The following is a 288,358-nucleotide window of genomic DNA, read 5'->3' on the forward strand; positions in this document are numbered from 1 at the left end:
TACCCGTTTCTTGATTTCTTGGTTTCATTATTAGTTTCTAAGTTGATGTGTTTAGTGATTTATGTACTGCATTATTTACTCCATTGGTATTTTACGCCAGGGACATAAATGGTGCGTATGGTGAAGCCAAATCATAAATAGTCTAATGTAGTTTTTACATCAATAAAGTGGCACATCGCTTTGGGTCTATGTCGTCTAGTTTAGTATGTTATATTGTAATGGCCCTTGGCGCCAGGTAAAATATATTACATCGTGGTGGTCTCCACAACATCGTCTAGCTTGTTACATTGTATTGTTTCTTGACGTCTGGTATCGTCTGTTTCGCTGTGGTGGTCTCTTCAATGTAGTCCAGCTTATACACTTTATTGATTCTTGACGCTTGGTTAAGTACGTTACATCGCAATAGTTCCCGGAGCAGCGCCTTCTGTGAAGGCATTGATGACGACGTTGACCTTGTTTGGATCTTCTCCAACCAAAATATCTACCCATGATTCGGTCATGTCCGCCAACGAGATCTCGTTCTTTTTCGTGGGACCGTAGTCATTAAACATGCGTTTCAGAATTTGTTTGTCGCTGTGTCCAAAAGCGCAGAAAAGCACATAGAACTCTTCGAAATTGACCATTTTGTTCCCGTCTACGTCAGCGGTGCCAATAATCTCTTCGAACATGTGGCGGACGGTTTGTCGGAAGCCCTCGGGATTTGACTGGTACTCTTTGGTCATTGAGGCGACAAATTCGTCTTCAGTGACCTCGTCCTTCTTGCCAAACTTTCCGAGGATGACCTCCTCCCAGTAGACCTTAAAACCTTTCTTGATTCTCTCCATGGTCTTTTCATCCACTTTTTTGGAGTAATACTTTTCGTATGCGTCCATACTGCTCTTGTAATCCTCTCTCGAAACGATACCGTCTTTGTTTACATCCAAGTTTTTATACCACGTCCTCCATTTTCCCTGCAGAAAATCTAGTTTCGAATTTGTTGTAGACCTAGATAAAACAAATTTGATAAACACAGTTTAGTTTTATGCCTTTTGTGCATCGGTATATACAGGATTCTCATGATGTGTTATACATGTACCCGGCTTACACAAGTCTAAATGGAAACTGTTATGATGTTCAGCTGGTTTAATACTATTTGGATTTTATTTCACTGCGAGCCATTATGATATGTGGACATGAAATAATTTGAAGCATCGACATAATAACCATATCTTTCCAAACAGACTTTTATAGGCGCTTAATTGCTTGATTGTCTAATGCCTGCTTAAAAACTGTTTACTTACACATTTGCAATCAGTATCATGAACGTGCGAAACAAGCGTTTCATAAACCTTTCATATGTGACAATTTACTGACCCACGATTCCGCTTGGGAATCTACAAATTTCCTGTTAAAACCCGAGACTCAACCATGCATCTTGGTTCCGAGCAATTAGAATACAATAGTTCCAAATCAGACTTGCATGACGGTGTTGATGTATGTGTGTAGAAGACAACAGAACAGAAATTCTTGTTAAACTTACACTGCGGAAAGTTTTAAATCTATATTCAACCAGAGAGCAATGATGAAGGGTGTGAGTTGTCGAGAAGAAAAGCAAGTGTCCGATGAGGCACCATTAACTGAGCATTGTTCTGTCGTTATTAGAAGGAGAACGGAAATTCCAGAAAGGGTTGTATTTTCTATTTTTTGCTTTTCCTGTAAACCTGAAACATCCCCTCTCTACTATTTATGATAAGTACAAATCTAAAAGTGCAAAATGTCACTTCAAAATATAACTCTAGGAATAGCCTGTATCTGCCAATTACTCAGTATCTCGTTTAACCCCCCAGTGAAATCAAGAACTGCATGTGCACATATTTGCGTGAAGGGTATTTTTGAGTTGTGCGTTAAAAACAGCAGGGTGTCCGGTCTTAAATAAACAAAGAATGCTTTACGCCTATGTTGGTCGTGACCCATCGGTCGTGACCGAACAAAAGGTCAGGGAGAATAATTATATTCGATGCCTCCAGGGAGACTTTCAAGGTCAAAGTTGACCTGTCATGTTCATTCCCATTTAATATTCTACCCGTCTACGTTGACCATCTTTAGCTACATCATTCGCATTGATTTTTTTTTTTTTTTGATTGATGTTTTACGCCGTACTCAAGAATATTTCACTTATACGACGGCGGCCAGCATTATGGTGCGTGGAAACCGGGCAGAACCCGGGGGAAACCCACCATCCGCAGGTTGCTGGCAGACCTTCCCAATTACGGCCGGAGAGGAAGCCAGCATGAGCTGGACTTGAACTCACAGCGACCGCTTTGGTGAGAGGCTCCTGGGTCATTACGCTGCGCTAGCGCGCTAACCGACTGAGGCACGGAGGCCCCCTCATTCGCATTGAACATACCCTCTAGTTTTCTCCGAAGTATGCCATACCCAGCATTTTGTTAACAGATCTACATATAAGCAGTAACATTAACATACATATCTTTGTTGTTGTTATCTGTGGGGAACGCTCATTCGGCTATTCCTTGCATCTCTCGGTTGACTGGCTGACCCTTTAACGGGTACGTGGCAAAAAACGTAGGATAAAAAAAATGCAAATTCAAAATCCCGAATCAGAGATATAAAACTTGGTTCAAAGGCCTGTAAAAAATTCATAGCCACAGAGGATTGCTTAGTAATAAATATTTCTCCAAAAAGACACTGTCGATAAAATTGATTTTCGTTAAAATATATTTCAATATATTATGTGGTTGTTGTTTTATGCCGTACTCGAGAGCATTTCACTATTCGACAGCGTCCAGCATTACTGCAGAACCCGTGTATCGCAAAATGCGTATTTCGTTCGACATTGGGAAGTTGTTCGACGTAGTTAAGTTTGCTAACGAGGTCATTATGTAGAATAGGTATCCCTTTGAGTGACAGAGTTTGCAACATAGTAGTTCTGTTTTTTGTTATAGACACATACTTTTCTGTTAGTAAAGATATACGCCAAGTTATATTTTATTTGTGTCTATGTATGCTAGGTCGTCTATCACAAAAACTTGTCAAATGTAATATTTAGCGCAGTTATAAGGCTGAATATTACAGTTGTGGCATAGTGTTTGTCACAAATTCACATCGCTTAGTTATATTCCGGGATGATCAGAATCCCTTTTTTTTTTCAAGTTTTTTGTTTACGCACCGCTAATAAACTTGTTTCAACGAGTGTTTACAGTTTACACACTTGTCATATAAGAGCGTAGCACAGAACTGATTGATTGTTCAATGCCTGCTTAAAAACTGTTCACTTACACATTAGCAATCAGTATCATGAAAGTGCGGAACAAGCGTGCCCGTGGTAAACCTTTCATATGTGACAATTTACTGACCCACGATTCCTCTTGGGAATCTACAAATTTCCTGTTAAAACCCGAGACTCAACCATGCATCTTGGTTCCGAGCAATTAGAATACAATAGTTCCAAATCAGACTTGCATGACGGTGTTGATGTATGAGTGTAGAGGACAACAAAACAGAAATTCTTGTTAAACTTACACTGCGGAAAGTTTTAAATCTATATTCAACCAGACAGCAATGATGAAGGGTGTGAGTCAGTCACAGCTATATTCAACTTTACTTCTTGAGGAATATTATACCTTGCCGGTTTTTCCTTTACGATACAGGGTTTCTTCCTAATTTGGAGTGCGTTAATAACGCAAGCTTTCATGACAAAAATCTGATATATAGAACAAGACACGTTCACCCTTACGTGTAAATGTGCAATAGTTCTATATTGTGATATGTAGTCAGTGTTCACTGGACCGTTATAACTTTTATAATCGCTGATAAATTCTCCTTAAATTTCTGACACATATCTGTGCCAATCCATTTGTGGTGCAACATGCGTGAATTGGATATGGCTGTGACAACTTGGTGTGTTGCACCCCCGCATGCGTGTGATCTTAACTTGAGGCGCCTATGCTAAAAACTAGGGTGTCAAACATTTTACCAACCGAATGATCCCAGACAGACCGAGCGACTTACAGCCTGGATAGTCACTGTTAAACGCTTAACATGGCAAGACTTACATATTGAGTGTAGCAAGGCGTCTCTCGTTGCAGACAGCGACTGAAGGGCTGGAACAATCCGGTGTGAAATACTGACACAATGCAGGATGAGCCTGTCAGTTGTTTTATATGTAAAACTTATTCTATATTTGTCTTTCAGCGCTTTGGGAATCGGACCATGTCGACCTAACTCCTTTAGAGTACAGTTTTAAAGACCATCCATCCCAAGGTTAGGCGAATGGACGTACCGCCAGTCATCCATAAAAGTACCATGGGCATTCAAGCTAATTCGCCCGAGGCTTGAATGCGTTATTACTTTTAAACCGGTTAATCCTGGTACGGTATATTTTTTTGTATACAAGATAAATCATTACACAGTGTCTTTATTGTTGCTTCTGATCACTGAGAGCAACAAGACAACGAAGTATCGAATAAAAGTACATGCTTGTTGCATGTTTGTGATCTAATTTCCGGCAAAAGCATGCACTTAAATATAAAATCATTGAAATATAAAATCATAGAAAACAATTCCACACCACTGCGTGCAAACTGCAATTTTGCCCACATTGCACCAAATGTTCAATCTGATTTGACAATATTTCTGCGCATGTGTGACGGGCCTCCATTGCTAAAGTGTCTTTTTATGATTCCTGAGCTATACAGTAATTAACTACCAAAACATATGTCTCACAGGCTGAACCGATGCAAAACAGACCCTCTCATCTGATCAAAATAGATTAAATTAAAAGAGAACACAGAGAAAATTTATCAAGAAGAAACGTCAGCCAACTCCTGCAGTGTGATTCTTTTGCGAGCATCTAAACTACTTATCCTTTGTCCACTGCCCTAATCATACCAATGAGCATCACAAATGTGGTAATATTGATGGAGGAATAATCTGAAAATATTGCCGCTTTAAATTGCCCAAATACAAAGCTCATAAGTTAGCTTTTTGCTTAGATATATAAACAGGTAAACCTCGGGAATGTTGGAATCAGTACATAATTATAACAAACTGCAAAATAATGTTAGGACGCTGATTTGTAAATAACTGGGGATTTCAGCTTCTATTAGTGGAAGCAGAATAACGAAGGCTTCTTACAATGGAAATTATTCATAAATAAAACATCTGCCCAGTTATTGTTTCTCATGTGTTAAGCACCATGCCATAATTCAAGAATTTGTTGGGTTTTAATCTGTTGAAAAGCTTAGACTGTATCGCTCTTTTAAAATGCCGAAATACAAAGCTAACAACTAGTCTTTTGCTCAGATACATAAAGAGACAACTTTAATCTAACATCGAACTATATGGAAGTGTAGTTATATGGAAGTATACCACTGAGAATATTACATATTTTGAAATATTTCATTTGATTAACAATGTCTTCAACACCTAATGGTAGGCCTGTGATTTATGAAGATAAGGTTTTGGCGAAGTAAAGTAGCGCTTATTGATTCGAATTCGAAGTGTGGTCGTGGGTTTTCCCCGGACTCTGCCAGGTTTCCTCCAACTATAATGCTGGCCGCCGTCGTATAAGTGAAATATTCTTGAGTACGGCGCGAAACACCAATCAAATAAATATATAAATAAATCAAATAGGTCAGGGTTTAGACAAGACAATATAGCAAAGAGGGCAACAGTTTGTCATGGCTTACGCCTCATGCCAGGCAAACAACCCTTTCAAATATCAGACCTTCCTCGAGGCCGAGGTGGTTAGCACACCAGGGCGGCACATTGACCCATGAGCCTCTCATCAATGCCGTCGCTCAGAGTCCTGTTCATGCTGTCTTCCTCTCTGCCCGTAAGTGGGCAGGTCTTCCAACAACCTGCGGATTATCATGGGTTAACCCCTGGGTCAGTCCGGTTTCGGTCAACCGTAATGCTGACCGCCGTCGTACAAGAGGAATATTCTTGAGTACGGCGTAAACTATAAATCAAATAAATAAATCAGATTTCCTCAGATTGGAGGTTTATGTGTTTTGTTAGCACAGAATTACGTGGACGATCAAAACTACAACGGTCTGCAATGTGAGGCGGTTCTCTTTCCTAAAATCCACATATTGTCTATTTTCTTACGGTTTATGGTCGCTCTCAGCATAACGTCGGTCACGTCACAAATCATCAAACATCGCATCACAGGTCAGCCAATGCCGAGTCTTCCCCCGATGCCGGAGTCCGACAAGGGCACTACCCCATATATGAATAGCACGTTAAGTCAAGACAGGGTGTGAACCTGATCAGGGTTGAGCAGAAAAAAGAAATACAGCAGTTTTTTTTTTCTTGTTTCCGTGGATAATTTGTTTGTATTGAGGCCTTTAACTACTGTCAGAAAATCTATCAGTGATATACAGTGTTAGATAAAGTAACTGATTTCAAGTCAGGCTCTCTTTGGGAAGGCTTTCACTTTACTTCAGGGAAAGTATATCACGTTCAGTTTAACCAAGCGTTGAACTTTTGCTAAGCACGTAGTTCTCGTGTGCACTTGCCAGGGATATTGTTATACTAAGTAGCCGCTCATTTCTGATGAGGCCTTTGGGGATATGATAAGCGGTCGACCACATCCAGCAGTCCTTTGAGGGAGCTAGGGGTTGTTTATACACAACGTCTACAGCGCTGGTTAAACAACCAGCAATTTGTCTACCACCAAGATGATGTGCATGTATGTGTATTTAAGAAAGTCGGTATCTTGCCAAAACAGGGGGCCGACAGGTACACAATTTCTTTTAGCCTAAGTAAACTTGCCTTAACGTTAAATCTGGTATTATGTCTTAAACCGGTTTTCAGCAACCGGCCCAGGTCATTCTATTCCTTGTATTCCTTTATTATTCTATTCCTGCAAAGACCAGGATTCTACTCGTGGACTAAGTATCCCCGAGACCTGGTCTTTTGGCATTGTTTTAATGGTATTGTATGTTAAATGTGATAACAATACGACATTTTGAGTAAGTCTAGACCAGTTACGTCTAAAAAATTGCAGTTAACATCACTGCATATTTTTTTACCTAACAACTTAAGCCATGGTGCTAAGGGGCGTGTAATTCGCTACTATTTATACATTTACATAAACAGTTAGAATGAAACCCTAACTTAGGTAAATTGACAAGAGGCTGTATTTCACCGGTTACCCGTGACCATTTGCCAGCTATCACACAGTCGTCGCTGCTCTGGTTTTACTCTCTATGCTGTAGCCGTATTTCACCGGTTACGTGTGACCACTTGCCAGCTATAACACAGTCCTCGCTGCTCTGCTTTTAATCTCTATGCTCTAGCCGTATTTCACCGGTTACGTGTGACCATTTGTCAGCTATCACACAGTCGTCGCTGCTCTGGTTTATCTCTCTATGCTGTACGTCTTAATTGCATTAATGGATGTATCAATTTCAAAACAAGGTTAAAGACAAACCACCAACAACTAAGAAAGTATGTAAACTAAAAAAATTAGAACGGACTCACGCAAAAAGAACTTATCAGTAGTTTTAATGATAAAGATAAGACGGAAGGAATCTTAAATACACATTTGGGGCCTTCGTGGGTCAGTTGGTTAGCGTGGTAGCGCAGAAGCCTCCCACCAATGCGGTCGCTGTGAGTTCAAGGCCAGCTCATGCTGGCTTCCTCTACGGCCGTAAGTGGAAGGTCTGCAGCAACCTGTGGATGGTCGTGGGTTTACCCCGGGCTCTGCCCGGTTTCCTACCACCATAATGCTGGCCGCCGTCATATAAGTGAAATATTCTTGAGTACGGCTTAAAACACCAATCAAACAAATAAATAAATTAAATACACTTTGCGTAGATGAAGCTGTTAGATAATTTAATCAAATGAAATTGCCAATTCTTCGATACTTCAGTTGACACAGTTGACTGGGCAAATAGTATACCAAATATTATTAGAGTTGTTATTCTGAAATGGGCATCATGGCATCTCAAACTTTTCTCACAATGCTTGTATTGCCATGTTTTATAATATGTACATGTGTTATTAACCTTTTGTAATATAGCCCCAACACAGCCCGTATGAACCTAGTAAGCAAGTTATTATTTTGTGCTGAATTTTTGCAGAGCTTAAGATTTCAATTTATTTCAGTGTTCGAGCTTGCGGCTGTACACGAAATGAACAGTAAAGATATATTGCTGTTTCCTGCATGAGTTGGTAACCCTGGAAACAGGTGCCAATTACTGATCCCCTGAACCACTGCTTCATACTTAAGATAAAAGTTCACGTCGTCGCTGGCATGGTTGTGCCATTTTTAGACATTTCGGCAGGGTTTTCTTGCATGAACTGTCTGCATGGCTAATTACGGTCAGTGTTAATGAGGACGAAGTTCAATTTAGATGCACTGAGCCTCTACATCATTAGCCGGGCGACTGCGCAGTACTCCACCATGCTGAGACATTAGACAGCTTAATGTGTGGAATAGCGGATCTTCTGTCAAACGTACGTGCCCCTGTTGTCAGCGGATGTTACCAGTCGAGTGGTTCCTGTTCGGGTGAAGTTATCTCTGCAGAAGAGAAAACAACGGTCAGAAAACATGGCGACTTTTTGCCAAGAAACACATAGGAGGGTATGTGATCTGCAACAAAAAGAAAAACGTTGTAAAATATGTTACTCCAATAAAACAACCATTACAAGTACCATGATAACCAAACTTAATCATACGTATCCGAGGGTAACGCCCGGTAAACACAAGCCACAGCCAACCATGCAATGGTTATTAAGTGAGACAAGCTGTATACAAATTCGTATGTTCAGACATGCTGTATACCTATTCCTTTATCCATTGACACAAGCTTTATACCACTGACTACATTCTAAAGAGGAAACCTGTATGCCACTTTTTATATTCTAATGAGACAAATTGTTTACTAATTCCAATATTATAACGAGGAAAACCGTATATGGCTTTATATATACAGCTATTCACCAGCTATTCACTAATTTCTACATGTTAATAAGACAATCTGTATACCATGTATTTTACCATATTCTCATGAAGTAAGCTGCACAAAAACTCCTACATTCTATAATCTGTATTACAGAAATTCATGCCATTGATAAAGGTCACTGAAATAATTCAACAGACAGTCAGTCAACTTGGGCAAGCTATTCACGCCTTCATCGATTGAAAATGATATTTGGCATGCGCTTTGGCAAAGAGCTAGTGCAAAGATAGGACGAACAAGAGAGTAAATGTATACTTGAATATTAAAAAAAAGAGGCGAACTAATTCATACCTTTTTTCAGTCAACTCAACTACAATAAAAAGAGATGATGAAGAGTATTATTAAAATTATATTAAGGCTTAGACACAGTGAGCAAATACAATTTAGTATGTTTCCTTTGAATTAATGAATAATCTAACAATCCCTATCTCCTTTTATTTTATTGAAAAACGGCTTGAAAAACCGTGCCTAAACCCTCCGCTCCAAGTCATTTCGTACAGTTTATTCATTGTGTATTTTTATAATGCTGTCTGATAATGATTAAACTTTAGAGTGAATTCTGAACCAGTGGTTGGTGCGTTTAAAGTATGTTCATTGCTGCGTATCAAGGGAGTTAATCAAGTGCAATAACCTAGTGAGTAGGCCTAAACTGAGAGAACGCTGAGTCTCAAGCTCCATGCACTTCCATGCCGGCCGACATTGCGTTGAAAACATTCCATATAGGACTACTTTAGCTGCGTGTACATGCTTTTTTGATTCCCATGTTTTATCAAACGGAAAAAGCGGCATTTCATACTTTATTCCAGGAAACTATACATTGACTAATGTAAGCAACGCCGTGCAAACAGTGCAAATTTCACCAACAAGAAAACACTGCAATGTTTTGAAACCTTCCCCCAAAATAATGATGTCTAAAGTAGAATTAACGCCAGCAAACGACTGAATTAACGAGGATAGGTAAAATAAGTTGATTTGTAAGGTTGTGTAATATGAAAGCGGCAGTGCTGAAGAAAGTAAACGCGCGTCTTCAGTCAAGGCTTAAAGTTATATACAAAATTTCCTTCCACCTATTGCACAACCTCGATATTTTTAAACAACCTTTTTTTAATCTTTCAACCACTATTATAAACTACTGAGAAGGAGACGTCAAGTTCCATTTACATAACTCATGGTTTGCATGGAACGTTGTTGCATGCAGCGTAACTGACATAAAGAGACAGGTTTGCGAACGGCTGAAATTTTAGACAAAGGCAAGCTCACATGTTTCCCTCATGTTTTGTAAGGCTATCCAGTGGTCTTTAGACATTTAAGGTCTGATACAAACGCAGATAAAGTTAGTCATCGGTATACAGTTTTATCGGGAATGGCTTAAAAAACAAATTATGGTTTATTCATAAAAACACTGAATATCTCTTACTGGTTTAGAAACCTTTGTGTGCGAGTTTGTGAACACTAAACGCTTTCCCGGAAGATTGTTTATGCAGTCTATCGCGAACAAGCATTTAATTCAGTGTGGGAGATAATGTGTAGACATTTACCTGCCATGGGACATCGGGCTCGCTTAGAACAACAACTTGAACATGCTATCCGGAATTCTCGGCGAAACTTTTCTGAAACAAATGATTATAATAAAAGAATTATATGAATGGCAGCAAATATATTTATTTGATAAACGAATGGTGTTTGAGTGTAGTATTACTGTAGACAAAGTGCAACAGCCTATAACCATTGTACTTTACTACTTTCGTATTTTATATACTGTATTAGTTACTTTCTTGGTGGTTTGTGTTAAACGTCGTTTTGTGAATTGGCCTTACAATTATTTACCCAGAACGTTCATTTTGGTTGACGGGTGGTATACGAAAGTCTGTTTCGACTACCAGATTCCACTGCTATCATCATCGTGCCATCATAACGCAAAATGCGAAAATCGCTTCCCATTCGTGATACCATCGCCACAACCACAAATTAAAGTACTCTGTTAACAATATTGTATGGTGTTGAAATTTTATCGCTACAAACAGAAATCTGCGTTCCCTGATAGGCCCAAAGGTTCGTCTCCGATTGTCTAAACACGATGGCTATGTACGTTTTCAATGTGTGTCGACTGAAATGCCTCTAATAACGCTTCGTACACTGACGAATCACGTCGTGTTTCTTCTCATTTTTACTATACAGCAAGCACTTTTCACGTATTTGTGTAAGATGGCACCTTAAAATAGTGGACCATTTTTATTTTTCAAACTTCCCTGATATCTATTTTAGTGTGCGAGCAACATAACAGAACATAAATCGACCATGCCTGTAGGAACTTTAACGCATAATGAAGCTACGAAAGATTGTGAGAGTTTTGATTGTCTCCTACAGCTACCCTTCCCTAAAATTTAACTTCACAATATGAAAAAGTTTTCTAAAGGGAGCCGGCTAGAAATCATAAGTAATAAGTGTTGCTCCAGATGCGTACCACTACAATTGAACTCATTAAAGATATCTTCACAATGCCTGTGGTTCTTTTTCGCCACAGGCTATATTTTAATTGTGTCCAACACTACCACTATTTCAAACCAGTCAGAGGTTATTCCTAACTCGTTCATCATTAGATATCTCTCGTATCTTCCCGTTCTATGTTGCTTGTACATCGATGTTGTACGTTCAAGTCTGACACGAGGAAGTCGATCTTTTTGATTGGCCACAACAGATTTTTCTATCCGGCACTTTATTGGTCGAAACGTGTTCGATGTATTCGAAATGAAGTGGACTCAAATTTCCTGTCAGTTCTATAGTGATGGTTTCTGGAATAGCGAGCGAGAATGCACTCAAGAATCCGAGGACAGTGAGTCAAGAGTTAAGGCTTGTGACTTCGAATTAGCTGATCACAAGAATTTCTTAATTAAGAGAAGGCAGGGCGGCATCAGATTTATGGCTTACCACTCATGAAGTTATAGATGACAGGGTTCATGGCACTATTGATGTAGACTAGAAGATGTGTGCACATGACTATGATCACAGTGGGATGCGCGCCGAGAGTCCACGCCGACTTCACCATCCCAGTCAGTTGGAGGATGCTGGGAAGATAAATCCACTGGTTTAGTAACTAATTAACCGAGAAACAGGCTAACCGACAAACTGACTAGCTAGCTGGCTCGCTATCTAACTGATCAGATAACTGTCAAACTAATGAATTAACTAACCGACTGATTAAGTTACTGATTGAGTTTCTGATTCCTTGGTTGATATATTTATTAAGCTAAGATTGCATTGCCTTCAGTACAGTTACAGGTCATCAAGCATTTGTAAGCATTTTGTTCATCGTTCCCTGTTCATTTTAAATTCAAATTTCAAACCACAAGACACAATAGCTCCTCTTCTAGACAAATCGATCGCCTCGAAATGACTGTCGTTTGTAGCTTTTCGTTAACGGCCCATTACCTTAATGTTATCATCGTTATCACATAGGGCTACACGATTTTACCTCCAAATAAATCAATCTCATCGATTCCAAACCCACTATACTCACCAAAATGAATATGTTTCAACACTTTTCGATTTCCTGTATAAATGCCATTATTTTAATTAGGATTGTTCCTAAATATGAGCCCTTTCTCAGCAACCCTCATAATTTCTGTTTCTTTGTACTGATATTCTGATATTTATAGTTCAGTCTTTCTCACGTTCTAATGTCTAACGATTAGCATTTCTCACAATTCATTTTCTAACGTCTGTCTTTCTTGTTACCATTTTCTAACGTCTGTCTTTCTTGCTACCATTTTCTAGCGTCTATCTTTCTTGCTACCGTTTCCTAACGTCTATCGTTCTTACTACCATTTTCTAACATCTATCTTTCTTACTACCATTTTCTAACGTCTATCTTTCTTACTACCATTTCCTAACGTCTATCGTTCTTACCACTTCCTTACCACTCACACCACTCATATATGTTTGTTTCCACTTGGCGCCTTTGCTACTCACAAAAGTGTGTTGATGATATGAACAGGGAGATAACAGCAGATGAAGAAGATAACCACAACAAAAAGCATCTTTGCCGTCCTGCGACGTGCTGCATGAGGCTGCGAGAACTCGCCAAAGCTTGTCGACGCTCCTAAAGAGTAAAATGAAAAAGAGATTATTAATTTGATGTATGAATGATAAAAAGGCCACTGTTTTATAAACAAGGAAATATCTTACTTAACCGTATTTAAACTAATTTGGCTGCACTTAGGTTTAAGCTATAGACGTATATTTTGGTTGCAGATTTAGGTATTGATACAGATTTACATTCTGGCTGCAGACTTACATTTGGGCTGCAAATTTACTGGCTCTGAACTACAGAAATCATTCCTATCAAATTTTGGACAATATTTAACAGCCTCTGCGAAACTCCAGAGGGCCATCCAGTATACAGTTGAACCAGTATACAGTTGTCATGGTTTTATATATGCATTAATACAAATTATTTGTGAGCTCATCAAAAGTGATTTTTGTTTATTGCTGTATAATGCCATAGTAAAGAAGTTTTCATTAGCACAATGACGACCATATTTTGGGTGGAGGAGAGCAGAGTGCCTGAGGTAAACCACTCACCATAGGTTTCTGTGTGTGACAAGTCATGAGTGGATCGCCATCGAATTTCATGTAATACTACACGAGACAGCACCGTCGACGTAGATACCCCAAGCCAGTGGAATCTTGGAAATTCCCTGTCTGAGAATGGCAATAAAACCGTGTCCCGTGTGGTCTAGTGATTTCAAATTTAAAGAGGCTAAAATGTTTGATGATGTTGGCAGTGGCCATGATTTTGGAATGAAGATATTATATACTCACCGTTACCGGTCTGTATTGGTATGTGAGATTTCCACAGACACTTTGCTATCCGAGCGTAACAAAACGCGATGATAATTACTGGGATGACAAAGAAGACGATGATATAAATATAGAAGCCCATCAATGGTTTCATATTCCTGCAAGACACAAGATACGGTGTCACGTATTCAGGATAACTCCGCTTGATTTCGCAAAACACTAAGTCCGGAATAGAAGCAGAGAAAGCAATAACCCAGATAACGACAATTGTAAACCGGGCTTTCACCAAGGTGGCACGTGCTTTTAACGGATAACAGATGGCGTTGAATCTCTCAATGGCAATGGCGGTTAGAGTGAGGACGGAAACGACAACGGACACCCTCTGAAATACAAAAAAGAGAACTTAAAATGGAATTACATGGATTTGATCAATTTTTTTTCCATTCTTGTTTGGAATGTGTGAACAAATCGATGAATCATGTAGTCTTCCAGTCAGTGTGTGTGCTGTGGGTTTAACGTGGCTAACAACATCACTTTGTTCACATGCTGAACGACGGTGTTTTGTCAAAATGCAGTCTCAGGGCTCCATTGTATGAATATTCATGTATAGCTCCTACACGAACGAAACCAGAGACGACACCTCACTGTGTCACATTTTACAAGGCTGACCAACTTTATTAGATTTCGACAGGAGGACGTTTATCTACAACCAACGGAACTAACAAAGTATCTGCTATAGCTCATATACTTAAAATCGGGCGTGTTGGGCAGAGTGTAACAAATTTTCGAAATTACTGCCTGGGGTAAGGAAGACACTGTTTCAATCCATAATTTAATCAGTTCACCATCCGAATTGATTGACCTAAGTTGTTCTGTTTAGTGGATAGCTGTAGATAAACAGTTTCAATAAGAACAGTGTTATATTGATTCCTTCATTAATCAGGGTAATAACTGTGTGAAAGTGTTTAATTGATTGCTTCGTTGATCAGGATAATAACTGTGTGAAAGCGTTTAATCGATTGATTTATTGACCAGGGTAATAACTGCGTGAAAGTGTTTAACTGATTGCTTCAATGACCAGTGTAACAACTGTGTGAAAGTGTTTAATTGATTGCTTCAATGATCAGTGTAACAACTGTGTGAAAGTGTTCAACTGATTGCTTCACTGGCCAGGGTAATAACTGTGTAAAAGTGTTTAACCGATTGCTTTATTGATCAGTGTAACAAGTGTGTGAAAGTGTTTAATTGATTGCTTCATTGATCAGGGTAACAACTGTATGAAAGTGTTTAATTGATTGCTTCACTGGTCAGGGTAATAACTGTGTGAAAGTGTTTAACCGATTGATTTATTGACCAGGGTAATAACTGTGTGAAAGTGTTTAACTGATTGCTTCGTTGATCAGGATAATAACTGTGTGAAAGCGTTTAATCGATTGATTTATTGACCAGGGTAATAACTGCGTGAAAGTGTTTAACTGAATGCTTCAATGACCAGTGTAACAACTGTGTGAAAGTGTTTAATTGATTACTTCAATGATCAGTTTAACAACTGTGTGAAAGTGTTCAATTGATTGCTTCACTGGTCAGGGTAATAACTGTGTGAAAGTGTTTAACCGATTGCTTTATTGATCAGTGTAACAGCTGTGTGAAAGTGTTTAATTGATTGCTTCATTGATCAGGGTAACAACTGTGTGAAAGTGTTTAATTGATTGCTTCACTGGTCAGGGTAATAACTGTGTGAAAGTGTTTAACCGATTGCTTCATTGCTCAGAGTAATAACTGCGTGAAAGTGTTTAACCGATTGCTTCATTGACCAGGGTAATAACTGTGTGAAAGTGTTTAACCGATTGCTTCATTGACCAGGGTAATAACTGTGTGAAGATCTGTAATACTTTGAACTGTGCTTCCTAATTTTGAATTTCCAGAGGTTGCCGCGGGGAAAGTTTAATGCAGGTCTGACCAAAAATACCCAATCATTTCCATGTCCATTAAAAATATCTCTGTGACTGTTTTCGCTGTTGAGTTTAATCGCTGTGAGGTTTCCGTGCCAAAGTATGTGTTAGCTTTAATCAACAAGGCAACAGAATGCTGAACTAACATTTGTACACATGTGCATTACCCATATTCAAAACAACCTATAACACCAGTTTCAAAAGGAATATGTCAGAATTACATCAAAAATTATAATAAATTATGAAGTACTTTCAGAAATGACCTGAGACAGATTATTTTATTTAATAAGGCAATTTGTGTACAGTCACTCTACAAAATGTCTCGAATAGCAAGGTAAAAAATAACAAATACCTTTGATATAAAAAAGATTATGTTCCAAACTAAGAATGATTAGCATACCACTCATTTGGCTTATCTCAGTTAATATGCCAAATCGATTTTGTACATATTGCTTTTTATTTATCAGAAAATGAGTTCTGGTCCAATAGAATAAGGTTTCATACCCAAGGGATACTTCGCTGGTTGCATCATTAACTACAGGGTTATGACACTGTCAACGTACAGGCAGCAAACATTACAGCTATGGATCATTTCAATCAATGGCCATTCCTCTGACAAAAACTGTGGCGGGCAAAGTTGATTGTAAGCAATATTACAGTACATGTAGCAGGCACACCTGCTTACTACGGATATTGTAGATATTTGGGAAATGTTAAGATTGGCTACACGAACGATGCAGACCCAGTTCTCTAGTCATTGAGTCGCATTAGTGACTGCAGGGAAACAATAAGCTTTGTCGTAGTTTTAACTGCGCATGTTCACATTACACAAGTGTAACGTTGGGTCGTCACATTAAGTTTCTTTTATTTTAAAAGTAATTGTAAATGTGAAAGTTTGTGTGGGCCCTGGTATTGTTTCCTGCTAAAAACTGAGAAAAAAGTAAAACATTTTAATTAAGCAGAATACAGGGCTTCAGTTCCAAGTTTGCAAGGCGTATGTATGAAAGACGATTTGTTTGTCTTTCGTCTGGGCATGCGCATTGATACGTAATAGAAACTACGATAAGGTTTATTCGGTGTAGGGTTTGTGTTACACCACGTCGATAAAGGAGCGCCCGGGTTGAGAAGAATGAAATAGGATGAGAAAAACACGGAGAGTCTGATTGTCACTTATGCAGGTATAGCACATCAGTAAACATGTTTATCTATATAGAGAAGATGTATTTCAGCAAGGTTGAAGCGTATCCCAACTGGAAATTAATTTTTGTAGGCACAACACATTCACATGCACAGGTGGTGGTATGGTTTTACTGAACGTTTCAAATGCCAGACGATCATTAAATTTAATCCATAACATAACCATATCCAGGGATTCCTGATTTGAACTAGACATGCTCACCTTTTCTTGAAACAATTATGATCACGTACATAAATTGGTAGACATTACGTATTCCTCTCTCTCTGACATTTGTCTCCATGTCAGCTGTCTGCTGCCGTCTGTATTAAATTTCGCTTAGCATGTGTTCCATAGCAGGTCATACATCAACGTCGTTTATTGAAAGTGATTTCCTAGACTTTGATCAAATTCTATCAATCTTAAAAACCTTCCATCGACTTCAGCCAGATTATTGCTGGTACCGGCGATCAATACTATCATACTGAAATGGCTTATCGTGCACGTATCTCTGTTAAACTCTACGGTCTGTGAACGTGCTTTAATTTGCCCAGATTACCAGGCTTGGTAAAGGTTACGTGTCTCGCCATTATTACAATACTTCGGTCCTGGCTTATATATTTATATAGCCAAAGATGGACGTATACGAAAAGGCTTTGAGTTGAAAGTCAGTGCACCAATCTTCACGGAACCGCTATTATAGGTCTAACAATATAGAAAAGCCTTAACCTTTTGTTTTTTTTAGGAAGGCCTCAATCTTCCCACGTCCTCACTGATCGTGGGCTTTAATGACGATAAGCTATTGACAGTGCTCATGCAATTGTTTAAGCATGCAATAAAGGCCACTTGTCTTTCACCAATATGGTGTGTGCTTATCTGCCCGTCAGATGAGGGAAAGATCGTCAGTATCTTTTCAAAGGTCCGTGGTTTACCCTGGGCACTTTGATTACTTCCACCCGTAAGAATGACCGCCTTCGTCTAGGTGAAAAACTCACCTAACTCACTCACCTTGTGTCAATAAATGTATAAGTATGGTATTTTCATCTTACGGTGTCCACACACAATTATCTCACAAGATTTCTTTCGAGAATATTCTACAACTTATCAGTGAAGGAAATGTGGGTTCCTTTTTAAGCTTCACTGTCATCAACAGACAGTTAGCGATTTATGTGTGACATAAACTCGGGCCTAAACTACATGTACTGTTCGGATTGATACCCAAAATGGAGTGTGTTATGTAGAACGTTGAGTGAGCATTTAATAACCACTACACATTTACGTCAGTGACAAGTCATCCACACTAGGCACCATACATGTACCGTAATCGATAACCATTTGCCTTGAAAAGTTCATCAATAATCATAGCTTGCTTTGCGTACTTTGAAAACTAACAAGTTCTTTCTATTAATCGTTTGTTTGCGTCCTGGCAACCACGCGCTCGATGTCTACGACAACGCCGAATGACAGAGCATAACAGTTTATAACATCAGTTACGGCTCACCCACAGTTTCCTGTCGATCGGTAATCTGATCATTTTGAGTTGATATTATAAGGAAAGCTCAGTGCCATTAGCTGATGTAGGGGACTTCATGGTGCTTCTAACTTTTCCATATCCTGAAGCAACGAGTTCTTTCACCTGAACATGGTCACTAGAAATTGGCCCGTCAATCATCAGCCGTGGCTGAGTGCTGTGAGGTATCGTGTGTTTCTGGGCTCAAGCAGATTGTTCTCAGAGCGTCGCCAATCAGACAGGCTCAGATCAGCTGAAGTGTAGTCCAGTTAATATCGACATGATTTTCTTGTCATCAAAACTTCTAATTAGCCGTCTCAATAATTTATTTTAGGACTTGTAGTAGCCAAATTTAAAGCGAATTGATCGTTTTGTCAGGGTTTTGAACATATACAGGGTACAATCCTATAAATCGAACGGCCTCTGTCTGCTTCCTTTCTCGTAAATCTCCAATAACAGGCTGATTCGTGCTGTGCCTGTCTGAACTTTCCAGAGCAACCAGGAACCGGGCGCCAATTTCAACATAAGTGTCCTTCTTGTCAACCCAAGGACGACGTTCGAAATAGACCACGGAGCGAGTAACTTCCAAGGCAAGTGTAAAAGCGATATATGCCACAATGGTACATACATATGCACCAAAAGACTTGAAATCTATAATCTGTAATTGTGAGAAGACACAATCGTAGTTTTTGGTAACAATTTCAAATTGCAGCAAAAGTGGAAAACTGAAATTTATATGCTCCGTCTTTAAATGTAAAAGTGACATACAAAAACGTTTTAAAGCCATTCCAAAAGAAATAAATTCAGGATTTTACTCGCGTCACGTGACAGCTAAGAGAGCTCAAACACCATTCTTTTCCGCTTGACTGGTCAGAAAAATGTCAGGATTTATCTCGAAACCCGGACCTAGCTATCTCAGGGGCCGAGAAACTATTGACCAAAGGGCAAAGCGTCTTGCTCTCTTGTGGGCCATGTTTTACTGAGGGTGGCGGGGAATTAAGAATCTATCCGATCTACTCCTTGGATAAATATGTCGAAGTTCCTCATAGCTTTGTATGGAGTAATTCCACCAATGAAAAACTCGCATTTATCTGCTCGAGGCTGCTGACTGGAAACAATTCCCTTTATTTTGGCGAACAAGAAGTTGGTTATCATTACCCGGTTTATTTTGTTTTGCTAAAACATTACAGATTTATTCCGCGCCGAGACATAACTCTTTTTCTATGCTAATCCGTAATTTCCTACAAAATTGAAAAACTGGAATTTGCAGATCCTTTTTTTTAAATTTTTGAGTCGAATGTGCAAATTTTTACAGTATCTTTTCATCAGTCACCTTAATTTCGATATCATAAGACGTGAAATTTTGATATCATAAGACGTGTCCTTTTTTCAATGAGGGCAGCAGATAATAACAAACTTTGCGTGGAAGTGACCATTATGTTGAAGACACGGCTTTAACTAAACGCTGAAAGGCATCAATTTTAAGATTTTACTGAGATGGATAGTTCATTAAGAGATCTTTAACGCATCAGCTCTAAATAAATACAAGAATACGACGTAATGATAAATCCATCCTACGGTTATGGTTTTCTTTGCACTCACAGGAACCAGGCGGAAAAACAACAGCATTTGTCATTTAGGTCCTTTGACTTTGAAGTCTAACATGAACAAACACGATAATTCTTTGTCCTTGAGTTACAGATGACCGGATGTTGGTCACCACCTGAAAGTCACGCCATCTATCGTATTTTAAGTAAATTCGCAGCTACTGTGCCACTACGGTGGGCGTTTGTCGTCACGTGACTGGAGACAATCACCGCCGTTCCAATAGCCACAGTCAGGAAAAAACAAAAATTAGCCCAAATTTCGTCTGCTGCTTCCCCCCGCCCCCTCCCCCCCCCCGACCCAGGTACTAATATAAGTTCTAGCAATCCCACATGTATGCGCTGGTTTGGGGGGTGTGGGTAGCGGTGGCACACTGAGGCGTTTTGAAAATAATTCTACTTATTAAGTTTAAATGCTCTTCAAATTTATTTTCACTGACCTCAAAATGTTAATGCGTACATACGAGACGGGTGTTTATTTGTTTAAGGGGATGTTACTGACAGGCAACGGGTTAATACAGAATTTGTCGATGATCTGGGCAGTTTACTCCTAGGGCTTTATTGGCTATAAAAACCCCCGATATCCTCTGATATTAGCACGTATTGAGCACTCTCCATGGGCCTTGTACATCCTGGTGTTATTGTCGGGGCTGAATAAGTTTACCTTGCGAGAACAAAAGATCGCTCTAAAGGGTGATTACAAAACCTCGTATTGGCGAGAGCATCCGGTATTTGTGGTTCTAACGATCCGCCATAATGTGCCATTTCAGAATGAAAATAACACAGGTGACGAAGATTTTCATAGAACAACAATGCGTCTGTCATGACCACCGTTCGCTTTTCTTTACGAAGCAGATAACTGATACGTTGAGGCAGAAATTCAGCGCCGAATCAGATTGCAATTGGTGGGTTCTGAGAACCCTTCCCACTAATCAACATCATCATGCCATCCGAGTCACAGAACCTGTCACATTCTCTCATATTAATCTGAGTAAAACAGGACGAAGGGATTCTCAAATACCCATCAATAAAACGAAGCTATGCTAATATTATCTGAGACTTCACGGCATTGTTTTCAGAAATTGGTATCTTCGGTATAATCTACGTTCGTCAGTGTGCAATAAATATCGCCTCCTTAGACCTATTATATCCTGTAGCTGATCCAAAGCCAAAGTGACCATTATAGTCGCCACTGACCTTCAGGCTCTATCAATAACCACAGTCCGTAAATGAAGTCCAATCTATCAAGTGGAAACAAGCATAAGTCACAACCATCAGCCCTGAATACCGACGGGCCCTTGACATGTGAGGTGAACGGAGGTGAAATCTTTGTTTGACATGAAGATTTATCTGATACTTTCCCATGTACACATCTATAGCAATAATGAAAGTGTTCGATCCAATCAGACCCGGAATGGAATAAAGTTAAATTTTACAGCAATACCTCACGTGTATGTCTGTAATATGAGCGCTGGTCAAGATTTTTCTTTGTTGCCAAGATATATGAGACAAAATGGACATGGCTTACCGCTTGCATGGTGTTTTAAAAGGATTGATCTATGAGTTTTGGATGAGTTCAATCAGATTTGAGACTAAATGAAACAAAATTAAATTTACAACGTTGCCAAAAGGTGATGGTTGTATAGCCAGCGCTTTAGGATTTCTGCCACCAGTAAAACTGGTTGCAACTATTTAAGGGAAACTTTCTTGTGTATGGTGTTAAACAAAATGGTAAAATTACCAGAAATTAAAGATACATGTACAAAATCCTTATCTCTTGATTTGAAACAAAGCTTTGTTGCTGACGTCTCGAAGACGATGGCGACCGAAGAGAACAGCTACAAAAACATCAGAACCAATATGTACGAAAGCAAAACTGGAGACAGATATAACTGAAAGTTTTCCCGATGTATCTGTCAGTCAAGTGTCGACTTTCTCAGCAATTTGTCGTCGTAAAAGAAACATATTCACAAAAGCAGAAGAAAGCTTACTTATGGGGTCAATTATGGAGGGAGGCTTAAGGTTCATTAAGAGGGATTTAAAACAAAAAGCGTACAGCGTGCTCAGCTGAAAGGTTAATGTTAATGTTTTAATCAGCACTTTCCGGTTGGGATTTTAACACCACCAAACTAACAATAATCCGTTCTCCTTAAGTGAGTTTAAGTGTGCGCAAAATGTCACTAAAGGGCATAACGGAACCATATTGTCTGGATATTAAGTCAGGTTTTCTAGACAAGTGCAATCCGGAACTCTGCCCACCACAGGTTAGGCGCCATCTATTCGCTACTGGCGTGGACAAGAGGAAAGGCGTTTCAACCATTTTAAGACTTAATTCGCTGTTACTTTTATCCTGAAACAGGTTAACTGAATCAGATTGCTGACTACGGATAAGGGAAGAAGAGGGAGGAGGGTTAAGGCTCCAAGCAGTCAAAACGTTACGCTCAGCTGCCATGACAACATTAACTTTTATTATGCATTAGTGTAGTACAATTGCACGTCACGTTCAGGGCATGTGCGCAATCGTTTACACTTAGAAGGAAATCAAGGCATTCAGATGGAGATTGATATCCTTCAGAAGACCTTAATTCTCAGACTTAATGCAGAGTAATTTCAAACATTTTATCAATCATTTCACATGGCCTTTAATTGTCTTGCAAGGGTTTAACCTTAACGTGCGTTTATGCTTGTCAAATACATCAAGGAATTGATTGAGGTGTCCCGTGAACATTATCACTGCTGAAGCTAGTATATAACGCAGTTTCATTAAATTCTGCTGAAGAAATGATCAAATACACAAATCTTCTTTAAAATCTATGATTGTTTGATTGTTTTCAGCTATTTGGTTTTAAAATCATTTAAGACCAATCCAATGGTCCCAGTGATTCCTCATGCATGTTTCTATGGCATTGAGGTTATAGTCTCAAACAATTCATTGAATTGCGCACGGAAGGATAAGGCGATTATTTTAGCGTTGGTATGTTTGCGCTGGCTCAGAGAATACCGATATAGCGTGTTTCTGTTTGATCTATTCACAATTAGGCAGCAAGGGCTAAAACTTCTCTTTAGGTTACACATGCGCAATCCAGGCCATGAAGAGTGAGGATCACTGGCTGGGTGACACTGCCACACAAACATTGTTGAGACACTATAGTCTCTGCTCTGTTATTCTGCACCAAGATAAAATATATCCGATTTTTTATGTTTTGGATAGAACTGAAAATTGTTATTCCAGTGTTACTTCCCACCCTCTGGAGGTTACCAAGGTAACAAAATGCTATGACTTCACTTCCATCAACCACAATTCAAAAAATGGTGGTCATGCTAGGTTAATTTTTTGTATGATGTAGAGAAAAATGCAAGCTGTATTTTGGTAGTATTATGCAACACGAAAGTTGGAGGATATATACTTTTGAGGTTGAAGTTGACAAATTTACTACATAAACAGTAAGCACAATCAGTTTGTTTGTGTCACCTTTAACACCACCTTAGATCTCTCTGAAAAATTCAAACGTCAAATAAATTGAACACGGCCATTCGAAGCAACCTGTGCTTTCGAAGAAATTGCCAGGCCGTCTAAAGCAATTTACTCTCTCTGGAGAGAGAGAGGTGTCGAGCTAACGGGACTCAGAACGCGGCAGGCAAAGCTATGGCTTTATTAACCGCTTTTTGGCCAGCCAATATCCAGTGTAGATCTGGTTAGATGTATGTCAAGAGCTATCGTGTTTAAATAGGTTTCGGAGCTACAAGCTGACTGTCTGAGGCATGGCGAACACCGGGCTTGGGACAGGTGGTAATAGCACAGATGTCACGATAATGTCAGCGTCGACAGGGATCGGAATATTTCTATCAAAGCTTCCATCTTGACTTCAAGGTCGTTCTCACAGGATTAATCTACTGCTTGATGTGTTCATGAGTATCGAAATGAAAATTATTGATTCATTCAATCATTCCCTTCCTTGCTTCATTTATTTATTCGCTCATTCAATCGTCCACATTTAAATGCTTACTCTGCAGCCTGAAAGATTCAAATAGTATTGCACATTTGCCAGGCATTAAGGAAGGCAGTAGACATAACGTATTCTAAAGATGATTAATGCATGCACATTTCAAAAATATACTAACTAGGAAATTTTCTTTCTTCTTTTATTGAAAGCATGAACGACTCAATAATCTGTACGGAACAACAAGTACAGAATTCGCCCTTATCCATGGCTCTGCAAACATTAGCCGCCTTGGTATTCACTGCTTCGGACAGGAAGTGACGTACCCTTCGCCAACGCTCACCTCTAAAAATGTGGAATAAAGTTTTCTTCTTTTATTTGTTTTCCTGTAGTTGTTTGGTAAATTTAACATTAACACAACATTTTAAGAAATTCTAGACAACTGACGTCTCATAAATTGTGATTAATATCACTGCATATTTTACATAACTCTTCTCACACCGTGGTGCCTTTAAGTTGCTACAGTCTTTAAGCATTTACATGAACAGGTATATAAAACCCGGAGGTAAGTTGACAAAAATCCGGATTTCACCGGTTATGTTTGATCATTTGTCAACTTTCACACAGATGCGTTGACTTTACTTTTTATGTTGTAGACTTTTGCATCATAATGTCGCAGTGCAGGTATAATTAGAAGAACACAGCATGTTGTAATTTCTCCCTCCATCATCTCACTGTTGTGGCTGTGTGTTGGACAATTGACAACTGAGCTCAAAACCTGCTGACAATGAAAGCCCATATAGCACTTGCACTCTTTCAATTTACGCATCCCGCATGAGGAGAAGAAACTATGGTTTTTCTTTTTTATTCATATATCTACAATGGTTTTGCTACCTATGCTGCTATCTTTCCCTACAAAAATTCTCCGATAGCGTGTTTGGATCAAAGTGTCATATTTCTGTTTTCATCTTGACCTGAAATCTGGGTATAAGTGTCAGCTCTGATTACCAAGATATTGGGGCCCTTTAGACCAAATCCTGAACACGAATTCTGGATAAAATTGTTGTGCGGAATTAAATATAAATGCAGTCATTTTTCCTAATGTGTGCGCCATTTTCCACAATTTACTACAAAATGATTACCAACAAATTATCGCTGGTGAAGTAGATCAATTCCTTTTTGCTTAAAGTCCACCTTCTTTAACATGAAACGAACGTCGAAATTATGAATGTGCTCATCTAAAACTCCACACAACATTTTAGGTTGAGTTGCAAACTGCTTGGTTTTACTCATCGCTAAAATTAAAACATCAAAACCCTGAGTTTATTAAACGTCTTGGCTTCGAAGCCCTTTACACCCATGCGAAAATGGAGCACCAATTACAGTCGACCTTTTAAGCACACAGTTCATCTCACTGTAAAAGTAATGTGAATTTTGATTTCATTAATAAAATTCGCCTTAACTATATTCCATGAAACTAATTGGATACTGTGTATTCCACAATGTCACCAACGAGTATCATTAACGCCTATGGTGATTTCTGTAATAGACGAAACATCAAAGATGACATTTCATTAGAATCTTGATCGTCTAAGATTTTTATGATTTATGGGAAAGAGTGAAAAATAAACTTACCGTATGTAATATAATAACACATATATACGTATCAAGAGTAAAATGATGCAGGTGTTTATCAACTTTACACTGATATTATACTATACATATCATATTATTTATCGCTATATACTGTATGCACCAGAAGGTTTCGCATATTTGACAATGGTCTGGTTTACAGATGGGAAGAATGGTTCCGAGACTGGAGAAACAAAAGTTTTTAACTGTTGTTAATAACAAATCGCTTTTAGCAGCACAGATCATTGTTGGGATTTACAAAAAATTTAACGGGTATATTACACATTAGTTGATGTGGAGCTGTCGGCTCTTTCAAAGATCAGTTTTTTACCTTTTAGATCAAGAAATGACACAAAAATTGTGATAATTACAACATGGTTCTGCATCTCAACAAAATACTGAAAAAGGTATGGTTTTTAGGCATGAAATCTCCTAGAACGAAATCGAAACTTGGCATTTACGCTGTCGATTCGATAAACAAAGCGCACCGGCAATTTGTAGACCTTAACAAATTTAAAAGGCTAATTCTCCGAGAATTACCTAAAAAAAGCAAAAATCAACATGTTTTTTTACCTTAAAAATTACTATGTAAACTTAAATCTTCTTTCAAATGGAAACTTTACATGTAAGGTTATCTATTCTTTCGTAGCTCTTTTTTTGTAATTACTAAACATTTACACACTGTAAATTGAACTTGCGTCTCCAGTGGAAACAGTAATCAAAAAGCTATTGCATGTTTCCCGTCTATGCCGTACTCAACTCATTCTTCTCACTGAACAACATGGAATACATGTATGCAACTGGGCAAGTCTTTATGCGCTCTCTGTGCACTAACAGAACATCACTCAGAGCTAGTTGCTCCATCACAACAATTGATCATATCTGTTTGCATTCTTACATCACCAGTTCATGTCACTATCTCGCACCTTGCTATACTGGCTGTTCTGCATGACTGACACCGACTGCATGGAATACCAAGTGTTCTCGTTTTCCCGCACAACAAGCCATTTCTCTCCTTCCAAACTCCCTTCCACTTCGGGGATTATCAGCAGGCGGGTGTTCTATTTTCGTCTCAGATCTCCAGTTTCTGAAGACAGTTACTGGAAATGTTCACCCTCAAAGGTTTTATGCAAAACGACCTCCTTTAAGAAAGATATTTCACAATATTGCACATTTTCACTGGTTCCCATTGCTTTCTCTACGAAATTCGAAGGTAAAGACTTTATCTACTTGATGTTGAAAATTGCAGATCTCTTGGGAGAATATCAAGGGAATATCACGCAACCAAGGGGTAAACACAACCAACACGATCCCAACCTAGTCTATGTATAACTTATCATTCGGAATCTTCCAGACTTTCTCATTTATTAGGGATAAAAGGCTGCTATAAGTGATCTTTCTCATCTCATGATATATTCTGCACATATCGTAGTAATTAGTAATCTTTTCGACATCGTCAGTCTCATAATATCCTCGTATGTACGGCATGGCCGTAAGAATCAACACATTTGACATCGCTTTCTGCACATGTATTCTTTTACATGCCGCATCAATGAGCAGATTTACTACCATCTCCTTGAACAAGGTGAACAGTAAACGTCTTATTGGGTAACGCATACAGGGTTTAGTGAGTTGTTTTTATCCATAGTTTGTTGTCTAAAAAAAGGACAACGAATTCATGGCTTTGCCCCGATGATCTCTGAGCAACCAGAGGTGATTACGTCACAAGCTGACAATGAATTGTTGCCTTGCCTGAAGTTTTACCCTTAGGTGTTTTAAGGTTTTCGCTTGTAGCCTTCTACGGTTTATGGATTAAATGCCACAGATGCTTTCCTAGTGTAAAGAATCACTTCAGAGGCACCTAATCATAAGTCTTTGTATCTGGTATTAAACCTCGATACAGGCGCCAGAATATGGGGTGTACAACGGAAATAAGATTGCGTTGGCTGCACATGCAATATAACAGGTATCTAATTCTCCATCTATGGTTTACATAAAGAAAGCTCCTGCTATCCTCCTGAGATCGAGACGGGAGAGTCTTCTGTTGATCTGCCATGTATCGCAGGGAGTGCAAAGTGCAGGGCTTGGGTGTCAAATTGACCTTTATCGATCATAAAATTATCGATTTCGATAAATGATTTATCCACATGCATAATTCTTGTGGCCTTGTTTAGTTAGTTAAACACACGGGACGTCTTCGTTGTCGTGTCCTTAAATGTTTAAGCGTGAGGCCACGTGAACGTCACATTTTGTATGTGGGGTAATTTGGGGATTTTGTCACAGAGACATTGATGGACGATGCTAACCCGGAAGAGAGAACTTACACAGGTGTACCACGTTGGAAGTCTGCACGTTCTTCTTTTAAAGATGACAGCTCATGATTCATTTCCTTTCAAAACGGGTATTTAAATATACATAATTCTACAAGGAATCGATATAAAATAGTTATAATTATATAACAATGATTTTTTTCACGATAGCTCAAGTGATAGAAGCAGAGAGGCACTGGGGTTCGGCAGGATTAGCATATACCAGACACTGTCATACACACTACACAAGCTGTAATCACATTTCAGGACGTGAACCGAAACACAGCGTTCCATGCAAATCAAGTCATGCGAGTCTGTGCTGTACTTTCGCGCTCATATGCCTATGCGCTACATGTACATAGAGAATATTGCTCAGGGAATAACGAATCTGACAACAGTCGCTTGTTGGTATTAGCATAGAGTTTGAGCCTTTATGACATGTTGTGGCCAAATCCGCTACACATGAGGCATCACAGAGGATGAAAATTTAAAAAATGCCTAAGAGTACAGATGCCAAGAAAAAAATATCAGCTGGAGGAGTTTTCGATAATTCAAGTAGCTTGAATAGAAAAGCCTACTTCCTTCGAGACAATCTTGCTTGCAGCAAGATTCAAATATGGGTTTAAAAGCTTCAACTCGTGTAAAGCATGCTGACGTTCAACCCAAGCTACGAACCGAGGTGGGAAATAAGTTTGTCAGGACTGGATGAAATGTGTTTAAACACAGCGCGAATTTGGTCTTCAGTTTTTAACAAGAACGGGTTCCTGTAGAATAGCCTTTCTCGCCTATGTGGATAAGATTTCAAAGCCCTGGTAGCCCTTTCTGTCCGTGATATGTTACGTCCTCAAAATGTTTTATCGGCGGAATGTCGAGCCATGCAATTTGCTGATGTAAACTTCCTTCATAACGTTAGGAAAGCACCCGGTTTGTGACTCCTAAAAAGACAACACAAATTATTTTGCTAGATAGAATGTCATCCCTCAGGTGGAGTGTTTTGTCACGTAATAGACCAACTGTTATGAAGAATCTTATATGTTGCGAACAAATTCCGGGATGAAATTTTACCCCTTACCCACTCTTTACTAGCAATACAAGTAGTCCAAATTTAAATGGCACAGAGTCTCTCACTTTCCCAGTCTGCAGCCTTAAAAGGCTCATAAAATTTTTGCTTTCAAATTAATTATTTTGTTTTTTTTTATATTATTTTATTATTACTCAGACCGTTGCACATTCTACACAATTATGCAGCGTTACCATGGAAACTGAAAATGTGCTCTGTTTGGAAGCAATTTTACAAAGACAAAACTCAATGTAATGATAAAATCTTCCCCAAATTGCTGCAAACCATAAACGCATATTAGATGAAGGCGTATGCATGTTTTATCCTTTAGATACTGGAACCAATCCTGTGATCCTGTTTTCAACGGCAACGATATCCAGATTGCATTGCAAATTTTTACCAACGTATAAAAAGACATTTATTATTCCGCTGAGGATAGTTTGAATGTCTGTATTCGCATTTCCTGACTGTCTCTAATCTACTAAAAGCCCCTGGCAGATCGCGGTGATCTGTGCTGTGGGCGGATGAATTGACAACCATCCGACCACCAACGACAACAGTATCCAGCATCTAGAGCTTACTGCCAGCCCATCAATATTCATGAGTGAACAAGGTCGATGCCGGTAACTGTAGTGGTACACCAAGCCGAGTATGACTTTGTAATGGCCAAACAGCTGTACCTTCTGTTTCTTCCTTTTTTCCATTTGGAATAGTTACTGATAAAGAAAGTGGCTAAAATAAAATAAAGTGTGAGTTTTCTCCGGAAGGGTGATGGACGAAAGAGGGAGGGGGAGGGGGAGGGGGCATGGCAAAGGTAGATGCAGAGAAAATAAGCAGCTTAAATGCTTCAATTGGAATGGACAGGGACAAGTTTTTCTGAACATACAGCGTATCGTTCTTCTTGGAAACGAGTTCTATACGACTAGAAATCTTTGGGAATGTATTGTAAGATGTTAAGTGGACTCTGAACTTAGCTTCGTACACATATTGGTGCGAAATTATCTTTGCCTCTTAAATGATACTTTGAGATGTAATGAGCTAAAACACGACGCCATGCACAGAAACCCAGTAATCACGACTGTGCGACCGCTTCGGTGGCCTAGTGGTTAGATCATCCGCCTCGAAGTCAGGAGACCTCGAATCAAACCTGCCATGGGCCAGGTGAAACTAAAGAATTTAGATATGATACATGTTGCTGCCTCGCTGGACATACACAGGTCAGAGCAAGGAAACAATACAGATATATGATTTATTTTCAATCATATTGATTTCTTATTAAGAAATTACTCTAAGATAAGAAGGAAGTAAATACAGGGAGCATATAATGACTTACAAGCTGAATTCATTTTCAGAGTTAATTCAATTAGCATATACACCAGCCGTTCTATTCACGATAGATCTCCTGGGTCTCTTCACCACTAAACAGTATTATTCTAACAGTCTTTTTGGACAAATTTTAATTTCAAGCGTACATCTCACCCTAAAACTCATCGCCTATCGGGCTTCGTTTATATTCAAGTCACTGATGTCTAGATCCCAAGAGTAAGCCTCATTTGTGCGAACAATTCTGGCAATGCCTTTTGGTGGTGTCCACCAATCAAACCAAGCATCAGTGGCGAAAAAAACTATAAAAGAATTCATGATTAACTTTGGATATATGATTTCTGTAGAGGGACTGAAAAGTTCCTTGACCAGCGGTGGTTAGTGGTTAAAGGTGCTTGCTTTTCAGTTATCGCTCGGACACCTGATGGGGGCTCCAAATCAACCTCGGACAGGAAATGTAATCCCCAGCTTTCACTGCTTGTGGGGTCTTGGTGACGAAAAGCGGTGGACAACACTCGTGGGGCTATTTTCACAGTCTTACATTGCTGCGACACCCCTTGTCTTCTGCCAGTACGATGTGCATAGGCCTACTTGCAAGTTACATGTAGGAAAGTTCATCAGTCGCTTGTCAAAGGGCAGTGGTTTACCCGGACAATCCTGTGTCCTCCACTCACAGTACTGACCGTCATTGTACAAATGAAAAATTCTTCAGTTCACCATTTAACTCCAATCCCATCAAATGTATACACGTATAAACAAAATTTATACATTTATTCTTTATATATGTATAACGGTGACTATTATTTGTCTCCGCACAATCAACATTTCTGTTCTCGCCATGTAATTATGTATTTTTAGATTGGGATTTTATCTTTTTATTTTAATATTCATATTACGGCGCTAGAAGAAAGCAACGAACCTCGACAGTGGTAAATTTGTCAAAATCCACAAAAAGAGATCTACCGTTACATCATACCTTGTGTGTATGTTTATAGAATAGTGAGATTTGCTCATTCGAACTAAAACAGCTGTAGAGTAATTAGTAAGGATAACGCTTCATCGGCATTTATCCTTGTGGACGAAATTGTCTGTTATCTGAAAAAAGAGCAGTAAAAATGTTTTGCTAAGAAGAAAAGAGCATTTTTCGGTAGCGCGTTGTAGTTACTCAGTTGGCCGACTGTGTGATTTAGCTGGTCCGTGTTCCTGCAACGTCTGATACCTTGGACATCTCCCAAGTGTATATTTACTGTACCGGTTTTAGTGGAATAACCAGATCGGGTCGTAGCCTTGGCGCGGACTGCATGGTTTTAGTCTAGCCGGTAACAGTAGAATAATGGGGAATGAAGCCCATTTTAGTTTCGCCGCTATTGTTCGCTGACGTGAGAGAAGGGTGGTTAATGGCACCATACCTCCCACTGACAAACGAGATGGAGCTGTTATCTGCCAGCTTCCGCCTGATGTACCTGATCTGATCCTGAGTCAAACCGGTGGTCGGCTAGCGGCTTGCGGGACAGTGATTTATCGGAGGAGGAGGTTATTGACAAAGTCTACTTCAATAGCAGTTATGTTGCAGTTATCACATTCCGTAGCAGGTGCTCTTCACATCAGCTGATAAAAAACGGGAAACACTGGCTGCAATGTTATCGGGTTTTCGAGTAGACAATTTTATGCGGTCAATATACCGATGGGCATACAGATTTTAATGCTGCGAGCGGGTGCTTAAGTTTGGTTTCATTAAATACTGGTATAGAGAAACTGAAAAAAAACTTCCAATATTTCTTTATTATTCCTCGCCCTTATGACGTTTACAAGAAACAGTTAAAGTATAGTTGATACGACACGAATAAGGGGCTCAAAATGGCGACAAAGCGGTGTAAATTCCGTCTTGGAAATTGTGGCTAAACCGCATAAGCCCTGGAGCTGGGCTGGGGAACGAGATTTAAAACTCCATTAACTCCACCATCTTTCAAATATCGTGCCACAAAAAAGCATGGGAAGTTTCTCGCTGGCTTTTTCAAATAGCACCTTTCAGTACTTTGCCGACTGTATCTTTAAAGCATTGTTTGTGTGCTTTTGTCTTTCTCAGTATCATAGTATACAGAGATCGACCAGTAGGTCTAAGTGGGTGCGCATTTCAACACGCAAATTCAAAGAATTTACATCCCACCGTAAATGTAACTTATGTATGGGAGAAGGTGGTTTTCAACCTTGTTCTGATCTTACCCAAGATAATCCTGCACACAACAATTTATCACAAATGGACAAAATCTGATTCAGTTATTGTACCGACCATTCTGATTTAGGGATATCGTTAAATATGCAAAACATATGCACAGATCTGGCCTTTTCCTCGCAGTTATTGCGAGGAAAACAACGGCCAATGACATTTGACGATATCCATTAAATAAACAAAACTTACGCACGGATCGGGCTGTTTTTCAAATTTGTTTCAGACAATATTTGACGCAATCGTTGCGCAAACATGTTAAAGACGGACAGACAGACAGTTTGACATACCCAAATTATCACACTGGAAAAGTGTGATAAAATTTTGGGTAGGACACTAATGTAAAGTTTACGTCAACATAACAACATAAAGGACTCATTTACATTTCAGCCCGTTATGGACTGTGATTTGTTTTGTCTTATCTGATGTGGATGTCAGACCATGCCCTTCGGTACTGTTTGACATACTATGTTTTTCCAAATGGAACACTATCCGGTTATTGGCAATTTGTTCTCACAGATTGAAAGGTTAGCTTCAATTGACATGTTTACATCGGGGGGAACCACTGTTAGCGTATACAGTGTTTGACACTCTGTGGTAAGGCATTGTGCAGAATACATATACCGTGTGATACAAGATAAATGTCGCGCAGACATGAATAACAGCCGATGGCAGAGTCAGATTTCAGCAATACAGAGTTTGTACTGAATGGGCATGCTATGTTGCGTACAGAGACCTGAACTACAGAGCTTCCGGGATCAAGGAATATAGAAATAACTCAGGATTTGAGTTGTGCAAGTAAAGATCTTTAAAAGATAAAACACAAAAGGATTAATAAGCAGTCAAGCGTACAGATCGCAGTAATTCAGTCCAGCACTCATTTTTAAACACAATGATGTTAATCTTAAGATATGAAGTATTCAAAGTTTCTTGTACAAGGAAACTTTAATACAATATCAACATTTGGGGATACGTAAATTCATGTAATCCGACATTTTGACACTACTGGAATGATTCAGAGAGTAAAATATAAGAGACATAACTAACTTTTAATGTGATAAGCCTTTCGAACCTTACAGGATGACTTCAAACAGATTTCAGAAGCTACGTTCGGGCGATCTTTGATGTTTGATGACTTGATAGGGGTTAGGGGTAAACTATAAATTTCAAACGATTTGGCCTTTGTAGTGCATGTACAATGTACCTGTATTTAACTGTATCGCTGTATCGACGGAAACCCTGATTGATAACTTTTGTATGTTGTTTTAGAAGCAGTAGAGCACAATATTTTTTATTTAGTGGCAGAATCAATGAATTTGCCTTTGAACTATTACAATGTATTATTTTAGAATGAACTAATTATAATTTTGTTGACCGATTTTAAAAAGTCACCTCACTGACAAATATGTTTTAAGGCCAGCTTACCTAAGCTCACATTTGCGAGCTGTTTAACTTTAGGGTCACGGGGTCATATAATAATGTCAATGCTTTCGATTCTTCGTGTTTCTTCTGTTTCTACCATTCCTTACAAATGGTGAGATAGACTTAAATGTACAGATGGCCTTGGGTCCAGTATTTATCAAGCAACTTCACATTTAAGTCACGAATTGCAAGAGATGAAAAGGCCAAAACTCCAAAAAGGCCAGAACGTGAAAGAAGTATGGTTGTCCGTTGTTCTGCAGTAAAGGCAGTGTACACGTTTAAACTTCTTAGGAAAAAACCTTTTAATTGTAGCTGTGCTTGAATGTTTAACTTAAAACCTTTGATAAATGTGGTCCCAGGCAGGCAGGGCTCAAGCCTTCCAATTTGTTTTGACAAGAGTATCATTTGTGACTGAACGGTTCGTCTGTTATACCCACATAGTCCAGTAAACACCTACAGCCAAGATGAAAAACCGAATGCCCGAGTTAACGAAGAATTTAACAAATCCCATATTGAAAATTGTATCGGTAGAGATTCCATTAGCTTAGGTGTCAATAGCCAACAAATACAAATAATTTGTCCGCCGATATGTTCTTCGGTGGTAGGTGCGAATGCAGCGTGATAACACTAGGGGAAGGATGCCAGGATAGAGACGATCATGGCAGATCACAGGGTTAACGGTACAGTGATTTTAGACTTCCACTGGCACGAAGGCAAGATTTGCTTTTAATGATTTGCGAAGAAAATCCATTAGCGGGTAGAAAACGTCGGTGAATAATGAATCAGCTGTCAATGAACCCTGCTTCACATTCTCTATTTCTCTCCTTTATAAAAGTACTCCTTTTTTCTTGACTTTTTTTTAGACCAGATAAAGTTACCTTTCAAGTATAAAAGTGCTGAGATGATATGATCGTTGGTACCTTCGTACGTTGTTTTGGACATGGTCCATAAAAAACAGACCTGCCTTGATTCCGACACACGTAGTATAAAAAGCCACGCGTAGTTTGTTTCTACTAAATTCTTCAAATGCAAAGTCCACCACGCCTCAGTCATAGTAATTTAAAACACATATCCAGATTAGCTCGGCCTAATTTATCCAAAAGCAATGACCATCTTGTTTCAAACATAGTCATTCAAGTCACATGGTCTTCAGTTCAGGTCTTGAATTTATCCATATCTAGCTACACCTAGACTGATTTATACATAGCTGTTTAAAAGTAATGTATATATGTAAATCAAACCATCAAACCAATTTCAGTAGCCAGACGTAATGGATATGTATGCATGCTAAATGGACAGTGGAAAAATCATATAACGCGCATAGTTAAAATGTGATTTTGTGGTTTATGGTTTGACTCTAGTTTGAATGGTGCATAACATCAGTATCTACGATATGGCAATGCAAGAATATGGGACAGTTCATATTAATACATCATCAGAATGTAGAAACTCGTTTGAACAACAAAACGCCAGGAATTGGGGAGATTGTCAGAAAATTTGCAGGTGTGTCTAACCATTTTAATATTTTATTAATGGTTTAATATTAACGATTTGTAAGCGCAGTGTATTGCACGCAAATGTTATTTTCCTGATTATTGCATGTTTCATATAAGAAACGAACAAAGCTTTTGTGACAGGTACATGGTGGCGTTTTGTGCTGAGTCAGACGGCTTTGGTTATGAACATGCACATCCGCAGAAACCAGGTAACACGAAATTACCAGATCTTCAGCAGGTCAGAGTCACGATAGCCGTGATAGAGAAAAGGCGTTTCTAGACGTTTACTGGTGATAAAAAATGTCCCTTTCTCAACTGTCAGCTTGTGTCTCTTAAGCATAACCTTCCGTTGAAAGTAACACACTGAGTTAGCCAGGCTTCCATTAGCGGGTTGATTACGTTACGTTGATGATTCCCAATGCTCCACTAGGACCCAACTTCATTTTGATAGATGGTCAGATTACAATCAGATTTCATGTCAGCATATCGTTACCCCCCCCCCCCCCCCCCCCCCACCTCAGACACCTTCACCTGGAACGAGGACCCCATTAGCACTTCCGTTTCTCGGGAGGGAAACGGATGTAATTCTGTTTATTTTAGGGTGTAAAGTCTTTTTTCGCTGCCAATCTGCCATTTTTGGTGTACAGGTGCATGCTTGGTATAAAAATGATGGAAACTGCCTAAGTGTTGGACAAGAGTGAGTTTTAATGATGAAAGATTGAAATTATGGGCGAGAGGACACAGGGAGACAGGTGATGATGAGGCTGCCAGGGATGTTCTAGGCATCGTTCCAAGCTGCCGACATGGAAAGATCCAGATGTTGACGGTCAACCTATGTCAAGATTTTTATGGTTGCTTTCTCACATACTGGGCCAGGTAAGGCACGGCCAAGGAATGTTTGGGACTGAGTTACAGGGCTAAAGATTAACACTGTAGCTTATGGAAAATTAATGAGAGTCTGAGGCCACCTAACCTTATATTGGCCAATCCTTCCTGTCACGAGTTAGCGCCCACTACTTTCGGTGACCACATCTTCACCGGGTCGTAGGGTTGAGCACTTCACGGAGTGGGCGGACTTAAAACCTGACGTAAATGTCCGGTTGAAGCTGGCGTGCCACGGGAACAAAGCTGACACATCGACCTATTTTAGTCATTTCTATGATTAATAAAAAAAATGATTGAAAGTAATGAAAATCAATAAAACTATTAGATTTGGTACAAGATGTACATTTTCACGCATACCTTCATGGCTAAGAAAGTTTTTTGATCTATGTACAATATTTGCGAATGACTGTTGTGCTTTAAACAGAACAACACAAATATAGCATCATCTCTGCTTGTGACCAGTGAGCTAAGAAAGATTTACTTTAAAAACATTTATTTATTCTGATTATTCGTCAGAATGAAACACGATTGCTAGTGACGTCACATCGAAGTTATATGCCCATGAAATGGCTGCACAGCTGTGTTCATATTACGTGAGTGGCTTTCAGTCTGGAAAGGGCGAATTTTTGGTAAATAACTGTCCCTACGGAAATACAGCCTTAATTCTGTTTCAACTATGTAGAAATGCACTCCATCGCTGATGGGCATGCACGCGTGGAACCAAGAAGTATACGTTTGGCAATTCTTTCTTCTCTCTGTTGTCTGTTCAAGAACATTTCACTATCAATGTTGTATGGAGCAACCTGTATTTTCTTTTCATTTTACTCCAGAAATCGTATACATCAAATGAAATTTTCTTTCAATCAAGTAATTGACCGGAAAACCGCGTAACCCATTACACAGGTGCACCTGAGCGCCAGATAAAGAAGCGTTTATAATCCTGTCCGTCCCTTGTGATTTGAATTAAATTTAACCCTCACCATGACTTCCACATGATAATGGGCCGATAATGTGCACGCCAACAGGAACTAGGTTTTTTTCGCACAATACCGCTTTATATTATGAGCCTAGGAATAAGTGGAAAAACGAAAAAATTGCATTTCACCTAAACCTGGACCACTTCCGGTTTCTACGTGATTTCCTGGAGTCCTTTTCAGTAATTAAAGCTGGTGTCAAATCATTTTATTTTTTAAAAATAATTGGTAATACTACCGGGTTCATTAAATACGCCTGGGCTCATCAGTTACATTAAAGCTAATGTGTGTCTGCCGTCATCGAAAGGCAATGTCGAATTCTCCGGCTTAATGATCAAACGAATCTAGTTCGAGTTAACTTGTCCAAATAGTTATGCATTGTCCAGTCAAGTTAGTAATGCTTATTTTTATCTTTGATCTAGGTACATGTACTAATATCATTCCCACTAAAAGTTGCAGCAAAATATATAATCCGCAAATTATTTATCATATTAACTGATAAGCTGGTATAATTGTGGTAGGTACGTTATGGTTCATATTGGTGGAAGGTCAAAGTTCAGTTCCGAACCTACCATCATTAAGGGTTTAAAACATGTGAATGCAAATCAATACCCTGGAAACAAAGCAATGACTTCGTCAAATTATAAAGAAAAGTATATCAGAGCGAGTAAAAACAGGACAGTAGGTACCGTGATCAATGATATCTGACAAATGCTATATCCAGCCTCTTGTCAGTTTACCTCAATTCCGGTTCTACTGTGATTGTTCAATTAAATGATAAAATAGTACAGCAACCTACATACCCTCTGTCAACATGGCTGGACACGTCAGTTATAAGGTATAGAGGATAAAAAATAATGTAATTCGTAGTTTTTTTTTTCAGTCTTTTTTCGAACAACATGTAAACTGTATACTTGAAAGAAACTCAGAAAGAGTTTTAAATCAGAACAGCCTTGATATAGATGGGAGATCCAGCTACGACCATGGAATTCATTTGTGTCCTTGCTGAAAAACTTTCAAGAAAAAATGTCAAGAAACGGGAAACGTTGAAGTACAACGTCTCCAGTGCTCGTACATGAAAATTGCTAACTCACTGAAGAATAATGGCGTTGACACCATATATAGTTCGCATACATGATCCCCATGTTTGACAATCATACATAAATCCCTAAACTATCACGTCATCAAAAATATGGCTCTACAAGGTTTTTTACATACCCGTACGAAAAGCGAAGAGCTAGACCGCAGTTGCCACCTCAGAGCCTTACATATGAACTTGCAAAGTCTTTGTTCCAACTCTCTCCCGTATAACGAAGCTGACGCTGGTGTCACAAGGGCCCAGAAACAGCTGGCGAAGATGTAGTTATGACGTCGTTGATGCTCGGAACTATCAGTTTCGAAAGTGAGACTTACATTTGAAGATGGGAATATTTCGTATGTAGTGTCTACTAACCTTCTCTTTGGTCACTTGGTCCATTTACTCACACAGTTTTTTTTTAAATAATACTCGTGCCAAAGATATTAAGTTTAGTGCTTCTTCATGTACAAACTCTAGTATAAGGCCCCATACGTTAAAACTGTTTTGTAAAACAGCCTGGGTGTCCGCATAGAAAGTAGAGAATACGCGTCAAACGTGAAAGTGTACGGGAAACGCCATGAGAATGTGTGGCAACGTCATGGGAATGTGTGGTGACGTCATGGGAATGTATGGCGACGTCATGGGAATACGAAAACATGTAACACGTTCACGGTGATCGCTGTTTTCACGTCAGTTGAACGCGCCAACAGTTTCTCGTCTTTCCGAGAAATTAATCTCAGCATCAACTCCGACATTAGTATGTCACCCGTAAACTATAAATCGGTGTTACAAGTCGATAATCACAAGAACCATTTCCACAACATATATGGCAAATAAATCATATAATATATACATGAGAAGGAGCCGCGTTATTATATTAAAATTTTTGTTCTGTCTGCTGCATTGGCTTAATTATAAGAAAACATCAAGAAAGAGTAAGAGGCATTTTGGTCAACGTTATAAACGTACTACAACAAACTGATTTGCCGAATGGAGATTTTTGTTGAAAAACCTCTAACTGCTTCGGTGGTACGCTGGGCGCTCATGGTAATGATGATATCAATGATGATATCAATGATGATGATGATGGTGATGATGATGGTGATGATGATGGTGGTGGTGATGATGATGGTGGTGGTGGTGGTGGTGGTGGTGGTGGTGGTGGTGGTGATGGTGATGATGATGACGATGACGACGATGATGACGATGGGGTAGTAATAGTCTTGGATATCCATGCTGATGTTGATGCAGACAGTAAAACTTGAGTGATGATTACATGATTGTGGACAATGATAAACATTACTCCACGCAACACTCACCTGTGTGTATTTCACCAGCTTACACATGACGTCTCCAAAAAACCACGTTTGGGCGACATCTTGTATCAATGTAAATGGTAAAGCGATAAGAAGCACCAGAAAGTCAGCCATAGCCAGGTTAAAAATGAATGTATTCGTTACTGTCTTCATACGCTGGTTTTTCCACACAACTAAGCACACGAGGAAATTTCCGAAGATGCCTAGAAGAAAGGTACAGGCAAACAGTACCATGAGAACAGCCACGTATGGTTTTGGGGTGAGCCATGCCACAATGGCTTCCCTAAACTCATCAAGTGTGGCCACACAATCTCCTGTGACAGGGTGGAAGTAGTCGCACGATGGCTCCTCGAACGTCGGAAAGAAAAAGTAATCAGAAAAATTATCCATTGTTTCGACTCCTGCAGATCAGAAACGGTTTTCTTGATAGTCGGAAGGGTTCAACAACTTGTCGTTATGCTGTCTTTGACTAGAAAGATTTTAGATTTAACAGTCAGCAAATTGCAGATTCGGGGCTTAGTCGTCGATCGACCGGTTCATGCAATATCCAGTCAGACATAGATTTCACAACCAGGTCACATTGTTCCTATCCACTAATAAAGATATTTCAACTTTCAGAACTTAAGCTGCTGATGTCACAACACCCACAGGTATTGTAGGTGCTAAAACATGTCCAAGAAACTATTCAGAATGATTCTTGGAAACAGAATTTGTCTTCGAGTTTATTACACAGGTGTTCGTCAGTATTGGTTCTTTCAATCAGAGGTACACTGTGTTTTCATTGACGATATCACACAGCTTTTAAGTTAAGTCCAAGGCAATAGAAAGAGATTGACATTACAGTCATGCTTTTCTTCATGATGATCACCCAGTTGATGTTCATAAAGCGCTGAAACGTTCAACTTTTAGTGGTGAAACAGGGTTCTGTCCTTCAAATAGTAATGGATTGTTAAATTAAAATTGTATTTGTCCTTAGCAAACGTGACGTAACACTACGGTTTGCTTACTCACTGAGGAACTGCCATTAGCCGAGCTCAGGTGCACACCACATGCCGCCTTCACCTGAACGAGCTTCCGGTGCATAATGCCATCGTCGACGTAAACCAGTATAAACGCATTAGATGTTACGTGACTTTGCAAATGTCCCATACGCATGAAATGTAGCCCTCGCGCACGTCGTCAGGGTAATTTCCATGAAATACTGTTCTCGTGAGTATTTCAGTTTACTGCTCCTTTGCTGTTTCTGTTCACATTGTCGTGTCAAGCAACTAGGGCTTTTCTAAACGAGACTGTGACATGTGGGACTCACACCAACTGGAAAAACCGTATCCCTCAATTTCGTCAAAACGGTTTTTGTCAGTTTTGTCTTGTTGCACGCAGTCCACAGTGTTTTTAATCAGTCCCACCAATTAGGATGTATGTTTCCTGAATACATTCTTTTACCAGGAATGACAAGAGATCCAGGAAACTCGGTGTAGAACAGGGAGAAATCATTTGGGCCCGGTGTAATTTAGGTTTATGCGACAGCTTCCAATCCTTGTATCAAATATGTTTTCCTCGTTACTTGTCTCACTCAACTCGAACCGTCCACAACAATTATCTAATGGGCTGCTCTCATATGTCGCCTTGTTTCGCACAAACACTCTATGAAACTAATGGACCATTGAAATAAATGTCTCCTTTAGCGCGCGTCGAATCTCAAAGACAAAGGATGACTAGGAAGCAGCGATACAAACCGGAATATCATAAGCGATTCTCTCGCGTCCCTTTCCCTTTTTGCGCTGCTTTTGACATCATGCTCCGGAACAACACGGTACATGGCTTGGACATTTATATACGGATGGTTTGTTCAAATCTGAAGGTCTGTTAGATTTGTTTTCATTGATAACGGCATGGAAATAACACATCCTCGTAAATGCTATAATGACCGCGTGTCGAGTGACGCAGACTGTTTTATCAGAGCTTAGCTAAATGTCCCATGGACCATTAAAACACTCTTTCCGCTGCACACATCCGTAAATTCAATTGTTTCAGTGACGTAGGTTCCTTGGTTCGAATCCCGATGGACAAGGTTTAAACATTCCATGTGGTATGTATCCTTACACGTCACATAGTAGTCAACACATAGCACAGAACATAGACTGGGGCAAGGGAGAAGTCCTTATAGCTAACACCTACTTCAGACGTTTCAGGCGTTGGGAGAAGATATTGTCTAAATTTTCTCTACAGATCACGCCATCTTTATATGGCGGTATGAGCATCCTGTTAACAAGATCATAGCATCTCCTGGCAAATCAGGACGATCTGTCATACATGTTTTACACGCTTATCGCTGACAAGAGCCTCGTTAAACGATTTGTATTCCGATACAGACATACAACCATTACACGGGCTCAGGGATATCGATAGTTTCCCTTATACTTTAAGACAAGCGGCTTGAGAAGAATAACAAGGTATCAGACATGTTTAACAATCGCTACATTAGGCCCAGTTTAGATTCAAAATGCGATGCGATAAAAGAAACACGTTTCTAATTCATCTGTGATTGAGAATTAAATTTTTTAAATGTCATTGGGATGTCGAGGGATGGGGTGAACCTTTTTTGTGAGAGATCTTCCGTGTAATTTTCCTGTCCTTTTTATCCTTGGTATTTAGAATTGATTTATACAGAGAAGGAACTTTTCAAATTAAGAGTAATTTCACCTGAACAGCTTTCTGCTCTTACCATTTTAAGTGAATGATTGATTACGCCACTTCGGCAGTACTATGGTACCATATTATGGTAAAAACTTGTTTCAAACAAGACACTGTAGATGGCTTTAGAAAATCAAAAATTCAAACAAAAATAGACCGACATTGTTAAAACCAGCTAAAATGGCACAACCGTCAAATAAAATTCGAAAACCAAATTTAAAGTTTAAAAATAAATCATTTAGAAAATGAATTAGTTATGTATAAAACCTATATTTTATGATCTAGCCCAATAACATTTGGATATTTAATGAGAGGGTTTGAAAAAATACAGTCCATTGTGTGGAACCTTTGATGAATACGAGCAAAATCTACAGTCAACAAGGATGTGTTTGGTGCCATATCGGGCACCACACATAACACACTAGGGAGCAATGCCCCCAGGAAGCGTAACATAAAATGCCGAATACAGCATCCCGTCAGAACTACTTGATCTCTTCCAGATATAGGAATCAAAGTAAATGACACGGCGAATATCCTACAGTTTACTACTGACTTGAAGGTCTTGTTTACCCTCTCGAAGGCATCTAACGATTTTGATGCGATTCTTTATGCGTACTGCACGTTGATTTAAGTGTTTGGAAAGTAGCCGAACGCAGCCGCTATAGATTTAGCAAGACCTCGGTGATTTGTGTTCACATGAGATACTTTTTCGAACCCCGATCCATTTCTGTCTGCGCTCAAAATACCGCTCATGTGCAGATTACTGCCATTTTGCCATAACCTATGACATTGGGTCGCACGGTATTTCTGAGCGATGAGATTTAAGACCCTTACTTCCGGTTGACACGCCATTCACTTGACACTTTCCCCATCATTATGTTCACATCAGTATACCCCCTGTCCGTCCCTTGTCATTGATTCGGCTCAGTGTAGAATGTTGTGTGTGGGTAAGAATGGAAACCCACCCAAACATCGGTGAGCTGTCTGTGAGAGCATTTTCTATCTCAAGTCCGAACTCGGTGTGGGTTAGATAACACAAGACAGTCGGAAAACTTGACTAGGCTGGTTTGTTTTATTTGCTATGAAGGACAGAAACGTTATAGCAGACCTATAGGTCAGTTTGGATTTACCGCTTCTAGCCCCTGGATAAGTAGGATTAGACACAATTATGAAGCCGCAAGATACTGGACACTCCGTCAATATTTACTGGCAAAAGAACTGTACTCTTTGTATCGAAATATAGTTAGAGTGAATGGGTTTCATTGGAAAAAAAAAACCTGACACATTACCATTTGCACCAATAACTTGTGGCTTTGCCTGAAAACGTCCCACAATGGACGAGGTCGTACACGCCATATGATGTACCCTTCGGTACATCTTTATCCAAGTCAGAATAATTAATGATACATTAAAAATGTTCCATTAGTGTACTAGAAGTTATCACCAACATGTTTTGCAATATATGCTTTACTAGCCGTTTTTAATAAGAAAAGGTATCTTATTGCTGTAAAGAAATTCACTCGGTGCGCGTTCCACCTTGCGTTAACGTTGGTGACCTTGCCGGAATGGGCCAGAAGGTTAGGGTGTATACGTATAAAGCAACTACACAGATCGATACCGAGCAGTTTAACCGTGGGCTATAGTATCAATTAAATCTAATAAATTGACGGAGTAATATGATCAGCAAAGAAAAGTTCAGTCGTAAAGCTATTGTCTGCCATTAATCTACAGTTGAACAGTAAATGCTGCAGTCTAGACGACGCGTGGTTGGTGTACGAGTCAAGGCCTAATTCAGACATTTCTGAATAACTGGCGCCTACGCCATGTGAAGTGACGAACTGTGACATGTTGTCATATCTCATTTCGTATTAGCGTCACAAGCTGTGATCGAATTTGTTACAGTCCCAAATCAACAGTCATGTTTAATTTTACCCCATGTAATTTGTGCACGTTATCCTCAGTTTACGTTTTACCTGATTCTGCTTTAGCAATGGAAAGGTGGTTTTTGTAAGTTGCTACTGTTTAAGTATGTATATGAACAGTTAGAATAAAACTCTGACTGGTGTAAACTGAGCAAAGGCTGGATTTCATTGATTATGGGTAGCCATTTGTGGAGAGCCTTCTCTGTCATCATTGCTCTGGATTTACTCTCCATGCTGTTGTATCCTGATTATCTCCATGGCCTTCTTGGCGCCTCTTACCGCGGTCGCGGTGAGTTCAAGTCCAGCTCATGCTGGCTTCCTCTTCCACCGTACGTGGGAAGGTTTCCCAGCAACCTGCGAATGGTCGTGGGGTTTCCCCCGGGCTCTGCTTGGTTTCCTCCCACCATAATGCTGGTCGCCGTCGTATAAGTGAAATATTCTTGAGTACGGCGCGAAACACCAATCAATTAAATAAACAAATAACAGATCTACCAATGTGGAACATGGACCAACACTAAAATCAGTGTGCTATTGGCTTTGGGCTGGACATCTGACTGCTGAAACCAGCTGTGTGGTGCTTTGGTTTTGTACGTGTCACAGTCACCTTTGTTCGCGAATAGATGAGTTGTGGTAGTTTACATATTGTTGACAGCCCTAAGTGAACACAGTGTTTTGTATGGTTGTATGAATACCATTACGGTCCCTTTATTAATTGACATACTTTACCCAGATAAATGTTTGTTTGTTTGTTAAGGACTGTTTGTCGTTGTTGTTATGTCTATATAAATGCAGAAAGACACAGATTCAATTATAACATGATATTTCTAAGGATGACCGGATGGAAAAGCTTACCGAAGATTCAAGCCACAACTCACCCAATCAAAGCATACAGAAGCTGGCCTAACCATTTCTTATGCTTCCTTCTAAATCATAATCCAATCACAACTACCATATCTACAATTAGTCAACATCCGGCTTTCCGGAACCACGATCTTTGTTCGTCGAACGCGCATGCGCTGATTACTGCATGGTCAGGGTAGTGTTAACGGATAAACGTTAGTTTTACGGATAAAGTTTTGTTGTCTGTGGGTCATTTCTGTTACAATAAAATATAAAGCAAACATGGCGGTTATAGCTCATTGACTAGAACACAGACGACCATTTTTCTTACATGTTTTTGTTGTTAAATATAAGGTTATTTGATTGTTTGTCATCGCTAAGTATGAAGATCTATTGTAATGTCAAGTAACAGTAAGGTAAATTTTGAAGACTGGTTCTTATCTGCTGATGTGTGCTAAGAACTTCGATGATTGTAAATAAAACACTACACCCTACTGATAGCTTGGCATGGAATATTTATTTATTTATTGGTGTTTTATTTATTTGATTGATTTTTTACGCCGTACTCAAGAACATTTCACTTATACGAGGGATGTCGGGATTATGGTTGGAGGAGGCCGTGAATAGAGCCCGGGGAAAACCCACGATCGCCCGCAGGTTGCTGGAAGATGCAGCCGGAGAGGAAGACTTGAGCTTACAGGGACCGCATTTGGGAGGGGCTCTCGAGCTATTGTGCTGTCCTAACACGCAAACCACTCTGTCGCGGTCTTTTGTTTTCTACGAAGCCATTTTAATAGATAGGCCTCTGACGGATAACATAGAGAGACGGAGGGACCTTACTGCAGTCTAATTGTCGTTGGCGCCACGAACATTAGTGTGGAATGCGTTGTCGTGCGTGTACTGGTGTTACAGCTGGTACACTTGTAGCATGTCCATATCGAAGTTATACAAACTCCTACGGTTTATATATTCATATATTTGTGTTCAACGTCGCTCCGCCTGGAGGAACAGTTGACATTAACAGATGGAGACAAAATGGCCAAACTGACTAAAACACATAAACATTCAAATTTTTCCGTCCATGATCTTCGCACAAAACCATTATGACCTTAAACTTTTGCAGTCAAGTGATCTAATGGTACTTTAACGCATCACGTCAGATACACCCTAACGGGAATTATATAGAAAACAGGAAACCACAAAGTATAGGTTTTTCAACCTTCAGTACAAATGTATATGCCTAAGCAACGTGGACAAAGTGATGTTTGGCGATGACTTGGAAGACCATACAAGTGTCCAAATTGAACGTTATACGATAGCAAAATACTGTACAACAACGAAGAATGAAATAGCCATAACAAGTGCCCAAAGTACCTCAGAAACAGGCGATTGCAACCGGTCGTATACAGAGGTACCCGCAGGGTAAGCCTCTCACATGCATCACCGCCATGTTGTAGGACAGGGACATCAGCTCCCCCTAAGTGCTGTCGATAACAGAATCCCAAGCGTCATTCCCGGAGATAATGTAGCACGCTAAGCTGATCAGCCCATATCGACGGTTCTCCTGGCAGACGTTAACCCGCGCTTCAGGTAACTTGTTTACTGTGACAACACATTAAAGTCCAGCTGTGGTGAGATTGTTGGACGGTTAGCCGCAATTTACCAGTTCCGAGTAGATCCGTTAGAGGGGACTCACTATTATACATATAGTCTATCCTCTCCCCTCCCCCAACCACAACCACCCGCTCCGACCCCAAATCAACTTACTTTGCAGGCCAATGTCCCCAACCCCTACCCAATGCCACCAGCCATTGGGTGAACACAGAATAAAAATAATCTACCGTTAACACATGATTGCCTCTAATGAGGCAAAACCCACAGCAGTACGTGCGTATATACTCATTCAGCGTACTGTAACAAATAATAGCCATAATGGCAGCAATAAATGACTTAATCATTGCTGTTAATTGTAACCTGATTATTTTTGTTAATTTTTACCTAGGCACATATGGTGGGAAAACGAATCTTGCTGATTGTGGTACTTTTGTTACCATCGCATGCGGATACACCATGTCCATGTGGTGTCTTCTATAAGTGAAATCAGCACTAACATTATTTCACATCTAGCACACCACAGAAGCACTGGCACCAGGGCTGTATACAAAGCTTGCATATGTCCTATGACTTGTGGATTTGAATTATTTTGCCTAAGGCTTTCGGCAAGCAAACAGCTGGCAGGACGAGCACATTTAGATTTAGATTACGCAAAAAGCTGTACAAGACGACTTTAGTGTCCCTCTCTATCATGATGAAGACGAAGTGTTCACAATAATCTTCAAAGAGAGTTAATGACATGTGATTTACAGTGTATCTACCTTGCTTGATGTTTCTATCCACCTTTATCATTTTGTAAGGAAACTATTCGGAATTCTCAAAAGAACCAAGATCACAGCAACTAGGAATAGCATGTAAAGAAGATCTCAAGACATGGTAAAAATCGATTGGCGATTCCAAAAACCAAATCAACAGCTTGTCTCTTTACGCCGTGGAAACGGATTAGAAACAAGAGATTCAAAATTTCCGATACACTTTCAAACATGGGCTGTAGACAAGGGTATTTCCCCTGTGGTCAGCATCTCTTTAGAAGAAGCAGAATTAGCTCTGCGAGAGACGACCGTACTCTTAATCAATCTGGAATTGTCTCCGTTTGACATTCGCCATTCTAATGGAAAAGGCTATGCGATTTGCCTCTCGTGCACCTGCCAACTGTCATCAGCCAAGAGCGGAAAAAGCAAAGCGCCGTCTCATAAATTGATATTTATCCGCTGTTGGGATCCGTCTCCACTGACCGCACTGAGATAAATGACAAAAACTTTCTAGCGTTTAGTCGCTTTTCCTGTCCACAGCAAGCACGTTATGTTAAGTTTATAGCATGCACTATATTCAAACAGAATGTACGCATTACCCCCAAAATAGTCAAATGGGACTTCACAGTACAGTGAAGTCTTCCCTTCAACCATGCTCTCATCTCACAGGGAAAATTTCTCAAAGAATGACGAACGATCAAAAGCATTTAAAAAATTAGAAAATAAAACATGAAATAAAATGTAAGAAGAAATATAAACGTCACTTTCCAACTGGCATGCTGTTATTTAAATTTGGCTGGATTGTATCGTTTCTTTTAATTTGACAGGTGCATTTGTTGAAAGTCATTTCACTTACGCGGATACTGTCTGGTTTATATGTGAAGGAAAGCTGACACTGACTGGAGGAAATCCTCACCCCCTAACGATATACAACCTTTGTGTATATACAAGTACAATGAATCATTGGGCCATTTAATAAGGTACATGTAGATAAAGAAGACTGTCTTACCTCTTAAGTCGGCAAGAATGACGATGTGCGTTACAGAATGTTTGAGAAATGGATCTCATTCCCGCGTTCGCCCAAATCGTGATTGAAAACATGACAGATTTATGCTTTGTCCTGTGCTCTAACAACCCAGGTTAATAAAACTAACTAGGCTGAATGCCAAGTCCTTATGCTGGCAAACAATCAAAGTCTACCGGCTTGGACCTTTTTTTCCGATGCCTTGTCGCCACAACAGAAGAATATGATCTGGATCGTACATAAGACTAGAGTTTCACTGTTACAAATTGAATTAACGACTGCTCAATGAAGCCAGTGGAAGAGACTGACGGACTACACCAAAGGGTAATAAGTCAGTTCCCCGATGTGACCTTACTTCATATACTAATGTAAATTATAGTTGCTTTATTTTCCCTGATGTGACGTACTGTATATACTTTCTTTGTTCTTTGGTGGTTTGTGTTAGACGATATAGTTTTGGGAATTGGCCTTGGGATTATTGACCTGGAACTTCCATATTGGTTGGCGGCTGGTGTACGAATGTCTGTTTGACGCATAGACTTGAAGTGTTTTTCTGTGGGAAGTAGGCTATTTACAAGTCTAGAATTATTTTGTAGTTTCCCATTATCTATAAAGAATTATTTGTTGTTTCACATTGAATCATGGGAAAAGAAACGTTCTATTTTATACTACAGGAATTTTTTTGAATTATCCCACAGGGCTGTTTATATTTTCTACTTATGTAACCGTGTTGCTAGAATATTTTCAATGGTCCTTTAAATATGTTGTGTTAGGTTTCTTTCCACTATACACGGGTTCACAGTCTTATAATGAAGTGAAAAGTAATTTAAATACGACACAAAAGAAATAAGTTCTGGACATCAAAACAAGTGTTCTTCAAGTTTATAATGTGACTCATCTGAGTGCTGCGAAACTCATCACCTGACTTGGTAGGAAAGTTTGACTGAATTTTATTTCGTTTTATTTTGGAGCCGGGTCTAGACTTTTGGTGAAAATGGCAAAGACAAACCATTACATTTTGCTTACCATTTACCCTATTCATACCAAAACTAGCTGGTGTGTGTTTCCATGGCGACTGAGGTTCTTGTCTGCGATCCACACGCCTCAGTTGCATGTAGCAGGTTGAGAATACCCATTATCACCTGTCTCGTCCGATATACCCTCGGGAATATTAACGCTACAGGTGACTTAAGACACTGCGATTTGCCGCGCACGGTGAGGTTCCATCCAGGACCCAGACGCCGGCCTCTTCCACAATGCATTAAGAGGACGATCTCGCCGATGACATTTGTATAACGCTGGCATGAGAAACACAAGGGCCATAACTTCTTAAACTGGGATGGGTGAGTTTGCACGTCCTTGATGTTATCCAGTCTCAGAGCAATGTTGTTAACTTCTCGAAAGAGTTTTAGAAAACAGAACATTATCCCATTCCCATGTATACGACCGGTTCTGGTCCTGGTCTTCCTCACATAAATGCAGCAGCCATGCATCGTTTACATCATATTAGTATCGCACAAAGTAACGAAATAAATTACTAATACCTGCTAAAACATTTAAAACCATTAAAACCCATATGCCTCTCGTGAAGGTCTGTCTGTAATAAGGAGTTTTTACTGTTTCCAAATCTTACTTTTTCTACCGTCATATAAGGGCTGCCTCGAGAACAGCACAAAATAAAAAAATCAATAAACAACCCATGACTGGCAATATTTCAAGCGACAATTTATTTCTTCCCATTTTTCATTACATCATTAAGATGACAGCAGGATTTGAACTTGCAGCACCTTGAGCGATATCGTTTTTCCGAGACCGGCTACCGTGCAGCTTCTCTGGCAGTTGTGAGACAGAAGAGGAGATCAGACTGTCATCCTCAGATTTGGTTGAAATTAAATATACGCGATCCATATTGGGTTGAATTTACAGTAACACCCGAAAAGGATGTTAGGATGTTATGTGTGAAGGCATTTAGTCTGTTGAGTAAATGGAGATAACAGGAAGCTTCTCGCCAACTCTCATTCGCCTTTTTTTCTTCAGACGTTTTGAGAGAATTTCGTTTTTATACAATGATACAACACCAAATAAATAAAAGAAGAAAGGGTCTTTCTTGTCAAGAGCTACATTCAACTACAAAAAGCCTCCAAGATGGACACAAAAACAGGTGTATTGAGAGGGCACAAAAACAACACACAAAAAGCAATAGTTTAGAGAAAGCAGAAAGTGTTTTCGAAAGAGGAGAGACAAGAATATATATAATTTCAGCTACAAAGCAAAAACGCCATTTTTCTCTGAAGTTTGGGTTTCTGTTGTATGTCTTAAAGGAATACTGTCAAGATCTTATAATCATCGGTATTTATTTAATAATTACCTCATTATAACGAACCTGGATGTTTGTTTACCCCTGGACTCGCTTCCCACGGCGATAGTCGGCTCTCACGCTAGGGAGCCGTCAGCCAGAGTGGAGTTAATGAGGTGCCCGTCACGTGATCCCAGTGACGTCACCGTAAGAACGGGCCCATACTGAACAACACTGTTTCACATACCACATACGATCTTAGGCGCGAAAATACCAAAATAAAATAATGTCAGACTGTGAAACGGACATACTAGAAATTCCAATGTGTATACCACCTATAGACCCGTACATGTATGATCCTATACGAACGGATTCAGCGCGTGGAACCCATGAATTCAGCCCAGTAAACCGTTCCCCTCACTCATCCGACAGCGAGTCTGACCACGTCGACAGCTGTCAGAAACCAGAAGATTTTCGGACCGACAATTTGACCTGGTGACTACATTTTATCTCAGTTAATTCCTTGCTATTTTCCGATTTGCTGGCACTATATGGCCTTATGCTGGCCGCCGTGGCAGAAATGAAATATTCTTGAGTACGGCTTCAACAGCCTATCAAATAAATTGGTCGCAGGTATCCTGGCATTTTCAAAATATCACGGGAGTTAATACAGACCTTTAAATCACAGCATTTTAAGTGCAAAACTAGGTTTTGTTGAAGTTCACAAACAGAAAACGATAAGCATACTGTAATTTCTGGTTACTAGGCCTATAAGCCGTAGCTCTCAAATTATGGCCCGGTGTTTGTCACTTTTCTTTCCCTTCCTGTGTTATTTATCACTTTGTCCCTGCCGGTGCCTCAAGCAGGTTAGTGCCCTAATATCCTCGGCTTTGAGGTAATGCCTTGATTCAGAGGTCTGTGTTAACCCACATGTCAAATATTACGATTAAATCATAAGATTCAGTCTTTTGAGATTCACGTAAACTTGGTCTAAATGTCCGAATATGTAAGTAAAAATTTATCGAGGTGCATATTTGTACAACAGCAAATATGTTACGCCGACAGCTGAAGCTTTGAATCCGCTTCTCATCGTATCAAGGAATCTGTACCAACATATGTATGATCTTCTCTGAATATCAAATCTGTTTATTTTCAGGTGTGATTGTGAGAACTGTCATATTATGCCAACTAACGTAGAATGCCTTTGCTGTCAGGAAGTGCCAATGACTGACGAAGAGCAGCTAGATATAAATTGCATCACAGAACACGAAGGCTTTATTGTTGTTGTTGTTGTTGTTTCGGTACTTCAGACAAAGGACTCGATATCTCAATTGACAGGGGAATGTCCGGTACAGCACCTGTTGTTAGCCGTGCTACTGCATTTTCATAGCCCAGGCTCGCCAACTTCTCTGGGTCTCGATCAAACATGCATTTGGAGAAATGCTTCCTGCACAGTTTGTGGTGGTACTTGAGATCGAAGTCCCTCTTGCAATAATGAAGCCAGACTTTCCTCGTGGTCGCATCTTTTGGAAAGGCAAAGAAAGAAATTCCACCTCCCTTGACAAGCTGATTGTTGCATCCGTAAGCTGCACAGATCACAGGCATAACTACCTTTCAAAAATTTCTCAAACAACAGCAAATTTGGGTCGAAATAAATGCCTTTTGGTCGCGTGTTTATAGCCTTCTATTATAGAACTTCTGCACGCATGGAGCCAGAGTCTTCTTACCGTGACGTCACGGGCTCAGCAGCCTCGCTTTGAAATTCACAATATGCATATTCAGCCGAGCGGTATTCGTCGCCGGTTGCATCAGAACGACTACAAGCAGGCCGTTTGTGGTTACAGGGGCCCAAATACTATCAATATGATCTTTTTAAACAGTTTGGAGGCACAAATAATTTATTTTCTTGACAGTATTCCTTTAAGCACTACAGCTAACTTGATTGACCTTTAATTGGACTTTCAATCCCAGAAGATAGCCTAGTTTGTCAGTGAAAATAATACTTTTTTCCATCCTCACTGAACAGATGACATGTCAAGAAATGCCAAACGGCATAATATTCTTTGACAAGAGATCATCATTATGGAGAGGCGCACAGCATGAAAAACCAGTCAGCCTATAGGCATTTTACTGACAAATTTTTTGACAAAATAACATTGGGTCCGCACGTCTATCACCAGCACAAACAAACATGTATGTTTTATCATACGATATTAACCCTTAGTCTTGCTATCGTCCTACATTTCTGTGTTTGAATATATTGTTCCAACGGTATAAGTATGCAACGATGTCATCTTAGAAAGGGGCCTCCTTGGAGTGGTAGTTATATAGCGTCCTGGTGCTGAACAATGAGCCAGGAGCTTCTTATCACTGTGGTCACTGAGTTCAAATTCTGCTCAAGTTGACTTTACCGTCGGTCGAATGTGAGATCTTCCAGATACCTGTGAATAGTCATGAGTTTCTCTTGGCTCTGGTCGATTTCGTCTCACCGCAATGCCATCGTATAAGTGAAATATTTCTGAGTTAGGTGTAAAACACCAATCAGATAAATAAATACTGAATCATTTAAGAAAATGACTCTGAGTGATAGATGTACTGATCGGCTGATCCACTGATCACGAAATCATCCCTAGGCATCAAATGACGTAGTCTCCTCCAGACTCTCCCATCTTTATTCACGCCGAAAACATTAATGACTCCTAGTTTCCATGAATAGTTTAGACAATACTTTCGCAAATAACACAAATATAACCAAATATCCAAACCTTGACCACCGCCATTTTAAATTCACTTGACTCCGTTGTTATGCTCGATTTATTTTAACGGCAAACTGAGGTAAATAATTGTAACTATTTCGAAATAAATAAGGGGCTCTCACTTTTGAAAAAGGAGGAAACATCTCAATCACGAAATTAAAATAACACTTAATGAAGTATCTATGCTGTACGAGCCGATGCATCTGTTACTTATGTGATTGTTGTGACTAACCGAGGTCTTTTTAAGATGACATAAAGTCAGACTTACTTCAGCTTTGAGAACTCCCTGTTTTTGTCATGCTTAACTTTGTCATACTGCATATTGACGACAACACCACCATGAAGGCCGGATGTAACGATTAATGTCAAACCGAACTTAAAACATGGCCAACTCATCCCTGGCAGTTACCAGCTACGACAGATTGGAGTAATGCTCCGTTTTTCGGGTTCATTCTCATTTCAGTAAAGGTCTGATGACGAATCTATGTTCTGGTTGGTTTCCTCTTTTATATTACATGTTCTGGTTGGTCTCCTCTTTTATATTACATGTTCTGGTAGGTTTCCTCTTTTATATTTCATGTTCTGGTTGGTGCACTCTTTTATATTTCATGTTCTGGTTGGTTTCCTCTTTTATATTACATGTTCTGGTTGGTGTACTCTTTTATATTTCATGTTCTGGTTGGTGCACTCTTTTATATTTCATGTTCTGGTTGGTTTCCTTTTTTATATTACATGTTCTGGTTGGTGTACTCTTTTATATTTCATGTTCTGGTTGGTGCACTCTTTTATATTTCATGTTCTGGTTGGTTTCCTCTTTTATATTACATGTTCTGGTTGGTGCATTCTTTTATATTTCATGTTCTGGTTGGTGTACTCTTTTATGTTACATGTTCTGGTTGGTGCACTCTCATATATTACAAATAGTACACACTCACACTTTTAAAATGCACATTTAACCAGTAAAGTAATTACATATTTTGACCACTTAAAAATCCGCTCTGTGACAGCATTCCATGGTAATACAGTCAACCCTCTATACAACGACATTCATTGCAACGGAATATTCAACATGCGACCAAAATGTAGTTCTGGCATACACTGAGTAACGCTCATATTTTTTCATTGGTTTGCCAGGCAATGTGCCACTCTGCCCATCGAGCTCTACCAGAGAATGTCAACATCTTCTCATCGAGTTCTGCGAGAAAATGTGGGTCTTTGCCATGTGGCTCTTTTTATCGGGTTCTATCAGACAACGTGTAGTTCCTTACCTGGAGTCCTGCCAGACAATAGGCGGTCCTTTCTTTCGGGTTCTACCACACAATGCGGGGCTCTATTTATCGTTTTCGGTGATGTAATATGCGACTCTTTTCATCAGGTTCGACCAGACATTGTGCTATGCTCTATCGGACAACGTGTGGCGTTTGCTCTCGTGCTTTACCAGACAATATGTGGCTTTTGCCATTTTGTTTTACCACACAAAGTGTCGCTTTTCCCATTGGGCTCTTCCAGACAACGTGCGGCTTTTGCCATCTGGCTCTACCAGGCAATACGTGGCTTTTTTCATTGGTCTCTACCAGACAAAGTGTGGCTCTTTCCATTGGGCTCTACAAGACAACGTGTTCCTTTTGTCATCGGGCTCTACCAGATAATGTGCGACTTTTACCATCGAGTTCTTCCAGACAACATGTTGGTCTTTCCACCAAGCTCTATCAGGAAATGTGTGACACGTTTTACTTGACAGGACTGGTACTATCTAGTTTCACAACGTCTATTCCATCTATAATCATCGTTTTATCAAAGCGTTCTCTTTTCTAGAAGATGTTACCTCTTAGATAAATTCTCCACTGAGAAAAGAACACATTCCACATTTCTCGACCCTTGTCATATAACGAATTCATATAATGCGTAAAAAGGGTGGCCTTTATATTGTAGTAACTATCTATTTAAGTCAGTTAGGGAGGGAACTAAATTTCCGTGCGGCAAATCGTTGTGGTAACGTACGTATGATTCTGAAGCCGCCTCCGACAGGCTTGCTATCATCTTAAGTGGTAAAATTGGGTTATAGCTCAGCAGTGGAAGAAACTGGACGAAGCCCCTGAGCAATTCCCACATCTCACTAAATCCAGACCAAATAAAGCTACTGGGAGATGCATTTGAAGCCACGACGTTATTTATGAAAAAAGAGTCTTTGAAGATGTAATCATGCTCTTGTCTGTTTGATCATTATTCCTTTGTAAGATGTGCGTCAACGGCAACATTTTTACAGAATAAAAAAAAATAATTCAAAGTAGGCACTCTCAAGAAGTGTAAATATATTAACACATATCTTTATCATCAGATATCGTGAAAATGTCTAGTTATCTGTACTCTGGTTGGCTTTGCAACAGAAGCCATCCTGTTCGATACTGAGCCCTCGGAGATATATGCATATTCATGAGAACGCATATCAAGGTTAAAGGACCATTTACATACGCGATGTGGGAACGGCGACGAGATGTGTTACAATATCGGAGTTCTAGTGTTAATCCGGAAACCGCAGAAATGTATTTGAATCTGTGATGAAGCTATATCATATTGGGATGTTAAGGGAGTCTCTAGAGGGAGAGGTGTCCAGACGGCTAGCCTCATCGTCCTTTGTAAGTTTATTACACGTGGCGAAGTTTTCGTTATTAACCAAACCCGTTTCCATGATGTTGTCCAGTTGGCAATAGGGCTATAGGGGCGATGTGGGCAAAATCAATGCTAAATGAATCGAGGTAAAGTTGCTTCGGGCAACTCATAAAGAGAAAATCAACGGCATTGACACGAGGAAAATGAAAATGCCCCCAGAACAATGAGAGAGTAATCAAAGTCCTCTAGAGAGCGAAGGGTAAGGAACGGGCAACTAAGAGAAATTACTAAAGGAAGGATTCAATTAGAAAGGGTCTCTCCACTTTTCTGACTCTAAAACCCACCAGAGCGTAAACTGATTGGCTTTCATCAATAACAACTGTTCGTGTATCAATAAATCGGATGCAGAGTTGTCGATCCCAACGACCTCTAAAGGTACAAAACAGACCATAAACCAGACTTCCAGCGTAGAATACGCCATCGCTTTCTGGCCTAATCATGACGGCCTGAAGTCATTAAATCACGTAGCCTTTATATAAGATTCGTATTGATAGCAATGAGATATATAGTCAGGGCTATTCTTGTATCCTTGCAGAGAAAAAAGCTAAAGATAAAAATGAAAAGAGGCAATCTATTTTTATCACATTGTGTTTATTTACGCAGAATGTATGTTTACAGTATAATTATGCTCTTAAAGTGGTAAAGGGTTTAACCTTCAGTAGTGGCCCTTAATTCAGTATCGAGCGACACAAAGCAAAGCAGCGTTGTAAATAAACCACTTTCGACGCGACATTCGATGCCTGGTTCATAGATGTGTTAAAACCACTGCCAACGACAATTGAAAACGAAACAATGGCAATGCATGTGGCCTCTTGAATACAATGGCGACGGTACTGTGGCTTAATGGCTATGTTAGCGGCTGGCTACCAGCTCTATTAAAACATGTCACGCAGCTTTGTATTGGTAACTTTTAACCGAATACTCACAATCACGATATATCAGCAAGTTAAATAGGAACGGTGAAAGAAAGGTATAAAGCAAGGTCAATTCCTAATGACAACCCCGATTGATTCCATACATAAGCTATAGTCGTCTGTGTGACGACTTCAAACTGACAGAACTGTTTACTACTTAACCATTAGGTTTTGGATGGGCTTCAAAGTAAGAACAGTTAGAATAAAACTGAGGTAAACTGACAAGACGTCATATTTCACCGATTACGTGTGACTATTTGTCGCACTTTCATTGCTGCCCTAGTTTTACCCTCTTAGGTGTAAGTCTTTTATTACATTCCAAAAGGTGTTATGGCTTAAGATATTACATGTAACTTTGCAGATTTCTGGCGCATTGAAAAACGCTTCCAGACAATGACAAAGCAGTCTCATACTCTCCATTTCTCCTGCTCTTTCTTTATTATATGTCACACGTTTTGCGTAGCTGTGCACAAGAAGTAGTGACATACTTAAAAGCAGAAAACGACGTGTTTTTCTGTCAGTTTTGATTTCAGCGTTTGAATCTGAATATTCAGCTTCTTTAAATCCACAACGAACAAGAATAAATACGTTTCAGTTCAGTTTTGTACAGCGCATACTGCAACAGAATATGTCACTGACGTGAAATATTTTAAAATATTTGTTTATTAATTTTGGGGATCTAGCACGTGAGTGTACCACACAAGGCTGTCATGAGATTGTGACTTCTCCTCAGATATTAAAGACATAATAGCGTGGCCTATACCCCATCCGCGATTCTGTGATTACAGGAAACTGCCAAGTACATCTACATTATAGACCGTTGTTCCCAATAGATAGTTATAACGTATCTCAGTCGTGTTTATGTGATTACCGAAAACAGCTGAGCATTGGCTACAGTTAGTTGTAACGTACCCCGGTTGCGTTTCTGCGGCCACTGGAAACAGCAAGTAATAACTTGCTGTTTCGGCACAAAGGACAATGACACATTTCCTATCTAAATTAAAACAGTATGGTTCTAAAACTCAATAATGAGCAATAATGACAGAGAACATTTCTAATCCCACGGAAACAAGCTACTTCGTTATTAAGCAGAAAAGTTTATATGGATTATCATGATAGTGCATGATCCGCACTGATGCATCAACGTCGAGTTGTCTGAGGCCATGCTGCCCGTATATCAGCCTAGCCCGAAGGACGAGGATGATGTATTCATAACTCTTTTTCTGAGAACGACCTCTAGCGAACAACTCGATAGTGATACAACTTCCAGGAGCACACACAGCCGTTATCACCTGTTCATCACATACCTCTTTGTTTTGCGAATTTGATGAAGGTTGAAGAAGAAACTTACAAATTTAACTATGTGCCTTATTAACGCCTCGAGCAAAGATACACACCGTTATGTCGCATAAAGTGAGCGAAGTGTTGACGTATTTGCAAAGGTGCACCGCTTCTGACATGTGTGATATGATCGGATACTGTTATATGACTGTGTGGTATTATCTATACGCGATTGGTCAATTTGCCGTCACGAGCTATTTCGAAATGTCTCCTATTGATCCTTCGATTTCTCGATTTCCAATTGCTGTAATATTAACTGAGCAGCTGGAAAATATAGGTTTTGATACCAAAATTTAACATAAATGGAACAAATTATCTCAGGGTCAAAGGTTATAAAACTTTCTGAATACGACTTTTGTGATCAAATTCAGAATAAGACTCCCCATCAAACTCAAACAAACGTATGTTCCGAGAAACAAAAGCTCCATTTTGCTTTTGGCTCTGGAGTTTGTTCAGACCCATACTCAGTCTTAAAATACGTTTATTAAAACCATGACCATACAGTACTACGAGTAATTATAATCTATAATTTATACATTTAAGTCGTTTTAAAAACAATTTTAGTACTATTAACATCAGAACACCAGTGCAAAGTCGTTTTTCTTGAAGAACCTTTGCAAAATCAAGAATAAGCTAATCAATTAGTTCTTGTTTTAAACACGAGAGTACAAATTAATTTATATGAAAAATAGCAAATTATATAATTGTGTTCAGTTGACATCGAACTCCACGATGCTATATAACCTCAGATACTGTTCAACCACGATCTCAAGACTTGAGTCTGAGTTCGAATGTAATTACGGGGTCTCAGCCGTTGGCTGACATGTGTTAACAGAGAAATTAAATGACTGTGGCGTGAATCAAGCAGTCGGCACTTTCTGACCCAGTAATGCAGGAGATATCGACATTGATAACGTCCATGTAGGACCACGACCTTTGTATACGAGAAGGGCGCGGATCCGCCTTTCCACGTCTTCCCTGGGTGGTGAAGGTCGCAGTTCCATTATAACCGCGTAATAGGCGACCTTCTTGGTTCCTCGGAACACGCGGAACCACGACCTTTGTGCACCAGCAAAAACTTAGTTAGGATCAATAGGATCGTCGACTTACAACATGTCGTGTGTAGGTCTACTTTTTATGGTGTGTCAGTTGTAATGGAAATATCAGGATAGTTTTGGTGCCAATCTCGTGACTACATATGTGATAATCAGTACTGATCAAAGGATTCTCACAAATTTTCATTTTTACCAACAGTTAATGAAAAGTGTAAAGGCTATCATACGGTAAAGCCCACTCTCAATGCTGAATGCGTAGATTTTCTTGCTACAGGATAACTTAATGCTGGGTCATAAGGTTACGGGTTACACACCATTTATCAACTGTCACACGGTCGTTGCTTCTCTTGAGACCTGTTTTACGGAGCAGTCGCAAATTGTGCCTGGTGTAACTTCCATGACACTAAATAGTGAAGAGATACGTCGCTGTGGTAAATGCGCTCGACATCGAGTTGTGACAGCTGTGTAAAGAGGGCTCTGGTTTTACTCTTAAGCACTGAAGTCTACTGATATAATAAGCTTGGCAAAGTGATGTCCGGAACTGCATGTAGCAGGTGTACTAATCTGGCAAACCTGTACACGAGTCTGTCCCTCAGAGTAACCATAGTGCTGCTAGGTGCGTCATATATGTTATCACCATATGTTTTGACAATAATGGGCCACATGCCTTTGAAAGCTAACAGTAGACACGCTGACTGCGAAACTAAGTAACCTATACTTAATACATCATTTAGTATACCGTCTGTTAGTTTGTCCCATCCCTGTGGAAATGAAACCGATCCAACCTCTAAGCTACCACAACGTGGAAAAACATAAATGATTATCTTTTATGACTTTGTGCTTTCATGTATGTTTCACTTATATGACGGCGGTGAGGATTATAGGTGGAGCAAACGCAAGTGCCCGGCATAAACCAGCGACCCTCTGAAGGTACCTGACAAACATCTTCACATAAAACGATACTTCTGATGACGCCATCAAAAAAGTGGACATCTGGCAATGTGAGAATGTTGCTTTTGCTCATAGCAATCTACATTCGGCCTACAACTGTGAACCTATAAATAAAACTGTAAATGCCCTGGTGTTCGATAACTGCAACAACATCAATATACATTGTATATTAATCCTCTTATATAATATAAATATAATATAAAACACAAGCAAATCAAGCGTGATCTGTGTATAAGCGTGATGTAAATCATCCACTATAAAACGAGGACTGTTCAAGGTAATATGATGTAATTACTGTAAATTTCATTTTTAACCCAAACGAATGCCAATACTCTGACGGTGACGTGCAGCAAATACCTGCTTAAGTAATGCGTACGAGTTATCAAGTCATAGCTAATCTGCTATCAACTAATGTTGACACAAAAGGACACGCACCAGTAGGCAAACATACAAAATTCATTATACTTATCGGTTTTCTAAAACGACATTGTCCAATCAATTCCCAGAGTATATCCTTGTATTACTAATAGCTTTTGAACTTATTTCTGTTGATCTTTGTCGGCTAAAAAATGAGTTAAATGAATAATTTACGTCTCGTCCGGGTCTTAGACTAATTGAAAACCATCTTTATCGTGTGATTAACCAAAGACAAGAATAACAGGTGATTACACAGATGAGTTAATTAATCTACCATATATGTGTGATGTACATTTCAACTTTCAATACAGCTGGTGGAATATGTTATGCTATACAGAACCACTCTCTTTGCATCCTTGGAATGGTCTTACCAATGTACCTGAAGTTTAATTAAGTTAGGTGTAGCCTTACCTGAATGTATTTGATGACCTTGCACATGACATCACCCAGGAACCAGGACTCGAACACATCTTGTATGACGGTGAATGGTAAGACGATCAGTAAGACCATGAAATCCGCAAAAGCCAAATTGAAGATAAACGTATTGGTTATGGTCCGCATACGACGTTCTCTCCAGATCACAAAGCACACCAGGAAATTTCCCAACAAACCTACCAAGAATATGACGCCGAAGAGCAGCATGAAAATCACCTCATACCATTTTGGCGTCAGGTATCTATGAATTCTCTCCCGGAAATCCGCAACGGTCACACAGGCGCCTGTGTGAGGATTCACGTATTCACACGACGCGAAACTTCCATTAAAAAGAGAGTCTAACTGACTCAAGAAGTCGGTAAAATTCTCCATATCACATCTAGTGCTGTTCAGTTATAAGTGAACATGTCTTGTCAGCAGCCAAGTATACGTGTATACATCTGCAAACACAATGTATTTATAACTGCCAGGCAGCCAGAGCATGTTTCGCCAGTTCGCCTCCCCAGCAACAAGCTGGCGTACGACGCTGGTTTGTCCGTCCAACTTCTGTCAGTCACCCCAATGGCTTAACTCTGCTAATCACCCCCATGCTACTAAAAACTGCTCTGTCGGTGTTACCTTAGCGATAGGCTGACGGCTCGACATTTCTGCGCATCGACCACTCCGAAAGATGCAATGATAAAGGCACAGCTGTAAAGCTAAATAACTCCGTACTCCGCGCTCAAAGCAATTTACAACATTAAAGATTTAGAATTGAATACCTACAATCCAATTATTTTATCCAAGCCAATCAACTAATGAAAGTTAGTCCGTTTGTTATGCAAACTTTGTTATATAGTGTAATTAACAGTTAAATAACAAAACTATGTACAAAGAACAAGCGTTTATTATTCAGTGTCAATGGTGATATAATTATAACCAGACGTCTATTACACATCACTGTCAGTTACGTCAGTATTGCGTCAGTACATTTTGTGTACTCTAGATGAAAAAAAAATGTGTACTACGTCATAACGAGCATTATATAAGGTCTGATAGTAGCTGTTGACGTGTAATTGCGTAAAGTAACTGTGAGGTAACTGTGAGGTATATACAAAGATTCCTGATATAATCTCAGGTTTTCAGTGCTTTTGAAACAAAGAAAGAGAAATACCTGAAATCAAGATGGTACCGAGGACGATGGTAATAATGATATAATTAAAGATGTAGAGCACGGAGAGTATAATAATTGACAAATGGTCACAGGTAATCGGTGAAATCTGGCATCTTGTCAATTTACTTCAGTTAGGGTCTTATTCTATGTGTTCATATAAACACTTAGATAGTGGTGGCTCAAGCAGAACTAGTTCAAAAAGACCAATGATGTTCGTTACAATAAGCTATACGTCACTGATCTAAAATTAATCAAAATGTTGTATTATCATCACACATACAACAACATTAAAACACTGCACCGGGATTTAAAAACACTTCTCCCAAGCATGATTTTCCTGTTCCAATGTGTTTCATACCTCAGTTTCAGTGCATGTTTCAGGAATCAAAGTTCATTCGTTCAGAGGTTACAGAAGGTGTTTGTTATACTAGATGCAGAATAACATGTTTCATATATGTTTGTACGAATGAATGAATGAGTAGTTATATGATATAGTTTCAGCAAACTTCGGCAAACATGCAACCATATGGTAGAAACACATGTGTATGTTATTCTGTTGTACATGTGCCAACCCTTGTCACTGTTTAACGTCTCACGACTGAAGCGTTTGAACTATCAGGGATGTCTTTGAACAGGACTGGCAAAATGCACCACGTGCACAGCGACCACCACAGTATGTGCCATGTGTTAATGACACACGCGTTCTCTTGCTGCGTTTGACATATTGTCCAGTTTTACAAATGTATCCCAAAGCTATACGGCACCCGAAATTCAATACGGTGGCGTATCTGTTCTCTATATGTTGCCATGAAATCACGTGTTCCAACTGCTCCGGGCACCAGAACACAACTTTGAATAATGGAAAACAACAAAACATTTCCACGTCATCACTCCCTACCTTGGTCTCTAGGTCGACAATAAAGAAAGAAATCCAAACCCCAAATACGTCGATAATACCTTTACACCTCAACCCCTTAGTGTTTCTCTGGAAGTTCATTCGCCTCTTTCCTTTCGAACGTTTCTACAAAATCTTCCACGTGTGTAGATAATATATGGTGCCCCTTGCTTCACCTTTGATACTGATTTTAGCAAAACATCCGTCATACCGTGAAGCTTTTCTCTAGCAGGAGGACATTTTATAGTGGGCGAAAGGTTAGAGATCTGATTTACACCATTGTTTGACGTCCAACATGCGTAAAGTATGATATGTATCCAGGATTTCACACGCTAAGCCTTTTCGCAATGACAGTAAGCCATACGAAATGTTCAAATGCCAGCCTGGCTGCGGCTATGCAGTCCGTGAGCACTCACAAGCGACTGCCAGAAAATCCCAATTTCGTCGATCAACGTATGCTCGTCTGATCGGAATATAGGACACTTTTTGAAGCTAAGGGTGATTTTAAGAGACATGGCCATTTATCGCTGTATGCAGTAGGTGACTGCACTAATCATCTGTAGTGAGACCGACGCTCAAAGCCTCAAAATAAGATCTCTTTTCACGTATGGCATTGCACCAACCCAATGATCAGTCAGTTCATTTTTAGACTTGACAAGCAGAAGACTGTTCCATCAAATAGAATCCAGGCTACAAGGAAAAATGATTCTGCCCTAAAAACCCATAACCTAAATTACTTTGCACAAAATGTTATCCCTCAAACGGGGGTCGTCTTTTCCTTCACGTCTTGTCTAATTTGTATTCCCATAAGTGGATTCTTCCAGAAATCCCAGAGGAAAGACATTTGTACAGTATCATCAGATGATTCATTGCATTGCCTCGGTAGAGAAAATCGGGTAGAAATACAAACGGGATGTAGCATCAAATCTCGGTGAACCCATGCAAATTTCGAAACCATCTCTCCAAAAGCCAACACCAAAGGGCATGACATCCACACCTCAACCGGGAATTCAGTGTGAAGGGGTCAGAATCGAGATGGACTCGCATTACACTGCTCACTCATTCCTGCGTAGTCAAGTTTTCCCCCTCTTCCAGTCAAACGGGGCGTAATACCCACTACTCATTTTTCGTTTCTCTCTTGTCATGTACACATAACTACCCCAAAAGTGCTTTTTTTCAGTATTTTCCAAAATTTGAGACTAACTGTGTTTGTGGATCAATGACCGTTCGATAGGAGAAAGCCTTTGCATGTCTTGTCAACTTAGTAGCCCAGTGTAGCATATGTGGCGAGTTATAACTGCACAGTGACATCGGTGACCTCGGAACTTGCCGCTTAGTTGAGAGTCCTAAAATGATTCCATTCATCCTAAATTTGAGATTACAGCTAAAAGTGTTCACCATTTCTCTGAATGTCGTATGTATGCCTCGATATGCTGATGCATTGATCCTTTCGGTCTCCTCATAAATTCTCCTATACTGACTTCCGACGACATCGAAGGTTTGTATATGTAGCCATTGTTGCGTTTGAGGCAAGACAGATATGGTCTTAATCTCTTATGTGTTATCAAAAAATGTCTTTCCTGAAGGATTTCACAAATTGGGTTTGATTGAACATGTTTAAAGGAATACCACCAAATTGTGCAAAAACCTGGCGGATGGGAAAAGGAAGATAAAGAATGCAAATTTACACGACTAAGTGCATAAATAAGCCTACAATTGATTATAGTATAGGATTGTATTTTTAAGCTGATTTTAATTTTGGACTGGAGACGATTGGCTATCGTTATAGCTTAACTCCCAATCAGCTATGTTGTCCTTCAATGCTATTCCAGCTGGTTAATATTGACCTTTCAACATGTGGTTATCCCTGAGCCATGACTTTAAAACAGGTGTTTTGACAGTTAGCAGGAAATAATTCAACAGTTTCTTTTTTACATTTTTAAATTTAACGCTGATTACACGAGGCTGTTTGAAACGAATGTTTTGAAGGAATTGCTTTCTGGATAACACCGTCCGTTATGACCGTAATATGTTGTCGGTGATTTGGAAAGTGACCGATCAGTAATTCTAAAAAGAAGAAATTTGAAAAAGCAATTAACGTCATTGCATTGTTTAACTAATTCTGCTTATGTCGTGGTGCTACGGAGCAAGTAGTATGCTATTTTTCATTCATTTACATTAACAGTTAGAACAAAACCGTACTTCACCGGTACCATTTGTCAATTATATAACACGATCGTCGCTGTTCTGGTTTTACTATCTATGCTCTAAGTCTTGTGTTATATTTGAGATGTCGATGTCTTTTCCCAACAATATTCCCATGACATTTTTCTTCCATGACAAGCCCTTTGTGGAATGTATTCCCGTTTGTGTCGTTTGACTTTAGTGCGTAGCACATGACAGTACGTGACGTTTTGCTCTGCATCAGTAGGGGTGTACACCTCGTAATCCTGCTATAAAAAGCATGAAGTTGAAAGTACTTAACCGCGTACATCTCGTAGTTAGGACTTAAGCCTACCCCTGGGGCAGTGAGTGAGCGGTTCCCAGGCAACACCTTATATACATATAATATAGTTAAAGACGTACAGCTTTGAAGGTAAAAACATAACAGCGACTACAGTATGATAGTAGGCATATGGCCACATAACCGGTAAAATCCGGCTTATTGTCAGTTTACCACATTTACATTTTTATTCTAACTATTTATGTAATTATATTTAAATAGAACCAATTTACACCCCCAGCAACATGGCTTAAGCAGAATACCTATTAGTCTGATCTGTTTCTATTCCCCTCTATAAACTCTGGTCGTAATAGATTTGTGATCGTATCACTTAAACTTTACGTTATCCTCAGTATGCTATCACGACTGTATGCTAATTGTGTTATTTTGCAATTTCCAATAGCAATGCGCCCAGCACAAACCGAACCCCAGGTACATAACCGCCTATATCACGCAATTATGGCTTAAGCCTACCCCTATTGCAGATAGTGGTTTCCAAGCAAAACCTTATAACTCACGCGCACAATAGGAGCACCTGTTCTTCAAAATTAAATCAGCTTGGTTTGCACTTAAAGCCCTAGGTTCGTTCTGGATAGCGTGTTCTAACTTAACATGTGGCAATTTCAACATGTCCAAAATCCTGAACAAATCATCCTTAGGATGAATAATGAAAGACATGTTATACGAGAACGTTTAACTGGTCACAATAAACTCTATAGTCGTGTCCACCAAAACATCGATCAGCCAGAACATCGGTCTTCGTTTACTTAGCCTGATGGAGATTGATGAGCATCCCTACATTCTGCTAGAACTAAAACTATGGAATGTCAAAGAGGGCCAAAATCCAAGGCTATGATTTTATTTCACGAAATAACACTTTGCGTCAACAAAATTTATTATTGAACTCAGGAATGATAAATCCCATCCTAGACAATTCTTCTTTCTAATCCACAAATTTTTCTGCTCCAAGACTTTTTAGCTCCAGTATATCTTTGCTGCAAGTTTTGCAAATTTTCCTATAAGACTTTTTTATCCAAGATTTTTGTCTTTTTTTCACAATTTTTTTGTCGACTCAGAGTTATTTGACCGTCCACCATTCACCTGGTAAATACACCCTTCACATCACTCCCAACATGGTGTAATAAAACCGAAATATAGAGACAAACTTGCAGAGCCTGTAGTCCCATGAGGATTTGACTTTAAATCTGCTGTGTCAAACTAATCATTGGGAATCAAAACATGCGCAAACCTGTTGTATTTATCAGACCTGTCCCGGCTTTGTTTGGACTGACGACATAGCTGGTAATACTGGATAACCTGGACGTACAAATTCACAGTGTACCGGATACTCTCTTCTAATCTTTTCTCAGCATTTCCCTTGGAGAATGCTTCATTATCAAAGCTGCCTGAGGACAAAGTGCTTCCCATTTCTCGCCCGACAGCCTAGTTACCTCTGGATTCAACAAACACCTTCTCTCGGACATTTTACAGCTCCCTAACGAAGGTAATGTATTGTGTAGTGATATTCCACGATAAACCCAAGTATCACATAGCTTACTTATTGAACCTGCCAGTTACATGTATCACATAACACCACAAGCTCTACACACAAATAGGTTTGACGTACATATTTATGACAAAGAAATGCAGTTAGAATAATTTTTCTAATTCATAATGTTAAGCTCCATAAGCTAGGTTTCGACACAAATTGCCTCGAGTGGCGTCATAATTATTCAAAACCAAGTGGCTAGGCAATGGGCGTGAAGAGTAATTTGTTTACAATGGCTATACCACCTGATTATATCCGGCATTGTTTGGGAACTATATATCTGTTATAGGGATAGTGTTAAGGCCTAATCAGGTGATAAACATGGTTAACTACTTCAGATTCTGTTTCTTCTGGCTGCATTCCAATTGGGAATTGCAAAGTCCAGCGGACAGCAATCCGTCTGTAATCTGTAGAATACTACAGAAATTTCGAGTAACACAATCACGAAACATTTACTACCATTTAATGTTTGCAGGGGAGAATAGAAAAGATACTTGTAGGTAAAGCATGATTACGGCTTTGTACACCCCTACTGGTGCAGAATGAACACGTCCCGTATTGCTAAATGTTGCGTACTGAAGCGAAATTGTAAAAGCGTGAACATATTAGCACATAGATTAGACGGACAGAAGACTTATGTGGAAATTGACGTAGCCTAGCCATATTCACAAGGAACAATTAATTTAATGTTAATATTATCTCCTTATAAAGGCTGAAAACTGTCCTTTTCTGTTATTCATGATCATTTATTCAATTTCCAAATCATCGGCAGCATATAACTGATATTTTCGATCAGGTTGAGATATTTGTATTCTCTTTGAGGTTGTCCCAAATAATTTTTATTTAACGAAGGACATTATCCATTTTCTGCCTTACATGTCTTGTGAAATCCATAGTTTGAGGAATTCTATGCTGTGTAGATCAGACATTTGGCGAATCAAAGTCGGTCTACACCTTCGTATAGTTGCCATCATTAAGGGCTTTAATACGTGGTCACATACTAAACTTAACAGGCTTAGGCATTTTCACCTAATTCACGTACAACGGCTTTGCCATCAAGCCGCATTAATTCAAATTAGACTCTATGTCGTCTGGGGGCCAACGTTATTTGTTTTCGGCTACCATCATTGCAATTAACGACACGATGCTGATTTCTAGGCTGGTTCACCTTAAATCACACAAAGATCTTACACACAACACAATGAGATTACCATAGGAAACCTTATGATGTTGTGACATACGCGATGTTAAGCGTTGATGAAAAGAAATTTAAAGTATGTCGTTCAGGTTATGCTTTCACAACATGAAGGTAAGGCTCAGAAGCCCCCACCCTACCCCCATATATTATTTGATTAGACAGCTTCGAAATACTCCAGATGCAGCTGCTATACAACTGGGCTCAGTTTTTACCGAGTGAGTAGCCAGAAGTAAACCACCGACATTTGGCAAGTTACTGACGAGCTCTATCACAGATATGCAGACGATATTAGTGGAAACTTCAATGAAGGTTATACTTGTGTGGTTTTTGTTAAAGTGACTGATAAATCGATGGTTTAATCAGGGCACTCCGGGTTAATGGAAGGGGGAACGTAGTTAGGACGAGAGCGTCATAGCTGAAGTCCCAAAACGAGTTCATGATACATTCTGTGTCGCTCATTCAAATAACCATTTCCACGTTGCTGAATTTTCAATCCCAGGGCAGCAAGACAATCTCTATTGCTCACCACCATTACGCACAAACATGGATTACAAGAGTGACCAGATTGTTAAACCTGTTCTCAGTTTAATAAGGAAAGTCGCAAAACACCTTTTAACATTATATAACAAGGCGAACAAAAAATATGCACTATAATTTGTTTCTTTCAGCCAGTCGCCTATATTCAGCTGTCTGTAAAATAAGTCATACTTGCTACCAACATTGCATTTAGTCGAGGACACAAGCTCTACACAGTGATATGTTGTAAGTCTATACTATTGCAAGGAAAATGCAGTTATAATTCTTTTTCTTATTCTTAAGCGGTAGTTGGGACGTTTCCCAACTGTCAAACTGTAGTTTTTTCAAGGAAACTACAAAAAGTGTACATTCTTGTTCTGGGAAGAACTTAGTGTACAAAGACACCAAAATCAGCATTACACGGTGTAATAATGCACAGTGCTATGTGACCTGGATCTTATAAAGCCGCCTCTCACTGCTCCACCCCAACCTTGCATAAGACGCCCATGCAGACCACTGCCTTTGCCGTGCAAATGCCACATCATGTTCCACCGCGATGGAGTCCTGTTCAGATACCGCATGTGTTTAAAGACCCAAGAAGCATGCACGCAGATATCAGACACAATTTAACCAGGCCCTCATGTTCAAAGCAAGCGATCATAAATTCACGAACGTGTTACACAAAGGACGGTAATAAAGTTTTCAGCCTTGTAGATATATATAATTCAAATTCGCTGCATAAAATAGGACAATTCATGTCAAATGTTTCCTCCACCTATCATTTGAGTAGTGTAGAAAGTCAATCAGGTACTATCTCGCCTCGTCGATTCTTTTTTTTTTAGGAAAGTACTGTTACTCGTACTTTCTCCTTTACATAACGTTAAACTCCATGAGCCTGGTTTCAACACCAAAAACTCATTGCCTCGGGTGACGTCATAATTCTTCAGAAAAATGTTGTATGCTGGACAATGGGCGTGGAGAGTTATTTATTTTACAACGGGTGCACCAGCATGTGGTTAGAGCAAGCTCCACACGGTAACACAGATACAGTACTGTCTCGGCGAACAGGCTACATTGTTTTTGTATAACAGAAGTACTACAATTTAGAACTCTGTCCAGTTCGACAGTCTTCCGATGCGCTATACTTAGCTGTTTTATGTAGAACTTGGTTTGCCAGAAACAATACCATTTTCCTGTCCAAATGGTCTGTTTAGCTACAAATAAACGAAATTATAGGTAAATTAATGAACTAACAGAATCTAAGGAATAACAATTTTACCAAAATATTCTGAAGTCAGTGAAATGCTCTATGAACATGATTCGTGTGATGACAGTTTTGTCCAGGAAAACCTTCTACTCTATATAGAAGTCTTGAATGATTTTAACCATTCTTATAACTTGCCGAGACGTGGGTTCTATACCACAGAGAATATTCATGGTTGCCCTACATGCTTCCATTGTTCCGGAAGCCTTGGTGGCATTGAGCGGTCGACTCGGGTCTTTTCTATTCACTGGTAACACTTCATCGATATGTCACACATGTGTCAGAATGTCATTCACTCGCCAAACGTGTGGCTTAAGCCGAATAAGGTAAAAAGTGATGTTAAATGGAAATCATTACACGCCACAGATCTAGAATTACTCAAAATGCTGTGCTGTCATCACATTTAAAATACAATCACATTAAAACAATGTAAAGGTGCCAGACCTCTGGGATGCTTAGTCCACCAGCAGAATCCTAGTTTATACAGGAAAACAATATAATTAAAGACGTACAGCAAAGAGAGTAAAACCAGACAGTGACAATAGACTGATAGCTGCCAAATGGTCACACGTAACCGGTGAAATACAGCTTCTTGTCAATTTACCTCAGTCAGGGTTTTATTCCAACTTTTCGTGTAAATGCATATATAGTAGCAATTTACACCCCACCCCCACCCCCCCCCCTTCCTAGCACCATGGCTTAATCAGAATCTGATAAAAAAATGCAGTGATGTTAAATCGCAATTTATTAGCCATCTCTGGTCTAGAATTACTCAAAATGTTGTGTTGTCATCATATTTAACATACAACAACATTAAGGTATAAAGGTACGTTCCTATTTCAATAAGAGGATACGAAAAGTCATAAATAGTACTGCAGTCTACTTCGAGACATAATACCATGAGATCTATAAAGTCTTTGCTCTAGACTTTCTCAAATCTGATGGCTTGCCCTTCTCTCACAAGGCGCGCCGTTCCGTTCACCCAGACTTCTCCCCACACACCCACTTCCATCTATCGCGCAACCTCAAATTGTACAATGGCAAACTTCATGAAGTGACAGAAAATCTACCGAATGAAATATTAATTGCTTAGAGGGTTGATTATTATATTTCGGGGTGGGGGCTTTAGAAAGACAAAATAATGACGAGTGTTTTAGTTAAAATTCTTAATCTCTTTCTCTCTCGTTCAACACGACATCTTAAAACATGGATTCTCTACCGAGAAATATAATTAATACATGTAGATCATGGCGCCCACTGAGTTCTTCCAATATCAATGCTTGCTATGCCGGCATTGTTTTCAGATATTTTTCTGGAGAGCGTTGTTCAATGGAGCTGCTCGAAATCTTGTCGTTAGGAGACCTAAATCGGTAAAGAAAAGTATTCAAGGTGTGTCGTGTGCACAGACAGGAAATAATGAATAAAGGAAAGGGATTTTGATATCCAACTTGATTGGAAGACCTCATAACATCGAGAGATGCAATGATACCATTTAAGTCAAGAGATGTTAGGAATTACCTCAGAACAAAATTGAACTGTGTTAAGAAGTCCTACAGAAATTTCCGAAAAACTGATTTGGCTAGATCTCAGTTTCAGTTGAATTTTGTCTCGTTGGGAAATTGTAAATTTTCCAGGAGACAAGTCATAAGAATGAGTAAAATTATGTATTGCGTGGAATAACTCCTGGACAAAAATGTTATCACACTAGTAACGTACATAGAACATTCCATTGGCATCAGAATATTTTGACGAAATTGGTTTTCCTTACATTCTGTTAGTTCATTAATTTACCTTTTGTTGCGAAATAGACCATTTGGACAAGATTTTGATAATGTTTCCTGGCAAACCAAGTTCTACACAAAACAGCTAATTATCTTAGTAAACATATGTCCTTTTTACTGTAAGGCTGTTGTGCGTGTGTTTTAGGAGCAAATACAAAAGTAGAAATGAGACGTAGTACAGAAATGAACAGAACAAATTAGTACATAATTTCATCCGCCCTCTTATTTAAATGTTAAAGGGAGTTTTACGACTTTCCTCATGAAATTGAGAACAGATTTAACGATCTGGTCTCTCATGTGCAATATGTGCATAATGGTAATGATTCTCTGGAATTGACAATTCAATTGAAGCTACGTAAAATTAGCCATTTAGGACGGCGACACAGAAAGTTGAATTGTTTTATTGTAAACTCGTTTTGGTGCTTCAGCCATGACCCTCTCGTCCTAACTTCGTTCTCGCTTCCATTAACCCGGAGTGCCCTGATTAAAGCATCGATCTTTGTCAGTCACTTTAACAAAAACCTCACAAGTATAACCTTCACTGAAGCTTCCACTAATATCGTCTGCATATCTGCACGTCACACGTGGGAAAGCTCGTCAGTAACTTGCCAAATGCCGGTGGTTTACTTTGTGCTATGCACTCCGTAAAACTGACCGTCATAGTATAAGTAAAACGCGTGATTATAACGCTGAAGACCAACCAATCCTTTCCCGTGTGAGTTGCTCATCGATGCCATGCGATAGGGACACTGATGTTGTAGAGAATCAGCTCACATGACTTCGCTTTAAAATTCTTCTGCATCTGAAGTATTCTCTGCAGATTTCTAATTCAATATTACACGGAAGGTGGGATGAGAACTGAAGAGAGCATTAAACAGATAGCCTTTAAATAAACAAAGCCCCGGTCATTGATTTTTGTCGCAGTACGCGAAGGAGGCACACCACAGTCGTTTGAAACCTTGAATAATTCACTTTTTGAGCTTGGTCGTGTTGCAATTTGATCAATGACATCGAACCCAAAAATAAACACAAATTGAATAAGTGCAGTTCCACGATACATTTTCAATCTCTTTTGCCAACGTTTGTTTTCAGGTAGGCCTATGTCACAACGTTGTAGCCGCCGATGTAGTAATCTAATTGTGCCGTATGTAAGTGTTTTTTTCTGATTTTAGGCAGACCAGTCAAGATATGAATAGTGTTCCTAAGGTGAACGAATGAATGCTTGGGGTTTAACGTCCTACCTAACAATTTTTCAGTCATATGAGGACGAGGAGTCATTAGATGTGTGTACATATATATTGTGCCTTCTTGTAGCACGACGACTCCATGCCGTAAAGTGCTGTCCCCACTGAGGTATCATGTCGAAGACACAAGGCATGACATCCCTCTTAGTCACATTATACTGACACCGGGCCAACCAGACATATTTCTTTGCTCTAACGTCTCATTGCTTAACGCCAAGCGTCGCAGTAACAAGTATCATTCTTAAATCTCTTTGGTGCACGACCCGGTCCCAAGACGACATAGTCCAATTTGTATTAATGCAGATTACGGGAAAATCCAGTGTATGTGATTTAGGTGAAAATGCTATTCGATGTCGTATGAGACCTAGATGAAAATGTCATTAAGCTTAGTATGTGACCTAGGTATTAAAGTCCTTAATGATGGCAATTATACCACGCTGTAGACCGACTTTTATTCGGGAACGCCCCAGCCATTCGGCATAGAGTCCCTAAACTTTAGTGACTGTGAGTTTATAAATGCCGAAAAGTCGTCAATGAATGAATGGCAGGCAATGAATTATTTCTTTTGTTATGTTTGACAAATATCTAATATGGGGAACACCAAACAGATGAAAACTTCTTCAGCATGCCAAAAATCCGTGTCTTGCAGGTACATGTTCATATACATGGCGAAGTGGGGTCGTTCACTCTGGGGATTCCTTGAACTTACTGAACAAATACTTCAGTCTGGCAGAAAATGCCAGTCAAGTAAAACTATCAATAAGTCAAAAGCCCATGTAGCACATTTGCTTTCCATCTGCGTACATCTACATATAATGCACTTTATTGCCGCCAGTAAACCATTATTTCTGAAATATATATGAATACCTCTACAGGTCGCACATGACGTGGGTTATTCTCCGCTCAGGCACATGGAGTTTCAAGGCTGTCTCCATTGTTCTGGAAAACTTGGTGGATTAAACCGTTGATCATGCTCTTTCATGTTCTCTTGCCTCCCACCAATACGTCACATTTAACATAGTTTGCCACTAACTCGCCAGAGGTCGGTGGTTTACCTTCGCCATTCTGTAGACGTATCTCCAGAGTTCAGTAGTTGCTCTATTATTATTTTCGTGAAGATGAATGTGTTTCAGTCGTTCTGCTGTATAAAGTGCTTGATATTTTGCATCAAGGTTCTCCCACCCACCATTGTTCTCCGTACCTTGGTGGATATTCTAACAATAAATAGAATTAATTAGCACGATCTGGACTTCAACTCATAGCAACCGCTACTGAGGCCATTGCATAAGTGAAAGTTTCTTGAGTATGGCGTTAAGCCACAGTCAAACAAGTAAATAAATCTTACAGGATATACTTATATCTTCTCATTACAATAGGTGGATACGAAAATATCATAAATAGTACAGAATTCTTCTTCGAGACGTAATGCCATCAAATATTAAAAGTCTTTGCTATAACTTTTCTCTAATCTAATGGTTAGTCCTCCGTCAACACCGCGAGCCATTCCGATCACCGAGACATTTCCCTACATACCGACGTCCAACGATCGTGCCAGTATCAATTAGGGAATGGTAAGATTGATACACTGTGACCAAGTCTACCAAGTGAGGTACTAAACTGTCACAGCGTTCAACTCGCTTACAAAAAAAGCAGAGGAATGAGGGGTGTCAAAAATTTTTTATTTTTCATCTTTATCTTTTTCTATCTCGTTCAGCACGACATTTAAAAAAATGACCGTACTGACAAAAATAATTGATGGCTTTTGGCGCTTCCTGACGTCTTAAAAGTAAGACATTCCAAAAGCTGGGTTTCCACGCTACACAAATTTCGAGTTGATATCGAAAAAATGCCTTCATTGTTTTAAGATAATTTCCTGGAGAGCGGTTATTATTGGAAGTCCTCGAAATATCGTCGCCAGAAAACTTCAAGTCAGTAGAAAGTATTTGATATATGTCGTGTGTACACACAGGAAATGTTGAATAACGGAAATGGATTCTGATATCCAAATTGACTCAGAGGCCTCATAACGTCGAGATGGGGCGATCCTGTTCAAACATCAAGATGTTAGGAATTGCCATACACGGGACAAAATCGAACTATTTGTACAAAGAAGTTCTCAGACTGATTTGGTTAGATTTCCCGGTCTCAATCGAATTTCTATACCACATCAAAGAAATACAAGTCTTATTCCTCGACGTCCATGCTGTTACAAGCGCTTCCAGAAATGTCAGAGGAAACTAATAAACATGTCCATCTACCTTAACTAGAATGGTTTGCCTTGCTAAAAAGATTAAACTTAAATATTTATCATGAAAGAAAAGACATTGTGAGCCTTCAAGGAGAATTATTCATACGAAGTGAGTAAAATCATATACAATTGCACATCTTCTGTAGTAGTGAACTTCTGCTTCACCGCTTTCTTGTTTAAAGTCTAAAAGAAGTTTTTCTGATAGAACTGAGAGCAGGTTTAACAATCTCATCACTCTTGTATAATGCATATTCATGCGTAATGGCAATGAGCCTGAGAAATTGCCTTGCTGCCTCTGGGATTGAAAATTCAATTGAAGTGTCGTAGAAATAGCGATTTCCGTGTACGACACAGATAGTATTGTAAACTCGCATTGAGACTTCAGCTATGATGCTCTCGTCCTCACTACCTTCTCACTCTAATTAACTCGGAGCGCCTTGACTAAACCATCCACCTTTAGCAGTCTCTCCAACAACCACGTTACCAAGAACTTTCCACCGATATGATCTGCATATGTGCACGTCACACGTGGGAAAGCTCGTCATTAACATACCAAAAGCCGGTGGTTTACTCTGTGCTATGCACTCCGTAAAAATGACCGTCATAGTATAAGTAAAAATGAATGATTATGACGCTGAAGACCAACTAATCACGTCTGTTCCCATGTGAGTTGCTCGATGCCATGCGATTGAGACACTGGAGTTATAGAGAATTAGCTCACCTAGCTTTGATTAAAATTCTTCTGCATATGAAGTATTCTCTGCAGATTTCCAATCGAATAATACGTAGAGGATGGAGTGAAGGCTTCCCAGTCTTACCTTCATGTTGAAAAAGCATCGCCTGAATTTTGTTGAACGCTTTTCTTCAATGAAGAGAACATTAAACAAATAGCCTTTAAATGAGAAAACCCTGGCCATTTATTTTTGTTGCATTAGAAGGCACGCCACAAACGTTGGAAACCTTTAAAAATTCACATTTTGAGCTTGGGCATATTGCACTTTGATTAATGACATCGAAACCAAAATAAACACAAATTGAATATGTGAAGTTTAACAACTCACATTAATAGTTTTTTATCAACGCTTGTTTCGCGTATGTCATAACATTGTAGGTTTTGCTTCAGTAATCTGATACGTGAGTGAGCGCTTCGCCTGATTTGAGGCACACCAGCCTATATATCAGCATCGTGTAGCTAGTGACAATGATTTTAGCCGAAAAAAGATAATGTTGGACCCCAAGACGAATGAATGTTTCGGGTTTAACGTCGTGCTTAACAACTTTTCAGTCATATGACGATGAAGAGCCTTTAGGTGTGCGTACACATACTGTGTCTTTTTCTACCAGGACGAGTCCATGCCGCAATAGAGATGTCGCCACTGAAGTATAATACTGAAGACACCGGAACTGACATCCCTCCCAGTCACATTATACTGACACATGGACAACCAGACATTTCTTTGCTTTAAACTTTCAGTGCTGAGCGCCAAGCTAGGCAGTAACAAGTACCATTTTTTATGATCCCATGAAGACATAGTCTAATTTGTACTAACGCGGATTGATGGCAAAGCCGCTGTATGTGATCTAGGTGAAAATGCCATTAGGTGTCATGTGATCTAGGTGAAAATGTCATTAGGTGTCATATGTGATCTAGGTGAAAATGCCATTAGGTGTAGTATATGACCTAAGTGAAAATACCATTAGGTGTCCTATGTGATCTATGTTAAAATGCCATTAAGTGTGGTATGTGACCAGGGTGAAAATGCCATTAAGTGTTGTATGTGACCAGGGTGAAAATGCCATTAAGTGTTGTATGTGACCAGGGTGAAAATGCCATTAGGTGTCGTATGTGACCGAGGTGAAAATGCCATTAAGTGTCCTACTTGAAGTAGGTATTAAAGCCCTTAAAGAAGGCAATTATACCAAGGTGTAGACCGTCTCTGATCCAGTAAACGCCCAAGCCATATAGCACAGAGTCTATAAACTGTGAGTTTACTTCATAAATGCCGAAAGGACGTCAAAGGCAGGCAAAGACATTTCTTTTGTTATGTGTGAAAATTATCTGGTATGAGGAACACCAATCTGGATTCAAACTTCTCAATCGCACCAAAACCCGTGTCTGTCAGGTACATGTACATAGGCCTACACATCGCGGAGGACGGTCGTTCACTCCGGCTCCGGGGGCTTCGCCTTCCTTAAACCACAAACTTTTCTCATAACTGAACAAATTCTTGAGTCCGGCAGTAAACACCAATCAAATAAAACATATCAGGTACATCTGTATGTAATGAACTTTATTGCCGCTAGAAAACCCTTATTTCTGAAATATATATAAATACCTCTAGGTGGCACAAGATGTGGGTTCTCTACCATTAGGTGTCGTATAATATGATATCGGATGAAATGCCGTCATTCTTTTAAGATAATTTTCTGGAGAGGGGTGATTATTGGAAGTCCTCGTAATATCGTCGCCAGAAGACCCACGTGAGTAAAAAGTATTTGATTTTTGTCGTGTGTACACACACGAAATGTTGAATAACTGAAATGGATTCTGATATCCAAATTGACTCAGAGGCCTCATAACGTCGAGATGGCGTGATCCTGTTCAAGCATCATGATGCTAGAATTACCCTAAATTCGAACCATCTGTGCAAAGAAGTCTTCAGACTGATTTGGTTGGATTCGGGTCTCGATCGAATTTCTACAGGCTATCAAAGAGATACACGTCTCACTTCTCGTCGTAAGTCCATGCTGCTGAAAGCGCTTCCAGAAATGTCAGAGAAAACTTATGAACATATTCATATACCTCAACTAGAATGGTTAGCCTTGATAAAAAGTTGAAACTTAATAACTTATCATGAAAGGAAATGCACTGTGAGTTTTCATGAAGGGTTATTCCTACAGAATGATTAAAATCACATACAATTGTATGCATCTTCTCTAGTATGGATCCTGAATATCATCAAACGGGTCGTGTAAAAAAGAACATTCAATCAGGTCATTTCTTTACCATGTATCATTTGAAGAGGATGGTAATGCTTCCTGGCAAACGAAGACTTACTGTACATAAAACAGCTAATAGTTGAGCAATGGGAGAGTCTGACAGATACACAAAGTGAGACCAAACCACAGGATAAATTAAGCCGTTTTTTGAAGCGCTACTTATCGGTGTATTACCAAAGAGTATTATCAACGGGAGAGCATGACATTGTATAGGGAAGATCAAAAGTCTACATTGCTTCTGACCACCTTCTTGTTTAATGGAGAGATGAATTTCCCCATTGAACTGAGAGCAGGTTTAGCAATCTGGTCACTCTTGTATAATGCATATTCGTGCATAATGGTAGTGGGCCACAGAGATTGTCTTGCTGCCTCTGGGATTGAAAATTCAATTGAAGCTTCGTGGAAATAGCGATTTGGAAGAAACACAAAAAGAATTCTAAACTCGTTTCGGGACTTCAGCCATGACTCTATCGTCCTAACTATCTTTCCGTTTCCATTAACCCGAAGTGTCTTGAGTAAACCTTCGGCCTTTATCAGTGACTCTAGTTGCCATCTTACCAACAACATTCCACTAATAAGGTCTTCATATCTGCACGTCACATCCGGGAAATATCATCATTAGCTTGTCAAAGGCCAGTGGTTTACTCCGGAAACCTGACCCTCATCGTATTTATTTATTTATTTGATTGGTGTTTTTTTTTTATTGTGAGTCATTGCTCCGTGCAGGCGTGCTAATACCTTGGCCACGGAGCTCTCTCCCCCACTCCCCTCTCATCGAATAAGTAAAAAACGTGTGAGTATGGCGTTAAAGGAGAATCATTCAAATCCTTCTCCACGTGAGATCCGTTAACAGCCATTTTGCATCCTTTACTCTTTCAGTTGCTCTAACAACAATTTTGTCATCGATGCCAGGTGATAGAGACACAAGCAACATAGAGAATATCCTGATTTGGATTAAAATTTAGCTGAATCTGGAGAATTTTACAGCTCTAATGAAACGATACAGAGAGGCTGGTGTTGTCGGCTTCTGAGTTTTGTCCTTTGGAAAGCATAACCTGAACTTTAGTGAGCGACTCTTTTAATGAAAAGAATATTAAAACAAAACAATATATTACTGTATTTTACTGTATTAAATACGATAAACGTTCGAAACCATACATGAATAATTTACTTTTTCAGCTAGAATGTATTGGGCTTTGATTAATTACATCGAACCCAAAAATAAACACAAATTGAATAAGTGTTACACGATATGCTTTAAATCTCTTTATACCAACGCTTAGCATTGCGTATGTCACAACCATTGTAGGCTGTAGTAACCTAATGTGCCGCGTGTAAGCTCTTTGCGTGATTTAAGGCAGATCAGTCTAGATATCAGCATCGTGTGGATAGTAGCAATGATGGTAGCCGAAAACAGATAAAGTTGGTCCCCAGACGACATAGAGTCTAATTTGTATTAAATTAGATTGATGGTAAAGCCAGCGTACGTGATCTTGGTGAAAATGCCATTAAGTGTAGTATGTGACCTAGGTATTAAAAGCCCTTAATGATGGCAGTTACACCCAGGTGTTGATCGACTTTGATCCGCCGAGCGCCCCAGGTATACAACATAGAGTCTCTAGAGTTCATTTCATAAGTGCCGACAAGACATCAAAGGTAGGTAATGAATTATTACTTTTGTCAAGTGTGCCAATTATCTGGTTAACCAAAGAGGGATTTCTCAGTCACATAAAATAATCCTGCCTTTTAGATACATACAGACGTAAATGTACCAAGCGAAAAGCCGATGCTTCGCTCGGGAAACGCAGGTTTCCTCAATGCATAAACCTTTAATGTGCATAACTGAAGAACTACTTAGTACAACTATAAAGGCCACTTAAAAAAATCAACTCGTAGGTTTACTCTGACTGACATTTAATGTCCTAAACAAGGGACACTTCATAGCTCAGATTGGTACAAACCTATATATACAGTCCATAGTTGACGTAGGCTTAATATGACTGGCATTCAATGTCCTAAACAAGGGACACTTTATAGCTCAGATTGGTACAGCAATTCTCAAGAATATTTAACTGATACAACGTTAATCAGGTTTGTGGGTAAAGAAAATCCTCGTTTGATTCTTAACTGTTCCACGTGTGACGAACATGTAGATGTGTTGTACGTTTGTTGTGTCTACCAAATCTCATGGAAAGCGACATTAACTGCCCTATGAGCGCTGTGGACAGCTTGTTACCACCACAGCCCCAATAGCAATGGAAGCGGGTAGATCTCTATGACTCCCAGTGCGAGGCTTCCGCTGAACCAATACCCCATGTATCCTAGCAACTGAAAGACATCCACTTTAATGAAAACAACCATGGCTGAAATTATTTGAAGACTGGATAAAGCCAATTTCATTTTTTAAACACTTCTACAGCCAAACCTGATCAGGCCCCTGTCAAAACACAGTTAATAAATTAACCAAAAATCTGTTCTAAAGCGATCTAGGTCTAATCTAGAGTGACTCTGCTGGCTGAGCCGTCAGTATATCATCCCACAATAAGCTATGTAGACCATTTCCCAGAACAAAACTGCCTTTCATTTCCCTGCATAGCAAAGGTCCACGAGAACGGTTTATATTCCTCTTTAAAAAGAATACAAAATCGTATTAAGTGGCGATCTCATTTCATTTAAATTCAATAAATGATCATACTATGCTATGTTTGGCTAACTAAGAGTTACATTCTGGAACAAACTTAACTATACGATTTACTATACAAGACGGAAGGGTTTTGTACCCACCAAAAACACCCGCATCTGCTCTCGCCATTTTGCAGCTGAAAGCTACGAGAGGAATACAGCTAAACCGGATCAATGGCACCTGCACACAGTGGTTATAAAATACTGTTCACTTAACTGAAAAATCTCTATACACTAGCGCCGACGTCGACGTCGTACATGTATTATTTTTTGATTTATTTTATTTGATTGGTGTTTTACGTGATACTCGAGAATATTTCACTTATATGACGGCATATAGTGAGAGGAAATTGGGCAGAGCCCGCGGAAAACCCACGACCCTGCGAAGGTTGCTGACAGGCCTTCTCACGTACGGTCGGAGAGGAAGCCAGCATGGGACCTATTCCTAGGCTTCCACGATGCATTGAAGTCCAACAGGAATTACATAGTTTTGATTACACGGGACACTGCTCTTATAATTTTGACCGAAATCCTGAATACATTAAAATAAGAGGAAGCAAAAATTGACATAAAGCCATAGGATTTCGAGAGTATGGAAAAATCGATTTGCAACGTTTATGGCATGGGATCTAACATGCAGAAATGTCTTAGATCTTCCTTAAGGTTTGTCTGGAGTCAGCTCAGTGTCATCTTGATGTATTTTTAATCTTGTTTCAATCATCTTTCAGTCTAACATCTATGAAATGGATGTCAGAGTTATTTTAAATGTTGACAAAGCATCTTTAAGACAACATGTTTCGTGAATGGCTAGAAGAAACAGACAATAGCTGGAAAAGAGCTGTCCATTTCAATGAAAACACATATTTTTATAAATTTTATAGTTGTGTATTTAAAGAGCTTCAGTTATAGTGAGAGTACAAATTTGGTTTCAGAATGATTGTTCAACAAACTAGAATGGGGTACCCGTATGACATTCTGTAAGATGTTGTCTTAAATGCGATAAAAAATCGTTATAGTGGATACGTGGTGACATCACAGAATTTCTACACACATATGCAAGGAAATATTTGTAAAAGTAATCAATTTAAGGTAGAAGTAGAAGTAATCCGCTCATCAGCTCTTCTTCATTCCCAAATGATCTTTCAAATTTCTTCATTCATTTTAGTTTTAGTCTTTGTTTGCAACGCGATAATTAGAATATCCATGAATTATGTTAATATTCATGAGTGGCGGAGACATTTTGTATTCCAACGCAAACCATATCCTTATTACAATCTGTTACTTATAAATATTATCTATCTGAGCACCGCCATAACAGCATGAGCTGGGGTAAGCAAGGCTTCATTTCGGTTTGATTGCCGTGGATCAAGTATTGTTCTCCTGACATCATAGTTGCGTGTGAAGGAATGCTGTCCATGGTGATCGTATAACGTACAGGATTATTTGACAATGGGGTCCAATTGCTGCACCTGGGGAAAGTGATATATTTTATGATAAAATTTAAGACAGCTAACGTTTCATATTCACTTTTGTGTTTTTTCTCAAGACTACAATAGTTTATCATATATAGCGTGCAGCACCTAGCGATATTTTACAAAACGGACTAAATTGGGTGAGGTGGGTTGGTGGGCAGGCCGACTTGATAACACCATCTGTGACAAAAATGTGTCACGTCGAATTTATTTATTTATTTATCTTGTCGGTGTTTTACGCTGTACTCAAAAATATTTCACTTATACGAGGAGGCCCAGCATTATGGTGGGTTGAAAACGGACAGAGATTGTGGGAAACATATGACCATCCCCAGGTTGCTGGCAAGCTTTCACACATACGACCAGAGATAAAGCCTGTATGAGCTGGACTCAAACTTCCAGCGATGGGGCTCCAAAGTCAATGTGCTGCATTAGCACACTAATCACTCGGTCACAAAAAACAAGCTTCAAAATGCATGCAAAAAATCTCACGTTGTGCTTCAGTGTACTTCGCCATTTAATGGCTTTTCTATGTATATTTCATCCTCAAATCGCAATTCTTGTTACATGGAAGAAATGTTCCATCTCAACATCAGCGATCAACGACAACACAGAAAAAAGTCGGCGAAGGTCAATAGATGTCAACAGATGTCAGTGCTAGTCCCATTTGCATGTAAGCGAGCTGACTTCCATCCTTCTTTTCTTTTGTGTTTTAAATCAAATTTAGATGTGGATTTGTCATAGTGAAGGTCGATATTTTGCTTGCTTTCAACATCGGCAGATACTCTATCCCGCTAGCTCTGTGCTAAAAGTGTAGATGTGTATTACATGCGTGAATGGGCTAGAACTAGTTATCTATCAAGTTGTTGTCTGGGTGCTGTTCATTATGCCTTCATTATGTGTGTTAAAAAATGACGCTCAATCCAGCCGAGAAAATTCAGATCTTCAAGGTTTATTAATGGCTGTATGGAGACTTAACCAGATGAAAGTAACCTGCAGCTTCCAATAAGAATAAATTGGCACCGTTTCAAGAAAACGGTCTTGAACTCTAAATGTAGGTACCTGCCTGTCATTTTTGAAGTGGATTGGCTTAACTTTCTTCCGGTCATTGATAGACAGGACAGCGGCCACGATAGTACACGTCAGTGATTGGTTGGTTTACCAACGTATTGCACGCGATGTCATTTACACAGACAAGACCCAGGAAAGATACACTCTTTTCTTTCCGATTAAATAATACAGATTACACAGAAAGTCATTTAGTCATTTAATAAGGACAGTTACTAAATATGGATGCCAGTCTGGTCTCCTAGGGCTACAAGCATTCAAAAGAGCTGCGAGCAAAATGATTTAGAGAGACTCGTTTCAGGGAAATATTGCCTTTGTGACATAAGGAAGGTATTTAGTGAGAATTGTGTCGTCTGGTTTTCTAGGTAGAAGTAAGCTTGCTAGACAGATCTGTGTTATATGACGCCATGCAACGACTGAAGCGAGATTGAATTTCGGCGTTTACAGACAGGAAATGTCTGTCGTGCCTTTTTCCCTCATAGTACATAAATCAGTTGTAGGCCTACCTGTCGTGTGTTTCTAGTCTTAGCATTTGGTAGATGAAGAAAGCGAATCACAAACGTGTCCATTACCACTGTCTAGACGAACTTTTGTTGGTGTAACGCTAACGATACAAACAGAAGACACACATGTGGAATGACTAATGTCTTACAGACTAAGTGGTATCAATGAGACGACACGGGGAACAAGAAAGACTTCCTTTTGAGGCAGTGTACACATGAACAAAATAACCCTCCAAAGGAAAGTTAAAATTACTTCAAGAATAACACCACGTGTACAGAGTTAGAGTTTAATTTTCATGAAGCGGTCATATTTCCCCACTCAGAGGCTCACTCTGTCTTATACTCATGGAGCTAACAACCGGTAAAACGATAGTTGAGGATACCATAATGCGCTGTAAAGAGAGGTGATGCTCCCATCAATCTGTGTAATGATAGATGAGGACACCATAATGTGCTGACAGGTGCAATAATAGATGATGATATGCTGTAAAAACAGGCGATGCTCCCATCATGCGGTGTAATGACAGGTCAGGCTTTCATCATGCACTGTAATGATAGGTGAGGCTCCCATCACGCACTGTTATGATAGGTGAGGCTTTCATCATGCAGCGAAATGATAGGTGAATTTTTCATCATGTAGTGTAATGATAGGTGAGGCTTCCATCATGCGGTGTATTGGTCTATGAGGCTCCAATCATGTTCTATAATGACAAGTGAGGCTCCCATCATGTCGTGTAATGACAGGTGAAGCTCCCATTTCCAGTAATAGGTGATATGTTTACATTATATCTCGAGAAGTCACCAAAACAGCAGATTTTATCTAAAGCACAACTGAAAACATAGTTTAACTTTCTACTTGAACTTAATTAAAGCTGAGATTAAATGTTACTGTGAGTGTGGAGACAGGCTGTTATATCGCACTTTCCTTGCATTTACAGATCAGCGGAAGTCATTCCTTACTCAGTGTCGTTTTCTTGCTCGTGTAATTCTTCATACCAGTTTTTGCAAACATGATACATTTGTGAATATTTAGGTACAAGCGAATTAATTTGGAAAAGCGCGGTGAAAACACGCCAAAATCGGAACCCAGCCAGTATAGCTGTATTCCACGTCAAAGTCTTGGAGAGCTAAATGTGGACAAAAGTTTCATCAATCTTCATTATACAATTAACACTACAAAGTAGACAAACCTTTCACCAACCTTTATTACTACATATAATACTACAAATTAGCAAACCGTTTCATCAGTCTTAATTATATATCTATACAGAAAAATAATAAGCCTTCCTCTAATAAACCCATTAATCAATGAAGTATGTCGGTTCGCATTCATAAGTGGTATGGATTGAGTCAATTCCAGTGATAAATGTACAACCCTCCGAGTGAGTTACTTGATAAACAGCAGAAGAAAAAAAATAAAAAGATAAAATAAAATAAAATAAAATGACCGACGTGCGATCACAACATAAGACGCATGGACATTTCAAAAAGGCTGGGTACTTTTGAAGATAGCATGGTGAGATGTCAACATAGGATTACCATGTGTGACTATAGGACTTTTGCTAGCTGTGACTGAATTATTGCCGATGGTGAACTGTGGAACATCTAGAATTATTGCAGAGAGTGGCGGAGGCAGCTAAAATTGTTCAAAGAGGACGGCAGAATAAAACTCTCCTTTACCTTGTTGAAAACAATACAAAACTGATTCCTGTGATTTTGAGCAATTATATCTTATTTCAAAAAATCGATATAAAAGTCTCATATACCCAAGTATAGCTGAGTATAACGGTTTTCAATCACGTTTTTCTGTCATGCACCTTTCAATAAAAGTTGATGAAAATGATATAAATGATAGATGACAAATGTGAGGGCAGAACTGCGACAGAATTATTGCACCTGAAGGACGTATTTGATTGATCAGTCACTCGGGGAACACATAAGATAAACAACTGCTTCCTGGATCCGCAGACTGTCCGGAGACCTTTTATCAAGGGTTACATGAGTCACGGTATGCCAATAATCACACCGCTTCGCTGCTTCAACCCAAGAGACGATACAATATATTATCCTGCATTGATGATGAACAGCGGAAGAAGTAGATAGTTAGGCTTTGTGTAAAGAAATCTAGGCAGCATTGATGAAGCGTGCGAATTCACAGCAATGTGTTAGCGCAGTCGCTGTTGATTTGAAGCGTCTGTCGTGAAGTCACAGTTCTCGTTACAATGACAAATTATTCCAGCAAAGGATCTATCGCAAACAGAGAACCTCGAGAGAACAGTCTGAGACTTGGTGGTATCAATGCGAAACTCACATCAAAATAAGCCAAGTCAATGTTGGAAACAATCAGACATTCACTTCCACTGGGTTGTCCATCCTATTTGACATCCTATCCTCTTTTAAATTAATTTAATATTTATGGAGAAATGCAACTTCTTTGCTATCGTAGACTGACAGACGGCTTGTACGCTGCTAAAAAACCATTAAATCACAAATTTTCATTATGTAACAGACTATTAAAATAGAATTTATAAGCCGTTTACGATAATATCCTGATAAAAGGAAGTCATAGAATTTTCTGGAGAGGAAAATGGACCATCTGCAATAATGCAAGGCTATTTGATGGTGTATTGAAGCAAAGCAAGCAGGAAAACTGCTTGAAAGACTTTGAAAGGCAAATCACGTGTCGTCAGAATTACGCTGTCATGTAGATGATGCGCAAACAATTATGGACAACTATATAAATAACCATTCCTTTAACTGACCACAACAGTCTGAAAAAACAGTGTAGTTGCTGCATGCTTAACAAGTCAGTACTTGCCCCTGGGCTCTCCTCGGTTTCCTCCCCTATTATGCCGGGCGCCATCGTATCAGTGAAACTTTCTAGAGTTCGGCGTAAAACATCAATCAAATAAATAAGTTAATAAATCAACATTCATGACATCCAACCAATAAAAGTGTACGGCGAGTCAATACTTCCCAGCATTTCTAATAACATAACAACGCATTGTTCAAACTTGATTACATGTTTTGTACCTATGTTATTTCAAAAATATTTAATGCCTCATAACACATCACATAATTTTTTTACATGAGGAAGGAATGATAACATGGGCTGGATCCCTCCCCCATAAGCTTTATGTTATAGATGGATATGCATTACAGTTTTAGTCTCTCGCAATGTGTATAGCCTTTAATAGTTCAGATTAAGATATTATTTATTTAGCATGCCATTTGAAATTATTACTTTAGACAGAATTTTGCATAGGTTTGTGACATATTGTCGATTTCTGTTATACATCTATACCCGGGAAACATGCCAAAATGTTTGTATTCAAGCAAGGTTCAATCATCTATTTTGTATGCTTCTCAGAGAAGGAGATGATAACAATTCACGCCACGGAATCTGAGAATGTCCACAATCGATCAAGGCAAGCCATTCAGTATTGACAAACTGGGAATAGGGCAGCTTGTAAAGAGTTAAAGCATAGATCTAGTTAACCAATTCATCTGCAGATTTGAGAGAAATAAATCTCATTGTTGGTCGTTTTTTCTTGACAGCGCCTTGAGAAGGTGACACAGAGGAGTGCCTTTTTGTGTCGATGTCTCTCGGTTCAGGGGCGGGAGTAAAAGAGGCAGAGAAATGTTTTGCTGTGTCGCCAGTGGCGGAAACGGCTGAGAAGGTAGGGGAATTGGATCACGCCTGCTTTGTTGTGCGATGCATGTATTTTGTTGACAAGATGGGAGTCACTGCAGAAGCTGCAATCTCTCACCATTAACGCCAGAGGTTTCAAACCAGTCCTAATGGATTTGTCTACTTGTATGGCAGACTATGCGTCGCCATTTTGTCTACCTTACCAAGGAATTACCTAATGGATTTGTCTACTTGTATGGCAGACTATGCGTCGCCATTTTGTCTACCTTACCAAGGAATTACCTACATTCAGTATATTGGACAAAGAACTATCTCTTGACAAGTGATATATATATTGTCACATCAGAGGAATGGTCTTCTATTTAAAATAGTGTAAAGCCTGATGATATGATTTGCATTATTCTTCTGTGTCAAGAGTTAAAGACCCTAGACTGTGAAGGCTAAGGAAACGACAAATTTTCTCATAGATAACAACATAAGTTAGGTTTACTTAGTACGACAGTTTCAGCGTTGGTCCTAACATCACGTTATCAAGTGAACGAGATACTGAAGAGGGTGTTAATGAACGATTAATAAGCACGTACATATGCCAAACTGATGCAACCGTCCTGGATGGCAGAGAAGCGCGTACTAACCCATATATACAGTTGATATCAGCTGAGCTTAAATCTTTGAAGCTATTCTTCCAAACGCTGAAATAGACAGGCGATATAACAGTGTGTATATATTCTCCTTGTATGAAAGCGTCTGTAAGTTAGTCGAGGTCACAGATTACAATATCATTATTTAGCCTTAAGTTTCAGAGGTATGGATTCGTCCATCAGGAAATGTTCATATACATAAAGTATGGGGATAATACATATGCTTTTTCATGAAAATCCAGTAAATCATAGCCATGCAGACAGTCCCCAAACGAGTGTTGACTACTTTTCTTACTAGGGCCAACGAATTCCTATGATGCTTTAGACCCACGATAAGGTTTGACATCGAAAGAAGGCTAAAGTATAGACACAATTTGGGTATAGATACTTTTCTATATATCGACAACAAACAACAGTAAATCTGGCAATTTCTTGAAATTATGAATTATGATACGCTATGAAAAACATTTATTTATATTGTGTAGTATGATGTCATGTTTAATTACTGTGCCTTTCAATTGCAAAGACAAAAGAGCTGTTCAAACCCAGTCATGGACAGGGAAATTGTAGATTACTACGCATTCCTGCTTTCGTACTTTTTTGATTTGTTGCTTAAGGCGCTCAACAATTTTTTACTTATACGATGGCGATCAGACTTATGAATAAAGGAAATATTAGTGACCGTAGTAAACGGCCTATTTTTGGCCAGTCAACGACAAACTTACCAACGTAGTAGCCGAGTCTTAAACAGACGTAAGACGCAAAAGGCTGCATGAGAGCTGTTAAGCCATTACGGTCACCAAAACTTCGCAAATGTATAGATGACGTCATGAACTTCTTTTTCTAAGACCGGGACTGAACAAACCTTGTGTGCCAGCCATTTCGAATCGAGCAACTTACCACTGAGACATTTCCCGTTTCGAAAAGAGCAGCATATTTACGTGAAAAGCACAATAATCTAAATGTACAGACTGTGTTATAGGCATTGGTCATGCAATATGTTTAGTGCAAATGGCTCTTCGTGTTAGACCAGTTACATGTACATAACCATTTGGAACATGCACCGTGTCGATCGATTTTGAAAACAACGTCTAGAATTTCGTTCTTGCTAACATGTTATGCCCTACGAGTGGGTACGACATATTATATAGTGTGATCGCAACTTAGGAATGAAGTCGAATTTTATTCAATATCGTTCGCTGTTTGTTTCCATAACACGCATCCATAATTTGTGGACGACATATATTATCTTAGATGTTATCTACTAAAGAGTGTGACTAACTCTTTCACAAACGTTTGCACGCACATGTATCAAAACCAGGTAATATCACAAACGTTTGCACGTACATGTATCAGAAGAAATTAATATCACAAACGTTTGTAGGTACATGTATCAGAACAAGGTAATATCACAAACGTTTGTACGCGCATTTATCAGAACAAGGTAACATCACAGCCTTTTGTACGTACATGTATCAGAAGAAGGTAACGTTACAAACCTTTGTAAGTACATGTATCAGAACATAGCAATATCGCAAACTTTTGTACGTACATATATCAGAACAAAGTAACATCACAAACGTTTGCACGTGTATGTATCAGAAAGAATAATATCACAAACCTAACATCTTTAACCTTGTTACAGTGCATATGACTTGTCAGAAGAGCCGAATATTTATCTCAGTGTGCAGATTTGTTATTGGTAAGTCCTTATTAATCAACAAACCCTTTTTCCAGCACTAGCTACTTGTAAGCTCTTTGATTTAAATCCTCACGCACTCCCTCTTATAGAAACCAGAGAAATGACGGACAAAACAGCGACACATGCGCTTTCCAAAAGTGCACCTTATGGCCTAGAACAAGGACTTAACACCATCACCAACAACAACAAGATCAACATAGCGGCCATACTATAGATCTGATTGTCGCAGCTCAGCGTTTGGCGTTGCAAGTCTTAAGGGTAAATGTCAAACGTTCATAGTAAAAAAAAAGATGCAGTGTGCTCAGTTTATAATGAAGTAGTCTTTGCGCTTTTGCAGACCAAAAGGATCACCTGATGTTGAGATAATTTCCATGCAGTTTCCAGCTTTTTTTGTCCTCTCAGTTCCCTTGGTTAAACCTATTGAACACGTGATTGTCTCTTGTTAAATGGTTCAAGTTTTTTTCCTGATTACGCTTACGTATACATGCATGTGTGCTCTATATAGCAGTCAATTCAACACATATAACATATATACATTGCCCATGGTTTGCATGCATGATTATGTAAATTTTTTTAACTTGCTCATTTCCATGTCATATTCCTTTAATCTACCGGACTGATTTGTTTTGGTTGATATCGGTTTTACAACTTCGTGGAAGTCACAGTATTTGGAGGTGGTTTGGCTAAGGGAGAGATCAATCCCCAGCTAATCTCCTGCTCGTGATTCCTTGAAATGCCCCAAAGGACAGAGCCAGCTTAACCTCAAAGTTCGCACACTGAAAACCCGGATCTGTGTCATTTCCGTACCTGTGCGTCAACAAGACGTCTACGTCTAGGGAGACGTTTGCAGCGGACAGCTTTGTGGGGTTTTAAAAGACGGCTCGTAGTGGATTATAAAGCAAATCTGAGCATAAAAACAGACAATTTTATACCAGTTGTCAACCACGACATTCCAAAGGCGTAAAATCAGAACATCAAATTGATGATTCCAGGCAAAACTGTCCGCATAATTCAAAGCGGCAAGTCCATTAGACTATTTCAAGCAACATTGTCTTAATAGAAACTATCCGTTAAATGTTCATCACTAGTGGAACACTCGTCAGTCTCACGCCGGTGGAATACTCGTCAGTCACACACCGGTGGAACACCCGTCAGTCACACACCGGTGGAACACCCGTCAGTCACACACACCCGTGGAACACCCGTCAGTTATGCACTGGTGGAATTCCACTGGGTAAAATAGATTATGTGTAAACAACGTGTCCGTGAATGTGACATTTGCTAATACGCTTCTTGCAGTCTGGATGAGATAAACAAGATGGATGTGCTTTGCAGCAGCGATCTATAGCCATAGATCATTTCGTCATTTATTTTTCTTTCTCTTTTTTTGCGTTTGTTTATTAACTTGGATCGAATTTTCCGTAATCATAAAGCAATCGGTTATATTTCAAAATTGGCCAGTAGCTGAATCAGAATGCCCCATGTTCCTGAATGTAAAACTGAAGGGCTAATCTGACTCCGAGGTCAGGTCAATGCACCTCGGGGACCAGGAAGACGGCATTATTTTCGTCTTATAATCTCATTGGATATTATTTATAACACAGTGGATTAGTCGGAATGAAGGGGGGCGGGGTGGGGGGGGTCAAAAAGTGAAAAAATGTGTAAAAAATTGAAAATTCGAATTTAGCAAGACCTTTCATATAAAAAGGGACAACAATTGTGGTCGTCATCCTTGTTTTCAAAATGCCCACCATCGCAGGAAACATTATGTAATAGCTCTGCTTCTAGGGCACACAAAGTGTTGAACCTTATATTTGCACACCGAGGGAATCCAGTATAACTGAGTATAACGATAATTACTGCATATTTTTCAAACTTGAAGATGACATTCTTTAGGAATATAAAATATGGCAGAGACTGCTTCTTAGCTCTCCTGAAGTTTGAAAGACTTGACCTGAAGAACAGAACACTTAATTTGCGGTACACCTCAGTTGATGAGTTTAACCAACTTTACTTTGTCCATGATTGGTTTTGTCCAACCAGCCCTTTCTTTGTACTGAGTGTACACAAGTCATTACATCGGAACAAATATTCTGTCATATGTGCATACGTTCATAGATTCATATGCCACTATGCTCGAGAAACAGAGTCTTCCAATTACTCATGATGTTAAAGAATCATTATAAAGATGCATATGCAAAGGGATATGGTGTAAGCTGCTGCCTTGAGTTTAAAGCCTATCTTCTTACAAATGTCATAACAATGAAGGAGAGGGGCAATTTAAAAAAAACTGAATGTCTATTTAAAAGAATCTTTTGATGGCAAATAGTAAGGCAAACTCTTAAGAAATAGAAACAATCATTTACACACCCGTTTATCAATTTTAGCTCTTTCAATCAATTTGTTAAAGATGTCTTTCATCTGCCTAACAGTCTCGATTATTGTATCTGAAGACCCTTCTAAATTAAGCGAACTGGACAACAACTAATGCTTAACTCGTTTGACGTCTCTCTGGATACATACCTAAGGGCCACAGATAAAACAGAAAGGAAGTACATGATGTAGATCCAAGCCGGGTATATGCATCTGTCTAACCACACTGGACCAAACCATAGCCAGTTTGAGCTTAGGGATGGTCGTGAAAACATTAATAGAACCCAACACACTTTATTCCAGGGAGGAGTTCGGTATCCTTTGACATCGAATTCTATTTATCTAACTGTTTATTCTATATCACTATTGAAAGTATACGAAAATAAACTTCTGCCTTTGAAAAATTATCCCTTATTAAAAACGAGTTAAAAAGTTTGTAAAGAGGTCCATGACAAAGACCGTAATTTTACGTCGGAGAACCGTAATGTCATATCTCGAAGTGACAAAACGTAAGTGTAGAGCATTGTTACGAATTCCATCGAAATTCATGGTCATAAAAAGCTGGCATTGGCAACTAAAAGCCGGCTTTTTACGTATTCCGTGAGATAATACAAAATTTGCCGATCGATGGCAGCCATAATTCTGGTTGGATCACGTGTGTCCTGCTTTTTATGAAAGGACATTATAACTTTAAACTTATCCAAGTTTTCACAGCGTTTTTCACGATTTGAATTATTTGGGTAGATATTTGACTTATTATTTGATTTTAAGCCATGATTTGAGCCCATGTACATTGTTGACGGCCGTTCGTTACAAGCCATGGTTTGAGCCCATGTACATTGTTGGCGGCCGTTCGTTACAAGCCATGGTTTGAGCTCATGTACATGGTTGGCGGCCGTTCGTTACAAGCCAAGGTTTGAGCTCATGTACATGGTTGGCGGCCGTTCGTTACAAGCCATGGTTTGGGCCCATGTACATTGTTGGCGGCCGTTCGTTACAAACCATGGTTTGAGTCCATGTACATGGTTGGCGGCCGTTCGTTACAAGCCATGGTTTGAGCCCATGTACATTGTTGGCGGTCGTTCGTTAGAAGCCATGGTTTGAGCTCATGTACATGGTTGGCGGCCGTTCGTTACAAGCCATGGTTTGAGCCCATGTACATTGTTGGCGGTCGTTCGTTAGAAGCCATGGTTTGAGCTCATGTACATGGTTGGCGGCCGTTCGTTATACGCCATGGCTTGAGTCCATGCACATTGTTGGCGGCCGTTCGTTACAAGCCATGGTTTGAGCCTATGTACATTGTTGGCGGCAGTTCGTTAGAAGCCATGGTTTGAGCCCATGTACATGGTTGGCGGCCGTTCGTTACAAGCCATGGTTTGTGCCCATGTACATTGTCGGCGGCCGTTCGTTAGAAGCCATGGTTTGAGCCCATGTACATTGTTGGCGGCAGTTTGTTAGAAGACAAGGTTTGAGCCCATATACATTGTTGGCGGCCGTTTGTGCAAAACTTTTTAAACTGAAGCTTTTTTCCAGTTGACGTTGCGACCATATCTTGATATAGTGGGAAGGTATGAAACAGTTCTCACGGAGAACCAGCTGTGGGTATAGGCGTTGAAAACCATAAAACCGATAAATATCAAGGGAAAAATATATCCTGAAAAATTAAAAAAGGTCTTCTTTGCTGAGCGCAAAAAATCGCCAATTAGTGGAGAATCCGGTATTTGTTGTTAAATCGATCAAAGGCGATGGGTAGCGGGCTGAATGATTTATAACCCAATTATTGATTTCCCTCGAGGGTTAATGAGCCAAATGGCCCATATATTATACACGACCACGATACAGACCTTTATCAGACCGTCAGATTCGTTTTATGTTCTGTATTTGTTTGCGGACTTAAGTCCCTTGCCCAGTGTTTATAGTACATATGCGTAGATAAGAGATATTTTTAAAAAAGTGCATGATTTATTCACATAACTCAAACAAGAATAAAAATAAACATCTGCAGGTGTATCATTAGTATCACGAGACATCACGGATAAATGTGATATGTAGGGACGTCACGTAGCACCTGTATAACAGTTAGCTTTCTACTCTCCAACATAGGAGAAGACATAAAATTACATGTTCACTTCCACAGGTAATGTACCTGAAACTGAAACGTTGACCCACGGGTAATGCATATCAGATTCATAACTATATGTACATGTAGGGGTAATGCATATCAGATTCATAACTATATGTACATGTGGGGGGTAATGCATACCAGATTCATAACTATATGTACATGTGGGGGTAATGCATAAAAGATTCATAGCTATATGTACATGTAGGGGTAATGCATATCAGATTCATAACTATATGTACATGTGGGGATAACGTATACCAGATTCATAACTATATGTACAGGTAGGGGAGGTATGGTTATTTATTTATTTATTTATTTGGTGTTTTACGCCGTACTCAAGAATATTTCACTTATACGACCTTCTGACGAGGGTATACCTGACATGAGGTCTCACGTTCTTTTCAGATCATTGCCCCCAATTTTAAGCCATAAATACAGAATAAATATCCACACAGAGCATGAGTACAACTGCATCTTACACAGCACTCCTCTCATTATTCTTCTATCTTACAATTTACATTCAGCAGACCATTCTTTGCGACATTATTTGTTTAGAATATAACATTGCTATCATTTACATGTATCATTTCACCTGTATCATCTCACCTGTATCATCTCAGTCCTCCTGTGCTGTGTGCCAAGCTAGCTACACTCAAAAAATTAATCTGTTAAATTTAACATGAAGTCTATTGTCTGAGTGATGCTACATTGTAGTCTGTTATTATATCACAATGTTATATATTATTCTGTTAGTCTAATACAGTGGTTATGTTGAATTAACAGAATGTGTGTGTTATATTTAACAGAATAATCTGCTGCAATAACAGAATATATTCTAGCATCACTCTCATAAAAAGACTTTCTGTTAAATTAGAAGATTTTAATTGTTTGAGTGTATATTCGAACGACATATAGCAATATTGCCCCTTTAAAAGTATTTCTTGTAAGATCCAACTGAGCAATCCAATCTTTTCACAATTGTATCTAGGAAATGAAATGTGACTACTGCTGTAATGGAAGCCTTAATGTCACGACTTTTTGTAGTCTTTATAGGTGTGACGCCATTAATGGTGCACTCTCCCAATCAATCGGTGAGTCACCCAATCAGTACACTATCGTTAATTTCGTTACGCCGTATCAAACTATTTTCACTTTACTTAATCCTGTTCTTAATGTGCCCAGTTATGTATTATGGTCCTCAATAAATATGTACCTCTAGTTGAGAAATATCTATATAGGTTGGTATCATCCAAAATTCTGTCTAAACAATGCCAAAATCTGTGAACAGTCATATTTCATAAAATGCACTCAATATACAAATGTACAAAACTTCCAAGTTGTCAATTTATTTTGACACTAATATGAAATGTTCAGTTAACACAATATTTAGAGGGTGCACAGCAAATACAAGAGACGAAATCACTTCTATAGGTCTACAGACAGCATCCTAAAATCCATGTCATTTTGTCCTGTAACATTTCACTGTTCAAATCCAGAATTGGGAAGCGCCATTTTATTTATTTAATAGACATTGAACGTCAATCATTTACATCTTTGACATCATCGATGGTATGGGTAACATAGTGGAGTGCCAGAGTAAACCACCACTCTTCCCGGGGTATCGGGCAAACCTTGACGGTGCTTAGTAGATGCAATCGATATGACACACGATAAGTCGTTAAACCACACACACACTCTTGATACATATCGAATTCATGGCGTGAACGCTTTCCATTTTAAGACAATAAATTTCATTCCACTGTTATGTACAATATCGCATGTTTTTAATATTCTTATCTTACTGCTCAGACAGCTTCTATGTGTAGCGTTTGCTAAATTTATATCATACATCTCAAAACCAGCTGGGTGCGAATTTATTTGCAAGAAATATAACGCCGTAAACTTATTTGATTGATTTATTTACTTGATTGGTCTTTTACGCCGTACTCAAGAATACTTCACTTATACGAGGGCGGCCAGTATTATGGTGGGGGGGGGGAGGGGGGGAACCCATGACCATCCGCAGGTTGCTGACAGACCTTCCCACTTACGGCCACTTGAAAAACAAATACCGGGTATTTGACGCACCTGACTTCAATAATAATTCAAAGAATGGAGTAAAAAGTAGCTACGTGTATAATGTAATATCAAAAACGTTATGTGGCTGATGTTACACCTAAAGCAGCCAAAGACATTCCAGACATCAAAAGTTCTATTTCTTAACATGGAGTGTTATCATGTAGATTTTCGATTATGAAGAAAACATTATAAGATACATAGTTCCACTCGAGATTCTGCCTTGATCATCATTCGCCATTCAGTCCAAACATTTCCCCTTGTAAAAACGATATGGCCGGAATAAGTGAAAAATATCACAAAAAATATTAACATCTGCGGTCCTTTTAATTCAACTTGCATCATTACGATCAAGTCAGGAATGTGAAGTAACTGTCAAAGTGTAAATGCATTCTGCAAGTGGGGGTATCGTGCACTTCAAAACAATTAAACATCCCTTTCCATAGCAGGGGCCTTAACTCAGAAAACATCCGATATGTCGGTCTGTGTATCTGTAAGCGAGCCGTATCTATTCGCGCGCGTCCGGTTGACATTCACAGTTTTCGGTGACGTCGACAAGGAGTGAGTGGCAGCATCGTATGTCGGTGGAGGAGTAGGATTTTCTGACAAAATGGAAAATATTTAATACAGAGGATTAAGTAACCATATTAGTTTAAACTCACTGGTACTGCTACGGTGGCCCATATACGACATTTTCCTTTTTCTTAACTTTTGTAACTTATTCCACCTAGGTCAAAACATTTTCACCCAGGTGGAAACTCACGCGATGCAAGAAGCCTCGTTCTAGTTTACGTGGGCAGAATGATGATGAACTACAACATGTAAGAACTTCAGAATGACAGAGAAAGGCGTGGATGATGCAAGTCACATGGTTGTCACAAGACGCACCTTATGAACACGATTTTCCGCCATTTTTCACCCAGGTGGAAACGTTTTCACCCCAGTACCACCCTACGAAAAAGTCACAAAAGTTAAGAAAAATGGAAAATGTCGTATATGGGCCACCGTACACTATTGATTTATTAACTTATTTATTTGATTGGTGTTTTACTCAGTACTCAAGAATGTTTCACTTGTACGATGGCGACCAGCATTATGGTGAGAGGAAACAGGTCAGAGCCCAGGGTAAACCCACGACCATCCGCAGGGTGCTGCCAGACCTTCCCACACACGACCGAAGAGGAAGCCACCATGAACTGGACTTGAACTCACAGCGACCGCGTTGGGGTTAGTGTATTAGGCAAACCTTCCCACGCACGGTGGGAGAGGAAGCCACTCACTCTAATAATACACGCAGATATCATCATACATGTTACAATGAAGTATAAGCACAGTCCAGGGTGTATCATCTCCCTCGAACATTCAATCCTAAATCAACGACCATCCGCAGGTTGCTGCAAAACCTTCCCACTTACGGCCGAAGAGGAAATCAGCACGAGCTGGACTAGAACTCACACCAATGAGGAGCACCTGGATCATTGCGCCGCACTGGCACACTAATCACCTCGGCTACGGAAGCCCCAGTATTGTTGAAAAGCACATTTTTTCTAATAATATCTGAAAACTTATCGAAACATCTGAAAAAAAATACTGATTCGAACTTCGATGAGTCTGACAATTATTTTTTTAAATATCATATTTTCGTAGGGAAAGAAATATTTCATGAAAATCAAGCCAGTTTATTTGGATGCCAAGCCAGATTATCTGGATCCCAAGCAAGATTATCTGGATCTCAAGTCAGATTATCTGGATCTCAAGTCAGATTATCTGAATCTCAAGCCCTGTTATTTTGGATCCCAAGCCAGTTGATCTGGATAACCATCAACATAATATAACAATATAGATATAACAATATCTATTCTGTTAGCATATTCAGCAACAAATGGTCAAAATCGACAAGTATAAACAATTAAACAATGCATACCCAAAGTTCGCCGCTGAGTTTGTGACGACGACGGCATGGAATAGCTGTCCATGGACGTGTATGGCTCGTCATAGGACTGTGTCCTTCGATAACCTTCCTGTAAAAAACAGATCTCACAAATCGATATTTACCCTTCAGTAATCAGTTCTATCATGCATAAAAATGCCGCCAGCCAGCAGCATTATGTTCATCCATATGGCTGCAAGACACATGCCCAGCGTAATAGTGCACTTACAGCTTTTCATGAGAACCACGTTTAGAATTGTGCAGTAATACAATATTGAGGCTGAACAGACGCAAGTTTTACCTGAAATTATTTATCACTGATTCGTCGTCTGCTAAGAGTTTTGAAGGAAGTTTCTAACAAAGACGTAAGATGCTAATTACAAACAAGTGCCTTCTCAAATAAAAAATAAAAAAAACTCCGAAAATATATACTCATATCAGTTACACTTGCTTTTGGGGAGAGCTTTATAGTGATCACAGTTTTAAATGCATAGAATGGACTTCTTTTAACTTAGAGCTACTTCATTCTTCCAAATCGTTACCGTTATTTGGAATCTACATACACTTTCTGGATACAACACAGATTCTAATTCTCAAAATCGGAGGAGATCAATGTCTTGTTATATGATCACATGTTCTGCCAGCGATTAATTAGCCATGCAACTCTGGGGTCACAGGATCGAAACCAAAGAGGTCTCGGCCAATTTTCACCTGGATAATCTGTGTTATGTCCAACAGGTGTGTTCTCAAAGCAATATGCATGTACATGAAAGTTCCAATGATTTTGGCTAAGCCTGCAGCCAGGTCTGTACTAGATCTTTAAGCAACTTAATTTCCAGATGACATTCACTATTGTCTATTATTTCAGTCTTAACTAAACAGCTTCGGGACTTACGGCGTTAATTGATGACGTCATGATCTTCCAGGAGATTCTGACACCTGTAATGCACGTGACAATCTCAATAAATGACACGACCAGATGGGTGATGCCTACGGCTGTTCCGGTCGTCTGGTTGTGAACAACACCGTTGGCATAGCCTTCCTTCAAAAATCAGAACCAAAAATACTATGTAGAACAATTTCCAATTTTCTTAATTTCTTAAATTATTCCTCAAAGGCCTTTGCCTGGATTTTGAGATAATTACACAGTACATATAAAAAGTAGGCGAAAATGAGATAAAGTACAATTTAATAAGTGATAAGCCTCTTGGATAAAAAGGAGTAGCAGAATATTCATTCCAAACCCATTCTACAGTACACTGAAGAAACAAACTTATAGTAAGTCAAAAACAACGAAATTTGAAAGAAACAATCGTTTCACATAAAAAAATACGTTAAGTTAACTGCCAACAGATGGCATTCTTTGAACCCGGTAAAAGGGCAAGCCATCGAAGTTTAAAACTTTCCAACTTTTATAAACTGACATGAATGCTGGGATCTGACCAAAGTATTGGGGATAGGCCTACATATACCGTGGCAATGTTTCCAACGTATCAATCCTGAGCATATGCTCTCGTATTTCTGTCGGTATATCTCAGCTGCGCAGTCACAACTGTTGGAATAGACAACGTTGCGCCATCTATTTCAACAGGATGCATACAATTCCTCTAGCTGCATGCCGCCGCTAATGCAACGATAAAGGCTAAACGGATTTTCATTTCATTTTATGAGTTCTTACACTCAAAAAATTAATCTGTTAATTTTAACAAAAAGCCTGTTGTCTGAGTGATGCTAGAATATATCTTGTCAATATAACACAATATTGTGTCATATTCAACATAAAGTCATGTTAGTTTCATTGAATCGTTCTGTTGAATAAATAGAATATTGTGTTATATTTAACAGGATAATCCGTTGAAATAGCAGAATCTATTCTAGCATCACTCAGACAACAAACTTTTTGTTAATTTCAGTCTCGAGAGTAAGAATGTCTAAATCATAACTTGCAGCATTAACTGAAAAACGTTAGCAAACCGAGACATACACCATATGCAAGTATGTAGGACTCCTGATTCCGGATGATGAATTTAAATCCTCACAACTAACCCGATTGTATCATGATACTCATATATCTCTCTATTAAGTTCTACAGGATTGATTTTGATGGCATAAGAGCCAAAAAAGTCTTTTTCCTGTGTATTGTTCCCCATAACAGTTTCTCTCATTATGAGATGTTTTCTGTTATTGCACTGCTGTAGCATTGTAGGTTAACAGAATCTAAATGTGGTGTTGCAAATAAAAAGAAAACCTGTAAGGACAATAAGAGTGAAGGTTAAGGATTAAAAACGTGGGAATACAGTCCATGAATATTAAATAAACACAAGATAAGTGTGGGGTTGAGAGCGAGCTAAATGTACATAACATGAACAGAATTTAGGTGTGGATCAGGACTAACTGCACATGCATTATCTTAACAAGATTAAAGAAGTGTGGTTTTGAAAATAAACGCATTTGCATGATTTAAACAGAATAACAGAGTGATTATGAAAATAAATATTATTTCTTCAGCTGAACTGAATTCAAGTGTGTATTTAGGAATAAATTTCATGTCCAATAGCGTAACAGAACTAATCTGTTGGCCAAGGAATAAACGTCATGTCTAATACCGTAACAGAACTACTCTGTTGGCCAAGGAATAAACGTCATGCCCAATACCGTAAAACAAGTACTCGGTTGGCCAAGGAATAAACGTCATGTCCAATACCGTAACAGAACTACTCTGTTGGCCAAGGAATAAACGTCATGTCTAAAACCGTAACAGAACTACTCTGTTGGCCAAGGAATAAACGTCAAGTCCAATACCGTAACAGAACTAATCTGTTAGCCTACGAAGAAACCTCAAGTCCATAACGGTAACAGAACTAATATGTTGGCCTAGGAATAAACTTCATGACGGAACAAAAGTTTGGGTAAATGAATAAACTTTATGTGCAATACCTTCACAGAATAAAAGTGAGGGTCTGGAAACAAACTGCTGAAGGTGATAACGGCTCCCGTGAAGGCAAAGTTCAAGGTCAGAACATTCACACAGGCCATGAATAGTACCTAGGAAAAGAAATGGTCACCTTTATACAACAAAATCAACCCCCATCACTTCCTCAGCAAAATGTCAAACTATAGCCATGTTTCGAATCATCCATTCTTTGAATCTGTCAAAAACTTTTCTGATGTTAATTTGGCAGACAGTTTGATATTACAGATGTGGAGGTCAAATGATGTGCATACTTGTATAATACAAACTGCATACACTTTTATACGTATTTTCAAAAAAACACTTTTAATCAGGAAAACACAGCTGGCTGTTTCGTTGGCCTGGCGATAAACACATTGTCCAAGGATTTGACAGAAGAACTTTTGTTAAAAAGGAATTCATCTAATTCACAATGTTCACATGGTGTTTTAATATATATATATATATATGCAAAATTACGATTATGTTAATTAGAGCTTCATTACCGTTAACGTGTTTGTCGATTTCCCTGCAATGATGCTGATGATGCCACAGATAAGAAACTGTAAAAATAGAAAACAGTATATACACTATAGAGATGGATTACTGGAGGATTCGATTAAACTGATCGAAAGGAACGTTTATGCATGGCTGCCTTTGGAAGTAGACGTGTACCTCTGGAAACAGTGAAATGAATTTTCCTTAACTGTATCGCTCAGGGACCTATATAACAAGAATGAGAAGCAATTGTCGAGTGAATCTGTTGGATGGCGAGTCCAACTTTCAGTCTAGTATATACCTCTTTATCATGAATGATAAGAACACAACACCTTTCTTATCCTGGTTTAAAATTGTTCTTTCTGAGTCGAGCATCGATCCTAGTTTCGAAAACTGACTGAAGCCAATAAAATCAGTGTTCTGTCCAAGCATTAAGGTGATTCAACGGGTGATGATTTGAAAATATAATCAAATGACCACACTGTAACAACCAGCACCGCACGATTTCTTGATACATTATCTGTTTACTGCATTGTTGTTTAACACCATAATCAAGAATTTTCCCATATATTTATTTATTTTTTATTTATTTACTTGATTGGCGATTTACGCAGTACTCAAGAATATTTCACTTATACGACGGCGGCCAGTTTTATGGTGGGAGAAAACCGGGCAAAAACACAGAGTAAACCTCTAACCTTTACCGAGTTACGGGCAAATTCTCCCACATGTGACACACGTCATATTGCTGGGAGGCAAGTGAATTTCATGCACGACCGCACAAGAGTACCGTCAACTGTGTTTTGCCACCTAGACCCAGACTACAATCAAAGCAGTTTGTCCAGAAAATTTCCTGCCTGAGAATGGGACAAAAACAACGTTTCATGTATGTAATATTGAAGTGTGAGATAAGGGTAATGGTACACATACCGAGATTCCTGTCCAAATACCCACACATAGCCATCCCATATAGAGGTACAATGCCCGGACACCACGCCGATGGCAAACGTTACCAGTCCAGCTAAGACATGAACACAGCCCACACTGCGCAGAGCTGACGTGTCCGCCATGTTGTTTCCGATAAGTTGTGTGTTGTGGGTATCCACAGATGGTGAGCTCAACATGACGTCATGGTCTGTATATCCCGTGACGTGTTAAAATAGCCTCCTGTTGTCACTGAAGGTTGTTGTTTAATAATTAATGTATATATCCAAAAGATGAATGAGATGCCAATCTGAAAGAAGACCGTTAATGAGACGGTAATATTCATAATCATACAAATTTAAAATGAGACTTTTTCTGTAGACGTAATTTAGCTATGACGTACGAAGGCCCTTCATTCCACATGCCTCAATCAAAGTCCTTACTTACATGTCTATGATGGCCGTTAGTTCTGAGGAAACCGGAGTGCCTGACCGTTGGCAAATCAATGAGAAACTTTCTCACGTGTGACCTTGACTTTTAAATATAACGACCTGGTTACACGAGAAAACATTCCTGCTTGAAATCCTATGATCGAAGCCATTTGAGATCCACCACGGACACCCAGAGTAATATTATATTATAAGATCATGCACATATAAAAGGTTACATCCAACAGGTGTGTTGTCAACCTGGTTGCTATGGAGACCGTGCCATTCACGATTGTTTTCTGTACGACATTCGTCCTCAGGTGTCAGCATTTTGATGAGCATGGAGGGAGGTGTAGCAGAATTTATACCATCCCTTATTAATTAGCCATGTACTTGTATGAACGCCGTATCACGTTATGAACTACACATCCCGTGACATCGCGAGACGCGGCATGCATGGCAATTCTCTGCAATAGCTTTTCTTTTCTTTATGCAAACAAAATATACCAAAATATATATGTGGCTATACATGTAAAGAATCTTTGAGACACATGTACAAATATTTTACATAGCCTACATAAATGCAGAAGAACTGGGCATAGGTACAATATTCTTTTGCACATGAGTATATGATTAGGGAATGAATACCAGCACGGCTCGCGGGTAAACTGCTTCGGTGTCTATTCTAATTTGTCCAATTCTTTGCACATGTGCAAAATAATTGTTTAAGGTACGTATGTGCAAATCGTTGGTGTACGTATGTGCAAATTGGTGGTGTACATATGTGCAAATCGTTGATGGATATATGTGCAAATCGTTTGATGTACATATGTGCAAATCGTTGGTGTACAAAAGTGCGAATCAGTATTTATTTGCCATATGTACAAAAGATTTCCACACATGCACAAAAGAGCTGGGCATATACGTACAACTAAAACAGTACTTTCAAACATACATATATAGGCCTATATACACAAATATTAGTACACTGAATTGGGCTCTTTAGCACGTTATAGATTATTAATATTATGGAGAATACATACCGAAACGGTTTGTCAAAGAAGATAACTTAATTAAATACCGGTGCGCTAAATAAGCATCCTCAACAAATCCGTGTAAAGTCGTGTATTGCAGACATAGTATAAGTGCGGATGCATGTCACGCACGAATGCCTATCTACATACATGTATATCAACTATAGTACATGATGCACAGATATGCAGCACTGTAGTCGAGTTAGACATGCACAACTACCTGCTCTGGTCTTACTCTCTGTGCTGTACGTCTTTAATTATACTGGGTAAAAACGTACACATATAGTACATCTACATACCAGTTAGTCTTTTAAATCACATGACTCGATGTCTGCGTGGCCTTTATAAATGCTCAAAGTTCACAACGTGTCTTCAGTGCACACATGGTCAGTACGTAGTGGCAAAATACTGGCGGTATGCGCTGTAAACAAACACGACAACACTGTCACCCGCCAGGCGAAAATCGAATATTAGTTCCCCTTAACTGAGACAGGGATACGTTCAGCTAATGAGAAGAAAAATTTTCAGGTACAGAATCACGAGACATGGTAAACAAACGTCCACGTGATGCTGAGCTTTGGCTATAGTCTATTTCGTATGTGCGTGTCACACAATGTATATGGTGCATATACCTGATAGCTCGTGATGAGCCTGTGATGGCCTGTGGTCGAAGCATGCCGGCTCGTCTTTTGACAAAAAATACTATATATGCGCCACTCAGTCACAGACCATGCATAAACAGTCTCATGCATGCACCAAGAGGTATTTATGGGCACCAGTTTTCTTTTTTTTTAAGCTTATTTAATTTTCTGCTTCCTGCAAGCATAAGCTTTATTCCTGTATCTTTTCTGTATCAGTTGCAGTCATTCCCACTGTACAAACAGACATGATATGATCATAGGCATTCCAAACATATACTAACCATTCTCCAGGACATTATATACCTGGGATATTTTTATATTTAAACCGGTGCATACAAAATAAACATACGTATTCCAAAACTATGGAGTATGTCTAAATTGATGTTATGGCTCAATGATAAGCAAACAGTGAAGTTTTGTGAGCCATATTACTCACTACCTTAAAACTGCGCTCAACATTTTCATACTCATCCACTATCCGTGGTCATACACGGGGAAAAGAGTACGACGCGAAACACCAGTGTTATGGATGGAATGAACCAAGCGGAGTGCCTGGAGGGACACCATGGCTCAAGGGACAATATCACAAAACCGTCTTTGATTTTAAGTTGAAATTTGAAACAGCGGTATTATCCCATTTTAAAAGATTATTTTGGGGTTATAGAAATTAAAATTTTGACCATCTCATATATGTTGTCTTAAGGAAAATGTCGAACTTTCAGTGATAAGCTGTTGATTTAAACAATGGAGCCAGCAAGAGGCGGATTCGAACACTGATCAATGCCCGATTGGTATTAAACGCTCAAGAACTTTCCACTTATGTGACGGAGTTTTGGATGGGTGAACAGTGGTCAGTAAACGATTAAACTCTGAACGTCATCAGACATTTGAGGGATAAATCGGCTCTTCTTAAATCTCAGTAGATCTGATATGCTTATGTTTTATGTTTCAAAGTTGTAAAATAATGAGTTCACCAGTTAAACGTGCCGATATTATTAGCTTCACTTTTTTAAATGTTCTTAGCATAAAATGAAAGAAAAATTCGAGGTGAAAACAGACAATTTGAAAAGAAAAAAATATAAAAAAGAAGAGCAATTAACAATTTACATAAAAACTTTTTTAATTAAAATAATGTAGTTTAAATTCTATATCCAGTTCAGATTAACACCTAGGTATATATTATATACACATAATGAAGTAACTTTAGCACACCTTGGATTAATAGATAGGTCTATTGTATACACATAATGAGGTAGTTGTGACACACCTTGGTTTAGCATATAGGCCTAGGGTATGTACATAACCAAGTACATGTAATTGTGACACACCTTGGGTTAGCATATAGGCCTACTTAAGAGACATTCTATTTTTCGATTCCTTGTCACCATACGTGGAGGCCTCCGCATGTATCAACACGAGGGCAAACCTGCAATACTGAATCTTACTTCGGTAAATCGGAGCGGTACAGAGGTTTGGCGACTTAGTCACGTTACCCGCAACATTTTTTAATCATGACTAAATCACTGGAAATACGGTCATGTTTTGATTTTTTTTTTTTCTTTGATTGGTGTTTTATGCCGTACTCAAGAATATTTCAGTTATACGACGGCGGCCAGCATTATGGTGGGTGGAAACCGGGCAAAGCCCGGGGGAAACCCACGACAATCCGCAGGCTGCTGGCAGACCTTCCCACATACGGCCGAAGAGAAAGGCAGCATGAGCTGGACTTGAACTCACAGCGACCGCATTGGTGGGAGGCTTCTGGGTCATTACGCTGCGCTAGCGCGCTAACCGACTGAGCCACGGAGGCCCCCGGTCATGTTTTGTATCATTCAGCTAACGAGTGTGAACAGACAACAATCCCTATTCAAAGTATGTAAATAAATAAATAAACCCAGTTCAGATTTGCATAGTATCAGTTTATGTATATTTCACTTCCAAACTTGGCTGTACCAAAAGTCATTTTGTTTTACATTATATGCTACACAGTATATTAATGGGGCAATGAAAATACCAACACGAATATAGTGAAAACACCGGACAATACATCAAGAATTCTTGCGTGCATGCATGGATTCTGAAGGGTGTAAGTCGAGCTACATTCCGGAGCTTGTAATCAAGTCTGCCTCACTCAGAGATATATTGGAAAATACTAAAAAAAGAGACATACATAAAATAACAGTTAGGTATATGGTATCACACTGTGCACAGTGCAGCAGCACTTTAAGTGCAATATACAACTTGTGTCCTTATAATGCTTTGTCAAATTACAGTGTTTGATTTTTATAACGGGCCTTCTAGCCCCAATGTATCCCTGAGGAAAAAAAAACAAAAAAAAAACATGTTTGATGTCAGTAACGAGTGGCATATCAAACAAAACGTTTCCTGTCAGAAATGGCATGACAACACCACATTCCGAGTAAGGAGTACCACGCCAAAGAAAACGACTAGTTTTAAAACTGACCTGTCAAACACAAAACATGATGTCAGAAAAGGAGTACATAAATGAAAGATGGCATACTTAGTTAAACCAATGAAAGTAATGACAGGAATATGGCAACTGGTCCCTTTTTATTGTTTTCGTGTTGTTGTTTGTTAAATAATCATGCTCAACGTTCTATCCCCAGGGGAGTTTGCCCCTCATGCAGCAGTGAAAATGTAAATGGAATGTAACTGATGGTGACATAATGTACCGACAGAAAGTTATTTTCCTTGTTTGGGGGGGTGGGGGTTGTTTTCGTCCTATTGCATAATTCTTTTTAAAGGTACGAAGACAAATCTCATAGCTGACTGAATGTGCATATACATAAAGAAACTCTGATAACAATTTGGTAGTATTAATGTAATGGAAGCAACTTTACAGTGATTATACTTGCAGTAGATACTGGTAATTTCCCTTCAGTTCAGTTTGTAGAGTGCTGGACATTGACCTCTGAGACCCCAGTTTGAATCATGGTGTGATCCACGTAGTAAAATCCTTACATTAACATTTCAGCAATGTTACAAAGCATAAAACAATTTTGTACACATAAATGTGTTGAAAACCACGATTAAAAATGTTACACAAATTGCTACATTTGCCTAGCACGTCTTCACATTTTCCAGCATGTCGAAAAAAATAATTGGCTGTCCATTTGTTTTTACAAGAAGACAATAAAAAGTGGATTCCAAATCTGGTTTTCTGCTGACAGCGAATTAGTGGTTCCTAACTACAATGGATGTTTTGAGCGAAACTGAATATTTGGATTCACACTGATACATTACGTTCTGCTGGCAAGCAAGGCTCCAAATGTTACATTTCCACATTATATATGTTAGATACAGATATATATGTACACTGTAGATTCATGTTAAAAGAAACATAGCAATCAGATGAAGTTTAGCGGCTAAAACGAAGTGGTGACATTACTGTGCTTCAGCTGGTTCAATATGATCCAAAAAGTCTACCACAAAACCTCAGTCTTTATTTGCATTTTATTCACTGTACAAAATGATGACCCAATTTGGAATCGGCATAAAGCGGCCTCTTACGTGATGTATACTTTGTTTGTAAATGAAGGAATGAATGGTTGGGGTTTAACATAATACTTATGAATTTTTCAGTCATAGGACAAGGAGTCATTAGGTGTGTATATGTTTGGTACTATTTCTGAAACCTGCAATATTTTACCTTCTTCTGACTTCTTGTTGAACTTCGTCTACTCTGAATTGTGTAGTTTTAGGGATAAAAGAAATAAATTTCAAGATTACACTTATCTAGGTGCAAAACAGACATTCACGCACCAAAATGGATGTTCCAGGTAAATAATCACCACGCCAATTCCCAAAACTAACATAGTACTTACATTTGTATGGTTGTAGTGCTGGAATCTATAAAGGAGAGATACTGAGACATGTTGACACAATGTCTGCCAAACACTGAATTATTGTAACAGCCTGTTTTCTGCACATAACAATAACTGCTGAATCTCCAGCAAGTGATATAGAAAACCGCTCTCTATTTCCAGTGTCACATAATATTTGATATAAAGGACTGTGATTATGGACAAATGTATTAATTTATTTAGCTGATTGGTATTTTACGCTGTACTCAAGAATATTTCACTTATACCATGGCAGTCAGCATCAAGCAAAAACTGGGTTAAACTCACGACCATGCCCTAGAGGAAGCAAGCATTAAATGGACTTGAACTCACAGCCACTGCACTGGTGAAAGACTCCTGGGTTGGACAAATGTAATACATTTATTCATTTGATTGGTGTTTTACGCCATACTCAAGAATGTTTCACTTACACGACGGTGGCCAGCATTATGGTGGGTGGAAACAGGGCACAGCCTGAGGGAAACCCACGACCATCCGCAGGTTGCTGGAGGACCTTCCCACGTACAGCCGGAGAGGAAGCCAGTATGAGCTGGTCTTGAACTCACAGTGACCGCATTGGTGAGAGGCTTCTTCGTCACTACGCTGCGCTAGTGCGCTAACCGACTGAGCCACGGAGGCCCCTCAAATCTAATACGGGAACATGATAAATTACCTTGGAATGAAATGTGGAAAGTGTTTATATCTGATTCATCAACTCTGTTTCTAATTCATAACACTTTGCAAAGTGTTCAATTTAAACTTAAAGATACAATTGAATGAAAAGAGATTTATCACTTCTTCAGATTATACAGATGTAGTCATAATACTCTCTTGACAATACAATTTACAAATATCTCTCATTTTAAAATACAGTTATATATAAATTCTTTCCCATATAAAACAGTCATCACAAGTACAATTAATAAAAGCTTCAACAACAACCCAAACAAGTGGGTATATATGTGGTAAATATAGTGTTTATATAAAGGAACAAAACTAAATGAGGAAAAAAATTAAGGGTATTTAAAACATACTCATCTGGAATATGAAAATATTTTCATAAAACAAAATTAGTGCATTATGGTGATTGGGTACCTCAGGCAGAGAACTGCCCTTGCACTTTAAGTTGTTCGTTCCCCAACAGATCTTTCTGAGTAATACTTCCAGGTAGCAGTCGAGAAAGTTTACGTTGCTCATAGCTTCTGTCTGGTTTGGTCATGTACACCATGATGTCTTCTCCAAACTGCAAGAACCAGGGAGAAAAAGTACTGAGGTAAAACGACATCTAGAACAGTTTTGATTTATAAACAACAGCATTTGGTCAGTCAGCACTTGGGTGAACATCTCGATCAATGAAGTCTTTAACAAAAATTAATGTTAATTAATGTTAAAGGAGTAGTAAACATAACGAGGCATTCAGAGAATGCCTGTAGCTCGCCTGACTGAGTAGGTTGTAAAACTGCTTAATGTTCAAGTCGTGTGACACATTCAAATATTGACCTCTAAACCAAAAAAGCAGAATGATTGACACTGCCATACACAGATATTATCCTCTAATTATACAGTGCTAAGATCCTGCCATTAAATCAACAAGAAAGACCAAAATTATTATACTGAGCTAACTATGAATGTTTATGGTAAGCATAAGGATTGCACAGTAGTGACTTCAACTGTTATGGAGTAGTCAATCATTGCTGGTTACAGACACTGTGGTGGGGTTAGTGCATAACTTTACCAAAATTACACTGATATGCAAATCACAACCTGCATTTCGCAATCCATGTACTATGGGAGGCAATTGCAACCATATAAATAGCTGAAGAAAATGTTGAGTTATGAGGTAAAAGACTTCCTTGGTCTTTCATATGCAAATCGCAACCAAAGATTGGTTATCTGTGTACTATGGGTGCCGCTGCAACCCTATGATTGACCAGAAACTTCAAACCAAACTGGACACTGCCACTCCCACTGCCACCCCAACTGACACCATCTGATCCCCCTCATACAATACCTCCCCTTACTTTGTAAGGTGAGCTAAAAATGATGCCAAAATCAGATGAAAGGGTGTGAAATTTCTTTGGAAACATAACCTAAAATATTTTTTTCAGGAGTAAAGGTATTTGAAAATCAAATTTTTACAATTGCCAGGCTTTTTCAAGGCTTAAAACAACAAAACGTACCTCAGCCATGACTTGTCTGCACACACCACAGGGATAGATAAACGACAAAACCTACCTCAGCCCTGACTTGTCTGCACACACCACAGGGACAGATAAACAACAAAGCGTACCTCAACTGTGACTTGTCTGTGCACACCACAGGAACAGATAAACGACAAAGCGTACCTCAGCCGTGACTTGTCTGCACACACCACAGGAATAGATAAACGACAAAACCTACCTCAGCCCTGACTTGTCTGCACACACCACAGGGACAGATAAACGACAAAGCGTACCTCAGCCATGACTTGTCTGCACACACCACAGGGATAGATAAACAACAAAATTTACATCAGCCGTGACTTGTCTGTGCACATACCACAGGGACAGATAAAACGACAAAACCTACCTCAGCTGTGACTTGTCTGTACTCACCACAGGGACAGATAACGACAAAACCTACCTCAGCCCTGACTTATCTGCACACACCACAGGGACAGATAAACGACAAAATTTACATCAGCCGTGACTTGTCTGCACACACCACAGGGATAGATAAACGACAAAACCTACCTCAGCCATGACTTGTCTGCACACACCACAGGGACAGATGAACGACAAAACCTACCTCAGCCATGACTTGTCTGTGCACACACCACAGGGATAGATAAACGACAAAACGTACCTCAGCCGTGACTTGTCTGTGCACACACAACAGGTATAGATAAACGACAAAACGTACCTCAGCCGTGACTTGTCTGCACACACCACAGGGACAGATGAACGAAAAAAACCTACCTCAGCCATGACTTGTCTGTGCACACACCACAGGGATAGATAAACGACAAAACCTACCTCAGCCGTGACTTGTCTGTGCACACACAACAGGTATAGATAAACGACAAAACCTACCTCAGCCGTGACTTGTCTGCACACACCACAGGGATAGATAAACGACAAAACCTACCTTAGCCGTGACTTGTCCGCACACACCACAGGGATAGATAAACGACAAAACCTACCTCAGCCGTGACTTGTCTGCACACACCACAGGGAGAGATAAACGAAAAAACCTACTTCAGCCGTGACTTGTCTGCACACACCACAGGGATAGATCAACGACAAAACCTACCTCAGCCATGACTTGTCTGCACACACCACAGGGATAGATAAACAACAAAACGTACCTCAGCCATGACTTGTCTGCGCACACACCACAGGAGAGATAAACAACAAAGCGTACCTCAGTCATGACTTGTCTGTGCACACACAACAGGGATGGATAAACAACAAAACGTACCTCAGCCATGACTTGTCTGTGCACACACCACAGGGATAAATAAACAACAAAGCGTACCTCAGTCATGACTTGTCTGTGCACACACAACAGGGATGGATAAACAACAAAGCGTACCTCAGCCATGACTTGTCTGCACACACCACAGGGATAGATAAACGACAAAACCTACCTCAGCCATGACTTGTCTGCACACACCACAGGGATAGATAAACGACAAAACCTACCTCAGCCCTGACTTGTCTTTGCACACACCACAGGGATAGATTAACGACAAAACGTACCTCAGCCATGACTTGTCTGTGCACACACCACAGGGAGAGATAAACAACAAAGCGTACCTCAGCCATGACTTGTCTGTGCACACACCACAGGGATAGATAAACGACAAAACCTACCTCAGCCATGACTTGTCTGCACACACCACAGGGATAGATAAACGACAAAACCTACCTCAGCCCTGACTTGTCTTTGCACACACCACAGGGATAGATTAACGACAAAACGTACCTCAGCCATGACTTGTCTGTGCACACACCACAGGGAGAGATAAACAACAAAGCGTACCTCAGCCATGACTTGTCTGTGCACACACAACAGGGATGGATAAACAACAAAGCGTACTTCAGCCATGACTTGTCTGCACACACGACAGGGATGGATAAACAACAAAGCGTACCTCAGCCATGACTTGTCTGCACACACGACAGGGATAGATAAACGACAAAACGTACCTCAGCCATGACTTGTCTGCACACACCACAAGGATAGATAAAGCTTTCGAGATCACTGAAAAAAAAACACACCACCAAATCAAAAGCTTCTCGAGATCCTTCAAATCTGAATAGTTGTTACTGTAATAGTGAGCGAACATTATGGTAACAAAACCCTATCTCCGCATGTCTGTCTTCATTGACAAGACAGCAGGTTTCTTTATTTATTTGATAGGCAGTTTATGCCACACTCAAGAATATATCATTACACTTATTTTAAGCATACTTTATTTGGATCATGGAACAAAAGTAAGCACAATACTTGTAGTATTGTTCCATTTATATATGGAGAGGCAACTGGCTTACAATAATATTACACTTTGGCAGAGGCCAGCATTATGGTGGGCAGGGGTTGAAATGTTTTTCTAAAACCACCTGTCACAGAGACAGGTAGATTTTTTTTTGTACCTGTTACCTGCAGTCTGACTTTCACAAAGTCAATAAACTGCACTAACACTACCAATCGCCATGCATTGTCGCATTTTGCGAAGATATAATTTTAGTTTGGCGCAATCATTCCATTAACATCGCAACCTTGGCAAAGCAATAGGGCCTATGTGGGACACGAGTTTACGAGAGTTCCGCTTGACGATGCTCATGTACACACCGGAAGTTGGGGTTAGAACCCTGGCAGTACATGGCCTCTTTGCATGAGCAGTGGGCGAATAAAGCGTTTTTCTAACCCCAGCTTCCAGTATATGTGCGAGCACCCCCATGTGAAACTCCCGTGAACTGTGTCCTGCATAAGCCCTATATCAGTCTACCGTGTTACAAGAATATTTTGTTTCAGTAGCATTTCCCTTTTTATTCAATATTCTGTCAGGACTGGGACTTGTGCACAGTTGGTCATCAAAACAAAGCTTACTTGCAAGAGCTCAGTCTGTATTTGTGTACGCATTCCTTTCCCATTCAAGGGAAACAACTGAGGAAAAGAATCCTGTCTGTGTGCGTTTATATGTCTTGAATTGCTCCCCTTTACACCTGTAACGCCACGCACAGTCCTTGAGCGTTTTTCACATTTTATTATCATTTATTTATTTCACTTGTGTTTCATGCTATACTTGAGAAGATTTAATTTATATGATGATGGCCAGCAACTTGCACCGACTACAAATGCAAAGGTGAGAGATTCCTGAGCCGTGTGTGACACTTGTTCTCTAGTTCAGGTAGACTGGCGCTGTTTGTTTCGTCACAGCTGTGGACCCTTGTGAAAAAGTGTTAGGAAAAGCATCTTTGTAGATCTAATTTTGTTGCAGTTATGAGAATGAAGTGCATTCTTCAGTGTTGAAGGTATGTTTGGTCTCGGAACTGAAAGCATAAATGCAGTAGGTTTGTCGATAATGACATTGCGTGTGCACTTAATGGTGCCCTAACATTGTTGACTTCTTGGGGCTGAAAATGACGAAGTCTTGAGACAAGAGTTTATTTTGATTATCAGGGCGCCAAGTACATGTAAATATACAGACTTCACAAACTCAGGCATGGATACTGACTTGAACATGACTGCAAACTTATTGGGCCTACCTGTCGGCGAATTTTTTTGTGACCTGTTGCTGATAAATATTGCTTGTCGCTGACAGGTAGACAGGCATTATTTTGACCCCTGGTGGGAGGATATTCAATTGATATAATTGACCACCATAAGTACACACATTTCTCAGAACAGAACTAATGCAGTTGGTACAGGGACACATAGCTTCCATGACAACTCTACCATTGTGACTATCATTACTCCCATGACTTCGCCCTGCGTATATCCACAAATTCCCCGTCCAGAGCAGCCACAGCTCGTTAATTACCAAATACCTAAACCCATTTTCACAACGATGGCGTACAAAGTACGATAATCGCACATATAGGACAATGGTACCTTAACACAGATGTAAAAAATATTGTACGACAAATTTACGATTAAAAACATATTGCACGCCATTTTGTGAAACTGGGTTCTGATCTCTACTAGAATAGAAGAAAAAAAAAGCTGAGGGCCTACCTGGCAATGACAATAGCCTTGAACTTCCTGGAGCCTTCAGACACGGCCTTGGCTATGGCCGTTCTTTCTGCGCAGATACTCGGGCTATAACAGGCATTCTCCACATTACAACCTAGCAAACAACAAATCAGTGACACAGGTATAGACCATAATTATAATCTGGATATATGTAATTATGATAAACAAAAACTGATGCCATCGACATTAATGAATATCTCATATTTTTATTTTTTTTTCCTAACTTTATATATGTATATATATACTCGTGTAGATAATAATTATAAGCAATGTTAATGATGAAAAAAATGTTTTATCTGCAACAAACTGCTGCTGTAAATATTTATGCAAAAGAAACTTCAGATCAGTAGTATACTTTGTTTTTTCTTTATCAACTTAGATAAGTCAATTGTGTTCCAGATTACGCTTACAAAAAATATTATTTTGGGTACGAAATTGATAATTAATAATTAATTATGGTAACATCTGTGAAACACAACCAAAAATGATCTTGTTTCCAACAATTATATATTATACAGACCATTAGAATTTAGGGTAACAGCCCTATTTCAAGTGGCCTTGACAGAGCAGGTTTTCCCTGTGATCAGAATACATGTAAACACATTGGTTTAAAAGAAAAAGCCACCTAAAAATGAAGACAGTGCAAATTGTCTCTAAAATGATTTGGTTATATATGTTATCAGGGGTTCTTAGACGTCAAAATGTTAACTTCCCTATTTGAAATACTGTTGTTTTTTTAAGTCATTTTGAGTATTTTTAGATCTAAATGCCCAATAGTAATGCCATACTAAGTTTTTTAAATATCTACCATAGGCCAAACTTAAAATATTGTTTGCTTGATGTTACAAGCCCTTTATAACAAAAGAGGGTATCGGTAGGTATTGGCAATTCTCAAAATAAATATTCTTAGATCGTTACAATAAAACTAACAATAAAACATCAGTTAAGCGTTTTTATGAGTACAATTTAAGTCAACAGTTTGTGCTAGAATTTTTAGTTCCTGTACAGAGGGAGGCGAGCATGTGAAAATATAACCAAAATCCTGTCCAGGTGATACTTTTGTGTGAGTGAAGGGGAACCTCATGACCTAGTAAAATAAAATCTATACTGAGAAATCTGTTCCCATTTTCCTAAATTTCCTCATTTTAAATGAACTTTGGGAGGTTTAGGGGATTCTTCCTTCATGTGAAGGCTCAAATATTTATTCTGTCTTCAATTCATCATTCAATGTACATGCTTGTCTAAAAGTGAAGAGTGTAAGCACCCAAGTGAGCCTCAGCTCAGATCACCAGCTTTGATCTTATTTACAGTCCAAAATATGTATACATGAAGACCAGAAGAAAACTTTTCTGCATCTGAAATGTACCTGCCCTTTCTACTGTCACTACCAATGTTTCCACTTCACAACAATGTATGAGTAAACAGATACAGTTTTCCACCCACCAAAGCATCTGGCAGTGGTGATATCAGTGACAATTCAGGATATATTCCCAACTACATGTTTCCGAGCATAGAGTTTTGTCGGGGGAAAAAAGGTATCCACACACCTGACTAACCTTTTTCAAGTTTTGAGATATCCTGAAGGGTATTTTCCCCAGGCCAACAGAAGGGGCTCATGTGGGGGACTCCGATACGTGTGAAATTAGATTAACACTAAACAGAAAAGGAGCTCTGTTGGGGATTCTTTGATAACGTACATGTATAGGTTTAAAACAAAAATCTTCCGTTTTGATCATGTTACAGCATGTATTATGATGTAGTAAGGTCTCAGTTTGTCACCGTGATTATACTAGTCCATGACTGATTTAATTTAATTCACAAAAATAAACTAGGGGATCGACATAAGTGGGTTACGGCTAGAGCTTGAGCAAAATGTTCTAGGCGGTATAAGCCTGTGTCCACGTTTCCTCAGTGTTCGTCAACATTCACGCCCGTTATCACCAGAGCCACATACTGACGGGATTGCGTTGCGCGATCACGTGGTCAAAACAAAACTCTCAGGCAGAACTGATAAAGACGTCCTTTGCTCTACATATTTTACTAGAAGTGTCTTTTTCAGAACTGAGTTTTACTTAAATATATTCAGTACTTTTGAGTTTTTTAAAAATTCAGTATTTTGAATCACTTAACTACTGTTTAACGTCAGTTAAGGTTGACGTCCATAAACCTCTGGTTATATGCCCATGAAGGCCAAGAGGGTTCATAATGCTCAAGTTCAACATGAACTTCACATTAATTAAATGCATTCAATGCTCATAAAAAAGGATATAGATGAAACTTCAACCATTTTTACAAACATATTTCCGCTGTGTACAGGTTGGCCCTATTTGATAAGCCTTACTCTTAGTTTTCCTTTCATTTCAAGCCCCTGGCATACTGCATGTTTGTGAGTAATTTAACTGCCAAAGGTCTGTGGTTTTCCCTGAATTGCCTTGTCCTGAAAACAAAATGTTATGATCGTTCCAAAACAGTTTTTTATTGCACAATATACCTCAAGGTTAATACAGAACAATCACTATTTCCATCTCCTGTCAAACCACAGGTACACTAACTACCTGTACCCTCTATCACAATGTACCCATATAGTAAACAAGCTAGATCTTGCCTGTGTGTGCAAGGCAACGAATGACTTCTCAGAAATTAGTGGGCTTTCAGTTTGGCATGTGCAACAGACATGCTGTAAAACTTCAATTTTTCGACCTCTAATGCACAATTTTTTTCCCTGGTGGAATCTATGCATACAATTTTTTCCCCTGGTGGAATCTATGCATACAATGTGCAACAGACATGCTGTAAAACTTCAATTTTTCGACCTCTAATGCACAATTTTTTTCCCTGGTGGAATCTATGCATACAAAATTTTGAAGATTTTGAAAAGGACACTAAAATAATTTGTTTGTGTGACCTGGAGCTATTATAATAGATTTATTATAATATTCTCAGGTGTCACTAAAGATGCAAAATTCATAAAACTACGCAAAATATTTCGGTACCATCAACAGTTCTCTCAGAATGTTTTGAAATATTGGTTGCAAAGGTGGTTAAAAATGGTTGAACAATTGAGGTAGGCCCTGTAGAGCCATGAGAATCAGACACTTTCTGTTATCAGGATCAAATGTCACAATGCTGTCATTCTACAGCTGAGTTCCCTAGCAATGTGATTGTGATCTTTCACAATGTAACACTATAAAAATTACATACCATGCCTAAAGACAGTATAAACATGATAGGAAAATTACTATATAGTTATTGTCACAACACAGCTAGCGTTTTTTTCCCCAAGTTAATAATGCAGAGTATTAGCAACAACATAACCTTGTAACCATAACATAATATCTAACAAATTACATTCTGCAATACAGCGAAGATGTGGCCAAATGTGCTGCCCCTCTACCTCCACTGATTGTGTAGAAGACAAACTATAACGCGGTGAAAAATAATATAAATGTCTATGAACACATGTACCTGTAGGCCTACAAGACATCTTATTCAGCAAATTAAGGTGTGAGAAAGCTAGGCCAGAGTTCTTATTTATGCCTTATGTAGCCATGTACAGCACTTATGTTATCTTTAACACTGACTGGTTAAAACATAAACCTGCCTTGTGTTCCCAATGAAACATGTCTGTGGTATACAACAATGTGATATGAAATGTAGAGGTAATAGCAGAGAGTGGAAAAGTGCCATTTTAGTATGTAGGCTAACATAGACAGCCTACGGCTACCCTGTAAAGCTCCACATAAGCCTGTAGCAACGAAGTCAGCTGTCACCATGCCATGAGAGTGATCATTCATGAGACAGGTTAAATCAGGGCTCGAATTAGAAAATCTGCTGTGGCCTGCAACTTTCAAACATGGCCTGCCAATTTAGCAGTTCAAATAAATTAAACTTTGAGATCTATTTTCAACAATTTCTGATACCTGCCTGCCTCAATGTTTAATCACTGAATTCCAAAAAACATACTCTGCAGAACGAAGTGAGCCTTTAAATTCAATCTAAAGTGGAAGAGAATATGACCTGTATTATCATTCCTGCAAGTACAAATCCATTCTCGAGTCGAAATGTTGTTGCAATCTGCAGAAATATTTTCTTCTCCCTCTTCAAAATAATTTTTTGCAGTCATGGCAAATCTGGTCTATTAAAATTTCAGAGCCACACACCAAAAGATATGGAAATCAACCTAATTGGACAACACAAACCATGGACAAGTTTAGCGATGACTTCATCAGTCATCATGGATTAAAAATAGAAAGAACAATTTGCCCATGCAGTCAGTTAAACGAGAACGCTCCAAAGGTTTCAGTCAAGGCTTGCGACTATCGTTAATCATCTGCGCAGCTGTCTCACAGTCTCCATTTCCACATTTTTTGCTTGTGGCCATATTTACAATCCAGTTGAAGAGAAAAAGGTCAACACTTTATCAGAATAGATGCATATAACTAGCCTGAAATGGATTTAAAGGTGTATGAAATGGTCTTGAAATCCACTCAAGAAGTCGGCATTAGTTTCGCTTTTAGTTGATGCAAAAATGGAAGTGTATGCAGCAATGCGAGCACACATGAGCACACAAAAGAAGGGAAATAGTTTGTCGTTTGAAAGTAGCTTTCAGCTCAAAGTTATCCCTTGTAAGATCTTTCTGTGGTTTGGAATGAATAATAAATTCGTTGTATCTTTATCATGCTATCATCCATTAGAAAGCAGAACATATAAGTGTCCATACACTGACATCTCATGCTTTGCCAGCGATTTTATTTGTTGGTTTTTTTTGGCAGGCCTGTTTTAAGTTGGGGCCTACTACGCTTAATTTTCAGCTGCCATTTTGAGCCCTGTAAATGATACAAAAAAAAAGAAGATAGGTTGAATGACAACCTGAAACCGAGACCACATCTCTCTAACTGAGACGATCTAAGGTTTATGCCATGATGCTAAATTAGCAATGGCTGAACAGTAAATGGTTCAACCACAGCCTTGGTCAGGGAACTTTCAAGATTCTTCTAATTATATAGTGATCAACATAACTGGCATAGCCTTGTTCAGGTGGTGTTGTATGAAGATCACTAGAGACAACATGCCCTTCACCAATATGGTAATCACACTGTGATTGCCAGAGAAAACCTGTGTGTTATAGGTGGGAAAGAGTGTTAGTTAAATTTCTTGTCAAAAGCTGGTGGTATACTACAGTTTCTTCCACACCTGCAAGCGATCGACCTCTGTTGTAATACATGTAGATGAAACATTAAACACCAAAGACATATATAATTGTATAAATACTGATGAGTGCTGCAGGTATGCTGTACAGAAATATACATTGTAATATATTCCATTCTTCCACTATAGCATTCAACTTGACCTTTTACGCTTTTCAGTGGACATCATTTTTTATCTCTTCCTCTTAATGAAAATCTGGAATGACTCGTCCTGTAGTTGATAAAGCAACAGTTGTCTAAGGAAGCAATTAAATTTTATGTGAAAACTTTATTTAAATCGGTATATATTGTGAAAAGCTCAGGGTCTCAACTGCACAGAACAATTAAGTGCATCTCGGACTGAACCACAATCAGATGAATAGGGAACAAACATATGCAGATTTTACCTGATGTGAACCCAACTGAAAAGTAAATTGATAGGTATATTAATTAGGCAGCAGTAATTACCGAAACTTGATTAAATAGAAAACTATACAGATATACACTGTACCTGTAAATACTGATCCATCTGCACACAGCAAAGCCGCACCAACTCTGAATTTACTGTATGGACAGTACGACCTTTCTTTCATTGCAAAACTCTTGTCAATCAGCTCTTTCAAAACTGAAAACAGTACCGGTAACACACAACTGTAGGTAAGTGCATGCCGGGTAACATGTATATCCTGTCTTCAAGGAAGTTTAATTATTTAGTTGGCCTAGTCATGAAGAATACTGTAAACATATATATAGACTATTAACTCATACACTGCGCCAAAAGCTTTCACATCTGAACGACATAATTCTAACCATTTCTCAATTAGACCAAACATAATATACTAGTACACAAAACCTGGGACTAAAATAACAGACAAAACTCACATGTGTAGTACATATGTTCTTCTAATATTTCTGTTTGAAATTACAAATGTTTTAATGTTGCAACTGCCGACGATGTTTGTCAGGCTTTAGCCACGTCTCTTCAATAATACTATAAAACAAAAATTGCACTCTTGAGGAAGATCACATGGACTAGTATATTGCATTGTGTACATATATCTCTATAGCCCAAAGCTGAGCTGGGCGTTCCTACCGAATCGCCCAGCTTCGGTTATATTGACTTCCAGGCGGACAATTTCATTCAAAAAAAAAAAAAAACCCGCTCGAACCCTACCTGATTTTTGCATCTATTGATTACCTAAAAGGTTCGAAATATGGTAGGTCAAAGCCAGCATTGTCAAACCATCTTTCAACAGTAATCCAGCCGTTTAACCTTTCGAATCGGACAACTCAAATTAAGCTCATCTATGTTTTGAATTTTTTTTCAACTTCGGGCAAGGTGATTGGCAGTGAAAATTTAATCCTGTCCAACATTCTCTTCAAGAACCGCACGCCCTGTGTTACGGTAGGAACGTGCAGCTTAGCTATGGGCTACTACCGCTATACCAGAACTTACGGCCTTCTTGCAAGTCGTCCGCAGCCATGTTGCACGTTAAAATTTCCGAAAATGAAAACTGTAGACACGCCGTTGTGGCACAATCTCATACTCCTTGCAGCGCATGCGTCACTCACAACTTTCACTTTACAAATTACATAAGTGCCACCAATGCTATAAGTCAGGTGGCGGCTGCCGCCATGTTGAATAGGAATGCCACGTGACCACTGTAAACAAAGCCATGTGAGAATTACGAAAGTCGACGTCCATGATTTTGTAAATTTTTTAGTAACCAGTGAGTGTCATTCGTCGTGTTTGGTACCGTTACAAAGCTCAAAGTCTGTGCAATCAGGGACAGTGCAGAAAGTATAGATATTTTGGTGCCTTTTGTCTCCAGACGAAAGCTTTCATTTGCCGGTACCCCTACTAAGGCGTATCCCCAAAATAATACAAATCATTTCTCAGCAACGGAGTTGCTCATTTTGTTCAAACTTCTACGGTAGATGGACCATATACTAAACAATATGTATGCGACATTTCATAAAAATGGATAAAAAGATTCTGGTGATGTAAAGTGAGTGAGAACGCCGCATGTGCTGTAAAGAGTACGGCACAAACTCCACCCTCGCTTTTCCTATCCAATCAACAGTTGATAGATCAAATAAAAGACCAATGAAAGCACGAGATTAAATCCTGCGTTGAGTTTTAGTCCAATCGAGAGGATGATGAAATTCTCTGCCGAGCACATGTTGACCCGATTTATGTACTTCCGGAACAAGACAGCATGGTCGTGAGAGTCATGAAGAGGTAAGTGAAAGTTGATTTAATGTTATTGAAGAAATAGAAAATGATAAACATCTGAATGTTGCGTTGTCTGGAAGCTCTTTGTAGGCTTTCGATTCTTGTCACGCCTGTTTTAGCCCCAAAGGAGTTTGTTTGTCTTTTATTTTAGGCAGTATCGCCGCCAGAGCCTGTAGATTGATGGCAGTTTGCAGTGACATGGCATTCATTTGTGCACACTTCGGTCCCTATAAAATTAACAATTTTGGGGCTGTTTGTTTACTTCTTAGATATCTTCAGATGTAATTTACTTACAGTACTGAAACACACAGCTCACGGGACAGATCTCTGTGGAGTATCTGGTCAGCTACAAGTCCCTGGTGCTTACAACAACAACGTACGTCATGCATCCTCGAGTAGTGTCTGTTAAACGTAAATCAACGAAACCTCGCAGAACAGACCTGACATCATGGTTCAAAAAGATCATTACAATGTATGATACCATTGAATGTGTATAACAAAATTGTTTTCCAGATTAATTAAAATCAGCACATACATGTTTAAGTAGTAGCTCCAGCCTAATGAATTAAGATGTTGGATGCTGTAACATTACAACATTACAAAGATCCCTTCCCCAAAACACTGGGTATTTTCCTGTCTGCATTTTGAACCTCCATAGCCTTTCCTATCTGAGATCTTCTCAACTGGAAATCCCTAGCCCAGGGTATCGCCGTTTGTTACAACACACTAACAGTGGGCACACTCATTAGTGAGTGCTGTGAACTGTGAATGCCGACCATCACATGCTGCCATAACTCCAGGATTATTGCCTTAAAATGTGAAAGTATGGTGGAATTTGAAGCAACAATTGATAGCAAATTTTTACATTAATTATTGAGTTAATATGCTGTTTAATACTGGAAGGAAACAATATAAAAATTTGCTTGGTGCATTTATGTGTTTGTTGAGTGCATATATTTTATTAGTCACAGCTCCTGACCACTTCAATGCTTCACATGCATGTTTACAAGTTTTTCTGTATCTTGTGTACCAGGGCATGTATCTTTATCAAATAAATAAATAAACAAATGTATACCTTGAATTTTCTTCCTACAGAAAGCTTGAGGATCTGAGTGTTGATGAGTTCATGAACTCTGGTTTTGACTCGGATGTGACGGATGGAGAAGAAGACTCTGTACCTGACAGATCTCTAGAAAATGTCCAGAAGAAAGGGTGGGATTATTTGATAGTGTTGTATATCAACTAGCTTGTATAATTGCAGTTAGCTGGCAGATTGGTTGATGCTTTCCCCAGGCTCTCCCACCACTATGGCATAAGTGAAATGTTTTTTAAAAAAATTTGAGAATGAGGTAAAACACCAATCAAATCAAAGGTATAATTAGAAAATGCGTACTACAGAGAGAATAGAGATGTCACCTGCATACATCGGACCCCATATGCAGTGAATTTTTTTACATGACCCACCTCTGTTGTCAAAGAGTAACGCCATAGCGTTCAGCAGGGTTGTTCCAACCGCAAGGAGGATAAGTTGGTGCGACACACAATTTAAACGTATGAAAACAAACTGTATGACGTCATCAGCATGAACCTGTGCAATCTATATGTATAAGTAAGTCAAAATTTTTAACTTGAGGGAGGATTAGACTTGCTGACAGAACTATGTACACTTAACAACTACGAAGTATAAACAACTAAAAGCAACAGCAATTCTACATACACATGTTAATTTATTTATTTGAAATTTCCATCAAAATTTTGACGGTCATGTCTAGTTAAAAACATTCAGCCTTTTTCATTTTATGTAGCCAAAGAAAAAGTCTTTTCCACTGCCCACACAAAAACCCTACTGCTTTTTCCAGTGTTTTTTATAACTACATCTTGTCAGTGAGGGCACAAAGCAGTTGAACTAGCTGAGCTGCTAGTAGACAATTTACCTAGTGCATTCACTGCTGCTGACTGCGGTAGCTTTATGTGTGGTGTTTGTCACCTAGTTATAGCTAAGTATTCTGTTTATGATTGCAGTCTGTCAATCTCTTCTTATATTTCCACATCTCATCACTCCTGACTGAAATCTTTGCGCGAAGACTTACTATAGGGAATGTCTGAAACTCAAGCAACAACTAGCATTGACAAATCAAGATATGAAATGCAGTATTCTTGACATGTCTACCCTGTGGTGGTTTAAAGTGGACTCTTCCAAGTAACGATCGACGCAAGAGAAGTGTTATAAAAATGAAGGGGTGAATAGGTATCCATTTTGAAAATCAAAAAGGAGTAAAAACTAAAATTAGTGTAAAATACATCAGAATGTGTTAGAAAAGAAATAATGAGTTCATTCGATGCATATACTTGGCCTGTGACCTTGTCCTAAAACAATGCACCCTTCTTTTTTTACTGCAGTTATCACAGCATATACACAGTGCTTCACCATAGCTATCACAGTATAAATATGGGATAGTTTACCCTTAAGTATATGTTTACTCAGTAAGACAGTAAACTCCCCCAGCAATGCTCTCATGGAGTTTGTATGAACATTAAAGTTGTCTTGCATGAAGCTTACATGAGATCATTTTCCCTCTACCCCTGTGACATTAACTCAGAATTTGTTTAATGGGTGAATGTGTGTCACATGTGGGTGACAAGTATGACAGTTATTTGCCAAAGTGTAAGTGTATTAAAGGGAAAAAATCATTCAGTACAGTATTAAATGCCTGTACCCAAAAATTAAGGCCATGAAAGCTACAGTTACAGCACACTTCCAATAGTGAGTCTTTTGGGTCATACCAGTATGGTCTGCCTGTATGACACAGAGCTCCCAGTGAACCAGCAAGACACTGAACTCTCAGTGAGCCAGCAAGACACTGAACTCTCAGTGAACCAGCAAGACACTGAACTCACAGTGAGCCAGCAAGACACTGAACTCAAAGTGAGCCAGTAAGACACTGAACTTTCAGTGAGGCAGTAAGACATTGAACTCTGAATGAACCCTGTAATACACTGAAATTTCTATGTGGGAAGGTCTTCCAGAAACCTGCAGATGATCTTGGGTTTCTCCTGGGGTCCCACTGTAGTGCTGGCTGCTGTCACATAAGTTAAATATTCTTGAGTTGGGCTTAAAACACCAATCAAAAAAATAAATACATAAATTGTAGAGCTTCACCACAGCTTTCCCAATATAAATGTAGGATGATGTTTTATGCTTAAGTATTTGTTTAATTTGCTTTCTTTTCTGCAGGAAGAAAGTTCCTGTAAAGCAAAGGCACAAAGATTCCTTGACTAGTCTGAAAACAAAAGACCCAGAATTCTATGAGTTTTTGAAAGAAGAGGATCAAAAGCTTTTGGAATTCAGTGATGACGACGATGATGATGATGATGGTGATGATGATGGTAGCATTGATGAAGGAGAGTCAAGTGATGATGGTGAGAAAGAAGAGGATGAGTTGAAGAAGATAGAAGCCATGGATTCTGACAGTGATGATGATGATGATGACGATGATGACGACTATGATGATGATGGTGGTGTAACGGATCAAATGAAGAAAGGAGTCCATAAACTTCCAGCTAAGCTAGAGGTATGCATCAGATTTTATTGATTGTTTTCAATTAGAATTGCATGTATAATGATTGAAAGTAGATTTGTGTCCTGAGTAATACTGACCAAACCAAAATTTTGTGTGTTTGTGAAGGGTGTATTGTATTCAGTAAAGTTTGATTTATTCCATAGTTTTAAATATTCCGAAATTATCATGAATTCTAAATCATGCCATACTGGTCATCAAGTAAAGAAAATCTGAGAGAAAGGTCCAGGTATTGTTTATTTTTGCTAAATATTATTAAATAAATGATGTGCTCATCAGCAATCTGATATCTTTAAACCAGCATAAAATAGGAAAAAACATAAATATGGGGAGGTGACTATTACTTACAGGTAGCAGCTCATGTTGAGTCATCTGATGATGATGAAACTGGTGATGAAGACGATGAAAATGATGATGTATCGACTGCGACCAAAAGTAAGAAGTCCAGCTTAGTTACTACAAAGATGGTGCGAGAATGGACAAAAGATTTGAAGGTGAACTTCTTGTACTTTAAACAGAAAAATGACAGCAAAGCTTTGTGAATGATTATACTACAATGTGTTATTTAAAGAAGACTTTTAAATTGACTTTTTTTTTATATTTTCTTTCAACTGCTACGTTATCTACTGACAGGCCATACGTCTAGCCCTCTGAGTGGCTAAAGAAGGTTGGTTTTTCTTCAGGCTTGTATTGTCCCCTTATAACTGGCTTTTTGTTTTTGATTTATTTATTTTTTATTATTCCTGAATATGGTATTTAGTAGTTATCAAGAGATACATCTACTACAAGTGAAAAAGTATTTTGATAACTACATGTATCTGATTGACAAACTAATCTATTATCTATTATTATCTATTATTATCTATTATTGAATTTGGAATAACACGTATTTTTCTATGTCACAGGCTTCTGGGTCTAGAAAAGCTCTCCGTAGCCTAAAGAAAGCATTCAAGGCTGCAGTTCATCAAGCAGGAGCAGAAGAAGGGGAGATAAACATGTACCGCGTAGAGGGCAGCAAAGGTACTTGTAGCATAGCTGTTCAAATTTACTCTAAGATTTTTACTATTTACAATGTCTATCAAGTAAATGTCAGTTACAGATACTGAAACAGGCCGGGCCTACTGGTTAGCAAGCACAAAACCTAGGAGCCTCTAACCAAAGTGATCCAGCTCAAGTTTGCTTGCTCTCCGGTTGTACGTGGAAAGATCTGTTATCTCATGCAATAAACATGAGGCATCATCTGGTTTGTTGTTTTTTGTAGCTGGATAGTGGGATTAATTTTGTGACATTAATATTAATACATTAATAGGCTAGAGTGAAAGCCAAATAAAGTCTGACCTTTCATGTAAGAGTGCCTCTATGCTTTTTCTTATAAATGGGAGGCCTTTGTGGCTAAGGGGTTAAAGTTCCAGTGCAGCATGATGACTTGGAGCCTCTCATCAATGTGATCATTGTGAATTCAAGTACAGGTACTGTTGGCTTCCAGTTGCAAAAGGTCTGTTAGCCACCTTCCGATGGCCATGCCAGCTTCATTATGCTGTGCTAGCGGGCTAACCAACTGAGCATGTGACTATTTTGGGACAGTTATTAATCAGCTGTAAAACTTCCCTAATGATTTCAGAATTCCTCTGAAAATGCAGTAGATGAGTAAATGTATCTTTGGGTAAACCCAGTCTGTATTTCTCCGTTAACAGTTTTCAATGCCATTGTTCGAGCCTGCCTGGAATATGTCGTCCCCACGCTACAGAAAATCCTGCAGCTGCCGAAACTATTTGATGATTCTGAGAAGCTAATGCTGCCCTCTAGCAGCCCAAAGTGGAAAAAAGTAGCCATGGATGTGAAAGGCTACTTAACATCTGTCATTGAGGTAAAACATTGATGTACAGGTATTCATTCCCTTTATAAGGTTTAGTTTTGTGTGATTGAATGGAAATACTTACAGGTGGTTATTTGCTTATTTTAGAACAAAAGGTGGTTGAAACTAAAGGATACAGTATTTACAGTGGTTTGTAATGTATTCATGTGACTAAAATTTGAAAAAATGAAAACGTTTGTAAATTTGTAACTGGTTGATACATGTGCCATTTTATGTGTGGTGTTGTCTGTGTCATAAAGACATCGTGTATGTCTGCCTTGTTTATATAAATGCATGTATGATAGTCAAATACTGCAGGTGTTGTGTTTAAAAAGGTGTGTTTACTTAGTGATTTCTGCAGGAAAAATTAATAGTTGGTCTTTTTGAAGTTTGAAAAAATCATAATGCATTCTGCGTCATAAATTTTAGGAACTTAGTTACTGATTTTGAATGCAATGACAAGGCTGATATCTTGGGAAAGGTCATTTTGGACTGTTCCAAAGTAATAGCAAAATCTTGATTGGATTTGCCCTGATTTATTGTCTACTATAAATCCTTGCTACAGCCTCTTAATAATGTTATGGTATAGCAATTTTTGGGTGTTCACAACAATGGACTAATCTAATAACTAACCTACATGTATGTCATATCATAAGTTACATTCCATTGTTTTCTCGAGCTTTCTTAGTTTTATTATAATAGATGTTCAAATGATTGATTTTGTCAATTTTGTCAAATTTTAATCCAGCGTTTTATGTTTTGATATGATAAAATTGTTCTTTTTGATGCAAGCTTTAAAAATTTTCTTTGACTAGAACTGTGATTGCTTAATACTTCTTGAGAGATGACACAGACAACCCTATTTGTAGCGTGGAAAATGATCAAAGTTTTGTTTTACGTGAATAAAATATTTTGTTGATAATTGTCCAGTTTGACATTGGTGGTTCTTCTTTCAGCTCCTGTCCCACATGTCTGACCCTGCCATGGTAGATGTTGTTCTCAAGCACATTCACAGACTGGTGCCTTGCTTTGCTGTTTTTCCACGTCTGGCCAGAATAATGTTAAAGGTTTGAAAGCAAACAATAGTAGAATAATTGAATTGTATTAGGACTTTATTAGGCCGATTTTTGTATTTTTCAGAATTTTAGTCCTTTGTGTCCTCATTCTTGAAACTTTGTGTGTTAATGTTCAACTGCACTAAGTCAGGGGGTTTGTCAGGTACCTTGTGAAAAGCAACTAAGCACTCACGTTTCCTCCACCGCATATATCATCATCATATGTTAAGTACGACGTTAAACTCCAAGCACTCACTCACTCACTCACTCACTCACTCCCACATGAACACCGTAGTAGAAGTGAAAAAGTCTTGAGCATTCTTTTCATGGCGTTAAATTCTTGAGTGTGTCGTTCGACAACAATCTGTCAGTGAATGATACCATGGATTTTCATTTTGAAGGATTCATTTCTTAATTTTCCATAGTTTGCAGTCACCAATTTCATTCCAGCAATTTACTTTTAATGCAGAAAATATCTGAGAACAATGCCTATTAATAAGGGGGTGCTCGGGGGAAGGGGTGTTGTATGTTAGAGGAAATTTGTGTTAAGTGCTTTGTCAACTTTTGTGATTTCAGAGTATGATAAACCTTTGGGGTTCTGCAGAAGATACAACACGAGTGCTGGCATTTCTCTGTGTCATCCGGTTTGTGCGGAAACAGAAGGATTCCATGCTGGAATTCTGTCTCAAGGTATGCTTACATATATACATGTACAGACTACTAACGTAGTCTGCTCATGGGGCCACTGTGACCGATTGATTAGCATGATAGCGCAGCGCAATGACTCAGGAGCCTCTAACCAGTGTAGTCAAGCCCACCTCATGCTATCTTCTTCTCCAGTTGTGATGTGGGAAAGCACATCAGCAACCTGTAGATGGTTGTGGGTTTTCCTTAGGCTCTTCCTGGTTATATGTCTCTGAAATGCTTTTCGTTGTCATTTAAGTAAAATATTTTTGAGTTTTGCCAACACCAACTAAATCAAATCCAACCTTATCATGATCAACAGGGTCATCTTCAAGCCAAGATTGATGGTTACTGATATGATAATCAGAGTCATATTACATTCTAAATTGCGCCCATTTTCAATATAATTCCAAAGTAACTGACAATCGGCAAATTTGGATATAGCACATACATGTACTTAAAGAAAGATGCGAAACTTCCCAGGTCTTTCGGACAGGCGTGTAGATGCAAGTTAACAGAGTTATCCCCCCTTACAGGGTGCTTGGATTGAACGTGTGCATTAGATCATCATGGCTGTTGAATAGATGTAATAGTGTGTTATAAGGGTGGTGTAGATTTCAGAGAGTTCTAGTACATGTATTTAGTATGATTTCAAGATTGGTATTTTAGCTGAGAATATGTAAAGTTGATCTGTTATATCTGGTATTTAAACTGTCTCTATCTTTGTCTGAAGAACTTTTGTGTGAAATGCTATTTGTGTTGCTAATTACATTCATTTTGTCATAATTATGTGGGCAATTGTTGGTTGAAATGTTTTCTTTGTCCAATAGCTAGTATTTTTTAATACTGCATTTAACTGGATTTTGACAAAATAAAAGAAAATTTCTTGTAATAATATTAAGAATAATAATAATAATACTTTATTTTCTGAGGGAGATCAATTAGGTACAAAACCAATCTTCCTTGAGTCCATCATGTATACACACATCCATACAAAAAGATATTTACATGAATATATAGTATATATAAAATGTAGATGCACCTGATATAAGATGCGCCTGATATAAGATGCACCTGATATAAGATGCACCTGATATAAGATATAAGATGCACCTGATATAAGATGCACCTGATATAAGATGCACCTGATACCTGATATAAGATGCACCTGATATGAGATGATCACAGACTAAATTCAATGTAGCCCAGCAGAGACACTTTAACACTTAATCAGCAGTGGGATATTTTGATCAGATAAACATTTCCATTTTTGTTTTTATTTGAGAACATTGACATTCTGTGATTTTTTAACATGTATAGGGAGTCGGTTCCACAGTGTCACCACAGAATATCTAAAAGAACAAAAAAATTGTTTGAACAAAACTGCTGTTTCCATTTTTTTCCACAAGAGCAGATATATGTGTGGTAATTTAGAACTGTTTACATATTTCTCTTCACCAGAGAATGTACCTGACATATGTGAAGAACTGTAAATTCACATCACCCAGTACCCTGCCGATGATCAACTTCATGCAGCGTTCGCTGGTGGAGGTGTTTGCGTTAGACATAAACCTGACATATCAGTATGGGTTTGTGTACATACGTCAGTTAGCTATCCATCTGCGAAATGCCATCACTCTCAAGAAAAAGGTAAGTTGAGTACAAATATTTCAAAATCTTGCATTTTCAATTTGGATTCATTATTGATTGACCACTTGGTGGCCGCATGGATAGAAAGTCTTCTTCAAAGTTGGGAGACTTGGGATCAAATCCAGGTCAGAACATACAAAAGACTTCAATAATCTTGCCTGGTGTTCAACACTGAGAGGTTAGAGTAAGAAAGCAGGACTGGTTGGCCTAGTGTCAGTATAATGTGATTGGGGGCCTACCGTGGCACAGTTGGTTAGCGTGCTAGCACAGTGTATTGACTCAGGAGCCTCTCACCAATGCGGTCACTGTGAGTTCAAGTCCAGCTCGTGCTGGTTTCCTCTCCAGCCATACGTGGGAAGGTCTGGCAGCAACCTGAGGATGGTTGTTGGTTTCCACCGGGCTATGCTTGGTTTCCTCCCACCACAGCGCTGGCCACCGTCATATAAGTGAAATATTCTTGAGTACTGCATAAAACACCAATCAAATAAATAAATAAATATAATGTGATTGGGCGGGATGTCATGTCTGTTGTCTTCAACATGATGCATGTTTGGCAGCAGCACTTTGAACTTTGCCACAAGAAAACACAGCATGTATACACACACCTAATGACCCCTCCTCATCATACGATTGAAAAATTGCTATAACCCAAATTCTACATACATGTCCATACTTCTATTTATCATTGAAAAATTTACTTCTTTCGTTAAAGCAACAGCTTGGTAGCAGCTCGTAAGTACAACATCTGGGGTCTTGACGTTTTTCTTAACTGTTGTTCAGTATGTATTGCTTAGCCCATTTTCAAGGGAGATAATGTTAGTCATAAGCAAAATAACAAGTTTTCTCCCTTGTAATGTTACTGTGTAATTGTCGGAAGGGATACAAAGATTTGAAGGCAGTCTTGACTGCTAAATGGTTGATGCTGTCTTGAAATAGCAGTAATTAGCCTTAGAAATTTAAGGAAAAGGTCAGGAAAAAAATGGATTACAAATTCCATTATGACCAGTAGAACATATCCAGTCAGCATATAGGTTGAAATACAAATTTTCACAAAAAAGTGTGGAAACGAGACCAACTTACATGTGTATCTTTTATATAAAACTTATGTGTATTGTCATATAAAACTTATAACTTTATAGATAGGGGGGCCCAAGGGGGTTAGCACGCCAGTGAGGCACAATGACCCAGGAGGCTTTCACCAACCAGTCGCTGTGACTCACCTCATGCTGGCTTCCTCTCCGGTTGTACGTGGGAAGGTCTGCCATCAAGCTGTGGGTTTCCCCGGGCTCTGCCCAGTTTCCTTTCACCATAATGCTGGCCGCCGTCCCATTAGGGAAATATTTTGGAGTATGGTATAAAACACCGATCAGATTAATAAATAAATAAATTCCTCTCACCATAATGCTGGCCACCGTTGTATAAGTGAAATATTTTTTAGAATGACGTAAAACACTAATCGAATTAATCGATGAATAAGTGAATAAATAACTTCTCTGAAAGCAGTGAGGTGTACAGGTAGAGAGGGAATTGCCATGGACACATTACTGTCTACCAGTTACACAACAATCCTTCTGACTATCGTCAGAGCAATGAAACCTGTAACTAATCAAAGAGTTTTATTGTTGTTTGTATTGTCTTCTTCAGGAGAACTGTCAAGCAGTGTACAACTGGCAGTATGTTCACTGTTTGCACCTGTGGAGTCGAGTCGTTAGTACGATATACCCTAACGAGGTGATACAACACCTGATTTACCCTTTGACAGAGACCATTATTGGGACGATCAAGTGAGTAACAAAAATCATTTCATCATTTATTTTTAAAGAAGTTATATAAACTTATTGTTTATGCTAAAAATGAATCCAATGAAAATACCCTCTCATTCAGTTACATAATATCAGTCAATGAAATTGCAACCTGCAGATGGTCATGGGCTTCCCCCGGGCTGTGCCTGGTTTCCGCCCACCATAATGCTGGCTGTCGTATAAATGAAATATTCTTGAGTACGGCGTAAAACACCAATCAAAAAAAAAAAGAAAAGAAAAAATCAATGAAATCTAATATTCAGCTTTTGAGTCAGTTTTTAAACAGAAATGAATGTTCAGGTGGAACAGTTTTATTTCTTTCAAGCAGTGGTTGTGGGTTCCTCCCACCATAATGGTGGCTGCTGTTGTATATGTGAAATATTCTGGATTACTTCATAAAACTCCAGTGAAAATATATAAGTCACAGATTAAGACATGAACAAGGCAAGTAAGCATAAAAATAGTGACTGCAGCCTTATGTAAGCAGGTTTTTTAGGTAACTGAAGAAGGGCTGTGGTTTATTCATGACACTCAGGTATCCTCCACCCTCAGGGCCCAACATTATAGAAGTGAAGAAGTGCTAAGTATGGTGTTAAAGGCAAAGAAAACTCTAACATGAAGTATATGTCAGATGAAAGACCGTTAATCACTGTCCATGAAAATAGTTCGATTTATGTGTTTAGGATTTTTTCCTACTAGTAAAATACATTTGAAAGTTCGGATTCTATAGTGGCCTTTTCTGGCAATTTTGGGATCAGTGACATCACATCAGGTTTTTGCCACTAGACTGCTAAATTTGGTGATTAAAAATGCATATACTTATAGATTTATGAATACATTTGCCAAAGGGATCTTTAATCAAGCTATTTCAAGCAAAAAATAAGGATGTGACATTAGTGATACCCAATGGTTCACTACAAACCACAGTAGAATCTAATCTTTTAAACCATTTTAGTGGGATGGAAAAACTCTGAAAAAATAAATGGAAATATTCTCTTGCACATTATTAAATGGTCTTTTATCTGATATATACTTCCTTTTCGTGTTTTCTTTGCCTTTATAGAAAATCTCATCTGAGTGGATTATACAAATGCAAGGCATTGATGGAAAATGTAGAAATCTAAATGAAATTCCATAGCAATCAACCATTTCTCCAACAAATCGAAGCACTGCTGATTCAGGTTTTTATCCCTTAGGTTAATGCCTACTGCCCGCTACTATCCACTGAGGTTCCACTGTGTGCGAACTCTTAACCTCATCTCCAAGGCAACCAACACTTATATACCAGTCCTGCCTTTCCTGCTTGAGGTAAGTGTCCTATTTGATTTGTTCTTTTCTTCCTAGATTTTTGCGAAACGGAGAAGACATCTAGGGTACATGGAACAAAGTTGATGAAGACATTTGGTGTGACAGAGAAGCCATCCTGTCAGGCTACCGAAGCATCATGGGATATTACTGTATCTTGATGAACTTTTGATTTTTGTTGACTTGAATGTATTTGAAACAAGTACTGAAACTTTGACAAATGAATATACTGACAGATTTATTTTTATTTTCATAGATTTAGGCAACTTGTTTGAAAGGTTTTCTTTTCAAGTGTGTGAAAATCATGTTTTCTGTGTGAATATGTCTCTTAAGCTCTTAAGCTATATTCATGTGTATATTATTGAACTACATGTGAGCATCAAATGCAATATTCATATACATGTACCTTGTACCACATTTCAGACTGTAAAACACATATCTCTACAACTCCAATTCTCTTGGAGTTACACTTTATCCCAATTTGTGATCGCATCAGATATGTGATTTGTCTTATTTATAGATCTTATATGATAAGTCAGCACTGTATCTAAAAGAATTGTTTGTTAGTATATGATATGTTTCTCAGATCCACTGTTAACAACTTTCAGATTGACAAGTACAACACTAACTGCACATATTATAAAACAGTTTTACCGTGGTGGGAACCATTTCAGTGGCCTGTTGGTTAGAGTGTCCACCTCAGAGTCAGGAGACCTGAACCTGGTTCAGGACATACGTACCAAAGACTTTGAAAATGGTACCTGTTGCTGCCTTACTTGTCACTCAGCACTGAGAGGCTAGAACAAGGAAACAGGACTGGTTGACCCGGTGTCAGTATAATATAACTGAGTGGGATGTCATGTCTGGTGTCTTTTGCTGGATACTTCAGTGGCGGCATGGACTCGCCCTGCCACAAGAAGACACATTATATGTACACATGTCTAATGACTCATCATATGATTAGGGACTAGTGTCCAGATTTATTATTTATTCATAGATACCTCTGTATATATTGTCAAATTGAGAGCAAAAAATATTGAAAAGGGTACAATAAACTGAGTAATATGGCTCTTAAAATCACTAGATAAGTTATGCTAGATAATTTATGCTGGATTTATGCATTTTTTCCGCCAACACTCGATTGTCTACACCTAATTACGTCGAACAAGTCCAGCCTCTACAAGCTGTCCCAGCCTCGCTATTTAGCCGTGTTAAGAAAAGCTACAAGAATGACAGAAAGCATATCAAATTTCTGGATGAAATTGTTTGCTGATCTGCAAATGGTTGTGAAAACAGGTCGTCGAAGAACCCTGGAGTTAGTTTTTTTTTCCTGTTTCCAGATGTTTTGACCCACAGGAAAGTGTGGACTTACAGCACAAGTCGGAAGAAATACTATTTACCAAACTGAAATAGAGTTTTGCTTCTATGTAGCTAGCATCCGTCTGGAAAATGACATCATTTTGATACTAATTCCCAGGTTTTTTTAGGTCAGGTAGACTTGGGTCGGCCATTTGACGTCACCAGCTGAGCCGAACTGACTGGGCGTTCGGCTGGAGATCAGCTAGGGCAGTAAATCTATTGAATTTGGCGGATTAACAGTCATTATTGTGACAGGGCCCTGCTTGTAACATACTGTTTAAACAGATTATAATCTTTATAATTAGGACAAGTAGGTAAATCCGGGCGCTATAATCCTTTAGTTAGTCTAAGCATACATACGTGTGCATACATACAGTGGTGGGCTGTCATCCTTGGAACAAAGTAGAATGCCAAATCAAAACAGTGCCATCACTTATTGCATTTAAGTCATGTTGTTTGAAAAATTATTTCAAATTGGAACACGTCTATTTATTTATTAAATGAATGAATTCTTGTTGTTTAACATCAGTTTATTTAATATTAAAAGGTCTCAGCTTATATACATAGCAATGTATTATTGACTGTTTTATGTTCTAGAAAATAGAACTGCGTTCACTGTTCCTACTTCACATATTGTTATGGAGGGACTCTGTGGCGAGCAAATTGTACAATTTGACAGAGCTACCCTCCTTAAATAAAGGCTTCATTAATTCATTCCTTGTCACTTGAGAAGAATTGTTGCAAATCAATAATGACAAATCAAAATTCAAAGCAACCAGTCATAGGACAAGTTTTATGAAACAGGACAAACTGTTTCATATTATTGTAGTTTTTGGCTAAAATCAAATCCTTAGTCATTCATTACGATTTCGCTAAATTCTGAAGGAAAACACACTAAACATTACTTTAGATCTTTGACATTCTTGGTACACATACTTCCCTGGTATACATACTTCCCATGCTTGGCCCGTAGCTTAATTCCTGATCAGTGAAACTGAAAGTCTAGAGACCTGACATGGTTTCACAGGAAGTAGCTGTATAATTATGTGTTATGTGTTAAGATCACTCTGCTGTATTTGAAACTCTTTCGTGAAATTACCTGAATAATGATGAAAGTGACATTAATCCGCAAATCAAACAAGAAAATACCCTACGTGTACTCACACAAAAACAATAAAAAGGTTATTGTATTCAAGATATCAAAGTACATGTTATGCTGTTCTCGTTGAGTATTATCTCTGAAATAATGGTTAACATATAAGATACATAAATGATTAAATTTAAGGTGTTTAAAATGGGAATATTTAAAGTAAATAGAAGAGTTTTGTGGAGTCACTTGGTCTAAAGTTGCAAACCTACATTGTGTTTGCCCCTACTACTGACAGGTGTCAGCATGTTTATAATTTATGTGTGTTGTACAGTGAGGTGTTTTGTAAATATAATGCTGTGTTGAATACATATGTCTGGTTTGATGAAACTGCACTGACTGCCTTTTTGTGGAGATCACATCTGGAGATGCCCCAAGCCAAAGATTTATCTTGAATTTTAGGGGCAAGATGAACAGTAAAATGGTGATTAGCAATGTACATGTTGTTATTCCAGTGTCAGATCTTCAACATTAAACTTGCATGTATGAAATACTTTGTGTTTTGAAATTGACATCAAACACTGCTGGTAGTTACAGGTAAATAGTACAGAGGTAATTACCTTTCTAAGCAGGACATGGTTTATAAGATTGTCAGACAAAAGTTTAGATGCATTACAAACATTGACAAGACAGAAATTTACAAAAGTGCATCATGTATCAAAGTCATTATTTTAGAGAATGAAAACACCTGTTAGCAGGCCTCTAGATATGCAGTAATAAAGAAACACTTGTATAAAAAGTCAAGGTCACGTGAACTAAAATCTGAGAACATTAGCCTTGGCAGTGTTTTCAAGTAGAGTTGTTCTGGATCATATGTGCACAGAGTTATGTAAGATGTAGAATGTCACCCTGACATAATCATGAGACAGCATCATGACAGCAGAGTCCTGTCTGGCAGTCTTGACCACAAGGCCCTGACCATAAAGTCCTGACCACCGTCCTGACAGGGAATTTTGACCACATAGTCCTGATGACCACATAGTCCTGACAACCACATAGTCCTGACCACATAGTCCTGACGACCACAGAGTCCTGGTGCCAATATGGATGAAATTTTCTGCACTGCTTGGACCAAGCACAAGCCCACTTCCAGAGCCAGAACTATTTGTAGATAATACACCACCCTTATCAGCCAAATGCCATCTTCTCTTTTTTTGTTGTTTTTGACCGTATAATTGTGCCTAGCAGAGTATTGTCGGAATTCAGACATCATGCTGAGTAGGAGGGCCTAGCATGTTGTGGGGAAATTTGTACATGTAGCAACGGCAAAGGTTTGTGCTCTTGAAATGCTGTAATTCTGGTTGTTTCATTCATACCTGTAGGATGAAACCATTGGCCATTGAAGAGATATCAGAATGTCTCATAAATTAAGCTGCATGCAAATGTATAATTTCTGTGGAGAGGTGTTAAACTTTCAGTATAATTGGTATTTCATATGTCTTTCAAAGTTCTGTTGGCTTACAATCCATTGAGCAAGTTCACATATCAGATGTTTCTAGTTGCTCTTTCTTAGTGATAAAATCACTTCCCTTTGGTTGATGTATACGAATATGTGCATGGATACTTTACATGCTACCTGATGCCCTGGTTGAACCCATGCTTGAACCACATACTTATGTCAATATATACTGTTGTCAGGTTTGTTCTAGAAACCCAGGTAGCTGATTACAGGTGGTCACGTGCGTGCAGACTTTGATCTTGTTGGATTTCTGTTGATCGATCTTGATAATCTTAGTTGTATAAGATCTGTGTTCAGGTGTGAATGTCATGACTGAACAGGGTATAGCCATCAAATGTATCCTGCGACACTAGGGTATAATCTAATAGTGTTATTTCCAAGTCATTACCTCAACGAATAAGAAATAATTAAATACAAGGCCTTGGGAAGTTGTATTTCAAATTTGCACCAACAGGGTTAAACCTGGTTCTTTGTGGTATTTCCTCTACAGTTCAATAAATACTAAATGATAGACTTTTTTAAACATTAATGTGAAGCTGTGATGTGTTGTCTTCAGCTAGAATACATATCACTATACCAGGAGTACATGTGAACTTGTAATCCCTAAGATCCCTTCAGATTCAACAAGAAATATGTGTAATGTAGACTTGATTGTAAATATCTATTTGTAGTTGTATGTTGTAACTTACATATTCCTCTTCTCTGGCAGAAACCTGTGGATGGTCGTGGGTTTCCCCCAGGCTCTGCTCAGTTTTCTCTCGCCATAATGCTGGCCGCCGTCGTATAAGTGAAATATTCTTAAGTACTCTTGAACATGCTTAAGCATATTCATGCGTGGTATGACCCAAATATTTCTATTTGAGTCTACATTTTTCTTTTGTAGACTGTCTTTGTAATTAGCCTACTGAGAAAGGTGCATGTATGAGAATAGATAAAGTAGTACAAAAAGTTTTAATGCAAAACATGGTGTTATCAGTTTGCAGTGTAGGAAATTATTGACGTAGGGTGACTGCATTTTGTGTCAGAATGAGCCTCATACATGTGCTTTACCTATCTCCAGGGCATGTCAGTCATGTCGACCCACATCGAAAAGTAAGCTATGTTGTGTTGCAGTATTTACTCAGTATGGCAACAAAGGAATCACTTTGAGCTGGGACGGGCTATACACCTGGGTGTTCTCATATCAGCACCACAGGCATTGTGAAGGATATAGTTTAGTTACTCCGAACCCGCTTTGATGGGCTGCATTGTTATCCCAATGTCAATATTTTGTGGAGGAGAATCAAATTCTGAAGATTTTCCATCAGCTGAAAGATGTATGCCTGTATGTCCTGACTGGCATGTACAGCTGTTCATGTTTTGTAAAGACATGCATTTTGAAGGTTATCAACATGTGTTTGTGTCTTGTAAATAATAGAATAACAAATCGACAGAGAAACAAAAAAATTGTAAATAAATAAATAGCTGAAAGAAATTGATAAAAGTCATTTATCCACTTCTTGTAAGAAAACTAAGTTTAAGGACACTGTGTACTTGTATCAAGTGTCTTCAACATTTCTTTCATGGCTTCAAGTTCCAGTTTTTCATACTTTCTCTCTGCATGCGGCTGTTCATTTATGCATCTCCATGTGCCTTAACTTTAAAGCAGGAGTTATCTCCCTTTTGTCATAACCCTGTGTACAAGGCAGAAGAGGATGGTTCAGGTGCCATTGATTCCTTCTATTTTTCCCTATCAGATACCTGTCTTTTTTAGCTCATTTACATGAAAGATTAAACAGATTGGATTTTCTTTGTACTTGTATACACACATGTAGATGTACAGCAAACCTATCAAAAGGGTTTGTATGGGACATGGAAAATATGTGTTTTAAAATTGAGCCATGAAAAGCCCTTGAAAAGCCTTTAAATCTGAAATCTTTAAAGTTAATGAACCCCATGTGGTATATTCTGATGCCTGTTCCCTTGAAAACTGTATAACTAATTGTACTACAAGGCACGTTTCAGATTTTTAATTCAGGACAAATTTGCTAATGCCTATAATTTCTGTGATTTGGGAATATACTTTAATACCCTAATGGTTTTGAACCTTTTCAATCACCACTGTGAAACATGCTTTTGAAATTTGCACAGTTTGGTGAAGGTTGCACCTTTGGTGACACAAATTATACAATAATAATTGTATGCATAAATTCCACTGAAAAGAGAGTTGTAGCTATAAAAAAGGGTTTAAAATTTACAGTGTTCATGAAAAAAAGCAGTGTCTGCTTCTAAAACAGAATAACTGTATCAATTAAAAAGAACAGGTATATATCCGAGTCATATTTAGTCCAGCACTATTATAAACAGCACTGAGGAAAACAATGTGTTAAGTTGCTTTGTTTAAGGATGAGCTGGTGTATGAAGCAAATGAAAGAAAAGCTGATGTTTGATTGGTTATTTCATATATGTGTTGTCAAAGTGTTTAGTTGATCATGACAGCAGCACTGCGGATGTAGCCACCCTGGTTAGTAATTATCCCGACTTCCTTGTTTGTTCCAAAGTTACTTCCTGAAGCTGTACACTGTTTCATTTTCTAATGATATGTCCGTTTGTAGAGTATGTGTAAATACATGTAAGACATCTTTACAGCTTACATGTTATATGGACATGTGTCTGAATAATTTTTGTAATGAAATTACACCCAATTTAATTTGGTCAACCTCTCACTACTTGTCCAAATGTGCCAGCCCACTGGCTTGTATGCATGGCATACACAGAATCGTTTCAAACCCGTTAGTATGCTCCTCACCCCACCCAAATGTGCCCACCCATCAGCATGCTTTTCACCCACCCAAATGGGCCCACCTATTAGTATGCTACTCACCCACCCACAGGTGCTCACCAATCAGTATGCTTCTCACCTACCCAAATGTGCCCACACACCAGTATGTTTCTCACCCACACTAATGTCCACTCATCAGTATGCTTCTCACCTACCCAAGTGTGCCTACCTATCAGTATGCTGCTCACCCACCCAAATGTGCCCACCCATGAGTATGCTCCTCACCCAACCAAATGTGCCCACCCATCAGTATGCTGCTCACCCACCCAAATGTGCCCACCTATCCGTATGCTACTCACCCACCCAAATGTGTCCACCCATTGGTATGCTTCTCACCACCCAAATGTGTCCACCTATTAGTATGATTCTCACCAACCCAAATTTGCCCAGCCATCAGTATGCTGCTCACTTACCCAAATGTGCCCACCAGTCAGTATGCTACTCACTCACTGAAATCTGCCCACCCATCAGTGTACTACTCACCCACCGAAATATGCCCACACATCCAGTATGTTACTCACTCACTGAAATGTGTCAAGTCTTATACTCCTGCTCCTAAATGTTCCCACAACCAGTATGCTACACACACACTAAAATGTACCCATAAACAGAATGCTACTTGTGCTTCTAAATGTGCCCACAAGCAGTATGCTTCTTGCGCTTTTAAACGTACCCACAAGCAGTATGCTACTCGCGCTCCTGAAGGTGCCCAGAACCAGTAATCTACTCGCTCTCCTAAATATTCCTACAATCAGTATCCTACACACCTACTAAAGTGTGCCCACAATCAGTATGCTTCTTGCGCTTGTTAATGTGCCCACAACCATTGTGGAACTCGCGCTCCTAAATGTGCCCACAATCAGCATGCTACTTGTGCTCCTAAATGTGCCCACAATCAGTATGCTTCTTGCGCTTGTTAATGTGCCCACAACCATTGAGGAACTTGCGCTCCTAAATGTGCCCACAATCAGTATGCTATTTGTGCTCCTAAATGTGCCCATAATCAGTATTCTACTCACACTCCTAAATGTGCCCACAACCAGTATGTACTTCCCTCTTAAGTCTGCCCATAATCAGTATGCTATTTGGTCTCTCAAATGTGCTCACAAGAAGTGTGCTACTTGTATTCCTAAATTTGTCCACAATCAGTATTTTACTTGTGCTTCTTAATGTGCCCACAATGAGCATGCTACTCGTGCTCCTAAATGTGCCCACAATCAGCATGCTACTCGTGCTCCTAAATGTGCCCACAATCAGTATGCTACTTGTGCTTCTAAATGTGCCCACAATCATCATGCTACTCGTGCTACTAAATGTGCCCACAATCAGCATGCCACTCGTGCTTCTAAATGTGCCAACAATCAGTATGCTACTCGTGCTTCTAAATCTGCCCACAATCAGCATGCTACTCGTGCTCCTAAATGTGCCCACAATCAGTATGCCACTCGTGCTTCTAAATGTGCCAACAATCAGTATGCTACTCGTGCTCCTAAATTTGCCCACAATCAGTATAGTACTCGTGCTCCTAAATGTGCCCACAATCATCATGCTACTTGTGCTTCTAAATGTGCCCACAACCAGTATGCTACTCGTGTTCCTAAATGTGGCCACCTGTCTTAAAGTCTGCAAGTTCATGATTATAAATAACTTGTTGGAAATTAATCCTGCTATATGTGGACATGTGATGCTGATATTTGTTGACAGAAAATATTAACTGACAAAGGTAAAAAACTAAGTGCGTTTTAATATTGTTCATGTCCTATAGGCTAGCATGACACTTTATATTGACTGTCCGCCTACACTGGCCTGCATGACTCTACAGCTGTGCTTGTTGTGTTGTTCAATATAGCATAATGTGTGGGAATATGACATTAGGGGGAAAACTGTTCTGTAATCAACGATAAAGCATGTACAAACAAACGTGGGAGGAAAATCAGATAACAGATGTTAGGGCTGGGGAAGATGATGTACACATGTACATCTATTAGGAGAACTGATCAAACAAACATCTGTTGCCTTTTGCGTTTGAATATACATCCCTCTAAACTGGCACAACGCCAACTTCACAAGAGATTTCCTTGTTTACAGTGTTTATTTACATGTAGAATTAATGTTATTTTTATATTATGTCTGATTTTCATGAGTGTTTACACCAGACTGTAAGAGCTGTTGAACAGAATGAAGTTGAATAGGCTTAAACTGATAGTTCTTAAGAGAAGCTAGACGGAAATATTAAAATGATATGAAGGATACCCAAGGGAACAAAGCTAACACCACAGTGATAAAAGATTTATTGACGAACAACACTATTTGACTTGTATAAGTGAAGAATCCTTGAAAACAAAATCTTCGGCAGTTTCCGTAATAATTTTCCTGATCTGATGTGGTGGTATTCCTTATGTGATGATGAGTCAGGCAGACATGACGTTGAGTAAGGCAGTTATGCAGGAATGACGTTATTGCCATTTGAATGTACGACATCATTTGTTGCTGTACATGATGTACGTCAGCGATGGATGAAGCTAAGTGTTCTTGCATGATGTCTGACTGGGCAAAATTGGAAACGACAGAAAACTTTTGTTTCCGTATTATCCTCCGAAACTAGTGATAGCGGTTTTAATACATCGCAGTTTTTTACAATTTAGAAAAGCAATTCAGACTATCTCATTCCTTATCATTTAACCCTGTCTTTAAAATGTACATGTCTTCACACCGTAGTAGCTCTTTAATTATTAAAAATGACATTTTTTAATAATTGGACATTGTAGCATCTTCAACAGTTTATTGTGTGTGTTGTCTCCTTAAGCTGTGATAAAATTTATATATCTATGCGTGCTAATTTTCATTTAGCAGTGTTCAAGAGCTCACTCCTGTTCCAAGAAACACTAGGCTGAATTTTAGATATTATGTGTAGGAAATCCTAATGGACTAGAGAATTCTGATCAACACTAGACACTATTTAACATGTATAACTCAGGTGTGAACATTTTTTTCAATTTCAGCTGAATTTACCTGATTTGACATGATAATAAATATTTCTTATGTGAGTGTTAACAAGCCAGATATGCCATTACATGAGATCCTAACTATAATTTATCACTACTTTTAAAAGGCATAAAGGGCTTTTTGGTTGATTTTTAATTTTAATAAGACAAGAAGTTTTTACCTGTTAAGTGTGGTGTGCATTTGTAGTGATAGGTTTAATACATGTAAGAATTAACTTTAGTAAATTATTGTTGTCAGAAAAATAAGGCTAATTTGGAGGTCTGACTGTTGATTGGACAGTGTTTGTTTGACCAGTTTGTGACCAATCCCAAGATTTAATCTATACATGGGGTGCATGGTTCATTGATATGATCGAAGTTGGGAAAGTATTTAGGCAATGTGTTTGACAAAGTGTGAATGGGCTTGGTCCTACAAACATGCTGGCTGGACAATTAGTGCACCTGGTGACCTGTAATGAGTATGCATGCATGAATGGCAAAATCTAGCTCCCATTCTTCTGTCCAGTTCACGAGAAAAGAAAAAAAAAGACAGGGTATAAAAAGAAATGGTATGAATGGACTATAGGAGAGCTGCCTTCAGGGGGTTAGGAGTGGGTGGGAGAATTCAGTGGGAGGTCCCAGATGTGGACGAGTGGGGCAGATAGTGAACAGTTACACGTATGTCACAGGTGAGACTGTGTGCATGCAGTGGGCTGTTATATGATATCATTACAATGACATTGGTGTTTTGAAGTGCATTAATTAAATTAAAGAATTCTTTCGAAATGTTTGGGCTTTAACTGAACTTGTATGATCATTGGTCTCAAAGAAGGTTATAATTTCAAGACTTATTATTTGTCATAGCGAACCCTTCTCTCTGTAGTTAGGGCATACGTTATTATGTAGCAAGTCACTTAGGCACTGTATATGTAAAAGGGATATTGTAGGTTTGTAATACCGTCTAGCGAACCATTACTTTAAAACCAGGATGTTTGAAATTCTTTTGGCTTAAAGGAGAATTTCTGAATAGAAATCTTCTATAACTTGTTGAAAGTGAATTACTACTGACAAAAATTATATCTTTGGGATGATAAGTAATCTATGGCCCTGTTAAAACATTGTAACCCTTCCAGAGTCAAACAACTGAGCCAAACAATCTTTGTAAAGCCCGACATTTTACATGTATCTGCATGCACTAGAGTATATAGTTTTAAGTCGAAATGGTACAAAAAATATGCTTGTATTATTCTGGATGAGCTGAATCTGCGAGTTCGCAAAAGTTTGCATAAATGGTGTAATGTAGCGTATAGACACAAAGTATTGCAAGTATGTGTACTGTAATTCTTCAACCTTTTCACATGTTTCCAAGATGTTTATTCAAGCATATTCTGAAGGCATTATTCTGTGTAGTCTGATAAAATTATACTTTTTGTGAAGCTTTGAAATTGGCAAATTCAACCAATGTAGTTTTTTCACCAAAATCAAATTAAAAGTGTGCATACATGTAAATTGCACTGGAAGTTGCTTTTTCATATGCGAAACGGGTGAGGAATGGAGAAGACCCTGGCTCAGTGGTGATGATGATGTGCAACTCCATAGTGTTCAAGGTACAGGTTCAATTCCGGCCATGGACAAGGATTTTCTAAATTTCATCTGCACTCATTGTTTTTTGTTACTTACAAAACTACCAATTTTCATGTGAAGAGGTGTATAAGCAAGTTGTATTTACAAAAGCAGAGCATCCTGTATCGTAAAGAAAAAAACAACAAACCATATAAATCAGAAATACCAGGTCTGTGAGGCAGATTTTTTTTTTTAATCTAGTTTAGCTTTTAAGTGCCCCTTTTGGCTTGATTCTGATCTACCTTATGTAGAGCAACTTCAGGGTTTTTGTATGAAGTTTGAAGGTTTTCATGTGCTTCGGAAAGTGCATGTTTATACAGGTCAAACTTGGGCTGAAATACAGTATTTACCTGTCCCATGATGCTCTGCTCTGGTGGACAGTATATATGTACTGTCTGCAGACTATTACAAGTGCAGGCAAACCAGCACAATCAGCAGTCATTGATTTATTTTCTGTTGCAGTTGTTGTTCTCCCCATGCAGTACTGTGGGAGTAGCAGCTGTGTCTAGTGAGGGTTAGGGTAGGTGGGAGGGAGGTATTATTTATACAAAGGTTAATGCCAGACACACACACACAGGCTTTAAGCTTCCCCCACTTTCCTGTCACCCCCATCAGCTAACAGAAAATATCAACAATATATATGACCTTCACCACTGTGACCATGACATCATTCACTTTGAATTGATTCGGGATGTTTTGGCCTTGTATACTGTATGACTATAAGTTAGACTAGTATCTGTTTCACATGTTCTGTTGTTATCTTGCGTGGTCATCTCAGACAGGCCTGTTCAGCATTAGTAAATACTCAGTCATGCAGTACCAGAGTCTGATGTGCCTGTAAGAGCTAAATGATTTGTAACAATTTGTCACCTTAATCAGGGTATAGCTACATACATGTATCTAGCATATTAATACTGGTTAAAATGTAACATTTATGCGTACATTCAACTTTACATTCTATCTTTGTGCATCAAAGAAATATACATGTAATCCAAAGTGTAATTAGGAAACCTGTAACTGCAGTTTTATGCTTGGGGTTTGCCTCTTAAATTTCTATGAAAATTAGTTATTATAGATATGGCATTATAAACATGTATGACATGGATTTTATTCTGAAATTTTGTCATCATCAGTTGCCAGATGCATAGATTTAATTTGTACAGACAGCAATATCCTTTCATTAACTTTTTCCTGAAATATATGATGTATATATGTGTAAAGGTGAAAGTTTCCAGCACATTTAATATGCTTGCTCAACATAATTCAGTTTTGGATCTCAGATCCTCAGCAGTAGAAGTGGCTGCATATCAACCAATTAAAGGTTATGTGTCCAATTAATGTAGATAAGCTTTCATGACAGAAAGGTCAGAATTTTGATTGTGTATTTTTGTATGCATGCACCGAAAGGGTTAAAAACTAGGATAAAAGTCTGTTCCATTTAAGCATTAGTACATGCAGGCTGTATGTATGGGAACATATGTCATATGAGGGTAGGAATTTCAGATAGATTTGGGGAGAGGATTTAAGATGTCAGAGGTTGTTGACCGTTCGGGCAAAATGAGTTTATTAATTTTAGATCAATAGATTTGTACATGTGTTTGTAACAAAAGCTTAGAGTTGCTGTTCATTGTCATTGTGGACTGCAGTGTGACAGTTATTGCAGATTGATGAGGGTGCATCTTTGTGAAGAGCTGTCATGTACTGTATGTCTGGATGGCTGTGGGTGAGATGGATGTGGTAACAGCGTGACATCTGGATCATGGTACAGGCGATTAAGCTGTGGATCAATGGGAAGGGCGTGAATAATAATGCTAGTCTTAGCTTACCACTGACAGGATTAGTGTAATAGGCTAATCAAATTGACAGGCACAAATAGCCCTCATGACGCCTTGCAAGAGCCTTTACCCCTTAAGGTAACTGCTGGTCATTGACCTCGCTCTTGGTGTTCAGCTCATTGGGTAATTGGCTAGAAAGTTTGGACGTTGTCACGTGCATGCATGGTGATTTTTGACACGTCGGTTAGATTGAAAACTAAAGGCTTCAAGTTACAACATTACAGATGTCGACAATGAAAGGACACGCCCCAATTATGGTTTAACTGTGAATCTGTGAGGCAGTGGAGAAATACCAATAATCTAAACCAATAAATGCTGATCAATTGAAGAGATAACGTGTTGGCTAATTAGTCATTTAAACTGATAAACTCGGTAATCCTTTGAGCTTGGCTTTGATTGACATTTATTTACTTTGATGGAAATCACAGGAATTGTCCACTTTACCCGTTTAGCGTTGTAAATACGTAGGTCTACATTTTACAGTCAGTTTCCTCAGCTCATAAACCAGACATCCTCGTTTATCTGTATTATAAGTGGAAAATTTGTGAGAACAGCAGTAAACATCAGTCCACTAAGTAAATAAACAAATTGTATAGCCGACATGCATTTAGTTGAGCTCAGGTTTTCCTAGTCATGTAATTTTTACATGTGAGAGAATGTGTGATATAATTAATGAAAGTTTAACTTTATTGAGGAGTTGTTTTTTTTTTTAACTCCTTGTACATGAACATTTAAACCTAAAAGTTTCATGTGATCTCTACAACATTTATTCCATTCTCACAAATTTCATTCTGTGTTGACAACATTTTGTTAAACCCTTGTAGCTTCATGTGATCCGCACAGCATTTTGTTTGAACTTCACAACATTCCTTATCATTACACCCTACTTCCGTTGTGGCTGTTAATTTGTGTTTCAGTCAGTACTTCCTGTATCTGACAAGTGGCTATCACACCTGAATACAGCACCGCTTTGTGACATCAATTAACTAACACCTTAGCAAACCATTAGAAACACCAGGGGGAAATGCAAAATGCTGAGAAATGACTTTATGGTGATTGAATTTGCTGTCTAAGAAGGATTGAGGGATAAAATTGGCCTTTCCCAGTATTAATTCATTTGTGTTAAATCAAGAAGGCCTGCGCAGAATCCATTTCTGTGGGCATGCAGGAAATGAACAGGTGATGATTATAACTATGATTCTTATACTCAACATATATAATGTCTGATTTAATCCTTGTTCATGATCGTCTTGTTAGATATTGAACATTGATTTAATATTTGTATAATTTAAACACCTGGAAACTATGTGGAACAGGAAAATGTTGTCAGATATATTATACTTAAAGGTTGTGACAAGTAGGTGGAATTATACCTGGTTTGTGATTTACCCACCCACAATATGAAATCGTGAATATTAAAATTTAAGGTAATACATGTGCATTATTGAAATTGATAATACAATCAATACAAAGGTTGTACATTTACAATGTTTAATTATAACCTTTTTATGATCCTCTTCAACTTTACACCAGGGGCCTGTTTTATAAAGTAGTCGCACCAATACACCAAGCGCATTTACCGTGGTGACATATCTCTTGACGTATCTGTTGCCATGGAATATATGCCAGATGTAATTTGCAACTGCTTCGTAAAACAGGCCCCGGCTGTTTCAGAGTAAATGGTTATATGTATATTAGAAATCACGTGTCATGTATATGAAGATATGATGGATGTTTTAGAGTGACGAATGCATCTGTGTTTATACTACAGTGACTTTTTTTTAAAGGCTGATGTTCTGTATAATTTCCTCACCAACATTCCTATGTATGCTGATTATTTTAGTTTACTTTAGTTTGTTTATTTGGAAATCCCATTTACTGGTTTGATAACAAAATGGGACCTATAATGAGTAAAACTAGATTGACTAAATGCCATAATGCTAATACGCTATTCAGCTAAATCAGTGGAACAGAAATGGTTCAAGAAAATAAATACCCTCGGTAAAATTACTTGAGGCACTGAGATGAAACAACCTGTTGAAGATTATTATTGTCATTAATTTATTAATGGCAGATATTGTATAGCTCTCATGGCATTTGAATCTGAACTTTTCCAGCCAGAAATGCATGGTTGATCCATAAACGTGAGGTCTGTTCAGTTGGTGTGAGTTGAGACACTGTTTAGTGCTAAGCCAACCATATGAGCACCACAAGCCATTAGTGTAAGTGTTTAATAGGAGTAAATGACTTGTTTAATGATATATTGCTGTAATACATGTAAGTGTTAGCTGCATGTAGAGCATTAACACTTTCAGTGTTCACTCTGTGATGTGATAATTAACCCCTGCTTGTCCATGTCCCAGTCGATCTAATCATTTACAATAGCCAGCAGAAAAGCACTTGTGGATCCATTTCAGTAAATGAAGCATTTCCTGATCTTTTGTGGATTCAGAATTTTATCCCATAAATGTTCATTTTTCCGGGTTATAAAAGCATGACAAATCGTTTTGATATGCACCACGTGTAATATAATTTCCGACATTTTGATTGGTCCATGTATCTTTTCATTCATCAAATTGACCAATCAAAAGTTACAACTTGGCTGTACAGACACTTTACAGCTTTTTTCTTGTGATCTGCAGATGTCAACATGACCGACTTTCAACCAGGTGATATCTTACAAATTGACAAAAAAAGACGCGCCAGAGTTATAAATGTGATGAGATAATCGAATCAGTGTGGAAATCCATGACATTGATTACAACATGGAGCTGTTGCCACAAAGGCTAAGCAGTGTTAGCGATCCCATATCGGGTGGTGTCTTTCACGCGCATGTTCATGAAGCACCCAAACGAGGACGTGTTTGTGTTATTGAATTGTCATCCGAATCTTCACAAGAACACTAGCTGATGCCTAAATTCCAAGTAACTGTTACAGTTTTGTAGACTGTTTCACTTGTTCAACCTTTATTAAGTTATAAAACTGTCAGTTGTTTTTTGAAAGTTGCATGGTGTGTACTCAGCACACATGAAATTTGTCTACTTTTAGACCGTAATTCTGTCTGTTGTAAAATGTAATATTGTTTTTATAATTATTAATCTATTGGACAATATACTTTATAAACTTTTGACGTGTCTGTGGTATAAAAAAGTTGTTATGTAAATAAATTGTCACTTACTGATGACGCTTCACTTGAACTGTATATGTGATATCACTACGTGGTTAGACATTGGCGCAGTTACAAAAAGTTTAAATCGTAAGGATTTTTTCTGCTATAAAATTAAAATAAGGCATTCATTGTTGTAAAATATGCTTATGACAAGGTTTTCTTGAGCAATGATGAAATGCATTTATCACAACATTGCCTTAAAGTTGGTTGGTGTGGGACATCCTTGGCCGAGGTTGTTTAATAGCAAGCCAGCACGGTGCAATGACCCATGAGCCTCTCACCAATGCATTCACCATAAGTTTAAGTCCAGCTCATGCTGGCTTCCTCTCCTACCATATGTGGGATGGCCTGCCAGCAACCTCCAGATGGTTGCAGATTTCTCTGGGCTTTGTCCTCTGACTGCAGTGCCAGCGGTCGTCATATAAGTGAAATATTCTTGAGTATTTTGTAAAACACCAATCAAACAAATAAATGAAATAAACAACGTGGATGTTTTGTCAACAAAAGTCTGCATTTAGTATAATTCTTAATTATGAAATATAAAGTTTTGGGATCAAACCCATGTCGGTTCATACCAAAAACTTACATGTACATAATGGTACTTGTCGGGCACAGTTATACGTGACAGTATAGTATTAGTGGAAGTGGTATCATGTCTGGTGTCTTCAGCAAATACTTCAATGGCTGCCGCACTTTGATGACATGAACTCCCAATGCCAAACACAATAAATGTGCCCACACCTAGTTACTTCTTCTTGTCATATGACTGAAACTGAAAATTGTTAAATACAATGTACAACCCAAGCATACATACACACAGCATTATTCAATGCTGAAAATGCAAGCATGTGAAATGGTTTGTAATATACATCTTCAGTCTAGTTATGGCATTGAAGCAATGTAATCCAACAGGTCCTCAGTGGCAGCAGTATTGAGTGTCAGATGGGATAGTCATTCAAATTTGAATCTATAGGACTTGTCAAGACAAGGGGGGGATTTGTTCCACCATACTGGATATCATATGTCACTTGAAATGATCGCTGAGCTCTTTCAATGACATGGCACAACCAATGTCCTGTGTGGTTCAAGTATGCAAACTGGTTTGTTTACACTTTATCAGAAGGGAATCAAGGTGTGTGAACATTCCTGTGTAACAGAAATGGGTTGTTACAATGAAGCAGAAAATTTATCCTTCATGCGTGTAGTGCTGCGTACAATTGTATTTCTGTGCCAATGTAAGCTGATAATTGTTGTGACCTGTCTGTCACTTGTACAGTTTTGAAAAGCCCTTCTAATTTTGACGGTCTTGTTGATATAATTAGTGTTACCATTTCCACTCGTGAATTGTCTTACTTCTGAATGAATATGCCCATATGTTTGATATTTTCTTTATTGGCATTTATTATTGTGATTGACATGAGATGGTCAGACTGACATGTTCTATTTATTGATTTACCTATATTGTATTGATCCACTCCTGTCTTGATGCCCATCTGTCTTGGCAGACTCGGGTACTAGACTCTCCTTTAATTGGACTTTATTGATCTCTATCTTGCAGCACACCTGTGTGTCCAGTAATCAGTTGCTGTGTTGAGCTATAGCTTAGAATTCATTGTATCTGAACCTGTATGTATATGACTTGATATTTGTGTAAAGGTCAGAGCGCACTGAAATTGCTTCGCCAGATTGTCGCATCAAAGTAATCCAAGTGCTAATGGGTTTAATTTATTGAATTGTCAGATCCAATGAAAAGTTGCTTCTCGCAGTTGATGTTTTATTTGGCATGACAAGCGAGTTGGGATTATTGCTGAATGTGGTTGATTTGAATGGATAATGGAAAAGAAAGAAAGAATATGTTGGTCTGCAAACATTCATTGATTTGATTGAACTGAACATTGAATTTCCATTTGGTGCTGTAGGCCTTGGTGTTAGGCATGGAAATAAAGGAATTAGGTGTGCCATTTGTGTCATATTTGTGCATGTAATTTTTGCATGTCATTGTCGGGACTAGGATTATTTGGGAGGCCTATAGACTGAATGGTCTAGACATTTGACATGTATTAGGCATCTGATTCTGACATGTCTAATGTTGCTGATCGATCGATTTGGAACATACACTGATACCTCTGCCAATTTTGTGTTCAAAAAATGTATGCCGTACCCAGAAAAAATAATGCCAGATAATGATAACCTTGTGTGGTGTCTGGGAATGCCATGTGTAATTAAATAAAACATTAGTTCAGTATAAACATGTTTTATTCATTCAAAATCCAAGTTAAGAGTAAAAAAAAGTCACTTGCTTGTTTAGTCTGAACTTATTTTATTTATGACTGTGGACTTTATTCTAATGAGGTTTCTGCCCGTTGCCAAATGCAAAAGGATTATGTGGTGCTTATAATAATCTTATCAAGAAATAAAATTTCTGGAGTATTCTGTTCTTACGCTAAACATGTTATATCAAACTTAAGAAAATTTTAACCTTAATCCTATTTCTGTATTTATGTATGTAAACTATTCAAATTAACTTCTCTTGGTTATTTTATTTCGAGATCATGATAGGAATGTAGTTAATTGGCACAACCTCCTTTTATTCTGTCAAAATGTGCTTTGATTGAGATATCATGTGAACTAGCTAAACTGGAATATGCAGTTGCTGTTCGGTCTTGTCTACATAATCTCTATATTGTAGCATGAATAAGTGTACATATATGATGGAATCATGAGTGTATATATGGTGCTTTTATCACTGTCGCTATTATCACTGGATGTACGTTTATAATATCAGTATTGTAGTCAACCATGTAGTCTGGTAATTGTACAACTGGCTCAATATGTCTTTTTATTTTTTGGAAATTTTTCTCATCTAGAGAAGAAAATGAAACTGAAATGAGTTGTTATGAACTTAGGAAATCTTTTTCCTCTGTTGTGATGTATAATGTTAGCTTGTATCTCACACACTATAGCCAGATGCTGTGAATCCAGATACTCTATAACTGTAGTGTGTAAGCAGTGTTAAACTAGAACATCCAAATTTTATGTAAACAGAGTTGTGAATAGAGAAAGATTTAGTTGTGCTAGATTCAAAGCTTTTCATCATAGCTGAGAATAAACCAGGCTATACCAAATGAACCCTTACCCCCCCTCCAAACTCTCCCCCCCTCCCCTCCCCCCTCCCCCTCCCATGTGAACTAAAACTCCTCCTTTATCTGTACAGGTGTGAGTTATATGCATGTTCACACAGCTACCTTTGCTGTAATTTTGTTGAAACCCACAGTTAATTGTTTTACAGATTTTTTTGTGCATGTGCACAATCAAGTATTTAAATACAAGCATCCCATTTGAACCATAATTTTTAAATTAGTTATAAAGGGTTATATAGAGTTTATTTCTTACAGGAAAATACTAGAAAAAGAAGAATCTGGAAGTTCATTGTCAGAAGATTGAGTTTTTATGGCCACTTTTTCCCTGAATTCTGACAGGTACATGTATATATAATCTAGATAAAATGCAGGTTTGCCTTATTCCATCCCCACATAAGTCTCGCATATCCTGTAATCATCAGTAACAAGTGAATTGCATTTAAAATAAGTTAACAAATTTAATATATGTTATTTTTTTAATACATCCGGGGTTTCATGCTTATATTTATAATATCCTATTTTAAGTGTCATTCATTCATAAACTTGTGACTGATACTCGTGATCTGCCGGTTAAATATAACCAGTTTTATCTTATCCTGACATGTAGACACGCACTTGAAAAGCAAGTTTGCCAAAAGATATTGTCCATGGGTAAATTAAACCCAGGAAGGGGGTGGGTGGATATGGGAGTGGAGATGCAGTCGTATGTGCATGTTCTATTCTAAAATATTACATCGGTGTGTTATTTTACAGAATAAATTGTAAATCTGGCTGTGTGTTTAGAAACTTGTTGGAGATACGTGTTGATTATGGTTCATGTCATTCCAGATATTATTTTTGACCCATCACTCATATTTTTAAGACTGTTTCAGTGGCCTAATGGTTAGAGGGTCCGTGTCAATATCAGGAGACCACGGATCAAAGCCAGGTCAGGCTGGTTGGCCCGGTGTATAATGTGACTGGGTGGGTTGTCATATCTTCAGCATATGATACTTATATGGCGGCAGCACTTTGCTGGCATGGACACCTTGCCACAAGAAAACACAGTATAGGTACACACACTTACTGACCCCTAGTCATCATGTGACTGAAAAATTGTTAAGTACAACGTAAAACCTCAACCCCATACGTAAGTTTCGTAATGGGAGCTTTTGATGCCATGTGTTCATGGGGTGTTGGTGACATTTAAGCTGTTGATGACGATTCTTGGGGCCACCTGTCTAAGACAAGTGACGATTCTTGGGGCCACCTGCAGAGTCTTAGATTCATTGAAGATGATTGAATCTTCCATCAATATGGTGTGGATATCACCGACACATGGAAAATTGAAGTTAATCCGTGTGTACTCACCAAAGTCCTGTGATTTACCCCACTCGCTCTTGTTTCTATTGTATACATGTACCTGTATGTAAAATTGATCACCACCCCTAAAATTGATTTGTGTAACAAATTGCTGAGTGTGGCATTGTACAGCAATCAATCAACCAAAAAAGGAAATCAATTCATTAGAACCTATGTGCGTGTAGATTACCAGTTACCACCTTTTACATGTACATGTAACATAGATTTAATACTGATCAATAATGGCCTGTACATAACTTGAAGCTCAGCTGCTTTTCAAAAAAAAAAAAAGATGAGGATTATTTTCCCTTAATTAAGTTCCCAAATCTGTGATAAAGTTTTAAGAACCAAAAGCTAAGCCCAGGATTGTTTTCTTCATGCAGTTACCATATACCATAACTTCCTTTGTATGTTTGTTTGTCCCTGATAGGCTAAATTGGTTATAAAAGTTGATAGGTTATTGTCTTATTACCCCAAGTGACTTCTACAGATGTTTGCCCTTCTTGACCTCTGATACTAAAAGGTCACTGAGTATGATGTACAGCCAGTTTCATCACTTTATCATATGTGTTTGATTGGTAAAGTATTTGTTTTTGTGGGAAAAAACTCATATTTTGCAGCAGTTTTAATTTTCTTGTTTCACATAAGTAATGGGTTTCCTTGGTTCCAAAATTTAAGGCAGGAATTATTCAAAACCTTATCAATCACACATTTGTAAATTGGTAACCTTGTTATTGGGATCTGTTTTTACATTTAAATCGCTTTAAACTGATTTAATCATCTGTCAAATAGGTAACCAATTTGACATTCATTTGGTCGTTGATTCAAAAGAATTGTATTCATAAATACTATTTTCTCGGTTACTTGTGACCATTTACCATGTATAACACTTTTGTTGCTGCTCTGGTTTTACACTCTGTGCTGTGAGCCTTTCATATTTCTATGTTTTAATTCAAACGAATCCCTGTGATCTTTGACCGATTAAAATTCAAGGAGAACAAATTCACCTTTACAGGTGTACTCCTTTGACTTAACAGAACCAGTCAAAACCTGTATGGAGCCAAACCCCTCAGTATTTTAACCATGAATGGATCCGAGAGGACTTTATCAGACTTTTTGTTAGTTAATATCTTCTCTGAAGTATACATTATAGGTGTTCCACATGTATCAGATCCTCTTGTACTATTTATCTGCTTCTCCCTGAGTGATAAAATGACATCATTTGTTTGCAGTATATAGTCTGGAGTTCGCTTGTTTACTGATATCACAGACCACTAAGTAAATGTAAGTCAAGGAAATATTCTAATTCCTGGCACCCTTCTGAGGGTTTATTGAAAGTTTATTTTGACTTACATTTGTTTAATTACCCTGTGCACAAACTCCAGCATCCATAAAACATCCCATCGTATAAGTTATATAGTATAAATTCTTGACTTGCTTTTAAGCAATATTCATATGGAAAACTTACATTTCTCATGGTTATATGATTAGCAATAATCCAGTAGTCCCTATCTAAGATTTAAGATTAGAGGATCTGATACATGTAGCTGTAGGTAGGCGCCACTGTGGCAGGTAAATGGTTACTACCAGTGTCCAAGTTTTACAATCATGAAGATCTTGTTTGATCACTAGTGAAGCTGTTTGCACTTATAAGTGATACTGAGGTATTCTCAGGTGTGCATCTACCAAGTGGGACTTCTGAACAAGTATGAAGGTTTAGAAGTGCTGTATTTGCATACAAAATTTATTTCAGATTACAAGGACTATATGTCACCCAAAACTTTGTTCTGATGACAAACGCATATGTCTCCTTCAGGTATTCTGAGAATTCTATTGATAAAAAAAAAAGGTTTTTTCTTTTTTTTATATGTACATGTTCATGTTGGGTAACATTGGGTAGTTGGTAAACGGTCAGTTTTAGTAAGGAAATTCAAATGGTTTTTTACCTTTATTTGCCTTTAAAAATATACTACTGTAATTCTTCACCCTTTTAGCATGTTTGCAAGATGTTTATTTAAACATATTCTGAAGGCATTATTCTGTGTTGACTGATAAAATTATACTTTTTCTGAAGCCTTCAAACTGGCCAATCCAACCAATGTAGTTGCGTTCCCGAAATGGAATAAAAAATGTACATAAATTGCACTGGAAATAGCTTTTTGATATGCAAATATGTTGAGGAATTAGGATATGTAATGAACTCCTTGTGATGACACTCTTTCTTACTTTATCACTCAATTTTCTCTTCTCCCCAAAAGTCCCCTATACCAACCTGTTATAACACTTATTTAGTGCCCCAAAAAACACAGAACCTGAATCCTCTTGGACATGTTGGAATGCTTTTTTGACGATATCTTTTGAGATTTCAAATACAGAACCTCCTTTATCTGACAAATTAAAAATTTGTAATATGAATAGCCTGCAAGTAAAGCAAATTTGTTTCTACCATACCATTTATGTGAATCTTCAGGGAATTCAAGCTTGTTTAATATAGTATGTAATAATAAACCTAGACTGATATCATCTGTCTGTGGTTTTTGTGGACACAGCTTTTACATGTATTCACATGTAAAAATATCCCTGATATTAAAAGACCTTTGCTGACTGGTAATTATGATTACATTTATATGAAATCTGTTTGATATGAAATCTATCTGAATATGAAATCAGAATTAATATGCCTTTATAATTCTGCTCCTAGCATGCTTATGCAAGTATTTATACTTTAATGTGGGTGTAAGCGGTAATAGTGTTCTGAGTAGGAGTGAGGAGTCAAGAAATCTGGGGCATGAAGCCAAGCTATTGCTTAGTCATGTTAGTCAGCATTGTTTCTAATTTTTGAGAAGGTCAAAAGATGCTACCCGTGCCAAATTTTGAACTATTTTAGTAGAGAGCAAAAAACTACAAGCAAACATGTTTACCCCGTTAATGTGACCTCTGCAGTGAGTGTGAAACACAAGCTCTGACTGGTGCATGTTTGGAGAAAATGATACTGCATCTGTCAGACGTTGACTAGGGTATTCGTTACAGCTGCATTCTCAGCCATGTGTGTATAAAGTACATGTGTCTTCAGCTACCAGGTAACAATCTTGCCTGAATGCTGCTTGTTCCCCAAATAACAGCCCACCCTCATTCCTGCATGTCTACATGCATCATACAACCCACATGGACATATGTATGTGTAACATGGAACCACCTGTGCATGATGGCTGTACAGCTGCACTACAGCCGTCATTGTCTTGTGTTTACGTGGATGCATCATACAGCCATCATATATGGGTCTTACAGCCATCCTTTATTTATCTTTAAAGCCATTACACAGACATCCTACATGCACCCTATAACCATTATATAACAATATCCTACATGGATCCTACAGCCATCCTACAGCCATTGCACAACCATCTTACATGGTGCCAACAGCCATCTTACATGGATCCTACAGCCATTGTACAACCATCCTACATGGTCCCAACAGCCATCCTACAGGGATTCTACAGCCATTGTACAACCATCCTACATGGTCCCAACAGCCATCCTACATGGATCCTACAGCCATTGTACAACCATCCTACAGGGTCCCAACAGTAATCCTACATGGATCCTACAGCCATTGCAGAATCATCCTACATGGTGCCAACAGCCATCCTACATGGATCCTACAGCCATTGTACAACCATCCTACATGGTCCCAACAGCCATCCTACATGGATCCTACAGCCATTGTACAACCATCCTACAGGGTCCCAACAGCCATCCTACATGGATCCTACAGCCATTGTACAACCATCCTACATATATGCATTGAATAGTCTCACAGCCTACATACATGTGCAGCTATCCTGCAGTCAGACATGGGTGATGCTAACATCACGCAACCAATCTAAAGCCTTTTTTTTAAACCTGATTACTGTCATATGTGAAAAATTGTTGAGCACAGAATTGAACACCAGTAATAGACATATATAAACAGATAAGGAAAAAAAGCTTTCATGGTGTATGGATGGTGGCAGGGATAATTATTACAACCATTCAACCACCATTCAGTCATGCAGCCATTCAACAACCATTCAGTCATGCAACCATTCAACAACCATTCAGTCATGTATATATTCAATAACCATTCAGTCATGCATCCATTCAACAACCATTCAGTTATGCAACCATTCAACAACCATTCAGCCGTGCAACCATTCACGAACCATTCAGCCATACAACTATTCAGTTATGCAACCATTCAACAACCATACAACCAAGCAACCATTCAACAACCATTCAGCCATACAACTATTCAGTCATGCATCCATTCAACAACCATTCAGTCATGCAACCATTCAACAACCATTCAGTCATGTATATATTCAATAACCATTAAGTCATGCATCCATTCAACAACCATTCAGTCATTCAACAACCATTCAACAACCATTCAGCCATGCAACATTCAAGAACCATTCAGCCGTGCAACCATTCACGAACCATTCAGCCATACAACTATTCAGTCATGCAACCATTCAACAACCATACAGCCAAGCAACCATTCAACAACCATTCAGTCATGCAACTATTCAATAAACCATTCAGCCATACAACTATTCAGTCATGCATCCATTCAACAACCATTCAGTCATGCAACCATTCAACAACCATTCAGCCATGCAACATTCAAGAACCATTCAGCCATACAACTATTCAGTCATGCATCCATTCAACAACCATTCAGTCATGCAACCATTCAACAACCATTCAGCCATGCAACCATTCAACAACCATTCAGCCATGCAACATTCAAGAACCATTCAGCCGTGCAACATTCAAGAACCATTCAGCCATACAACTATTCAGTCATGCATCCATTCAACAACCATTCAGTCATGCAACCATTCAACAACCATTCAGCCATGCAACATTCAAGAACCATTCAGCCGTGCAACCATTCACGAACCATTCAGCCATACAACTATTCAGTCATGCAACCATTCAACAACCATACAGCCAAGCAACCATTCAACAACCATTCAGTCATGCAACTATTCAATAAACCATTCGGTCATGCAACCATTCAGTCATGCAACCATTCAACAACCATTCAGTCATGCAACCATTCAAAAGCCATCATGCAGGGATGATAGCTGTATAATTGTGACATAGGACCATGCCACAGGCATGGTATAGCTGTACATGAATAAAGGTTTCACCACCTTTATATACTATCTTTAGTATACTGGCTGTACATGTATGTTGATCTTGCACGGAATCATGAAACCATCATTTTGCACAAGTTTTGCATTATGTACATCTAGAATGCACTCTACGAAATGTAGCCTTACACAGTTTTTAACTGGGGCTTATGTAAGGCTTTAAACTGTCAAAGGGATATTTTTATTGGCCCATACATATTGGGAACTTATTCAAATCTGTGCTGTGTGTATCGTTACGTCTTAGTTATCTATTAGCATGCTTCATGATTGCCACAGGGGATTTACCTGCTGTCAATTTTCCATCATGTGAGAATGTGTATAATGTAGTGTGCGCACAGATAAAAAAACTACAAGGGGAAACACTTTTGATGGCCTTCACACACAGCTTTGACACAAACTTTAATTCTGGATTAGAATCTGCAACTTCATCGGTCTAGGGTCAACCAGCCGTGCTGAGAAGAATTAAGGCATCAGCAGACAGTCTGTGAGAGCCCCTACTTCATGTGTATATGTTACATGTAATATAGTGTACCATAACTCTTCACAGTTTATCAAATATAGACAACACAGAAATATAATATCATCTGTGGTAACATTATACTGTGGTAGATGAGGAGTCATATATCATCCACATGTAGGGTAAACACATGTTGTTTTCGATCAGCAATGTGTGTCTATCCATGCGTCTGAATTAGACAGAGGACTGTTTACAAATAACAAAAGCTAGCAAATACATGCTGTGGTATGTCATTTTGTCTTTAACAGCCTTTGCTTTGAAGCTAAATTTTAATTTCATCTATATTGCATGGGTTGTTTTCCTTAATTCTTTTACCTTTGAGTCGTGTGCATTTATATGCTGTTGCATTAGATGAATTTGTTGGTGTAACCAATTAAAATTCAAGTGGTTAATGTGACGTATATTATTTTACAGAGGAATAAACATTTAATTCCTCCTGTAATCTTTATTTTATTATGTTCCATTGAGGTGGCATTGTATTAAAATTAAATAGAAACTTTTTTGGTTTGAACATTGCAATCTAAGCTGTGAAATTATTAAATCTTATACAAGCAGACTAAAACAAAATAATATAATTTTTAATTTTCATGTGGTGTATTTTAAATTAATTTTGTGTCATCTATTCTCTTCAATGAACACACAGGTTTGAATATGTAGCTTTGGCAGATGATAGTATTATTAAGGTTACGCAGGGCATGGGCAACTGTTTGTATAGCAGCCAGTCCTTAATGCATATTGTATCTTCTTACTTTGTATTACCATTCAGTATCACCTATCACAAAAAGGGAAGTTCAAGGAACTCTTTCTCTTGAAACAAAGTGCAGTTTGTGCCATTAGACGTGGAGAATTATGCCATAATAGGTTGCATATGGAGAAGATGTATGCATGGATTGTAATGTTATAGGTCATTTTTCTGAAAACCAAACAGGGAAGTTTTAATGTGCTTTCAGGGTAGATTTATTAATAGTTTTGACCTGCATTTTTCTGCATTGTTTATCTCGAAACATACATGTAGTTCAGTTTGTGCCATGAAAACAAACCATGAAGCGTTCAGCAGTAATAGTTTACATGTGGAGCAGATAACGTTTTGTGAGTAATAATGAGTTTTTCTGAAAATCAGTTGTTAGGCTTAGTCAAGTGATGTGTACTGATTACACAGTTACATGCTATTTATTTATTTATGAAATGAGGAAGTGAACTATGTGACATTTGTAAATGTTATTAAATATGTGAGTGGGTCATGTATTTACATCATCAAAACTTGCAGTTTTTAGTAGATTTGTTAACGACATGGATGTAAGTGAGAAATCTGTCTATGATACAGGTGCTTTTGGCTATTTGGGGTTTGTTTATGATTTGCTTGACACAGTTAACTGGAGGATAATGTCATGTGATAGATATCTGATATCTGGTAGAGCCCCTTTCACTGTTTATTTTGAGGCTATCAGCACAGGCAGTGAAATCTAAATACATGTGCCTGTCACATCTTTGTACCTATCCAAAGAATTCATTTATTAACATAGTTAAAGGTTTAGTGAAACTTAAAACAGCATTTTCAGCTTTGCAATTCAGAAAATCAATAATCAAAGTTGTATTTGATATATAAACAATGAAAACTTGATCATGTGTATGATGAAAGAATGAAATAATTTAATGTGAAAGATTTGATAGACATTAACATAATGACATAGTCAGTGCCTTTAACTATAACTTAGTTAGCTGCAGTTCAGCATTACCTTTGATAATTATTTGATGAAATTATGACGATTGTTGATTATAATTAGACACTGTGTGAAAGAATCCAGACAATCCGGATACAATATCTAAAAGTTTTGAAGCTTGGACTATTTACCTTATGTTCTATGTCGTCTAGATATTAGTAAATATGTTGTTCTTCGTGTTTTGTTTTTTGAGCACTCAGTATTTGATTTATAAATGAGTGATAACATTTTCAGTGTTATTTATTGTGAGGATGAATCATGTATGTCTGACATGTCTAGAGAGGTTGCATGTTTTGTGAACAAATTTTTGTGGGTTTTCTGAACAGTATTTACCCTCTGAACTGTTGTTAGGGCAGCTATTTTGGGGCGTCAGGTTACTTAATGTCAACATTCTTTTCAGGCCTGATGTATTTTTAGCCACTGTTCAAGTGTATGTAAACACTGTATTTATAAAAAAAAGTACATGAAGTCCAACTGCATAAAACATGATTACTTTTACATCTATAAAATTTCAATGGCGTTTTTGCTGACATTTATGTTACTAGTGGGAAGATGACCCACATAATTATTTCTAAAACAAAAAAACATAAGAAATCTCAATTGTACTAAAGATTATGTGCAAAATTTTGAATGGACTTGATTTCACTGAATTATTTTTTTAACATTGAAATAGATTATTATGCTGAAGAATTTGTCCGAATTACATTTTAGTTTTCAGAATAACAGCTACTGTACTTTGATGACCTTCACAAAATTAATAACTGCAGGGAACATGCCTTCATTCATGATTCTTAAGATCTTGTGGCTTCTCTGTCATGGTCCTGGTGTCTGACTTGTATCGTTTGACTGAACTTTCTCAGTAGTCCGGTACACATGAATATGTAGTAGAGTACAGCAGCTGATGCCAGAAGATCAGGAAAGGGTGAAAAGAAGCAATGCTGTGCGCTCTCAGAGAATCAGGAGGCCCCATAATGTGTCACTAGAATTTAATCATACCTGTTGTTTTCAACTGAGCAAGTCCACCTTTGTTGAAAGTGCTTGTCTCGTTCAGGGCATTTTGTACTGTATCTGTGAGCCTCGTGTTCTGACATGTGACAGTGGCTTCATTTGGCTGTGTTAATACCCCGGGGCATTCTTCTTGCTTTTATTAGTTGTGCTGAACTATCTTTGTGTATGCATTAATCTGACTGTCTTAAAGAAGGGGATTACGTTTGGCATTAAAATTTATTTCTTAAATTACTTGATATTTATACGTTATAGCCCACAAGTAATAATGTCAGGACAGATATTCGTAGATAAATTTTTATATGAAATTCCAAAGCATCCATCCTGAAATTCCAAATGTAGTCCACAGGCTTTGTCTGAAAATTGTGAAACCATTAGGGTAGACAAGATACTTGTACAAAATGCTGTGTCATCACACATTCAACCACGACCTTCAAGTCGATCTTGCTCATGCTTATGTTGTCAGGAACTTCTTTGCACCTGGAATCTGGCATGATTGACCTGGTTGTTAAGATGATATGACGAATTTGTTTTGGCTGGCGCACAGTATAACAGTAACATGAACTCTCAAGGCTGAAGTACAATTTATTTATTTATTTATTTATTTGATTGGTGTTTTACGCTGTACTCAAGAATATTTCACTTATACGACAGCGGCCAGCATTTTGGTGAGAGAAAGTCGAGCAGAGCCTGGGGAAAACCCACGACCATCCGCAGGTTGCTGTCAGACCTTCCCATGTATGGCCAGAGAGGAAACCAGCATAGGCTGGACTTGAACTCACAGCGACCGCATTGATGAGAGACTCCTGAGTCATTACACTGCGCTAGTGCGCTAACCAACTGAGCAACAGAGGCCTCGGCTGACGTACAAAGCCTTGAAAACAGTATAGAGCCCTGTATGTTACGCACTCATACCTAAACACCTAGACGTGTAAGTTCTTTTAAGAAGCATTATGCAGGAGTTGACTGTGTGACATAACAAAGTTTCTCTATGGATAACAACTTCTGATTTATTTTTACTGATGTTCTGATTTATATTCTGACATGGTTATCAAACATGCCCAGAAGAAGATGTGTGGTGAAGTAGGTTTCAAATTTTAAAACAGCACCAGGTAAATTTGTTGATTGTGCAGAACAGCTTGATACAAGCTGATTAGCTGTATACAGATTGACCCTGCATATTGACTATTTGATGAAAGCTGCATAATTATCCTAAGAATTGTTGGTGAAAATTGACTGATCCAAATCATGGTGGACTGGACCATGCACAAACACCACATGTACATGTGTTGAATTTCAGATGGTTTTCACAGAACCTTTTTTCTTGGAATATGTAGCAAAATTTCCATCAGCCAATCACAGGAGATCTCTAATATTTTTCCTATTTAAACACACTAGAGAAAAATCTTCTGATGCCAATGATAATATGACAGGTTCTGTGGAATTTTCATTGAAACAAGCCTCAAAAATTCGCACTTTTTGCTACAAAACAGCAGATATGAATGATATAGTCAATGTATCATTTTCCCGACAGACAACTTCACCATTCACCCAAGTGCTTTTCTGGGAAGATGGTTTGATAACACACATCTGGTGTGTGTGTACATTGAAATGAGGATGTAGTAGGTATAATTATTGTAATGCACTATAGAAAACAGCCCACACAAACATGTATATACTTTTAATAAGTAGACATATTGATTTCCAGGTAAAGAGGAAATATGTTAATGTATTTTATTGATGTTTTAAGTAATGTAATCGGTATATTTTTAGATGTAGTGCGGAATAACTACAGCTAACTGAAAGGCCGTTGCCAATGTAGAGTCCGTTATATTGTAAACATTCACATAAACCTTAGCAAAAGGAAATTGGGTTGTGGCGGAGTTGTTAAAGGCGCTTGTCTTTCAGTCACAAGGACACCCAAATTACAAGGTCCAATCACGACCTTACGGGATTTGTACATTCCGATGCTATCACCGTTCGTAGAACCTAGGCTACAGTAAGCAACGACGTTCATGTATTAAACTTGATCGAGTCACACCTAAGACTTTAAAAGAGGAAGTTGTAACTTCCTGGCTTGGCGTTCAGCATGAAGGAGATAGTGCAACGACTGGTTGACCCGTATCAGTATAATGGCTCGGGCGGGGTGGCTTGCTTGCCTTCGGTAAGTCGTCTCAGTGAGGCAGCACTAAATAAAAGAGCGGTGGAAATCCGTCCTGTGACAATGAGGCACATTACACGTACATGCACCCTAATGATTCCTTCGTCGTCATATGACTGAAAAATTGTTGAGAACGACGTTAAACCCCAAGCACTCACTCACTCATGTATTAAACCGTTTGCACAGTCTGAAGTTCGTCGAAGACCATTTGTCTTTCACCAGTATGCTGTGCATATCTCTGTATCACACGTGGGAAACTTTGTTTACTCTGGTTCCCTTCACCATGAAACATACCCATGGGTGTGGCCATAAAGAATAATGACATGAATAAACAAATAAATCATTTTCAAAAGCAAAACATCTAAGTCTTCTCAAGACGTTTTTAATTAGTGTTCTCTCTTAAATGGTCAAATGAACAGTTTGTTTGCTGAGGGGTAAAAATTATACTGCATCCAATACTAGAGCATTTTGGTATTTCCTACCTAGTTTCATTATATGTATGTTGGTACGTAAGTATATATTTGACCTAATTCTCCTCGTCTCACGGTTGGTGGTTTTGAATACACTGCTTGGATTCTTTCCTCAATGTGTCGCAAATGCACCAAATTAGGACATTTCACCAATGACTGTTGTACAGTTGATCCATATTCTGTATACGCTGGTCATTCAAGGGGTGTCCCGACTGAGTTTCTGATTGCAAGAACCTTTACCAAAAAAAAGTCTTAACAGCTGTTTTTCTGGAATTATGTTAATACCTGCCATTTTCAGGTTACATGAAATCTTCGTCAGACGATCACTTTTATAAGTGCATTGCATAACCACATTAACAATGGAATCATGTTACAGCAAAGAAGACCTTCTTCGTAATGGCGCATGCATGAGTTGAAACCGTTAACGCGGAGGCAAACCAACAGGGAAAAAAACGATGCTCATTTCAGCTTCTAAACGTCTTTTAGACAAAAGGTCATTGTCCCATTTATGACGCGATCTTTGCTGTTCTGGCAGTTTTTTTGCTGGTCAATTTTTGCAAGGTATAAAAATTATAGGAGAAAGTATGCTTGCCTCTGTAAAAATAGATTACTTTTTTTGGCCTGTAAATCATGTGTTTAAATCTACCCGGCTCTTATTTGGTTCAGTTCTACTTAAGTGTGCTGTGCAGCAGAGCTTGCGTTATTTAGTGAGATGTATTGCCGAAATACCAGATGCGCATGGTTTGGTGAGGTCTGTTGCAGAAATGCCTGCATGATTTGGTGAGGTCTATTGCAGAAATGCCTGCATGGTTTGGTGAGGTCTGTTGGAGAAATGCCTGTATGTTTTGGTGCGGTCTACTGCAGAAATGCCTGCATGGTTTGGTAAAGCGTTTTGCTATGCTTGTGCTTACCATCATGGTAATATGAGCAGACCTGCCGACAGTATTATTATATAGAGTTTATGACGTATAAAAACATCCCCCAAATTATAACTAAGTCATTTGCTCCCAACGAATTATCGAGGTTGTCAGATGTTCTGGTACATGCGGTTACAGCCTGTTGTAAGGCAGAGTGTGTCAGCCTAATAACTTCCGCCCTGTGTCAGGTCATATCGGCATATCACTATGCCACCAGTGGCAAATTTCTGCTTGTTCCGGAAGTAGAGACCGCTACGTGTCAAGGTGTATATCGGATCCCATGTTACAAAACAAATCCAGTGGCCTCCGGCATGAATTTATTTCAGAGTGGTTGCAAGTCACGAAATTTTCCCGTGTTAATTGCAGAGATAGTAGTTCTTTTACATTATATATGTTACGTCATGCTTGAGTGTTATGACAGTATACTTAAAAATAAGGTTTCTTCTCACTAAGGGGCACAATTGCGTTGAACATTTATAAGCTTGCTCTGAGCATATTATGCTTTCATTATCCATACAAGTATAAATATCTTAAGTGTGCATTTATTGACAAAGGAAGTCGTGATAAAGTACGGTATAAATGTTTTGCAACTCTAAGATCATCCTGGTACAAGAATCTAAATATATGTAGGACTTAATTAAATATATTTAGATAAGATTATACTTATGTTGGCAACGCTGAAAATATTTCAAGCACTGAACACTGCTCCCGGCGTCCATCCAGACAAGAAAACATTCCGTCGTGCCAAAAAGGCCGGGAACCTTTGCACGTGAAAAAACAACAACATCACCAAAAAAAAAAAAAAAAGAAGGAACATTTTATCGACTGGGATAATTGTCCATTGAGCTAAACGACAGAATACCGGCCGCGACGGTTGGTAGAGCGGGAGCGGCGGGATTGGTAGTTCCAGGGTCAATCCTGGGTCGAGTCACATCTAAGACCTTAAAAGAGGAAGTTGTGACTTCCTTGCTTGAAGGGCTGGTTCATGTGAACGACTGGTTGACCCGTATCAGTGTATAATGGCTCGGGCGGTGCGGCTAACTTGCCTTCGGTAAGTCGTCTCAGTGAAGCAGTACGAGATAAAAGAGCGGTGAAAATCCGTCCTGCAACAAGGAGGCACATTACATACACTCTAAGGACTCCTTCGTCGTTATATGACCGAAAAATTGTTAAGTACGACGTTAAACCCCAAGCACTCATTATAAGACAGAATAATGAAATCTGTTTGCATCTGAGAAAATGGTCGTGCTTGCATTCAACAAGATTTTCGAAATATATGCGTGTGTGTATATTTAGTAGTATACACATATACATGTATGATGTTAACTGGACAGATTAACTACATAATATATGTGGTGCTTATATAGGGTATATATATTTCACATTTTTCTCCCATTTAATGTCCTAAAGATGAACTAGCCTCTGTTCAAGCCTGGTGTAACAGTTATAGAAATGGTTAGGATTTAACATAGTTCTCTCCACGCATGTCATTTGGCGGCCGTTTCACGTGCGACGAGGCTGGCCTATACATGCCAAGAGAACAGACCAATCAGCGCCTAGTTTTTTCCGCGCGCTTGGTGCTTCTCTTTCTGCCGTAATTGATGGCTACTTAAGAAATAACCTGGCACAGGATGCCCTAGTCAGTGACATGCACTTTTGAGAGACTTACAAAGTGCGCAAGCCATAACTGGTGTTTGAAGAACAGTGAACATAAATTCTCAGGATGCCCGAAGTCTTAATTAGTGACATGCAGAGTTTTAGAAGCGTTCTATTTCCGGCCGGTGTGTATGGTGAAAGCTGTGGAGTTATGCTGCATATGTTGATGTGCCAGTGCTGTCCTGGGACTGGAGTGTGAGCTAAGGGGAGGGGGACACGTGCTAGAACAGTATATCCTAAATACACGAGTTTACTGGGCCATGTCGGTCATTAGTCATGTAAAAATATTTGTCATGCTTACCTCCAAATCGGCCTTGTATAGCTGAAGTGTAAACTTGCATGTTTTGTCAGGAGCATGCTCAAGGACGTCCAAATACACACACTTAAATATGTACTCTGTCAATTCCTAATTCAGGAAAACAGAACATTACGAAGTTTTAACTTTTAGTTGTATTATTATCTTTAGTGTTTTCCGGTGAAATGTTATTGTCTTAACAACCTCGTTTATAACAGTGTATGAATAGATTGTTAAACACTGTGCTGAAGAGTTTTCACCTATACGAGTGTATAATAGCGGTCTGAGGGTGGATGAAACAGGAGTGCCCAGGTTAAACCACTGATATCTGACAAGTTTTTGGCGCACTTTCTCACTTGTGACGTACAAACCTGCACTCCAATGTTCAGTGAAAGAAAAGTATATTCTTCCAAGAACGCGTGACTGCACAAACGGTCCTATGTGGTCGCCCCTTTGAGGAAGAAGGGGAATCTGCTGAAATAGCCTGACCATGGCCCGCATTGAAATATATTAAATTTGTGGCGAGGAAACTGCTTGGCTAATGAATAGAAAAAAATGGAGAGATTGTGTATTTCGAAATCAGACCAGCATACGAATTTATAAATGGACAAAACTGCGCCCCCACTGGACTTTGGTCCCGTTCCAAATGGATCTTTTATGATATAAGCATCTGGTCTATGCATGTGGGTTTTACCAGTCATCAGTCTTTAGACTGGTGTATTGTTTATTTAAGATAGTCCGAAGAACAAACGTTCAAATGGTACAGTCCTGGGTCTGAAGTCGCAACGCTATGTATTTTCGGACAATTTGGCTGCTTTACGTAACATGTAAATTACATGGTAGATACAAGCACACTGAACAAGGCATTCTTATGGATATACAACTTCTTGGTTTACTAACACGACGTTTCATTGTTTTTCCGCGTCTGTTCACTTGATAACGATGTTAGTAACTACATCGAAACGTCGTGTTAATAAACCAAGAAGTTGTATATCCATAAGAATGCCTTGTTCAGTGTGCTTGTATCCCAATTTCTAAATGCCACTCAAACAAGTTAGGTGCAAGCAGCTTAGTCTACAATGACCTCTTGGAACAAGACCACAAGGCATTGTGGGTACATGGTTAAAGGCGAAGTAAATTGGAAAACGACGCATGCTTAGAAAACGACCTTCAAAACCGATCTGCAGAGCGGTAGATCCAGGGTCAATCCTGGGTTGGGTCACACCTAAGGCCTTAAAAAAGATGAAGTTTTTTGGCGTGCAGCATTAAGGAAATAGTGCTGTATAATGGCTCGGGCGGGACGGCTAACTTGCCTTCGGTAAGTCGACTCAGTGACGCACCACTAGATAAAAGAGCGGTGGAAATCCGTCGTGCAACAAGGAGGCACATTACATACACTCTAAGGACTCCTTTGTCGTCATATGACTGAAAAAGTGTTAAGCACTCACTCGAAACTGCTGACCATGTTGAATACCCCGGAATTCAAATACAGCAAAGCTGTTCAGAATGTTCGAGAAAAAAAAGGCTTTCTGTTGTACAGAGCAGTGACAGTGACATGGTTAAAAAAAAATTTTTTTTTGGAAGAGAATTTTTTTTTAACCCCCGACTAGGAAGTCGAGTTCCCGACATAATTGCCCAGTCATAATTAAGGATTATTATTAATAAAGTAAACACTCAACCAAATAATACGATAAGATTAAAACTTTTCACAGCTTTTTTTCAGACATGTATGTAACATAAAGTACATATATTCGAATAGTGTCTCACATATAGCTGTTAATGCTCAGATGGAAAGAACTGAACAAGGCTATATAAGGAGGGGACTGCACGCTGTATTTTTTTTTTATTTAGTCCATATTTGTCTCTTTGAATCTGTTTATTAATAAGCAGCCTCGTTGATATCGAGAAATGTATTGCCCGCCGAAAAGCAGTTGGTCTAAAGCGATGTACTCTTTTATTCTCTCAGTACGTCATTATTTTTGCGTAAACCTAGTCGTGTCCGTGAAGCAAACTCGTATGTGTGCATGAAGTTCAGAAGCTTTGGGTGAATACGTGTTTTTAAAGAGATTGGAATTCATCTGTGAAGGCAATCATGCCCGTTGTGATCATCGTCCATGATTTAAAATACAAGTTATTTATCTCATGGTAAGATCCATGTCAAAACATGCAGTTTTCAGTGAGAGATGCGCGTCTTTGGCTGCCATATTGACTATTTGGATGGCAAACGACCAGTGACTGGCTAATTAAGTCGGGGGTTAAAAAAAGTTTTCTCTTCCCCCAAATGTTTTCTCCATGTTTTTTATTTTCTTCTTCCAAAAATTTTAATTTCACCATGTTGCTTTTACGGATCCGTAGCTTTTGCTTTAAGAATGTACAGTGTATTTACAAAGACGGGTGAAGCGTACACATTAGTTTTACGTACACTTGCTGCACGTGCACTGCACATTAGAAAAGCTACTGGGTGTCCGTTAACTTCCTGGCGAGGGTATTTTTCACCTGAAAGAGGTGTGATTTATCTAGAAGCTGGGGATTTTCCGTTGAGGGAAGACACTTTGAGGCGTCATCAAGTTCAGGTTAATGTTGACTCAGTCTTACACCAACTTCTTCGTCGTCCTCATGACGACTCCAGGCAAACATTTGGGGACGTCGCCATATTCCTCGTCCGAGATGTTTGCTCTGCATTACTGTGACGGGCAACCTGACCATTGACAACATGCGTCAAAACGTCTTTATAGAAAGGACAAAGGTATATGTGAAAATGAGTTACAATGACTACGAGGATAGGCCTCGATGAAATTTTAAGTATATACAGATAGGTCAACTGAACGTTGTACATGATGTGTAAGAAAGAAGCGTTTGGTTCAAGAGTACTGTGAGCATTTTATTCACACTGATTCTGTTAGCTAACACGAGGTAGATGTTAAGCCACTTATCAATCCCGGATTTCGTTATATGTCTAAAATCTTAAACCTCCTGTTGAATTTATCAGGGGGAAATTGACTTTTTTCTTATAGCTCACACGAGATGCTAAACTACTAATCAATCCCCGGTTTCGTTACATGTCAAATCTTTAACCTCCTGTTGAATTTATCAGAGGAAAATCGACCTTTTTTCTTGTATAAGTCATTTTTATCGGTGTAAGCCTATATGTATGTATGTATTATAACATTTTCATCCCCCTGTTAACGACAGACCGTCGATATATTTTGGTAGTTTGTCAAACCTTCAATTTCAAAACAAACCAACGTGTATTGTGATGATGTTGTGGGCCTATATTGTGTTGTTGTTGCCATGAACAATACCCACGTGGTTTGTGTTTTGGTAGTAACCGCCGTGCGGTCATTGACTCAGTGAATGTATATATACGTGTTGAGGTGAGTAATTGGTGACTGACTCAGTGCGTGTGACCAATAAATGTATGAATGGATAGTCACAGGGAATAACCCCCTAAGCTTGTATTGGTACGTCCGAATCATTGAACCTGAAACGCCGTGAGAACGAAAATCAATACTCACGTACAGCTTATACACGTAGTCTAGTATAAATGTGCATGCTTGTTCCCATTAATGTACAAAAAGTCTCTGGGTGATGTGTGACGTACGTAAATATTATAATTGCAACTTGAACACCTTAAAAAAATGCATGTGCTTGCAATCATATAGGCGTACATGTATAGCCAGTCGTTCATTCGGTGGAAGAAGAATGAGTGTTCGTGAGTTCAGACCCGGCCTTTGCCCTAGATATATACAGTGTACTTCCCTGGTGTACGAATGATGAATTTTTTCTGTCAGGAACAGGAATCAAAGGCGCTGACCATTCAGATACGTTAAACCTATTTTGGCCTTTTCAAGCGTTTCTCTCAATAAAAAATCAGTGAGTACAAATGCATTTATGTTGTGGATTTATCTAAATTATCTGTCAACGCATGAGAGAACATGTACATGTCTGCATCATTCCTGGCTTTGCCCCGGCTTTAAAAAAATCCAAATCCATAATATCACTATATCAGGTGAGCGGAGAGAAGAAAGGCCTCTGTACAAATCACACACATTTTTGTCTGTTTGGCATCGCTGCTGGATGCCAAATTGACACATGTAAGTTTTGATACGTTATACGTATTCCTAGAATACGAGGATCTGTAAAATACATGGAAATTCTCACAATCATGTATTCCGAGATTAAGAGGGTTTCAATGATGTCAGTACTTCCGATATTCTGTTATATACTAATTCGCAACGAGCGCACGTGTTACCAAGGTGGTATCGATTGCTTCTTTATCGAATGACGTGGTTGATGCAACTTGACATTTGATCTTGTTGTTGCATGTTTTTGGCACTCCGTCGGTCATTCTCTCCTTTTCGCCTCACCTTATGTATTATTGAACCACCTGGTAGTTTTGTAGGCGCTCCAAGAATTGCTTGTGTATCTTGACGGGTTTTTTTTTTTTTTTTTTTTTTTTTTTTTAACTTCGATAACATGTACACTATAAACAATATTTGGTCTTGTACTTATCTCCTGCATTTTAAACATATACACGATACATGTACACGTACTTTAATTAGAAGTATTTTCTTTGCGCACCATTGGTGCATTCACTTAGTAAGCCTTACATGACTTTGAGGTCTTTATGTACAAAATTCAATGACTTGGACTGCTACCTAAGAAAGGTTTGTTGGTGTACAGGTGTCATCTTTGGATAAAAAAAATTCTTATCATACAGCACGGAATAATGGCTGATATTAAAATACATATACAAAAATACGCAAAGCGAAAGCATGTGCTATTTAGGAAGACCAGTAAAGAAGCATGCAGTTTGGATCAATAGTGTGTGACATCGGGTTCCATTGCATCACATTCGCCTTCTGCACGCCACGGGACACCACTTGCATCCATGCTATAAATGGAATTCTCGGCTAGCAGCGGGCTAAACTTAGATAATAAATCAATAAAGCTTGTTGTGGACAATTCCCGCGCCCTGTTTCGACGGCATTTGTCAGTTCGGAACTTCTCGATGATGTCCGGAGCGTTTCCGAACAAAGCCGGGCTCCACGTGTCTTTTACAACGTACTCACACCCAGTTGATAGTAAACAGTGCAGGAAGGCGTAGTGGGTTTTATTGCGACGCGCTCTCCGGTGAAGGTCAATCAACTGCGCAGTTGTTACTGGGCTGACCAGTGGTCAGTGATTGGTCAGTGCGTCAGCCACCCAATGTAAACATCACGTGATTTTTCGGGCCATGGTTGTTAGTAAACAGAGCTGAGGGTCATGGAAAAAAGTATACAACTTCAAAATATTCGAAGAGAAAAGGGTTTATATAGGCTATTTCTCGCGCTATTTCTTCGTCCGTATATGAAGCGTTAGGAGAATATATGTCTGAACATCTACACGCATCCATCCTACACTACGATTTGATTTGATTTGATTTCGTTGGTGTTTTACGTATACTCAAGAATATTTCACTTATACGACATCGACCAGCATTATGCTGGGAGGAAACCCACTACCATCCGCAGGTTGCTGGCAGACCTTCCAACATACGGCCGGAGAGGAAGCTCTTACACTATGTAATATAGGCCTATTGGAATCAGTTGGTGATGTCTCAACTCGTCGTCATAGTGTATACCGAAAAGGACAGTTAACAATACACGAGTTGCAAGAAAAAATTCAATATTAATTAAATAAAATACAATATTGATTATGTCAGGGTTTTTTCTTGCTTCTTATAGGAGCTCGTAAATCTTAAAGCGAAGACATACTCTTCAATCCTATCCACCCCAAAACCGGATTTTATAACACAATAAACCTATTCAATTTAACGATGCCAGATAGAAGAACCCTGAGCATCGTTTTCTCTCAAGAATGCCAGATGGTAACCACGACACAAGTCATGAGAATATATACATCTTTTACGAAGATCTTTTCAAACATGTACTGTTTTGTACACACGTGTTTGTGTAGCTTGTGATGGAAACAAGCTATGTATCACATCAGATGGACTGTTTGGTAGACATTACAACTGCAGGTTCATAAAGATTGCTTACGTGCAATTGCTTTTAGAGGGCAATATGCTCTAAAAAAATTAAGAGCGGAAGTGCATTGGTATGGACGGGAAGAATGCGACGGAAATGGCATGACTCGTACTCTTGCCAGAATGACATGATGTTCATTTCCACCCAGGGGGTCAGATATCTGGGCATTTAGCCAATGACAGATCTGCTCGTATACACTGTATGTATATGATGCTCGCAGACAAGGCAGAATAGTAAGTAAAAAGGCACTCGTGTACCCATTTTATAGTTTGTGTCAAATGAATTAAAATGATTGATGATGCTTCCGGTAGATATGCAGAATGTATTTATTTATTTATTTGGCGTTTTATGCCGTTCTCAAGAGTATATATACAGAATATAATACTTATCTAAAGCATCACTTAGCACTTCCTCCATATCTTACATGCAGTTGTTGACATCCACTCTTTTAGTGTTATGTCATCCGGTCTGATCAACATGTTGAATAACGCTCAAACTCGATCGCATGCATGTTGCGCTCGTTTGATCAAACAGTGGCTGGGATTCTTGGCAGTCAGCCAAATCTCGGTGCATGGTAATCGGCATGGATCGATTTTGTGTCGAATGTAATTATCCTGGCTTTCTCACGAGGCGCTGGTTCCAGCTGGCATCGTGCCAAGTTTCTTGTATCCACCCAAAGCAGGAGGAATTTGGGTATGGCATTGGTTTGTTTTGACGCCGGCAACCTTATGTTTGATCTTCATGTAATGGTGACGCATCACTCTTTGCACTACTTATTATGTAAACTGCCAATACTACATATGCGTAAGATAAGTGTATTTACCTTGTCTGTACAATACACGACTTTATTACTCCTATATACACACATAATTACTATAAACAGAGCTTATATAAGAGTCGTTATTATCAATTCAGCCTTTTTACTTCATACAGCACTATACGCGCAGATATTATATTTCAATCTTTCCGCATCGTGCACGCCGTTCAGCTTGGAGTTTGTTAGTGTTTTTATTTGCATCGATCGTATAAGATTTTTATGAAATGAGAAAGTTTTTTTTTTTATTTATTAAGTTGACTTTTTTGTATCGTCGTAATTTTTCACTTACACGATATCGACCATTTCTGTGAGTGAAGAAAACGTGGACGGAAAGGGTTTTGAGAGCTCTACACAATCAGTTGATGCTCGCGCATGACGTCATGTGTACCCTGCATGCATTAAATGTCTATCTTTTCTTTTGCCTAATGGCTTTGGCATAGAGTTGTTCGGCTATTATAGGCAAAAATGACTGCACATGCTTGTAAAACTCATATAGCTTCTCCAAAACAAAATATATTAAGGATGCCTTATGTTAAAATGTTTGCAAGAGCAAATAAACAAAAGGTAAAAAAAAGTGTCAAATTTTGCACGCGAAGGTTCGTTGGTATAGTCATGTATGGTGATCTCGATGCTAAGATGCTCGATGCATGAGATTGTTTGTTAGCTCATTATAAATGATCTGTGATGAAATAAACGGCAAACTTTTCCCCCATAATTTCTACTCGGTTCAAAGCTGGATTGACCATTATTGCCTTGAACTACATCACCTGTTTTCACCGTAAATCTTTATGATGGTGAAGGAAGGAATGAGCAATACACTGGAGATCTTGGACCCAAATTACTCTAGGCGGTACGGGTTTTCAATCAAGGCCGAAGCATGCTTCCTGAACCTCCCTGTATGGCGATGTTACTACGATCTGGACTCGTAGTAATCCCGCGGTAACAGTGTCACAAACGATCGCTGGCACTGTGCCAAGGATCTTTAATTATTAATCAGCCTAACAGAGGCCTTCCCGCCGTTGGAAATATCTTATGCATGGGTATAGTCGGGCTACATTGATGCACGCGTGCTTTAGCCTTGTGCACGTCATAACTATTGGGAAACTTGGCAGCGTGCCAGCAGCATCTCTCATCATCGTGCCAGCGTCTCTCAGCATCGTGTGCACTTTCGATGATAGAAGTGATAGAGAAATCTAGAAAAAATCCTAACCAAGTAAGCAAAAGGATGGATCATATTTTATTTGCATCTTGTCTTGGAACGCCAACAAAACAAGACTCGCTTATACACGGCTCACGTGCTTAATTTATGGTTGAGAGCTATAACACATAAAAGCATGTGCGCAAATAATCAACTTCGTACTTCAGAAGTATGCCTGCATTGTGCTGTAAATCGTTGTCAGGCCATTTGCGAAAAACAATATAGCCAAAACTGTTGGAATTCTGAGTTTATACTATCAAACTTTGGATTGATACATTTTGAAAACAATTCTTCCGTGTATTCCAGAGAGAGACATATTCCAGAACTCGAGTTAGTCCATTAAAGACACATCAAGCTGAATGTTCCAATAGCGACCTAGCTACATTACCATTGGTTCATTTCACGCTGGAAATCTCCATGTATTTGTTGTTGTTTAAATATGCAGGTTATCAGTATTTACGGTCTCCATAATTTGCCCGTGCGCATATCCATCGCCCTGCTGACTACGTACATAGCCTATCGCTGAGCCCTTTGCATGGTATTTCGTGTTGTTGTTGTTGGCAATGTTTGGTGATGTGCGAACTGAGGAGTTGACGCATCATGTTATAAATATGCCCCTAAGTATTTTAAGGTACAGCTATGTGTTTCTCAGGTGCATGATAGGTTCAAAGGTTTGCCTATCCTGTAGGAGTGATATAGTCAAAGAGGCCACCCACAAGCCGACCCTGGCTTGCCCTTTGAAGACTTAAAGTATATATGGGTGCATTCGGCTCTTGCAAAACGTATACACGATATGAAAGCTAGATATACACATTGTCAGTCTCGTTCTACTGCAAGAACTGCTTCAAGTTTCAGTCCTCGTGTTGTGAGTTGATGAAAAATGCCCAAGAACGTGCAATTTCGACTGCAAAGTTTCAGTGTTACGTATATATAGTTTACGTTTCAGATCCTTTGACCATAATGATTAACTTGTCGGATTTGCTTTGTATTACAAATCAAAGCAAACTAAATCAACGTAACAATTTTGATGTATAATCCGAAAGATTTGCAGTTATAATATTCCTAAGAGAGCATGTTCACGTTTCCATTATCTTTGGAGACACAGTAAAAATGTATTATTACTAAACTCCATGCATGCATATACCCAAGGTTTGTCGTTATATAGTGTGTTTAGCAATGGACGCGCGCTATAAGTGTAAATACTGTGTTTATATTGATATACAAGTACACGTATATAAATGCACAATCACGTTGCAAACCTCGTGAACGAAAATGCCCGACCTGTGTGCGTGAACAGCATAACTTTCATCATAACACATTACTCTTTCATCATGCAGACAAAAGCTAACAGGCCGCCTGATTTCCGTTCACAGAAACTACATAACTATTCCCATGCTTTAATTCACAGAACTTTCAGCATTTGAAAAAACATCCTTTCTGTTTGTATACAAATGTTTTAGTTCAACGCAAGCATGCATGCATGCATGAGGTATTTCTGTGGGTGTGTAGGCCTATATCGCTTGCTGCCAACGAATCGCAATGTATTAATTCTTATCCGAAGTACCTTACAATTTAAAGTTGATAGCCATACACGATTGCATTCTTTTATTCCTTGGCATAATTACATCCCCAGTTCAAAACAATGAGCTTTGAAACTCATTTGCCCAAGCTAGTTGCATGTTGGGCGTCAGCGTGTTTGTCATGGCGGGTGAAGGGGAGGGTGGGGGACAAGTTATGTAATACAGGTTTATACCTCCTATACATGAATTAAACAATTCGCTGAATCATACATGGAGCTATATATGTAATAACTTCAAAAAAAACTTTTGTTTATATGTTTATATATTTGCATATAAATTTGAGGACACGTGAATTCAATATGTGTGAGGTTCAAAATGCACCATACATTTACATGATTGGTGAAAAATTATAACCATACTTGCATGCGACAGACTTGAGATAAATTATAACCATACTTGCATGCGACAGACTTAAAGTGCATTGTCATTGCATATATCGTGGCAGTATATTGAACTGCGTGCCCATGGGACTACTACAGCGTATACAGTATAAGACGAGCGAAGTGTACTTTCTGTATTTGTTGTGAATATACGTGTAGCTAAAAATGTGTTTGTGGACTATACTGTCTCCAGTTGCTGGATGGTCATCACCATTAATACTGGCTTCGTTGTTCTAAAAACTACTGTCTTACTCTTTGCTTCTGGGAATATCAGTAGTTGAATTCCTGAGAATTTCACGTCTCGGTGTTTGCCACCCACAGCCCAACGTAACTTAAATTTCAGTACTGTGACTTGAGCTGCGCGTATGAGGAATGCTATACATGAGAGACCCGCACCAGTAAAATGGACTATTAACCTTCCGAACATGTATTTATTTCCGCAATATTTGACGCATTACTATGTGGATCATGTTCAGACCGAACTAGGTTGTTCTGGGTGACTACTACCATGAACTGTGTGCGTGCTTGTCTCCTCGTGGGACCCGTACTGAATTAATTGGGACGCGAGAGATTTTGTCACGGTGTACTGACTTCATATATACCGTACCTTGGGACAAGCACTCCAAATATATATATATATATATATATTATATATATATATATATATATATATATATATATATATATATCGGCCTCAGCATGTCTGGCAGTACAGCGATCATCAACAGCAGCATGAAGCTGTGTAGATGGACTTGATTTGGCGTACCTTTTGGGCCATACCGAACTGCCGGCACGTTGACCCGTTCGAGACGGGCGTCGGCATGTAACCTCGCAGACTGTCCATCCATTCACACGTATCCATTCCTGTTAGCTTGGCTCAGCAGGAAGAAATTAACCCTTCTAAAAATAAAATTACGAGAGCACTGCACTGAAGTTGTGCCAAATTCTCCGGACAGAAACAATCTTAGACTGCAGCCATATACAGTTAGCGCCATGTTATAATAAAACTGCTGCATTTCGTGGGTTTTAGTGCTATATATGTCATACAACTAGTATGACTGTAATGTATGTGTAGATTATAACTGAAATTGTTGTTGTTTACATTCTAACAGTACAGGATTAAGCTGACAGTTTTGTGCCACTCACGGGCTGACACGCGTAGTCTTACGTTTTGGGGGAATTTCAAATACGAGAACTCGCAACAGGAAGTGAAAATAATCACCTCCAAGCAGGAATAGACTTCGTAAGGCACTGGTCACGACAAAAACCGAACTGTGTGGGGAGAAGTTCCTGTTCAAAAGCAAGCAAGCAGGCAGTGGCTGTTACTTGTTTACAAATCAGTGACATCATGCATGATTTGACAAACTACTGGGCTCTCTCTATTCCACGCAAGAATTGCATAGAATACTGTTATTCTCCAACCTTCTCCGAAGTTTGCAAGGTGTTTATCCAAGTATATTCTGATGGCATTATTCTGTTGGCTGATAAAATTGTGCTATGTGTAAAGCCCTGAAACTGGCCAGTCCAACCAATGAAGTATTGTCTCCAAAATCAAATTAAAATGTGAATAAATTACTCTGAAAGTTGCTCTTTTTACATGAAAGGTTGAGGAATTAGGGTAGTGAAAGTGTCCTGTTCATGCAGGAAGTTGATTAGCTGGAATTTGCGCTGATGTTTGTAGTGGTGTGTTTTATTTGGTGCATGTAACATGACCAGATTTGCATCCAATAGGCTGCTGTATATGTCTACTTACTTGTACAGTATTACTGAATGGAGATTTCAGTAGGTTTTGTGTAAATCAGGCAACTAATTTACATATTGAAAATTGGCCAATACAGGCTGATACGGGTAAAGTGCTGACTCAATACCATCGTTAGGCCATGGCTTACTCTGTGTACCAAATTCCTCCACTCATAAACAGAACTACAGTGAAATAAGTTAAAAAGTCAGCATTAGACACCAACTAGATAAATTAGTATAGTAGTCAATCTTGACTAATTTGGGCACCGTTGTGCAAAGTCTTGGATTGGAATGTGTTCAGGAAAGTAACCATAATGGGTAACTTGTAAAACTTCCCGTCTGTATTAAGACAGTTCAAAGATGTGAACTCATTTGTTCTTTCCATTATTACATCACAATTATCCGTGTAGGTGTGCTCATAAAATATATATGAAGTACACACTCACTGCATAGTTACAGAAGAAAACGATGCATTCTGCTGACATTTGGACCTTCTGTGTAGCTCATCCACCAGTCTCCTATTATGCCTTGAGTGGTGGAACACCACAGAAACCGATGTAGGTGTACATCACATGTGTACACTGGAGCCGTTTGGGTGATGAAGTACAAATACAAGTCTGGATGGTATGCCCAGCTGGACAAGCATTCTACCCATTCAGCAAGTCAGTGTCCTTGATGAAATATGTAAATATTTGTATACCTAGTGGTAAACCACGTACTGCATAATCCACCATGCTAATTTGAAATTAAGTTTATTGTTAATACCAAGCCTAAAGAAGAAACCATTAAAATGCATGTCTATGGTGAAACCAAGACAATTGTTTACATTCAGATTTAAGCTGGTGGCATCCATATCACAGCCATTAATCCATATAATGATGAAATTAATTATATATTAAGCAATATCATATAAAAGTATGACAGCTACATGTATGTGTATAAATACTAAAACAGACAAGTAAGATTGTTTTGAAGTTTTATTTTTTGTTGTAATGCATAGTTTGAATACATTTCGCATTTTCGCAATAAATAAAACTCTTTCTCCAATTGCACAAATAAATTATTTTACATGATATAAACATTTTGTACGACATGCTTTGCATTGGGAGTGCATTGTCCACAGCCTGCGCTTTCGTCAGTTTTAACTGAACTTCATACGCAGGCCAAATGACAAAACAAAAAAGCGACTGTCACCATGATGTTATAAAGACACAAACAGCACATTAGGAAATATAGATCACCTTTTAGACAGAAAAGAAAGGATGCTTAAATTGTGACCTCTTTGAAAATTATAACAGTGTCAGTATAGGTTTTGATTGGTTCAAGAATAGTCTTGCCCTACACCCTTCAGCTCTAGACTGGGCTATTCTTAGCTTGTGAACGTAAATATTGGACCGAGGCTAGTATTTTTCCACTCTTGTGTAGCCTACATTCCAATCGGTCTACGCAGAGAAATCCTCCCAAACATATGCAGATGTTTTGGCCAAGCAGCTATTTCAGTACACTTAGTCTGTCAGAGTATGATAAACACTGCTAGATATGCACAGGAAAGAAAACTGAAATAATAGATGTACCAGAAAATTGCCGAGACATGACAAACTTTTAAAATTTAATGTCAGCTTTCTGAACAAAAAAATTAACAAGAGAAAAAATATGCCATTTGAAAGAATATGTACAGATGTTCACAGAAATTAAAATGCAGAGGAAACCGTTGACTTTGCCCACAGAGTACACCACAGAACAGTTGCGTTGTGTCAACAAAAATGCTATTGAACGGATGCGTTTATAACGCGTGGGGGGTGACCTGACAATGTACACAAGGAATAATTTATGCTAATGGAACTGGTAGCCTAGAAGGCAACAAACCACACTGACATTTCTTGTACGACACCAGCCGGTAAAAATATTGATTATTTCATCTTCCCGCGCTTCTGCATAAAGCAACGCCCACTACAACCAGGCTGGGTTCGTTCTACACACGAATCCAGCCAGGATGCAGGAAATGTGGATTCAGCATAGCATTTTTTTTCTTTTTTCACCAACATGGAGTCGCACAGACTAACAAATATTCGCCTTTCTAATAAATTTGTCAGTCACACACCTCAAACTCACAAACCTACAAGCCTTACACAAACTGATTTGGAATTTTGATAAAGGAAGGAATGACATCACCAAACATTCTCGTTCAACTAGAAATAAACGCTGGGAAAAGCAAACATCACTTAGTTGCAATGATCTTGTCAGTTTACAAACAGATATCGGGCTTACTGGTCACACGGGAATTTTGGTAGATAACTTAATAACAGAAACCATACACTTCAACGCTTCAACATGTATCAACAAACATTAAAACCGCTAGATTCAACCTTTCTGCACAAGTCTTTGGTAAGCTTAAAATCCGACTCATCATTCTGACACTCTTGAATATATTATTAATGTAGATAAATATCTTCACTGCCAGTCAACATACAAAAATAAACTTTTATAATACAATAGCTGCCTTTTGCTGAAAAGTCACGAATACTGTATGCCGAATGTGGATGCACGAGTCTCACAATGCCTTAGCCTTTGATTGGAGCACATGTCCATTTCACTTGGAAACGCCCGTTGTGTCCATACAAAGTCCGGGACAAATGTTCACAAAAGGTTTTTGGTTGTAATGGAATGCAGGCATGAATGGGCAGGACGGGTAGACGTGTCCTATAAAGCTGAGTATACGTAGTTAAGGCCGAGATGCAAGTTGGAGGCTCCCATTGGGGATTTTGTATACAACTCTGCCGAACATAACACACTCAAGTTTCTTGTCCTTCAGAACTCCGGTCGCCGGTCGACATATTTTCATTCCTGCTTTTGGCCTCGCACAGTCTCCCGATCTTTAGTGATTTGTGAAAGCTGTGGAATTTTCACCGGGGTGACACACTCCGATGGGGACAGTGTCGCCAGACGGCTGAGTGGCTCAGGTGAGGAGGGTCGGGCGGGATTTGATCCCATCCTATCGCAGTATACCCTTCACACACCTCCGCAGCACTGCTACCCGTAATTCCAAGATTACTTCCCATACATAACACAGTCAGCACGAATGTACACATCCTAATAAAGCACTAGGATCAAGGTTGGGGGGTCAGTATTAATGTGTTGATGTTTTCATGTATACTTTCCACGTCTACGTCTTCCGTCTCGGACTCCTCGTCATGCGTGTATGATGAACATTCCTCATCATCATTATCACAGTCAGACTCATCTTCGTACTCGTCAGGGCTTTCCTGAATCGGGTCCAAGTTTGAGATGTTAGAAATCGTCCGTTGCCTTTTCCTTTGGGGAAGTGGTTTAGGCTTGCGCTTGGACTTTGATTTCGTCTTGTTACTCAAAAATTTGAGTATCGTTGAGAAAAGTCCCTGCTTTTTACCAGAGTCCACGCCTGGTTTTCTTGCTGTGGTTTGGTTGGCAAGGAATTTGTCGATGTCTGGCATAGACACAGATGTTCCGTTCATCGTCACTTTAGACCCACACAAAGTTGGCAATGATTTCGTCCCATCACCCTGAATGATGTAAGTGTAGGTAAATCCTTGCCTGTCTTTTAGCGTGACCCGGTAGGCCTTCGTCGAGCCCTTTTTACGACTATCCTTAGGTCCCCTTTTAGCGGCTGGGCGGTGATGTCCGCTTACAAACGGCATATACCCACGTGCAGCATTAGGAAACATGGCCATGTTTTCTCAGTAGTTTAACAGCAACCGATGATCACAAGCCCAAAACAAAATGCGTTTTGATTTGGTTAACAGTTTACACACACGTCTGATCACCACGAGGCACAGATCACAAACTTGACTCCGCTACATGAACAGGCGAATTTACCCGAACTAAAACTAGGACAAGAGACAAATCTTGGCATGAGTTCAATTGACGTCTGGACGGTTGGACGTGCCACGTTGCACTATACATGGGTAGTAACCATGTTTTGTGTTTTCATGTTTGCATCTGTCCTGGAGTAAATCCACGTCTTCCGTTTCGGAAATTGTTCGAAAATCATATAACAAAACTATACTTTGACAGATATCAGAAATTTGGAATGGTTTGGGTAACTGTTCTTGTGGAATTCTGAAAATCTAGGAAATATATATACACTATCGCCCCCTTGGAAAATGGGACCGACTGTGCATAATGAGGTTGCTGGCAGAGAGCCAAGATCTGTTCGCGCTCATTAAGGTCATACTGTAGAACGTGCTCATTGTATACATGGGAACCGGTTTGTCACATCGCGGCATGGGGGTGATGCGGTATACTATATATTTATTTCCAAGTGAAAAATTGCTACATTAACGAACGAAGCTATGAAACAAACAAATGTATTCGCATTGCAGCTATGTGTTATAAGCTGGTAACTACAATTATTATGTGATGTGCTTTTGCGGAAAGGATGTAGTGACCGTTGAATACCTCGTCACCCCTATGATTCGTCGAATTTCGAAATTTATGAATGGGTGTTCCAACGCGCGCTTTTGTACTTTGAATGACATTACACTACGTGTGTTGAAATGGGCGGGTAATTTTCCACTAAGGCCGAGCTGTCGAGTACACGACACGAACGCCATGAAGTACAAGGGACGGTTCGCCGGGTAGCTTCTCCATTGTTTTGTGAAACACTAAAAAAGGGAAGCAGTCTACATTTGTTTTACACCTGTGAAAATCCAACCATGTCTTAACCATGACAAAAATGTGTCCAGTAAAGACGACATGTTTGTATTGGTGTCGATTGATGAGCACACATTGTGTGACGTAACAAATTTGAATTTAAACTATCCCATTTAACATAACTTAAAATGAAAGTTATTTTTCAGTATTTTGAGTTGACTTTTCTTTCTGGATAATTAAGAGATGAACAACTAACAGTTGATCTGATAAACTGATTAACTTTATTTTATACCTCCATTTTTTAGGCTATACTTTATTTTATACCTCCATTTTTTAGGCTATACTAAGGCAGAAAATACTTTAATACAATATTACTATTCATTACGGAAAGTGAAATACCATTTGTTGAGGAATTCAAATCTAAAGCTGTGTGCAAGACTCTTAACACTGATATATTATAAACACTGGCACATAGAAGTAATGCATTAATAAACACGGTGGTCCCCATCTGTGGCCTCATCAAATCAGGGTACGAGGGACTCAGTGCTTGCTAATATAACCCAATGATAAAATACCTTATAGGGCCTATATACAGGACATGGTACATCCTGTTTTGATGTGCTTCTTAGCTATTTATACAATATATGTGCAAATGTAAGCATACAAAAGTTTTTTGTGGATTTCATTTTGTTCCTTATATATATATTGTAATAAACAGGAGAAAAACATGCTTACATTTTCAAGTTCTCAGCTATATTTATAAAAAAAAATCCTGTTTTTTTTTCTTTATTTTTTTGTAGGGGTGTATTTGTAAAAGAATACAAAGGGCCTTACAAGAAATCTGCAGTCATACTGGTACTTCAGTGTGTTTTAAATATTTCAAGTCATTTAAAATAGTTTTGCTGAACATTGATGAAAACTGTTTTCTGTATGTGAAATATAGTTTAAAATAATATCTATGAGACAAATAACAGGTGAGTAATTCAGATACATTTTGACAAATATACATGGATGAATATTTGTACATATGTATTGTATAAATATTTTGTGCAGGTAGGCCCACTATCATTTCCCTGAGCTTTGAAGTTGTGGGTCATTTAGTACAAACTTTGACTACCTTTGCTGAAAAACCTTGAAGCACCACCACAAGTTGAACTGAGTGACCCCTAATGTATGTAAATGTACAATGTTTAGACAATTTGGACAATTGTAATTATTTTACACTAACATGTCCCATTATTGCCTATAAATGTTGTGTATAGATGCATCTAGATATATTTCTCACATCAACATGTCTAAGCAATTTTTGAACAAGAAGTTAACCTGAAGTTAGTGTTCTAGATAGTGTTTGTTTAGTCTTGTTACAAGTTACTTGTACACATTGTAACTAATGTAGCTGGTACACTGGAGTGAGTGGATTTTCATCTGTTCCTTTGAAAGGAAAGACACTGTGAATGAACAAGTTGAAATTTGTGACATTGCCCTTTCTTGAAAAAATGATGTTAATGGGAAACTCATAAAACTCTTTTCCATCTGTATCAAGGCAGGGCAAAGTTGGGAACTCATTTTTTCTCTCCTTTATTATGTCACAATTATTGGTGTATGTGTGCTCATAAAACATGTATGAATAAGGCATGCACAGCAACATTACAAAGGAAAATGTTGCATTGTATTGTCATGTTTGTATAGCTGCTCATGGTTTCTCCCATTATCTCAAGTCCTGTTAGTGTGAGCTTGTTTGTAAAGGGAATTGGATAGGGGGTGAAGCCAACCAGTCAGAAAGAGTTTTAAGTATGAATGTCTTGTACCTGTGATATTATCGCTGCTCTTGTGAACAACAAAACACCTGGGAGTGGTAGGAATACTGGCATGCAGGTATACTGTATACTGGAAGTCATGCTTTGCTTGGTTCACAGTGAGACACTGTCAGCACAGCATGACAGGGATTCAGCTGGGTGGGGCTACTCATGTAACAGTCATGTACTTTTGTTAACACATTACACTGGATTATAACTCACAGTACTATGTAAACTTTTCACATCTTTCAAGGAGATGAAAGGGTTGTACATCTCACAACCGGGTGTCTAGTAATAGCGAGACATAAGAGACTTACATACAGTTTACCCGAGATTAAGGAATAACTTCTGGCTTAATCCCAGAGTATGCAGTTTTTACAACTAAAAATGCTCTGAGCAAAAGGTGGGTGGTCATTAAACATTTCCTTCACCCATAAAATTATCACCTTCAGATTAGTGAGCATATTCCCAAGAGTAAATAATACATACCGGTACCTATATTTAATGGTCACTTTGATCAGTCATCAGGGGTGTGGGTACACTAGTGTAGGTTAGTCAGTGCAACTTGCCTAATACACAAAGCCCTTTGGACACTAGGTCATAGAAATATTAATATATCATAATTCATATATCTGTATGCCAAAGATGCTAACTGTCACCTTCAATAGTCCAAACCTTTATCTTTTTGTGCTTTTGTTCAGGTGTAAAGAGCTTTTTCCTTATTACCATAAATATTTTGCTTTGACACTGGGTCAGTTAACCTTAACTCCATGTATTTCATATAACAGACAGTTGATGTGGTTCTTTTTTTCACAGATTTTTAGTATTATATTCATGAAAGAAATACATGTATGTTGTGTGTATATATATATATATATATATTTAATAGGCCAGTATATGTATTAATTTATTACAACTGTAATTTATTTTAAACTTCACACTTTCACTACTCCACAAGTGGTTTTGCAGAACAGTACATATGTACTGGTAACGGTCCAGGAATTCAATGCACAATTAAGTGCTCCAAAGAATGAACACAAAACGTCACAACCAGAGGTTGGGGAAAAAACCTACACTGTGCATTTCAGACAAACATCATCACCTGACATCTGTATAATGTATACATGCATATGCAAGTTAAGACGTTATTCATTTCTTGGCACTATTGTCGGATTGAAAGGATGTTTCTAGATCTTCTGAATGTTATTCTGTGGAATATGTAAGGATAAGACTTACTCATAATTGAGTTACACGCCATCCTCACATTACCATCAAATCACTGTTACATTACTTGCACTCCACCCTTACAGCACTGTTACATTACCATTATAATATCTCACATCACATCACTGTTACATTACCATTATAATATCTCACATCACATCACTGTTACATTACCATTATAATATCTCACATCACATCACTGTTACATTACCTTTATAATTCACTCTCACATCACTGTTACATTACCTTTATAATTCACTCTCACATCACTGTTACATTACCTTTATAATTCACTCTCACATCACTGTTACATTACCATTTCAATCAACTCTCACATAAACATCATATCACTCTTACATTGCCATTATAATTCACTCTTGAATTACCATCACATCACAATCACATTATTATTGCATTCCACTGTCACATAAACATTACATCACTGTCACATTACCATTTCAATCAACTCTCACATAAACATCACATCACTCTTACATTGCCATTATAATTCACTCTCGAATTACCGTCACATCACAATCACATTATCATTGCATTCCACTGTCACATAAACATTACATCACTGTTACATTGCCATTATAATTCACTCTCACATTACCACCACATCATGCACTGTCAAATTACCATTAATGTGTACTTGTAAAGGGTATGAATTCAGTCATCATATTACATTTAATACATTTATGATCACAATTGTGACTGTCCAGACCTCCCAAACTTCTCAATTCAGATTGTTGACTGTTAATTCTTACCAAGCTGTCAGTTTATGCCTGTAATCAAATCACATTTGTTCCCTCTCGCAAATTAGTTTGCTGCGGAGGTTTGTCAGGTATGAGGAACATTCTTGTACTGTATAACACTCATTTAATAAATAACTGTTAAATGTTATTCACGCTGCATTTAGATCTGTTGCACTTGAATATCCCCATTCAATATTTGTAGTCTAGATATTCACACAGAATTCACACAAATCCTGCCCTGCCACAACATCCCACAAAGTTTACTGTGTACATGGACTCGAAATTTGCCCTTCAACGGAGCTGCATAGGCTATATTAGGTCTACCGTTTATTTTTGCTCAAGTCCTTTAGTTGCCATTTTCCCCACTTGCTGGCAGCCAAGTGAACACATCTGCAGATTCCTCAGGAACACCTTGAACCATTAGGAACAGCCAAATCATGATACAATTCTGGATCCTACGTTGGAGAAGTGCCAATATATATCTGCGGATGACATTGCCGGGTAAGCCAAGAAAGCAAGGCACTACATTCCAGCACCCTTTAAGGATGGGGCAGACTGTTATTGACTTAGTTAGGCAGATTTGGATTGGCCTGGAGTTGGCGCAGTGCCATTGTCAATATTTATGTCTGGGGGCTCTTCCCTGCAGTGTGCTTCCCCCCTCAACACAAACAGTGATGATATAATTTATAGCCTTACCTGTTATTATCCCTTTGCTGCTCATATCCTCACATGAACCTATGCAGGGGAGCAGTTATATATGCACATATACCCAGATGTAAGTTCACAAAAATATATTTCCACTTTTGTAAATTTACTTATAACATAACATTAAGAGAGCTTTATGACACTGGACGCAGTATATCACTATGTTTTTTTTTTTCGCTATATCATATATGTCACAGGTAGTTTTGTCCCCCAACAACAGCTTTGTAATGCAGAGAAGGTGTAGTTTGATTTTGGTGTGAAAAACAAGTACAACATGTGACAAAGCCATATTTATCTGGTTAAAATAGCTAAACTGACCCAAGGATAGTGGTTTTGCCTTTAAACTTGAAATCAGTATGGATATGATCGATGGTCTTTTTTTATATAATGGTTTTACATGTAGGCCCTACTTGTTACAGTTGATACATCTCAAGAATATTTCACCTATATGATGGCAGTCATTCTTGTGTAGCTATGTGACATTTGTATAAACCATTATTATCCAGAGCAGTGGGCATAGATCCTGTCTGGTAGCTCTACATGTAAATGTAGGCTTGTATAGACATCACACTTGTTCAGTGTTAAGATTAATGGTATAGCAAAGACACCATAACCAATGTGAGCATATTATGACTTGATGAGGTACATGTAGCTGCTATGTCTCGGGATACAATGTTTCCTTGATGCAGAGAAACAACCACTGTAAATATCCTAACTGACATTACAAAATTCGGCATAAGAATCCTCGATTCTTATATACACATGCATGTAGTGTGTAAGCACATGATCGTAAAATTGCATCAACAGATCTGCTGTAATTTGTCCACACTATGGTTTGGTATAAATTGAGTAAGTAAATTATTCTTCAAACTTTGAGTGTCTTTGACAAGTTTATGCTATGGAATAGAATGCTGAGGTCAGTACTGCACTCTACAGTACTGTTATATGGCCAAGAGGTTTAGTCCGTCCTGACTGGCTGACGCCAACTATGATCAGCCTGTTGACCAATGAGGTTGCATGTTCAAGTCTAGCTTCAGCTCCAGTGCTTTGGAAAGACATATCTTAGGTAAGTCATGTACTGAGTAGACACTTACAGCTAGGTAATTAAATGCTTTCTCTAAGATCCTCCCTGGGGCTATAAAAGTATCCCCTAATGTTGGTGATAGCTAACCTGTTGCCTCACCCCAGGCAGGATTACATAAGTGCAGATTTCTTGATTATAGCTCTAAATAAATACCTATTAAATAAATGATCACCAACAGGTTAGCGAGGACGAATTACATTGAGAGGCCGGGTTGACACCTGCAAGGCCGCAGAATTCATGCAGTCCGGGCAGGGTGGGGAATGTCACAAACTAGTGATTTACCGCCACATTGTATGGATTTATAAAGTCTGTAAATTGAGTGTATTTCTGCTGTAGGTTTTATTTTCCGTTTTCTTTTCTGAAAAACATTCACAAATCAGGCTAAACGAACATCACTCACGGAAAATCATGAGTAAACTACAAAGAAAGTGACTTAAATTTTACCATGTTTTTTACAGCTTTCTGCATCATTTAAAATGAAAATTAAAATATTGAGTGGAAAATACTGTGATTTTGTCACAACATGATTTCTTTTGTGAGTGTTGTTGTGATCATGCGATCTCCTGTCATGGAGAGAAACTGCGTATATATTTACTTTGTGCAATTCTGGACAGCATGGGATATTTTTTTAAACCTTGTGACATCCTGTTACATGTGTTGCTCATGTCATAGTGGTGTGAGTAATGGCCTCACATGATTACTTTCTCCCACGAAGCAGATTTATTTTCATCTTTTTGCAGTTTAATTACCTCATCATCTCTCTAAAATGACTAAAACCTGCTGAGAGTCTCCATTTGAATTCCTTTACCTGTGACTCGCGTGCAGGTTTAATGTTTAAATACACTGTAAGAACAGTTTTACCTTTCGCGTCCAGAAGGCTTCTAAAGAACTTTTTTTGTGTGACAGAATTAAATCCCTAATTATAACACAAATTAACAATAGGAAAGAATAAATTCTTTCAAGATATGTAAAAAAAAATACTGAAAATTTAGATAAGCCTACATCTTGTTTCAAAGCTATGCTTGATTAAATGTATAAAACCATGTACGATGGAGCACAGAATTAAGCATTCCTACACCATCTTCATCCTCACTTTTCAACTGGCTATAATGTACAGTGTTTAAATAATTCAATACAAAAATAGGAGACAAAAAAATGTTGATATCCTTGAGTGAAGACATTAATTCTTAGGACAGTTATAATATAAATTTTACACAAACAGATTTAGATCCATGTAAAATTTGTTTCAGGATTTATTCATTTCGGCATTGCACACTGCTAAAAGGCGCTAATAATAAAAATCCAGTTGTTTCAGTTATTTTTAAGATTTCTGGATTCACTGTATATGGTGGGGACGGAAGTAAATAGAAGACCAGCCTTTGTACCCTCAAACCACAATGTTTGTAAACGTCAGTGACTCAGGATCACATGAAACTTCGTTAGCAGCATGCATTCCATCACGAACTCAAGCCAGAATAATTCTCTTTCGAGATTACGCAATTCGTCAGTTGGTCCTGCTTACACTAATCTCAGGTAGATTTAAATAGCGTAGTTTACTCTGCTGCAATGCTTCAGGTTATCCCGTGCAAGTTCTCAGGGATTAAATGTCTTAACCGAGTTCTAAATCAAGTCAAGAAAGAAGTGATGTTTACCTGTGACTTCTCTCATTACGATAGACGTCAGAGAGACAGGGATTAAATTGGCTTCATATCCTAGTTTTTACATAGTCATAAGATGATGTTTACGTGACTCTTCTGGGCAGTTGTTAAATGTATGACAGCATACATGTATTTAAACATACAGATATATTATAGCTTGTCACCTGATCTAGGGGTGTCTTAAATACATTTATATTTGTCTATCTTTTTATCTCTAGCTGTTAATTAACTGTGACCACCATATTGTGCATAATTTACATTTTATTTTGAAAAAAAAATTTTTTCTGTGAATTGTGAAAAATTGAATATATATGTGTCACTGAGGTCTTGTTTTAAAATGGCGTTCTGGTTTTTCTTTGGGGGATTGAGGAACTGAGGAGGAAGAGGGAGGGATAAACTTTATATGAAAGTCTTTCGACAATAGCAGTATCTATTTTAGGTTTATTTTCTTGCTTTGCTCAAGGAAAAAGCAGAAGATCTTAAACTATTGAGATTGCTTGAAAAACGGACTCACACAGGCAGGTAAACAGACCAGGGTAAATATACATGTACAGTAGTGAAATACTCATCGATCAGATCAGATTTTATTCTAACCCTGTGAGTGAGCATGTACATTCAATGCAGATCCGTACATGTATATACGGGATTGCCTTTTTTCCCCCAGCATTAGATAACTTGAATTAATTGCCTATGGCACCCCCACAGTGCACCCTCCTCTGCTGCATTCAGCCCGTAACATGCTGTTACGATTGTAGCGGAAGAAGGAAAACCTGAAGGATAAAAATCATTGTTAATTTCCTGTTCTCAGAAAGAATCACCAGGAAGTATTACATATACGTAACTTAAGTTTCTGTTTTATATTGTTCACTTGCTTCACTGTTCTATTTTCGACAAACAATATGAGCCTATTTTTTTTATCTGTCAGGTTATTTTCCGCTTAATAATGTTAGAATTTTGCTGTTACTTAATATAAATATAATTAATATAATTTTCTGTCGTAATTACAAATATTTTTGCGGGTACTTTCATGCTCAAGCATTGTGTATTAAACTTATGCAGTGTGAAGGAATGATCACTGTTTCAATCAACTATTTTTTTACATTTATGTCATTTTTTTTGTTTTGTTTTTAATTTGTATTTGGCAAATATTTTCCCAGTAATATTTTTATGAGTGTTTATATATCTGAAGACTACATGCATCTTGTGTTTGTTCACTGAAATGTCTATTGGGGAGTGTTTGTTTGATATAGCAAAGTTTGCTAGAAGCTGTGTGCAAACAAAATGAGGAAGTATGTAAACTATTTAGCAATGCAGTTCATTCAGCGCTCTCCAGAAGACACTCTCCTGAAAAGACAGCAATTTACGGTAACTAGCATGCTGCAATCACATGATCTGCTGTTTTGTGTAACAAATAGCTCGTCCTTCTTGAGTCATTTATCTTAGTAAATTCACCTGTCTGGTTTGAAAAATGTTATGCGTACTGATCTACGCAGAAAACTTGAGCGGTTGACGTCAGCAAATTCTTCCCAGGCAGTTTTAGGTAGATGTGGGGCTAAATAAACATGTTGTGAAATGTCCAAAGGTTTGCCAAGTTTTCCTAACGCTTGTTAAATTACATGGTTGTAACTAAGAGGATGTCTTCACCTGTGACAATCCAGTTTTCAGTTAGAGGAAACCAAACATGGTCTAGAAGAAACCTCCACACTTAGCTGAGTGTACCTGATTTATTTATTTATTTATTTGATTGGTGTTTTACGCCGTACTCAAGAATATTTCACTTATACGACGACGGTCAGCATTATGGTGGGTGGAAACCGGGCAGAGCCCAGGGGAAACCCACGACCATCCGTGGGTTGCTGACAGACCTTCCCACGTACGGAGTGTACCTGACATAAAAGCTATGTGTTAATTGTCCCACGGCAAATGCAAAGTTAAACTGCAGGTGTGCAGATAAATGTCCATTGTGTGGAAATCAGGTCTGTGGCATGCCAGTTGGACTGACAGAGGTGAACGTTTATGTCTCGAGGAATGTTAATTTGCAGTGTACTGTGGTTTGAGTCATTTCAGTTTTCTTGAGTAGGCCTTCTACTTCAAGGATAAATCCAATACAACAAAAAAAACTGACAGCATTTGCAAAAATTGAATTAAATGTATGGGTGTAATATCAAAGACACCAGTAAATAAAGAGCACATACTTGGATATAGATTGAAAAATTTTGATTTGATTATTGTTAAATGCCATTCTCTGGTATTTTCTCTTATTTATTTATTTGATTGGTGTTTTATGTCGTACGCAATAATATTTCACGGCCAGCATTATGGTGAGAGGAAACCGGGCAGAGTTTGGGGGAAACGCATGGCCATCTGCAGGTTGCTAGCCGACCTTCCCAAGTACAGCCAGAGAGGAAGCCAGCATTAGCTGGACTTGAACTCACAGCGACTGCATTGGGGAGAGGCTCCTGGCTGATTACACAAATTTTTTTGGTTGAATAACAAAGCCAAGATTATGTATAAGAGTATCTCAGGCTGTAGAAAAGACCAATGTGAAAAGAAAAATGTAATCGTTTTCTGTTGCCACCAGGATGGCATGAAGCAAGCAAATTGAACTGTTCTCAGAGGTACATGTAGACTAAAGTCAGTACATATCCTTACTGTAGATGTATACAGGACAAGTGGCCAATCTCAAGCCATGTCTAGGTTTATGTGGGACTTGCTCAACCATGCATGTCAGTGTGGAGGGCAATGTACTAGCTGTGATTCCTGGTTGTATCAGCCCAGAATTTGACATTGGCTTGACCTTCAGGATACTGCATTTTGTCGAACTGCCCTGAACTGGCAGTGTTAATACATGTATGTGGCTGCTGGTCTTACCAATGGAATGTCAAGGTTAAATGTTGTTGTGTCAGTAGGTCAGTGGAGTCAACAGCTATGAATGGGTTGGGGGCTGGGGAGGGGGGGGAGAGAGTGCAGAGGGTGATAGTGGTAGAGGTAATTTTCACATATGCATGTATTATGTCTATACTAAAAAGCCATATTGCACAGCACATCCTACTTGCTACTCTAAGACTTGCATTGGCATTCTAACAGGGAGAAGGGGGGTGGGGATTGATGATCTATGTTTATCTACTTGCATGAAGCAGTATCTGTAGGTACCAGAATATCTGCAGGTAGTCTCGGAGTAGCATTTTATTTTGGTTCATATGAGTAGATCAGGAAATATGTTTGTGTGTGTAAGAAACCTTGTGTTTCACTGATTCATTTAACATAATACTTACTAGCATCTGATTTGGAAAAATAAAGTGCTGAAATATGGAGTCAGAATGAGTCTTTCGTTTTTCAGAGTTAAACTACCTGTATATTATGTGTGTTTAATTAGTTTAATATTTTATGGTGCAGTGAGACCAAGTGTGCAGATACATGCAAAAACAAACGCAGGTTGATGGTCACAGGCCTACCTCGTCTAGTCTATTAGGTGAAGCCACATGCATGATGATTGTGTGTTATTCTTGACAGTCCAAGGCCATATACGTCAAACAAGAATAGCACCTGTTTCTGGGTGATTTAAGAGTTAGGGAGGGGGTGGAAATTGAAAACCAGCAGGGAGGAGACCGGGAGTATGGCCAACAGTTATATTCAGAGGGGATTGTGGTAAGGCATCAAGGACAAATACATTCTGCTGCCTGTAGGACTATAAGATCTTTGTAACCTGAAACCTGGAAGTATGCTTTATACATGTGTATACATACAAGATAAATTGCATTTGGTTTGGATAATCAATCTTCCTGGTATGTATAGCGGCTACTGTGTCAGTGGGTCTTGGAACACCTGAGCCTATAATCATGTGAGAGAATCTGATCAGCATCATGTAACTCATCAGCATTTTTACAGAGAAACTTTTAGTGCAATCTATGCACAGGTTTTGCATTTTGCTGCGGTTGGTCGTGGGTTTCCCTGGGGCCCTGTCCATAATGTTGACTGCTGTCGTATAAGTAAAATATTCTTGAGTATGGCATAAAACACCAAGATAAGTAAATAAATTAGATTTGAAGACAGTTGGTTGGAATGGCCAAATTTAGAGCTTCATAAAAACTATACTACTATCAGTCTACACAGACAGTGCCTTCTGAATATGCTTGAATAAACACCTTGCAAACATGTGATAAGTTTGAAGAAGCAGTAATAAGCATCAGAGATATTCAGCATCTCGTACACTCTCTTGTTAAAATTGCATGATTACTTACAGATTTTGATTTGGTCAATGTATATCATTGGTTTTTTACACCTTATGGTGGAAGGAAACCGGGCAAGCCCCCAGGGGAAAGCCATGAGAATCTGCAGATTGCTGTCAGGCATTCCCACATACAGTCATAGAAGGAAGCCTGCATGAGCTGGACTTAAACTCACAGAGAACACATTGGTGAGAGGCCCCTGGGACATTGTGCTATGCCCCCTGGGTCATTGTGCTACCCTAGCAAGCTAACCACAGAGGCCCCACTCATAGGTTTTAAGGTTTAATCTTTAGTGGGACTAATAAACATGTAATTGGTTTGAGTAGCCATTAGAAGTTGGGAAGGAAGTACACCGGACAAGGCATTATTATGCATATACAACTTCTTGGTTATTAACACGATGTTTCGATATAGTTTCTAACATCGTTTTATTAGTAACTGCATCAAAACGTCGTGTTAATAAAACAAGAAGTTGTATGTCCATAAGGATGCCTTGTCCAATGTAGAGTAATAATTTTTTTAACATTTTTAATGCATGTGTACCCATTCTAAAATATTCAGTGCAGTGAAATTAATGTAATTGTTTCAACATGTTTAAACCACTTTACCGCATTCATCAAACTTTGTCAGTGGAAATTTAAAAACTGAATTTAATTTGCTATTTCCATAGTTGTAAATGAAGCGTATGCAAAAAAGTATTGAAATACTTGGTCCCAGTGAAATGCCGTTTCTGGTAACTTATTTAATGAAGTAGGCTCCGAGAGCAAATTCATAATTCATAGCAATTATATACAGTTGGCATTTTATGGATGAGCTGAAATCAGCAATATTAATGTTGTAATGTTATGACATATGGTTTCGGGAAGTGGCATGCAGTTTTGATACATTGTCAGACTGTATGAACTGTTTTGGAGCCAGGAGATTGGCATTGACTGGGTGGGTACACATGTTTTTATGCGTGGTCACACCGAACTTACACTTGTGACCAAATTGCAATGTGTAAAGTGGGACAAATTAGAATGAATTGTTTTCACAAAGTTATATATGTCAGCTGAACAATGGCCTGGAATATTACACTTCATTGACACCTGCCATGTGTTTTTCAAAAGACGTCAAAAGCATTAACAGTTGGAGGAATTGTTAAGATTAAATGTGTACGTTTTCTGAATTTTTGAGGTACTATAAAATAGAGAATACGGTATTAAAGAAAATGAAGGAAGATATGGTTTTTATCAAAGAGAAAAAAAATCATTTTTTTCATTCTGTTGTTGCATTTCCAGGAATATTCTATAAAAAGACGTCATCAATGAAGATAGTTGAAAGGTGAGACCAGCTTAATGTGGAACAAACTTAAAGCTGTATGTTAGGCCACAATTCATGAACTCTATAGTATTATAAAGAAATAAAACCCAAACATTTCATTTACCCTTTAAATAAAATGATCATTGGTCATACTAAAATAGAGAATCTAGAGCATCAGTTGTCTTGCCTCATACTGGTTTTGCTCTTATTTTCTGAAAATACATGTAAAACTGCCTTCTACAGCCTAGAACAAGAATCTGTCCCTGTGAATGATGGTAAGATGTAACCAAGGCGTTGTCATGGATACCTCCCCTGGAGATTTAAAGGAGAAATTGTCATTATTGGAATGAGTTATTACCCTTTTTGCTGTAGACACATGTGGCAAGTCAGAAATGAACATTAGGCTTTTTAGATTTTGGTGCTATTTTAAACTAGGTCATGGCACATTTCCAGAAGAAGAACCCACTGACCCACATTGTGGGCTTGGTGCCCCAAGCTATATGCAAATACTGACCTAGATTCCATCTAGTTAATTGGAGCTGTGTTCTGCTCTACACTTCCCCAGACAAAAGTCACTGTAGCCTAGATACTTAGCAGCTAATATATCAGAAGTGTTTGGCTAGCTGACACATTATATGGTTGAGTGAACAACCTTGGATAATGGTGGTATATTATGATGCCCTTCACCAGTCATGTCCTACTTAACACTGAGTGTGGCTGTTTTAACACTTCTGAGTACATGTACTACAAACTTGTGGACTAGGTTTACATCTGCATACCCCATCTATCTCAACTCATTCCACATCAAACCACTTGGATGTAGGAACATTTTTTGTCACTCAGATGTAAGAGACGTTTGAGTGGAATTTGATATGTGTTGAAATTGAGAAACTTAATCTTGTTATATTAAGACCACAAAATCTTAGAAGGAACTTGTTTGTTTCGTTTTGTAATTAAACTAAATGAGTTACTTCTGGTAAGAAGTGTAATCTAAATGGCAATTTGCACAGAATCAGTGTCAGCATGTGCAGCTAGGTGAAATAGTTTTAAAGCAAAAGTGAATAATTCATGCTTCAATTCTGAACAGGGCAATGTGTAAGGATTTATAGAAATAAAAAAGGATTTATACATGCCGAAAAATCCAGAACATATCCAGTAGTGTCAGAGCTTAACTTTTGTCTTCTTTACGATTTTAATGAAAATGTAGTTTTATTAGGCTATACAGATAATTGTAGTAAAATGATCTATTGCTGTGAGGGAGAAGGAAATGGGGAAAATTATTTTTGGGAACTAAGAGGTGGTCCCTAAACCATCGCTGTGGATAATAGATAACATTCCCAACTCTCCTGGTCACCTTTCTGCTTGGGACACTGTTCTGTGGAACTCTAGACAAATTGTGCCCTTGACAAAGACCTTGACCTGGTTAGGTTGATGAGGTTCCTTCCACACTGTAGACCAGCTGGTTACCAACTTATACACATGTACATTTTTGGTATGTCTTTGAAACTGGTTGACAGTTTCCCTTTCTGGTCCAGGCTGATGGTCTGTAAGGCTAAGTTTTCTCTCAGTTAGCCAGCAAAATGAAAAGCCTTTTTTTGTCCATTTTCTGGAGTGTTACTATGAATTTCTAGTCTCCTGTGTCTGTTTTTATGGCTCCTTCAGTTTACTAGGTTTTGCTGGCATTGATGATGTTAAAACCATATTTAATATCCTGTTGGGGACCCTTGCAGGCTTATTCAGATAAAGCATTGATTCATTTCTCCTCAGCCAATGGGCTGCTGACCAATCAGGCGACAGTGCACCTCAATCAGATAGATTCAGTTCTTGGAAGGTGGCACATACTCCAGTTTTCTCCAACTATACCTGTTGCATATGTGAAAAATTATTTGGCATGCATGGTTTTAGACACTAGTAAATAAATAAATGAATATGCTGTTGGGTGTATAATTTCATTCAAAAGTGTTTTGTTCATGTACATGAATATGTGAACAGAATTTGTGATTGTGGTTACTGTCATTCTTCAACCTTTCACATGTTTGCAAGGTGTTTGAACAAGTATATTCTGAAGACATTATTTGGTGTTGACTGATAAAATTATACCTTTTGGGAAGCCTGAAACTGGCTAATCCAACCAGTGTAGTTTTGTCTCCAAAGTCAAATGTCCATAAATTGCACTGAAAGTTGCTCTTTCATACGAGAAAAGGTTGAGGAATGAGGGTACATGTGTGTATCTTCTAATGATGTTACCAGACACCTAAATCCGGCAGCAAATAATGTATGCTCATGAGAATGACTCAGTTTTATGTTGAGACATTGAACATATTCTGTGGAAAAATTGAAGAAAGTACATCTGAAATTTCTAAGTGCATTCTAAGTGTACCTGGATAAAATATACATCACAGGGTGTGTACCGGATCTTAAAAACCTTGAAGTCTGAACAATGAAAGTAACTTTTCTAGGCCTGGAAAAGCAGGGTTATTTTTTTGTTGGACCTGGAAAAGCCTGGAAATTGAGAACAAACTTCAAACACACACTGTGAGCTGATGTATGAAAAAGAAACTACTGCATAAAGCATGCTGACATTCTTTCGTTTCAAGCTTCAAACATCTTTGAAAGTGTCATCATATAAGTGAAAAATTATTCAGTAGTATGTAAAACCTCCAGCATAGATACATATATGCTTTGCTTTGTACATGTTTACGTGTATATGTAAAAGTTATAAATAAATGACAATAAATGTGGTCATTTTGTACAGCTTTATTTATTTGAAGTAGTCAGGAAATTGTGGATGTTCCGTTTTTTTTTTTGAAACCCTTGAAAAAAAATGGGAAATTGAAAGTGTACGAATGCTAATTCAAGAATGGGTGTTATAGTGGAATCTCTGTACAAGTGCTACAGTGCAAACCTGTGCTTTCCTCTGGGCACAAAATGACGAACAAATTGACAGAATTCCCAACTGCATGTAAAGCCTTAATTGTGTGTATCAGATGTCAAGGTGAATCTGTAAGAGTAGCCTGTACATGTATCTATCAGTGCTTTCTCACATTGTGACGTACATTTTATATTTTCCTTGGCTTGAAATCAGATTTGCCTCCCTCAGCTATCATCACATGCACATGTATGTCCAACTTTATTAGATGGCTTGGGGAGCTGAGTGTTGGATCCACCACATGTAATACACCAGATTGGTGACTGTATCATGGTATGTACCCCATGTTTTATGAATAGACTCTCCAATGTATTCATCAGCCTGTTCCATTTCCTTGTCTGTGGGTTGTTTTGTCCAGGCAGTGTTGGCAGTAGGTCAAAGGTGTTTAAACAGAAAACACAACATGTCTGGCTTCATTCCTTTAGGATGAGTCTCTGCTTCATGCAGCTTCCCTGTAGTCAGACCAGGCATTGTTTTGATTCACCTTTAGAACTCTTTCTAAAGTCTGGTGTTTTTGGGGGGTTTTTTCTTCTTTTTTTTGTTTTGAGAATGTTGTTAGGCATAGCCGTACAGTGTACATTTTAATATCTTTGTTTCATGGATATACATGACCACGTAGCTGATTTTAATGCATAGAATATTCATCACATGTAAATCAGGCATTATATATACATGTATTATATGCAGTGGTATCACCTGCTTGCATCTTGTTTTCAAAGTCCTATTTATTATGAATATCGGTAAATATAAAAGTATAGGTTAAATAGATGCATGTATCAAGCTCAGATCAAGATTCTGGCTGTGAAGTCACAGCTTGTGCTTCAGCTTGGTCAGTACCGTCCAATGAGTGCTCACCTTAGAACCGCAATCTTTATATCAAAATGGAAGGATTAACCATGGCAGCCATATTTGGAGTCCGCATTAAAGTGCCTTTAATTTGATGCTGACTGTATTCATTGGTGGTCAGTTCATTTAAGCTGCCGTCGTATAAGTGAAATATTCTTGAGTAAGATGTAAAACACCAATCAAATAAATATTCATTTTAGTTCTTGAGGAAAGATGGAAATAGTCTACCTCCAACTATTACAGTAATGTACCGCGCCTTAGTTTTGGCACGTCATTAACCCAGATTGATTCATATACAGGGTGTCCTAGAAGTTGTGCACCTTCTAGGCTGAGGTTGAATGCTTGAGCTACAAAACGGTGTGTTGCCCCATCTCTTCCAAACATAAAAACCAATTCAACTCTTTCGTGTACTGTTAGTTTATTAGCCATAATTAACTCTGAAAGAGAGAAAAAAATTTAAAATCAGTATAAATCTGAAACAGAAAAAAATGAAAATCAGGATGGTGCACGACTTCTGGGACACCCTGTATTTACATATCATATTGTGTTCTACTTATTGAAATTTCCTGCTTGATCAATAACTTTGTAATATAATGAACAGATATTTGTGTACATCAGCATAAATGTACAAATGTATTAATGAACTGCCTGTCCTTTCAAGTATGATCAAACATTGTCCAGTTTATACAAGTGTTCATGTTTATAAGAAGGTAGAATACACAGTTTGTTGATGAAATATTTGTTTTAATGTTTTAATTTAAAGAATTTGTTCAGTGGCTTAGCCTGTAGTTTTACTGTTAGGATTTTTGCTCTGCTTTTGCCAGTAGAAGGAATTCCCAGTGAGTACCAAAAATCAGATTTAATTGAGTAACAGTTAAAGGGGGTGAAGTAGTTCTCAGAGAGGGTTGTCCATATGGCTGTCCAGTGTTTGTGTACACTCTTTGACACTGTCTTGACCCCTAGAGAGTGCAAACACTGAGGCACAGGAGCGAGTGGGTGGGGAAAGGGATTAAGGTGGGGTTGGGGGGTCTTTTTGCACCACATATGGTAAAGGGGTGTATTGTCACAGAAACTATAGCTAACAATAGAAGTAAAACTGCAGCACTCAGTAAGGCGGGAAGTGGCCATATTGGCTTCTGGGCAGACTACAGTGGAAAAGGACCAGTGTGGGGCTAGAGGAGTATGGACATGTTGGGACCAGTCGCGTGAACTCAGCAGGTTCATGAGGTGAAGTTTGCCGAATTTTACGTGGGCTGGCTGCTAGACAATCTCATCGATTCGCTCGCCCACTTGCCGCGTAAATTTCACATGTGGCCCTCACTCCGGGCCAAGACTGTTCTACCTTCGATCTTTTCGGGGATTCTCTTAATGTCAACATTTGATTGAATGCATGGCATTGACTGCTCCCTTCCCAGTGTGCACCTGCCCTGGGCTTCATCGTCTGAAAATAAAACAACCCAATGAGATAGAAGCACACTGCCCTATTTTTTCTTTTCGATGAGGTGGACTAATATTTGTTTAACTAGCCTGGAAAATAGCCAATCAGATTCCTCCATGTACATCTCAAGGTAGCAACCAATGAAAACACTGTATCTTTGCGTAGGATGGTGATCTCTTTTTGTCTGGAACAAAGTATTGTATGTTGTTGCAATCTTACAGCATGTCAGTTGCTTACATCTAGGATTAAAATAGACGGCTATCTTAACCCCACCTTGCCTGTACGTGCGTGATGTGGTATTGAAAGATCATGCATACATCAGTGGTGTTTTCATATTTTTTGCCAGTATATCGTTTTATGACGTTTACCTTTAGTGTAATTATCAAACCTTGGAATGTGGTCTTTGAATTTGTAGTGAAACATGTCACTGACCCAAAGGTTTGTGGAAAGGAACTGAAAATAAACTTTATATCTTATATATTATTACATGCAGTTGTACAGGGTTTTTAACTGATTAATGTAATATGTGTTGCATATATGTATGTAAAAAAGGAACTTTTGAATGTTGTGACAGTTGTATATTGCATGGTACAAAAACCATGACAGATCTGGAGGATGAAGATCAGAATATCTGGGCTAATAATTCAATATTATGTGTTTTGAAATGAACCAGTTTTAAAGGCCTAATACAGTTGTAGCTCTATGCTCTGTTCAGTTATCTTCAGTTTCATCCCAAAGGATTCCAAGCTTATTATATTGCAGGTAAATAGAATTGACGCTATACATGTAGGCAAGGTTTACAAGCTGCATGCAGCCTTGTAGTCAAGTCTGTGATGATAATATTCAACATATTCTATGTCAGTATTAATTATTTCATTAAGAGGAGCTTCAACATACATGTGAAGAACTTTGAACAGCAATCATTTACACTTAATATCTTACTTGAAGGCCTAAATATCAGGTAACTTGTTTTAAATTTGTTTTCATTGGAGGTTAAAGTGACAATATTTATACATGTATAGTCATAAATAGTATGATTTTATGGTCGCTGGGCAAAATTACACATTTTACTTTGCCACTATATATTTATGATGGTTACCATTATGTTTACCAAGTATAAGTTGCCAATATAAGGAATACAGGTAACAACATTCGATATGTACATGTATACAGCCAATTATTTATGTCCGTCACTGTGTGAATTAAGGAGAATTAACTGTTAATTTATATGTACACAGATTTCAGAATTACCTCACCTGTACATTTATTTATGTGAGCCAGATGAAACAGCTGCTGTATAGGTTAAAGGTTTTAATACCCATGATAAATATAAATTTGTGTGGGAGGATATCTTCAGGCCGCAATCTATCTAAGTAAGGTTTCTAAAATTTAGGCAGCATACTTTTAACTTTTATTGTCACGTTTTTGTTTCAGTCTCAGACTGCCATATCTATTTATAGAAGGAATTCTTGTGTCTGTTAACCCACATGCATGAAATATCTATAAATATTCCATGAAGTTGTTGTGACACGACACGTTTTCACTGAGAATATCGTCAGCGATGCTACCTCTCTGTAACTGGTTCATGAAAACGTGGAGTGATGTCTTTTATACATCTTTATACTAATGAGACATGTCTGTAGACATTTAAAAATATCTGCTTTACTTACAATAACCAAGGATATTGACAGAATTCCATTTCTTTTTTTGGATTAAAACTGTGCAGTTATTGTTAGTTGCAGATACAGGGTGACGCAGTTGTCCCACTTTAAACTTGATAAAATGGCCCTGCAAAATGCCATATGCTGGCCATTAAAGAACAACTATGCTCAGCAATATTGTGTTGTAACTATAACCCTGCAACAGATCGATATCGTTTACACTGGATTTCTTACACAAAATGAGCAGCACATCCTGCCTGATAGCTGGCTAGGATTGTACAGGCGCCGTAATCATGAAGCCATCAAAAGTCATAATTTTTAATAGTCGTCATTAAATTTGATACGTTCCTGTTCGTTATTTTAGCTGAAATTGGTTGAACAGTAACCTATTCAGAATTTATGCTGTCAAGCCATGTATTGACCTTGTCACATGAGAAATAATGATCTTAAAGTGGTCTGCAAATTTAACTTGTCTAAGAGTGCTTCATGATCCTGGGGCAAAAAGTACACAGTCCTTACAGTTTGTAGGACTAGCTGTATAGTTGAGAAAACCATGGTCATTATTGGAGGAAAAATAGAGGAAGTGCTGGAAGCTCAAGCTGATGTTATTATCATTTATGATGTGTGGAATTAAAAGGACATAGGGTATTGGTCTTGTGAATTTATGCTCTGAAATGTGGAAATGAAAATATATTCAAGGATATCTAGCTGCTCTTTTGTTGTTTCTTCTCCCCACAACTGACTTGTGCCTCAAGAAAATTACTTTCTCACTGCAGTTACAGGTATGTGAACTGTGACATTTTCCTTCTTCATCTCATAGTCTATTTAAACTGTTTAACCTTGTGGATTTTTTCTTTGGTTATGGAGTTATGTGTGCTGTTACATTGGCCTACTGACCCAATGTCGGAGAACCCAAGGTCTTGCATTTCTTTAGAGAGACTATTATTTTAGGAAAGATGTTTGACGTCACTTGATGGCAAAGAAAGTAATTCAGATGGCACACATTGTGCCTAAATATCTGTTAATTTACTGGAAGCTTTTTGTTAAACTCTTGTGCTAAAATTAAAGGTTAAAAATAAAATGAAAATAGAATAAGACTTTGTATGGGCACTTTGCCTAATTACTTCATCCGTGAATGTGACGTCTAGTATACATGTATATGAGTGAAACAATTCTGGAGAAAGTACTGTAACAAGTAAATGGCCTATGCTAATAGATGCTATGTCAAAAATTTTATCGACAGTGACCAGTCAGCCAACTAACATGCAGACACACTGACTGGTAGAGGTTCTTGTGAATAAACAAGTGATAAACAAGGCATAAGATTAAGTTTCAAGATTTGACTCAAGTCTCAACTGACTTTGTGCAATTTGTTTTTTTGTTTTTTTTTATCTTGTATAATTTTGTGAGCCTATTAAAGATTGAGACACAGATACACCTGTCTAAACTGAAGCACAGTATTTGCATATTAACAAACACAGGTGCACTCTTAGCTTAACACTCTTATGGGTGTATTAATGCTGTATATATATATATATATATATATATATATATATATATATATAGGGCTTTGAAGGTATTTATACACAGTGGTAATTTGCTTGCGTCTGTTTTAGAACAGCTGACGTTTGGCTGTAAACCTTGTCTTATCAGTGTCGCTGTTGGAAAATTTCCATTATGAGGATATAGCGGTTACATACATTAGTGACATGCATCTTTATGCAAGAATTTTCGTCTGCAGTTTGAAAAACAGCATGGCCTGAAGCAACACGTTTTCATTACTGTATGCCTGCATGCATTGCTTCTATTTCATTGGAGGAAATCTTCCATTGAACAAAGGATGGTTTTAACACAATTTGAACCAAAAAAAATTTTTAAAAGGTTTTCTAAAACTCAAGCTATTTTCAAATCTGCCCACCAACACGAAGAAGAACTGTTTATATGATGAAGACAGTCACTGGTAATGCATTTTAATGGCTTCTGCTAAAAGACTGTGATCAGCTAACCAATGAGGTTACTGGATTGAAAATCCAGCCGTTGCTGCTTTATTAACTATGTTTAATTATGTTAAATGCTGATATCCAGTGATTGAGATGATGTGATATCCTTGGGTGCTGATTGTTTTTTTTTTTTTTTTCAGCATTAATTTGACTGCCTGCTGTAGGTGAAATATTTCCATATATTCATAAGAGCAGATAATCCTAGAAAGTAATGAATTTGAGTATGTGATCTATGGACTTGGAAAGTGTTTAATGATGAATTCAAAAGAAACCCTTTAGATTTATTTTATTTACCTATTTTCAGAACAAAACTTTGTGATTAGATATAATTGTTGAAAGTTCTTTGGTAGTCCTGAGATAGAGAAAAGATTTGTCTTGTGTGTATTAGCCAGGCAGAAGTTGTTTCATATGTAGGTGTAGGGTTAGAGGTTTTACTTTGCCTGCAACCCTTACCCACCCACCTGTTATCAACCATCTATAAAACTTACTATGCTATCCAAGAAAGTGAAACGTTCCTCTATATACATGCACATACGTTGTTAAAGCTAAACTAAAATAGATTAAGAAAGTAACTGTGTATCCAAATACATATTTATTACAGTGGCAATACATTATTACCATATTCATTCATAAAGAGACAGATATGTTTATCTGGTTATGTTTATGCTGCCTGAATGCTTAGTTTCACTTCTCTTTTGGGGTTGTTTGGGGGTTCCCCTTTTTTGTGTAGCTGTGACATGAGTCTTGCTATCAGCCAATGACAGCCCAGTCTCAGTGTATGTAAACTACTGAACTGTGGTTAACCTTAGGAGTCTCCTCAGACATTTCCTCCCAGAGTGTGATTTGAAAAAAAAGAAAAGGGAGAGGGGGGAGGGGGAGGGGGCAAGTTTGTGAATGAACTGGTGTGAAATGTGAAGGAGTGGCCCTCCTGGTTTGGGACACAGGTCATGTGTGTATTCCAACTGATGACTCAAACACCTTGGTGTTTCCACCAGTAGTTTTGTTTCTCCACCCTGTAAAATAAAGGATTATCCTGGCCTGGACTGGTCCGGCTGTGTAACCCTAACTGCCATTAACAGAAAGACTTTTAAGCTCAGATAAGTTAAGTGATGAATGGCAAGATGGAATATACTGGAACCTCATGAATGCCTAATGGGTCTGAATTATTTAGATAGTGTGTTCTTGAATGCAGAGGTCAATACTTTCATGTCTGTTCCCCAAGGGAGCCTCTGTAAATGTGAGAGGGTTTGGTGGGATGGGCATGAAACATGCACTTTTTATTTAACAATATTTATTTGGAAACAGCGAAAATGGATTGGTGAACATGTGCATTGCCTGTATGAACACCTCTCCGTAAAACATGCACTTTTGATTTAACAATATTTATTTGGAAACAGCGAAAATGGATTGGTGAACATGTTCATTGCCTATATGAACACCTCTCCATAAAACATGCACTTTTGATTTAACAATATTTATTTGGAAACAGCGAAAATGGATTGGTGAACATGTGCATTGCCTGTATGAACACCTCTCCGTAAAACATGCATTTTTGCGACTTTTAGTGAAAAAAAGCTTTAAAGAATAGAGACTTTCAGTTCAAAATGTGACCATAATGGTGACATTTAACTCTTATTGTTTCAGGTACAAACTGTAATAAAAGACTGTGGAGTTTAGATTTGTTTGTAAGTTGGTCATTAAGTTTGGGGAATTTTCTGGAAGGAATGTGGTGAATCCTCTGGACCCTCCTCTATGTATGGGAATAGGGAGGACTGTAGATGTTCTTGGGTTGATGGTATCAGTGACAGTGCCTCTCCAATGTCCTAGTTTTGGTGAGACACTCTTTCACCCAGTCTCAGGGAGAATGGGAGGGGGTGATCAGTTGTAATGGGCATTTGTGAATACCCAGAGGCTATCCTCATTCATTGAAATTTTACTCTTCAGTAAACAGAAGTTGGATGTTTCAGCATTAATCAACATGAACATTGAAATGCTATAGGCTATCAAACTATAAAATTCAAGCTGTTCCAGTCTGTAGTCTGACAGACAAGAATTATAGTCAGGCAGAATAAAGCCTTGTGGTGAAGCCTTGTGGTGAAATCCCGTTTTATGTCATTAGCTAAAGAGAGCGGACAACTTGGATCAGTTAACAGCCTGAAGAAAGTGATATGTCAATGGAGAAGTGGAACAGTTCTAGCATCTGTCAACAGTGTCCTGTATAAACCTGCAAATTCGTAAACAAGTAATAAAACTGCAGATACAAACCTGTCCTTAAGAATTTATAGAGAAATAGACTGACCAGGTGACTGAAAAGGAAATAGTGAGAAAAATAATCAAGAGTATCTTACACATGAAGAATTCATAAAGTTTCATGTGCCCATTTAACTGCATTAACCTTGTGAAGAACTAGGTATCACTGTAGCTTACCTTGTCAATTGCTATTTATTTTAGTTTATATTGCAATAAAATTATGTATTTTTAAGTGAATATTTCACTTCGATGACAGCTGCCAGCATTATGGTGGGAGGAAAATCACGACCATTTGCAGGTTGCTGGCAGACTTTCCCACACACAACCAGAGAGAAGCTAACATGAAATCTTTCTCTCTGTTTTACCACATAGGCCTACACCTCACAACATGCATAAGACAAGTGCAGACGCATATATTTCTGAACAAAGCTCTTTGTACTTCTAGAATTGACAATAGCCAGTGCAGGTGTCCTACCCGTGTCGAAAACCTACACCAGCAGAATAATTACCCAGAATTCATAATCACTAAAAATATGTTTATATTTGCTTTGAAAACTGCCTGAAGAACCATTACAAAAGGCAAAGATAAACAGAATTTACATTTTTTTATTTATCCTACATGTACCATTCACCAAAGCAGGAGTCTTCCCGTATGTATTAGCACAATGACCATGGGTGAAGAAATAAATTTTAAAAGGAATTCTAATTCAGACAGATGCTCGGGAGTGTGTGCGCGCAACCTGATGACATGCGTGTGTTCCTGCAATGCATATTCAGGGATGCAATCTCACTTCATCCGCATCAATGAAAAGCCCATAGTGAGGGTGTGTGGCGTGATCAAGGAACGTGCATGCGTAAATTATAGTGGTGCAAGCTGCTTGTTGATTCCTGGAGTAATTGACTTCTTTCTTTCTTTCATGGAGACAAGCTATAGGGTAACATGAACATGCAGGGCAGTTAATGGAATGTGGGAGAGGATATTGGTGGGAGGGGGGGGGGGAGAGGGGAGGAGAGATATTGGGCAGAGAGCAGTGTCATTCTGCATTCACTGGTAATGGTTGTCCCTGGGGTACGAGGTCTGCACATCAATGGACGCATCTGCAAATCCGCATCTGCTGCAGAAGGATCATTACCCAGCTTGCAACAAGCGTCACCACGGATCCATTCTCACAATACGTCAACTCCATTCTGAATTTTTAGCAGCTAGTTCGCATAGCTGCATAATGTATTTGGGACGACATCTTATGGAATCAGTGCCATAATTTTATGCCATATGGCAATGGTATTGACTTCTGCATAATGTATGATGATGAAATAATATGCACATGAAATTAATATGTGTTCTTAGATAGAGTCTTAGAACCGCTGAGGACTGGAATATTTTGCAGTCTCTTAGTAATTGCTGGAAATGTGGATAGCTATATCTTGTCAGTGGCAGAAATTATGTATACATGTAAGTTTGAAAGGCCCTGAACAGATTAACATGGAAATTGTGTATTAGTGTAAAACTCGGAAAACGACCCAGTACAAAAAGAATTACCTGCAAAACAAGATTTGCATACACCAGTAAAAAAGACAGTATAAGACATCATGACATTGCTCACCTGTATGTATGTTTGAATACATGATGTATGTGTAAACAATCTTGAATTCATTTTGAGTATGTGATGTGAAATTCTGAGGCTTCAGTGCAATCAAACTTTGCAAACAGAAATATCTGATTTATTTTCATCAGGCGTTTGGCACATACAGTAGATGATCTAAACTTTTGCCTATCAGTAAGTTGCACATTAGACCTGATTCTGAGAATTCTGTTGATGTTAGAAAGGTGTTTAGAGGTTTGTTTGGAAACCAGGATATATGCTATCCTGTTGAAAAAAATGTAAGTTTCAGCACCAAGTAATTTCAGTGATATTGTATGACATTTGTTTGCCTTTAAAATGCACATTTGGGTGAAATTTTGTGTTCATTTTCGGTATTAGGAGAGCTATAGGTACCACCCTGTGCCCTTTCTCACACTTTTCTTTCAGTTGTACTTTTAGATTATGGATCTATTTTAGTAAAAGTTAACCCACACTAAAGTAAATGTGACAGCAGATTAGAACACTATGAATGTTCAAACTGATTACCTGCTCTAACAGAAGTACGTTTTAACTTCTGGTAGTATACAACATGGATAAATTGACTGTTTCTTTTTTTAATTTTTATGTAAATTCTGCAGCTGTTACCTCTATTCCAATACCATTGAGTTATTCTTAAGTGACACTAACCCCCCCCCCCCCCCTTTAGGGGTTTAGAATGGGACAACCCACCAAGGATGATTGATAGACTTAACCTAGTGACCTTAATTTGACTCTGTGTCCAATCCTGGGGGTCATCAGGACTGTGTAAGGGCATCTTTACCCAAGCCCATAAATCACAGAACATATAGGGAGGATGTGAGCACTGGGGGTAGCAGGGTGCACCCATGAGTCTTCAAACTGTTGGGGGAGGGGGCACAGGGTTTCAGATTGCCTGAAGATCTTAGTTGACCGTAAGAGGCTCTACAATGGGGGTTCCATACATTACAGTTGAAAGTAAAGCTGTGTACATGGAAACCTAAATGATGGCCATGGCATGAAACAAAACTTATTTATTGTTATAAAACAATGTATTTATTGCTGCAGATTTGTGTGAAGATTTTTTTTTTTTTTTTTGTCTTTTTGTTATGTTTTGGGGTTTTTTTTGTAATTTCCGAAGACATAAATTACTGTAAATTTTTATATGGATGCACTCTGGTTCTGCCAAGAATATACACATAGCATCTGTATTTTTTTTTTAAATTTAATACCGCAATAATGATGCAGGATTTTTCCAAATATGTGAAAGCCTCTAGGAAATTGAAGCAATATGAAACACAACTGTACAGAAAGTGAAATTATGGGTGGTCTTTTATTCATGTGTGTTTTGTGGATGAACTTTTGTAGAAACATGTATTCAGTGGTCAGAACTGATAGACCCTTCGACAATCTAGTGATTATACATGATATTTATATCACATAACGTGTAAAATTGATATCTATCCACTTCCTGTCTTCATTCCTGCATGATGGGCATCATTGCCTCATTTTCTCGTATTTGGGTATGATGAAAAATTCAGACAGCGATGAACAGCTAGTTTTAATGCATGACTTTTGTCTTCTCAGTTTGAAGGTTAAGTGATCAGAAGGTCAGGAGGAAATTTATGGAGAGTGACCAGTCAACAGTCGGGGTTAACTGTAGTTTAATTAATTAGCTGAATTTTCAACCCGGAGAGTATTGCGCATGTTTTAGCATAACTTAATACTATGATGGTCATCATCAAAGGTTGATTGAATCACTTCATCAAACACTGCAAGGAATGTAAAGGTCAGTATTACTACATTATTACATTGCCGTCACCATGCACATTCATGTTGTTTCATCCCAGCATCAAAACACAGTTCATTTTTTTGATAGAATTTGCCACTGAGATGGAATTATTATAAAATAATCATATGAAAGTTGCAAATTTCCACAACCCGCACTAATTTTCCAAACTATTCTGATGGGGAAAACTAGAAAGGAAATGTGCACAATTAGTCTTTGATCAAGGACTGACAACACAGAATCATCTTTGCGGAACGTGTCAGATTATTACATTGTAGCTGCGTATATAGTCAGCGCACACAGATCTTGACGTTAGTAAATAAATTATCATAAATTTAAAACTGGCAAATTTCCAGCCATAATCATCATGTTTTGAAATGCCTTAATTTTTTTTAAACCATGGCACATATCAACATATTTTTGCGAGATTGTATATGTGATATATCTCTGATCTGTACATCGCGTAGAGAAAAGAGTGAGAACATGTAGTGTGAATTTAGCAACAGTAAGAATATAAACACATAATTCTCAAGTTTAGCTATTTCACAAATGGCTCAGAGCTGGTTTTGTTTGCTTACTGCCCTGCAATTTTCAGAATGTTTTGAAATAAACAACGGGTATGATGAAATGTGAACGGTGACCTTCTCTTGAGTATGCTACTGGCCTACGTGACTACTTAGATGTGTAATATATTTGAAAGCCTCCCCCACAGTCCCAGGGTTAAAATAATGACAGTGTACCTTATCTTCTCAATACATTACAAGGTCATCAGAAATCTGTCTGTACATTAGTGTATCCAAGCTCTTAAATTGTTTATACAAATCATTCACCCACAATCTGTGGTTCAAATACCTTTGTTTATTGACATTTACTGATCACAAGGCCCTCTAGAAGCTTGGCAGTCTGCCAAGTAGGCAAAAAGACTAAAGGTTGCTTAGCCCAGTGTAACTACTGTGTTTACATGTTGATCATATCAAGATTTGGACTTTGTTGCAGATATTGTTTACATGCAAATATACACGTATTTACATGTTCATCTTCATGCTGCTTGGTAAACATGTATGCATTTTGCATGTTTTGAGTACATTGCTTTCAAACAATTCAGCAGATAACTGAAACTGTACAATTTAGTTGTAACATAAAGAACTAATGCAATTTAATTCATTTTGCAATGAAATAACAAAGACAGTATCATTTATTTGCAGCATTGGCTGAAAAAGAACAAATTACACCTAAAAAAAGCTGACTTTAATTTCACCTGAATGAAATATTGTAATAATTAATATGTACTGAAATAAAAGAAATAATAATTTTGTTGTGGTTGTAATGTGCAGCACACAGCTAGTGATTACCTTTAGGTACATACACATCGTCTTTTTTTCTTGTAATGCTCAACCAGTAAATCATCATCAATACATTCAAATTACTGGGCCATAATTTTTGAAGTTGCAGTGGATATTATTGTAAATTTTGAACATTTGCAACCTGTAAAGCACTTTCTTTCAGTGGAAATTACGCTTACCATTATTATAAAAATGACTGTGTGTTACTAAAGATGCAAACTTCCTAAAACTGAGCAAATTATTTCTCTACACACTATGGTTCTCGCAGAATGTCTAAAATTACTGGTCGCAGAAGCAGTTGAAAAGGTTGAAGAATTCGCGTTTCTTTACCTCGTTTAACCACTTAAAGAGTTACCTGTAAACTATATGGTTAACAAGCGTAAAGGCTGCCTCGCTTGGTGCTCAACACTGAAAGGTTAGAGCAAGGAAACAGGACTAGTTGGCCCAGTGTCAGTATAATGTGACTGGTTGGGGTGTCATATCTGGTGTCTTTGGCATGATACTTTGACTTTGGCAACACTTTGACGGCATGCATGGACTCGCCCTGTCACAAGAAGAAAACACCTAATGGTGACTTCTGGTACAATGTAGGTTTACCACTTATCTGTCAGTCCATGTAAACAGTTCTCTCAAACAGACTTTTTCATATGAGAGTTAATTAATTGTATTGAATTGAATCTTTCATCCATTTTCGTCAGTATTCGGACCATTTTTGGATTATGGATAGTCCCTAGACTGTTTTTCAGAACAATTTTATATTAATTGCTTCATCAAGATAAGTTACAAATCAAGGTTGATTTTGGGGCTATTTTGTCCATTTTCAGCAAAATTATGGCTCTCTTTGTTGTGCTGTGGGCTTTGCCAGCTGAAACATGGGTAGGGTATGTACTAGTCTCCTGTATATCTTGTGATAGTGATACTTCCAGTATGTGGAGAGAATGACCACAATAGGTGTCAACCATTTGTGCTGTGCTGATATTATAGGCTATATTGGATGTTACTGTTAAAGTATTTCAGTAATATGTACTTTGTAATAAATTAATCTCTAATTTTATTGGCACAGTGCAGGCCAGCTAGGAATGTGCATGTATATACCCACGACTGTTTGCTGTTTATGATATATAATACCTTTATGGTTCAGTTGTAAAGGGGGTTAGCAGGATCTGTAATGTGACGCTGTACACATTCCTCCCTCCCCCAACCCCCAACCCGATATGTACATTCACAGAGAACTGACCTAGCTCACAGGTATGTGCGCATCAATTCAGGTAAACAACATTGCACAAACAAGGCCTATTTCTTAGAAATGTTGTTAAAATATTTTGAAGAGCAAAGCATCCATATTCAGGCAGTGTTCATGTATGTGTTGAGTAAAGCGTGGTGAGACTACAGCTGCCATGGCTGTTCCAATAGCCACCCTTTCAGATCAGTGCATGAGGTAATGGGCATGATCTATGTAAAAGATTTGTCTTACAAACAAGAACAGGGAATTAGATACATGTGCGGTTCATCTTATGTCCCAGTGGAATGATTAACCAGCAGAGCAAATACACTCAAAATGTTTACAAAGCAGAGTATTTTTGAAACTTAGTTATGCAGGAGAGAATTAAATTTGAAAACGTTATTTTCTTACATCCTTAGATAAATTTTTGAGTTGGCCTTGCATGTGTTACTGTTTTTGTTTACATTGGGTATATGTGTAGTGGTAAAGTACATGGTCTATAGACCCTGATATGGAATTGTAGTGCAATGATGTCGTAGTGGTAAAGTACATGGCCTATAGACCCTGATATGGAAGTGTTGTGCAATCTCATGCCGTAGTGGTAAAGTACATGGCCTATAGACCCTGATATGGAATTGTAGTGCAATCATGCCGTAGTGATAAAGTACATGGTCTATAGACCCTGATATGGAATTGTAGTGCAATCATGCCGTAGTGATAAAGTACATGGTCTATAGACCCTGATATGGAATTGTAGTGCAATCATGCCGTAGTGGTAAAGTACATGGCCTATAGACCCTGATATGGAAGTGTGGTGCTGTCATGGTGTGGGTATATGTGTAGTGGTAAAGTACATGGCCTATAGACCCTGATATGGAAGTGTGGTGCTGTCATGGTGTGGGTATATGTGTAGTGGTAAAGTACATGGCCTATATAGACCCTGATATGGAAGTGTGGTGCTGTCATGGTGTGGGTATATGTGTAGTGGTAAAGTACATGGCCTATAGACCCTGATATGGAAGTGTGGTGCTGTCATGGTGTGGGTATATGTGTAGTGGTAAAGTACATGGCCTATATAGACCCTGATATGGAAGTGTGGTGATGTCATGGTGTGTGTATATGTGTAGTGGTAAAGTACATGGCCTATAGACCCTGATATGGAAGTGTGGTGCTGTCATGGTGTGGGTATATGTGTAGTGGTAAAGTACATGGCCTATAGACCCTGATATGGAAGTGTGGTGCTGTCATGGTGTGGGTATATGTGTAGTGATAGTGGTAAAGTATTCTCACGATTCCCCATAATTGATTAGAAGAGGATCGAAGTCAATTGAGTTTTGTTATATCTGGGTATATTCTGACTTTTGTTCGGAATTCTACTGTTTATATTATCCATTTGGCCTCTGTGGCTTAGTGTTAACTTCCTAAAGCAGCACGATGTCCCAGAAGCCTCTCACCAATGCAATCAATGTGAGGTTGACGCCGTCTTTTCTCTAGTCATACGTTGGAATTTACGTCTTATAGTAACCTGCATTTCCTGGGTTCCCAGTTTCTGCCCAACATAATTCTGGCCGACTTTCTAAAAGTGAAACTTTCTTGCGTATGGCGTAAAACTCCAATCATATAAACAAATAAATATATTATTCATGTATGTAGATATGGACATGAATAATGTTAGTTCATAATTACAAGTATTGCTTTATTTTCGAAACATCCTATAGAAAAAAGATACAAAACAGACTGGGATCCAGTTGTAACAGAGAGGTGTTTAGGCTAGGTTTGACCACATACAATGTGCCTTGCAGGCAAACAAAACAATACACACCGCTTCAGGATGTCCTTGTGTTAAGAATTCATTAGGCAGTGAGTTGGCCAGATATGGAGGATCTAACCAGTTGTGATAGATACAGGATGTAACACAAAACTCCAAAGATTTTGATTGGTCAATGAGCTCATACAGTTCTCTGTATCCTGTATACATGTAGGTATGTTGTTGGTAGGTACACTTGTTGAGAAATGAGAAAAATGTGGCCTTGGGGAGGAAACGCATTTTTCATGGAATTGGGGGGAAGTTTGTGAGAAGTCTTTGAATTCTTGAAAAAATAATATCTGTTTTGGTTTACACATGGTTTTGTTTCTGCAACTTTTCTGCAAAGTTTTAATTAGACGCTTTACTTAATCAGTAAAGTTGTAATTTTATGGTAGATTGAAGAGCAAAAATGAAGGTGATTCATATTCAAAAGGTGACTGAAAATTAGTTCATTGTTGTTTTATATCAGCAAGTGTGACACGTGATATATAGTTCAGTACATAGGCCTGTGAACAATTATTGCACGGGTGGATGTGATGGGACCACGTCACGGTCATCCATTCTTGATTGCAAGGGAATTTACCTGTGCATTGGAACATAAACTTCTCATTTCAAGTCTACCTTTTATATGCTGAATTAATGAAGCACGACATACTGTGGTCACATATGTAGGCTATAATAGATGGAAGCACAGTATGACATTGAATGAAAGCTAGTGCAATGATAGACCTAAAAGTACAAGTGACCTTTAGTTAGAATTACTGTAGGAATCCTAATAACACTCAGGGTATGCCCCACTGATACCTTGTTAAGTCACATGCCAGTCTGTCAAAACTGCTATCACTGTGTCATCACTGTGTCATCACAGTGTCATCACAGTACATGCACATGGAGACCATGATCAGAGCACTTGTACATACTGTACATAATCCAAATCACACAGTAGATGTAGAACAGCATGTATTTTTTAATAATTACTGTACTGCTACACTAATACTTTATAACTTAATAATTTGAGAATTTCACTCATTTTCTGTTTTTTGTATGTATACATGTTTATATAATTATACATTTTCCTTTTTGTAAATGGAAACATGCCAGTGTGTGCGATAATAAAGATGTCAAAAACGTGACTGTCTTCAGTTTTATCTAGCTGCTACAGTTGTGACAAGAGATAAACACTCCACTTCAAAGCCAGCACATATCTGCCAATCAAAAGATAAATATATCAAGAGAAGTTTGTGTTTATAAATATAGTGTGTTAATTCCATTTCTTGGCTGGAATTTTACCACAAAAAAATAAAAATCAAAACTCTGGTATTGTTTTTAAAGTTCCGTTATGTACCTGCCTTTGTTCCAACTGGAAAGTGTAATTTTCCCACAGGTGTGTGCATCCCTTTGATCATTCACATCTCTGTCTGATTACAGGTAAATGTCCAGATATACACTGTCCATCTACATGTAAAATTATATAGGGAGTAATTCTGTATTTCAGAAGTTTTGTCCTTTTTACACACTATAGCTGGGTTTATATTGACCTCCGTGTGAAGTGTATTAATTAAGTGTGAACAAATAACCTGTGACTGAAGTACAAGTAGCGTGACTAAATTAAAGACATTGTTAATATCTTGATCCAATATTGTATCTGTTCAAGTTATACATTTTTTCCCGAAGAATTCAGATTTAGACTTTTACAGATGAGTCACTATCTTTGAATACAAAATTTATTTGAACAATTTAAAAGCAGTAGGATTAATTTTGATATTTATTAATAAGTGTTCATTTGTGTTTACTTGTTACTTATCATCTTCATTTGTAGTTAGTTAAAGGTTTAAAACAGTGAGTGTGCAAAGTATTCTGGCAATCTAACAAAGTTTTTAAACTATCTATAACTTATCTAAAACATGGCTGTCTTAATATTTAATGGAGGGTAGGTGTTAATAATGAGAAAATAATTACACTCATGTTGGTATTACTCAATGTTGTGCCCAAAAAAAGTTTTTGAGTGATTTGACCTTGACCTCATACATTTTAAAAACTCTTGAAAATGGCAGAACTGTTAGCTTGTGCTCTCCAGGTATCACAGGATCTGGAGTCTGTAAGGGTAAAAAATTGGCGGGGAAAGCCAGATTCCTGCTTGCTTTTGTTTAGCCCTGAGAAAACAAATATTCAGGGGGACATTTTGCAACTGGTTAGTGACCCACTGACCCCAAAGCTTTGACTTCTGGCCAAATGACATTTGACCCTAAGGTCATGGGTTCTTTCAGGAAGTAACTGAAGTGTTCCGGGAGCTGATTAGAGGAGGAGAATTACAGGGCAATAATCTGAAGTAAGGAACCAATCAAAACCAAGGACTTAAATTGTTTGTTTGTGGCAAGGTCATGTTGTTGTGTTCTGCAGGAATTCTAAAGGCATTACCAGTATATCCTGTGCTCTCGATTACAAGAAAAGATTTTTAACAACGAACAGTGGAGGAAGAATTGTTGAATTTAAGAGAACATTCCAGCTAATTTCTCAATCTTTCCAATTTTGCAGAGAAATATTGAGAAGGATAACTTAATTGTGCAAAAAGTATTCTGCATACTTGCTGGATTCTCACTGGAGCTTCGCCAGACTTGTAAAGCTTGATACATGTGGCCAGTTTGGGGCAAACTGTGACAGGAAGTCACGCAGACATTGTCAAATCATATTGTAATTGGAGTTACAGTGAGAAGCAGTCCCTTACTGATTAGTTTTAATTTTGTTTGTGTGAAGATATTTAATGTCCAGTTCATGGCAAAAAATCCTGAACTCCATCCATGTATATACACGGCCACCTTTCGGACAAACAAGCATTACCAACCGAATATTAAGCCTCTGTCACTGTTTACGACAACTATGTGGGGCATCTGTATATACATTGAATTTCTGAGGCAGAAATGTGAAACTTTCTTTTAAATGCTTGGTATAAAAACCTGTCCTACAAAATCTTAATCCTCTCCACCACCCCCCCCCCCCACCCCCCACCCCCACCCCCCACCCCCCTCACACACAACTTCCCGTCCTGTACATGGCTGAATAGCGTACTCATGGTGTGAAATGTCAAGTGATAAAGTATGGATTAAACTACTGCAGAATCATAACTCTTATACAATATTTTATTAGCAAATGTCCTAATTCTTTATAAGAGGATTTATAACCTGTGCAGGTGTGATACATAAGTGTATAGGTAATGAAATCCAGGTGGTAAGGTAAACACTATAATCACATGTCTGTGCCGTGATATGTATATAGTGCCCTCCGTGTCCATTGCCTCTGCAGTGGAAAGGGTGGTCAAAGAAAAGGCTTACATAAGTGTTTTAGATGTAGGCTAAGTAAAAGGAATTACAGACATAAGATTTGGGCTAAGATCATTACGTAAATCCTTACATAAATCTTTTTTTTTTCTTGATAGTAGCTTAACATAAATCTCTGTTGAATTATGGCCCCCTGGTTTGTCAGTAGTGAGGATGGTATTGTGTTTACCAACAGGCAGTAAGCTGTACTGACCTAGACACTTGTGGGTAAAAGAAAATTGAATTTATGTTTAATGTGATAATACAAACTTGGCAGATCATGGTGTGACCTACATGTAGAGGGTAAGGATGTTTTTTTCGCTTTGACAGCAGCTATTACTTATTAAGGAGGCCGTCACTAGCTCAGATGGTTGAAATGCTGGATCGCTGTAACTGTAGGCCATTGGACCAGTCGGGGGGGGGAGTGTTCAAATCTAGCTCTTGCTGCTTTTGGTTTGGCTTCAGGTGTAGAGGGTTTTGTCATGTAACGAGTGATGATTTGCTTAAACCACTCCCTTTCCTACAATTATATACCAGATTTGCCATCACAGAAATGAAATATTTTTTTATTACAGCTTAGAACAATGAAATAAAAATTAAATGTTGTAAGTAAGACAGATTTATGCAAGATGTGATGAACTTCAAATAAAGTGTCATGTAATTATACCAGCAGTTTTGTGGGAAAAATGAGTATTTGGAATTCCACAAATTCCCAGTAGGTTGTTAATGTATGAGCTCATGCATAGCTTGTTAATGTATGAGCTCCTGCATAGCTTGTTAATGTATGAGCTCCTGCATAGCTTGTTAATGTATGAGCTCCTGCATAGCTTGTTAATGTATGAGCTCCTGCATAGCTTGTTAATGTATGAGCTCCTGCATAGCTTGTTAATGTATGAGCTCCTGCATAGCTTGTTTGTAAGCTCTATAATATATGGTCATGTGATATTAAAGGAGTTCCCTTGGCCGAGTGGTTAACATGCGAATGCGGCACAACAATTCCGGAGCCCCAAACTAATGCAGTCCAGCTCAGGTGATTTCCTCTCTGGACATACTTGGGAAGGCCTGACAGCAACCGGCAGAAGGTTTCCCCAGTGCTCTGCCCCACTTCCTTTCGTCATAATGCTGGCTGTCATGGTATAAGAGAAATATTTATTTAAACCAATCAAATAATTGTGATTCACCCTGCCACAAGAAGGCATAGTATACATGTTTGTACATGTACCCTAATGACGCCTCATATAACTGTCATGTTGCTGTAAAATTGTCAAGTACAGTGTAAAACCCAAAGCATACATACACATATATACACATACATATATACACGTACACACACACATTCACGTACACACACGTACACATACACACACGTACATATATATACACGTATACATACATACACGTACACACACACATTCACGTACACATACATACACGTACATATATACGCATACATGTACACATATATACACGTACACATATACATGCATACACGTACACATACTTACATGTAGGCCTATATATCTAAAATGTTACTCATATCCTGTATTTTGCAATGTGATATCAGTCTTCAGCTGCAGTGCACATCATGTACAGTTTAAGTATCAAGCCTGGACTGACATTAACAGAGGAGCTGATTTTCAAATGGCAAATTGCCCATTATGTTGTCGTTGTGACAATGTCATAATGATATCAAGATTAGTATATTAAAGGGTCACAGAAAAAAACATGTGCACATAGTACGGTATTAGCTATTAGGGCAAGTAGGAATATATTTAGGAGAGGATGACGATAACATCTACATAAAGCTGTATGTCAAACACATATTTACTTGTTCCAGCTAATACATAGTATTTAAGTGTTGATGTCAACGTTGTACATGGATGTTGTGGGGACATTTATATTTTGCATGTCAAGGGAGCTCACTCAGTTGAGTAATAGTTTGAGATGATTAGACTTATCTCCCTTGATAATACAGGACGACTACAGTAAGAACAAATACAGGTACAGAGTATATATTTTTACTGGTTTTACAGAAATTTATTCCTTTAGTACTGATAACAATTAGACCCAATGAAATAAAATATGATAGAAACAATCAATGGAGAGGAAAAGTGGAAAATCATAGAATGAAGTTAGAATTTTGCTTTTGTTTTCAGATTGGTAAACCATGTACTTTCATGCGCAGTGTTCATAATGTTTATTGGCACATTCTTGAAATGTCATGATTTCTATCATAGATATATTCAATAAATTGTTAATGCTGTTATCTTTGGTTACATAGCTAGGTAGTCTGACTCATTTTAGATTATTACCCAAATGTGATGATGTAAATAATGTAAAATATATTGTACAGGAAAGTTTGAAAATTTGGCTCAACATAATCATTTACACCTGAAGGTCTTTAAAGAATATTTTTCATGCTCATTGCTTTCAGTGATTATTCATTGCTCTCTTAATAAGCTATGCTGGAGATTTTGGGCGAAAAGAAAATCAGGTTCCCTAATTTTCTGTATTTACCAAGGATGCTCAAATTATTGCCTGTCATTAAATATAAGACTAGCAAGTGTATTGTATGTACAGACCGGAATGATGTTTTGTGAAGGGTATAATTAATTACGTAAATCAAAAGATATTTGTTTGGATTTGGGTGGATTGATTTTTTGCCAGAGATCTACAGTATATATCCCACCACCATGTGTCATATTCAGATGTCACTATATAGTATACTCTGTTTTGAGAATTTCCCAACACATGACGTGACCATCATTAATTGGCTGAATGAGAATCTTTTCATTTATGTACTGAAAAAGCCTTTCTTTCAGTGTATCAACTGAGTTACCAGTACTGTTTTATTTCACATCAATTAATATTATCACATTTCATTTTCACTAGGTCTTTGAACAGACAAATTTCAACAAGAAACACAAGTCTATAAGCTTGAAGCCTTTCAACTTTGCCTGCATCTTGAAACTGTCAAAATCGCAATTGGTGGAAAAGTCTTTTAAAGTAAGTGAACATTTCATATTTTTGTTGTAATTTCTAATTTTATTTCTTTTGTATTTTATAACTTTTAAGAATATCATTTAAGGCATTATAAATGGATTATGGCTACCTGCTACCAATATAATTATATGTATATGTTAGGACCCAGGGACAGCTGGCCTGATGAATGATATAGATGTACATTTCACAAGCGTATTTCAGGAAAATTTGATTTCAAGAAATTTGTGATCCATTTAAAAAAAACTGATTGGTCATGCAAATATTCATTGACATGAAATGTAATCTGGAAGTTCATCCTAGTTTTTCAACCATTCTCACATTCTGCAAAGACATACATGTATAATTATATCAAGGGGGACAACTGTGGCACATTCGGATACTTTCAGAATTAGCAGAAAGTCTACATATGTACGATACGGTAATGCTGAACTGTATAAGTGATGACTTGGTGATTAATAGGAGTGGTTGTGTATTACAGGATGGAGTCATTGACCAGTTGTATGAACTACTGCTGGAACATTTCCACATTCACTCCCACAGTATTGGCTTCCCAGAGCTGGCCTTACATGCTGTATTACAGGTACGATGAGAGGTTGTGGCAGTTTTGTTGGATTGGCCATTGTGACTAATATTGAAAGAGATAAATGCTAAACTGATGTCATGACTTATGATTAGAGCTTCTTCTCAGTGTAAGCACGGCCTTAATCCGTATGGTTACCCTGTTTAATTTATTAACTGCAAACCTTAGATGTGTTAGAGTATTTTATAAAAATTTACTTTTGTCAGCTTTAAATGGCCGTAAAGCTTTTCATGTGATCAAGATAGCGTTTTGTAGATTTATGTTGGTATATAGTAAAAGCTGACTTCAGAGAGATTGTTACACCTCTGAAAATTATATCTGAAATCATTGTAGTACAAAATCAGCTTCTGCATTTTTCTAAATTAAATTGTTACACGTATTTATGTGTACAGATTTTAAATGGTACCTTAATAATTTAAATCATTTCATTTGCTTTTAGCTGAAAGATTTTCTGAAGAAATGTAAAATAGCCAACTACTGTAAACAAATCAAGCAGATTGTGGAGAAGGTTGAAGAGACAAGCAAAAGGATCACACAGCGACGGAAATCAGCAAATTTTCGACTGTCTGACAAAACTGCTGTGGTGAGTAGAAATACATCATTATACTGGTTTTGAGACATCTAGCCTTGTCAGGCCTGTGAAACGTTAATGTAAAAGATAATTTACTACTCATAATGTGCGGGGAAAAATTTATTTACTTATTTATTTGATTGGTGTTTTACGCCGTACTCAAGAATATTTCACTTATACGACAGCGACCAGCATTATGGTGTGTGGAAATCGGCCAGAGCCCGGGGGAAACCCACGACCATCCGCAGGTTGCTGGCAGACCTTCCCATATGCGGGAAAAAAAGATTAAAATGTTTATAATAAGGATTACATTTTGATGACAAAATGACACATTTTTTTCACATGCACATACATTATTTGGTTTCCCTATGCACATTTTCATGTCTACATCACAATGAAGAGAGCCAGAGCCTGTACAGTCCTGATAGTTATGTCCAGTTATTGGGTTATTAGAACTACCACACCTCCTGAGAGTTATTCCCCCTTATGGGTGAGTTGAACCCATACATCCCTGATAGTTATTCCCCCTATTGGGTTATTTGAATTTGCCACATCTCTGAGTGTTATTACATGCACCACCTCCTATTATTTGAATCATTTAATACATACCTGTGAGCTTTTCCACCATAGTGGATTCTTTGATGTGTTATGGAATTAGTTGTTCCAGATGCAGGATAACAGACACTTTCTACAGTCAACAATAAAAGTACAGGCAGTAGTTAATATGTTTGAGATACAGCCGCAGATAACCTGAATACCTACATTAAGTTTCACAAAGAGAGAAACCAGTTACTCTCAGTAATTCCATAAAATTATGTGCAAATATAAGACGTATTGATTATCACATACATAGTAGGATTATACCTTAAGCATCATACCACATTGATGAATTGCTTCATCAGGTGTCTAATGCTACCCCATGTAGATGTACAAAGCAGTTCAAATGTTAAGGCACTACATCTGAAGTCAACGAAATTTTCAGTGACATGAATGCCTGAGAATCGGCTACAAACAATTTACCTATAAAATGACCACATGATGAAAGCAGAAATGGTGGTTTTGACCACTCTCCAGGCTTTAGCTATGAAGAAGTTGATTTGTGGATGTGAATTTTTTTTTCTTTGTCATCTTCAGGAGGCGTGGGAGAGAAGGAGTAAAGAGGAGGGAACTCCTATTAGTAAATTCTACACAACATGGCGTAAACTTAGAGACCGGGAATTGCAGCATGAAATCGCTGGCAAGGAAAGGGTAAATTTTGTTTTGGTTTTTGTAGTGAGAGGGTTCATTATAAGCTTATCCTCTCCTCCTCCGGTTGGAATAGACAATGTCTATCACATGTAGTAAAACCTACACTGCACGCCGTACAACTATAGCCTAGTACTGTGTTACACAGACCTTATCATACACACCTTTCACAATTGTGCATAGAAACTGTAATATGTGGAACTTGATAGTGGAGATTTAGGGGTTTCAGTGGTCAAGGTGGCTAGCACGGCAGCAGGGCTAATTGACCCACGAGCCTCTCACTAATGCAGTCACTGTGAGTTCAATTCCAGCTCTTGCTGGCTTCCTCTCCGGCCATGCGTGTAAAGGTCTGCCAGCAACCTGGTCATGGGTTGTTCCAGAGCTCTGCCTGGTATCCTCCGACCATAATGCTGGCCAGTGTATAAGTGAAATATTCTTGAGTATGGCGTAAAACACCAATGAAATAAATAAATGAATGATAATGGAGATCAGACTTCTGCTATTAGATTTGTTCATTTCAGAGCTGTACAAAAGTTTCATTGCATTAAGCTACATGATGCTCAGATAGCCACCAATTAAAGTTCTTAACAGGCTATAAGAGAACTATATTTAACCATTAATTATATGGGTTCTGTTTACTTGGGTTCAAGTATCTGTTTACAAGAATGTACTATCTTCCAGAGCTGTTACTGTATTATTTCTATTCCAACCTTTTACTACTGTTTCAGTTGTCGACAGAAGTGGACCAGTTCCCGGCAATCATTCGGCGGAAGGGCCCTCCTAGAGCCTCAGCCGAAGAAAGGCAGGAGTTCTCTGAACTCTTTAACACAGACAGTGAGGACTCTGATGATGAAACTAGGTGAGACTCCACAGGGTGCAAAACTGGCAAATGACATGTATGATTAACTTTTTCAGTGGGGTGCCATTGCTTTTAAATGAAGAGACAAATCATATACCATTAGTCATTTTGGAAGGGGGATGGAAGTAGGACTAAATTTTGATTTTGTGTGGTCCTGTTTTGTTGTTACCATGACGACGTTATGGATCTTGCTTACTGTGAATTGTGATATATTGGTCATGCAACATTACAAAAACAGAAAGGTCTGCTTTTGAAATTTGATGTTACATACTTTATTGATGCTTATAATTTATATACATTTGGTCTAGTGTTATTGTTTCTTTTGATAACCAAGGCTAAAAGTGCTATAGTTTTGGGTAATGTCTTGTTTATGGGGAGTAATTGTTGTGTTTTGTAATTGTTGTGTTTTATAAGCAGAAGGATATTATTCGTAAACAGTAAATACATCTGTACCTGTGCAGTGGCCATGTTGTCATACCAGACAACATCAACTCCACCTTGTAAAAAAATTACCCTGGTTCATGCCTGTCACCTAATGAAATGGATGTACTGATAATGAGGGTGTAAGTTTATCACAACTGGTTGGGACATCAAGCCTGTGGTCTTGCCTTAAGAATATACCAACATGATTTTACCAAAATAATGTTGTAAGCGATGTTATTAAACTCGAGACTTTCAAAACAATGTTTGAGGGTTATGTATATGTTTCAATTTCATATTTCAGATTTTTGCTGAAAGAGGAACGTGGAGAACCTTCCAGGAAGAAGCTGAAATCCTCTGGTGGGTCTGATGACAGCGAGGAATACAGGTGGGTTATAATGTAGCCATGGCACAATCATCAGTATAATCAAAACGTAAAGCGTAGAAAGAAAAAACAGAGCAGTGATGACAATGTGATAGCTGGCAAATGGTCACACGTAACCGGTGATGTACGGCCTCTTGTCATTTTACCTCAGTCAGGGTTTATTCTAACTGTTCATGTAAATGCATAAATAGTAGTAAATTACACGCCCCTAGCAGAAATAGGTCAAAAGTAAAAATGCAGTGAAGTTAATTGCAATTTATTGGACATCACTGGTCTAGAATTACTCAGAATGCTGTGTTGTCGTCACATTTAACATAGTCACTATAAAACAATGCAGAGGGGACCTGGCCCTTACATGAACCTCAATCAGACAGTACAGATGTTATGACACCATTCATTATTATTATGAACCTCAACTACAGTTTGCACAGCCCAGTGACTACAGCACAACAAAGCACAGATGTTCTGCGCGGCACGTAACACACACAGTGCATGATCTCTAGTACAGCAGTGTTATCACACGAGGTGCATATCACAGCGGTGTTGTGGAATCGTGCTACATAGTTAATGCACAGATCACTTTTAAACAAAGTCGTAAACTGAACATAAAGTTGTAACAGACCTGATTTGTAATATACAACATGAGGTGTACAGATTTTATGTGCACTACAAAATGAGGTGTACAGAATTTATGTGCCCTACAAAATGAGGTGTACAGAATTTATGTGCACTACAAAATGAGGTGTACAGAATTTATGTGCACTACAAAATGAGGTGTACAGAATTAGTGTGCACTACAAAAATGAGGTGTACAGATTTTATGTGCACTACAAAATGAGGTGTACAGAATTTATGTGCACTACAAAATGAGGTGTACAGATTTTATGTGCACTACAAAATGAGGTGTACAGAATTTATGTGCACTACAAAATGAGGTGTACAGAATTTATGTGCACTACAAAATGAGGTGTACAGAATTTATGTGCACTACCAAAATACATTCAGCAGGATAAAAATAACCATGTGTATTTAACTTCCTGCAGTGATTTTGACAGTGACGAGCTCGAACAGTTGGCTGGATCTGCTGACGATGACAGCGATAAAGAAGAACCTGATGACGATGATGATGATAATGGTGATGTAAAGGAAGGTGATGAACAAAGTGAGGAGGAAGAAGTTTCTGATGTTCCCGATAAGGAGGATGTTGTCAAGGATTTTGCTTTTTCATCAGATGAAGATGAAAACTGAGAATGACTGTCCAGATTGCAATGCCCCTCTGATGAAGCTTTTGTGGATCATGTTATCATCAGATTCAGTCTACCTCTTTTACATGAGTTTGATCTTGTAAGCAGGTTATGGTGGTTGAATGAAATTCATCTGTGTTGTACATTGATGGGGTAAAAAGGGTGGCCATGTAATGAGACAGAGAATAAAGGTACTTTAGTAGACCAGGACAGGTAAATTAATAGTCATTACAGCTGTCACAACCATAGTCCAAAGTCTTGGAATACTAGTGGAGTACTTATACATTTACAATAATGTGATCAAATTAAAGGTGGGTGACCAGTGTCATCTCATTACATGCCTACATGTGCATGTACTTCCACATACTGCATATAACCTAAAGTTTGGTGTGTACACATGCACTTTCACAAGCACATAAAGCCATTAAAGTGATAGTTTCCTGTCAATACAACAAAGTTTTTCTGAGAAGAAGCCTGTCAGATTTCACATGTAACTCTGAAATGGCCCTATAAGTTGAATGAACCAATCAGAATCAAGCAAACTGTTTCACTTGGAAAATGCTTAACTTTATGTGAAATAATCGAAGTAAGCCGAATGGGCATAATCAGTGGAGAAGCTGAGAGGAGTAGAAGATTGTGGTGTATCTGTCAGCCACTCAGATGTGAATAACGGGTTCAGGATGAAGCCAGCTTCAGTGATACCATAAATAGAGTTGTTTATGTGAAGCACATGTTTAATCATGTTTGCTTGAACAAAGTTTCTCTTGTTTTAAAAAGTACTTTGACACAATCCTGCTAGACATAGGAATTTCTGTTCGTGTGGTGATGTTACACCCCAAGCATTCATTCATTCTGTTTATATGAATTTTGGACGTATGTAATGCCACTTTAAATGGCATAGTGTGAATAACTGACTAACAATTATTCACACGGCTATGGTACACGCATTCATCTGAAGCAGGTTAATGCCATGCATTGCACATCCAGTTTTGTGTGATTGGTATACGTGATTTGCATATACATGTACATGTATACATACATACATGTACATACATGTATACATACATGTATTGTATCTGAAGCAAGTGGATGCCATGCATTGCACATCCAGTTTTGTGTGATTGGTATACATGATTTGCATATACATGTACATGTATACATACATACATGTACATACATGTATACATACATGTATTGTATCTGAAGCAAGTGGATGCCATGCATTGCACATCCAGTTTTGTGTGATTGGTATACATGATTTGCATATACATGTACATGTATACATACATACATGTACATACATGTATACATACATGTATTGTATCTGAAGCAGGTTAATGCCATGCATTGCACATCCAATTTTGTGTGATTGGTATACGTGATTTGCATATACATGTATGATGGAACAGAATAAATTTGACCCGCGAAAAGAAGAAAATGATTGCTGTCACCTACTTGCCGGTGGTGGAGGGAAGTGGTGGTGGGGTGGGGGGGGGGGGGGGGGGGTGGGTTGTGTCAGCAGGCTTATCTGGCCAGGCGATGAGTCTCTCTCCACCTTGGAACCAATCCCACAACCATAATATTTTCTGAAGCCGTGTTAAATAACGAATTAAATTAGGCAGGCTGAATTCTTGATGGGGGAATTTCCCAAGACCTCATTTATGTCTGAAAATTTGTCTATTCACGAAGACACAGAGAAGGAACTTACTGGTGTATAATAAGTTCACAAATGAAACCCTGTAGAATACTGAAAACATTTCATATCTTTGGTAGTTTCTTTATTGACAGAGTAAGAGATATATTACATCACAATATTTTGGGACGAAACAGAAATATTTTGTCCAAAATGTAATTGTGAAACAAAATTTAAATGCTTTTAAACGTTAAATGTTAAACCTTTAGTGACAAATAGAACCATGCCAGATAAGATAATATTCATGTGAGATACACATCTGCATCAGCAGTAGGCAACATTAGCATGGATTTGTTTTTTTTTTTTTTTTTGTTTTTTTTTTTTTTTCCATGTAGGATTACGTTTTCTTCATGGATTAATATTCTTCCTGCATTCTTCTCGTCGACATGACTTAGAAAGGGGCCAGAGATAGAGGGAAGTTAACCCACTGCAGAACCGACTGGGATAAAGTTGGCTGTAGTAAGAACCTGTGGGAGGAAAAAGGGGCACATTGTATCTCCATCAAGATCAGCCAAAAGTGTATGAAAACACAATTTAAAGTTTAGCATTGATATAAATGACAAGTGACAATTCTCCAACACTGGACGGCACGCTGCTATGGAGAGTAAGAAAGTGTGTATGGAATTTATGTGTCTAAGTCCACTTAAATGATGTGTTTAACTCCGCTTTAACCGGGGCTAGGAGCTGTATATCGGTCGTGTTGAATTAGATATGCCACTTTGGATATATGAACAGTTGCAATCAAAGCACAACTGAGGTACGCATTTTATTATCGACAACTTATATTCTAGCATGGTGCGCGGTTTGAATATTGATTTCACTCAGTCGTCTAGAACATACTTTGCGTCTTTCCTACGTCATTGAAAACTGTTGACCGCTTCTCTTTGTATAATTCCGTTCTAGTTTCGTACTGTATATACTTAGTTCTTTGGTAGTTCGTGTTATTGCTGAAAGTGATTTTCGAGATATAGGTCAAAGTTTGGTCAAGTCTTAGATTTACATGTGTAAATCGTGATAAGCTTTACGTTCAGCATATGGATACAATTGGTCGATGCCAGAAGTTATTGGCAAGTAGTAGGCCTAAGTTTCACATTGTCTCAATCAGTAACAACTTTGTTTACAACCTGAAAATCTGATTTGTACTGCACAGGGCCCATTCCTACATGTAGCTTGCAGTGCCTCTCAGTTCAGAGCCAACTGGAAATGAACAGGGTGGAAATCGTGTGGTTGTTAACTTACCTGTGTAGACGTAAATAGCGTCAGTTTTAATTGGCGCTCAGCACATAGAAACCGCTTAAGTTGGACAATGCGTCTACATAGTGACCTTGCACCGTGTTCCAGTGAGGCAGCACAATACTTGACTACAATGTCACTAGCTACAAGGAGACACCGTCAAGATCGTATCGGGATGATGTGGAAAGTGACGATTAACAAGAAGCGATTAATGAATGTTTAATTTCAACGGACTCTTGCAGTTAAACGTCTCCGGGGACATGTGTCTCTAGATGTGTAAACGATACTTACCGCCGCTGCGTACGTTATAAATTCGTGTTTCAGAACCTTTCCATCATCTGTAAAACAAACCGGCAGTTGGAACACACAAATTATAACATGCAATGAGGATTGCATCGAAGGTGGCAGAAGATATACACTCAAAAATTAATCAGTTAATTTCAACAGAAAGTCTGTTGTCTTGAGTGATGCTAAAATGTATTCTGCCATTGTAACTGATTATTCTGTTAAATATAACACATATATTCTATTAATTCAACATAAAGATTTCCTTAAACCAATAGGATATTATGTTGAACATGACACAGTATGACACACAGACTTTTCTGTTAAAATTAATACATTATTTTTTTACGGTTAGTACGAGTGATGCATCCCTAAAAGATTTTCCAATATATATACCAAGCCTTCGTGCTAAGTTTCGTGTACTGACAAGAAGAACACCAATGCCGTTGGTAATCTGTACACGACAGAAATCTACTTAAGAGAGCATGTTGTTGGTATAAATGCGAATGATGTAGCTACAGGATCTCTGTGTGGATGGTCCACACCTGGATAACCAGGGACTGTATAGGAGATAACTGACATGCGTGTAGTATGGCGTAAAACACCAGTCATTGTAAGGACATGCCCGCTTTGGCATCTTTGTGGTGTCAATAGGTAACTAAAGATTGATATTATTTTAATTTTTGGACATGTTTTGGTCAGCTGGATGTGGTGCGTGGATTAATAATCCTATACATCATAAAGCCTGATTGCTGTATGTCTGTCTTTTATACAAATCTGCGATTTTTTTGTATATATCTGCATATTTTTATATCAGAATAATGGGTGCTATATGTGAGTTATTGTTGAGAATGAAGCTTTTATTTTCGTTTAGGAGCATCTTTTGTCACGTCACGGGATGAATTGGAATGCTGAATTTGACACTTGAGTGCTTGGGGTTTAACGTCGTACTTAACAATTTTTCAGTCATATGACGACGAAGGAGTCCTTAGGGTGTATGTAAAGTGCCTCCTTGTTGTAGGACGGATTTCCACTCTTTTATCTAGTGCTGCCTCACTGAGACGACTTACCAAAGACAAGTAAGCTGCCCACCCGATCCATTATACTGATACGGTCAACCAGTCGTTGCGCTATGCCCCTCAAAGCCAAGCGAGGAAGCTACTTTTAAGGTCTTGGGTGTGACCCGACCCAGAAATGGCCCAGGTTCTACCTCCCCCGAAGCGGACTCTCTTCCAACTTAGCTATCGGGGCCGGCACGACACGGTAGAGTCTATCTGCTAATTTTTTTTACAAAGGTGACTATATAGAATTTACAAATCTAAACACGGTCACAGCCATGTTAAAAGATAGGAAAGAAGCGCTGTATAGTACAGTGCAGTAAAGCACTGACGTCATTTAGCACTGGGTTCTCGCAACCGCGTATTGATCATCTGAGCAAGAGAAGATCAGTAAATCAAAACATTATCTCAAAAGTTCAAACCGAATTATCCCATTCAAGTGGTGATGTAATTTGTCACAAATGGAACTGCCGTATTCACTGACACTTGACTAAGCAAAGAGGAGACTATGCAGTAGCTCTGTTAATACATTCCTAATTACTTCATACATATTAATGAGGGAGACCTGCTCAACATGGCGTGTCCTTCCTGGACAGAAAGTGTGAATAAAGAGGCCAGTAGAAAACCAGCTAAAATATTGCGTCCATCTTGGATACCAATTTTACGTTATCCGCACTCCTAGAGGTATCAAGCGAAGGAACCGTTCACAACTCGCACTGTGAACGTCAAAACCGCCATTAAAGTGTGAAACTCCTGCAACCATGTCAACTCTTTTTCTCTGTAATGTTGACAGTAGCCCTAGCGAACAAGACTCTATGTCAACTAATGCCTATGAACATCCCAGAGCACGTAACAATGAAAGGCGTCAACGACGACTGCCAGGAAACCACAACAGTACCAAGTCTGGTCGGATGGTGAAGAAACCAACCAAACTGGACTTGTGAACTATAGGAGTACACATGCTGTGTTGATATTCAGACACTGAAACTGACTTTCATTTTAACACTGACTTTCAGCTAGATTTTTTTTTTGGTAGTGCTTTTTCACAAATGTTTAAGAAGGGGAGATGTGCAGTAGTTATGTTAATATATTCCTAATTACGTCACACATGACATACATTTACACATCTCTATACCATGTACTGTGTGTGTTGCTTTGGTCATTGACCGTCCCTAAGACTACAACCAACACCACAGAGATTATTATGGAGTGATATGGCGGACAAACAATGTCATTCACAAAGTAAATTGCTTGGAAATCTATCTGTAATCTTGTGCGAAAGCGAGGACGCTGCTGCACTACAACATTAGTATACTTCAAGAATCTGAGATTTTTGGCAAAGCAATCAATTAGCTCAAATCCAATCGAATTTTGCTAGTATTTTAAAATAGCCCAAATAATTGCCTTTTATAAATTATCAACCTTGTCTGTGCTAGTGTTATGCTATTCAAAAAAGTTCCTAATTTTTTTTAAGCGGGTGGTGTTGTAATTTTTTCAAACTTCAGAAACATTTTAACACTATAAATGGTATAGGTACCAGTCTGATATTTACTGAAAGGCCATAATTTGACTATTCTTGGTAAATACAGAAAACTTGAACTGATTAGCGAATATGGATTTTATAGAAAAAAATGTAGCCTTTGTAGATTGTTTGTAATTTACATTTTTATAGTTGGGAGATTTTCAGATTATTTGAACAGATGATTTCTGTTATACTCACCATTGTCGTCCATTTGCGAGTAGACCACAGTTAAGTCCTTCCTGGTCCAGAATTTGTCCCGATCAAAGTCGACCTGCTTGAACAGACTGATACCAGCATCATGCTGGTGGCTGTATGAGCGATCCCAACCCGTGAGAAATTCGCCTTCTGTCACTTTGCCATCATCTGCAATTTGAGCACAGTACATTACCAATATTCGCCTAGCACTTTTCCAAAAAAAAAAGAGAGTGATGGAGAAACAATGATGCTTAAAAAGAAAATTACACATATGAGAAAGAAGGATTGAAATTTAAGAAAAACAACCTCGAATCCACCATTTAAGTATCTGACATTATCAAAACAGGCGGTGATGGGAATTATGTGATCAGTTAAATTACATTGTAACATTGAATTTATCTATATATTCCATGATAAAAGGTGCCAGATGCAGTTTGAAGTTAGCGATTAAGCTTGTGTACATACTATTTGAGTCGTAGGATTGAAAAATTTCCTTGGTAAATTCTGCGAAGTCCAATCTGTTGTCATTGTTTCCGTCAATGTTACTCCAGGTTACGGTAAGCGCGCTAAGTATAGGGTTTTCTACACTGTATGGATAGAAAAGCATACGCCAGTGCTACGTGGCCAATGCGTTGTATTAAACAACTAATGGTTAACAGCATTATCGCTAGTTCTGGAAATTACCGCAGGCCACTGCAGGACTCGAGCCTACGACTACGTGTGTGGAATGTACTATACCCATGAAAATAGCAAGGCTGTTACTTCAGCCACTTTCCAGTTAAATGGATTCATCTAACGAGAAGTCAAAGTTGGATCGCGATGCCCAGGGGCTTGTTGTTCAGAGCTTATTTTGCGTAATCCTGCATTTTAAGTCTCATATACTTTTGTTATAGGATGACTGGTGTTAAAACATAAGCCTGGTTTAACGCTTAGTACACTTTTGAACAACTGCGTGGCCCCAGCGAGCAGACACAGAATCAAAGTTACATTCATATTTACCTTGACAGCTCTTCACAAAGTGTTCACCAAACTGTTGGTGCATGATGATTGGGCGAGACATTCTGTGTAGAACTTTCTGCATTACAGAGTATTTGGAAGCTGAGGGTCAGTGTTATCTATGGGGACTAGGTAAACTGGTGCCCCGAGAGGCACATCATGTCATAAGAGGGTGTAACATTCTTCACAACACTTCATGGATAATTGGTTCCTCTAGAGACATATGACGTATTATTCACGACGACGGCCCCCATTATGTTGGGCGGAAACCCAAGACCATCCGCAGGTTGCTGTCAGACCTTCAGACGTACGGCTGAAGAGGAAACCAGCATGAGCTGGACTTGAACTCATAGCGACCGCATTGCTGAGAGGCTTCTGGGTCATTTCGCCCCGCTGGCACGCTAACCATGGATGACTGCCGGTCGGAATTTAGCGGGCACCATGTACCCTGCTATACACGAAATGATTAGCATCCTACATAACTAGATTAATTAAAGCTATGGTTAAAATTCTCACCCCAAACTGCCGCTGACCACCAGGAGAACTAGGAGTAGTGTTAGCATGGTGTTGAGACTCGGATAGTTAGGTACAATATCAGATTATATATGCCTAGAATCGGGGGAAGATAACACACAACCTGGTTTACAGAAATTTATATCTGCTCCTCTTCTCCATGAACTAAATATGACCTATCTTCTTATCATCCATAAATGATTTCAAGATTTCGTCTACAAATGGTTTTGTTTGTTATCTTAACGAATATGTAATTGGTGATTTAGGCCGTGCTCAAGAATGGGTGGGTGAAATCCCTGTGGCAAGTAACTGACGAATTGAGACAATTTCACGGGGATAGTGAACTTGAAATATATCTTTTATTTGTGTAAAGCAAGTAATGCCAACAGAACTTCACGTTACAAAAACTGAATACTTCGACTAAATACTTCTGTAGTCAAGGAGAGCTTGGTCATAAATAATATTTAAGGAGCCTAAATACTGAACATATACCTCTGTGCAAAGCATTCAGCCCAGGAAACTTACTGAACTGCTGGGTGGAGCAGTGTGTCAAACTTCCTGGATGTGTCACTATACCGAATACCGTATCATGCTGATCTTAAGCCGCGGCTACACAGTGCAGATCTAGCGCGACCTGGTAGAATTCCTACCGGAAATCAGTTCAGTTCTAACTGCATGAATATGTAAGAATTCAGTCAAACCAGGAAAAGTCATGCAAGCAATTCCAATGTTATAAGAAACAAAAAAAATAAACGAAAACGAGAAATGAAAAGCATATAAGTAGACTTGAGGCCAGGCTTTTGTGCCTGAAGAATGTAGGCGATTCACCTTAACAGGGCAGGTGTATTTCGGCCTGTGTAAGCAATAAACTGTATAAGTATAAAGTTCGGAAGGCAGATGTTCCTTCCCACCACAACTGTTGATAAGCACCGAAAGGATTGTTCAATACACGGACAAGCACACTTGTAATGTAAGGTGACATAGCAAAAACAATGAGTGCACATCTAACAACAGCTGCTAGTATGTATACAATCCGTAGTATGGAACTGTTGAGCATAAATGTTTTGTCGGTTGCTAATTTCTTAAGTGAGGTGAAGCAAAAACAATTTCTGCACGTCTAACATCGGCTGTGGGTACAACCTGTATCTTAGACCTGCCTCGCATGAATTTTTTGTCGGTTGTTCATTTCTTATGTGAGGTGAGCAAAATCAACTTGTGCACGTCATGCAACATCAGTTAGATACAAACCTTAGTGTGGGCCTGCTTTGCATAAGTGTTGTTCAGTCAAATGAAATGAAGCAAGAACAATTTGTGCACGTTTTACATCATCAGGAAAATATAATCTGCAATACAGACCTGCTTCTCTTAAGCGTGTTAAGTGTTGGGCTCGTTGTTCATTCAAATGAGGTTGAAAGATGACGATTTTTTTTTACGCTCACAGGAAGACCATGCCTGTATCCGAAGCATTAACATGTCATCTAGTGAGTAGCTCGATGGACAACATTAGGCAGGGTGTACTTTTATTTCAGATAGGTTCAGCTGTATATTTAGGGGGTATAATTGGTTTAAGGCGATGCTTTTGGCCACGGTTATGGACAAATTACTTTAAACGAGGATAATTAGCTTAATATGCTCTTATTTACCACCAAGTCCGAATATCACCTATCATGAAATAATCAACATAGGTCATTGAATGATTATACCAATCCTCATGTTGACGATCATCTCAGCGCAAATACCTGGAGGATGGGAACACATTTGAAGTCCAGCGCTGATATCCATGAAAGTTTAAGCAACTTTTCCCATGCTTTAATGCCATGTCATTGTTTAATTCAATTTCTGGCGACCAAATTATTGTTGAGAAATGAATTGATGTGCCTTTCAAAGCTTCTAAACTTGAATATGTACGATGTATTTCATCGTTGTGTTTCTCTGTACCACAAGAATGTTTAGATCCTGGCTTGAGGAGAGCACAGCTATACACATTAATGTTGAAAGCTATGTTAAACCACTATATCAAAGCTAATGTCAAGGTTAAAGCCGTCAAATGTCAGGGGGATTCCCCACGTTTTCCCGATTGTTACAAAGCCCTAAGGGGTGGTCTGCGCCATTCATACGTCTATAAACTAAAGTTCTCCATCAATATACTGTTCTTCCATGCACGACTCCTCTGTATGACCTCCTTCCTGTATAGACAACATCAGTGTCTACAGTGAATAGATCCCCGCCACAGTTTACCGACGCCTTAACTCCGTTTTCAGAATACGGCGTCTTCTCTTAATCCTTCTACAAATTTGTACAATAAGACGTTGAAAAGTGCACTATATCAGGTAAAGTGTTTACACATTTGTTCAAATATGTTGCTATATAGGGCCAGGTATTATGCTTGGAAGTTCACAAATAGCCTTTTTTCTCTCTCAGTGTACAGTGGGTGTGGTGTAGAAACATATTTGGTTCACATCCCTTCAAAGGAAGCCATCATCCTGATCCTTGTAGGAACATACACATGGTACAGTAATGTATCCATTGCTAAAAGTTATGTCCACTTTTTAAATTTAATATATCAAACGGTTGAAAATCTAAAGGGGGCATGCAGCGGATATATCTGCAGAGTTTAGATTTCCAGCACTATAGTCTTACAATGGAGAGTCTGTCCGTCTCATATGGCGAATTCGTCAGCAAGTCAGCAGAAACATGCAATACGTTTGTGTATGTGTTACACTGTTGTAGAGCGCAGTTCACTTTGCTATATGGATGAACGGTGATTTTAGTTTCGTATGACTCTTTCATATTTCAAAATTTCATTTTGAGTAAACCAGTGACGCCTTATAAACTGCAATTAACATCACTACATTTTTTACCTAATTCACCTTAAGCCATGCTGCTATTTAAGCATTTACATGAATAGTTAAAAACCCTAACTGAGTTAAACTGACAAGAGTCCGCATTTCATTGGTTACACATGCTGATTATCACACTGTCGTCGCTGCTCTTGTTTTATTCTCTGTGTTTTAAGTTTTTAAATGATATTTTATGACTCTGTGGACTATATTCTTGCCTCCTCTCGGATCGTACGTGAGAAGATCTGGCAGCCACCTGCGGATGGTCGTGGATTTCCCCCGGGCTCTGCTTGGCATCATTCTACCATGATGCCGACAGCCTATCATATAAGTGAAATATTCAAATAAATCAAATAAATGAATAAATAAATAAGGCATATCTGTGCACAAAACACGACTCCACAGGTTTTTGACCAAACGTTTAGAACACCCGTAGACTTACACCAGTACCCAAGTAAACTAAAATATCGTTAATCATGTTTCACTAGCCTAGAATAAAAAGAAAAGATAACCTTGTCAGATAACAAGACTACATCATTTCCACTAGTGAGCGCTAAAGTAAAATTAAAACTACATTTGTTGAAGGATACATGATCAGAAACTATGAAACACAGACTAAGGTTTTAAGGGAAATGGAAAAAATCATGCCCAAACTTTCTTTCTTTTTTGAGGCATATTTTATATATTTTAATAAACCTTACATTTAACGCATATTTTCCGTAAAAGGTCGGACTTTTCGTTGAGCATCATCGATGAGCTTATTGGGAACCCAAGGTTAACGTTGCCCCCCCCCCCTCCCTCATCTCCTCCACACATTCTGCTATCTCTCTCCAATTCGGGATCCACCCTCACTGATTTGTTTAACAGGTATCACTGCAGGCTACTTAATTTTCGGGCTGACTGCTGGGTCCCTAGGAAAAAGTTTTATATGGTTTAAAGGCATATTTATGTCTCAAGAAGAAATCTGAGAAGCTTTTTTACCTTTATATGTTTGGGCATATCCTCTATTGTATATTAAGAAAAATATAACAAGTCGTTTCCAGTATTCTTCAAGGACAAAATCTTGGTCCTTCCTAGTTCATATATACCCTTTCCACTGTATGTAAACGTAAAGCAATCATTTGCAATAGGTTAAGTTGTCCCACAACGAAACTTGTTAAACACGTTTCTAACAGCCACTAGATAATGTAACTTATTCTGCTGGTGAACTAAGCATCCCCGAGGCCTGATCCTTTTGCATTATTTTAATGTAATTGTATGTTAAATGTGATGACAACACAGCATTTTGAGTAATTCTAGAACAGCGACGCCTGATAAATTGCAATTAACATCAGTGCATTTTCTTACCAAGTTCTGCTTAAGTCACGGTGCTAGGGGGCATGTAATTTGTTACTGTTTATGTATTTACATGAACACCTGGAATAAAACTCTAAATGAGGTAAACTGACAAGAGGCCGTATTTCACCAGTTAAGTGTGACCATTTGTCAGCCATCACATTATCTTCGCAGGTTTCTCTCTCTATGCTGTACGTCTTAATTACTAAAATCCCTCAAAAGTTACAGGGATCCTTAAGATCACACATATATATGGGCTATGGAATATAAATCCAAATGTCAGAGCTTTGACTCATGAGGTAGCGAGTTCGAAACCAGCTCTCCTTGCTTCGGATGTGTCTTCAAGCCAGAAGGTATCTGTACCTGACCAAGGCCGGTGGTTCACTTTGCGCATTCTGTTTTTTCCAAACATAATCCTGACCGTCGTCAAATGAGCGAAGAATAGTACAGTGGTCAACCATCAATCATAAATATAAACGCCTTTGGCCTTTCTAGTGATTTTCAGATTTCTTTAATTCCGTTTTCATATTGCAGGTGACACAACATCGGGGTTATATTTTAGCGAAGACTGTTAGGAGCATTGCCTTCATCAGTTGGGATCGTGTGATTCCTCCAGTGAACATAATGGATGACTGCTGTTCAGGTACGTTTTGAGAGTGTGATACATCACTACAGCCTCAATAATTCGTCATAACATCAAGGTATATCACCACTTGAATGAAGATTTGCTGTCATTTGTCCTATCTTAAAACACAAGGCCAACGTCCTGTCCAATCAAAAGTGATAATGAAATGAATGAGTTCTGTTAGGTTCTCCTGGCAATACAGTCAAATAACAAAACATCTATCGGCCTCCTTTCTTGTACAATCATTATCAGTTTTGTAATGCCACACTACAAATTTTATCTTTTATGTGCCGTGAGAGGAGACTGTTGTCCTTTTAATATAAGCATCGGAAGTAAAAAGCACCGATACGCTGAACCATTTGAGTTATCCTTGATGTTATTAAATTCCACACCTTACGGATGCATTTTTATTTTCACGAAGCGTACATATCTACACGTGTCCACAATAAAAGTGTCTTGTAAATGGGAAGGTCTGCCAACAAACTTCGGATGGTCGTGCTTTTCCCTGAGCTCTGCCCGGTTTCGTGCTGAAATACACTTGCAATCAAAGGTCAACAAAGGGAGTCCCATGTACATATTTTGGCCTGATGATAATTTTTGAAGTAACATTGTTCACGAGTTGATTACCGACGAAATGCACGCACAAACACCATTCCTTTCGAATGTATGGGATCAGTGAAAACTGCTGAATGCTTCTCGTTATATGACTTTGTCCAGGTTTCTTACTTTATATATCTTCCTCGTTTTTATGTGGTGAATGTTAAACAGTGTTTTGGACATTGGTTTTTGGATTATTGATCTGGGACTTTTATGGCTGACGTGTGATAGTTACGATTCCTTTGTTTGTATCTTTTGTCATTTCAGTGCCTTGGCAAAACACAAGCCACGATGTGTACGCAAGCCCTCGTACAAGCACTCGACAAACCCTAAGAACTTTGCTGGAAGAGATGAGAAGCAGGTTTACTGATGAAAATTTCCAAGAGAAAAGTTGTAACTCCCTGGCAGTCATTTATAAGAACAAGGTCACCGAAGAACGAGGCTCTCTACACAAAATGATAGCAAAGCAGGTGGTCAAGGCAATGCGTTTCTACAAGAAAACCGAGAACTTGTCACGTCAGCATTGTACGCTTTCGGTGCCATATTTCAAGCAGTCCCAGAGTTAAGGAGGGCAATCCTACCAAGCTCTTCAGTGGATTTGATTTTGTCAATGATGGAGTCGTTTGAAATAACTGCGGAGTCCAAGTTGCAGGGTTTCATGCCGTTTGTTCGGTTGTTACCATTATTACAAGATCACCAGAGAAACAGATTTTGAAGGAAGCCTGGTTAATTCCTGTTGTCAAAGCCGGTGAACAGCACGAACGCTGTAGCCGAGTGCGAATTTGGTGTCTCCATACTCTCGTACTCCTTATTCCCGAAATGAAAGGCAAGGATTGGACAATGAGATACCGCATAATAGACCTTGTCATCCAGTACTTCCGTTCTTCCAATCACCATACACCAACCCTCGTGCACGGGTGGCAAGTTTTCGAATCGCTTTTGGGCATGTACAAGAGTCTGTGTGAGTACTTTGTCCGAATTAATGGTCTTAAATGTCTATATGCGCACACCACCACACTAAAACACATTCACAAGATCCAGATGTCATACATACACATTTTGGATGTCCTCAGCGAAGCCAGCATACATTACCCTGGGATATATTTGTCCTGGACGTCTATTTTGCTCGAAGTCGTCACAGCTATGGAGGCTTACCCCTACGATATGGACATTTATCCTCTAGGAGTGAAATCGTGTCACTCAGCATTGGTGGTGAGGGCTTCAGGAAGGAAAGGCTTACCGTGTATCTCCAATCGTTTGATCAACGTTTTACTTATGGCGATGAGCTGCGCGGGGCCTGAATCTCTGGATATGCGAACCCTTGCATGTGAAGTCATCTATTCGATAATCCTGAGGTGTAACTCTACCCTACACCATTTCATTGTCAGCAATGGTGTTGACCGAGTGCTGGCCTCAGTGGCGGATTTTACGACACTATGTCGTCTGCATAAAGCCGCACGCGACGTTTTAGTCACCGTCTTCAAAAGCCCAAGAGTACCGTTAGCCGGAGGAAGGTGGATTGAATTGGGTTTTGACATAATCAAATTCGAAATAAAAAATGTCGATATTGCTGTGGAAATTCTTGAATACATACGTCAAAACATGGCAAATGGAAGCTCAGGTGCAGCACTTCAGCGTAAGAAATGTCTTCGCATTGCTAGTGAGTTCATGCATGCGAACTCTGAAGCTTTAACAGTACACTCGTCTCTTTATAGATTTTTAAGGGACTGGTGCCTAGCAGAAAATGTTAATGGAAGTTGAAAAAGGACCCTTTTCTTGTTGATTTTTTTTTGTTCAGCTCTGTAACTAATGACTATAAACTTCTCCTTCTGACATATTGTACAATTCCTGAATTATTATGTTCTTATTGTTGTTGCTGAACTCTTACTTTATAATTTCTGTCTATTGAGTGTCATTACCTACGGTGCTGTGCAAAAGGACCCTATAGCGTGCTAATGATACTCCATGGTCATGAGAGAAAATATGTCATTGTTCCTAACCTATTACATTTGTCTGCAAAAATTATTAATGTCAAGTTCCTGTAGAGTAACTAAATATTGCTACAATAACTGTCGCAACGTCAATGTATTCTTTAACGACCCACATGCTGGAGGAACTATTTTAAAAACATCAGTCCTTTCTCATACCTATATACCACAAATTTACTGGATTCGAAAAAATTATAACTCCCCGATGGCGGTCAGCATTATGGTGAGATGAAATCGGGCAGAACCCGGGGGAAATAAACGACCATCCGCAGGTTGCTGACATACCTTCCCACATTCGACCGGAGAGGAAGCCACTAATTGCTTCGGTGTTTAATAAAACCGGTCATAACGTTATAATAACGTCAAAGGTAACAAAGCTTTTTCAGTTATACAGAGGTTTAATGGCTTCAAGTACATGTGTATTCTTTTTTCATATTTCTAAAAGTCAGTATTTTACAGAAGGTTGGAAACTATGAACATGGCAACTGCGACGATCAGCTGATGGCCACTCCCTGTACGTCCATTGCCGTTCGGCTGATTGAACACATCTCCCTTTACTACTTCATCATTGCAGCGGTCACTGGTGCAGTAGCATTGTCGGTACTTAAATGTGCCAAATGTCACTCCAGCAAGTGTCGGCAGATCTATCTTTTCGTCCGGTGTGTCGCTGTCTGTACAACCAGGTAGGCTGGAGATAGCGACAAAGCAGGACCTTTGGACTGTTGTGTATCTGTACGATTTTCCAAAATCTGACAAAGCAATTAGAATAATTAATGCGTGAACATCTTTATTATGGGTATATTTGTGAAAAGCAATTTTCCGTCATTCGTTCAGAGTTTCTATGTCTTGGTATAAACATAATACCAAGACAAGCACAACGTGGAATGTATGCCGAATTTTTGAATTCAGTATTAAACAGCAACGAAATGAACTACAATCATCGAATTAACATTCTGTACATATGTACATAGTTCCACGTCTGATTGTAAGCATTCACATATGACCTATTGAAACTGTAGTCCAAATAAGGCAGTTACATGTTAACATGTGTTCTTATCGTTATGGTAACAACTTTTGTTGCAATTGATAGAATAAATATAACTATAATAATCAATTAATATTTATTAATTTAATTAAGACAAGAAGACAACGAAATTAAAACGGCTTAGCCCAAACATATACTTTTTGATCCAACAGTACGAAGAACATTATATAATTCTATGATTAATAATGGATGTTCTCACAAGTGTAAGAGGTCTGGCCGATTAGCAGGTAACAAGAGCTGTTGTACCCTAATTCATTCTGGTCACACTCGATTAGGTTCTCCTGGGAGGGGTCACATGAAAGGTCAGAGCCGAAGTTTAAGCCAGAGTTGAATCCAGTACAGGAGTAGCACTGCAAACCTGTAGGAGACAAGATTGCATAAAAAGAGATCACATACTTTTAGAGCAAAAACTGAGGATATAGCTTTACACTGAGAGACTCTTTCTTCTTACTTGTCGCTGTCTCGATTGGCGCTTAGCACTGACAGATGAGAGCAAGTAAACAGAACTAGCTGCTCCAGTGTCAAAAAAATAATGTGACTGGGTGGGGTGTCATGTCTGGTGCGTTCAGCGTGATACTTCAGTGGCTTGTACATTGGCGACATCGACTCGCCCTGCCACAAGAAAACACAGCATTCGAACACGCACCTACTGACTCCTCGTGGTCATATGACTGAAAAAAATTTTAAGTAGGACGTAAAACCCCAGACATACATTTTCCTCTGGAAAGCATCCTACCTAACATTAATTTACAGCCCTTATAACATTAACGTCCGTGTTGTATTTGAGGTAACAGTTTACATTCATTTGATATATTCATGTATAACGCCATATTCAAAGAATTTTTATACTTAATTCATGGCGGTGAGTTGCAAGAGTGAGGAAATCGGATTTTATATTTAACGGTAGCAAAGATGTTTATTTAATGACATTATTAGGATTAGTTTTAATGTTAATTAATTCAAATTTAATTAATTTAATGTAATAAATGGAATTTTCTTCTGTTTATGTATACCTTGGACACGGAATTAGAATGCATACTGTTACATTTTTATTTTCACCTGACTTCTTTCATGTGCCGCGCACTTGGCAATTATATCAAATTTATCCTCTGCAAGCTAGCAGCTATCAGAACAACGTTTTAACAAACCTGCTGTTGAGGACACGCTTATGCAAACAATGTACACAAGAACCAGGAAACAACTGTTGGCATTCATCTTCCGGGTAAATAAAGGAGGTATGGAGAGTTCTGAAAATAAAAGTACAAAAAATACTAGACTTAAAGTATGCTAAAGACGCACTAATTTTATTGCACATTTTAACTGCTAATCGCTGGATTCTTTCTCTGTCACATTTTAACTGCTGACCGGTGGATCGCTTATCACATTTTAGTTGCTGACCACTGGGTGCTTGAATTTCTATATCGTGGTTTATAGTCCGTGAAACATCCATCAGGGAATTATCGGAAGTTCATCTGGTTTGTCCGCTAAGGAGATATAAACTCTAAAGTTAGGTTTGACTTGTTCATATTAATTTATTTCATTTTGATTTAGTATTGAATAACGCCATAACGGTAATTTCATCACGTACAATATGGCGGTCAGCTTCATTGGTGGGTAAAACCGGAGTGCCAGGTGTAAACCACCGATCTGTGACAAGTTACTAACGAACTTTCCCACGTGTGACGTAAGGCACCATTTGAAGTGATGGTGATGGGGAGATCTAGAAAATACCTGTCTAAGGCCGCTTTTGAACCCTTACTTAGTTTGTTACAATATGGCATACTTTTCTTCTCTTTACGTTTTAGACAGACTATAGTGATTCAGACAGGTACAGCGTACATTGATCTATTGTATAAAGGCAGCCATAACAGCCATGCGGAATGAAGAGCCATTGGTACCTGCAATTTCAGATTCTCGGGATTTTTTACCTGACAGAATTTTATTGCATGAATTTGTGAAAATCTTTCCCACACATGTTGCGTTTCCCTCACAGCAAGTAGTAAACAAGAAGCAAAAACCCTTAGATGTAATACACCATATCATTTTCGATCAAACCCTAGCTGTAAATGGTATATGGATAGTGAAGAACGGCTTTATCTAGTTCGATAACGGCCTTGCGTCAGGTAGATTGTGAGGAACGTGGCAAAAAGCCGTAGTTTCTGCCGCCCACAGATCTGCCTGATTGATTCGGCGTCATATAACATATCGAAAACATATTTTAACAAGAAATTAAACACCATTTTAATAGAGAAATAGATAAATGTTGTTTACAACTTGTACGTTCAAATGCGCACACTGATATCACTAACTGTCTGCTTTTGAAAATCCTCAGCCGACATGTAGTTTGAGTGGCATTTCATAACAAGAAATTAATTTTTTAAAAACTGCCATCAAGACCTGTTCCAGGATAGAGATATTTTAACGAATAAAGTAAGACCGGTTATAAGCCATGATGACGTGTTAGTCAGTTTTTCAGCTTGTGGTTTGAGCAATGAATATTTGTAGCAGTTTAAATGTTTTTCTTACCAGAAATGTCGTTCGTCTTGGTTATCGTTGGGAGCGTCTACATGTACCTTAACAATTCCGTATGATTTACGTTCTGGAGATGTTGAGGACGTTTGTGATCTTTTTGAGTTTACTGAGCATCTATCATTTCTATACTGGAAATTACTTATTCACGCATGAGAACAGCTTTTACATCTGTGGCAGTCTAAAAGGTTTTCCAGTCTTTGAACATTTTAATGCTGCCGATACTCTAAGGAAGCGGAAAGTTTCTATGAACTTTAACCTGGACTAGTCTTTATTCTCATTTCCTGCATGGGTGACATTTCCATGGATCGAGTACTGCCCTTTCTTAACCTAGCATGTCACGTGACATGTCACATGATTTAGAAGGTCTTTCTGCAAAATCTGCGGATCACTGATTCGTCATTATAGACAAAATGGGGCGGACTTCAAAATCTTTGGAAAAGGCAAGTTATATAAAGTTTGAAGCATTACATGGTCAACATGGCATGGATATAGTGTAAGACAACATCAAATGGTCGTATTTTTCACAAGATAGCGCCGATCAACATATGTATACTACAATGTACACAGAATTTGGGCTCTTTCAGTATTGCGAGACCTAGTTTTATAGAGTACCAAAACTTCGCTCTGATACAGTTATCCAAAGTTGTAAATTTATTTATATAGATCGATATATCAGTATAGTACATATAAAAAGCGTAGTAGAGGAGATGCGGTTGGGGACCGTGTCCTTATTCATACAGTAAGCCAGCCTCTGCGATTTGATAAATGTTCGACTGAAACTCCAGTGCAGACATATAATTCATGTCACATTTACTCAAAGCATTTTTCTATCCATCATTCAATTCTCATACTAACTATGCCATGCTAGGATATGAAGGAGCTTGTATTAATTTGCATTACAAACAGTGGATATAAACAAACAACTGTTACATATCACAATCCAATCTAAATAATCGCTTTATCTTTTTTTTATCTTTTTTCCAGAATTAATGCTCTTTATCATTTCGGTGATGTCTTCATATTTGTACTTAGTCATTTTTATAAAATCTACAGGCACAGTTATACTCGAAACTCCCCTAACTTATTGTAAAATGCCTGTATTAAATTATCGAAATTAACAACAATTAAGGACGGCATATACTCTCTTATAGAACATCCAGTCGCTTAGAGAGCCTGGAGAAAAGTCCGTCCACTATGTACATGTATAACACAAGGGTAGGAATATTCTTAAAAATGTCATATTTTGTCCCATTTCTGAGACTGAAAGTGTGTAATCTCAGGGTAAAAATGGTTTTATGAAAAACATGTAGCAAAAAATGTGATACCTTAACTTGACCACATCTTGTATCAGTGGTCTGCAACCTGTCATCTTGAAAAGTGAAATTATCAAACGCCATTATAGATTGTTTCGTATCTTGCCCTCAAGGAATGGCTTTTGTAAGTCGGTATTTTGGAGTAGTTTGGGAAGTAGCCAGCAGTTTAAAGCGTAGCCAGTAGTTTGAAGAGTATCTAGTAGTTTGAAGAGTAGTCAGTAGTTTGACGAATAGCTAGTAGCTTGAGGGAAGACAGTACTTGAAGAGTAACCAGTAGTTTGAAGAGTAGTCAGCAGTTTGAAGCGTAGCCAGTAGTTTGAAGAGTAACTAGTAGTTTGAAGAGTAGTCAGTAGTTCGACGAATAGCTAGTAGCTTGAGGAAAGACAGTACTTGAAGAGTAACCAGTAGTTTGAAGAGTAGCCAGCAGTTTGAAGCGTAGCCAGTAGTTTGAAGAGTAACTAGTAGTTTGAAGAGTAGTCAGTAGTTTGACGAATAGCTAGTAGCTTGAGGAAAGACAGTACTTGAAGAGTAACCAGTAGTTTGAAGAGTAGCCAGTAGTTTGAAGAGTAGCTAGTACCTTGAAGAATACATGTAGCCAGTAACATGAAGTACCTTTAAGAGTAGCCAGTAGTTTCAGTATTAGTCAGCAGCTTGAGAGGTAGTCAGTAGTTTGAAGATTAGCCAGTACCTTAAAGAATATATGTAGCCAGTAGGGTGCAAGTTAGTCAGTAACTTGACGAGTAGCCATTAGTTTGAAGATTAGTCAGTTGTTTGAGGAATAGGGAGTAGTTTGCAGTGTAGCCATTAGTTTGAAGAATAACCAGTGATTTGAAAAGTAGCCAGCAGTTTAAAGAGTACCCAGTAGCTTGAAGCGTAGACAGTGGCTTGAAGATTAGTCAGTAGGTTGAAGACTAGCCAGTAATTTGAAGTGTAGCCAGTAGTTTAAAGAGTAGCCAGTAGCTTAAAGAGCAGCCAGTTTTTTTAAATTTGCCAGTAGTTTGAGGAGCTAAAGAGAGTGCGGAATAAACCAAAGACCATTGCCACGTATACCTGACAAACCTCCTTACTTCAAGCTACGAAGCAGCGAAAGATGACTTCGAATGAACGACCTCATTGGTCAGTTTTTAACAGTAGCAGCAAATCAGCATATTAACCACCTGAGCCTGTGGCTGAGCCTCTCTGATATTAAAGCTATCAGTTATATCATGCCAGACGTAAAACATATCGGTACATACCGTCGTAAACTTGTAGCGGTGTAAGTCTGGTTTTGTTCGGTAATTGTTTTAGTCAGGCTTTATAATGTAAAGTTTTAGCATATGGTACCGGTTCTTTAATATTTATTTATTTATTTGATTGGTGTTTTGCGCCGTACTTAAGAATATTTCACTTATACGACGGCGGCCAGCATTATGGGGGCGGAAACCGGGCACAGCCCGGGGCAAGGTTCATTAATACTTTTGGCTTTTGGCTTCGCATCGCGAATGACGATGGTCACTTCATGATATGACAATGGGTATGGCAGCTTTTAACCTTTACAGTCGTCAGTGTTTTGGTGGGTATTGGTTAAAATGTGGGAGAACGTATACACAACAGAGTAAATGTCTTTCGTGCGACCTTGGGTGTACAAAACAGCCATCTTTGTCTCTTGGCTGTGTGCCTGTCTCTGCATGCACTGTGCAGACATTCAGAGCAAATTGTCAGCGTGAAAATCTAAATCTCTTTTATGCATTGTTTTAATTATCCGCCTGCTTGTCAGCTAATTAAATAACGATACTTTTTTCTCACTGTCCTGCGATAAGTTGTTCCATTTCCCATTTAAATTGTTTTCAAGGATAAAGATACAAGCCGGCCGCAGATGGCACACTTGTGAGCCCAGTGCCGTTGTATCCGCTGCCGATCATAAAAACCTGTATCACTTGAATCCTAGTGTCTTAATAAACTGACGAAATTACTTTTACCTGTATGTGAAAGACGACTATAATGTCAGTAGTTTTGATAAAAACCCCGCCATATATTTCTCCCGAACCACTGTCTCTATATCATTAGCGCGGTCATCATAATTTTATGTACGACTGCAATCGACATCATGTGGCGAGGTCATCTTCAAATGAAGAAATCTTCAAGTATTCCAAAGTTATCTGTATGCGAGGCCATCTTCAGGTGAGGTCATCTTTTAGAGAAGTCATGTTTAAGTGAAGTTATCTTCAAGTGAGGTCGTATTCAAACGAGGTAATCTTGAAGTGAGTTGTCTCTTTTCCTTGAGCTACTATACTTTTTCTTGTACTACAATGTCTGTCTCCAGGTGGAGATAGACACGGAAATTCAAACCCCATATACACGGAAATTAAAAAGCGATATACACGGAAATTCAAACGTGATATACACGGAAATTTAATCCTGATATTACAAAGATTATAGTAGTTAGATAAGGTAAACATGCTTGACCAAGCCCACTACTATTTAACCCGGCATTATTTGTAAAAAAAAAGAAAAGCTTCAGTTGTTATTTTAAAGCATGATAAAATAAATAAGGTTTTTAAGTATATTTACCTGTAGACATCTTTCTGTATATTAAAATCCCGGTAGTTTTAATACCCTGGGGTTTGATATAGGGATCAAGAGCAGGGTATAACAGGGTGAGGTTTGGAACATTTTTCCATTTCTAAACAGGAAAACAAACGCTCTTATTCAGAATTTTTATGTGCCCCCAATTTTTTACCCCATAAGAGAGTATAGATGGAATTATTTCCAATGACAATGAAACACAGATATAGTTAAAATTATCAAAGATCATTCCTGTCCTGTTTTAGTGTTCCTCAAAGGCAAGCATACTTTTTTGTACAACACCCCAGATGTACGCCCTATTGAGTGAGAGAGTGAGTGCTTGGGGTTTAACGTCGTACTTACGTCCTATTGAAGTCCACCTCATACAACACCAGATGTTGAAAGGACTGGAGTTTTATTTTGGCCTAAACTTGTGTCCGTGTTTTTGATTCAAGTGGAGTGTGCAACGTGGTTCCAACCCTTTCATGAATACTTCCCGGTGTCTATATATATATATATATATATCTATATATATATATATATATATATATATATATATATATATATATATATATATATATATATATATATATATATATATATATATATATATATATATATATATATATATATATATATATATCATGTGGGCATAACAGAATGGGCCGTACTTTGATGCTGCATTGCTCCATTATCCTTTGTTCAAACCCTTTCAAACTTTAGACATTCAAATGGCATGATTTTTTAATATTCTAACCAGTTTTCAAGGTCATAGGTTGAGTAGTCTGTGCACAGGGTTAAAAAGAAAACATAGTCTCAAAAACGCACGTTCCGGTGGCCCACATTGCATCACCTGTCAGGTGTCATGAGGGTCGCACGGGAAAATTCACTGAGGATGAACTAAAAGCACGCATCAAGGACTGATGGAAAAAATACTCTTAAGGACATTCGGGATTGAATCAGTTCATGGAAGAAACGTTTGCGCGCCATCTACCGAGAAGATGGAGGACCAGTTGATCACCTTTTCAAATAAACCAAGGTAGAACATCATTTTGAAATGTCTGGAACATGCGTTTTTGACTCTATTTTGATTTTGATCCCATGAACAGAAACCTTAAAGGATGAAATTGAAATCTGGTCTGCATACTAAGGACATAATGGTTTTTGAGTGTGTAGAAGTGACAATATCACTCGGAGATACTGAGTGTCAAAGTACGGCCCAATTTTTATGCCCACCCGATATATATACCTATATATAAATATTATGTAAACACTTAATATTATTCTGTGTTTATCTCATTATATTTACTTTTTTCCGTCTTCTGTATTTTATTTTTTTTCTTTATGTCACATGGCCTGATCCAGCCAGGTCCATCGATAGCGCTGGACTTGGAGGCCTTCATGAACGGAGGGAGAGAGCTGTTCGAGGACCTGAAAAATCTCATCAAGTTAAACAGAACCATGGCCAGCGACTTTTTCGACAAAATGGACCTGTATATATATATATATATATATATATATATATATATATATATATATATATATATATATATATATATATATATATATATATATATATATGTTACTGTGACGAATATGATAATATGCGGTATTTCATGCACTTTTGTTTACATACCCTACGAGAACTTAAATTTTTCTTCATACAATCTGATGGTTCGCATTTTCCCCCTGCAAATGATGGTGTATCCTAAAGTGTTCATTCTCATAAAAATACAAGACTTTATTTTACATTCTTTGCATTCTTTCTGTGTATTGCATTGTGTCCCTTTTGGAGATCAGGTCGCGGTCTAGTGGTTAAATGTGCATGTATTTGAATTGGGGAAACACCTGAGGTGCCGCTTCAAATCCGGCCATCGGCAGGGAATTTTTCGATTCTCCTGCTCTCCCTGAATGTTCGTCAGTAACTTGTCAAAGATCACCACAGGCATTCCATCCATAATACTGACCGCCATCGTGGAGTATTCTTGAGTATAGCGTTAAACCATAATGAAAACGGAAACCCACGAGCATCCGCAGGTTTAATCAAATAAATAAATAAAACCCTTTTATACACAGACCTTGGTGACAAAGAATTTTGATTGAGATGTGATAATTTGTTTGAAAATAGATATCTTGTATTAAAGTGTTAAGCAGATATTCCAGTCTGATCCCCCAATCTATAACCTTCACAATCCATTCACTTTTAACGCTTTTCTTGCGAAATAGATACGTACATGTCACAATGTTTTCCTGTCCATGGTGACGCGTCTCGAAGCTGAAGTGACCTTTGCCCTCTGGCAATGAATGAGTAATATTGGTGCGAGATGCATGTGCCGTGACATCACGCCCAAGAGCAAGGTTTTCATGTCACCACGTCATGCTTCACGTCAAGCCTATCATTTTGACCACAAACTAACGATGACATGCGGAACTGTGAATTTAAACATGAAATCTGTTCCTTAACTAATTACATTTAGCAGAAAAGTGAAGTTAATTTTGGTGATAAAGTATGCACACTATAATATACAGATCTCTAAATCCGGGACTCGGATATATCCAAGTAGGCCTAAAGTAGAGACAGTGGTTTCTCTGTGTCCAGGAGGCTAATGGATATGGTTTATGACTTATTCTTGAATTACTCAGCCATAATAGTGGTGTTCATGGTTAAATGCCCGCCCAGACACAAAATGAATCTTCCAATTTCTGACCAGCCATATGTATATGTTCTAGAGCATGGTCAAGCTGGATTGTCTCCGCCTCAACGTAGAGATGCGTGTCATTTGCTTTGTGAGGTGTAGTAAGTTTAATCTGGTGAGAGTATATAATCAGTTTTCATTTATTCATTTAATTGTTTTTCTTTTTTTTTTCTTTTTTTCAAGCCGTGCTCAGAAAGGGATTTTAGTCGCACCTCCCGACAGATCATGCTTTCTTTATGCACAATGCCTCGCTCCTGTTTGGGACTATATGCCTCATCCCCTGAAAGAACAAAACTGGAAATAAAATAATTTCTACTAGACGCGTACTGAGTCATAACAATGGCTGAAGGCGTTATTTGTTTGCTGATGTTTGGCCATAATTGTTAGACAAAAAATCGCAGAAAGCCAGGTGATAATTTTGCCCAATCGGAGCATCGCTGGTTTGCTGCTTCTTTACACCGGATGCTGAGGAAAGGTGATATAAAAAACATTCCATCGTAGGCGATGACAAACTAGTAAGGCCTGGACAATTACATGACATTATGAGGTTAACTGACTGACCCAGTATCGGCATATGTTTGCAGACGATTATGTTGTCAGGGTGGAAATATGATAGAAATTATATCGAAGTTTATTTACAGGCTGGGTGATCGAATCTATGTTGCTGTGCATTACCGTTTTGTGGTACAGCATCAATCTCTATACGTTACACGTCGTACTTTTCGACTTCATTTTTGTCGACAAAGTTTCACTGTTGATTTTATTTTATTTATTTTGTTGTTGGTTAACGCCGAACTCAAGAATTTTCCACCAATGCCATGTCGGCCAGTTTTATTGGTCTAAGAGAAGTGGCCTTCAAGGACGTTTAGACAACTTAAACGGCCACACAAGCTTCTTAGACCGAGTGTGAGAGAATTAACAAATTCCGTGTCCAATTAAGGTCACTTTTGAACCCGCACCAAGGATGTTCTAGCTGTTGAAAAGCAATTGTCTTTCACCCCAATTGTCTTTATTGCAAGTGCTACCATTGGTAATGTGTGAACGCGTTTAAAGTTAAACAATATTTAGTACCCCATAATACACCACACAGATAAATCAGTGAAAAAAATATCACCAGAGAGAAAGCTGCAGGTATTGGCGGTTAGGAGTTGTCTCCCTTATAACGAACAAATGCGTTACAAATAAATGTAACGCATGTAGGCCTAGGTATAGTACACCATACTGGTAGATCAGTGATTGAACTCATTGACAACTAGACATTTGTCTGAAAGACAAGTAATGTTGTGTGGTCCGAGTCAAGCATGGGCTAACATATTTAGCACATGCCATCTTTTTCGAGCAACAAAGTATCAAGCCCAACAATTGTACTACAAAAAATATAGCTTTCACAGACCATGGGCACTACAGGGAAGTCCGGTCGTTTGATTGGTTGAGCGCGGGGAGAAAAAGTACCATATGTGTTAAATAATGATAACATTTATGTATGATTGTGCGTATTCTACTACTTCTGAATACTGTAGCATGATGAAGTCTGTGAATCAACTTACCACGGATACGTGGGAAAATGTTTATGTGGGTGGTGTAAATTCGTGGATACCGCGAATAAAAAAAAAATAATAATAAAAATATATCTGCTTATAGCCATCGAGCCAATTATTTATTTATTCATTCATTTATTTACTTATTTGATTATATAGTATGTATATATGCTTGCTTGGGGTTTAACATCGCACTTAACAATTTTTCAGTCAAATGACGACGAGGAGTCATTAGGTATGTGTACATAATTATACTGTGTCTTCTTGTGACAGGGCGAGTCCATGCCGCCAAAGTGCAGCGGCTACAGAAGTATCATGCCGAAGACACCAGACATGACACCCCACTCAGTCATGACGGGCCAACCAGTCTGGTTTCCTTGCTCTAACCTCTCAGTGCTGAGCGCCAAGCAAGGCAGCAACAAGTACCATTTTTGAAGTCTTTGGTATGCTGACTATGTAGTGCTAAGACTTTTTTGGTTATATGAGAGCGGTTAGCTTTATGTGTCGAGGAAACCTGAGTCCCAGGATGAAACCGCCGTCTTTACAGGTACCTGACAAATCCCCTGAAAGTCATGGGCGATGTATAGCTAAAGTTTGACTGGAACACGCTACGTCATGGGTAAAGGGCCTGGTAGTCACACGGAGCGCTTTAGATACCTGTATCATCGAAGCCACGAAGCAGGAAAGTGCAGTTTCATAAAGGATATTTAAATCGGTATTTGTTAAGACTTGTACAAACCGCGATGATGAATACCATGTAGAACATCGTGGCACTTTTTGTGTTGAAAATGCACTGAAAGTGGTAAGATATATAGCTGAACCGGCCCGCAGACATCCCCTACATGCGAATGAACAAACATTGCTTTAAGCTCCTAGTCTTTGTATTTCTTTTTCACATTTTAGTTCCCCAGATCTGTTTATCCCAGATTTGGAGAGAGACTGTTGATAATTTATGTGATAGTCTGTGTGAGAGTGGTATATAGCCAATGGAAATGAAGTGACTCGTATGCATGACAGAAAACCTCCATTGTAGGCCATTTGACAAGGGCAGGTGACTACATCAAGTTTTGAAATGGAGCGCGTGCTGACGTTGGTTTTGGCCCATAATTGTTCGGACAACCTTTTTTTGGTCAAAGAAATCTCGGACCATTTTCTGAAAGTTCTTTCCTCAGATAACCATGGATAATGGTACCCTTTCAGAGTAATGTATCGGTAAATGTAGAAATGTGTGCATGAAATGTGTACGCTAGAGCATCTGAGCAATCCTCTTTGCAAACTAAACAGACATATACGTCTGAAGCTTTTTAATATGTTTCAAAACCCTTTAACACATCAGAGTTACATTATAACCACAGACAGCTCTGCGAATCTCGGAGTGAGATGCTTATATATATATATCTTTCAATCGTTAGGACATCAGGAAACTGCGGGACAAAAGATTGGTCTGAGATATGGAATTTGTAGCTTTCCCTCTCCCTCAGGGCTTTTGGGCCTTGGTGACAATAAGCGGTCAACGTCGCTCGTCTGGCCGTTTGCGTAGTTTTGTTGTCCATTGATATACCGTGCATATCTGTACCTCACACGTGGAAAATTTCGTCAGCAACTTACTAAAGGTCGGTGGTTTTCCCCGGACAGCCAATTTGTAAGTGAAAAATTTATTTGATTGGTGTTACGTTGTGCTCAAGGAATGTTTCACTTTCACATGTACGACGGCGACCAGCATATATGGTGGGAGGAAACTGGACAGAGCCAGAGGAATGGCCAACAAATACATAAATATGTAAGTATCAGTGCTACAATTTTTCGCCTTGACAGTCGAGGAATGTGTGCTTAATATAACCGCCACTATAACGGCAGGTAATGACGTATTTTAATTGGCTTGTCAGTTGTAAATTGGAACAACTGTCTCTGATAATTGCGTACATTGGGCTGCCTGTTAACTAGTACATGGAGGGTTAGTGCCTAAGGAGATGTTTCCGCTGGAGGAAGGTATGAAGGCCACAGACCCACGAGAGGTTTAGAACTCGTTAGTGTCATTACACACCTATCCGAGCGCACTAATTATGTGATCTCTCCTTTGATGTCCGCACTGCTGTTTGTAGTGGCTTATTGAAGTCCTTCTCTGCATCCAAGTACTTTGACTCTCTCGCTAGCTAGCAATGAACTGGCCAATTAGAAGCCAGAATAACAATGCAGTTCAGATAACTATAAACACGCATCTAAACACAGATCCATGACGGCTTTTCTGTGGCATGTGAAATCTACAACGACCTTGTCACATTCTAACATTCCGGACAAGGTGTGTTCGTAGAAAACGCCTATATCGATGATTACTTGCAATTGCTGTTGGCAGGGCTTCAGTATTTACTCTCTGAATAAATAAAATAATCCCAACTAGGGAAACGATATCAGCTTATTATTATTATTATTTGGAAAACAATGACGAAAGGAAGTAGAAGCCTACATCTGACCACCGTGGAACATTCATGAGTGCGACCGTAAAACCATTCATCCCCCTTTCTCCACAGAAAGTCAGTGAAGCATTGTGTTTTATGTGTACGTGGATAAACGCGAAAAATTAATAACCTCTTTCATGTGTACGTTTTATTAGGTCTCATAAACACATTTTTTATTGATATTCTCTAGGGTTGTCAAGTGAAGTTTCATACTATACCAGCGTTTTTATATATATTAAAGTCTACCTCTTTCCTTTCAGAATTTTGCTTCGAGTGAGTGAGCGCTTGGGGTTTAGCGTCGTTTTCAGTCATATGACGACGAAGGAATCCTTAGAGTGCCTGTAATGTGCCTCCTTGTTGTAGGACACATTTCCACTGCTCTTTTATCTAATGCTGTTTCACTGAGACGCCTTACCGAAGGCAAGTAAGGCGCCACACGAGGAAATTACAAAATCCTCTTTTTAAGGTCTTAAGTGTGACTCGACCCAGGATTGACCCTGGATCTACCGCTCTACCAACTGTGCTATCGGGGCTGGTTAAGTTTGCTTCGACGTGTAACATGTATTAAACCTGATGTATGCTGAACTGAACGCATAATGTTATATCACACAGCCAGATCAAGGTAAACCAACTGGTGAGAGCTGAATGACAAGATAAAGTGCGAGTATAAGAGAAAAACCAGGCTTTCGGATAAAGCTGAGGTCAAGATGACCTCCCAGTATAACTACATGTATCTCCTGTATATTTAACGGTTTATTAAACATTATCAAAGAGCAACACCCCAGCTCTGGGTTGAAATGTTGCTTGTCTAAAGCGGAGTTAATTAGTTAGTTTGTGCCACAGGGATCTTCTTCTAGCCTGGTGCTGTTCAGGCCATAAATTAACAGATGGAACCTTGCTATGTGGCTTATGAAAACATCGGCAGCAGATCAAACGTTATCATCGAATCCACCAAGGCGCCTTACTTGTAAGTAGTGAGTACCTTTTCTGCACGTGGAATGTTTCCATGGCAAAATCAGCTTAATTAGAATTTGTTGAGGTAACCATCCACAAGGATGCCTGTGTGCTGTAAGAAGTCCAAGGCGAATCTTCGTAACTGGTCAAGCCCTTGTGAAAAGGGACATGCTTACAGTCTGTTTCTTTTAACCAATAGCCTATATTCCACTGCCTGTAAAATCACTCATACCTACTTGCAAAATTACCTTTTGTTAGAGACACGTAACATCACATGTAACACCATGTTGGACGTCTATGCAGTTAGAATACTTTTTTCTAATTCATAATGTTAAACTCCATAAGCCTGGATTCGGCACAATGAACTCATATTGCGTTCTGTCGCGCCATAATTATTCAAAAGTAAGTGTCGTGTATACAAGCGGTTTTGTTCTCCACTTCATCGAGCAATTGTGTTAGCTTGCTGGAACTTAGCTTTACTATCATTTAAACAATGTGAAGATGGCATTCTCTTGCAGCAGGACAGTCTCAATGCTGTGATATGTTTTAGTGTTGTCCCGTGGTCGGTCAAGGACTCATGTCAAGGACATCATAGCAGACACCCAGTTACATTATGCTGGCACCGTTTGGAGCAGTGCTTTTGCAAAGCTAATATTTATTTATTGATTGATTGATATGTTTATTTATTTGATTGATGTTTTACGCCGTGCTCAAAAATATTTTACTTATACGACGGCGGCCAGGATTATGGTGGGAGGAAACAGGGTAGAGCCCTTAGGAAGCCCACAACCATCCGCAGGTTTTGCGTTTTGGAACAGTGCACAGAGGCTAAATCACCACAAGAGTCGGCATTCAGCTCTATCTTCATAGCCTGATCCAGTATAAATGGTCTGTGGAAGAACTGTCTGATATGAAATATTGGCAGACGACAAACTCTTGACCAATAAGGTGGCGTGTTCCAGATCATCATAGTTCCCGCTGGTTCAGAAAGTTGTCGATTATCTGACAAGGAGGGAGCTGTGATTTCATAAAATTGCAGGTCAAAATGTTGGATAATTAAGTTAATGATCGTTTGGTCTGTACATGCAGGAAAACGTGTCACACACATGACATCATAGATTTTGTACATGTATGGTGATAAAGCTTGGCTATTTTAATCTATGTGCAATGAAATGTCCGGCAAAAAGAATTTTTAACGAACTGTCTGTACCAATGTACAAGATCTATTTGAACCATTCACTGATATTTCTATAAGTCCTGTGCTCCCCCCACCCGTTCTGCCCGGTCTCCTCCCACCATAATGCTGGCCGCCGTCGTGTATATGTAAGTTAACTATTCTTGAAAAAACACAATCAAATAAACAAACAAATGAATAAATAAATTAGTCTTGGAGTAGACGTCAAGAGCGTTCTTAGTGTGGACAGGGATCGTTTACATGTTTTAAAGGTGTGTTAGGCTTTGAGTGAATGAGGGTGTGCTTAGGGTTTTCAGTCATATGACGACGAAGAAGTCCTTAGACTGCATGCACGTGTAATGTGCCTCCTTGTTGCAGGACGAACTTTTGTCTAGTGATGCTTTAGTGAGACGATTTACCCAAGTCAAGAAAACCGTTCCACGCGAGCCACTATACTGATACGCGTCAACCAGTCGTTACAATATTCTCTTAATGCTGAACGCCAAGGTGTTAAGTGTGACTTGATCCAGGTATGACCCTGCATCTTCCACCCCAGAACCGGACGCTCTACCAACTGAACCATCAGAGCCGGTCTGTTTGCCTTTGAAGCCTCGAATGTAATGTGAGAAAACCTGCTGAATGCAGTGATTTATCTGAAGTTATCGTTCATGGAGTTATATCCATGCATGAAAGGACGCGGTGGCCCTGACTTGATATGTATCCCGATGTAAAGTTACGTTACACTCGCCGTATTTAGGAAAACGTGACTACTAAGGAGAACTTCTCAGAAAGCTCGGTTAGCGATAGACTGTGAATACCTTTGTGCTGATGTGCGCAAGTGATTAGCCTTCATAGTAAACTAAGGTTTTGTTTATTTATAACGAGGCGTTTGATTGCCTTTGTTTCGTGCAGAATTCATATATTGACATGAAGGTTAATACCAAGCTGGAGGGCTTTAATCGGGTGACTGATAAATTGTGTGTGACCGTCTTAAGATTGCTTCTCGCTGACTGTGTTGACGAGGCTGAACGTTGAATGGATTTACTTTGGCAGTTTTAACTGGCTCTGTACTGAGAGACACTCTTCTCTATGTCAATACACAAATAAATGCTTGAGTGTCAACGTGTTGATCAGCTGTTCAACATCGCTAGGGTGGGAAAAGTGCGTTCTACGAGAGTTCACATTTGCATACTTAAAGCTGATCGCGCAGAATGACAGCCCGTGCATTGATAAACAGCGTGCTAATACCTAACCCAGAGTAGCGCAGCACTCATATTGCAACTGACAAACGATCAGGTGCCAGAAAAACGACAAACCTATCAAGGTTACATGCTAACAATCAGGGCATTTGAGTTCTCAGATATCAAAAGGAGTGTAATCGAAAGGTAGTGTACATACGTGGCGTCAGAACATGCGCGATACCAGTTATTAAGCTGTGTGGTTCAAAGGTTCACAACCTACTCACGACCGCAAAACGGTTGATCTTGGGAAATGTGAACATTCCACATTGATACGATCAAAACTGCTTAAGCGCTTTACCTTTTTCAAATGTAGCCATCTTTGACAAACTACATTTGAAAAGAGACAGTCCTATCCTCCACCCGGTTACCTGTGGTAACTAGAGAGAATATTCCCATTTAATATACGCCGAGATCAATCGTCTTGCCTCACGAGCAAGTATAGGATCCCGCCAACATTTTACATTGCTATATTGTTCCCCCCTCCCCCACACCCCACCCCAAAAAAAAGGAGTCCACAAAAATAACAGAAATTCTGTATATTCAAATCGGAATCCCACTATCCAACATCCGGTTGATCGTTTAAGTCTCAGATGGACATACTATCTAAGGAAACAGATACTATACCCTAAAACCTGATCTGTATTGAATTGAATTTTCCTGAGTGATGTCAAACCCCATTATGATACCGTGACAGGATATTATGTTATGAACCACACAATACCACGTTATAGCAACAACAGTATTATGGTGGGATATGACTTGGGCCCTTAAGTCTACACACAAACACACACGCACATACACAGTGGAGTTATAGCCCGGACAAAAAAATCATATGTATTTATATAGTATATATAAGGCAAAGGGCTATGTGCTTACCATGACGACTACAGAAATGAAAAAGTGTGAGTTAGTACAAATTGTCAACTGTGTGTATATCAACAAAAAAGCCCCTCTCTGTTGAACACAATTGGAACCCGGAGATGAATACGGATGGACAGACAGACAAAATCGCTATAACATAATAAACTCACGAATATCTCACTTATACGACGGCGGCCAGCATTATGGTGGGAGGGGACCAAGCAGAGCTCGGGGAAAACCAATGATCTTCGTCATTTGGAAAGTGGATTAAGTAACAGTATTATCGTTAATAGAATCTGTGCTATATTCAGAAAGAGCAATCCCTATTAACGATAATACTGTCATTCATGGCATGTTTGGATGTTCAAGTTGCTTGAATTTCTCATTAATAATATCTATGTGAAATTCGAAAAAAAACAGTGCACAGGTATTCCGATGGGTACAAATTGTGCCCCGTCCCTTTTGGCGCACTTATACCTGTTCTCGTGTGAAAGCAACCGTATACAGAACGCAGAAATTATTAACCAAAGTAATCCTCAAAACATAGCAAAGACTGTGAAAGATATTTACACATCTTCACTGGATTTAAAGTAGACAACATCATATTTGGACCTATATTCTTACATGACCAAAACTGTTTCCTCTCTCGCAGACTGTACTACAAGAGGGATAGTTTCAGCTTTGGCATTGTCAGCAGCATACCGAATGTTCCTGCATATCTCGCCTTGTAGCATTTTTGTTAGACTCTGTGTATTATGTGTCGGTTTCAATCAAAGTTTTTACAAAAACTTGTGTGTCAAGGTTATTCCTTCAAACGCCTTCACTCTACGTTTCTTAAGTTTTACAATGAGTATAATTCTCTTGTAAGTAAATATCTCTGGCGACCCCATTATGATTATGTTTAATTCCGATTAACCTGGGACAAGAGACTGTATATTCATCATGTTGAATTAGACCACGACGCCGGATACATGGACAACTGCAATCAAAGCCAATTTATGTGTCGAAATCACCATTCGTATACCAGCCGCCAAGTGAAAGTGAAATCAGTATCCAAATCGTGTACCATGCTAGAATATAAGTTGTCCATGAAAAAATATGTGTCTCATTTATGCCCTTTTGATTGTATCTTTAACAACCAATTTCTTTCAAGCTAAGTGTAAAGAACTGAAGCTTCTACCGTCTCTTGTTTACACCATTTTTTTCAGTTTTTGAATTCTAAAAGGGAAATTTTCTTATTAGCTTTCATATTTATGCTTCCCTGCTTTCTATACTTGGAACCCCTCGCAAGCAGACTTCGTAGATCATCATTATTTACAAAATTAATTTATTTATTTATTTGATTGGTGTTCTACGCCGTACTCAAGAATATTTCACTTACACGACGGTGGACAGCATTCTTGTAGGAGAAACCAGGTAGAGCCCAGGGAAACCCCACGACCATCCGCAGATTGCTGACAGACTTTCCCACATACGCCCGGAGAGGAATGCAAAATTAAATTTACCAGTCTTAACATGTTTACATGGATGGTAAGCAAAGTCTGACGATTCACCAGTCGCAAGTGTATCTACCAGAAGAAGAATCAGACATCTCAAAATTTATAACTGCTTTCGCGTAATTAAATATCTTGGAAGCGACTGGTTTAGTATATTAGTGAGAAATGCAGGGGGTTCTCGTATGTTGATAACCTCTGAATCATCTAAAATTCGTGGTATGTTTATTAAATCAAAACCCTTTATCTCTCTCTCCCTCTTAGATTTGCCACGTACCGTATACGACTGGTTTAGTATATTAGTGAGAAATGCAGGGGGTTCTCGTATGTTGATAACCTCGGAATCATCTAAAACTCGTGGTATGTTCATTAAATCAAAACCCTTTATCTCTCTCTCCCTCTTAGATTTGCCACGTACCGTATACGACTGGTTTAGTATATTAGTGAGAAATGCAGGGGGTTCTCGTATGTTGATAACCTCTGAACCATCTAAAACTCGTGGTATGTTCATTAAATCAAGACCATTATCTCTCTCTCCCTCTTAGATTTGCCACGTACCGTATAAGGATTCGTACTATAATTTTATGAACAGGTCTATATTTAGCAGCCTGAGCGATGCATAGATTAGACCCTTACCTCTCTCCTAGATCTGGTCACACTCTGACTTGGGTCCTTATCCCTCTCTTAAATCTGGTCAGACACAGACATGGACCTTTATCTCCCTTTGGAGTCTTTATATACCAATGGTGAAACCAGTTATGTCAGATATTACATCGGTAACACTGATGTCAGTGGTGTCATATTATACACCGGTAACATTGATGTGAATGGTGTCAGATATTACAGTGCTGACATTGTTGTCAATGGTGTCAAATATTACAGTGGTGACCGTGATGTCAGTGGTGTCAGATATTACAGTGGTGACATTGATGTCAGTGATGTCAGATATTACAGCAGTAACATTAATGTCAGTGGTGTCATTATAACAGTGGTGACATTGTTGTCAATGGTGTCAGATATTACAGTGGTGACATTGATGTCAATGGTGTCAGATATTACAGTGGTAACATTGATGTCAGTGATGTCAGATATTCCAGCGGTAACATTAATGTTAGTGGTGTTATTACAACAGAGCCGCTGATGCAACCATGTCAGTGATTATGTAATGTAAAAGCACACGAAGTAAAACCTGAGCAATGGCGACAGGAAGATAGTTGGCAATTGGTCACACGTAACCGGTAAAATCCGGCATCTTGTCAAATTACTTAAATAGTACCAGCTACAACTTACCAACATTGACAGTGGTGGCAATCATGTCAGAACTGTGGCAATAAAGGTACAACCTGTAAAGAAAGGTCATTTTCAGTATGATTAGATCTGTATGTACTTGCGAGGGTTCTTTCGGGAAATCTGAAATAAAACAGACACAGATGCGTTACAGAGCTTCACAATCTACTTGGAATCAGTGACATTTACCGTGTTAGAGGCCGGATATTGGCAACATGCGGAGTATCGCGTGCAATAAAGAGATGTAAAATGCAGGCACGCATATTGAGTTACGAGGCAATCAGCAGTTTACGACTGTTAATCAAGACTGAGTTATGTCCTTGTAGCCTTAGCATGACTGTTTATCAAGACTGAGTTATGTCCTTCTAGCCTTAGCATGACTGTTTATCAAGACTGAGTTATGTCCTTGTAGCCTTAGCATGACTGTTTATCAAGACTAAGTTATGTCCTTGTAGCCTTAGCATGACTGTTTATCAAGATTGAGTTATGTCCTTGTAGTCTTAGCATGACTGTTTATCAAGACTAAGTTATGTCCTTGTGGCCTTAGCATGACTGTTTATCAAGATTGAGTTATGTCCTTGTGGCCTTAGCATGACTGTTTATCAAGACTGAGTTTTGTCATTGTAATCAAGACTGAGTTATGTCCTTGTAGCCTTGGCATGACTGTTTACATGGAAGATCCTACGGTCAGCATATATAAAATAATAATACATATAAAATGATACCTGGGACTAACATCGTTACTGAGTAAATAGGTTAACAGTTTTAATATTACACGTGTATTATATTTCTGCACTGATGTGCAGGCCAGCATGTCGTTTCAGAGGTAACCAAATAACATCCAACAAAAAATACAATAAAGTACGTCCTGCAAGCATCTGCCTGGATACAGACACTGAAGAAAAAGCGCTTTTAGTTGCGACGAACAGCCTTATGTGAGACCGGGCTTGTCGTTGCTCTAGGGATAGGTTGGGTTGGGTTAGGGCTACATCGTGGCTGTCATGACATCACATTCTGGCCAAATGTGCCAGACTATCCAGCAAATCTTTCCAGAATGATTGAAAACTGTTCACTGATGCCCTCTTAATGTAAAAGCAAGGCGATAGGTCAAGCAGTAATCGACCTTATATCAGTATCGGTGCTCGTCTGTGTTGGCATCACAAATAATAAATAATGTAAGTTCAAAGGTCATAAAATAAATACGCTGGCATTTTTTTTCCTTTTCTGCCATACATATATATCTGTTTAAAACTTAACAGCCACCCGTCTTTGGCTGGCACTAAAATGTTACAGTTTCTTAAATCCATTTCAAAGCAGGTATGTTTGGCAGGTCAGGAACACTGGGATGTATGGATTTAGATATAAATCCGAAAACACAGTAAGCTCATTGTATTGATTTCTACAGCAATGTTCTGTTAGATTTATTCAAACGAGTTTTACTTTAAAAATCACCACGATTAAACGGCGTCAAACACTGAAGCCCTCACTCTTTTAGACGATTAAATCGCTGGATTACTGTGAACATCACACCCTTCTCTACTAAGGTCGCGAGTTCAAGTCCACCTCGCGCCGCATCGGACGCGGTTATAAGTCAGAAGATTATTTTGGTATCTGACGAAGATTGGTGATTTCCTCTGGATACTTCGGTTACCTCAACTCATAAACCTACCAGACCGACTTTAGGGTGGATTATTCTTGAGCACTGCGATAAACACCCACCAATCAAAATTTAAAGTTTAAATTGAGCTAAGTATTAACACAGGAAGTTGCCAGTTGAGACTATTAGAATTACTCGGGAGAGACATTCATGCTCTTTATGCAATATCACCGTGGTTGGAGACGGATTCTGCTTTTTGTTTGCATAGCAATCTTGCATTGATTACCCATGTAACCCATCCAAAGTTGTATGTTCTTTTTCGACCCTTTATACCAGCAGTGCTGGTCTGAGTGAAAATAAAGAAGTAGAGATAGAAATGGATGAAACTCCTCGCCACACTGTAGTATTAATTGAACGTTCTAGTGTATTCGACAACGTCATTGAAACAGTTTTAACCAGGCTCCCCAGAATATTACCCAGGAAAGGTGGATAACCTGTTATGGGTGGCTACTTTTTAAGAGCAGAGTTTTAAAACGTTCAACAGTCAATGGGATTGTTGAAGCGGTAGGAAAGTAGCTGTTGTCAAATGTTGTGACGTCCTGACCTGAATGTAAATGTGTCCACTGATTTCTATGCCTATTCAGTATGACCAGAACTATGCAGGTTTCCCTATTATGAGGATTTTGTGTACAAATGCAAATAGAATCTTAACATGCGTCATTGAAATTAACCTTTGCGGCACTGGCATTGTCTGCGTTCTGCCGAACGCTCAGTATGTCTCGTTTGGGATAGAATGGTATAGTTTCAGTGTATTTGTTAAGTCGGTAGAATACTGATTTAATAGGAAGTGGCTTGGCTTATGTTATCTTCTCAGCGCAGCGGGAATAATTTCCTGGTACATGATACATTCAGGATGCTGATGGTTGACGGATAGTCTAGTTCCATTGATAAGTCATCGACAGGTAAATCTCGGGTAATCTATATGAGCGATTCGGATGTGGAAATAAAAAAGACAATACTCCACGAGAGTTTGCACGATGTATGAATTTCCACCCGTACCTGTACTTCGGATACACTTGAGATAGCGTCTGTTCCACCAAGACTTGAGAGACTGATACATAAGAAGCCTTACACCTAGTCGATATTCCCAAGGGCCACAGAGAGATCGTCACGTTCTCTTCTTAGCCGCCCTGTGGTCATTATAGTGGACTTGTCCGTCCATGCAAGCCGACTCGGATATTAATGCAGAATTAACTCGGCAATAGGACGAGCTTCTATAAACACGTCTGGAATTATCTGCACCAGTGGTTTAGTGAAACCAAATTGCTGCCACTGCCAATAAAGGGCGAAATTAACGTTGTGGCTTTATCTCTCCGCACTACAAGTCATACCTGTGGGGTAGAAGATCATTAGTTACCTGCACACTTACCTGCATAGCTGATGGAGGAGACAGATGGTTCCCAGCAAAGTTATCTAACACACCTGATCTGATTCACAAACCAGGTAAGTCACGGTGTAAAATACGCCGTAGTTAATACGTCAGCTTAACGCTACAATACACCAAGGGTATGGTTTTAACAACAGGCGGAAGGATTACGTTTCTTTAGTTTAAAAGCCAACTTTATTCTAATGACGATATCGTAACCGTAAAGTTCGCCAAATGTAAAACTGAACCACTTCAAGGGCAACAAAAACATTCACAGCTAAAAAGCAGGGGGAAACTCGCTGAAATCAACGTTTTATGAAAAATGCTATATTTATTTACGAACCGAGTTACAGTTCACACATCAAGGTTATTATTGAACTAACTATTGAAATTCCTAAAAATTCTCCCATGTAACATATGGAGTTTCGAAATTGCTTCTAAATTTATGCTTATTATTAATACACCTTTATTATTTATTTTACATCCCTGGTTGTCATTTGTTATTTGTTGTAATATTAAAAAACTTAAATCAAAGGACGCTGACGTAGGTGTATATGGGTTTAATAAGGTTCTACTTTAGGCGAACTTTATTGGTTTATGGTGGTTGCAAGAACGTTCAACTTTACTGTAAATATACGTGTAAATTTTCTACCTGGAGAAAATAGGTCAGGTTTGCTTTGGCTGGGAGTTGTTGAACACACTATTTATCCCAAGGGAAGTGACCCTAAACTTTCCTTTATTCTCATGCACATTGATTTGTCGGTATGCATACATCGGTGCTGTGATAATGACTACCGATAACATCCTGGTAATGCCGTTCTAGAGAACGGTTACCGATATTGTCTGTATAATGGGATTGTTTTCACTGGAAAGAAGCTTTCTGGGAAAGAGTGACTCCGCTACAGCAAGTTTGCCTTAAAGGACAGGAAAAAACACTGTGCTGCGGAAAATACCACTTTGGTGTGCTTGGCACCTTCCAAATAAAACTTATCACCGGTATATTTCCAATGTAATGTGCACGGTAAAAAATTAAGGGAAAAGTAACATTACTGTCACCAGCTATATCACTGTAATGCGCATAGATAGCGTTAAAGGAAAAGTTACATTATTGTCACCAGCGTTATCACTGTAATGTGCAGAGTTAGTGTTAAAGGAAAAGCAATATTACTGTGACCAGCTTTGTCACTGTTATGTGCAGTTAGCTTTAAAGGAAAAATAACATTACTGTCACCAGCATTTCCATTGTAATGTGCACAGTTAGCGTTAAAGGAAAACTAACATTACTGTCACCAGAGTTTTCATTGTAATAAGCACAGTTAGCGTTAAAGGAAAAGTAACATTACTGTCACCAGCATATCCACTGTGATTAGCACAGTCAAAGTATATTAGTCAGATTTCTTTTTTGTAGCTTAATTTTTTCACTTTAAATCACCACTGTACACGAATATTCAACTGCGTTAGCGATTACTCATCTAGTAGTTAATTTAAGAATGGTTATTACATATATATTTTGGGGTGTTTTCACGCACGCCCCGGTCTTATGTGAGAAGCCTGTTGACAAGAGCTTGGCAAAAATTGAAAGGTTAACGGTTCGCATTTAATTCCACTTCAATGCTGTCAGTGAACGAGATATTTGTAAAATGAGGAGAGGGATCACATACGGCCGCCAACGAGACACTCTCAAACAAGAAGACACAGTGTATGTATACACACCTAATGAATCCTTGTCGTCACATGACTGAAAAATTGTTAAGTGCGACATAAAATTCGAAGAATACATACATATATATGCCAGATAGACATGTATGGCCGAAAATATCTTACAGGGATTTGGAATATAGCTCCATGTACAGTGAGTTCTTAATGAAGAAGCTAAATCATGTTTTGCTTATGAAAGACGGAGACGTCTACACTTTCTTTAACATTTAGTCAAGATTTCCTAAGACTTTATTTAATTATGAAATTACAATGGCGTTAAATAACAATCAAGTGAATCAAATTTACCGGTATGAGAAATTCTTTATACCCTGCAGAACATGTTAAAGGACAAGACAGCACCTGGCTAAAACATAATTTCAATCGAAAGTAGGCTACTCAAGCTTTCTAAAAAGTATCATAATTTATTATTTTAGTGAGACTTTGCCGAAAAATATGAAGAACAAAATGACAATTCTGCACAAATGGCAGGTGTGAATCAAAGCAGCCATCTTGAGAAGTTTATCCAGTCAAACACGTTGCTATCAGATTGCACGGCCTAAGCCTTTACCCATTCACTCCATGAAGTGGCATATGATAACACTGAGCTACTGCAGAATAAAACATCATTTTGAGATCGTTTACAACGATAGGATAAGTAGCCGAAGGAATATTTTAAACAGTGTTAACTGTGGACAGGTCTGTATCATTTACAGACCACCACAGGCGTAACATCAGTTGATTTACAAGCCATGTAATACTCAACAACGGTTTCACAAATTATATCAGACATTAAGTACAGCAGCATGCCTTCTCTGTAAAAACCACATTCATCTCCCCAGTAGATTCTAGGCCTACTTAGTCAAGCCGTTCAAATTACACAAATGCATCTTTTGTTACTCATTTTAGTGCCTAGTCAGCAGTTTCTACAATAAATAACAAATTTCAGAGACAGTGATCAATTCATCAGGGTTGCCGAAGGTTTGTGGGAATGAGAAGACAGCGGACAACGCCTAAATTAATTAAATCTTACGATATACAAGTATTTTTTCTCTGAATGTATTAAAACTGAAGAATTTTACTCCTTTGTTCTTTCTCACATACAAGGGATGTACTTTTCGGTTTTCTTTTATAAAATACAGTCAAATTATTAAAACGCAGTGATGAAGTCTAGGTGTTTTCTATGGCGTCGGCGATAACTTGGTCATCACCACTCTCATATCTTAGAAGCCAGCACTACAAAATTGAAGCATGAAATTCAGCGATAGTCGATTGTCTAGATCATGCAGCCCCAGTAGAGGTTAGATTTATTTCCATTTGTTTCAGAAGTGAGCATGAATCTAGTTGTACAGCAATCTTATTGTAATTTCGTTAACATTAAATAGGGCTCAAAATCACCAGCAAAACGCCTCCATAGGCTACGGCCAGGCCCACGAATACCCCGCCGTTTAGGCTATTTAAACAGGCTATTTAAACAGGGTCGCTGGAGTTCCTTATAAATGACATAGCAGGCCCACTGAATCAATAGTTCAAGCAGTGCAAGAAATATCCTTATATACAGTATGTTCAATTTCCGTGAAAGCTATTTTTCACATCGCCAAAGTCCACAACTTTTATCTGCGATAGGCTGCTGTTTAGATTATTGCAGGGAAAATAAATTCAGTGTTAGAGAGCTAGAGAAAAGGTGACGTTACATTGTTTTAGATAATGGAGGCGTGTTGAAGCTATGTCAGGACGAAGTTTCAGTAAATTTTTAAGGGGATGAAAAAAATCTAAAAAAAAATATTTAATACCTGTTTAAGATACTCTGACAGATAGCCTTTCAGTGAACATAAACATTAGCCAGGTGCTGCCTTTCGCTTTAATTGGAAAAGCGTTAAGGGCGTACAGATACACTTTATCCAGAGGTATTGGTGCAATTTGAACTTGAAGCGTGTTGTTCAGATCGATATGTTTTAACCAGGTTCATTCATTCCTGAAGACGCCATGCGCACTGAAGAAAAATATTCTTCAGTCACGTTACGGCGTTTCCTAATTAACACTGAGTGTTCAATACACGGGCGAGTCTGTCTTTCGAGGGTCACTTGGGAATGGAATCCACCAACTGGACATTCATAGATCAGCACCGTTAGTATCAGTGGAAACATGGCTCATTAATGGTAAGCCTAATATCCACCTGTGATCTGTCTGCTTTAAACGTATCTAATCTGTCTGCCTTAACCGTATCTAATCCTTAAACACAAGGAGAAACAATACTGAAGCGTGTATACGTTTGGTGATTAGGAATGCTTACTGGGATAGATGTATACTTAACGTTGATGATTATGTATGATGCAAAGCCATGCAGTGTGTCCGGATTCGGTGAAAATTGTTCCAAAAGGCCATTAACTTCTCAGGGAGTCCATCCGGAGAGGCTGTGAAAGGAAGGACGTGGAGATATATGGATATATAAGCACAGTATAGGACATTTAATAGAGAGGTAGCCATAGTTTATAACCCATTAAGTGGTCGATCGTCATGTGTCATTTTTTATACGGCTAAGTGGTTTGTTCGAAGAGATATTGAGTTTGAACGCACGTCCCCTACTATAAGACGATTACAGTATCTTTGTAATAGCGATTTTACGTGTACTCTAACTGCTATGACGCGAGGATAGCCTTAATACATCGTAATTAACATTCTATCCAACGTTCTGCATGCAATCAGCATTACAACATTTATTGACTCTGACAAAAATGTGTGATTGCTTTTTCCTTACAATTCTGCAAAATGATCATCACTTATCGAAATGAGTTGGTCGATTCTGCTTGGAATTAAACACTGGTGCGTTTACCGTTGTTTCATAGAAAGAAACGGCAAACACTTGTACTACATGACGGTTTTCTCCCATGATATGCACTAAAAAAATTACAAACTTGACACTTGTTTTAATTAAATGTCACGATTAAGGTATTGTGTGCTTAATTATGAAAGCCTGATGTTTATCATTCTGGTTACAATACACCAGAAGTTAAGTGATTTACGCCATCGTTTTATTGAGGGGAAAGGAGAAAAGGTCCATGACCCCCACACCACAACAGATAAATCCATGTCAGACCTTGAAAGGTCTTGAGCGAGCACTTGTTGACGAATGGCGACGACTTTCGGTAAGAGGTTTTCGAGAGGTTCACTAGTTTTTGAAGAGAAGTTGTGTTGTGTCACGGCCCGCACTTGGAGGCCTTCGTCCGTAATCAGGGGAAAAGGTGTTGTATAATTATCGTGTTGAATTAGATCGCCACGTTGGATATATGAACGGTTGCAAAGCGCAACTGAGATACATATTTTACTATCGACAACTTCTCGCATATTCTCGCGTGATACACGATTTGAATACTGATTTCACCCAGTCGCCTAGAATATACCTTGCGCAACATCGCTGATAACGATTAACTGCTTCTCTTGGCGTTATTAAGTCCTAATTTATTATTTTATATACTTTCTTAGTTTGCGTTAAACGTCGTTTTGGGAATTAGCCTTGCTATTATTCTCCTGGAGCGTCCATATTGGTTGGCAGGTGGCATGCGAATGTCTGTTTCGACGTATAGATCCACAGTTTCGTCCACGTGAAGTTCCTGTTGGGTGGGCGGGTGTGTCGGTGTCGTCATGCTTTCCCCCCAATATACTGATGCTATAATGTATCTGCTTTCCTTAAGAGGTTTATATTTGTTACCCGGGTGATAACAGCATAATACACAACTGTTTCATAGTAATGTACACAATAGCTCCATCGCTAGATTGACTATAACAAGTGTCATTTTGTTTTTCACTTTTGTGGTATATTGCTATCTTTCATAGCAAACATCAACAGACAAGTCTCCAAGGTCTGCCACTTTTCCAATGTTTTATATGACTGCTTATTTCATGTGATAACAATACAGTAAGTCATTGAGGTCCAGTAATTTGCAGTTGAACTGTTAATAACAATCGCTGCATTTATTTACGTAATTTTTGCTTCTGTCATGGAGGTCTAAGTGGCTACTAAGGTACCTACATCTACAGTTAAAATAATCCTAGAGGTGATTTAACAAGAGGCCGGATTTCCTCGGTTATGTGTGACCATTAGACAACTAGCACTCTACCGCCGCTGCTCTGGTTATACTCTCCATTATAGTCATTTATAATGTATCATTTCATTACGATTCTAAATACGGTATGGTGATTTTATATTTTGGTTACCTAAAAACGCTTAAAGCATTTGTGTGGCTGCCGGTATATGTTGCTTATCCCATATAGCTCCACAACAGAGTGCCTTCTTCACTTTGTCCTGTGTGATTCTGGCATCTATCTAGCCAATGGCATCGATTGGTTTTCCTGGTAACATCAAAGTGGAACTCGACAGTAGTTTCCATTAACTCTAACTACTCATGATCGAGCTTCCAGCGACAGATGAAATTACCCTGCCGAGCATTGTTACTCTACTTCGGCAAGTCCAGGTCTTGAAAGACATCGGATTTTACAGCACAGTAGGCATATGACGCAACGAGTTTACCTAACTTTTTCAAACCCAATATGATGAATGCCCTGAGTAGACGTAAATTTGTAGATGAAATATTTACAAATGCGAGACACAAAAGAAAAATGTTCTTCACAGCGTCAGATGTATCTTCCTTTCAATTGAGGCACAGAAGCGTTCATTCCTCCATACTGGTATTGTGCCTTTTGTATATTTCCAACTTCGGTTTGTCGCGAATCTTTAGCTTTTATTGTATTATTTTTTTCATGCCATTGTTTTGATGATCAAATAACTTAGGAAATACATATAACGGGCACCGATAAATGTTATGCATCTTCACGCTCATCATGCTCCCATGTTCTTCAGGCTCATTGTTTTCCCATGTTCTACACCTATTCACAACCATTGTTTTCCCATGTTCTACACCTGTTCACAACCATTGTGTTCCCATGTTCTACACCTATTCACAACATAGTGTTCCCATGTTCTACACATGTTCACAGCCATAGTGTTCCAATGTGCTACACATGTTCACAGCCATAGTGTTCCAATGTTCTACACCTGTTCACAACCATTGTGTTCCCATGTTCTACACCTGTTCACAACCATAGTGTTCCCATGTTCTACACCTGTTCACAACCATAGTGTTCACATGTTCTACATCTGTTCACAACCATAGTGTTCCCATGTTCTACACCTGTTCACACAGCCATATTGTTCCCATGTTCTACACTTGTTCACAACCATAGTGTTCTCATGTTCTACACCTGTTCACAACCATTGTGTTCCCATGTTCTACACCTGTTCACAACCATAGTGTTCTCATGTTCTACACCTGTTCACAACCATAGTGTTCTCATGTTCTACACCTGTTCACAACCATAGTGTTCTCATATTCTACACTTGTTCATAACCATAGTGTTCCCATGTTCTATATCTGTTCACAACCATTGTGTTCCCATGTTCTACACTTGTTCACAACCATAGTGTTCCCATGTTCTACACCTGTTCAAAACCATAGTGTTCCCATGTTCTTCACCTGTTCACAACCACAGTGTTCCCATGTTCTACACCTTTTCACAACCATTGTGTTTCCATGCTCTACACCTGTTCACAACCAATGTCTTCCCAAGTTCTGCGCTTCTGTCCTTGGGATGCTCATGTCAGTTATGTGCTTTGTGGGTTTTCTATGCCCGTGGTTGTTCTCATGTTCTGCACTTCATCATGTCTTTGGGGTGTTCATGCCAGAGGGTGTTCTTGCCAGTGGATTAACATTGTTAAGTACGACGTAAACACACAACTATACATGCATACACAGAGCTCGAGATTAGTAAAGGTTCGCTGGCCCGTGGCGAGTGAAAATAGCCGTCGGGCTAGAATGACAAGTACGAGTGACAACCACAAGTACGCTTTGGCTAGTAAAATTTATGGTAGACAAAATTATGGTGATAAAAGGTTTGTAAAACTATAACGGAATGTTTCCAATGCGTTCTACTTTTTAGCGAGCTAGATGAAAAAAAGATTCTGTTCTCCATTCAATGGTGTTTGATGAAAACACGCACATTGGTACCTTTCCTTCAACTTAGCATATAAGGTACATCATAGAAAGGTGCGAGTCTAGGTAAGAGCTGCGTAGAACACGATGTCATAGCAACTGCCTCCATGTTTGTCGGTAGCCAGCGCCATTTGCAAAGTATGAATTAAGTTCGATAAAGTTGAATTTCGCTATGTGGCGGTTTTTTTTGGTGAAAAAATAAAGTATCATACATTTTAGAAAGCTTGAGCGTCCGGCTTTCGACTGAAATATGTCTTAGGAAGCTGATACTTTAACAGTATGTGAATTACCGGGCGCTGCCGTTCCCTCGAAGTGCCCTTTGCGTCAAAAGAAAAAGAAACAGCCCAAATTCATTATAAGACTCGGATTATCTACTTAGTCGCTAGGCTTCGACTAGCCATTCGCCACATTACTTTTGGCGAATACAATTTCTGTGTGGCGAAAGCAAATTGGCGTCCCTTCGCCACAGTAGCAAAAGCAATGGATCCCTTTCAACTTCAGTTGTTTTGGTTTAAAGTTCGTAAACTTACTCAAATGTAATGTTGGATCCAGAATCAAGAAGGAATATTTGACTTCAGCGTGAAAGAACTTAGTTGTGAAAACAACAAAGTTTTCAAAGAGCATTTAAAATCGGAAATGTATGCCCTAAAGCAGGTGACGATAGTTGGACCCGCGGACCCGGGCCGGGAATTACTTTTAATTTACTTTTTAAAAAAATGCCGACCGACCGACCCGACTTCAAAAAACAGGGTTTGTTACCCGCAACAAACAACGTTTAAATAATGGCCTGGGGTAGCTATGATACAATGTGATGATCAGATGCACATGTCTTCCGGGATGATTCTCCAAATATCAGTAAACACAAACCATCCTTAGACTGAATTTTCGGGCTAGGAACGTGTTGTGGCATGCACATGGTTTGGAGGTCAACCGTAGGAACCGAGACACTTAAAAATGTATGAGGATCGAAATATTCAACAATGAGGTGACCTTTACTGGTGATTCCACCCCCTGCCCTTCTGAGGCCAGGTTAGGCCCTGGTACATGTAACTTTTGCTATATATGTTGATTTGCAGTATCACTGTTAAGTGTAAAATGGTAATGCATATCTATATATTGGTCCTCATGAAAATTATGAGATAAGGTAATTGAACACAACATGTATCAGTTGAGTAGGCCTGGTGTTGACTACTATTTAAGGAAATTTCATATTAACTTGACCATGTGAGTTGTCTCTGGCAAATGAGAGAATTTAATTAGTGATGCCCTATTTCTTCTAATATTAGTCCTGCTGAAAGCAAATATTACATTTATCTCCCAGTGTTTTGAAAAATTAAAGATATGGATATATTGGTCATAAGATGGTCTAACCATGCGAGAAAAATAGAAACTTTTTATCTCTGTTAAAATTACATGTATATTAGCCAAAAAGGGCAGATCAGGTGTCCGAAATATTAGAAGAATTAGGGTACACACAGAAGATTCCACCACAAAAGGCAAAACAAAATGTCACTGCCAATTACTGTGAACTTTTCATATGTAATGTACAGTTTCAACCTGGAGCATTAACAGTAAAGTATTTAATTCAAAAGGTGCTATCAGGGGTGTCTCATTAAGTGGAAAACTGTTACAATAGTAAATAGTCAAAGTATCGTAAGACCTACTCGTCTCACGATGCTCTCATCTTGTGAAAGTTGACAAATTTACTACATAAACAGTAAGGAAAATCAACGTACTCGTGTAACCTTAAGTACAGAGTATAGCCAAGATGTCAAGGAACTGGTACTCTTATTTAAGTAATATCTAAAGTAAGGCGGTTCACCATGAAACCATGGGAGCGAAACTCTTGCTTTTCCAAGAAAAATGACAGAATGATTATCACGAAACCAAGGAAGTGTAACTCTTTATATTTAAAGCGCTCATGTCCTAAGTAAGGCGGATCGCCATGATACCAAGGAAATCTAACTCTTATTTAAGTGCCAATGTCTTAAGCACAACTCTGTTGGCAACCTGACCGATAAAAGTGAACAATATCTGTTTAATGCGCCTTGTCCACTTCAGGAACCAAACAATGGGCTCGGTGTAGCGTTCGTTAACACTAGCGACCATAAAACACCACTTTATGTTCTGTGCCTGTATATAACTGCCCCGGTGTCTTGTGTGTCAATACGACTGAACAGCACTGTCATCAGCCTCCTGAAAGCTGCAATTTCCGCCTTTACATCCGTGGACGACAGCACTCAAGGCTGATCCCGATGTCTTATACATCTACCTTCCACTGACAAGGAGCCACCAGCAGCTCCGATCAATGCCACCAGCCGTTTTTCTTTTCTCTGTGGCGATACTACGACTATGAAAGAAATCGACTAATCGTGAAGCGAGCCACGCTGTACAACACCGCAGTCAACATGAATACTTATTAACAGTTTCACGTTTTGACGTGTATTTTTAGCGTTAAAGCACTGTGATAAGAATTAAAGACAAATCTAAATGTGAATGATAATGGAGAGAAAAAATTGCTGCTGTCTAAAGACGAATTTTATGTCTCATTGCAAATGTGTCGAATACGAGACTAGATGACAAATTTTATGTCACACCTCTCCCATGATGGCTAGTATACTTCTAGCAACTCTTGACTTCACACCAGGCCCTATCCAATAACTCGATCATATATTACCATGCATGTATGTGATATCCATACCGCCACACTCATTCAGTAACATAACACAAGGCACTGAGGTGTAAGCACACCATGTCTATCATCATCCCAACATGCCAGATTTAGCTACATGACAAATACTTCTGCCATTCTGTCATTTTTCTTTGTAAAGCATGCAGGTATGATAATTGCAAAAGAAGGCGAGGAGGTTTGGTACAAAACTAGTAGAACTGTGCCTGGTTTCCTGAAAGAGAGTTTAATGCTTTACCCCCACGCTACCGCCATCTATAAGGATTAACTGAGACTAAGGAAAACATCGGTCGTGTTGCTATTTTTTTACCGGAACCCAGTCGCCAGATGTTACGGGATGGAGGAGTTTTCACTATGCGCATGCTTTGTTTCCTGGCACTCTTATTTACTACATCATTCTGCAACCTCCAGTGGACTTCTACAAACTTGACAAGGCTTTGTTAAAATACAACGGAGGGAGCGCTATTTTTTGTGGATGATATGACAAGAAAATGAAGGTAAATATAATTCCCTTCCGTAAAATCTGAAGCTAAATCTTTTCCATTGCTTATTGGTTTGAATTAGCAATTCATAGGAAATATCACGGCGTTATATGGGTCATTAATACAGTATAGTCATAGTCACAGTAGCCTGTTACCACCATTATCATAGTGATGTCAGTACTGTTATCACCAGAGGCATTATTACCATCACGAAAATGGTGGGGGCATTATTAGAACCATTGTCATAGTGACATCATTTACATTAACACGACACTATTACGGGATATCACTGAGGGACATTATCACGGCGTCATTAGTACCATTACCACGACGACACCATCGGGAATATTATCATGTATTTATAGACGTACAGCAGAGAGTAAAACCAGAGTAGCGACGACGGTGTGATAGCCATTGCGGCCAGTATTAAGTTACTAAGGCGTGTACACGTGCTTTCCGCAGCGCGAGAATAATATCATACCATATTCAAACAGACATTGCACAAATATCGATTAACCACTGAATCATGCATGTCGCACTGTCAGCTCATACAAGCCAATCAGCGAAATTATGAGTACTTCCGGTTGTATACGTTATACATGACTGCTTAAGATTTTGACAAAGTATATAATAGGTTTAAAACCACTTAAAATGCTCAAAATATCGGAGATCCTGCGCGATTCTGTAAAATTAAATGATATAGCTGAAATGTTACCGACTTAGCGTCAAACCATAACCATTCAATATTAAATGACATTCACTAAAATGCCCCTTTTCGGCATCTGTAATGATTGAAATCTTAATTTATACAGAATAAATGAAGCTGGAGAAACCCCTTTAATCTCAGTTCCTACATCAGTTATGTTACTATTAATTCTACTCCTTCAATGTAAAAGAAAACAAAAAAACTGTGTACTGATTTATTGCGTTGATTGTCTGTGTCTGACTTTTACCTAGAGATTTACTACAGCAGGTTAGCCGCCCTCGATCCTGTGACCATTTTTGTTTTCCCATACGTCGCACCGTTAGTGCCACTCAGTGGATGAATTAATCAATGTGCCCGTAACTATAAACAACTTTTTCAACTAACAAGCGTGTCAACTAACAAGTGTGTCAACTAACAAGTGTGTCACATTATAGAAACGGTCATCGGCTGGGTTATGTCGTCATCACAGTAAAGAAACGGTCATCGGCTGGGTTATGTCATCATCACAGTATAGAAACGGTCATCGGCTGGATTATGTCGTCATCACAGTATAGAGACGAATATCAGCCGGGTTCCGTCTTCACTACAGTCTGGAAACGGTCATTGGCTAGGTACTGTTGTCATCGCATTATAGAAAAGGTCGTTGGCTAGGTTCTGTTGTCATCACAGTATAGAAACGGTCATCGGCTGGGGCATGTCCTCGTCGTAGTATAGAGACGGGCATCAGCCAGGTTCTGTCTTCACCACAGTTTGGAAACGGTCATCGGCTAGGTTATGTCGTCATCACATTAAAGAAACGGTCTTCGGATGGGTTATGTTGTCATTACAGTATAGAAACTGTCATCGGCTATGTTGAGTCATCATCACAGTATAAAGACGATCATCTAGGTTATATTGTCATCACAGTTTAAGTGGTTCATCTTCTAGGCTCCATCGTCATCACAGTATAGAAACGGTCATCGGCTAGGTTTTGTCGCCATCACAGCATAAAAACGTTCGTCTTCTAGGTTCCATCGTCATCACAGTATAGAAACGGTCATCGGTTAGGCTTCGTCGTCATCACAGTGTAGAGACGGTTATCAGCCAGGTTCAGTCGTCATCACAGTCTGAAAACGGTCATCGACTAGATTCCGTCTTCATCAAAGTACAAAAACGATCGTCTTCTAGGTTCTATTGTCCTCACTGTATAGAAACGATCGTTTCTAGGCACCGTTGTCATCACAGTATAGAAACGGTCTCTTGTTAGGTTCTGTCGTTATCACAGTACAGAAACGGTCGTCTTCTAGGTTCTATTGTCATCACAGTATAGAAACCGTCTTCTGCTAGGTTCTATTTTGCCACTGCAGTACAGACACGGTCATCGGGTTAGCTTTGTCGCCATCGTAGTGTAGAAACAACCATCAACAGGGTTCTGTCGTCATCAAAGTATGGAACAAGTTATCTGATAGGTTCTGTCATTTTGATTTTGACGTTAGAAAAGGGTGTCAACGGCCACCATTTTGGTCCTTTTGTCCTCCAAGTAATGAAACGGTCTTTCATCCTAAAAGATCGGACTAGTCGCCAAACTGGTTTTGTCGATATATTCTAAATTAAAGAAATCTTGACTATTTAGGTGTCATCATGAGCTTGTCGTCTGAAGAGAACCGAAATGCTGAAAATAAAAATAACTAACCGATCGCAAACTGACTCTGTTGCACCCCTAATACTGAAAAAGCCATCACCATGGGGCCGTCGTCTCGTAAGACCAAAGTCGCCACTATCAGGTGCGAATATTCATAAGACTTAATGAACCGTGCACGTGGAATTATAGTTCACCCCGTGATATTTAACATACATATAATTTTTATACAGGGTTGCCATATCCCTTATAGTGCTGGTGGCAAAATTCTGTGGAAGAGGAATTGTCATCAGCGTATTTTGAGAAGGCTTCCATTTCTTTAGAAAGTTCTCCAGGATTAATGTCGTCGTTGGTATGGATAAAAAGTGTGACGAATCAAGTTCATTCTGTCTTCCTCCATTACCATAGGTGTCGTAAGAATTATTTAAAAAAACAAAACAAAAAACAGTGGCATGTTGGATGCTGGGCGGAGTTCATCATCTTTTCAGGGAAGGCTGCTCCAGTTACTTAAAAATTGCTATCGACTTAACTGTAAGCCCTGCTACAATCATGTTTGATATTGTTTATAGGTTTTAGTATAATATAACCTTATTGAATGAATTTGATTTTATCTCTTGAAGTATATGATCTGATGGCAGTATAGATTTAGAGATGGATGCTAGGGAATTAAAGCGATGTAGCCTATCTGCAGAAACAATACTGAAGGTTGTGTTACTGCGTGGAGTTTGTTCTAATCGCCTGCTGGTGCAGCCATTGTAAAACAAATTACTCTCCACGCCTATTGTCCAACATGCAACTTGATTTTGAATAATTATGACGTCACTCGGGGCAATGAGTTCTTGATGTTGAAACTAAGCTTATGGAGTTTAACATTATGAATTAAAAAATGTATTTTAACTGCATTTTGGAAGTTGAACATATCAATGTGTAGAGCTTGTGTTGTTACGTGTCACTGACGAATGGCAATTTTGATAGTGAGTATGACCGATTTTACACACAGCTCAATATAGGCCACTCGCTAAAAGAAATAGAGTATAGCTGCTATACGGCGAATTGAAGTTTATGGTAACTATAAATTAATAATATCCATATGCATATCAATTAAAGCTCTATTAAAGCTCTCGATCGGACACGTATGTGTTAGTTATACAAGCAGAATAACGATTTACAATTTCCAAAACGGGGGCTGACATGCTGCAGATTTGTAGTGTTAGCTATTTTTTTTTGAACGTTTGACATTTTGTAGGTCTCTAAGTCGTCGGACTGCCCTTGTGACAGGAGACAGTATTATTTCAGCTCCAGTCTTCCAAACCTTAGAAATAAATGACAAGCGAATAGGGTACGTTTTCCCGTGGCATTGCGATTTGGGTCCAAGTCGAATGGACCATTGTTCTCATACAGGACATAAATGTGTATGTTGGGGTTTCACGCCGTAGTAAACCTTTTTTCAGTCATATGACAACAAGGAGTCATTAGGTGTATGTACATTTATTGTGTTTCGCCCATGCACTAAAAAGTTCTGCCGCCGTTGAAGTATCATTCCAAAGACACCAGACATGACACCCCACCCAGTCACTTTATACTGACACCGGGCCAACCAGTTTTGTTTCCTTGCTGTAGCTTCTCCTTGCTGACTGCCAAGCGAGACATTAGCAAGAACCATTTTTGAAACTCTTTGGAATGAAAGTGCCGCTTCAGTATATGCGTGCCCCGACTGTCTCGGGATTCATGTCTGGTCCCTTTGGGACTATATTTCCATTCAGACTGCTCTGTTAGTATTGGGATTTTCTGGATGTAACGAGAGGTGAACGTACATTATGTTTAAAGCGACTCAACACAATGGTAAAGAAAATCAAGAATTTACCTTTCATATTTTGAAATCTCTTTTATTTATTATAAAATCAAAGCGTCCCATTGACCAGACTAGTGAACCGTTACTGCCACAGCGCCTTTCGTTTCTTTTGGTTTTACATTTAGCTTACGTGTGTGTGTCCTGACGCTTTATTCTGGCTTGCATGCTTTTAAGCACAAATCTAATTTACTTCAAACTTCAAGGATTCATGAGCCACATTGCCAAAGCTGCAATCATTAGTGGCGAAAGTTTTATGTTGTGTTGCTTTACAGGTATGCTTCACTTATTCTTTACTCTACTCGAGTATCCTCTCGACCATAACTTCAAAAATGTGTGAGTTGTAATTAGCCCTTGTCGTCATGTCCGTGGTTTTACTGGCATTGCTTTACGTTTCTGTCTGATTATGAATCTTGTAAATGGCGCAAATCACAACCTTGGATACACTCGTTCGGTTGTCTGTTCAATATGTGCGTCTTTTGTGCTTATCTAATAACCTTGAGAAGGAACTTTCATGAGTGTGGTCGAACACTTTGTGTGCGCATGCGTACCCTTTGCTCTTCAGGGAACCATACTCTGAATATTACATTACTTTATAACTAGTCGATATTATATTAAAAGCTTATATGTGCATTCAAGTATGCAAGGCGTTGATGTAGCTGACAGGTATTCAGATAAAAGCTTGATATTTGATAAACCACATTTTTTTATTTCGTGATTGGTGCATTTATGGAATATGCAAAATGCATAAGTTATCTTTAATTGCATGGGCATACGGGCAATATTCTGCATGTACGGTTCACCTGCAGTCACATGATATGGAATTATAAGATCTACTCGACGTAAACATTTCTCTTGTGTTTTCAAAAGCTTCCTGGTTGTGTATTTGTGTAAACAGAATTGTTTTGTGTGTTGATTCAGAAACGGTTTCCATTTTCATCCAAATGGCATCATCCGTCTGTAGAGGCAGTTTTGTTAAATTGGTTGACTTTAAAGTCGACAGAAAGTAATGGAAATTTTAAAACTTTTAGCCGCCGACAACTTATCCTTCCTTTAGAGAACATTGATATTCATGGACATGTTATGAACATAGATGACAATTTAACATGGAAAAACATCGTGTTTATTGTAGATTTTTTGGTAACTAAGTGATTACTATGTAATATAAAATTATGTTTTTGTGAATGGTGTATTGGTAAGTTTATATCATTTACGTGGAATAAAGCCCGATTCAAATACTGAAGTATGCTGATCTAGTACTACTTAATCACAAGACTTCGACTTATATACTCAAGTATACAATTATAGACAAAAAATCAGAGTTGTTCAACTAAGTACTGTATTTGTATTAAAGCACTTGCCGTAAACTAGAATGTGCTACCGTTACACGATGACTATGTTGTATATCCCTTTTTATCTAGCTACAGTACGTTGTTGGAAAAAACAGGTATTGTATGCGTGCCGCGGCGGTATCAGGATATTGCTATCTGATAAAACGGTGTTTTCTATTTCTTTGTTTACAGTGAGAATTAAAGGCGAACTAACAGCTAGCATAAAGCCACCTTAGTTTTCTGATCTATGCATACAATGATTAAGGATCCGAACCAAAATGGCAATTTTTCCAGATGATTTCATTCCATTTAGTTGATGGAAACTCGGTTGCTTTGCAAATGGGTCTGGCGATTATTGACATGGAACACTTCTTCACGATTTACGAGTGATACAACTATGTCGGACTTGATGTTTAGATCAGTCTTACCCTCTCTACAGTGATCCCTTTAACATCAGAGCTTCATTAATACTGGTATAACACACTACTGCCACTGTTCGTATGAGGATGTGAATAAAAGAACTTCTGTGATAAATCCCATTAGTACAACGCTATATTTCTGAATCACCGGCTCATCACTCTGCCAATCGAAGGTAAAGTGATGATCAGCTTAAATCTGCCTCAGTTTTGTGATCTTCGCAAACAATGCTTAACAAACCGAAAAAGTTGTATTTGTTCCGGACCATTTCGTTGCATTTATTTGATTGCTAGTCCGAAATGCTTCCATCCCATATTTTTGATACCATTTCGCGCAGTGTTACAGATCGGAGTGTTCAGTAAACAGGCCGGCATCCCAGTGATTGTTCGCTGTGCGAAACCTTCCTCCTCCCTACCCTGGTACAAGCCGCATGTTGCATTATCCACTAAAACATTAATGCATCAAGAGGAAGCAATATTTCACGTTGACATGCACCCCAACTGTATAAAACATATTAATGTTTTTAATACAAAATATTTGCACAGTCAAAATCATCCATACGGCGAACACGGAGGCTCCATTTGTGACAAATTACGCCAACACTTGAATGGGATAATTCGGTTTGAAGTTTTGAGATACTGTTTACTTTTACTGGGCTTGTAGAATTACATTACCTTGTTCGTTAATCAATCATAATGCCATGCTGATTATTTTTTTTCGTTAATCCTTGTAATTGCCATAAGCAGTGATGTGTTAAGTTATCTTGATCTTCTCTTGCTCACAATACGCGGTTGCGACAACCAAGTGACGTTCCAGAGTTAAATGACGTCGGCGCTTTACGGCACAGTACTGCTATGGCTACTTGCCTATATTTTAACATGGCAGTGACCGTGACGTCACTCTGTCGTCGTACTTGGTTCGTATTGTAACGAGCATGCGCTTCTAAAAGCCGTATACTCTTCTCTATGCAATATAGACTTTGAACAATTTATCTACATTTGTAGCGATATTCGATAGTTGATCTCCCATCGAGTCTTGCTATGTCGCCCAGCAGAAGAATTTCACAAACCTTTACAACTTTAGCCCATTCTAATGTTTGGTATACATTTTATCCCGTGTCAGACAAAATACTCCGCTTTTCATTGGCCAACAGCTGTCACGTGGGGTACAAATATATTCTCGAATCCTGCAGACGACATCAAATGTGTCTGCTGAGTAGGTTATTTCCTTTTGTTGGGTTGAAAATACAATGGTCACAGGGTTGAATCGATTAACCTAAACATCGGTCTTATGCATTGAATTGATGGGTTTTTGCAGGATAAATTTGTTACAGGGTTATTTAGTGATATGATACGATAGGCTAGGATATTGTGTCAGTAATCCTCACACTGGGCTTGGGTGACGCCTCGCTTACTCAATAATCCTCATATTGGTCGAGGCTTCCGATGTTTTTACACCCTATATTTGCTTATCCTATCACCGAGTAACCATGTAACTAACAGAATCCGCACGTTATCTGAATGTAACAAATGTCAAAACTGGAAAGGGCAAACCCATTTCTAACCACCGTTGAAAAGTTTGAACGGAATAGTCAACCTGACGTCCGACATATTTCATGCTCGAACTTAAGGCAAGGCTGTTTAGAAGATAAACTGTTGATAACGAAATCAAATAACTATAGTATACTCAAGGCAAAAAATTCCCAACGAAAAGTCCCGTTGGAATAAATTTACGAATATTCAACACGTACCTTGCAGAAACACTTAAGGAATCCGAGTATACCGGATGTAAACACGGCTAGTTGTATAAAGACCAGTGGAATTGTCCACGTGAAATAGACAGGCAGCCATCCAGTGCTCTCTATATAAGTGTATAAGATTCCTGTCGGACGAGGCTAGTTGATCACATTTTACTTATATATTTACGTGAGTGATATGTTTATCGTCACAATTCACAACGTGATTTAACTTTAAGTAAATTCTACATTTACGCCATTTACTACGCTATATGGGCAGATCCTTTGGTATCTCTGGAACTCATGATTGTGTCTAATTCTGCTTAACCCGTCTAGGTATTGTATATTCATCGTGTTGAATTAGATCACCACATTGGAAATTGGCCTTGCGATTGTTGACCAGGAACGTCTCTATTGGTTGACGGCTGGCATGCGAATGTCTGTTTTGACACATAGATTCAAACATCTAGACACAGGCATAGATTTTTGCTGAGGACTGTTGATCCACAAAAGCCTTACAGGGTTGTAATGGTGTGTCTTATCTAATACTGTCAAATAATAATGATGCATTGTACCTTCGAACAATTGTCATAATAAGATAGACTAATCTAGAAAAATCACTAGGAGATAAACCTCTAAATGCCTCTTTTACCTTATGGCTATTGCTCTAATGCAGGAAAGATATGCCCTAAAGCGGAAACATCAGAGGTTTTCCAGACAAGAGACTTAAGCGCGTTGTCATAGCCATATTGTGAAATATTAATACGTGGAAGTCCGGAATTTTGTTTATACATGCGAGAGAAATACAACACTATTAGAGGAGGGAACAAAGCACACCGCTGTCATATAAGTCGAAAAATTCTTATCTTACATTCAAGAAATAAATACTATAGATTTCTCTCTTTAGCTATAAGATACACTCAAATATTATAGAGACTAACACATTCAGGTGGCCTGTTGATTAGCTTGATAGCGCAGTACAAATGACCCAGCTAACTCTGACTTCCTCTCCGGTGGTACGTGGGAAGGTCTGTCAGCAACCAGAGGGTGGTTTTGCATTTCTCCCGGGCTCTTTCCTTTTTCCTCGCATCACAATGCTTGCCAACATAGCATAGTCAAATATTGTTGAGTATGGTGTAAAACACAAATCAAATAGATTCAGTGACCTCTAAAAAACACACTGCTGAGTTGAAAAATTTTAATAATCGCATTACAATACAGATGACTCAAGAAGATAATAAGAAAACTAAACATTAAGTTATGTAACACAGTATTCTCGTATGGTTTAAATCGTCATCTAACCATAGCAACAGTGAAACCGATAGACGTGTGATACTGTGATTTTCACCACTATTATGCTATATTCAAGCCTATTATCTAGAAGAAACAAGTGAATTGGAATAACGATGTTCTCCAATTCGCGATAAGCATACACATGCAA

At 38.6% G+C, this 288,358-nt stretch overlaps 8 protein-coding genes across 9 annotated transcripts; 1 reads left to right on the top strand and 7 right to left on the bottom strand.

Annotated features, from left to right (window-relative positions):
• Window positions 1-392: 392 nt before the first annotated feature.
• On the bottom strand, window positions 393-872 carry LOC135475629 (uncharacterized). Its single transcript, XM_064755560.1, has one exon. It carries the CDS (start codon window positions 870-872, stop codon window positions 393-395), a length of 480 nt encoding a protein of 159 aa, XP_064611630.1.
• Window positions 873-8,042: 7,170 nt separating this feature from the next.
• LOC135475630 (orexin receptor type 2-like) lies at window positions 8,043-40,062 on the bottom strand. The gene is made up of 7 exons (XM_064755561.1): window positions 39,676-40,062; window positions 13,791-14,151; window positions 12,939-13,068; window positions 11,898-12,034; window positions 10,508-10,579; window positions 9,261-9,279; window positions 8,043-8,527 (listed from the first exon to the last, which is right to left on the bottom strand). Exons 1-7 carry the CDS (start codon window positions 40,060-40,062, stop codon window positions 8,458-8,460), a joined length of 1,176 nt encoding a protein of 391 aa, XP_064611631.1. The 3' UTR covers window positions 8,043-8,457.
• Window positions 40,063-52,089: 12,027 nt separating this feature from the next.
• On the bottom strand, window positions 52,090-52,419 carry LOC135475632 (THAP domain-containing protein 2-like). Its single transcript, XM_064755562.1, has one exon. It carries the CDS (start codon window positions 52,417-52,419, stop codon window positions 52,090-52,092), a length of 330 nt encoding a protein of 109 aa, XP_064611632.1.
• A 43,247-nt stretch (window positions 52,420-95,666) lies between these two features.
• Window positions 95,667-105,263, bottom strand: LOC135475315 (uncharacterized). The gene is made up of 7 exons (XM_064755163.1): window positions 105,062-105,263; window positions 103,307-103,610; window positions 102,385-102,441; window positions 101,866-101,973; window positions 99,824-99,970; window positions 98,923-99,019; window positions 95,667-97,600 (listed from the first exon to the last, which is right to left on the bottom strand). Exons 2-7 carry the CDS (start codon window positions 103,343-103,345, stop codon window positions 97,458-97,460), a joined length of 591 nt encoding a protein of 196 aa, XP_064611233.1. The 5' UTR covers window positions 103,346-103,610; window positions 105,062-105,263; the 3' UTR covers window positions 95,667-97,457.
• A 4,630-nt stretch (window positions 105,264-109,893) lies between these two features.
• Window positions 109,894-122,285, bottom strand: LOC135475496 (cytidine deaminase-like). The gene is made up of 5 exons (XM_064755424.1): window positions 122,149-122,285; window positions 121,204-121,317; window positions 115,489-115,600; window positions 113,457-113,511; window positions 109,894-110,509 (listed from the first exon to the last, which is right to left on the bottom strand). The coding sequence occupies exons 1-5, from the start codon at window positions 122,174-122,176 to the stop codon at window positions 110,363-110,365; spliced, it is 456 nt and encodes a 151-aa protein (XP_064611494.1). The 5' UTR covers window positions 122,177-122,285; the 3' UTR covers window positions 109,894-110,362.
• A 623-nt stretch (window positions 122,286-122,908) lies between these two features.
• Window positions 122,909-230,394, top strand: LOC135474865 (nucleolar complex protein 2 homolog). The gene is made up of 18 exons (XM_064754500.1): window positions 122,909-122,934; window positions 124,024-124,140; window positions 126,164-126,500; window positions 126,857-127,000; window positions 127,412-127,526; window positions 128,201-128,373; window positions 129,318-129,428; window positions 129,993-130,106; window positions 131,562-131,750; window positions 133,395-133,534; window positions 134,749-134,860; window positions 223,897-224,010; window positions 224,486-224,587; window positions 225,027-225,170; window positions 226,293-226,406; window positions 227,132-227,262; window positions 227,987-228,070; window positions 229,111-230,394. The coding sequence occupies exons 1-18, from the start codon at window positions 122,912-122,914 to the stop codon at window positions 229,313-229,315; spliced, it is 2,469 nt and encodes an 822-aa protein (XP_064610570.1). The 5' UTR covers window positions 122,909-122,911; the 3' UTR covers window positions 229,316-230,394.
• A 941-nt stretch (window positions 230,395-231,335) lies between these two features.
• On the bottom strand, window positions 231,336-236,892 carry LOC135475937 (uncharacterized). 2 transcript variants are annotated; one of them, XM_064755905.1, is made up of 5 exons: window positions 236,810-236,892; window positions 235,763-235,884; window positions 235,301-235,465; window positions 232,529-232,575; window positions 231,336-231,471 (listed from the first exon to the last, which is right to left on the bottom strand). In XM_064755905.1, the coding sequence occupies exons 1-5, from the start codon at window positions 236,854-236,856 to the stop codon at window positions 231,424-231,426; spliced, it is 429 nt and encodes a 142-aa protein (XP_064611975.1). In that variant the 5' UTR covers window positions 236,857-236,892; the 3' UTR covers window positions 231,336-231,423. The 2 variants fall into 2 exon arrangements, with proteins under 2 accessions (XP_064611975.1, XP_064611974.1); XM_064755904.1 differs by lacking the exon at window positions 231,336-231,471 and having other exon boundaries at window positions 231,488-232,575.
• A 7,707-nt stretch (window positions 236,893-244,599) lies between these two features.
• LOC135475984 (uncharacterized) lies at window positions 244,600-247,928 on the bottom strand. The gene is made up of 4 exons (XM_064755965.1): window positions 247,763-247,928; window positions 246,385-246,483; window positions 245,436-245,594; window positions 244,600-244,940 (listed from the first exon to the last, which is right to left on the bottom strand). Exons 2-4 carry the CDS (start codon window positions 246,449-246,451, stop codon window positions 244,645-244,647), a joined length of 522 nt encoding a protein of 173 aa, XP_064612035.1. The 5' UTR covers window positions 246,452-246,483; window positions 247,763-247,928; the 3' UTR covers window positions 244,600-244,644.
• Window positions 247,929-288,358: the final 40,430 nt, after the last annotated feature.

The sequence above is a fragment of the Liolophura sinensis genome, chromosome 9, assembly GCF_032854445.1.
Source record: "Liolophura sinensis isolate JHLJ2023 chromosome 9, CUHK_Ljap_v2, whole genome shotgun sequence".
Lineage (NCBI taxonomy): Eukaryota > Metazoa > Mollusca > Polyplacophora > Chitonida > Chitonidae > Liolophura > Liolophura sinensis.

Excerpts from the sequence above, each read along its gene's own strand:
- LOC135475629 (XM_064755560.1), bottom strand. The coding sequence starts at position 872 with ATGGACGCATACGAAAAGTATTACTCCAAAAAAGTGGATGAAAAGACC.
- LOC135474865 (XM_064754500.1), top strand. The coding sequence starts at position 122,912 with ATGGTCGTGAGAGTCATGAAGAG. Across the intron at positions 124,141-126,163 it reads GAAAATGTCCAGAAGAAAGG|GAAGAAAGTTCCTGTAAAGC; the intron begins GTGGGATTATTT and ends TCTTTTCTGCAG. Across the intron at positions 224,011-224,485 it reads TGGTGGAAAAGTCTTTTAAA|GATGGAGTCATTGACCAGTT; the intron begins GTAAGTGAACAT and ends TGTGTATTACAG.
- LOC135475937 (XM_064755904.1), bottom strand. The coding sequence starts at position 236,856 with ATGCTAACACTACTCCTAGTTCTCCTGGTGGTCAGCGGCAGTTTGGG. Across the intron at positions 235,466-235,762 it reads TCAATCCTACGACTCAAATA|ATGATGGCAAAGTGACAGAA; the intron begins GTATGTACACAA and ends CTCAAATTGCAG. Across the intron at positions 232,576-235,300 it reads CTCGCAAATGGACGACAATG|ATGATGGAAAGGTTCTGAAA; the intron begins GTGAGTATAACA and ends TTTGTTTTACAG.
- LOC135475632 (XM_064755562.1), bottom strand. The coding sequence starts at position 52,419 with ATGCCTGTGATCTGTGCAGCTTACGGATGCAACAATCAGCTTGTCAAG.
- LOC135475496 (XM_064755424.1), bottom strand. The coding sequence starts at position 122,176 with ATGGCTGCGGACGACTTGCAAGAAGGCC. Across the intron at positions 121,318-122,148 it reads GGACGACTTGCAAGAAGGCC|TTTTGAAAGAGCTGATTGAC; the intron begins GTAAGTTCTGGT and ends TACTGTTTTCAG. Across the intron at positions 110,510-113,456 it reads GCAGACAAGTCATGGCTGAG|TTTGGAGAAGACATCATGGT; the intron begins GTACGTTTTGTC and ends TGGTTCTTGCAG.
- LOC135475315 (XM_064755163.1), bottom strand. The coding sequence starts at position 103,345 with ATGGGATGGCTATGTGTGGGTATTTGGACAGGAATCTCG. Across the intron at positions 102,442-103,306 it reads GTATTTGGACAGGAATCTCG|TTTCTTATCTGTGGCATCAT; the intron begins GTATGTGTACCA and ends CTATTTTTACAG. Across the intron at positions 97,601-98,922 it reads AACTCAGCGGCGAACTTTGG|AAAATCCTACTCCTCCACCG; the intron begins GTATGCATTGTT and ends CCATTTTGTCAG.
- LOC135475984 (XM_064755965.1), bottom strand. The coding sequence starts at position 246,451 with ATGAATGCCAACAGTTGTTTCCTGGTTCTTGTGTACATTGTTTGCATA. Across the intron at positions 245,595-246,384 it reads AAGCGTGTCCTCAACAGCAG|GTTTGCAGTGCTACTCCTGT; the intron begins GTTTGTTAAAAC and ends TGTCTCCTACAG. Across the intron at positions 244,941-245,435 it reads CGGCCAGACCTCTTACACTT|ATTTTGGAAAATCGTACAGA; the intron begins GTGAGAACATCC and ends TTGCTTTGTCAG.
- LOC135475630 (XM_064755561.1), bottom strand. The coding sequence starts at position 40,062 with ATGGATAATTTTTCTGATTACTTTTTCTTTCCGACGTTCGAGGAGCCA. Across the intron at positions 12,035-12,938 it reads CATATCATCAACACACTTTT|CATCCTCCAACTGACTGGGA; the intron begins GTGAGTAGCAAA and ends TTATCTTCCCAG. Across the intron at positions 10,580-11,897 it reads CATCTATAACTTCATGAGTG|AAAAGTTTCGCCGAGAATTC; the intron begins GTAAGCCATAAA and ends CATTTGTTTCAG.